The sequence below is a fragment of the Podarcis tiliguerta genome (genome assembly GCF_965153285.1).
Source record: "Podarcis tiliguerta genome assembly, chromosome: 2".
Lineage (NCBI taxonomy): Eukaryota > Metazoa > Chordata > Lepidosauria > Squamata > Lacertidae > Podarcis > Podarcis tiliguerta.
The window spans coordinates 86,588,079-86,841,460 of NC_139535.1; the positions used below are offsets into that span (position 1 = coordinate 86,588,079).

The 253,382-nt window shown below is 44.2% G+C and overlaps 1 protein-coding gene across 1 annotated transcript; it reads right to left on the bottom strand.

Moving 5' to 3' along the window:
* Window positions 1-68,288: 68,288 nt before the first annotated feature.
* On the bottom strand, window positions 68,289-237,277 carry MGAT5B (alpha-1,6-mannosylglycoprotein 6-beta-N-acetylglucosaminyltransferase B). The gene is made up of 17 exons (XM_083428470.1): window positions 236,478-237,277; window positions 220,867-220,979; window positions 168,345-168,489; window positions 145,759-145,871; window positions 135,075-135,148; window positions 130,464-130,634; window positions 129,064-129,228; window positions 127,767-127,936; window positions 109,297-109,428; window positions 106,339-106,472; window positions 102,536-102,666; window positions 96,722-96,877; window positions 91,842-91,988; window positions 89,644-89,760; window positions 72,881-72,955; window positions 70,168-70,436; window positions 68,289-68,882 (listed from the first exon to the last, which is right to left on the bottom strand). The coding sequence occupies exons 1-17, from the start codon at window positions 236,543-236,545 to the stop codon at window positions 68,684-68,686; spliced, it is 2,379 nt and encodes a 792-aa protein (XP_083284596.1). The 5' UTR covers window positions 236,546-237,277; the 3' UTR covers window positions 68,289-68,683.
* Window positions 237,278-253,382: the final 16,105 nt, after the last annotated feature.

Consider the following 253,382-nt stretch of genomic DNA (forward strand, 5'->3'; position numbering starts at 1 on the left):
GTCACATTTCAAAGGTATCCTCTCAGTTAGCAAAGTATACCAAGATCTTGCCCCCAGCCTCATGGGGTCCCGATTCTGTGCACACTCTTCATACCCATATCTCTGCTGCTGGAATTAGCCAACAGGGAAAGAAGACGAAGAGGAAGAGGAAGAGGAGGAGGAGGAGGAGGAGGAGGAGGAGGAGGAGTTTGGACTTGATATCCCACCTTTCACTCCCCTTAAGGAGTTTCAAAGTAGCTAACAATCTCCTTTCCCTTCCTCCCCCACAACAAACACTCTGTGAGGTGAGTGGGGCTGAGAGACTTCAGAGAAGTGTGACTAACCCAAGGTCACCCAGCAGCTGCACGTGGAGGAGCGAGGACACAAACCCAGTTCACCAGATTACGAGTCCACCGCTCTTAACCACTACACCAAGCTGGAAAGTAGGGAAGGTGAAACAGCTTTTTGATTGGTTGACTTAAAGTAAAAACCCATCAAGAAGCAGGGCTACAGTGTCTGATCTCTTGAAGAGTGAAGCCAGTGGTGAAGTCTGTAGTGCATTCCTAGATCCCAATACCGGTCTCTGCTGGCTTGATATACTAGCCAATACCAGCAATCACTTCCCATTCTTTCAAATCTAACATCACATTTTGAGCAGAGAAGATTGTTCTCCATGTGAAAGAGGGGGAAAAATTAGCGTGTAGAAGATGAAAGCCGACATGGAGAGAAATGCCTGTAATAAGGTTTGTTAATGAAGGCTTGGACAGGCAAATGCCCATAATCTCCCCTCAATTTAGTTCCAGAAGCTTTTAGTTATTTCAAAGCAATCCACGGGAAAGAAGCCAAAGAGTCTTGTCTGAAGCCTTTTCATACTTTCTGATGCCATAACATCACCTCCATATTGTCTGACATAGAATCTCCAGCAGGAGATTTAGTGGGATGCAAGGGAAGTAAACATGGCAATTATAATCAGATACTGGGCCTGTGGTTGCATTTATTCATCATTTCCCAAAAGGAGCTGCCAGTTATTTAAGATATCAGTATTCCATTTCCCTATGAGCAATTTTAGTTCAATGACATCCCTATTAGGTAGACCAGGCTTTTGGACGACAGTTTTCCAGACCCAGGAATGAGGATCCTGCTCTACCCCCTGCTTGGGAACCAAGGGGATAACTAACAAACCTATGATGTAGGTTCCATCTTGTTTCTATGATGCTGAAAGCTAACAGCCTTCATTAGCCACCATTAAGCCAGTTCTGTATAAACACAACATATTTCACAATGTACACCGCGCTTACCTTAGATGGCTGCTTTGGAGGGATACAAGTGCAATGAATCTTTCCCCTTGCCTACGGGGCATGCTCACTTCACCCAGGCCTCAGCCAAACAATGCAGTGAATAGGACTTCAAATTGGTTTTGTGCCTCCTTTTCATTTCTGGTTTCAACAGGTGCCCAAGAGTGGCCTACAGAGACAAGGGAGAAGAGTGGTCTTGAATGCGAATCAAACAGGCCACACAAAGCAGAGCCAAGCAGAAACAAAACCTAAATCCTCCCTTCTTTTCTCCTCCTGATTGAAGAAAACATTAAAGGCATCGCTGCAAATCCCGTGTCGGGCTTTCTTCTTTTCTTTTTTTAAATACAGCTTTTTATATCCCTTGCACAGCGCTTGCCTCAAACTACACAAACTGAAGGGGGAAGATTAGAGTAATCAAATCCATTTCTGTAAGGAAACATTTAACTGGACAGGTTTTGTTTTAAACCTAAATATCCTGCTGGGGATTCATTGCCCAAACCCATCCGTTTCCCATTTGCTTTTAATGGGAGGAAAGATGAGTTCTGAATAATTAAAAGTGAATCTCTTTCTGTCTGGATGCAAGCCAACAAAACAAAGCTGAGCGTTGGAGCTTTCCAAAGCTGCAGCCTCGTCCCCAGAGCTGGGTTGCAAGTGGGCCCCAGGATGGGACGATTGGATGCCGTGTCAGCATGTCAAGGTCAACCAAGGTGGGAACAAACCTCTTCTTAGGCAGTGCTATATCCCCAAAGACAGAGTGATTGGGGCCCAAGCATCATTTTCTGCAGACCTGTGCAAACTTGCAATGAAGGCCCCCAACCCACATAGTACCACATTCCCATCTCATACACAATCTAATAAGCCCTCATTTTTATATTTATATTGAAATGGCGATTTCTGCATTTCTGAAATTGCACCGTGGCCCCTACTGGGGATTTTCTATCCTGCCCCAAATGCACTTATCCCACACTGGCTATTTCTGTTTATTATATCATCCAGCCTGAATAAGGTTTCAACAAAGTTTGCTGAATATTTTGTAACATTTTCTGGATCCCAATAAAAGTATTACTCTGCAAATGTATTGATTTTTTATTTATTAAAAAAAATCTAATGTACCAATACAGCTGTATATATTTAAAAACTTTATAAGCTTTGTTTTTCTGGCCTTTTCCATTAAATCTCCCTCTCTCTGTCTCCTCCATGAATTATTTTTCTTGCAAGGTCACACTTTACAGGCAAAATATCTAGGCAGTTTAAGAGTTTTGGCCTTATGACAGAACACCTGCCATTTCTGAGGAGTGCTAGTTTGCTCAAACCTCTTTCTGATGCTACCAGGTAAACACAGACACACTTCATGGAAAATTAGTTGCAAATGTTTTGTTTTGCAAATCTCATTTAATAAAGTAAGTGGTTTAAACATCATTTTCATATCCCTCCCCAATAAGACCCAGAAGTCCTCCTCCTCCAACATTTAATAAGGAAAATCCTCAGAAAGATCTGTGAAATATTCATGAGACATTTCTTCCAGTTCCCAAGACTTTAGTTTCATATATTTTAGAATAGAGATGTGTATAAAACCAATGGTTAAAAGAGCAGCTCCATGGACTGTGTGTTTTGGGTTCTTTGCACCTGGCATAAGTACTGTTGGGCAGCCATGCAAAAAATATTACCGTGTGCCTACCGAATAGCTGGTTATGTACATGTCAGTGACTTAAACTGCAGCAAGGTCCTTCCCCCACCCCCACTGTGCTTCAACTCACAATTGCACATTGCTGTACACACCAGAGAAGGAGGGGTGGATGTCTTCATCTAATGTGCCTTACCTGCTGGGTTTCCCCACACCTGCGCTCCCAAACCCCTATTCAAGAAACTGTCACCTGGGCACGTGCAGCAGTTGTCTCCAACACAGCTCAGCTTAACTGTGAGGTGAATGTGGCTCAAATTGGACTGCAGCTGGTTTGACGGAAAATACATCCGGCAGCAGTATTTCTCCAGAAACTACAGGATAGAGATAGATTGTGGCTAACATCAGGTGCACTTGGCTTCAAACACCAGCGATGGGAACAGACTGAAGCCAGAATAAACAATAATGTGCGCACAACCTATATTTTAAGGGCAGTTATTTCCATGTCACTCTCTTCACCCTCCCCTGCATTCAAATGCAGTTAATTTCTCCCCTGCCTAATAAATTATTATTATCATTGATTTATTAATCACCCTTTAAAAATACAATTTCCGAGCGATTTGCGCATAAGATTATTAAAAGCAGTTAATTTTTTTTTGCATAATGCCACCCTGCCGTAGACCACCATGAATATTCCCCCACTCCCAATCTTTGGGTGTTTGGCAAATAGGATGATGCTCCCTAGGGCAATGGATTAAAATGCAGCCGGCTGTCAAAGTGATGGCATTTCACCTCTACCCTCCCCCCAGCCTAATAATGAACAATAGTTTTCTGGCAGAATTGATAATGAAGCAGCTCTTGTATCGATCACTTCTCTGCTTTTATTTAATCGTTGCAAATTATGAGACAAGATAGTTTCTCTCACTGGAAAAAAAAGTCATTTGAGAGGGATGGGAAAGTATGCAGTGTCTGTATCTCCCCTTGTTATTCCAATACTGCAGCCAGCGATGCATTTTCTGACTTGCAGGTTCTGGAGACCCCTGGAAAATGAGGCCGCTCGTTTGTATCTAGATTTGAATTGGCAATTCATTGTGTGTAAAAGGTGTCTGTGCCTTGCAAGATTTATAGTTTTGCAGCAGAATACCACCCAAAATGCTACTCAGAAGTGAGTTCCGTTCAGTTCAACGGGGCTAACTCCTAGTAGCTATTGGATTGCACTATGCATTCAGTAACTAAATAAAAGAGAAATAAAAGAGGATTGGGTGATAGTGCGTTCTATGTCGGTATAAACCTGGGAAATCCTATTGTGTCTATGGGGCTCACTACTCACAAAGTGTGCTCATGACTGCAGCAATAAGTCATGTGAAGAAATAACGGAGAAGGGGATATAAAAGAGGATTGGGTGATTGCTTCAGGGTTTTCTAATTACTTTAATTCTAGTTTGACATGCCTCAAATACTTGGGTAGGTAGCAAGGGAATGGAAAGCCTGCATCAAATATAATAAAAACAGTTATGCTAAAACATCCTTAATGTCTATAATGGCTTTTTTAAAACACACACACACACACACACACACACACACACACACACACACAATGTTGAGACCTCTTGTCTTTTTCAGAAATGGGCAGTGCTTTTATTCTAAAAAAAGTTTAGGGGTACTCTCATTTTCCTACTTATACTGAAATACTGCCCCTCAATGAGGCCAAACTTAGATTCACAAAATGTTTAGGGGTATGCATACCCCTGCACCCCCCTGAAAAAAAAGCACTGGAAATGGGGAATCTGTTGCCCTCCAGTCACTGTTGGGCAACCTGATGGTTGGCTGTGCTGGATGTGGCAGATGGGAGTTAAAGTCCAGCAAAAGCAAAAACAGATACCTGGAGAGTCTCAGGTTCCCCATTCCTGATATTTGCCTTCAATAGCAACTGAACACCAGTGGCAGGTTTCGGTGTCTCAAATTTCAGTAGTGTCCTGTGCAGTGTCAAAATCCAGCACCTCCCTGCCTCTCACCTTTTGGTGGACCTCAAAGTTGTGGCACCTGCTACAGCACCCCAGGAGCTGTGCAACTGAACCCGTTGCACCCCCTAGATTGGCCTTTGCTAACACAGACATTTAGCAGGATAACTAGTGGGATAATCTTTACCAGGATAATTTCTCTGTCTCAGGCACAAAAACACAGCTAGGATGATTCCAGACATGGGAGGGTGGGACCAATATAAACAAGTGAGAAATTATAACACAAGAAAGAAATCTCTATGGAAAACTGTGTTTTAAAATTTCCTGCTCTCTGGTGCCATCTGGAGTTGCATGATTATAGCACACTCAAACCCCTGTTACCTTTACAGTGGTACCTTGGGTTACATACGCTTCAGGTTACAGACGCTTCAGGTTACAGACTTTGCTAACCCAGAAATATGACCTCGGTTTAAGAACTTTGCTTCAGGATGAGAACAGAAATCGTGCTCCGGTGGCGTGGCGGCAGCAGGAGGCCCCATTAGCTAAAGTGGTGCTTCAGGTTAAGAGCAGTTTCAGGTTAAGAAGGGACCTCCAGAACGAATTTAAGTTCTTAACCCGAGGTACCACTGTACTCATGTTGCAGAGTCTCTAGTAAAACACTGGGAGAAGCCCACCTATTTAATTTCCTTTAGTTAGCACTTGTGCTATGTAAACAAAAGCGAGTGTTTCAGAGCTCAGAGCTCATCATTTCCAGCATCTCATCGTGGTCTGATAGGGACATGAAATCCTAAGGAAAAGCAAATGAAAAAATAATAATATTCAAATTGTAAGTTTTGAAATTTGAAGAAAATCTCATGATATCAGATAACAAGACAAAGGGTGGGAACCAACTAAACAGTTTATTTGTTTCATTTACATCCCACCTTGCTATTCATATTATCCTCACAACAACCCTGTGAAGTAGGTTAGGCTGAGAAGCAGTGCTTGGCCCAAGGTCACCCAGCAAGCTTCAAGATTAAATGGGGATTGAAACCCTGGTCTCCCAGGTCCTAGTTTGACATTCTAAACACTACACCAGGGGTCAGCAAACTTTTTCAGCAGGGGGCCAGTCCACTGTCCCTCAGACCTTGTGGGCGGCCGGACTATATATATATATATATTTTGGGGGGGGGGGGGAATGAACCAATTCCTATGCCCCACAAATAACCCAGAGATGCATATTAAATAAAAGGACACATTCTACTCATATAAAAACATGCTGATTGTCAGACCATCCGCGGGCCAGATTGAGAAGGTAATTGGGCTGGATCCGGCCCCCAGGCCTTAGTTTGCCTACCCGTGCACTACACCATACAAGCAATTTCAGGTATCCAATGCAACATCCTCTCTCTGTTCTCCTACCATATAACCCCCATGCATGTCTAAATATGCTCTGGGGTTTTCCCCACCATCCCTTAGCAGATTTGGGGTTTGTGGGGGAAGTTGAGTGGGAGAGGACAGGAGGGGAATTTCAGCTGCCCAGCCAAAAGCACTTGTGCTAGTGGAACTGCTAAGCTGGATACCGTCCAGAAATAGTTACTCATGCCAACCTGGAGCAAGTGGGATGTGGGGTGGGGGATGCAATTGAGAGTGGTGGGTGTGGGTGAGACTCCCACACCTTCAATAGCTGCACAGAAGAGGGAAATTCAGCAGGGGGTGCTAGCACGGCAAAAAATTGAAAAGGTACGAGAGCCTTGTCTTCTTTTGTATCTGGCCAGCCTAGCCTGGCGGCAAGGAAGCCACTTTCAAATTCTCCCTTGGCTATATGAGCATCACAAAAGGCCACAGACAATTAATCGTGTCCTGGCATAGCCTGCCTTACAAGACTGTTGTCAAAATGCTGCTCTGAGCTCTTCAGAGGAAGGGTGCCGTATAAATATTAATGGGTAATTAAACAAAACTTAAGTGTAAATGCTGCCAACCAATTACAGAATGTTAGGTGATTAAATCATCTGCTTTTTAACCCAGTTAATCAATTACAGGCACTTGCAGGCAATTATTTCCTCCAAGTAATTATAACTGCTGCATAGTAAGGTATTAAAGCCAGTGTGCTGGGTTTTCCAGGCATCTGACCCCATCTTCATGCCTGTGCAGGAAACCTAGAATCATAGTAAGTGGTTATGGGGAAACCAGCTGAAAGGGCTGCCAGCGGAGGAATGAGGTCTCTTTTATCCATCTTTTTCTTTTTGCTCCTCTTCTGCCTGGTGCCTTTCACAAAAGTTTGAGCTACATTTGAATGCCCCTGGATGTGCTGAAGCAGGTGTACCATGGTGTTTCTTCTCTCTGTGCTCCTCCCAGCAGTAATTCCTCCTTTGGTCAAGGCTGTGGATGCATGACTTGTCTTCAGGCACTGCGGTAGTCTGCAAGGAATTCCCACATGTTGAGGTTGATGTCGCCAGCCTTCGTGTGTCATTTGCAGGCACCTTTGCAATGCAGATGGGACGTGGGTGGCGCTGTGGGTTAAACCGCAGAACCTAGGACTTGCTGATCAGAAGGTTGGCAGTTCGAATCCCCGTGAGGGGGTAAGCTCCCGTTGCTTGGTCCCAGCTCCTGCCAACCTAGCAGTTCAAAAGCACGTCAAAGCGCAAGTAGATAGGTACTGCTTTGGCGGGAAGGTAAACAGCATTTCCGTGCGCTGCTCTGGTTCGCCAGAAGCGGCTTAGTCATGCTGGCCACATGACCCGGAAGCTGTATGCTGGCTCCCTTGGCCAGTAAAGCGAGATGAGCGCCGCAACCCCAGAGTCGGCCACGACTGGACCTAATGGTCAGGGGTCCCTTTACCTTTACCTTGCAATGCAGAGTTGGTCTGCAAATGGGTCTGGTGCCTGAAGCCAGCTCCCCATAGAGCATGTCCTTGGGGATCCTGCTATCTTCCATTCTGTTGGCATGACCAAGCCAGCGTATGTGTTGCTGAGACAGGAGTGTGTGCATGCTGGGAATGTGGGTTTGGGAGAGCGCATCTTTGCCTGAGACTCTGTTCTGCCATGTAATGCTTAAAATATTCCTGAAGCTGTGCATGTGGAAGACATTGAGGCATTGCTGGTGGCGGTTGTAAGTTACCCACGACTCACTTCCATAAAGAGGTGTGCTCAACATGCAAGGCTGGTAAATCTTCATCTTGGTCTTGGTATTCATCTTGGCTAGCACCACATTCTCCCATACCCTTTTGGAGAGGTGAGCCATTGCTGTAACTGTCTTGCCAACATGCTTGTCCAGCTCAACATTGGTGGAAAGGTTGCTGGTTATGGTGGAGCCCAGGTAAACAAAATCATCTACCGCTTCAAGCATGTGACTGTTAGAATTCCTGCTCCATGACTGCAGTCATGGGATTTTTGTCTATCACATGACGGTATATGTTTTGACTCCACAAAGTGGGAAGTGAGGGAGACAGGATGTTTGTGTTACTGTGTTCTGTGTCCTTTGTTTGTTCTCTTTGCTGTCTGATGCTAGAGAGAGAGGGAGCCATGTTGCAGTGCTCCATGTGTGTTTATATGTAAATAAAGTAGATTAGCCAAAATGCTGAGTTGCTGAGGTCTGTCACGCGAACTGCGCAGACTCTGCGGATCCTTAAGTGTGCCGATGTCTGTTGGCATTGGTCGCTGTGATGTTCAGGCGGAAGAAAGCTTTTGAAGCTCCCGAATGATCAACCAGGAGGGAGAGAACATGCCAGTTGGGCATGTGTCTCTGCCAGGGTGCTACTCAAGTGTAGGATGAGCTCCTGACATTGACATCATTGCTGATGCATGGAGTGCTGGCAATGTCCTAACCCAGGATATTAGTCTCTGTCAGGCTGATGGTAAAGCTAAATTCCCCGCAGACTTGAGCAAAACAGTTGAGTCTCTGTAGAGCTTCCTCAGGGTGCACAGTCAAGGCTGAGGACAGGATGTTGGAGTAGATGGTTCTTTGACCAGACCCAGCAGGGCTCTTCTTATGAACTGGGATTTCAATGAAACCCAAATTGTAGACTCGTGTCACTGGATAAGCATCCTTGCTTGACATCTGCCCCTTGCTCCTGCTTGTTGTCATGACCCCACCAGCACTCAGAGCTGCCATGCTCTTAGTTGGAATAGTGGCGGTTTTGCCTTGGAGCAATCTATGCTGTGCCTATACATGACTGCCTATATTTGATGCTCCCAGCTCCTATTTCAAGACACGTTTCTTTGGTTGCTTCCTACAAAGGCAAACCAACTGCAGGCATGCTATAGAAGAAGATGGAGCCCCAAAAGATCTGGCCTCCTTTGTGCATGCTGCAGAGTGTGTGCCACCTGCTGAGCTCCTCATAATAAGTGTGAAATATTTATCTGTCAATATTTCCCAATACCCCTCTAAGGTGTATCTTTCAGAAGATTTCTGCCTGAGAGGCTCTTAAGTGCCTTCAAATGAAAAAGGAGAAGAAAGAGGGGGGAAACAGCAACAACCTTGGCTATTCAGCAACACACATTTCCCCAGAGAAGCCCCTGGAGTTACTTATCATTTCCCCCAGTTATGATAGGATTTATCTTTTGTCTTCCGGGCTCGGCATTCGCTTTGCAAATTCTTTCTGCCTTCTTGGATAAAAGGCGGCCTGACAATGGGTCCTCAAAGGCATTGGCAAAGGGGATCGGTCTGCATGTTCCTTTTGTAAAGGCAACTGTTTACTTCGGCACAGCCGGTCGATTAAACTGCAGGCGGCTCTGCATTTGCTTTCTAGCCAGAGGACCCCAAGAGGGTGGCGCTGGGAGAGGGAGAGAGGGAGTCAAGAAGCTGCTAAATAGCTCCTGGCAAGGAAAGGAAACAATGCTGACTTTGCTTAGGTTGTATAATTAAATGGTCAAGTCAGCTTTTTGAAAGGCGTGTGCGTTGTTTTCATGCGCTTTTAGAAATCCCTTAGGAATTGCCCGTCCCGTACACCATAACACCATTCACAAGTTACATTTCCCCCACTATCAATGTCACCACAGTCTCTACTAGGAGAAGACTTCCTTTCCTGCTCTCTGCTCCAGATGGTGCTCTCTGCTACTCTGGAGCTAGACTAAAAATCTGTCCCTTCATCATGATGGGGTTGAGGCTGTAGCTCAGGGGCAGAACGTCTGCTTCGTATGCAGAAGATTCCAGGATCAACTAGGGATGTAGGAATCTGTCAATCTTGGTGTCTCTCGGTATCTTACTTGGCCTGCCTCAACTTTAGTGTTCTGCATTTCCACATCAGTTAGCAATTAAAAAAAGAAAAAGTCCCTGTGAAAAATTCATCAGTATTTTTGTGCGAATTTCCCCAAACATACACATGTTTCCTAATGCAATGCATTTGTATGTGGGGTTTTTTTAAAACAACAACAACAACTACAACAGCAAACAAATATATGCATTTTTAGGCACACTTTATACCCTGGTTTATGCATTTTTGGACACATTACTGACACTAACTGCATATTTATGGATATTGTTTATGTATTTTGCTGTGCAAATCATCTGATTTTTTTGGGGGGGGGGAGGACACATATTGCCTATGTAAACTGCTTTAAGATCTTTTAGCTAGTAAAGTGGCCTATGAATGGAAATAATAAATAAAAATAAATAAAGGAATGGTGCCGGAGCCTGTCAGCAATGACTAACATATCCTCAGAAGTGGTGGTTAAAGTCTGAAAAAAGTGATTCTCAAATGCCTTCCACTCTATGGGGAAAAATGGTGAGTGGAGGATTAAAAAACATGCTTCTGCTAGCTTGTATTTATTCCACAGATAGCAAACAGGAAAGAAAAAAAAGTAGGAAGGTCATAAATTCAGCTTCCTGCTTGCCAAGCAAGCATTTAAAAAAACCTGACACAAGAATCTTTCTCTCTTTTATGCGTGTATACTAATGGTGGGAAAGATGCTTAAAAAAAATACCTCAAGTGACATGTGTGACGTCAGTCTAAAAAATTAAGGGGAATGGAACACACTTTCCTGCTTGTCATTATGCACTGCATCAATCCTTTGCCTGAAGACGAGAAGCGTGTTTGCATTGAATGCTTGTTTGCATTGAAGTTGTGGGTTTTATATATAAAGAAATATGAATTGCATCAGCAAGAGAGTGCTCAGAATTAATACGATCAGAGTTGGTGGCCAGGTGAGGAAGGGGAATTTAACTCTTTCACTACAGCCTAACTAGAGCCTTGCCACATCACACTCAGAGGCATCATCTAGTCCAGCACCCTTTTGCTACAGTGACCAGACTAGTGTATGTGGGGAGCTCACAGGTAGGACCCGAGGGCACCCCCACCCCACACTCCCTGTACTCCTGCCCTTTCCTGATGAGGTGCTGAAGAAAAGCCCTTCTCTGAGGGGCACTGCTGGTATTCCATTTGGAGGAGGGGATTTTCTGCCAACAGAGTTGAGAGCTGAAGCTCATAACTGCTCTCAGAGGAAATCCGTTATTGGTGCCTGCGATGGGACACATCCTGAAATATACTCAGAGTCCTGTAGTGATTTCATGCTCTTTATTGCAGTGATAGAATTGCCCCCCTAAACCTCAGGCTTTTATATGCATTATTTACGCAATGAGTTCCGTCTGATTGGCTGATTCTACTTCCCTCCTGAAGCCTGATTGGTCTTTTCCTGCAGGCCAATCAGTTGTTGCATTCTATGATCCTACCAGCCGAATAGGCTGATTAACTTCCTCCTGGAGCCTGATTGGTCTTTTCCTGCAAGCCAATCAGTCATTGCATTCTAGAATCCTACTTACCTATTGTTCTGGGATCCAAGCTGAGTACATAACACATCCCAACCCCGTGGGTCCTGTGCCACCCGGGGAAGGAGAGACCCAGCCATTTTCTCTGATGAGGAAAAACATAGTGTTCTAACAGTGTGAGTCTGTGGGTGGTATCCAGCTAAATAATTGCACTCAGGCAAGAATCGCTGCTGGTGCAATGGGACTTTCTTTGCTCTCCACCCCTATGCACACCACCACCTTATCTGCTCCAGAAAGTTGGGGGAACCCCCATAACAGATTTAGGGGGCAGGTGGTGGGAGGAGAGGGGGAGAACATCCCACTGCACATGGAGAAATCCTTGTGCTGATGGCACCCTAGCCTTCATTGAATACAAACCTGTGGTTTAATGGTTAGAGTGTCAGACCAAGACTTGGGAGATCAGGGTTTAAATTAACCATGAAGCTCACCGGCTAGTCATGGTCTCCCAGCTTAACCTACCTCACAGAGTTGTTGTGAGGATAAAATAGGGGGAACCACATACACCACCTTGAGTTCCATAGAGTAAAAGGTGTGATGGATAGACTGACTGGCTGAAATGTCCCCAAACCCTGAGGTTTAATTCAAACCCCTTCTGTAGCCCCTATACCTGACTCCTCCACAAAACCCTTTCTCAATCTCCTTTGTCCATGTGCTCTGCTTGTGTTTTGTACCAGCCCAGCCTTTCCCAGCCTGGTGCCCTGAGATATTTTGGGCCACACCATCCATCAGCTCCAGCAAACCATGCTGATTGGGAATGATGGGAGCTGTAGTCCAAAATATCTATCTGGAGGGCACCAGGTCGAGGAGGTCTGCATTGGCATGAAGCAAGGCTGGGAGATAAGAATAACAGAATGCTTCATATCTGTTTTGCCCTGATGCTTTCATTGATACCCAATGAGGTCATTTTCTGAGGCTTTACAAAATAGATCACCTTGCCCTTTGCAGGGCAAAATCATCTTGAGGTCGTTTCCCCACCCCACATTATTCAGCAGCCTAAGCCATCATCAGTAACCTTCTAAATAGAGCAGTGACAAACTGCTTTGACAAAATGACATTTCCGACAGATGGCAACATCATGCTAATTCTACTTGGAACATCTTTCCTCCTCTGAGAGCATTCCAAAATTTAGGTGCATATTAAAAGACCACAGTTTGCAAAGTGTTGCTGAACATTCCAATAATACGCAGTTTAAGCATTTTTTAAAAAAGAGAAAAGAACACAGCCTCCAGGGAACTTGCCGTCATCTGTCAAAACGCAAAGGGAGGTGGGGGAGGGAGGAGCTTTGTTGACTTGTTTGTGATTTGATTTCTTAGATGGAGTCTGCTGGGTAAAGGCACTCATCAGCTGCACCAAACAGTGATTCTCAGCTGAATGCGATGTGTTGGAGATCTGTGTTTACAGTGAATAATGCAGTCCACCAGTTACCATGAGCACAATTAAAAATATGCATGCACACATAAACAAACAGGTACAAGGGCCCTGTTTCTGATACATCAGATGAGTCACAGTCGTCAGTTTGCTCATGATGGTATAAATTATGCAGAAAGGGTGTACCTGCATACATTTGCTTATTTACCCAATTTGTTCTGCTTCTGCTGGCAACAGGGGAAGGCAAGTGAGCTGAAAAAGGCTTTTGGTAAAGCTGTGCATCTCCCAACAACCCTCTGCTCTGCCAGTTTCATTTCTCAGCAAGTTCTAGGAGACCGGGGGGAGGGGAGCTGGTCACAGAGGAGGGGGAGACTCCCTGGATTCTTCAGCAGCCTATCTCCACTCTGCCTCTTAGCCACCCTCTCCTCCAGCCTCCACTTCAGCCTCAGAGTCTGAACTGCTCTCTGTCACAGCCTCTTCCTGTTCACTAAACCCTGCCGCCTCTTCTGCTTCTGATACTTCATTCTCCCAGTCTGCTCCTTCACCCTCTGACCACTCATCTTCATCATCCCACCACCAATCCCCTAGCTCTGAGACTCCTTGCCCTGGGAGTTCCCTAAGGGGTTCTCCAGCTGGTCCCCCCCCCACTCCTCTGCATCCAACCAGTCCATGACATGTGCACGTTGAAAAAAGAAAATGAGCCCCATCCCACAATAAACACCCCTCTGGATGCATCCTCAGGAGTCGTCACACAAATCCTTCCAGCTTCTCCCTATTCCCAGGCAAGGTAAAGGTACCCCTGCCCATACGGGCCAGTCTTGCCAGACTCTAGGGTTGTGTGCTCATCTCACTCTATAGGCCGGGAGCCAGCGCTGTCCGCAGACACTTCCGGGTCACGTGGCCAGCGTGACAAGCATCTGGCGAGCCAGCGTAGTACACGGAACGCCGTTTACCTTCCCGCTGGTAAGCGGTCCCTATTTATCTACTTGCACCCGGGGGTGCTTTTGAACTGCTAGGTTGGCAGGCGCTGGTACCGAACAACGGGAGCGCACCCCACCGCGGGGATTCGAACCGCTGACCATGCGATCGGCAAGTCCTAGCGGCATCCCAGGCAAACTCTGCTATAAAAACACCCTTTACATTTTCCGTTTTAGTTAATGAAGGACTATTATCTGATAGGGTCATCAAGAGCTATTTCCCTCACTTTGGCTTTGCAGTGCAGCCTAGACTCAGGTAGCTTCCTCTTTTGCAGCTGTAAAATTCTCTGAAGAACTCAGGTAATATTAGATTGAGCAAATGTGTTATGTAGGACGACGAGGTACCCTCCCAAAAAGTAGGGGTGGGAAGGAGTGTTGATTAAAAGAGGCTAAGTAAGTACAGTGGTACCTCGGGTTAAGTACTTAATTCGTTCCGGAGGTCTGTTCTTAACCTGAAACTGTTCTTAACCTGAAGCACCACTTTAGCTAATGGGGCCTCCTGCTGCTGCTGCGCCGCCAGAGCACGATTTCTGTTCTCATCCTGAAGCAAAGTTCTTAACCCAAGGTACTATTGCTGAGTTAGCGGAGTCTGTAACCTGAAGCACATGTAACCTGAAGTGTATGTAACCCGAGGTAGTGTTGTGCATTAGAAGGTTCAGTGTAAGAGATTACGGCTTGGAGGAACAGCACACAGAAATGAAATATTGCTTCTGGGATCTTTAGAGAAATCTGCAGGGCAGATATATCTTCAGAGTGCTTCCCAGATCTACTCCACTCTCTCCTGTGTGTGTCTATGTGCTTGCAGAAAAAGGCAATTCTAAAGGGACAGTTAGGTGCAGAACATGCTCACTCAATGGGCCACTGGGCAGCTGAGAGGACGCAGGGGTGGCTATGTTGCAGGGAGTTTGCATACCCTTCATGCACTTCTGAATTTCCTCAACCTGACAGCTGTGCCAACTGGCTGCCTTTTGATCTAGAGCCTGCCTGAGCTTCTGCTGGCAAGGTGGCACGCAATGCCGGTCCTGTCAAACTTCTCCCTTCCACTTGAGGGAACTGATCTTTTGCACTGAGACCTCGCAGAGTATTGCAGGCTGCACTTGTCAGACACAAGGTAAGATGCAAAGAAGGTCATGGTTCATACTTCTGTACAGACTGACATTTGTGCAGGTGAAGCTCAGCATGTGATAATAAAAAAATGCAGAAACTTATTCTCTCTCTCTCTCTGGCTGTTAAAAGCTCAGGAGCACAACCCTCTTTTTTATTTCATCACCCTATCAGAAGATAACGTAAGAAGAGCTCTGGTAGATTAGCCAATGGCTCATCTAGTTCAACTTTATCTTCTAACAGTGGTCAACCAAATGCCCATAGAAAGCCCATAGAAAGCCCACAAGCAAGACTTGAGTACAACAGCACTCTCCCCTCCTGTGGTTTCCAGCAGCAGGTATTCAGAAGCATAGCACCTCTGACAGTGGAGATACAACATAGTCCTCATGGCCAATAGCCATTGTTAATGCCAGATCTCTAGCCCGATTGGCTGATAAGCCAATGAAGAGGAGTCCACCACCTTTCGAGGTAGTCCATTCCACTGTTGAACAGCTCTTACCTTCAGAAAGTTCTAGTTGGAATCTCCTTTCTTGTATTTGAATCCATTGGTTCAGGACCAACCCCATGAAGTAGGAGGAAACAAGCTTGCTTGACCTTCCATGTGACAGCTCTTCAGATATTTGAAGAGAGGTGTCACATCACTTCTCAGTCTTCTCTTCTCCAAGGGCAATCAAGGACAGTTTGAGCCCACTTAAGGCTCAAACAAACACCAGCTTTTCAAGCACACATGAATTTCCTTTTTTGTCATTTCCAGTGCAATCCCATACATGTTTACTCAGTTCTATGGGACTTAGTCCGAGGGAACTGCACCTATGTTTGTGTAAAAACAACATTTTTACATGTTGTCATGTAAAAATGACAACAACACAAACATTCTGCCTTTCTTACTTGCTTGGGTGGTAATTCATTTTAAAACAATGTTTGACTACTTCCCCTGATAAATATTTTGGAAACGTATTTCCTAAATACTTACCTTCAATGTATATTTCCATAACGGAGCATCAGTAAGTATTGTTTTTAAAAAGAGGCATAGGTCTTCATTGTCTGAGTGGTGGTGCTTAGGAAACAATTAGGCAGCTGAAGCTCATCAGTTCCCATTAAGTCATGGCATAAGGCAGGTGTGGGGAATCTTTGGCTCTCCAGAAGTTCCTAAGCAACAACTCTTATCAGCCCCATGGAGCATGACCAATGGCTAGGGAGATGTCCTCCAACATCTGGAGAGCCAAAGGTTCCTCGTACCTGGCATAGGGGTTGGTGGGATCCAGATCCTGTGTAATTAAAAAACATTGCAAGATAGTCATGAGTAGACCGGCAAGCTATGCAACATCCACCACAATCCAGTGCAGTTAGGCATCCCAAAATAAAATATCGTTGATTATAAATGGAACTGAAATGCCTGCTAAACTCCGTGGGATTGCTCCATCAACATTTGTGGACCTTACAAGCTTCTTCATTTCAGTCTTTTGCCATTTCCCACTAAGCCCAGAAACAAGAACAACAACAAAACCATTGCCATCAGAGGCAAAATTTATACTCATTTCAAGGACCGGGCACCACAAAATAAGGCAGCAAACGGTCATTTTTATGGCCTTACATCCCACTTTAGCTGCAGACGGATTTGTCATTATTGCCATGAAATTTAGCAGAGGATGTGCTCTCCTTGGTTGCTATAGCAGCCGGCACCAACTCTTTCTGTGATACAGTAACTAATTTTGTTTAATTGCATTTCTATACACTCCATTTAGACAAATGAGCACAAGTCGCAATTAGCCAGATAGGGAGGCTAAATCTGAGCGTGTGAGTAATGATTGTGGATGGCACAGATTTGGGGAGGAGGCACTTGGCTTGAGGTGCCTTCCAAGGACTTGATGTGCAAGGAATGTCAAAAAGGAGACTTGTCTGAAATGATGCATGCTGGATGCACAGAATTTACATTGATTATAGGCTCTGATATTTCGTCAATGATTTTTTTCTAAAAAAAGAAAAAGGTCAAGGGTGTGTGTGTGTGTGTAAATGCAGAAGAAAGAAGGAAGCAATGACTATCACACAGTGGATTAAAAACTGTATGACATCATGTCACAACACTCAAGCGGCTTCCAGGCAGATGAGAATTTGCCCTAGTTTAGTTAAATAATTGTTAACAATTTTCATAGCACATTAGCTGCCCAAAGGGCTTTGTAAAGCTTAGGTTTTCTGTTCCAACAGTCATATGAAATAAAGCTTTAATACTTTTGCAGAACTTTTACAGTATGGGGTAACAGCTATAAAATAGTGACATACCCAAAATAGTGACGTTCTATTTAATAATAGTAATAATAGTAGTAGTAGTAGTAATAATAATACACCGCCCATTAAACATTTACAAAATCCCTATACAGCGCTGCCTTCAGATGTCTTCTAAACATTGTATAGTTACTTATCTCCTTGGCTCAGGGGTCACATAATTCTATACCCTCCAACATTTCTCTGATGAAAATAGGGACATCCTAAGGAAAAGTGGGACATTCCAGGATCAAATCAGAAACTGGGATGGCTTCTGTAAAAGCAGGATAGTCCCTGGACAATGGGGACACTTGGGGAGTCTGGGAATGGCTGGCCTGGTCAGGCAGTGGTGGAAGAGGTGCCTGTCAGACAGTGGCAGCACTCCTGCCTACTTGGGTAGTGACGGGACAGAGTGGTGGTGAGATCAGGGCATCACGGCCAAACCAGATGGAGAAGTGGATTGGCTCTACTTTGAGCCAGGGGCTTCTTACCCATAGAGGCTAGTGGTGCGGGGTGCCAGGGTGCCAAGTTCTGGAGGGTGCCAGGGAAGAGGCAGAGGCTGGACGCAGAGCTCGCCACTCTCGCCCGCCTCCGCCATGGCACCCATGCCAAAGCAGCACCGCACCCAGAGCCTCCGTCTGCCGTGGCCACTGCGGCACAAAGCGGACAGGTGAGCTGGGAGGTGCTACCTCCAGCTGGAGGAGCCACCCTCCAGCCGCCGCCCTCCACCTCCAGCCCCGCTGGCAGTGCCGTCGACAACTCTGGGAAATGGGGGGGGGGGGCGCCAGAGGGAGCTTTGCACCACGGTGCCAGATATGCTTAAGACAGCCCTGCTTTGAGCCTACACAGACCCAGACTCACTGGTGCTGGCATCTCCTGGTAAGTGGCGGGGATGTCACTGTTGGCAGGCTGCATCGTGCCATCTGCTAGTGGCCACCCCTGCTCCCAACTCTGCATCCCCATGACTGCGTTACCCCAGTCATTGAGTGTTGAGAACCAGAGTCTGAAAAGGGAATCCTTTGCACTAGCAGCTGCAGAAGCACAGCCCCACTCCAGCTGCTGTGGGTGAGTATATGCATGAATAGGACTTAGGAGGCTCAGCATAGCTATACCTAGCAATGATAGCTCTGAATCTCCAGCACATGAAAAAAAAAACCTCCTCATTGAGGCATTGCTTGCTCTGCTTCCTGGTTCAGCACTGTCATAGTAGCTAGGGGTGGTTTCTGAAAGCACCTTCAATGAATCTTGGGTAGAGCAGAGATCCAGACTAATCTAGGGTTGTGCGTCCTGAGTAATGTGATCCACTATCCAATTGCAATTATAATGAGTGTTGGGTTAATGCATGCAATACCTCAAGAGTGCCTGGGGCTTTTTGCATTTTAATTAGTGCTCTCAACCAATTAAAGAAACTGTAGTTGATTATCATCTGCCCTTTAACCGATTAAATTTGCATATTTCAAAATCCTCAATTTAAGTGCTTTTCTGATAATCTTGAAGATAGTATGGGATAACTTAGAATTAAATAAGCAAAAGCCACTCATTGTTCGAAGGAAATGTCATCCTTAATATCCCTATTACAGTAACTCGCCGGATCCGAAATAGCACAAGAAAGTTAGCGTGCCCTTAGATTTCAGCTGCACAAATTAAAATTGGCCCCTATCTACAATCAATCATATTTTGCAATCAATAGCCATCATATTCTCAGTGCAGATTTATCCATGTTTACTTGGAAGCATGTGTCACTGTGTCGAATGGGGGTTTATTCCCAGGCAAGTGGATTAGAGTTATGCACAAATAGCATACTGGAATTCTCCACTATATTGATGGGCAAAAAAAAACCTGGAGGGAACATTTTACCCAGTTGCTCCAGAGAGAAGAGAAATCTCCCAACAGTTTCTCAGGGTGGGGCTTACCAATAGCAGAGGCACTATTCCCAGCTCTCTCCCTGCCCAGGTCTTGGTATTGTTGCTGCCGCCACTGCAAATGTCACCATTTTGCATCTTCTGCAATGTTCTGGACCTAGTGTCATAGTAGGGCAGAGTGTGTGGGGGTAGGGTGTGTGGAATGTCGGCCGCCACCTGAAAACGATGGAGAATATTCTGAGAAAATTCTGTAAAGTGCCCTTCCTCGGAGAAATGGCTCAGCTCAATATAGGCTCAAGCAATGCCACTCTAATCAGTATCGATTGTCAGGGGTTCAAGCCCCATGTTGTGCAGAATGTTCCTGCACTGTAGGGAGTTGAACTAGAAAGTTAATAGTTGATCTGTGTGGTTCCTTCCAACTCTGCCGTTCTATGATTGCTCTGAACCCCCACAATGTGAAGTGGCTCCTTATCGAGGCACATCCTGGTTCAGCTCCATTGTAGCTGCTGGGAGTTACCTACTGATTAACGTTACGAAAGTTAAGATGATTTGAATGGCCTGCCATGTCTGTGTTGTGCAGGTTGTTCACAAGATAGGTGTCCCCTATACTTACATTATTGGTGTCTCTGCTGCTCCTCCCCTCCTCCCCATGTCAGGCAGGGCAGATATAATCTATTATATTGATTTTGTTCTAAGGATAATTTTGTCCACTCTAGGAAGATGGAGGGAAGCACACAGGATCAGGGCTTGCCTTTAAGATGACCTTGATTTTTCCTGATAAGACATATGCCCCCTGACTCTTTTCCCTTCCATTTTTCAGTTTATTACTAATTTTGCGCTTCGCTTTCCTGCTGTGGCTGCAGAGAGTAATGAACCTGGTGCTGATTTGCTGTCAGATAAATGGTGCACCATAGAGACTATATTTCTCCTTTGTGATGAGTGCTCAATATCCTCCCAATGAGTTATTACTCTCAGCTCTTTAAAACTTGGACTTTAAGCACCAACCAATTACTCTGCCGTCATTCCAAGGCTGTCTGCCTTCTCTGCCAGAGGGACGACCTTTTAAGTCTTGACATCATCTGGCTGACTGGAGAGCAAAACAAACTTGTTTAAAATACTGGATTGATTTTGTTTGTTTCATGACGCTCCCCCTACCATTTTTTCCTCCATTCTTTGTACCCCTTATTGCTGCCTGGCTTCCATTTCCCCCTTTTTACTAGAGGAAAGTAATCACTAGCCAGATGTTTGCAATCCAATCCAATCAGCTGCCGCCACAGGTAGAACCGAGTGTTACCAAGCCGGCTGCAGCTCTGATTGCAAACTTACATTTCTGGTTGTGTATTGTAAACAATGAGAAGGAATCCTGGGGAACCCAAAATAAAAATAGCTGGGATGGGACGGGAGGCAGAGATGCAGCTTATAGGTATAGGTAGGTATCAATACAGCTTATATGGAGAGGCTGTCCACCACATCTCTGTATGAATCACTCTTCTGCCCTTGCCTTCTTTCAGTCAGGAGGCCTGCCCAGATCAGAGACTCATGCAGATATATTCAAGGTATGGTTTCCCCTGAGGGCTGCCAGGTTAATCTTGCATGCTGTAAAAGTAAAACTTTTTTACCTGTAAGAATGGAATTTATCTTTCATTTCTATTAAGAAAAAAAGTGCCTCTGCTTGTCAGAGGAATGTTTCTGTGAGCTCTGTATTCAACACCCAGAGGAACTGAAATGGATATATTCTGTTAAATTTTAGCCAGCAGCTACCTGCAAACAAAATGCTGAAATTGACTAGATCACCTTTACAGAACAATCCTACGCATGTTTACTCAGTGACTATACTACTTGCCTGCTACTGTCAAAATCTGAAAGCTCCATCATGTTCGTTGTTGAATATGGTCAAGTACTGACTGCTACATGTCACATGCTGTCACATTCTTTTTCTCTCTCATATGCCAGCTGTCAGTCACTGCCAAACGTTTACATGTCAAAGTGTGGTGTCAAACAACAGAGAATATTCACCACCAAACTTTGCAGAGAATTCTGATGTTTTGGGGGGAGGGGGCAGAGAGTTGTGTTTCAGCTCCTGATGGGACTGTTCATTTTTGCTCTATTGAAATGTACTGTGAACCTTGTATTTTCTGTCTTCTGAAGGAGTTATCAAACATATCAGGAACACAATATGAATTATAACCCAGTTCCACTAGCAAACTTGCTAGGATCCAGTGAGTTCTGCTGGCTTTTTCTGCATCTCCAGCCATGTCCCACACACAAAAGCCTCCTGGTGTGATCTGATGGTGTCAGCTTCTGTGCATGCAGGGCAGAACCTACAATATCAGCGAAGAAGCCCCGCTGACCTACAGTGGAATCCACTGGACTCCTGGCCTGCTACCCATATCATCTAGAGCAGCCTATCTCAACCTGTAGGTCCCCAGTTGTTGTTGAACTACAACTCCCATGCCCCTAGCTAGCAAGGCCAGAGCTCAGGGATGATGGGAGTTGTAGTCCAACAACATCTGGGGACCCACAGATTGAGAACCACTGATCTAGAGGCATGGGAGCTGCTGCTCTGCCACTCTTCCCCAAGCCACTAGTGGTGTGAGAAGTCTTGGGTCACGTATCAAGAGCTCATGCTGTGGCTGCGTGCCATAACACCATTACTGCAGCTTCCAGATGTTTCCCAAGCAATGAAGTGAGCAGTGGCACTAAAGTGGCTCCTGCTGGAGTATTGCAAGTCCTGGGTCCTTGGGTGGTGGATGCCCATTCAGACTGTTAAGGCAGAAAGCCCACAGGCCAACAATAGAACCAGAGCCAATGGCAGGTAGCGCCAACTAGTTCTTGTTTTGCCCCCACCTTCCTCCTTCCTGAGTTCTACAAGGGCAACAATGAGACTAAAGAGGAGGAAGCGGTCACAACCAGTGCCACCTCCTGGGATGGACGTACGTAAGAAGGCAGGCAGGTAGATGCTGGCTAAAGTCCGACTGAGCCTGAATAAACCAACTTCCACTGCCTGTGCCTTTATTTCCCAGTCTGCTTCCGTTCCAGTGGGCAGATCTCCAGACCATCTGTCCAATTCAACATCGGGGTGAAATTCAGCAGCAACCTCATTGAAAACCATTCTAGCCATATTAGCAAGATGCAGACAAGGCATACCCAGTTCATATCGTTGCTTTGCCTTTTGGTTTTCTGGCTTATCTTAAAATTGCTTTAAAGGTACCCAGACACATATTTTCACTCAGAAGCGGTGACAACTGGAAGGTCAGAAACAACACCAGGCAGGCTCAGGACTCAGCTGTGTGAATAGGAGCTGGTTAACTATTCTGCACACCCTGCCTGGAATTGCTGAAAGGGTTCTTTGTGTAACTTTAATTGTCCACGGAGGAATTACAAAGCAAACAGCAATTATGTTTTTAAAAGATCCACCCTCCCACTCCAGCCCCCTGCCTTGCGTGTTGTAGGAGCTCGCAAAGCCGCTTTAGCAATATATACCAGAGACTAAATGGCTTTAAAACTCAGGAGGTTTGAAAGCACACAAGTGTGGGTTGGAAGGAGTTTTCTGGCTGTACTTAATTCAGCCATTTAATCCCAGGTGGAGCTGAGATCCTTGCAGCAATATGAGAACTCCTGTGGCTTCTGCTGTAACAGATCCATTGCAAGACGCCTATTAGTTATGGAGGTGCAATTGTGAGCATTTTTTTTCCTGATAAAAGAGCGAGCTTTTCCTGATCTTGGAAAGAAAGCTCAGGGCTCTATCATTGGTTCCAGCATCAGCACCAAACATTCCTTTTGAGCTTCCCTAGAGATTTTCAGTGGGAAAATCTATGGTATTTTCAGTGCCAGGTAAAGACATTTTTATTCGCCTAGGCTGTGCACACAACATACATTGAAATCAACCCTTCCCCACAACATCCTGGTAATGGTAGTTTACCCTTCATAGAGCTACAATTCCCAGCACCCTGAACAAACTACAGTTCCAAATATTTTTTTGTGGTGTGTGAGCTTTAACTATATAACGTATATGCAGCCCCAGATGTTTGAATTGTGATTTAAGTACAGGCTGTTCTGTATTTCTGTTGTTATGAAAAAAAATACTCTTTGCTATATTTTATGGGTTTTTAAAACAACAACAACAACAACAACAACAATAATAATAAATAAAATTCATATGTGAACCAGCCTGTAGGTTTTGTGGACTATCTTTTATAAAACTTTGTGAGATGCACATGTAATAACTAAGGGCCAAATCTGACATGATTAGGATCGCCCATTGTTTTGTTTTTTTGTAGTAATAGAAGTCACACTCTAAATCAGCCTCTTCCTGAAGGTGCCATTAGTTCCAGAGTCGAACAAACAAGTGTCTTTACTATATTGGTATGTTGCTTTTGCTTTGTGGACTCCTAATTTGTGTAAGAGCAGTGCATAATAAAGAAATCCATACCATACTTATTTGCTTTCCTCCATAGAGGGGTGATAATTACCCATTATTTGATCTTCAAAGTAGCCATGTAAGTTGAAGCTGCTAATGCGTAAAAACAAACTGACAAGCTGGATCGCTAACATGGTTTAGAGTGTGTTGCTGACAACACCAAGGTTTGAGCTGCATCGCAGATGGTTGGACTAGATGATGATGATGATGATAATTCATTATTTATACCCCGCCCATCTGGCTGAGTTTCCCCAGCCACTCTGGGCGGCTCCCATTCGAGTGTTAAAAACAATACAGCATGATTCTCAGGGTCCCTTCCAACTCTATGATTCTAAGAAGAACTCAGAAAACCAAAGGGAGATTGTGTTCACCTGGTCCTTCAGGGGCACAGTTACCCCATCTAGGACCAGGGAGTCCTCCACACCTACCCGCCTCCTGTCCCCCCAAAACAGTACTTCTGTCTTGTCAGGATTCAGCCTGCTGGATCAGGCCAGTGGCCCATCTAGTCCAGCATCCTTTTCTCACAATGACCAACCAGATGCCTATAGGAAGCCTGCAAACAGGATCCAAGCAGAGGAGCGTCTACCCCTACCCGCCATGGTTTCCAGCAACCATCATTGCTGTCTTCAACTGTAGAGCCAGAGCATAGTCATCATGGCTAGTCGCCTTTGATAGTCCTCTCCCCCATGATTTTGTCTAATCCCCTTTTAAAGGTTCTTACACTCCTAATATTCCTGCTATGTTTCTTGTGGCTCAGCTTTGCGATGGGAAGGCATTTCAAAGGCATATTTCCCCCAAGGATAAAACTTGCTGCACTGTTACCCTATTGGTGGGGCAGGGGAAAAAGAAAGCTCTAACACGATTGATTAAACGAATAGCTGAATCTTTGTGTCTAGAGAAAGTTCATCAATGGTATTTTATTTGAAAGGCAGGGAGCGAATACCATGCGACATTTTCGTGTGGTTGTGAGACTGACAAGATCTATTATATCAGTAGCTGGAGAAGTGGAGGAAACAATGGCGGTGGAGGGGGAAGAATGGCAGAGATAATGTACAGAAACACAAAGCAATACCAACGGCTGAAATGAGAGGAGAAAATTAAGGTGACTTCCTTCCTTTCAGCAACTGCTGCAATCAGTTCAGAGAACAGGAGGGAATTGAATTTTTTTTTCAAAGGGCTGACAGATGGTAAAGCCACAGCTTTCTCATTTTATGTACCTATCCCCATTCTTCATTCTGTTGTTGATCGTAAAATAATGCTAAGAGGCATATTGGCAAGGAGAGGAAAACACTGCAATTGTCATCTCATCATATTTTCGTGCCATTGCAAACTTCAACTTGTGGACTTGCAATCCCCTTTTTAAAAAATCCCAAAACATTTCCTAAGCAATTGTCCGGCTCACAAAACCATTGTTTCAGCAACCTCTGGGTTCTTTCAGGTTGAATGGCACGCACTGTTACGGGCCCTGTTCCAAACTTCAGTACAAAGTGCTATCTGTGGTCAAGTTTTTAAAAACAGCTTCAAGTGAGTAAAGATGATAAAGGACCACCATTGATCAAGAGGTGGACCTCCTCCCTCAAGTCCTGTGATGACAATGGAAGCACCACAGGTAAGTATCAACAGATACTTTCCCTCCAGGTCTGCCTGAGGTCAAGTGTCTGAAATCTACATGGCTTTCCTGTTCCCACCAACTATGTCTAGTGTCCAAACAGCAGGCTGGGCTTCTGCCTTCCACCATTAGGAAAAAAATTATATTCTCTCTATGGGAGACATGCTGTATATCAGGATCAGTGAACCTGGGACCATCCATAAATTGCTGGACTACAACTCCCATCACCCTGGCCATTGACCATGCAAGTTGGGTTTGATGGGAGTTGGAGTCCCACACCACCACCAACAACTTATTTATGTGCCACCACCCATCTGACTGGGTTGCCGCAGCCACTCTGGGTGGCTTCCAACAAATTAAAACATCAAACACAGTAAAAATCAAACATTAAAAACTTCCCTATACAGGGCTACTTTCAGGTGTCTTCCAAAAGTCAAATAGTTGATTCTTCCTTGACATATGATGGGATGCGACCTAGAGGGTCACAAGTTCCCCATCCCTGTTGCATATGGAATCTCCCTTCCCTGAATTTCCCCATTGCAACATTTCAAGCAGGTAGGAGGAAATTGCAAGGAGTTCCAGAAATGTTCACTTTCATTAATTTCACTGCCACTTAAAACACTCACTCCAGGGGTGATGCCTATTCCTCAGGGACATTGTTCAGATTTCTAAAGGCCCCTTACATCTTTTGCAAGGTTGCGTTCAAAACATGAGTGTCAACCTATGTCCATCCCATTAAATCAGGAGCCCAACTTAACACTGGACGAGACACTAAGTGCTCCTTGAATAGACTATTTACACTGGAGGGTTAAACTCTGTCCCAGAGGAGGATGGCAATAAGCTCTTACACATGAGGAGTTCTCAAGTGCACTCTGTTCTAATTTCTTGTTTTAATGATTCAGTTTCAACCAATGGTCTATCTGCAGATTTGCCAGAGTTTGCATGTGAAATTACTGTCAGATTCTACCACACTTGCCCCAATTACAAGTAACATAGCATCTGATTAGCATGCAGAAGGTTCCAGGTTCAAACTTTGGTGTCTCCAGGTAGACATCTGGGAGTGTCCCCAGTCTGAAATCCTGGAGAGCTGCTGCCAGTCAGTGTAGACAATATTGAACTAGATGGACTGATGGTCTGGCTTAGAATAAGGCAGCTTCCCATGTCCCTGTGTTTTGTGCTGTCTTTAGGAGTTAACAATGGTTTTGCATGTATCAGATGGTTGCTTCCATGTGCTTTTGGCCCCAGCACTGCATGCCATTCTTTAAGCAACTGCGATTCCCTAATCTGCAAACAACAACAACAACAAACCACAGCAGTGGGATTGGCATTAGCTCAGTTGGTCAGAGCGTGGTGCCGATAACACCAAGGTTGTATGTTCGATCCCCATATGCGACAGCTGCATATCCCTGCATTGGCCTACATGATCCTTGGGGTCACTTGCAACTCTATGATTCTATATTTTGCACACAGGCACAGTGGACAGCCAGGACTCCCTACTGTGAACCATGAAGGCAGCTCTGCAGCTGTCATAAGCTTTGCAGCCTTTGCTGCCACTTGACAGGTGGTGGTTGTTAATCAGCCAACCACACTACCTCATATTTTCTGTACTTGGAAATAAAGAGCTGCCCATATGAATGTGTGCATTTATCAATCTACCCCTGGCCTAAGGCGGCCTCATTCAGCACATCACCTGGGCAAGTGCTCCTGTCCATGTTCCATGGATAGCCCTGGTGCCGCTTAGAAAGCAGGGCCTCTGAGTGACTCTGATCTGCTTCTGGTGTTCCAGTTTGTTGACATGCATGATAATACTGATGTCATTTCCGGGCGAGGTGGAATTAGAAGTGTCATATCAGTTTCACTCTTCCTCCCATAGCTTTCTCCAGGATATGAATTGGAATGACACCTTTTCAGAAACATGTGGGCGGATGTAACCTACTTTGGGAAGCACCAACCCAAGGTTTATTTATATATGCTTTGTCTGCCAGCTTTGGATGACTTGGAATTAGAAGGCTACATGAATATTTATCGTTTTGCACCATGCAGAAAAGAGTAAAAATGGCACTGTTAGAAGAGAGGATGAATGTGCTTTTTTAGAATACCCTGCAGCTGGTTGGATGGCATCATCATCATCATCATGTAATTTAAATTAGAGAAAATTTCCCACAACCCCTTTCAAAAATATATTCTCACCACTTTTCACTTGCACAGCCCAGACACTGCTTAGCTGGAGCTTTTGTAATCCACCCAGAACAAAGCACAGGCTTCTTGTGAGTCTGTGTGGCATGTAAAGGGCTAATTACCTTTGAAGACAAAAGTGTGTTTATGTTTTTAAAAAAGCAGTAGGAACGAGAGGCAATAAGTAACCAAGGGAGTGATAAATGGCAAAGGGGGACCAGAATGGCAAAAGGCAGAATGAAAATGTGCATTAGCAAGATTGCTTGTTGTAGTCACAAAAACACGACCGGCAGACATCAACAAAATAATTCAATTTAAAAATGGCACATGTTGTTAACAGGGATTTCATTTGCATTCCAGAGGGTTATCTTCTGCTTTCACTAACTCCTCAGCACATTCCCAGGTGCAGACTACTGAGTCGATGTTCTTGGGGTGGGGGAATGGGTCAATTGTCACTGAATGCCATTTGTGAGGATGCCCTAAGAAAAACTGGAGAGCCGACAGCTGTTGCTTTGATGCCTACCCACGCCTCCTGATCCCCCCCTCCAATTTCTCACCCAACTCCAAAATCCTCCTTTGTCCTTCGATCTGAAATTCAAGCAACTGAACTTGCACACCCAGATTCCATAAGCCTATTTAATGCGTGAAGCCAGGAAGGCACTCCCGAAGGGACTGGAAATTAGCTGAAGATTTACCATCGACTGCTCTCTCCTCCTATTTTTAACTGCATCGTGTGCCACAAGTGGGTCAGCGAGAAGGATGGGGTGAAGAAGGCAGCTGAAGGAGCAGGTCTCATTATTTTAGCTTTTGGTATTCTGAGAAATGCCTTGCTGTCGAACAAGGAAGGATGGGGGGAGTGGGGAGGAAGCAGAAAATGGATTCATACTGGACTCAATTCTCCAGCTCCCCAAATCTAAGAAGCCTTAATCCTGAACCCACTATTCAGGAGTCATTGTCCTGAAAGTTGGAGAAGCAGAGGCAAACCAGGAATCTGGACACAGCTTCCATAGATCAGGAAAGCATGGCTTCTTGTTTTGCCACCCCCTTAGCTTGTGGACCAAGGAGGCAGAGCTGCCCCACCCCAGTACCAGATGCAGTGCAAAATTAGTAGGCCATGAGGAGAAGTTCAGTTTTAAAGGGTGGGGGTTGCTCCTTGAGGGCATCTTTCCTCCATTGTGGTAGCTCTGTCCCTGCCCCCAAGATCCAGCATTATAGGTCAGCCACTGATATACAGTGGTACCTCGGGTTACATATGCTTCGGGTTACATACGCTTCAGGTTACAGACTCCACTAACCCAGAAATATTACCTCCGGTTAAGAACTTTGCTTCAGGATGAGAACAGAAATCATGCGGCGACAGCAGGAGGCCCCATTAGCTAAAGTGGTGCTTCAGGTTAAGAACAGTTTCAGGTTAAGAACGGACCTCTGGAACGAATTAAGTACTTAACCTGGGGTACCACTGTATTAGGGTTTTGTTGGAATTTCAGGCATAATTCTCACAGCTGGTCTTTTTCCTATTCCACACTGTTTTAAAAACCTACTGGGGTGAGGTTTTGTGCAATTCAGTCTGATTTGGTCTACCCTAGTGAGGTTGCTGAGGCATCTTAGTGGTGAAAGCTTTTTTTACCTGAAGAAGAGAGCCAGGAGAAATGCTTAGGGGGCCTCCTCATTGCTTCACGGAGAGCTGCACTTTGGTTGTTTTAGGCTCAGGGCTTAATGGTCTCATTCACCACTTTCAATGGCAATGTGCACTACTTCGCATTTTTCAAAATGTGGCAAGCCAGACCTGCTGCATTTGGGAGCCTTTGTCCTCATTTTGCTGAGCAGGGCCCTGGGTGTGCTGCCCTGACAGCACCACTGGTTTCACGGCAGGTTCTCCAGCTGCGATTTGTTGAGGCAATCAGTTGCCTTCTTGGCACACCCTTGAGGTAAACAAGCAACAAAAAATATGACTCAGCTGACTAACCGATCGGATGCTTGAAGCCAAGATGGAGGCACCCAACTAAGATTATTTAAAGCACACAAAGCTCTCAGTTTTGGGAACTGTGGCTATGTAAGGGGGAAACTCGTCTACTTTAAATGCGCAGTATGGCTCTGAGAAAGCAGGAGGTCCTCCCAGCTCTCACCTTAAGTATTAAGAAATCTGTGTTAGCTGGTGGAATGAGATGTTGCAAATTAGTTTCTGCTAATTTTCAGGTGCCTGTTAAATTGTGCAAAATATTGGTCATTATTAATCCCATATGCTGCCTGAATTCTTCAGTCTGGGGGTGTGGGAGCAAATGTCACTTCTCTGCGGAGGATTTTTCTTATTTTGAAATTTAACACCCACATGAATGTTAATCCTTCTGAAAAGAAACAATCTATTCCAAAGCCTCATGTTGGACAAAAATATAATTAGGAACAAATATATTAGATTTTATGGAAATGGAATGAAAATCAAATAAAACACCTAGAAACCTGATAGCAATCTTGCATATAGGTAGTGTCCAATTCAAGGCAATCTTTCTTGAGCAGACTCTTCTCTAGACCAGGCATAGGCAAACGTGGCCCTCCAGATGTTTTGGGACTACAACTCCAATCATCCCTGACCACTGGTCCTGTTAGCTAGGGATGATGGAAGTTGTAGCCCCAAAATTTCTGGAGGACTGAGTTTGTCTATGTCTGCTCTAGAACCTGATTGGATTCGGCCACTGTCTGGAAAAGTCCACCTGCATTTTAGGCCATGCATACCCACAGATATGACATAATAACACCAGCATAAGGATGCTTTATGCGTGCAGCATGTGGTCGGTGATATTCCAAAACCTCCAGAACTTCCAGTATCATTCAGCAAACAGGGTTGCTAGCATCCAAAAAGGGTAATACATCCAATTGCTGGGCTTCGGGGAATCTGATCCCTCCGACCGTAGCAGCCAAGAAGCAGAGAAACAATAAAAGTTCTTACCACATAATGTATTCACACAGAGAGATGAAGGAATGCAGTCTTCCCTAAATAATGGTGTTTCTCCAAATAAAGTCCCATCCCCCCCATTTCTCTCCTATTCTACGGCACCCCTGCACTGGCTAACTTGAGCTTTCTGCCTCTGAGCTCTGTTTCTACTACCTTCAATGCTTGCCTGGTCCTGGGCAGGGGCAGGGGAGTTCAGGAATGCTTTCCAAAGACACTGAGTCTGTCAGCTGTCTCTCCCCTGGTGCTTCTTCTTCCTTCTGTTCCTCTTCCAATATTTCCCAGCGTCTCCCATCTGCAGCCTCTGAACGATGCCCTTCTGCAAACCACTGTTCTAAATCTATAATGTCCTCCTGTTCTCAGGAAGGTTCAGGAGAAGGGGGGGGGGGCTCCACCATTCTTCCTCAGTCCAGTCCCTGACAACAACTCTACAAGTATATTATTCCATGTTTTGAAAATCTGAACTGAAAAATCTAGATCTGCTCCCCGCCACTGCCCCCAGACTACAGACTAGTACTCTAGCTATACTTCATGCAGTAGTTAGAACCTGCAATGTATCTACAACAAACGCTGCTATTTACCACACCCACTTCCACGGGTTACATAACTGCTACCACCCACGGTGGTTGTTAAATCAGAATTGGGAGGGATTTCAAAAGAAAAGTGTGGCCAGGAGCAAGCTTTCTTTGCAGGTCCTTCTGCAATGACCCTCCACGAAGCAGGTGGAGATGTCTTGTATGGGAGGCCACTCTGATAAATGGGCGTTAGAGCTTAGCAAGGGACCTTCCATGCTACCAAGGCATGTAAATTGGCACCTATTAGTGCTGTGAGAAATAACAGCAACTTGTTTGACATAATGAGGTGATTAAATCGGTATGAGAAATCCTGCTTGTCGAAGCCAGGAGGATGTTGAGATGTAAATTACATCTCAAACCGCAGCACAATTAGGGAAAGGACAGCCAGCAAAGGAAAACGGGAGTGGGGAAGGAGGGAGGAAGAGGGAGAGATGAACCACAAGGCTCACATTTAAATATATCTGCAAATCAGGGCAAACTAGAGAGCTGCTGCTTGGGGAAATGACCTGGCTGCAGCTAAAAGAAAAGTAAAAGTCAGCAACGCCAATAAATTATCCTGGTTATTCTAACAGTGCTGGCCCAGGACATTTTGCCGCTTGAGGCAAAAAACAACAACACCCTTGCTGATGCTTGCCACCACCTTCTCTTCAGCCATGTTCACCACCGCTGGCATGCCCCGACTGCTGCAGGGGGCACCCACAGAGGAGGAGGTGGCAGTGGGGTGGGGTTGCAGCAGAGGTGGTGGCACCACTGCACAGAAGGAAGTGGCGAGCTTCTTGAGTCCCAGTCTACTGCCTCAGGCAACTTCTCACCTTGCCTCATGGGTGGGCCGGCCCTAAGTGCCAGATAAGGAAAGGTGCTGAAGTCCAAAAGATCTTCAGGTAGGCACAATCTGTCCTCATACTGGCGTGTGTGCATAGCAATCAATGTTTCATAAAGGTCTGAAATCGATGCAGTGGTTCTGGTTATGAGGATTTAGAACCTGCATAAAGAAAAGAAAAAGTATCCACATTTAGAGCTTGAAATCATGACTTCATTTCAGTTCCAATCGGTATGCTTCCTTCCTTCCCCTAGATACTGTTGGCAGAAATAATATTATCAGTTTTGGAAAGAATCAATGTCTTATTTCCCTTCAATTATAGAAGATGGCATATTTTATTCAAGAACAAAGGCAGGCTTTCCTTCTTGAATACACTGGAGAGTTATCTTTGTTCTATGAGCGTTTCCATATTTTTACATTTTTTTGCTGTTCCGTTGATATTTTAAGCCTGTGGTTCTTAATGTGAACTGAAATCTCCCACCCTCTCCTCTCCTCCCACCCTCTCCTCTCCCAGCTAGTTTTACAGATCTAATCACCTTGGAATGATTGGCCTAGGAAGATAATGTTTGAGATCCAGCAGCCCCTAGAGACAGTCAATGCAACTGACTTCATATTCCTATCCTCATTCTTTAGGGACCCATCATTCCTGTTAATTCTCTAGTATTTCTCTGCCTTGCTTGAACCCTAAAGCAAGAACTAATAGTTCAGTTGCTTTTTATTTTCATTTCCGACCTCGTTATACCTTCTCACGATGCTTGTTTTATTATTTTCCCCTCCCCCATTTCTGTCAAATTCCCAATTCCCTGAGTTTATTATCACTCTAGAATAGTGGCCCACTCTATTGTATGACCGACACATTCCCCTTGTGCAGTGTTTTAAAGGCCTTTGCCTGTTTCTATGGCAACAGAGAACAGAAGATGCACTTTGGCTGGCTAGCATTAGGATCCCTGGAGCAGACAAGGTTTCGACAACTTCCTTTTCTCTGATGGAGGATGCTGTGGCTGCTTGTCTGGGCACACATCCTTGGGCATAAGTTCTATTGAAACCAATGAGACTTGAGTACAGATAGAAAGACTAGGCCTCCTTGGGCAATTCTAGTTCCTGGGACTATACCAATGCAATGCCCCAAATATCTTATCTATGAGAAGAATTCTAACCCCAAATTCTTCTTAACGTGAGTAGTTTGCTATGGCTCTTATGGCAGATGAGGTGGTAAATCTGTTTCTAGACTGTACCATTTGAGATTGCTTCCCATAAAACACCCCATCCCAGCAAATACAAAAATATTGGGATAGAATTCTTTCGCTTGACATCTATTCTACAATGTATAAATATTTTAATGTTTGTTGTTGTTTTTAAACATGGAAGAACATTCAGCCATGCACTTCCCCAACTGTGGTATTTATCTATTTCAATTCCAACCTGCATTCCGAAGTGGTACATTCCCAGAGTAATACACCCTCCTCCCACCCTCAGTGCAGGTCTGCCCTGAGAGACAAAGTGGCAGCAAAGTTGGCATGGTACAAACACACCAGCTGAACCAATCTGATGCTCCTGCTGATGGGTTTGCACCACGCCAACCTTGCTACTGCTGTGCCCCTCTGCCTTCCTCAGCCTAACCACCCCCAACTCATAGTTATCTATGTGTGTGCGCGCACACCTGTGTACTGATCTTGTCTCTTTCTGTACATAATTTCCCACTTTACAGCTCCATCTTCCTCCTTTCCTGGAATAATAACATTTCACTTCAACCTTCATAGCCTCTATGGGTCAATTTAGGTGAAGATAACAAAACGTCTGCTCCCATCTGCTTTGTGCCCTGTTAGAAAGATGCGCTGAGAAAACGGATTGTGACCCGGTAAGAAAAGTGTGAAGTGGCAGCTACATTTTGTAAGTTACAGGGTCCTGGTAAGGTCAGAAGGGGCTACAGCAAGCATCTGTCAAGCAGAAACCATGAGAGGCTATGCTCCATTGAGCTGAAGAGATGGGATGCCCAACAGGTCAAATTGCAAGCACCTTGTGCTGCTCGGTGGCACAGAGGAGAAAGGAAAGGTCATTCAGGGCTTCTTTAATGCATCTTCAGCATTAAAAGCAGGAGGGAACTTTGTACTAGCTTGGAGATACAATATACTGAGAGAAACAAAGGGTACTGACTAGATATTAACATTTATTAGCTGGTTTGGGTAAAAGCACTTGGAAAGCATTATACATTTTAAATTTAAAATATATATAAAATATAGAATCAATAAATACTGCAATTAGAGCAGGTAATAGGTGTGTGCATGTTTGCATGAGAGACTGAAATAACAGTGGCATCAACTGAGTTAGAAGATTCCCTCCTCCCTCCATGAACCAATCTTGAACCAAAGATGATCATCCTTGCAGGAGAAGGAGAGTTTTTTGTTTGTTTTTGTTTTGATACAAAAATGGATTTGCGTGTTAGTGGAAGGTTTGCCTGCAGGATCTGCCCAGGTGAAGAGTTCCAGAATAGAAGCCACCGTGGAGAAGGTCTGACTCAGTGCTCTGCTTGATTTCTCTCCAGCAAATGGAGGAACATGGAGAAGAAATGTTAAAGTATGGTGATAGAACACATACTTTTCATGGAAGAGGTAGCAGGTTCAGTCCTTGATACATCCACGGAAGACAGAGAAAATCTCTCTGAAACCCAGAGAGCCATTGCCAGTCAGTGTGGATAATAGTGGATAGTCTGAGGAGCTGGGTAGAGACATGCTCTGACTTGATAAGGTGGATTCCTGTGGTCTGAATGGTCAGGGAGAAACATCTGGCCCGGAGAAAGTCTCCCTAAGCTATGCCGGTGTTATATATTCAGTGGCCTGTGTTTGCCTGAGCTTGAGTCTGGACTAAGGATTCTGAGCTCTTGTGTTCTGATTCAATATGTGTTGTCCAATCACAGAACATTTCACGATTTGGGCCTCTGCCATTGGCCCTTGAGCTCTGAGTCGCGATTCACAGTTTGGAAGTTTTAGACAGCCAATCACATTGGGAGTTGGAGTGGCACAGGCTTTCAGAAATGTATGTAAGCAGTTGCTTTGCCTCTGTTTCCCAGTTATGTAGTTCAATAAAGGTTCTTGCTGTTATCACTGTGTCTTGCCACATGGGAATCCACCTACATTTCACTGGTGATGAAGGTGGGATGCTAGGCTAGTTATGCAGCCCTCGCTAGCTTCCACAAGCTGAAATCACTGCTGGGGAGCTGTTGCCTCAGCTGAGCTGAAATCACTGACTGCAGCCACAAGGCAGATCACACAGAGTGGACGTCATGGCCACCCAGGGCCACATTGAGGAATTTGACACCCTGGTTCCAGGGAAATGGGACTCCTATGCCACCCGGCTTGAGTTCTTCTTCACAACCAATAAGGTGACAGACCCTGAACTGAACCTGGCTACGCTGTTCAGTGTGTGTCAGCTGGGTTCTCATCCAGTTTATTAACTCAGTTCTGTCTTTGGTAGGTCGGTGCTGCAAGCCAGCCCTGGACTTCTGTGCTTCTTCTTTAGAGCTTTCAGTCAAGGGAATTGTGGCTCAAGGGCAACATGTACTATTACATGCTTAGTTCTTTACTAAAGTCACCACACTGGTCTTTCCCATCACTTTGGGAACAGGGGATTTAGGTCAGGGAAATGAAATACAGGTTTTGCCTCTGCTCCAGTGCTGCTTCTCCACTCAAATTAGCAGCATCACTGCAGTTGTTTCTGAGTAAAAACCGAACAACACTGTGGGAGACTCTGATCACGGAACATCAACATTGCATGCAGTTGAGCCCACACACTTTTGGTGTATGGCCATGTAAACATCTTTTCTGAGTCAGAAAATTATACCACATTTCAAACAGGTGCAACACACCTCCACACAGCTGACTGGATGAAATGAAGCTTCTTCCCACATAATAGGGTGCTGGGATCTCTGGTGCAAGCAGGGGGAGAGAAGACCTTTCCACTCAGACTGCTAATGGCAGGCAGCACATCCAACACACCCTGTGGCCATTTCCCAGGGTCTAAGGCAGGAGTGTGGAAAACTTGGCCCTCCAGATGTTCCTGAACTACAACTCCCACAATCCCTATGGCCACTGGCTATATGGCTGATAGGAGTTGTAATTCAGCAACAGCTGGACAGTCAGAGGTTTTCCACACAAGGTCTGAGGAACATCCTAACCTTTCGTTTGAGGCAAGAGAGTGGGGACTTCACAGCACTGGTATGAAACTGAGTTGCGTTCAATTATACCAGTAAAATATCTCCCCAGACTTCAACATAGTTGCTTCCTAAGAGAAGGAAATCTGCCCCCAGCCCCCAATCCTCAGCTTACAGCCCAAGACTTTTGGTGCTCCATCTGTTGGATGTTTCAGACATCTCCTTTAAAACTCCTGCTGTTTCCTGAGGCCTCTTCAGTGTATGGTCCTGTTCAGTTGCTGACTTGCTGTTTTAAAACAATAGTTTTTTTAAACAACATTTTTATTGTGTTCTGATCTTTATTTGTATTTCTGGGCACAATTCCGGGTATGTTTCCAGGCACAATTCAAAGTGTTGGTGCTGACTTTTAAAGCCCTAAACGGCCTTGGTCCAGTGTACCTGAAGGAGCATCTCCATGCCCATCACTGAGGACACTGAGGTCCAGTGCCGAGGGCCTTCTGGTGGTTCCCTCGCTGCGAGAAGCCAAGTTACAGGGAACCAAGCAGAGGGCCTTCTCGGTAGTGGCACCTGCCCTGTGGAACACCCTTCCACCAGATGTCAAAGAGAAAAACAACTACCTGACTTTTAGAAGACATCTGAAGGCAGCCCTGTTTAGGGAAGCTTTTAATGTTTGACAGACTATTGTATTTTAATATTTTGTTGGAAGCTGCCCAGAGTGGCTGGGGAAACCCAGCCAGATAGGCAGGATATAAATAATAAATGTTGTTGTTGTTGTCTTTCTCATTAGAATTTATCTTTGTTTTCTGCAAGTCGCTTTTTGCCAAATATGCTCAGTGTTATATGCATTTTCCTTAAAAAGAATAATAATGGGGGGCGGGGGAGACAAACAAGCAAACCACTAACACCATTGAGTTCTCACATTTTAATAATTTCTCTATAGGACTCGTCAATCACAGCTTGGACTTCACTCATTGGCTCAAAACATCGAAAGGCAGGAGCAAGCGCTTGGAATGATGCTGGTGCTTTTTTCTTTCTTTTTTAAATCCAAATAATTTTTATTGGTTTTCATGTAAATACAAGAACAACATATAACTACATTAATTTGTACATTCTTATTAAGTTTCATATGCAGTACACAGTACACAAGCAATACGTTTATTTATGCATTGTCAGTTCAAGTATCCTCTTCACGGAGATTCTTGTGTTGTGGGCGGAATAAAGGTATCTTCTGTCTCATTTTATAAAGGAAAAGAATGGAAGCCAAGTCTTGCCAAAAGTGTCTCTCTTCAAAGTGCCTTTAATTACCCTTCTATGGCGAATAAGGCTTTCCAATAGAGCCACATTCCAAATATTATTTACCCAGGAAACGAAGCTGGTACTTTGAAAGCCCAATCTAGCTCTGGGCCTGGTACAGGACTGTAACCCTCTTGGCAGCCCTGGAAGTACAGATTGGGGTGCGGGGGAGGGAAAGCAGATTAAATGAATATATTTTCCCCAAATATATGCATTCAGAGAAAACATTACATTTTAACAATGCTTGTGTATTTAGTTCTTCCGAAATAATTGGCTGCAAGATAGTGCCAGAAAGAATCTCTCACACAATTCTCACTGTAAAAGCCCAAAAGGTATCAAAGAAACATTCCACTCCACCCACTCGCCTTTACATGGCAGCTAATCCTGTTAGCTGTCTATCTTGGAGTGTCAGAGTAGTGCTACTGAATATAAACATTCTGCATCTGTAGAAGAACAGCAAGAGCCTGACCGTCCAAGGAATGTGTGAGAGGGAGGGCAGCGTGTGTCCCAATGGCCTTGCCCTGCTATAACGCATAAGCTGCATCCTCTCATTGAAGCAACCATTTGCTTCCAGTGTTACATCCTTGCAAGCCGTTATGTCATGCTTAGGTGTTTCAGAACGGGGTTGGATAACCTCCGGGGTCTTCAAATGTTGCTGGACTTCAGCTCCCATCATCCTGACTGTTGGCCATGCTAGCAGGGGCTGATGGGAGTTGTAGTCCACAGTTTCTTATGTCCGTTTCAGAGTTACATATGCTCAGCTGGTTAGAGTAATAATAATAATAATAATAATAATTTATTATTTATACCCCGCCCATCTGGCTGGGTTTCCCCAGCCACTCTGGGCGGCTTCCAAAAGAATATTAAAATACTGTGATACATCAAACATTAAAAGCTTCCCTAAACAGGGCTGCCTTCAGATGTCTTCTAAAAGTCTGGTAGTTGTTGTTCTCTTTGACATCTGGTGGGAGGGCGTTCCACAGGGAGGGCGCCACTACCGAGAAGGCCCTCTGCCTGGTTCCCTGTAACTTGGCTTCTCGCAGTGAGGGAACCGCCAGAAGGCCCTCGGTGCTGGACCTCAGTGTCCGGGTAGAGCGATGGGGGTGGAGACGCTCCTTCAGGTATACTGGACCGAGGCCGTTTAGGGCTTTAAAGGTCAGCACCAACACTTTGAATTGTGCTCGGAAACGTACTGGGAGCCAGTGTAGGTCTTTCAAGACCGGTGTTATATGGTCTCGGCGGCTGCTCCCAGTCACCAGTCTGGCCGCTGCATTCTGGATTAGTTGTAGTTTCCGGGTCACCTTCAAAGGTAGCCCCACGTAGAGCGCATTGCAGTAGTCCAAGCGGGAGATAACCAGAGCATGCACCACTCTGGCAAGGCAGTCCGTGAGCAGATAGGGTCTCAGCCTACGTACCAGATGGAGCTGGTACACAGCTGCCCTGGACACGGATTTAACCTGTGCCTCCATGGACAGCTGTGAGTCCAAAATGACTCCCAGGCTGCGCACCTGGTCCTTCAGGGGCACAGTTACCCCATTCAGGACCAGGGAATCCTCCACACCTGCCCACCTCCTGTCCCCCAGAAACAGTACTTCTGTCTTGTCAGGATTCAATCTCAATCTGTTTGCCGCCATCCATCCAGAGTGTGGTGCTAACAACGCCAGGGTAGCAGGTTCAATCCCCGTAAGAGACAGCTGCATATTTCTGCATTTCTGTGGGTTGAACTAGATGTTCCTCAGGGTCCCTTCCAACCCCAGGATTCTGTGAGAAAGCCGTTCATTTATATGTGACACCCTACAGCGAGGTTGTGTCAGTATATTTATATATGTTGAGTATTTCTACAGTGGGAGAGTTCAGTTAAGCAAGTGGCCAGGTCACAGAGGACAAATAAGACAGAGTGGTTTGCATTATCTTAGGTAATGGAAGAGCAGGAAACTCAATGGACCTTGGAAAAATGAGTATATTCAGCCTGGGGACCATGAGGAGCCTAAATTAAGTGTGTAATGAAAATCCAGATTAGTCTGGGCCTTTATGAGAGATGACTGGTGTGAGGTGTTTTAGTGTGTGACCATGAAAGCAAGAAGCATGCCGAAAGCTATGTTGTGTTTCTTGCTGGCTGTTCCTATGCATCTGCACCCGGAAGTTCAGCCCATTGAATCCAACAGGATTTGCTCTTCAAGGACTGCACCTATGAGAACGATCCCATATGTGTGATGCTGTCTTCACCTTACAAGCACTCCCATCTCCTCCAATCCTCCAAAGACTGTCTCTGGAGAACATATAAGACAGAAGATGTAACTCCAGGGCTTCCCTCTTATACACATGGGAATCAGCCAAAGCAAAGAGGGGCTACAGTGCTCCGGATGTGTCGGTGTCACAAGATGGCCTTGACTGCAGAAGAACTCTGAACAATTTGCAGAGAGGCACCGGTCCGTAGAAACCCATCGCAAGGAAACATACCAACATTTCACAGCCAGGGTCTGGCGGTAAAATAATCTCTTTATTTTTCATGTGCATCCGAGTGGCAATGACATGCTGACAGGGCAGCCTGCCGTCTTTTGACTCTTGCCAGTGCCATCTGCCAGGGGAAACAGGACAAATGGCACTGGAGTTTGCGAGCTATGCTCTTGCTAATAGCTGCTAAAAAGGTGAGATTTAGGCACAGCTTGGAATCTGGGGAAAGCGTCCTTTTCTCTTTGCTAGTTTTCCAGGAAGTCAGAGCCCAGGAACTAAGCAGTTCTGACTGTGGGGCAGCATCAGGAATTGGATCCAAGTAGGTTCTGTTTCTTCTTCTTCTTCTTCTTCTTCTTCTTCTTCTTCTTCTTCTTCTTCTTCTTCTTCTTCTTCTATTCCACCTTTATGCCAAAGATCTCAAGGTGGCATCCATAGCTTTCCCTCTCTTTCTTCACTGTATCCTCAAAACAAGGAGGCTAGGCTAAGTGGGGGTTTGAACCAGGGGTGAAACTAGGCTTTATTTTACCTGGGTCAAGGACCCAGTTTGGCACTCCTCAATGAGCATTTGTGTACACACACACACACACAGAGGCTGGGAGCCTCAATAGCTCCCCTCTGGAGGCTTCGCTTGGGACAAAACCTCTGGCTAGCCCCCTGCCCCTGGCTATGACTCTGATTTGAACTCAAGTCTCTCAGGTCCTAGTCTAACACCAAGCTAGTGAAAGTGTTGGAAAGGTGTAGGCTGTTGGATATTGGTTGGGCACCTGACTTCAGATTCCTGCTCTCCCATTAAGCTGATTGCTTAGTCACCCAGGGTTGCCCTTGATCGATGATGGAAAACTTTGCATCTGAATGCATGGCTGTCTGGATGCTGGCTCAGTGTAGATATCCAACCACCACTGTTTGTTGCAGTATAATCATGACTTGGTTTTTTTTAAAGAAACAAACCTGTCAGATATAGCCAACCACCAAGACAGATTTCATACTATATGTATCCACAGAAGAAACCGTCCAGTGAGGCTGCCTAATTATCCTGCTTTTAATACAACAGCTCACCTAGTGGAAGGAGATGAGACATAGCTGAATGTAATTGTCAGCAACTGTTGCTACTCCATTGTCTTCTCTCCGGCAATGTATATTACCGGTATGTGTGTAAACAAGAGAGAGACAGAGTGAGAGAACTAAGAAGTAGGTAAGTCATATGCTTTACAAAGCAAATGCATTGTGCTTTATAAAGAAAAATCTAAAGCTATAAACCCTGAACCATTCTTTGGAGCTCAAACCAAAATTCAGCAAGGTTTTCAGATGCAGCGGCTGAAATCCAATGACCGTAAAAGCAAAACCTGACCTCAGTGCAAAAAATTAATAGTGTGCAATTTAAACAAAGCTCCCTTTTACTAAGCGGCCAATATAACATCCCTGGGTGTATGTGAGCTGAATAATGTGTCAAATGCCAATTTCAAGGGAGTCAGAAATCATTCCCAAAATTGCTATTTGCACGTTGCTTGAAATCTTACCCAGAACAGTTGCTATTTGCACCATGTGGTTTATAGAGCTGAAATGCATATTAACTTGGAACAAATACAATGCATGTTGCATATTAGACCGTTGTGCAAACCTGAATTATGTATTTATGCCTCAGAGTGGGGCAGAGTTGCAATGGACAGCCACTTTCTTCCTTTCCACATTCAGAACAGCCTTCTAGGCTAAGTTCTGACTGATGCCATCCTGTTGCTTGTGCTGCAGGGTAAAAATAGGGAGCTGACCCACTTGGGAATATAGTCTACAGGGGGCATCTGGGACATTTTAACAGCTCTAGAGCCCCTGACACCTTCCCAGGTCACAGAGATGTTTGCTTGGTCCCTGGCAGTGCCACCAGGAGATGGACCTTTCCCTTCTGTTTGGGATTGAGATTCTGATGGCATTAAGCGAAGGCTTCATTTATCTCTGTTTGCTCTCATCTGACCTTTTAGCCACTAACGGCTTATTGATGGACTCACATTATCACGAAGATGTAGGCCATTTCCTCCCATTTCTTTGGGTACTAAATAAAGATGTCCTTGGTGATGATAGATGAAGAAGGCAGCTTGTTAGCAGAGGACTGGGAAAAAACATTCTGATACCCCTCCCAGAGAGATTAAGGAGGAATGCTAGTGAGGAAAACATTCATATTAAAGTAAAACAACGTGGGTAGGGGGGAGGAAGGGTAGATATTACCACCATGCCTTTCTTGTGAATTTTTCCATGGCATTTGATGTGTGCAAGCAAAGTGTTTGACAGGCACATAAGAACTTATGACAATAAGCACCACCATGCTGAGTGAGACCTTTCGTCCATCTAGTTTGAAATTCCAAGCGAGATGGACTGCTGATCTAACCCAGTGTGGCAGTTTTTACTGTCATGCATTCTTATGACTTCCAAATGCTTCGCTTTTAGCCAGGAGCTATATTCTGATATCTATTTCGGGCTTGTGTGTGAATATTTTTGCAAAGGGGTGTGCGCGTGTGTTTATTTGCGCTGGAATTAGTATGACTTAAATGTCTCCCCTTGAATGCATTTAAAATTAATATCTGTGCGCTTTGAGATAATTTGTACTTGGGTTTGTTTGTTTTTTTAAAAAAAATACGTCATAAGGTGCAACTAATGAGATATATAGACGCCACTGGGATTTGTGCCTTTGGTGTGCGTAATCAGAACACAGCTCCATTTAAGTGTATACTATAATAGCCTCTTCTTGTGCACAACCAGGAAATGTGGGTGTTCCTGTGGAATAGCCATACATGTCTGAAAAATGGAGAGGCGGGAGGGAGGGAGAGTCAGTACCACCTCTCTACATCCCTAAATGGCACTCCTGTTATAGATCCTTTATGGCGCAATGGGAGTGGGTAGGTCAGGGGGGAGGGTCAGCCTTTAGTATTTTCTTTGATTAAAACATTTCCAAATTTAGCTACTCATATATCATAAATCAGTAAGGAGCCACATTATACTGTCTAATGTTTCTAGTAAAGGTAAAGGTAAAGGTAAAGGTAAAGGGACCCCTGACCATTAGGTCCAGTCGTGACCGACTCTGGGGTTGCGGTGCTCATCTCACTCTATAGGCCGAGGGAGCTGGTGTTTGTCCGCAGACAGCTTCTGGGTCATGTGGCCAGCATGACTAAGCCACTTCTGGTGAACCAGAGCAGCGCACGGAAACACCATTTACCATCCCGGCGGAGTGGTACCTATTTATCTACTTGCACTTTGGCGTGCTTTCGAACTGCTAGGTTGGCAGGAGCAGGGACCGAGCAACGGGAGCTCACCCCATCGTGGGGATTTGAACCACTGACCTTCTGATCGGCAAGTCCTAGGCTCTGTGGTTTAACCACAGCGCCACCCGCGTCCCTTAATGTTTCTAGCAGGATGCCTCAAATCATGACATAGCCTTTGTGCATTGTACCACATGGCTTTTATTCACCACAGGTGGGGAGACCTTTGGCCCTCCAGATGTTGCTGAACTACAACTCCCATCATCCCTGGCAACTGGTTGTGCATGCTGGGGCTGATGGGAATTGCACCTGGCAACACCTGGAGGGCCAAAGGTTCCCCACATCTGATTTATTGCTTCAAGGACCCACAGCACCAGGGCCTCAGAATTCAACCCTTATCCCTCTCATCCTCTTTCCCTCTATGTTGCAGTAAAAAGTAGGAGCAGTAAGAAAAGCAAGGGATTTTGCAAAAAAACCAAAAAAAAAACCCAAACCTTAAAATGTATTTTAAAGATTATATTCATTTGAGAGGTTAAAATGAGAAACACTGGGAAATAGTGGATGATTCCTCAAACACACATGCATTCATGCAAACCTTTTTTCAGCTGGAACTCACCAAAGCTGTAGTTTGTTAAGGGTCCTGGTTCCACAAACCTATAATTCCCAGCATCCCAGACAAACTAAAGTTCCTAGGATTGCCTATGACTGATCAAGGGGCATAAGAATGTTTTGAATGTATGGTGTGGATCTCTAGCTACAGGCTGATTTACAGCAGCACAGAGGGTAAGGAGCTCGCAGACATCCTACTGTTTTGGGACAATAGCCACAGCCACAGCCAATAGTCAGGGATGATGGAAGTTGCAAGTCAACAGCACCTGGAAGGCTACAGGTTCCCCAACCAGGCAGTAGAACATACTTGCATGAAATATTATTTTGCTTCTGCTTTTGGTGAATTAATATTACCAGTAATCCATGTTTGCTCTTTTGTCCACCAGGAAAATGATATTTTCTTATGATCAGAGTAGAACAGCATAATGGCTTTCTAAAATACTGGTTTTTTATTGATTGCTTTCTGTGAAGCTGCTTCAGTCCTGACCTTCCACACTTCTGCAATTTTCATTTCTGGTTATTTCCCCACCTTACACATTTCTGACGATCCATTTTAGTATTGACCTTTTGAACTCTCTGCGTTTCCACTGAGCTCTGTGGGCCCAAGGAACCAGCCAAACCAATCCTCCTCAATAACAGTGTATAACATTTCCCTCTTCAGCTAAGAAGCTAAGCATTTAAAGATAATGGAGAGTGGTTGAGCTGCATTGTAGACTAGCAAAAAGGTCGGGTGTGCACGTTTTCTGGGCAGGGGAAGTTTGCATGCTAATGCAACTTGTGAAATTGTATATTGCCACAAAAAGCACTGTCAGTTGTTTTCAGAACTACTTGCATCCTACAAACTTCTGCCTCCCAGCCCTTTGGACAATCCAGAGAATATTTCAATACCAAAACAGGGTTCCCACCTGGCTGGTTTCAAAGTAGACAGGACAGAATGAGGCTGCCTTTTTATGATTACTTTTTTTAAAAAGACATATTTCAATAGACAAGCAATGGCAGACAAATTCCATGGCCATGGGATGGGGGCATGAGTTAGGTCACTCATTACCCAAGATGACACAGATGCTATCCATTAAGTGCCCAAGGATAGAGGACAAGAGTCACCCAGTGGGCCAATTTCACAGATGAATGTGGCTGCCCACCTGTCAATCACCTAGCACCACAGTGACATCAGGAGCATCTTCCTTCTTTGTGGTTGTGGCTTGAGCTACACCTGCAGAGGAGGATCCTGCTCATTGTTCTATTGAATTCAAGTTGGTGATTCAATGGAAGAATCAAGAGCACTCTTGAAGCGGTGCTTCCTTTGTATCAAAAAGGTTGATGCCTTTTTCTCAAAAATTCAAAAGGCACTGACTTTTTGAGTCCAAAGAAATATAAGGAGTGCACTCAAAATTCTTCGTTTTAGCTATAGCTTGAAGTTTCTTGCCCCTGACTTCATAAATGATCATCCTATCTGATGTAAGGCATGAGAAACATGGCCATGGTTTGCTGAAAACAGTCTGCTGGGCCTCATTAGGCTTGCAGGAGTTTCCCCACCCACCCATGGACTGCTCCTAGCAGTGAGGCAAACATAAATATGGCAGAGCACACACTCTTGCAGTTGACAATGCTGTCTGGGGTTGATGGGCACTGGAATTCAGCCATGTGGGGAGGCCACCCACTTACCCACCCTTGCTTTCAAAGGAACAGACAGCATAGCTGTCAACTTTCAGATTTGAAAATAAGGGATCAGCAGCCTTACCTGTCCCGGGGACAGTCTACAAGGTAGCTAACAATCCGGGATAGCAGCGGGAAGCAGCGGGAAATAAGGGAATTTCCTGGGGGGGAAAGGGAAGGTTGACAACTATGACAGGCAGATTCATGGAAAATGGGATAATTAAAGCTGCTAGCCATTATAGCTAAACGGAAGATCCACATGCAGAGTTTACCTCAGCAGCTTTGAGAGGGGCGGGTGGGTGGAATGATGAGAGGGGGCTACCTCTCTTCTTCAAGGCTTGCTAGTGAATTTCCAGAGGCACCTGGCTGCCTGCAACTAGAAAGAGAGCACTGCCCTAAATGGATTTTTATTCTGACCCAGCAAAACAATTCCTCTGTTGGTGTTGCCTGGCCTGGCATTCTGAAAAGTACTAGCTCCCCAGTGCCCGCTATCTTGGAGAGATCTGTGCGTTTTCACAAATAGCAGCATCTCATTAGCCCAGGCAGGGCAGTGGCCTCTGTTGAGAATCTGAAGATTTGTCTATCAATTTATTGCACTGGACTCACCACAAAGTAGCAATGCTCCTCAGTAACAAGGGAGGGAGGAAACAAGAAATAGCCTGGGAAATCCAGGGTTGTCAGAGTAGCAGATAAAGTTCTTGGCTACAGACGAAAGTGAACGAAGCGAAATAATTTATGTAGCTCATCTTTGTACAAAAATTTTAAGGACAGTGTACATTTTAAAAAAAATCTACAATGCACTATTAAAAATAATGAAAGGCATTAAACAGCAGCAACAGAATACAACAAAGGTGACATGAGACATGGATTGCACAGTTGGTTAGAGTGTGGTGCTGATAACGTCCAGGTTGCATGTTTGATCCCCATATAGGACAACTACATACTCCTGCATTGCAGAAGTTGGACTAGATAATTCACATGGTCTCTTCCAACTCTACAATTCTATGATTCTTAGTTATTGATGCTTATATGAATTGCATGACTTCTCTGGACTGTAATTGCCACAAGCCCCACAGTAATTTTGGGTTCAGACTTGGGCTGGCCGGCTCTCATGGATGATTGCTGCCCTCTTTTGAATCAGGAACACTCCTTTAAAATAAGGCATCTTCACTTAAAATTAGTTAGATATCTACCAGACACCTGCAAGGAGAAGATGCAACCTTGTGGAGCCTCAAAGGCCTTTGTGCTACCAATCCTCATCTTTAAAGTGTCACAAGACTCTTTGTGGCTGGGTAAGGAATTCCGAACCCTGGTCTCACTAGGGGAAGCCCATCGACACCACAGCACTGTCTGAAATGCACCCGCAAGGGGAATTCTGCTCAGCCTGCTTCAAACCCCAAGTGCTTGTGGCGAAAAAGAAAGCCAAAAATTGCAATAGGAGAAAGGAAAAGGAACAGTAAAGGAACAGAGTCTGCCAATGTAACCTTTCTATTTATGATTTCCCAAGGTCAATAGTAATCTCCACAGCTACAAGCGTATAAAAATTGATTCTTTCATGAGGAGATTGATGGCTTCTCAGCTGGGGCATCCTGGAGCAGCTCCTCCTCCTTCTCCTTCTCCTCCCAGAGAGCAGCACAATCCATGAAGATGCTGCTGTTGGTTCTCTCTCTCTGTGTGTCTGTCTCTTTGTGTAACACACAAGGCAGCTGGTTATATATATTGTTTAGGCCAAACCAAAGAATCATAGAATCATAGAGTTGGAAGAGACCACAAGGGCCATCGAGTCCAACCCCCTGCCAAGCAGGAAACACCATCAGAGCACTCCTGACATATGGTTGTCAAAGACTCATGAGGCAGTCATAAAAGGATACTTATATATCTTCCTTCTAACTAGTAGTCCTGCTGAATAATAATAACCGTAGTAGTAGTACTATGAAGAAGAAGAAGAAGAAGAAGAAGAAGAAGAAGGCTGTGTGATGCCTCCATCCACATGTTTCTCCATCTGAGTTACCTTCTCAATGAGGCATTTTCATTTTCATTTGTTCAGAGAAACAGGAATTTTCTAAGTCTAGCGTTTCCTCTTTCTCTCTCTCTCTCTCTCTCTCTCTCTCTTTTGAGGTAGGGTGTACACTGGGATAGAATGAAAAATGCTTACTCACCTCATCAAATCCTAAGTAGGCTGCTTGTGTGTAACGGTTAGAGTGTTGGGCTAGGACCCTGGGAGACCAGGGTTTGAAACACCACTCAGCCTTGAAGCTCACTGGGTGACTTTAGGCCAGTCACTGTCTCTCAGTCTCACCTATCTCACAAGGTGTTGTGAGGATAAAATGAGGGGGGGCGGGGAGAGAGAAATGGAAGGTAGACTCAAACCTTCCTCCTAAATGTCTTCTTCTTTTTCTTTGATCACTTGGAGCTGAGTAAGATTGTCTTCCATAAACACGGTTTTAACAACGAGTCTGTAGGTGACTGTGGAAGCAAATTCTGGATCCATATGCCCTTCCACAGTGGGGACATTAGTTTCCGGGCGGGAGTTGATCACTGTGTGGATTTGCCAAGTGTGCCTTCCTCTTAGCACGCTTCTCCCTTGCGTCCTGAGTTTGAATGTCTTCAAAGCCCATAACACCTTTGGTAAAGGCTGTTCTCCAATTGGAGCGCTTCTAGGCAAGTGTTTCCCAGTTGTTGGTGTTCATACTACATTTTTTTAAAAATTGCCTTGAGACAGTCTTTAAACCTCTCTTGTTGACCAGCCTTCTAGGAAGTCTTTCCACTTAGATCAAACTCTGTTGTCCTCTTTTAATATGGGTCCCACACTGAACTATCTCACCTCATAATTTGGTACTCAGAGATCAGAGAGTATCAGCAGTTAACCTGTCTTACATCACCTCCAAACATCTGGAATTAATACTCTGAGCTCCCTCTTGACTGCAGTGAATCTAAACATGAACAGCTTTACCTGGGTTGTATGTTATTGTTCTTTGCCAGTCATTCTGGAGACAGGATTGCATATTTAAAAGCTTCCTGTTCAGTTCAAACAGTCAGTTAGAACTTCCTTGAGTAGCATCTAATCAGAGAAGCAGTCATTATCTGCCATTTACAGTTCTCTCTCTCACTTCCTACCTCCTCAAAAATCTATAATACAGAGAAAAGCCTGTAATGGGCGGATACACTTCCCAGGTGGTGTGTTTAAAAGAGAATTCATTGGGCAGGCATGAAAGGAGCAAAGAGTTTCTGGACATGAAGGTGACACTTATGCATGATTTGGAAGTCTGGATTTCAAACAAGATACAAGTCCAGCCTTCTTTGCTCTTCACTCTGCTTTATTTGTACAAAGGCAAGGTCAGTGACACTTTGGATGCACGGGAGACCTGCAATACATGCCAATAACATTTCGGTGTGCAACTAACCAGTTTAATCTGCATTACAAATGAGTATTGGCATTTCCACTGTCTCAAGGACTGTGACACTATTTTTATTTATTTATTTTTAAATCCACTGGGCTGAACTCTGCCACATTGTTGGCACATTCTAACATGGGACTGCTCATCATGCCATGAAGGCCCAGTACATTTCAGTATTTTAGGGGGAAAACCCTGGTAGCAAATGATGGAAGATATTAATTACCGAAACTATTTGCTGCCCTTTCATGGTACCCCAGAATCTGCCACCCAAGGTGTGTAGAACTGGCTGTGTCATATTTATGTATTCAACGAGCATCCCAATGAATTTTAGGAACTGCAGTTTTGTGAGCATGAGACCACTTTCCCAAAACTAGAGATCCCAGGGCTTGATTGAGGAACATGCACCATAAAGTTCATTTTCCTCCCCTTGCCTTGAATCCCAGGGACTGCAGTTTGTTAAGCTTGCTGGGAATTGTAGCTCTGTGAGGGGGTAAACTGCATTTCCCATGATTCTTTGGGGTGGTGGTCTGTGCTTTAAATGTGTGGTGTGCACAATAAACACATCCAAACTATAAGAACAGCAGAATCTTGGATTAAGTGACACAGTGAAGTTGTCAAATGTCCTCTTTTATTTTGAAGAGGCGGCTGGGAAAGTATCTCAAGGAAGCTTTAGATGCAGTGGCGTAGCGTGGGGGGTGCAGGGGGGGCCAGCCACACCAGGCGCAACATCTGGGGGGGCGCGCTCGCACTCGCAGCTCTCTGCCCCTACCTGGCTCACTCACTCTCTCTCACTGCAGTGCTGGCTGTGCGAATCCGATCCAAGCCGCCGGGTCGCCGCCCAGTGTGGAGGGAGGGTGCCAGGCGTGCAGTGCGGTGCGGAGAGAGAGCGAGGGACTATCTGGTGGAGGGACAGTGCAGCGGGGGGGGGGGTGTGTGTGTGCAAATTACTTGCCTTGCCCCGGGTTAGGGGGCGCAAATTACTTGCCTTGCCCCGGGTGCTGACAACCCACGCTACGCCACTGTTTAGATGTGAAGGGTGCATAATTACTGACCTTTATGTATATCTTTCAGCCAGCCTTCCTGTTCTGAACCACAGGCCCAAAGAAGGGCTTGTGGGGGTGGTTTGGTGCAGGGATACTGTAATTTTTCCAAGGGGTTGCTCGAGAGTAAGCAAGCAAATATTTCCCTGCTTGGCTGTGAAGCCTTGCTTTTGCTGCCAAAATAAACCTTATCTGTCCGGAGCCCCACTCTCCCGTGGCTGGCTTAATCGCTGGCAGAATCCGTGAGTGGGCGGTTCTTAAACTTTCCCCAGCAAAGCAACTTCTTGACGCCGAGTCTGCGCAGAGAGGAATGCTTTCTGCGCAAGGAGGGCGTGGGTGGCGGAGGACCCCTCTCCTCGCCGCTTCTCCCAGGCATGGAGTCCTGGGACCACCTCACCACTTCCGAGCCCTGCAGCTCCTCTCTCTCCACTGGAGGCGTGTTTACTCTCCTCCGTTGAAGAGGAACTGCTCCCCACGATCCCTGTGGGTTCTCTATAATCCATTCGGCTTTTCCTCTCTCCCTCCTGAACTCATGGCAGTTCCCTGACGGATACCAAAGAAGGATATCAAAAACATCTGACTGGCCAGTTCTAGTGCTTTATTAAATAAAGGTGTAAACTTATGCAGGTCAAACATTGCAGCAGCAAGCAACCGCCATGACTTGTCTGCACCCAGGCAAATGTGCATACATTACTTATACAAAAGACAGCATGTGTCAATGTGGCCAGAACCTCCCATCAGTCCTCCTGACCTGTGAGCCATAGGTGGCAACTATCCAAAGCTTGCAGGTAGCTCCCCTCTCTGGGCTGAGAGCCCAGCATCCCAGGGACCACAGATAAGCACAGCATCAAAGCAAGCCAAGGAGCATATATATCAAAGCAAGTGAATATAAGCATACTGTATATGAGCTCGTTCTTGCAACAACTACCAATGAATGGTTATCTTGACTACCAAGATGGTGTTTGCAGGTCTTCCGAAACTGCTCACCTTTGGCTCCACACATTCCCACAACCTGCTGCCCTCCATCTTCTTTTGGACTATAATTCCCATCAGTCCCAGCCAGCACAGAGCTGATGGGAATCACAGTCCAAAACAGAGGATACGAGGTTGGGGAAAGCAGCTTTAGGCTATGTTTACTCAGTATTGAGCATCCTATCCGTCTTCCTTCTGAGAAAGCGTCAGTGTTGGCTAAGGTGCAATATGGGTTCCAGCTGTGTAGAACCTTAGCAGTTCAACAGACAAGCCCCACAAGGTAGGATCTAAGACCTTTGTGTCTCAAACAAGAGGACACTTTCCAAAGCAACTAATCAGAAATGGAAGAACTGCAAATTAACTGTGGGATAATTTCATTTCCATTGCAAATGAAGTCACTTCTTTTTTTCTTTCTTTTTTTAAAAAAAGAACTACACCACTAATCAACTGAGCAGTCATTTTTACAATGCTTTTAAATAAGCCTGATGGTCCTTTTGCTTCTTTGTCACACATCGAGTTATTATACTAGTCCCTGTTAAGCAGTTCTCCTAATATTATTGGGAACTCTGCTTCACTACTTTCAGGCCAGATGTTCTTGGCTAAATGTCTGGTTAGCATTTTAATGCAGCCATAACTATTAACAACAGCAACTTGATGTTTCTCATGAAATACACGACTGTCAAGCTTTGTGCTTTACCAGTTGCTAAAGGCTGTCTTTTCCCAGATGTTCACCAGCAGTTTCATGAGCTGATTAGGAACAGCGCTTCGTCTGGGGGTACTTGAGGGTATGCAGTACCAGCACCTTTCCCCCAAAATGTTAAAAGTGCAGCACTTACTGTAACAAGTGGGAGTATCGGCACCCACCTGTCAATCACCTGATGTCATCAGGATCGACACCTGTCAAAGTCCATTGTGTCACACTTCTAAAGTGCTTGACATCCAGCTGCTGGGCGCTGTGCAAGGGGCTGGGCTTGGTGCTTGGGAAGCACTTAGTACTGGGTTTCCAAAGTGCTTTGCTTCCCAAATTGCTGTGAAGCATTCAGAAAGTGTTGTACAAAGTGCTTTGCAAGCCCTGTCCTTGGTGCTTCCCAAGCACTGAGTGTGGGGCTGGCAAAGCCCTTTAGTGCAGCGGTTCCAAAGCGCCCTTCAACCAGCTGCCTTGTGGGTCCTTTGGACACTGTGGAACAGATTTTGACAAGTGTCAGTCACCTGCGATCATTATGATTGATAGGTGCTTGTTCCAATGTGGGAAGCGTTGGGTTTCCCAAAGGCCCAACAACCAGCAGGCACTGCCTAAAGGCAAAGCGTCTTTTGCCAAGCCCACCTTTACCAGTTCCACACCTGATGTCGGAGATGATGCCAGGAGTAGGATTGGTGGGCCCACAAGTCTGAGGTTCCCCATCCTGATCTACACAGTGCATGCAATTCATTCAAGAAAATGGCCGAAAGCAGGCTGCTTTAGTTGCTCTGGAGCCCTTCCCCACTCTAGCTCCCGATATTATAAAACATGAATGGATGCAGCTTGAATAGGAATGCTAATCTGTGGCCCTCCAGATGTTTCTGTACTACAGCTCCCATCATCCCTGCCCGTTGGCTGTGCTGGCTGGGGTGATAGGAGCCTAACAAGACCTGGATTCCCCATCCCAGAGCAAGACCTTTCAGTACCTGCTGCCAAAGTTTGTCATTAGTGGCTACAAGGCCTGAAGTCTGGAAGCATGAAGGATTATGGTTTTGGGACAGGCAACTCTCTCCCCGCTGCCGCCCAGTGAAGCCATTCAGACAGATCTTTCTCTACTGCTTAGGCACCAAATCTATCCTTGGTGCAGCACAGTTCTGCTGAATAATTAAACTGCAGGAAATTAATACTTTTTTTACTTTAACGTTGAATTGGGGTATTTGTAATCACAATTTTATTGAAGCATTAAAAATTTAAAGTGCGCCGCAAGGTTACGTTTTGTGTAAGCGCTGCCTTAAGCCTGGACAAAGAGTGAGTAAAGCTGAGGGTTGGGAGGGAAGGAGCCGGGCGGCTGGTTAGGCAATACCCCACCCCTACCCCACAGCAAATGGCGGCAGGGGGGCAGCAACCCACACCAAAACTAGCAGCTTTGCCACGCTCCACTTTCAGAGAGTGGTTTTCTACAGGGATTTTGACTAGCTGAGAAAAGCCTGCCACTCTTATTATTCACTTCTAAGAGGGGATTAATGAAAGCAGTCTTAATTTAGAGGCTCTCCGCCGTTGTCTCTTATCTGCTGACCTTGCTGCTGTCTGTCTGAATGTTACCTGATCTCCCTCTGCTGCTGACTAAACACAGGCTGCTCCTGGCTGCAAATGTACCTGCTGTCTCTCATACCCTCCAATATTTTGGGAGGAAAATTTGGGACATGCCCTCACCCTCCCATATCTGTCTCTCTCTCCCCTCCCTGATGCTGACCCCTTCCTCTCCCATCTGCTCACCCCTTCCTTCCCTCCCATCTCTTACCTTTGCTGTCTTCGGTCCCCTGCTCATGAGATGTGGCGTCTGAGACACTGTGCGCCTGGAGCGGCCTCTGGGAAAATCAGGCGTCCTGGATTGGGATCAGAAGCCAGGGCAGCTTATGTAAATTTGGGGTGTCTCAATTAAATCAGGGCACTTGAGGGGTCTGGTTTCTGGAAAGGGGGACAACTAGCTCAGGGGCAGAGCAAAGTTCATTAAGGTTGTGGGTTCAATTTCTGGCAATAAAAAAGCTTTAGACACCCCCTCTCCAGCCGCTGCCACTGCCACTGCCACTGCCGCTACTACCACTGCCGTGGCTTCTGATGTCACTGTTATTATCTGATGTGATTTAAGTTTCGCTCTGAGAAGGCATCTGCCTGAGAGACCAATGTGTCTATACCTTTTTATACCAGAGAGTATAAAAAGGTATAGACACATTGCCTGAGAGACCAATGTGTCAAATCAGGGTGGAGAGCACCCCTTGACAAGGACCACTGGCCTGACCTGGTATAACAGTTCCTGTTAATTCTGCTTTCCCCCTGAGTGTAATGTGGGATTTGTGATGTCTATCAGATCCCCAGAAGGGTGAACATAGCTCAGATACCTGCAAGCAGAAATAATGTGCAATGCATTGCGAGTTGCTGGAGAAGAATAAATAATAAATACATACATACATACATACATACATACATACATACATAAATATACCCCACCTATCTGGTTGAGTTTCCCCAGCCACTCTGGGTGACTCCCAATCAAGTGTTAAAAACAATACAGCATTAAATATTAAAAACTTCCCTGAACAGGGCTGCCTTCAGATGTGTTTTAAAAATAAGATAGCTGCTTATTTCCTTGACATCTGATGGGAGGGTGTTCCACAGGGCAGGCGCCACTACCGAGAAGAGTTTGTTTACCTGCTCCTAACAAGTATTCAGAGATTGCAGAACTGGAAGTGCTCTCTCTCTCTCTCTCTCTTACATTTTTAAACACAGATGTTCCTCATCAAATGCACTTCAGAGTATACGGCCACCATGCTTTTTCCTTATCACTGACTTGCAGCTGTACCTATTTAAGGTAGGGAGCTTTCCAGAGGCAGTATCTCTGGCATATATAATCTAAACAAGCAACTGTCCAACATGGCCTGAATTTTGTGTATGAGCAGGCTGCCATCTTTTTTCTTTCTTTCTTTTTTTTACTGTCCTTTCCTGCAGCCTTTAACAGCAATGGGATACACCAATATTATAGAAATATATTTGTAAATTAAGCAATTCTTACAATGGTACCTTTGATCACCAATGCTGTCTTGGCCAAAGGGGGGGGGGACCCTGATACATCTGCCCCTTGACCTTCTCATCACTTAGAGATATGGGGAGTGTGTAATAACATGCTTCATTCTTTGTTTTCGCATTGACCATGAGTTTCTCCAGATGCCCTGATTATTTTTCATCCATCCTGTTTTGTTTGCACAAAGCTTACGTGGTGGTTAGACCTGTCCAGACTGGTCTTGTAGATGTTCTTAACACAATGAAAACGTTGGATTTATCCTGATCTGGTTTGTTCTGGGATGCGGTCCCAATGCTACCACATTATTGCTGACCTGTAGGGGCTCTAGCTCAACAAAAGCAGGACAAAAACAAAACAGAGTATTTCTGGTATAAAAAGGTATAGGATTTCGGCAGGAAGTTACAGGATATGCGCTGATAGAAAGTGAAGCTCCAAAACCCTTGCAGGCAAACACAACATTGACAGGGGTCGTGTGTGACCACCCTGATAGCATCATGGGAACAAATAATGAATGTTCAATTAAAAGGATGTCTGGAGTGGTCTGACACTGAGCATTTGTTCCAGTTTGTTTATGGGACAGTGATTTAAGAATTAGAATTTTTCCTGCATTAATCCTGCTTGGTGTTTATACATCTCCCCATTAATCATTTATTGATGCCACACTTTCCAAACCACAAAAATATGTGTGTGAACCTGGTGAATTTATTGTGCTAGGGTGACAGAGTGCTTAAATCCACTTTAATTTCACAAACCTAAAGTTTTGGTAGGTGCTTCTGACAGCCCAGAGGCAGCCCATAGTAGTCTTCACGGGTACAGGCAGAGTTATCCTTGCCTTCTCAGTGGATGGCTGGTAATGTTAGGCTGTGCTCCTTTGCCCAGGGTCTAGAGCATAAAATTGCAGGTGGCCGTGAAAGTAATCACTATGTTGCTGAAGATTTTCAATCATGCCGTTTATTATGAGCAGTTGCTCAAAAGAAGACATGGGGCAGGGAAGATAGGGAAGAAAATACAAGGCAGGTATTTGCTGTGAGGGTGTGCGCTGACTTAGCTGTCATCCTCTCTGTGGATGGCCTTGAGATTTTTGAGGCCATCCCTTCCTGGCTTACTTCCTAGCATGCTACATCCAGAGAGGGTCTTGCTACAAGGTCTCATTTTGCTGATGCCCACATCCTGTGTCCTCTTTGAAATCTTCTGTTAATGATGGCAATATACATGGCAGTGTATCTTCATAGGGTTAACAGTGCTTACCAAAGACAAGGCACAGGGGAGGAAGCATTACTGGAAGCATGCTGTCTCTCTTTCTCTTTCTCTCTCTCTCACACACACACCTGTGAAAAAGAAAATCTGCTAGTAAATGGAGTAATTTCTCTCCTGCAGATTGTTGGATCCTGGAAGGGATTTTTATTTCTTCCACAGGAGGCTTGTGGTTCTTTGGAGAGAGAAGAAACATTTGAATCAAAATCAGGTCTTGAAGGATTCAGGATGGAGAATGAATACATTCCTTTTCTATTTATATAAATCTCTCTCTCTCTCTCTCTCTCTCTCTCTCTCTCTCTCTCTCTCTCTCTCCCCCTCCCTCCACACACACACACACACACACAGAGAGAGGGGGGGGAATGTATATACAGTGGTACCTCAGGTTACAGATGCTTCAGGTTACCGACGCTTCAGGTTACCGACGCTTCAGGTTACAGACTCCACTAACCCAGAAATAGCACCTCGGGTTAAGAACTTTGCTTCAGGATGAGAACAAAAATTGTGCTCCAGCGGCGCGGTGGCAGCGGGAGGCCCCATTAGCTAAAGTGGTGCTTCAGGTTAAGAACAGTTTCAGGTTAAGAACGGACCTCCGGAATGAATTAAGTACTTAACCCGAGGTACCACTGTAGTTATAGCCTCTAACCCAGGGGTTGTCAGCTTGGTCCCTACTGCCCACTAGTGGGCGTTTCAGGATTCTAGGTGGGCGGTAGGGGGTTCTATGGCACAAGCTGAATCCTCCTTCCATTGAGCACTGGTGGGCAGTAAGGAAATTTAACCATCAAGAAAGATGCATTAAAAAGGTTGACTACCCCTGCTCTAACCCATCACTTTATGCACAGAAGCAGAGGTATGGGGCTCATAGAATGCCCACTGAATGGAAAGAAACAGTCTGGTTTTCACCTGTGCCTTGAACAGTGTGTAGAAAACAGTGATTCATGCAGTGTTTCAAGGAATGCAGCTAAGATAAAATAATCTGAAGGGAAAAGCCAAGCTGCTGTCAAAGGCACAGGGATAGGAACTGATAGAAAAGTGGGCAAGCCTGTTCTCCTGCCTTTCCTAGATGGTGCTTCTGACGCTCATCCCACCCAACTTTCTTTCCAGGGGGCCTAACAAGTTGTACTGAAGCACCTCCACAAACACTGCCATGTTAGACAGGCATTCTTTCATCTGGTGTGATTTGCTCATGCATTCTCCCTCCTTCCCTCCCTCCCTCTCCCTCCCTCTCATGCACTGTGCCTTTTATAGCTGTGCAATAAGCAGAAATGTAACGGTACGGTTTTTGATGGCGCATAGACATGGTGGTGCAAAACGCTTTTACCTGTTGAATTTCTTACGGTCGAGCAGCAGTTAAAAAGCACAGGAGCTCGTACTGAACACTAATGTTAAAGATGGCAAAAATGGACACTTCTCCCATTCAGTACAGTGGACGGGTGTGCAGAGTTTTTCCTTCCCCTGAAGTAGACAGCGACGCTGCTGCAGGAAATGGAGCTGAATGTGGGCAATTATGGCCCCCATGATGAAGTATTGCCATAGGAAGGGCCTAAGCAATCCTGTTGCACAACTGTTCTCCTTATTGCTCTGTCTCAGAAGGTCTTTTTATTCTAGAAATGGCCTTGGTCAAGTATACCAGAAGGAGCGTCTCCACCCCCATAGTTCTACCCAGACACTGAGGTCCAGCGCCGAGGACCTTCTGGCAGTTCCCTCACTGCGAGAAGCTAAGTTACAGGGAACCAGGCAGAGGGCCTTCTTGGTGGTGGTGCCTGCCCTGTGGAACGTCCTCCCATCAGATGTCAAGGAAATAAACAACTATCTGACTTTTAGAAGACATCTGAAGGCAGCCCTGTTTAGGGAAGCTTTTAATGTTTGATGGATTACTGTATTTTAATATTTTGTTGGAAGCCACCCAGAGTGGCTGGGGAAGCCCAGCCAGATGGGTGGGGTATAAATAAATTATTATTATTATTATTATTATTATTATTATTATTATTATTATTATCATTATCTTTATCATTATCATTATCATTATCATTATCATCATCATTATTATTAGGGTTTGGCTTATTCCAGCTTGACTATATTTTGGTGGCATTTTGTCTGAAGCCTGAAGGAGATGGGAAACATTGTGTGGAAATGGAAGTAAAATATCAAGGACCTGGCAGGATTTTCTCTCTCCTGCGGTGTTTAGCTTGAAAAATCCTCATCAGCAGAATAAAATAAATCTGCATCTACCACGTGTCATTTTTTAAGAGCCTGTTTCCCCCTCTCCTATCAGAGGGGCAATAAATAAACATATAAACGTGTTTTGTTCAGTTGGAGAAACAGCAAATACCTCCTGGGGATCTGCCTTCACAATCATGGCAGTACTGTATCAGTAGAGAATCAACACAGGGTGCGTGCCCCAGAGGAGAAGGGCAGGCAAGCTAAAGGTTCAGAGAGAAGGAGAACTTTGGAATACAAATGCCAGAGCTTTAGGGATGGATACGGACTTTCTCAGTAGCGGATAAGCCAAAGCAGAAAAGTGCTTTAGAAGTCGGCAGAAACCAGTGAAGCATCCTTAAAGCTTCAGTCGTGTGCATACAGCGGGTTTACTTCTGACAAAATATGCATAGGCCTATATGTCCTCCAGCGACTTCACCGGCAATCCTCTTTGTGAAATCCAGCACTATAAAAAGTGGTTATACCCAGGGCTCTGTGTGCATTTGGTACTTTGGCTGTTGACCCAGGAAATGGGACATTGGAAACTGGGAACACAAACAGCATCCTGGCAAATGCCACTTTTCTCTTTTGAAAGCGAATGGTTCTAGTCCTTTTGCCTGTGGAGAAATGCTTTGAAATGCATGGTCATTTTAATGGGGGTTCAGCAGAATTTGCTGCAATCAAGGTCTTCAGTGTTACGTGGCAATGCTCCTTCTTACTCCTCTGACTAGCAGAGTAAAGGTGGACACAATGGGGGCTGCATGGAAAATGAAGCAATATATGTATTGCTTCATTTTCCATGCAGCCCCCATAGTGTCCACATGTATATGTATATGTATATGCATATGTATATGTGTGTGTATTAATTTTTTTATTTTTTATTTTTTTAAATATTTTTTTATTTTTTTATTTTAATAAAATGAAGCAATATATAAGTGGACACACGCTTACTTATTTGGAATGATTCGAGGGCCAGTGGGCACATTTGGCATCTCGCTGGTGGCCCCTGAACTAGGCAAGCGAACCAAATTTGAATCCAGAATGTGTAAATAGACAGTTTTCTGTTCCAGATACTAGCACAGGACAGGCAGAATGAAGGCCAGAATTTAACAGGAAATGCTCACTCAGCTTCATCATCCTGGCTGGCTGATGACATACAGATCCCCTGCAGGTATTAAAAGCAAGATGGTGCCCAACTCTGACATTTCAGTCTAATTTCATTACTAGAAACAAGCTTTCTGCCAATAACAAGGTCTTTAAATCCACAGACTTATTTCCCCCCCCCCAAAGTGACAAATCTCTACATCCATTCTTCAAGTTAAATGTATGATTCTGAGAAGCAGAGGATAAAGGAGGAAGTCCCAGACTTAATTTATTTCTAAATTTATCCCAAGAAACCAAGTACTGAGATGTGTTGTCACAGTTATATAAAATGCTATTAAGTTTAGAAGCGGCAGATTATTCTTTTAAGCATATTGGGCTAGAGACTTGGGATCTGCTGCCTTGGGTAGATCTGGCTTAGAGCAGAATATTTGATTCATATCATCTTTCCCTTTTCTTACCATTAAAAGAATCCCAGTTTAATTTATTATGTTGGGGGTATCTCCAAGTAGATAGCACAGGATCTGTAACACAAATATGTTTAAAAAAACGGGAAATGCTCCCCCCCCCCCACAGAATATAGTTTCGCTGCCTTTGGTGGCTGTGCCAAAGTCCAAATGATTAGCTACAGATAACCGAGAAGGCATTTCAAATGACAGGATGGAGAGTGAACTTTGACCTTTAACAATGCTAATAGACTGTTTGGAAGCAGCAATGCATGATCAAGTGGGATGAGCTCTGTAAAATCTATGGATGACAACAGAAATTGTTTTAGTCAGATAGTGGATGTCAGCTAGTGCTGATAATCACATTTCTGAAAATTGCAGAAACAGAGAAGACGCTAATGGATTTTGCATGCAAGAAAAATGGCTTCTTCTAGCTGTGTGGAAACATGGGCTTCATTTATTGATTATCGAAATACTCATTGTACACAAATTAGATTAGAGTGCAATCCTACACACATCTACTCAGAAGTAACCTCTGTTGAGTTCAATGACACTTGGCCCCAGGATTTCAACCTTAGAAAGACTGTGCTCATTTGGTAATTCCATAATTGAGAATGTTGAAATAATGTGGAACAGAACTGAATTGGGAGAATACATATCTGACTCTTAACAAAAAACCAAAAAAATCAGATTCGGAAAAATGGGCTTGGAGATTTCCTCCTCCCAAATTCATTTCAGCTCTTGTCTCTATGGCTAAAATTTCTCATTTATGTTCTAGTCATTTCCTGTCTTGATTACTGTAATCTTTTCCCCAATGCTTTCCCAGCATACCTCCATTCCAATCAATTGAGAATGCCTCCACCAAAATAATGATTTATGTTCATTACACTGATCACGTTGCATACTTCATTACACATCTCACTCCTGTATTAGGGCTGCATACTCACCCAGGAGTAAATCCCATTGAACTTGATGGTGCATACTTGTGAGTAGGCATGCATCTGATTGTGCTGCAAAGCTTTATATCAACTTCCCATTATATTTTTCCTTACTTTTACTAGCTGCCATTACCATTGAAACTTCTAACCATGCTCCTCCCTGTATACACAAACATTTCCTCTCCCTCACTCATAAGATGCATTGTTGCCTGCTATGTATATGCACACATTTTATATATCTATCTACCTTGCTGTCTCTGGTCAAAGAACCATTTCAAAGAGAACCATAGGCTCGTAGAGTTGGAAGGGACCCAGAGAGGGTCAATCTACCCCAACCCCCTGCAATGGAGGAATCTCAACATGTGGGCCCCCATCCAATTTGAAACCATACCAGACACTGCTTAGCTTTGCAAATGTGCTTGTAGTGTTATTGCTGCACCACTAGGAGACAATATGGATCACATTGCCCCTTTCATACTACCTACAATGAGGGGGGAAGAATAACCCTTTTTAGCCAGAGGGTCACATTTCCTTCTGCACCTTCTTGGACCACCAGCAGCTCTCCAAGGTCTCATGCAGAGGTTTAGAGAAACTGGGATTCTATGCCTACGCTCAAAGTATGAGCACTACCATTGCAAGGTGGGCCTTCCTTCTGTGGGCTGTGGATCCCAGTCATTTCTTATATTCTGCTTCATATGTGGGTTCCAGTTCCATCCCTGGCATCTCCAGGTAGGTGTAGGGAAGTGAAAAGATGCTAGAAGAGGATGTATTTATGAGATCTTACCCTTCCTTCCTCATGTTCGTGAGTTCAGCGTCCCTTTGCAGCTTAAAAGCATGCTTTTGGTTTAAGTAATCCAGGATGCTTTAAGGCAGACTGGATCCTCCAGGTATTACCCCCTTTCCTCCACCTTAAAACAACAATCACACAAACAGTCTTGTAAAAGGTAAAAAAACCATTGACTCACTCAGAACACTTGTTGAACAGTAACAGATATAGCAGGTTTGTTCAGGCAGGCTTAAAATGGTAATTCAGTTACATGGACATACTTAAGTCTAGCTTAAATTGGTGTCTGAACATTGGAGCTCAGACATTCAGGTGTCCTCACAGTGCTGGCTCGAAGGAAAGTGGCAAAAAAGAGGATGTGCCCAGGCAGGTTAAAAAAGAGCCAGAGCTCCCCCCCCCCACGGGAACTCAGTTCCAGCACCTCTCAGGTGGGCTACAGACGCTTCAGGTTACATACGCTTCAGGTTACAGACTAACCCAGAAAAAGTACCTCGGGTTAAGAACTTTGCTTCAGGATGAGAACAGAAATCGTGCTCTGGCAGCGCGGCGGCAGCAGGAGGCCCCATCAGCTAAAGTGGTGCTTCAGGTTAAAAACAGTTTCAGGTTAAGTACGGACCTCCAGAACGAATTAAGTACTTAACATGAGGTACCACTGTATAAGAGAACAAGGGACGAGTTCATGGTGAGTTCTGGCACCTCTTTTCCTAGAAAAATCGCACTGTATATATCTATGCTCTCTTCCTGTCAGGACACAATGGGAATATCTCTCGCAGAGTTCCCCGTGAGAGCACTGAGCTTCAGCTCCTGTCATGTGCCTGTCTAGCAAAACATGAGTTGTTGGTTTTGACTGCACTTTACATTTCCCACAATAGGACTGGAAGAGACTCCTGCCTGAAATTCAAGAGGGGTGCTACCAGTCAGTGCTGACCGCAGTGAGCTTAGTGGACCATTGCTTGGTATAAGGCAGCTTCCTGAGATTCCACAATGAATCCCCCACCCCTCCAAAATGCTGGGAATCTGTCAAGCCTCCTCTAATTGCTTGGCCTCCTGCTCTGTTTGTTGCACCCCCAGGCAGAGCAGCTGCTGACCATGCTGGCTCTAAAGGGCCTGCTCAGAGGACACGGCGGCAGCAGGAGATACCGGCACATGCAGTCTCCTCGCTCACGAACTGATAGGGGCAGATGTGCTCAGCAGCATTGATTGGCCTGGAAACAAAAGCACATCCTTGGATCTTTTCCCTAAAGAAAAGAGAGAGCTCCCTCCCGGCAGCAAATGATGATAGATCATCCGATTGTCAGGCAAAGGCATTCTTTCCGTGCCCATCTCTGCACATAGAACCTGTTTTTTCTCCACGGGGAAGGGGAACACTAAATGTTAATGCAATTACATATTACAAAACTGCAGTGTCATTTTCTTTCACTATCTCTCTCCCCACCGCACTGCTCCCAGTTTTGAGGGCCCGAGCAGGCTGTTCTTCCCATCAGCATTGAAACCTCAGTTTCGCCTGCCGGTCTTGGTGAACTGCAGGCATGGGGGAGTTTTTGAGCAGAGAGATAGCTTGCAAAGGGTCATGTAGCCCCTATACCCTCCCCATTGGCCCTTCGCTCGAAATCATGGCCCCTTGAGGCTACTTTACATTTTGAAATATGTGTAGGCGCTGTTACATGTACTTACGTGCAATATTGCTTGCCCTGTAATCGGAAGGTGATTTTTCTACTAGCTTTTTCCATTATCCCTGTCATTTGTAGTGCCTATTTACATGATAATAACAGCTATGTATTATTCCTCACCCTTTTCTTGCTTCTTCCTCCTCCTTATCTTCTTCTCTTGAATCCTAATGGATTCCTGATGGAATAATTTTCCTACAGAGATCTCTGGCAAGTTAGCCCGGGTTGATGTCTGGAGTAGGAAGACACCCCACGCAATCTACTGTATTTACTCAAATCTAATGCTCACCTTTTTTGGCCAAATTACGTTGGGGTGCATTAGATTCGATGGCACATTTACATTCGCCAGCAAATACTTTTGTTGGTTTCAAGGTTCTGAAAATTGAGATGTACATTAGATTCAATAGTGGAATAGACTTGAGTAAATGTGGTATGCTTGTCCTGGTACCTGTCTTCTTATCCCCATTTACTCCCCCCCCCTCCAATGCATTTCCTTGATATTTTACCCACTCCCGATGCCCTGAAATCAAAACATTTAAGTGCACATGCAGATACAGCCTCTGCACACAAAGATATGTGGGCAGCTTACTGCACAATACTGAATAAAACATGTGAACGACTCTAATCTGTGTAATGTATTGCAATCATTGCAGGGATCTGGGGGTGCATAACTGGGCACAGCAACCCATTCTTGTGCTTGAAAGAGGAGCGCAGTGGTTGGTTGCTGCCATTTCCCTTAGAGATGGATCTCTTTGCAGGCCAAATTGCCCTGGGTTGCTAGAAAGATAAAACAGAAAGGTGGCCCACTTTGCGTCTTTGCAATACTTTAAAACAATTCAGGCCTCATTTCACTTGGGGGCACAGCACCCTCACCCCAAATTATTCTGCAAAGAAACGGACATATTGAATACTGCCTGACTTCCCCCATCAAGCAAAGCGGAGGAGGTTTGAAAAGCAGTAATAACTTAATTTTTTGTTCTCAGATGCCTTGAGTGAAAAGCACAGATAAATAGTTTTTCTTTTTATGTACAAAGGGAAGAGACTTTGAATGGGGAGGGGGCTCTTTTGAAGCAGAGCATCTGAGTCCTCCCTTTGTAATGAGATCAAAAAGTAATCTCCAGTGACACGCATTGTAGCGTGTTAATGTGAAGCCATTTAAACTTCAGATCAATATTTTCTCAGGAGAGATAGGATCTGTTCAATACAATTTCTCAGTCAGGAAAATAAAATGAAAGCAGCCCATCAACAACACAGCAGCTCTGAAGGACTGAGCCAGAAGTTCAGCTGATAGAAAGTCTAGTCCAGTGAGAATGGGTTTGACGCTTCTGAAAATCTAGACCCAAACAACTGAAGAATTCACTCTTATATCCATTATGCTTTCAATTTTGTACCGTCCTGACTGTGAACACACATTCAGCATTATTTTTTTGTACTTGGTAGTCTCAAAAGACTACCACGCATTTCCACGCATTTGAGAAATTCATTCACTTACCGGTAAATCCTTTCACACTGACCCATCCTCATTCTTGTGCTTAGTATATGAACCAGTAGAATGAACATCAGGCATGTTTGTCAAGTTTATCTTCACTATCATGAGATCTAGAAACATGCTGAAGAAACCCACAAGCTAGCAAACAAATTATCAGGATTTTTTTCAGAAAGCAGATATTATAGAGAGCCCATTTTACTACTAACAGAACAATGTCAGTTTAGATTTCTAAATTTGCTTCTGTTCTCTAACTATAGTTCTTGGGTAAGAAGACCAGGATCTGAAGCAAGAGGTACAATTTTGGGCTTTGGAGCTATTTATTATGTAGGTAGGAGGCAGTTGTACTGGCCATGGAAGTAAATGTTAAATGGATGAGAACCAGTGGAAACAGAGAGCAGACTGACCAGGTTGGTTCCATCTGCCTTGCGTTGGCTTGAGGTCAGCATTCGACGAAGTCTGTTACTTCCAATCCAGATATAAATTGGCTGTCCATCAAGTCTGCTCTGGAAAGTGTCTTCTTGGCATGACACCATTGCAGTGAGATAAGACGGTACAATTCACAAATCACTTCTGGCAGGATAGTGCACTTACTTGCATTTAAACTGACATCCCGCTCACACCAGCTTTCATTTATCTGAATTTTATTGTGCTTACTTTGAATTCACAGAACAGGTTGCCATCACAATAGGCAACAAGGTATAAAACTAAACTCCAAAGCTATGAAGAAAAAAAAATACTATGTGTTCTTTCTTTTATATCCTCCCAATCTCCACTTAATGGCAAGATGCTGGTTCAAGAGATTTGTGAATTGCAGCTAAGCATATATCTTTGACATCATCAGAACATGAGAAGAGCCCAACTGGATCAGGCCAAAGGTCCACCAACTCTAGCATTCTGTTCTTGCAGTGGACAACCAGGAGGCCATGGGAAGCCCAGAAGCAGGACCTGAATGCCAACAGCACTCTTCCCCACTTGTGATTTTCAGCAACTGGTCTACAGAGGCGTATTGTCTCTGCCAGTGGAGGTGGCACATAGCCATCAGAGTAGCCACTGGTGAGCTTATCTTCCACAAATTTACCAAAACGCCTTTGAAAGTCACCCCAGTCGATGGCCACACACATAGGGTAACCAGCTCTTTTTTGACCAAGGCTCTTCCATATCCAACAGAAATTCCATTGTGTGGAGAGATATAGTGACAGAATAAAATCAGTTTTGAAATGCCGGCATATCACCCAGCCCTCACTGAACCTGTTCTGTGCACTTCTGAAATGCTTTTGCAAGGAATGGGGATAAAGTAAAGGAGCGTTTCCCCAGCAGACTAGTGTGAGTCACCTTTGGCATTTGTATACTCAGCCCACTATTGCCTCTAGCAAACTAGGTTTGCAAGTTTTTATGTAGTTCACTTCCTATATTTGTACAGCACCCTTCCTGCATGGAACAAAAGGCAGCATGCATGGCAGTTGCTTGGCAGTAGCTAAGCATGAAAAAGATATTTGGGTCACAGTGGATCGCTCAAGAAGAAAACCAAGGCAGAATGCGGTGTCAGGAAAAGAGGGGATTTCATGCTGGGAATGATTGGAAAAATGATAGAAAATTAAACCTTTTGTACCATGATGCCTTATAGCTGGGTTCCAAAGCCAGAGCTCATGGAAATGCCGTTTACCTTTACAGTGGTACCTATTTATCTACTTGCACTGGTGTGCTTTCGAACTGCTAGGTTGGCAGGAGCTGGGACAGAGCAATGGGAGCTCACCCTGGATTCAAACTGCTGACCTTCTGATCAGCAAGCCCAGGAGGCTCAGTGGTTTAGAGACCATCTGCATCCCTATTTAGTCCACAACATGGCATGTGGGGGCACCACAGTACCCTTAGATACCACTTCTAGAGCACATCAAGGCCCATCCCAATTGTCTTTAAAGATTGAATTTTTGGACTTTTTTGTTATTTGGCGGAGATGGTGCCTTTTAGTGGGGGTGTTGCCTGCTTCTTTTGTTTGTCTTTTGTTTGTTTGGGGGATGTAAGTGTTTTGTCTGTCTGTGTGCATGTGTTCTTTGCATCACCAGTTTTCCTCCTGTGAAATAGGTATTTCGTGGAGCCCACAAATTGCTTAGATTTCAAAATGTGCCCCCAAGCCCCCCAAAATTGCGAACCCTTGTTATAAATCTGCGGTATGCCCACATTTGGAACATTATGGATCATTTGCCTCGTTGATATTTTTTAAAGGTTACTGTAATGCTAGGAACCAACACAGAAAAGGACAAGCAAGATGATCGAGGAGTTTGAAGAGCATCTCTTCCCTATGATAAAACACTAAAGCACTCGGGCTTTTACAGGGTTCAGTCCTGTAAAAGGAGTTATGGATGAAGGGCTTTAGGATTAGGTAGCAGAAAGTGAGAGATGCCACCAGCATCATGACAGCGATATATGCCAGTAGAACATTCTACACCACCTGAGCTGTTCCACTGCAGAAAATATCCCATGGAATGGCTAAAATAGAGCAGTCATGAGTAGGGACAGGGCAGCACAGCAGAGGAGCATATTTAGCATCCTGGATGGATCCATGGCCAGGCACCTGCTGATAGCAGAACTTTGTGCCAGCCCCAGCCCAAGAAATTTCTCTCCCAGAGTAACCATGTTGCCATGACAAGGCATAAGATATGTGTAATTCAGCACCCAGTCACAGCACACCACTACCAGATGAAAGGTTTGGTTTGAGGCCCAGCTCACCATATGGTTTACCATGAACACACTACTCACATAACACTGTGTGCTGCTTGTAGGGAAAGAGGAGAAATTTGAGAACCACTCTATCAAGTCCACCATTTCCATAATGATGATGATGATGATGATGATGATGCAAGAACTGAAGCACAGCCATCCTTCAAAATTCACACAGCTGAATTTTTGCAATGCAAAAATGTATATATTGGGGGTAAGTGTCTGAAAAAAATGAAGATATTAGTAAAAATAACCTTTAAAATGCATTATATTAAGGGATATTTCTTGCAAAAAAATGTGTGCAGTAGTCAAAACTGCATACAAAAATGTGTTAGGAGAAATTCACATTCAAATGCTGGTGAATTTTCACGAGGACTTTAAAAAACAAAGACACAAGCTGATGCGGAAATGTGAGGAACTGAATTTAAGATAGCCATCAGATAGCCATCAGTAAGAGAAACTGAAATGGACAGCTCCTTCCATTCCTATTTGCCTATAGTGGCATATGCAAGTCAGCAGCCCAATTTGCATGCCATAATAAACAATTGCTAATGGAGGTGTGAGGGACATCTGGCATCCAGACCGAATTAGTCTTGGCATGGGTTCCAAACTGGCCTTTGAGGCTGTTTCCCAAAACCACCCACAGCTGACATCACTCGTGACATCAGGTGAGGGACAAGCAGAGATGTGGCTACCAAAGAACAATCCAGAGCTTTAAAGTGTGCAGGCAATTGTTCCATGACAAGGAAGACCTGCTGCCACTGCCAATTAGCTGACCAGCAATGACAGCAAGCCTGCTGGGATTGGCTGTAGCCCCCCCATCAGGAATACTACAGGGCAACCAACCCTGATGAAAGCAGGGGTTGAAGTCGGTGCCTATCAGGTAATGCGCGCTGACTTCAAGCCTGCTGGAACTGGCTGTACCTTGGAGTTCCCCTTTGGGGAGATGCTAATGTTCCTACCTGGACTCTTTGACTGCCCCTTGTGAGTGTACAGAGGAAACAAACTGGCTTAGCATTGTGTCTGAACCACGGGTCATTATTTCTTTTGGTCCAATGCCCCCCTCCCCATGTTTGGAAAGCTAAAGATCATTGTTTCTTCCAGTGATAGTGCAAAGGAGCAAAGCAGATGTGACTGGCTCATGCACAGCAAGCCATGGTTTATGGCTTACCATGACATGCAGATACAGGCTGCATATCAACCAGGTTCCTATTTTCTTCAACTTTCCAACAGTCCCCATAGCCTCTTATTTGCAATGCTTCTCTGTTTTGCAATGCAAAACATTGAGTAGGACCATATTATGCCTGCATCCCTCTACAAGCCTTTCAACACCTCTTTTCTTTTCATTCCCTTCTGAAAGGATTCTCTTTCTGAAGAAAGCATTTGAAACAGAACACATTCCTCAAGGGCTGTTTGTCGATTTTCCTGCTTTAATTTCAATTTCCCAATAAAAAATAAATAGATCAAGATGTTTAAGGAAGATGAAATCCTAAAGAGGCTGCCTTGTTGTCCTTCAGAAGGATTTTCAATTCGGCCCTTCTAAGCCGCTTTGAAGTCTCCAGTGGTCTTGGATGCAGGAGGAGATATGCTTTAAGAAGTAAAGAAATGTTGGAAACGGGTCCTTGGCCCTTGACTGGGAGACAAAACAACCAATGGAATCTCACTGACATCCAAAAAGTCTCCAAGAAGATGATTCCATTTGGAACCTTCTTGAGTATTGCAGAAGCCTTTTATGGAAAAAAAGAAAGTTATTTGTTTGCATGTGTGGCACGTTACAGCACACATGCCCCAGTGGAATCACAAGCAGTCCCCACACAGTGCCACTTGTCCTTTGCGGTAATTGCGGCAGGGGCAGAGGCGCTGGTACTTGGTATTGCATCCTGCACAGCTGAATAAGAGAGGTTCCTTCTGGAGGTAGCACTCCTGGACATTTTCAGCCACAGCCGGGTAGAGGTGATTCATCTCTGACTCTGTGCTGTCACAGACAATGTTGAGCCTTGGAAGCAAAGAAACACACAGAGAGAGGTCTTTTCAAACACTGGTTCTAATGTTTGCATTCCCACTTTTATCGTTTGTTAGGCATACAGGAAGGGCCTAATTATATGTCTTGCAGAAGATCCATGATGAGATTTCTAGATGTTATGTTTTGCATGAGGAAGTGCAGGTGAGATGGGCGCTGAGCTGGCCTCCTGGTGGGATCCCTACATGGGCCAAGACTGTGCTGGCTGGAGCTGATGGGAATTGTAGACCTAAACATCTGGAGGGCAACTGGTTGGCAAAGGCTGTGGCAGATATGCCTCTTCTCAAACAAACCTTAGTGAAAGAAGTCAACCATGTACCCATAGGCGATGCTATAGCCTTTCCTTCTCCAGCCACTCAGTAAACTCCCCGGCATCTCTTTAATAAACTCTGATCTGAACTAGTGATTCTGAACCAGCAATTTCTTGAAAATGGTTGGGTTTTAAGGAGCTAAAGGAGCTTAGCAAGTGGAATCTGAGCTCTGCCTCTAATTTATCATATAAAAATGTCACTTGGACTCAAATTGCCTGCCTGGCCGCCGTGACAGAAATGATAATGCGCCCATTTTAATTGTCCAGAGCTATGTATGGAGCTGGGTGGCAGATTTATGTTCTATTAAAATGTCAGTGCCTGTGTGTTCCAAATGTATGCTTACAGACAGAGGGATAAAGGGGGAAGGAGGGAGACAAGAGAACAACGGTGTCTAGAAACCCCTTTTCAACTACAGAAAGCCATTCCCACACACAATGCAACCAGAAGGTCTGTCCAAATATTTTTAGTTTGCCGTGTTGTGTGCAAAGGGCACTGAACAAATGTCAGGGAGGCATCTATGAAAGGATTCACTTTCTCAGCATGAATCAAAGTCTATAGCAATTCTTGAGACTTTGGGAGAGGCTTAATGGGCCTGAGGAGCAAAAGGGCCTTTAATTAATAAGGGGTGTCTAGGCCAACTTTTGTATGGTGGGATATTGCTCTTTCTTGGGGTCCTCAAGTAGTTCTGATATGCAATTAAAATGTCAAAATTCAATTCAAACTCAATGTGATTTTTTTAATAAACAGTTCCTGCAAAGCACCAGCCTCCAAGGAAACAAAACCTGGCTGTAATATTCAGATTTAGGAGTTGAAAAGTGAGTTTTGCAAGCCATTGCCAAGAGAACAAGGGAGGTGTTCATGGTGAGTTCTGGCACCTCTTTTTCTAGAAAAACAGCAAAAAAGAGATTCCAGGGTGTGTGAGGGTAAGATGGGAGAGAGAAGAGACTTACTGCTGAAACACTCCTTTCTTGTTGATGAACTTGAAGAACTCGGGCTCACAGACCAAACCATGCTGCTGACAAGTGCTGGTGCAGGCCTGCCCAGCGTCTGATATCCACACCTGCATGGAGTTGACTGGAGGCCAGGCAGGGGGGCTGTCACTGGAATTGTGAGACCAGGCCAGGTATGTGGAATTGGGCTGCAGGCTGAAGGGGCTTGCAGAGCTTTGCATAGTGTGGCTGCTGGACTTCTCTGGCATAGCAGCAGTGGCACAGAAATCCTACCCGAGAAGAAAAGAGACAGAATTTTTCAAAAGGCATGAACAGGAGCTAGTCCCACCGAGTTCAGTAGGGGCCTGACTCCTAGGCAACCCCGCTGGAGTCCATAGAATCCCATGCTAGAGATCATTAGGAAATGAACTGAAAATCAATTTGCCAATATCATAACATCACCATGCTAATCTTTAGTGCAACCATACTTGGGATATTGTGTACACTTCCGGTTGCCTCATCTCAAAAAGCGTATTGTAGAGTTGGAAAAGGTTCAGAAAAGGGCAACCCAAATGATCAAGGGGATGGAGCCATTCCAGGTGAGGAGATGATGCAGCATGCCTCTGAATGCCAGTTGCTGGGAATGACAAATGGGGAGAGCGCTGCTGCACTCAGTTCCTGCTTGTGGGTTTCTCATAAGTCTCTGGTTGGCCACTGTGGCAACAGGGCACTCCTTGGTGAAACGAAGGCATATAATGTGTGTGAGAGCATCATTGGTGCATGAGAGTCTTGGGTGGAAGACAGCAACCTGGGTGAGCGCTGTTGAGAACAGCTCATCTGTATGGGTGGCAATTTGTACGGTTGTATATACCATTCTGTCAGTGAAAGCTTTCATTGTCTTCTTGGTGTTTTTGCAGTATGTTTTTGTTGAGTGGGAGGAGTGACTGGTGATAGTGGAAGGTGAATGAGTGGGAGATATTGGAGTGATTCGGTGGGTGATGTGTTTGTGTGTACTGGTGGATGCGTATGTGAGGTGTGGGAATAAATTGCAGTGAGTGATACTGAATGAGGAGGAGGTACTGTATGATTTGCGTGGATGTAAGGCAGAATTTGGGTGTGATGTCTACATGTTAGAGGGGCGAGCGCTGTATTTTGTCAGCCAGGAGGCTGACCAAAAAAAAAGGCTCCAAATTATGTTGCTATGTTGTTCTAGTTGGGTTTTATTATTTATTTCATTGCTTATTTGTTTGACGTTGCATTACATTTGTCAGGGCTGGTTCAGCTGCAGGTCAGCATGGAGACTCAGAGGCGAGCAGTAAAGTTGATTCTTTATTCAAGGAAACAGAATACAAAGAAAGAAACCTACGGCAAGACTAGCCTCTGTAAATGAGTTGCCAGAACAGACAATCTGGGCCTCCCACTTTCCCCTAAGTGTCCTCCCTATCTGGCTGTTCTCCCCACAGTCTTAAGCTCTGTCAGTAGGGGGCCTCCCGCTGCACTTTCTGTGCTCATTGCTCCACTACATGAAAAACTCTTTGAGCCCTTGGAGACAAGCAGGGAGGACTGGCAGGCTCCTGTGAATCTGTGGCTGCCTCAGCCCCCCTCCTCCTCAGCTTCCTGTTCTACATCTGCAGTGTTTTCTGCCTCTTCTCCTCTCTCACTCAAGCCTGTTGCTTGTTCAGCATCCAAGTAGTCTCCCCCTACCTCCTCTGACTGTTCTTCATTGCCCCACCACCACTCCCCTGGCTCTGAGCCTTCCTCTTCTGAGGCTTTCCTATGGGGTTCTCCGGCTGGAACCTCTTCACGACACCTCTCACCACTCCTCATTGCCCAGCCAGTCCCTGATACCATTATATTGTAGCTTCTCAGTTACATTATTCCATCTACCTGCCTACCAATGTATTTCTCTACATATATCATTTGGAATGAGGCAGTTTCACAGCTACATGAATTTTTTAAAACCACAGATATACTGTATGTCTTGGGAAACCAGGTATATCTACAAGGCAATTCCGTGGTGTAAATCTTGGGGTGAGATGAGATGTTTAGAGGCTGATGTCTGTGCATATGCATAAGGGGTTGGGTCACACTTTCAAGTTTTATTCAGAAAATTAATTACACTTGTGCACAGGCTTAAAAATGGAGCTACAAGCTGATGTGTCCTAAGATCCCAAAGCGTAGCTTTCGCCAGTTAGCAAATGCGAGGCAGTGTGTGTGTGTGGGGGGGGGGACATCACACATAATAAATGCTGAAAATAGAAACTGTCAGAACCATGAGGAGAAAAGCCCAGAAATAGATAAAACTTGTACTTCTGGGGGTGGGGAGCTCAGAAATAAACAACCATATAATTAATTCAATTTCGCTAATCCTTTGGAAAAAGATATCAGAAGAGCGACATCATCCCCAATTTCTGCTGACTTCCCAACCCCCACTCCAAGACATAACTCTCTAGATCAGCGGTTCTCAACCTGTGGGTCCCCAGATGTTGTTGGACTACAACTCCCATCATCCCTGAGCTCTGGCCTTGCTAGCTAGGGGTGATGGGAGTTGTAGTTCAACAACATCTGGGGACCCACAAGTTGAGAAAGGCTGCTCTAGACACTGGTAAAAATTTAACTCATACAACCGAAGTGAGTGGTTATTGTGCCATTCATTACCACTTTGGGGGCAGGAAACCACATGCCTCCTAGACTTAATCAGAAAGAACTGCAGAACAAGATGCAAATCAACTACCTGGTACTGAATGTAGGCATGAATTCGCTCCAGCATCCCTTCAGAGGTGTATTCATAGGGCAGGTAAGGATCAACCTGGAGGAAGGGAAAAGCACAGCACAGGCATGGATCAGTGCAAGAAGGCTATCCCCATCACCACTTTCTGTTGAGTGAAAAACCCAGTATCTTGTAATCTGCATGCCTAACATGTTGCATTGGAAGAAAGAGGCAAATTTGTAAATTTGATCACATGTCCTTAATTTGCAGCCTTCCTCAAGTTTTGCAGGCTTTTGAATTATTGGCAAGGATCTGGGAAGACAGAAGAGCTCAGCAAACCATATGTGTGGGAATAAGATGCCAGAAGGAAGGAAAATGTGCAATGAACAAAGATTTAACCTCCAGAGCATGGGAATATCCATTCAGATAACATGTGATCTGATAGCTGAAAAGCCATGCATTTTTTTTCTCCAATAGGAAATCTAGAAATCTAGTGGCAAGGTGGTCAGTAATATGACAGTTATCAGATTTTTAAATCCCCAAAAACCCAGAACTGCAGGCCATTACCTGCCATTAAGAGTTGCAAAGAAGGATGCAAATATTCTTCAGATCACTTCAACCAGAATGGATTCACCCCTCCAGAATTGTTTTCTGGTGCAAAGCTGTTGAAGTGCGCAAGACTGCTGGCTTGTTCAGCTGGGCCTGCCTGTGTGCACATGACTTGGCTTCAGGCTTGCTCCTCGGCAAAGCTTTCCTTGTGTATGAGCCTCTCCTCCTTAGGAATGCTGGCAAGCATCCTGATGGATCTGTCAGAAACACTCACAACAGGCAATGCCAGCAGATGCCTGCCTCCATCTGCTACCAGGAGACAGGTGGATGAAGCCTCATCTTGAAAGGAAAGAGACCCAACAACAGATGGGCTCACCAGGACAAGTGGCTCCTAATGAGCTTCCGCCTTCCCTTTCCCTTTCCCCTCTCCCTCTTTTTTTAAAAAAGATCAAAGTTGGTTAAAAATATGCCAATTAAGAATCAAACTAAAGCTCAGTGATTAAAAGTGCATGGCATCTTCTCTGCTTCCAGCAAAAGACCCCTGTATGCTCTAGATAGGCCTGTTCTTCTTCTGAAGAGCAAAGAAATAACTATAAAACCCATCACACTAGGGGAGTTTGGTTTTTAAGCAGCTTAGCAGTGACTGATGACAACAGGATAGATTTCCTTTGAACTTAAGAGGTATCTGATCTTACATCTTCCTTTCACCCTCTCACCTGTTCTTTTCCCATTTGATACTAAGACTGTGAACACAGGCATGCCCATGTTCGGCTTTTCTGGATTTGATCTCTAGAAGCTGGCTAAGAACTGTGCTGAATTTTCACATTCAGTCTTTTCAGATGCAGCATAGACTTAGGCTGTATTCCTAAACACATTGGCCTGTGAGCATAGGTGAGCATAGGTGCTTTCGGCCCCGCATGGGTTTTGGGGTTTTTTTTTTGAGGAGGCCAGGTCCCCTCAATGTTCAGAGGGTGTTTGGCTCCACCCTCTGGCTTCTCACAATGTCTGGACATCATGCAACATCACACGGGTGATGTCAGGATGTTGAGCTGAGCCCCCTTTGATCATCCTGAGAAGACGGTGCCTCTGGATGTGAGCCAGGCCTATTGAGCCTAGGAGGCCTTGCTTCAAATGTTCTGGATGCAGGAGGAAGAATTAAGCTTCCTGGCAGTCAGCACAATGAACAAGGGAAATAATATGCAAAATTCCCAGTGCTCAGTTTAATTGGGGACAGACAGAGCGCAGTCCCCTCATTTCTTGTGGCAGACCCTTGCCAGGTATTTATAGAAGGTTATGGTGAGCCAATGATTTAGATTAAATTGGGAGTGAGGGTGAAGTTGGAGGTGTGGCTTGTCTGCTACATACAAAGGCCCCTACCTTTACTTGGACAACCCTGGAGTAGCATTTCCTGCAGTTTTTAGCTTAAGTACCAGATAGGCATGATGGCCGGCCCTGCCATGAAGCAGAATGAAGCAATTGCCTCAGATGGCAGGTGCTGAGGTGGAGTGTTGTGATACAGCAGCAGTGGCCCTTCTGGTTTTTCCTCCCGCATCCCCTAGTCATGCGCCTCTGTTGGAGAACCAAGATGCATGTGCCACAGGCCTGTCATCAGCCATGTAAACTTGCCTGCCTATTGCATTGCCAATGCTGAAGTAAGATTCAACATCCAGTCCAACCCGCTTCTGTATGTGGCATTTGTCCTTTGCCTCAGGCAGCAAAATGACTTGGGCTGGCCCTGACAGGCAGCACAAAAGGTTACTTCTGGCCTGGGATTGAACGGAAGTCTTATTCCCCTTGCCCCAATGATAATAATAAAAAGACAAAGGAAGTAAATGGCCATTTCCCAGCTTTACAGGCAATGTTTCATCTCTCCATCTATCATCATTCTTTTATTTCCTATCCCACCCCCCACTATCCCCAAAGAAGAAGAAAAAGCCCTGAGGAATCTCATTGGATATTTTACATTTTGAGCTTAAGCTTTATTGCACCAGAAAAGTCAAGCTGTATGTGAAATGGGTCCCTGCTGCTGAGAGAGATTAGCATTTAAATGAGGGATATGATTAGCTACTAAATCCAGCAGGGCTATGGAAAGAACATTGGAGTGGAGGGAAGAAGGAGAGACTCTAAATGTTAGGGCACTTGAGAACACAAAACATCCTGTACAAATCTGCATAGAAGCCCACTATAGCCAAATTCCTATTTGGGAGTGCCCAGCTTGCTGTCTGCCTTCCATAATGAAGGTTCTGAATTTCATAGAGACTGGGACCAGTTTAGTTGTTTTCCCATTACTCACCCAAAGGGTGGTTGTACAGTGGTACCTTGGGTTACAGGTGCTTCAGGTTACAGACACTTCAGGTTACAGACTTCACTAACCCAGAAATAGTACCTCGGGTTAAGAACTTTGCTTCAGGATGAGAATAGAAATCGTGCAGCAGCAGCGGGAGGCCCCATTAGCTAAAGTGGTACCTCAGGTTAAGAACAGACCTCCAGAACGAATTGAATTCTTAACCCGAGGTACCACTGTATGTCCCTTTTTTTAAACAGATGAAAGTATTCTAATTGAAGGGCTGTCTCTTCCATGTCAGGTCTAACTATAATGAACCCCAGTAAGGAAAAGTATTGTGCACCATGAGACTCCACTGTTAGCCCCGGGAATCAAAGCTGCCTCATCTCAGATCAATCACAGCTCCCTTGTGGGGGCCCAATGTGCATAAATCATCTTAATAAAGGTATAAACAAACTTTTCATCTGCACAGAACCTCCTGCAATCATACTCAAGTGACCATCACATTATTTCTCCTTTTGCTTATGTAGCATGCCTGGCGTGCTCTGGTCCATGGAGTCGCGAAGGGTCGGACACGACCAGACGACTAAACAACAACAACAAAAATACCATGCCTAAGTTCAAAACTATGTGTGTTTACCAGCATTACCATAATTATGGAAGCTGAAGCGGTTGTAAGATGGGAGGTAGGAGGGATTCAGTAACTTGGGGGCCTTAAATTATGGTTGGACACTCAGTGACTCCTTTAATACGATTCCAAATTTCAGCTGAAAGCTCAGTATGAATAGGTTGCATCTATGCACAAAAACCAAGCATTAATCAAGTAAAGTAACTGAGACAATCTGTGCTCAGATTCTTGTCTGCAACAAAGACAAGTTTCTACAATCTTGGTATTTTGAGATCAATTCTGGTAGAGTGTACGAGGCTGTAGACAAAAGAGACACATTTGGATGCACGCAGAGATAAGGTGTAGCAGCTCCGAATTGCTGTGATTTCTCATGTTCTGGCTGCTATTTATACACGCTATGTGATCTCCTTTGCCTTTATCATTCAAATGGATGATAAGGAATGGATTATGGAACACCTCTATTCTTACTTTGTTCCGCATGCCTTTGCTTTTTGGCAGCAAACTGCCAATGGGAGGAGAGCCATATCTGAAAAGTATATTTCAGCATTCATTTAGGTGGCAACTGGACACCTCCCAAACTTTGTGGTCCAGCACAATAATGTGAAAATTGTTCAGGTAGCTAAAGCTGATGGAAGAATTATCTCACTGAAGTTCATGTCTAACAAACTTTTCAGATTCAAATGGTCCAGCCATATAAAGTATTCTCTGTTAATGTAAGCTTCACAAATTATAGCTGCCTTTTAAAAATGGAAACAAATGAGGGGAAAACAGCCAAAATGAGGTTGACATTGGATACTTTTTTTGTGCTGTTGTTACTATCATGTGTAATTTTTCCCTGTTATACCGCTTCACCATTTGTCATGAAACTATTCCAAAAGGAAGAATCCTTATGTTCAGAACACTTCTCACATGGTGATGGATCCACAGAAGACTGACCAGAACTCCACCACTACAGTGGGACTTGTCCACAAGGGATACACAACATCTAGATCAGGGGCAGAAAACATGATGCCATCTAGTTGTTTCCAGACTACAGTTCCCATCAGCCTCAGCTAGCATGGCTAATGGTAGGGATTATGGGTGTTGTAGTCCAGCAATATCTGGAAGGCATCACATTGGATCCCTGTGCTCCAGCTAGTCGATGTTCAGAACCATACTAATCCTACAGCTCTAGGATGCTATGATAATGTCACTGTCCTAGGAGCATCTCAGCAGACAATGAGCAGCAAATGAGTCACAAGCCAGGGGCTCTGTCTCAGTTTATGACCCATCTTCTGTCTACTGTTCCAGTCACATATGTGCTAAATGGAGTTACTTCTTCTCTTCTGATGTATGAATAACTCCAAAGGCTGGAGGAGACACTGCTAAGCAACCTTCTGCCATAAATATCTCAGATGAGAGTTCAGCAAGGCTGGAGATTGTACCCATTATATCTAATTACAGGTGCAAACGGTAATCAGTTTCGACATAATGACAGGAGTTGATACTGCCTATGAATTATTGAACTTGCCCTGGTTTGATTCGGGAACCTTCAGACAGGAAAGTGATGGGCGCTTCTGTGAGTTCCTTAAATAGAAGTGTCTAGCTTGTCGTAGCACAGATTGCCTACTCGACTCTCCTAGCAGAGAGCTCGGCATTGTACTTCATTGTTCACACATAAAATAGATTTCTATAAGACAGAATTGTCCTACTTTAATTCTAAAAGCAAGAAAAAAAGGGGAAATCTGCTTTTGTGGTACTGGTGGTGTCAATGTTGCATTTCACTAGCTTATTTATTTATTTGGCAGATTTAAAAACTGCTTCACAACCAGAAGCTAAGATGAAATGAGGTGAAATGAAAAAAGACACAGACTCTAAAATACAGTACAACAATACAACTATGGTGTATTGTTAACATTTGATAGGAACACACAAGGAAAAGCCTTCTTAGTAAAAAATACATTCAGTAATTAAATACATTCAGCACCTAAATATCAAGATGCTAGGCACCTACTGAATTTCAGCTGCTGATTCCAGAGCGCTGGAGCTGCAACACTAAACACCCCGCTTCTGGTACAAGCTAAGTGCACCTCTGGGGCATGTGATACTCTCAGCTGTGCCCCATCCAAGCAGCACAGTTGATGGGCAGGAGAAAAAGGGATGAGGTGGTCCCTTAGGGAACATGGTCCCCAGTTGCTTAGTGCTTCGAATGCCGGAATCAACACCTCGAACTGCACCTGGTTTCATATGGGCAGTTTCATACCTATGTCAGCAATGGCCTTCTGCTCTGCTGGGTTCTTTTCAAACACATGGCACAAGGAAGGCTGCAAGAGCACCACTGATGGACGGCCATGATGGATGGACTCAACAGCAATAGACTACAATAGTAATAGACTACTATGCGTGGGTGGTAGGTGCCTTCTCAATGGACACTACATGGTGCAAACTGCTTTGAAGATATGAGAAGCTGGTGCATAAATAAAGTAACTGTGGCTCTGACATAGGCAACGGAGATGGAGGAGAAGGCAAAGAGAAGATCTACAGAATGGCCACAAACACCATTTCGAAATGCTCACAATAGCACCATCGCAACTAGCAAGTCACTAAATTTATTTACTACACGAGAGACTGACTTGCACTGGCTTTTTAAGCAGGGTGTGTTTGCAGTTTTATTTGTTAACTCCTCATTTCTAGCTGTTTCAGAATGGATCTCATTGGGCTTATTACAGAACAGTTGCAACTCAAGCACATTCATCAATATTTACTCTCTACAAAGGCTGCGTGCGTATGTCAAGAATCTAATGCACATATGCACAGATTAACAAATTTGTGTTTTTTTGTTTTTAAGCATCCATCAAATGCAAAATTGGGAAAATGATTAATAAAAAAACAACTACTAGAAAACAGCTATGGAACAATCCTTACAGTGCAGTCCTACGTACATCTACTCAGAGCCAGAGTGTAGTATATAGTGAGAGCCTCTGTGGTGTGGTGGTTAGAGTGTGTGACTAGAATCTGGGAGATCAGAGTTCATCTCTCTACTCAGCTGTAAAGACCAAGTCTCAGCTTAACCCAGGCCTGGAGCACCCATGAGGCAGCGTGAAGCCCCCGAGGTGGGGGCATTCCCACAAGCAATGATTTCTGGTGAGATCTCACTGAAATCTTGAAATACCTCATGGAGTGCATGGGATCTCATGAGGTTTGGGTGAGACCTTGATGGAAATGGAGGCCAGTGCTGGCTCCACTTCTCCACTGGTGGTGGAGGCGGTGCGGCAGGTGGCACAGCTGGTGGCAGGGCGGCACTTCCTGTTTTACCTCAAGCGACAAAATGGGATGCAGTGCGCCTGGTTTAACCTACCTCATTGAAAGCGATATGGAGAAAGGAAAGAGTCACATACTACCCCACCCTGGGCTCCCGGTAGTCAAGGTAGGAAATAAAGGGAATGATTAAAAAAAATAAGCCTTACTCCCAGGTAAGCATGCGTAGGATTGATGCCTCAACCTACAAAGGAACAAAAGCCCCAAATGAGGGCAGAAGGGCCTAAAAATTGTGAAACCGTTACTCGCCGAATACCAGGTTGGGGGTGAGACTTAATGATGATGATAATGATGATAATAATAATAATAATAATAATAATAATAATAATAATAATAATTTTTATTTATACCCCGCCCTCCCCAGCCAAGGCTGGGCTCAGGGTGGCTAACAAGCAATGGTAAAAACAAATTGAATGAATACTAGCTTGTCTGGCTCCCCAAGAAGGAGCAGAACAAGTCATTGTATTAAGACAGATTGTGGTGGTCTAATTCTCTGAACTTAAGAACACATATAAAAAACCTTTTGATCAAAATCCATCAAAATATCTGGTCTTGAGCAAGTCAAGTGTCGGCATATGTCATGCTCTTGGCCTGAAGCTGACTAAGTACCACTTCATCATCACACTTTCCTTGGAGTGAGCTTGTTTCACTCTCTGGAGGAGTGGTTCCTTTGATCATTATCACCATGGCATCTGATCATGAGTAAACTATTTCCTACCCATCAGATGGGCACTGCTTGAAGGAGAGAAAAAGTACTTCTTAGGATTGCATAAAGGCAACTAAGGCTTAAAACAACCAGGGCATCATAAGACAAATGCAATCATCACATGAAACACACAATGGCACAATGCCACACTTAGTGGCCGCAAAGAATAATTTTTATTTAATTTACTCTAGAGAGTCTAATACCAGCAGAGTCATCCCGCAGCTAAATTGCACAGCCCTCAAAGAATAAGTAAGCAGACTTGGCTCTGGTACAATGCTTCACCTCTCAATTAGGTTTTGGCTTCCCCTCAGTTCCAAGGCCAGAACCTGGCACCATCAGAGCTAATGTTCTACTAAATTACATTTTGGCATTTTGTGCTAAGTTCAGTAGGTCTACCTGGGTACAATGTAAAATGGAATCTGGCCTCAAATGGAGCGTGTTTGTATCCTCTTTCCCCCGCAGAGGGAGACCGCCGCTCTTATGATAGATGGTGTTCTGGAAAGGTCTCAAAACACCGCAGTGACCAACAGGAGGTAGGAAGTGTCGGATTTTAATTAAACAATTATTTTGGAGGAATTGGCACTTTGCTGTGGCCTTGACTGCACAATCTGAATGTATAAACAGAAGGAAGAAAAGAAAGAGATAATGCGAGAGGTGCTCTTGGGACCGTGGTGAACAGATGGGTCATCAGAAATAGTGTAGCGAAGATGAGTGCTTCGATTACAGGGACAAGGGCAGGAGGGAGAATGCAGAAAAGACAAGATAATGAGGAAAGTGGTTGTGCCCTAGGGAAGGCAGGGAGGGTGATTTGAATGAGAGCCACAGTGGAGGAGGGGGAGATTCCAGAGGGGCTGGGAAACCACGTTTCTCTCATCCATCAAAGACTCCCTTTGCACTCTGGTGCCAGGAAGGGAACAGATGCCATCCTCACAACAGGAGCCATCAAAAACCACCAGCATGTGTAGCCCTGACAGCCTGCATAAGAAGCGAAGAAGTAACAAGTTTTTCTTAATTATGTTCAGGTTTATCTAGCTGAATAGGCATAAGGTGGGTAAAATGGGAAATGGGTGGGGGAGAGAAAGACATGTCAGAAAACACTTCACAGTATGTATTCTCCTTGACATCCATGGAATAACACAATGTTTGTTTAGTAGGCCCCTTTGGACTTTGTGAGGCTATTAGCAGCACTGAGAGGAAGAAATAACTCAAAGAAACAGATGTGTACCTTCCTTTTAAAATAGGCCCAGATACAATATCACATGCTATTCTGGAACAGCAGTCTCTGTGAGAAGCCCTTCTTTACCGAGGCCCAAACTGGACCTGGCATTAATTGCATGAATGCTATTGTTGTTGTTTTTGGTTATGTAAATAGCAGCCAAGGGATAACTGGAGCAGCCTTAGGAAGGGAATGGTTAACTTTTTCTCTCCTTGCCGCAATTCCATTGGCAGCAATGGAAGCTTCCATTGAAATGCAAATAGCAGCTTCAGACAGATGTCTGTGCTAATGTGATGTTCATAACTGCACCACTTGGAGAGTTCAGGTGTGAGGAACTCAGTAATACCAAGGCGTGAACATTTATTATTATGGCCTCACAGCTAGCATACCATTGATACTCTGTAACAAGGAACATTCCCTTGAATAAATCTAATATTTCCTTCTTGGTTGGGAAACAAGTATTGAAGACTCAGTTGCTGTATGGAGAACAATCTTTCTTCTTTGGCTATCACTAGTAGCCGAGTAAGATTGTCTTCCATAAACACGGTTTTAACAATGAGTCCGTAAGTGAGGGTGGAGGCCAATTCTGGATTCACGCATCCTTCCACAGTGGGAGCTTTGGTTTCCGGGCGGGCGTTGATCATGGTGTGGATTTGCCAAGTGTGCCTTCCTCTTAGCACATTTCTCCCTTGTGCCCTGATGTGAGTGTCTTCAAAGCCCATGACACCTTTGGTAAAGGCTGTTCTCCAACTGGAGCGCTCACAGACCAGTGTTTCCCAGTTGACGGTGTTTATACTACATTTTTAAAGATTTGCCTTGAGACTGTCTTTAAACCTCTTCTGTTGACCACCAGCATTACGCTTTCCATTTTAAAGTTCGGAATAGAATAGTTGTTTTGTAAGACGATCATCAGGCATCCGCACAACATGACCAGTCCAATGAAGTTGACGTTGCTTCAACACTCGTAATCTTTGCTTCTGCCAGTACACTGATATTAGTTCGCCTGACTTCTCAAGTGATGTGTAAATTTTTTCAGAGACACCGTTGATGGAATCTTTTGAGGAGTTGGAGATGGTGCTTATAAGTTGTCCATGTTTCACAAGCATATTGTAAGTTTGGTAGTAACAATGGCCAGTAGTAGTAGTAGTACTAGTAGTAGTAATACCATCTGACTGTGTTGCTCCAGCCACTCAGGGTGGCTAACATAGTAACAGGTCATCTCACCTAGATGTCAGCTTCCTCTCAGTCTCTAGGCATGCCAGCTGAGCCACATTTTTGTAGAGGTGCTCTGGAAGTTGGCTTTATTGCAGCAGTACCAATGTACCATGATAAATACAGTCTCTTAGAAGAGGGCGCCTCCATTCAAATAATGGGTAGCAAGCAAACGTACTCACAACCCAGGAATAGATTCAAATATATGATTTCTCCACAGGAATCTGGGTCTCCAACAGGAATCATAGCTCCGAGAAGAATAATGAATCCTTCTCAAACAAAATTGTGGGAGGAAGGTAGGGGGGAGAAAGCCCAACCTAAATGTTATCAGCCAAATAAATAGAAAATAATGCAATTGTCTAACAGTGTGTAGCAGCAGCCTGGGGATATTTTAACCAGCTATTTTCACAGCAATGCTTAATATGCTACTCTCCCAAGCATAGCCTGAAATATATAATTTTCCATTATATTCCTGTACATTTGACTTTAATATAATGAAGGCTTTTCCCTTCACTACACCAGAATATTGACTGTATTAAATTGCTTGTGTAAGAACCGTGGTTTTTTCTTTGAAAATGTAGAAGCTGAAGTTCAAGCAAATGACCTCAAAGGAAAGCCACCCCGTCTCTGCCTGTCGCCTTTAACCTCTCTGCTAAGAGCTGTAATTCATCACAGGGACAATACTCCCAGTGTCACCTTTCCCCGTGGGCTGCAATTTGTCTTTTTTGTCTCACATGCTCTCTTGGCTTCATGCAGCTGCTCTGTAGTCTCCTCTCCTTATGCTATGAGATGCTGAGTGTTGCAAAGGGGGGGGGGGGGAGGTAAGCTGTTGCTATAATTATATTCAGGAACCATAACTTATGTTGGATAGCTGGACCAAAAACATGAGCACATAAACTAGGCCAGGACAACCTCGGGGGGGGGGGGGGCTCTTGAGCTTCTAGCTCAGCTGTGTTTGGCTGGTGGGTCCACAAACTGTGCAAACATAAACCCAGCACAAAGAAGCTTGTAGAAGCTTTAGTAACAAGCAATGCTCTTCATTCAGATCAACAAGAGAAGGAGCTCTGCACACTTAGACTATCTACCGTAGGGGTAGCCAATGTGGTGGCTTCCAGACTAATCAGGTCTAACCAGCATGGCCCATGCTTGGAGATGATGGGAGTTGTAGTTCAGAAACATCTGGAGGATGCCATGTTGACTACCTCTTTATTACTCACTAATTCAAAGATTCCCATTCTAGCCAAATTGGAGGCAGGGGAATAAAACTTCAGGACATAGACAGCCTGTTGAGAACGTCCATTCTAAGCCCCCCAGTCTCCTCCTCAACCTCGCCGTTGTTGTTTTTCTTTGTACATTTCCTGCTGCAGCAGAACAGTGTTTCAAAGACAAAATATCAGGGGAACCCAACAGCAAAAAGACTATAATAAGGCTTTCAAGCTTTTAAGGTAGGTCAGTTTTTAGGCCTAATTGCCTTGACAGCATCTCTAATATCCCAGCCCTTTAAAAATAAAAAGGAGCAAAGTGGCTGCAAATCGCTTTGTATTCTCTACCGCTTTCAGGGTGGTTTACAGAACACATTTTTGAAAGCAGCTCTAATGTGTTGAGGGAGTAGCCTGGGAAGATGTGTTCTGGAATGGGAACTGAGGGTAGGGCAGGGCTGAGAGGGTACGCCAGCCAAGCATTTCCTCTCAGAGTTTCACTGCACATTTTAGTTGCATTGTGGCATCAAGGTTTTCTTACATCTTAAACTAAAATGAAAGGTGGATCCAAACTCCATTGTTGTCAGTGGGATCAGGAGCTGCTAAGCTAGAACCTGGAGCCCCTGACTCTGTTTGCTTCTATTCCATGTGTGATCACTATCACTTCTGGTTCTGCCCTTGAGGGCAGCTGCATCACATCCTTCTTGGTCTCCCTGCTGTTTGTGGGGTGACCTTGCCTGCTGTCTGCTGCTTGGGCAAATACGTTAATTTTTGTTTCCTCTGGTTTCTCATTTTCCAGTCTTCAGTTCTTCACATTTCCACATTTTTGCTTTTTTTTTAAAAAAAATCTTCCCTTGAAAATTCATCTGTATTTTAGTGCAAATTTGCAAGAATACGTGGAGAATGGTTGAGCCAGGGGCTCACCCTGTGCTCTGTATACACAAAGCTCCTCTGTTGCTTCAGCAGGGAACAACCTCAGCCCTATATGATAGTAGCACTACTGCCTCCTGATGGCGAGTCTCGCCCATACTGGAAGGTGCTGCTTTGCTGAAAGGAACCCAGCTCTCTTCATTGGTCTCTTACTGTCCCAGAGTGGGGGAGTCTCTGGTTTCACTGAGTCCCCCATGGAGTCCTCTGAGTTTGAGGATGGCAGTGCCACATCCTCCGGTTAGGTGGGACATAGGTACCGCAGGTTTGTCAGGTAGCAACACGTCTGGAGCAAGCCCTGTCTGCCCTTTGGCCTTCCTTATCAGAGGCCTCCACTTCATCAGCCGAAGAGGACTTCTGCTACCTGGCATAGCATTGCCACAACAGCCAGTATTATTCTGCACCCTTTCCCCTAGCAGAAGCATTTTTGTAAACGTCATTTGCTTGGAGAACTGCACTACAAAATTCAGGGGAGTGTGAATTTTGAAGGATAATCATGTGTCAGTTTGCCTATGGGTTTGAGAGGTGCAGACTGAAATGCGAACAAAACCAATTAGCCCCCCCCAACCCTAATTTCTTGCTGATGCAGCCCCACCTTTCTGTCTGAGACCGAGGAGTTGAACAAACAGCTCCTGTTATTTATACGAATGACAAAACCTAAGGATTCATATAGCGATATTGCTCTGGGTTTTCAAAACGAGTCAATAAGAGACCAGAACTCATAGTTTGAAGATGACTGCCTAACTTGGTCCTCCGTTTGAAGTGTGTCTACTGCGTGGGTGGGGAGAGGTCTCATTGCCACTCTTCTGCTCTTCATTGAAAGCGGTTCAATCTGTTTAACACTTGTTAAAGAAAAGAAGGCTCTGAAGGTCTTATTTTAGCTTCCTGACCGCGTTCTTTTGAAATGCGAGGCCTGACCCAACTTGACCCCCTTTGGAGGCTTTCATCTCATACAGTTCTCCAACAACAGGGAGATCTTGCCCTACATCATTATGGACCAATTTTGAACTTGAACCAAATATAGGCCCACAGTTGGAGCAAAGTGGTTTTAGAGTAGATACACAGCTTCTACAGCAGAAGGCTGACAATGGAGCCTGCTTGTGAGGAGACATGCCCCATCTGCTTTTAATCATGCTATCTGCTTTTGCTTCTTCAGTCAAATACATTAAGAAACCTCCCATTTACCCTATTTTATCTTGTTCACATGCTCAGAGAATAGTTATGTTTCTCAGGGTACAGAGGGTATTTCTCAAAATTTTTGAGATATGGAAATCAGAAACCGCCAACCCACACATCAGACCAACTACTCAGATGCTGGAGAGTTTTTATTGCTTCCTATTACTTGGTTGCTACTTTGAGCAGTCTAAATTTGATTAATTGAACTTAATGGTGGTGGAGGGGAAGGATATTAATTTATTTGTTTCAGGGCCAAGACTTCACAAAGCTGCTTACTTCATACTAACGTAAAATATAAAACCACAACATCTGATGAAACTAGAGGCACCAAACACAGCAGCAGAAGTATAGTATACTTGCAGGGGCAGGAAGAAAAGTCTCAGAACAGATAGGTCTTTAACTTCCACTTGGGATGGTAGGGTGATTTGAATCTCAACTGGAACAGAACTCCACAAGGGCAGAGCCACCACCAAAGAGGCCCCATCTCTCATGCCCAGCAGTCTAAACAAGGTAGCAAACCTTCATGTCATATGGAAACAAAAGAGTCTTGTGTCACCTTAAGGAAGAGAAGATATATTATGGCTGTTTTCTTTACAGTCTATGAAACTGTAATGAAAAAAATAAATCTAGTACAGTGGTACCTTGGTTTGCATACGTTTGGTTTGCATACGTTTTGGATTACAAACATGTTAAACCCGGAAGTGTGTGTCGTGTCCCAGTTTGCAACCTTTTTGGATTACAACCACTTTTTTTTTTTTGGATTAAGAACAAAACATTTTTGGAGGCCCCATTGGCGAAAGCACGCCTTGGGTTACAACCTGTTTTGGTTTACAAACAGACCTCCAGAATGGATTATGGTTGTAAACCAAGGTACCGATGTAGTCTTTAAGAAGCTATCAGACTTTCTGCATTTTCTTCTGCTACAGACTAATATGGCTACCTCTATGGATTGGGTGATGCTTATTGGGGAGCTGGGACTGGTGATAGCTTCCTGGCCTGTGTTCACTTGGAGACAAGCTTGGAGTTGCTACTACGTAACATGTGAAGCAGCAATCACTGGTTCCTAAAAAAAAATCCCTTTTAATAGTCACTCAGTTGATTTGAGTTCCCTGATTCCTGCCAACCTTCTGAGTCAGACTTGGGTATTAAGAGAGACACCATTTTGCAGCGCATTGTCTTTTCAAACAACAGAGACACCCATCTCCCCCACCCAAAGCAAATTGTGAGCAAAATGGAGATCAGCACATTTTCTCCCTCCAGGAGAATTGACTTTAATGATCTGGACAACTTGAAAGGCTTCTGCTGTGGGAGAAGTAAATATTCATGACAGATACATTTTAAAAGTCTTTGAGAAACCGCATCACACAGCAGGTGCTGCATTTTTCAGAAGGTCCTTTCCCTTACTTCCCAGTCATTTTTTTCTCTCAAAAAAGTGTGTGTGTGTGTGTGTGTGTGTGTGTACAATGCTCATATTTAAGAGGCAGCACTTGAGGCTCTTCCTCTTATTGTTGGCTGGCTTAATACAAATACTGCTAATATACTAATAATGAATAATTAAATCAAAGAAGATAAATTATCCTGAGCTTTTATAGCACTTGCATGGTAGGAATGAACAGCAGGCAAGTTGTGTTAATATCTCCTGATACAGGAGAGGCTCTGCAGAGCAATCTTTGAGAAATTGCCCAGAAGCTGGAAAAGATTTATCTGAAAACAAAGGTATAAATGCTGAGGCCTGGGGCTGATGTTACTTCTTTCTGTACATGCAATCTTAAAACTCATATCTTAGGGCTAAACTAGATGTTAACATTGGCAAAGGTGTGACAGTTTTCAAAAAAGTGCAGGAAATACATCTGGTTCTCCCTTCCTCTTCTGTATCAACTAGCAAAGGCAACCTTGGGTCACTCATGACATGTGTGTTTCACCCTTGTGAGCAGACCTCAGTGCGGACAGCAGGCCTGGTCATCTGTTTATTTCGTAGAATTGTATTCATAGAATTGCAGAGTTTGAAGGAACCATGAAGAGAAGAAGAAGAGGAGTTTGGATTTGATACCCCGCCTTTCACTCCCTTTAAGGAGTCTCAAAGCGACTAACATTCTCCTTTCCCTTCCTCCCCCACAACAAACATTCTGTGAGGTGAGTGGGGCTGAGAGACTTCAGAGAAGTGTGACTGGCCCAAGGTCACCCAGCAGCTGCATGTGGAGGAGCGGAGACGCGAACCCGGTTCACCAGATTACGAGACTACCGCTCTTAACCACTACACCACACTGAGGGACATCTAGTCCAAGTCCCTGCAGCGCAAGAAATTTTTGTGCAATGTGGGACTCAAACCCACGATCTTGAGATGAAGAGTCTCTTAAGAGGCTCATGTTCTCCCGACTGAGCTATCCTTAAGACCTTGTTGAACATTCTGATGTCACTCAAGCCACAAGGTATAAATTCTCACTCAATATTCCACAGGGGAGAATGAGAACAAAATGTGTGGCAACCGTTTTTTTGCAGCAGCCAGATATTAACTGCAATGTCTCATTTGGTCTTTGAATGCTTGCAAAAGTCACTTTAGAAATATTTCTTTCAAATGTAAGTTTAGTTTTGCTTTTAACTGCAAAGATGTGTGCTCGGTAAAACCAGGAGCAGAAATGCCAGCATTGAGTTTGCCATATGTGGGTCATTGCTGCCTGTCCTATGCTATGTTTATGTACACGAAGGGATGGGTGGATCTGTCAGTTCTGTTTCGTCTGCACTTCTCATTTTTTCCCAGTCTTCAGTTCTCCCATATGTGTTTTCTTTTTTTAAAAAGTCTTCACGAAAAGCCCTCTTTTCTTTTCTTTTGCAAATTTATCTGAACATATACATATTTGTATGCAATTTTGCCTAACAGACACCTTTTCTGCAGTGCTATTCCCCCTAATACAATGCATACTTGCATGTTATTTTCATGAATGTGTGCAAATTTTGTGCACACTTTCCCACAGTATATGGGTTTTTCATATGGATAGGCTGGGAAACTGCATTGCAAAATTCAGAGAAGTGAAAATTTCAAAGGACAGGTCTTTGTGGCTCACATTGCTTCAGAAAGTGCAGATCAAGTAAACTTGCCTTTAAATGTGAACTGAATCAAATTTCTCCCCTAGCTCTATGTACATCTTAAAATAAAGTTGGAAACAGTCATGAAACACTCAAGAGTGTTTTGGGAGTCACATAAGGGACACACTCCCATGTCTTGAGATTCTAAATGCCAAGCTTTTATTTTTAACTGTGTTTGTTGAAAGGGACATTTTAAAAAATGAAACTTTAAGGAGAAGTTAAGAAAGTAAAAGCAAAACATAGCTCACTCACTTATTAACACCTTCTAACCCAGATGGCCTGACTTTCTGTCCTACAGTTTGTAGGGGCAGGGATAGAATACACCTGAAATAGGTCATGTTTTTCTTTATTTTCCTGAGATGGACTGCAAACCCACACTCATTCTCAACCTGACACTGTCCTTGTTGAATCCACCCACTGGGGTATTTTTTATTTTTTGGCAAAATATTGAAATAAAAGGCTCAATTTCTATGACTAATAATGTTTCAGGAGGCTTGGCTGGCAGTTACCTTGGTCCTCATAATGACTTTGATAGCAGCTTCAAATTCCTCTGAATTATTGTAGTCCACTGTCCACACATGGGGTTTCCCTATAAAATCCTCTGCATAGGGATGCTGAGAGGGTACCTAAAATACAGAGAGGAAACATAATACTTCCTGCAGGGGGCACTGTGGCTGCAAGCATTTCAGAAAACAAAGCAAAGTGTGAGGATCAGAAATGGCAATAAGGAAATAAAGGAAACTGAGTGCAGCTGATATATAGTACAAACGTCTTGAAGCCATGGAAGAAATATTTATTTTTAGAATTGTACTAATTCAGGTAGAACCATCTTCTCACATCCCTGTACATGATGTGACTAACTGCCTCACCCTTCCCTCATGCACCGATATACATATTACAAAGGTATGCACTTTTTCTTATTATAATTTTATCATGGCAAAGTGACATTTGAAGCAGCTCTCCATTCTCACAACAGCTCACCTGTACAGGTTCCCCCCCCCCCCATATTTTTTTACAAATGAGGGAACTGAGGCTGGAAGAGAACAACAGGCATTATGAACTACTACATCCCATCAGTGCAAGGATTTCTTGAGCAACCGATGCACATGCCCTACACAAATCTACCCCAGAGGGTGGGAGAAAATCTTAGAACAGATTTAGGGGGCATGAACTAGGGGAGTGGAGATAATGTTTTGTTGACCATGGTGAAATCTTCACACTGATGGAATGAGGGACTTAGCACTAGGTTGAATCCCACCCAATGTACTCCTGCCCCAAATCAAAGGTCATAATCCTACCCCCAGAACACACTGGTTCTCTGAAAGGCTGGTACATTTACAGTGGGGTACAGTGGGGGACAGGGACGTGGGTGGCGCTGTGGGTAAAACCTCAGTGCCTAGGACTTGCTGATCGTAAGGTTGGTGGTTCGAATCCCTGCGGCGGGGTGAGCTCCTATCGTTCGGTCCCAGCTCCTGCCCACCTAGCAGTTCGAAAGCACCCCTAAGTGCAAGTAGATAAATAGGTACCGCTTTATAGCGGGAAGGTAAATAGCATTTCCGTGTGTGGCGCTGGTGCTGGCACGCCAGTTGCAGCTTCGTCACACTAGCCACGTGACCTGAAAGTGTCTTCTGATGGCGCCGGCTCCCGGCCTCTTGAGCGAGATGAGCGCACAACCCTAGAGTCGGTCACGACTGGCCTGTACGGGCAAGGGTACCTTTACATTTACCTTTACAGTGGGGGACACGGGTGGTGCTGTGGGTTAAACCATAGAGCCTAGGACCTGCTGATCAGAAGGTCGGCGGTTCGAATCCCTGTGACAGGGTGAGCTCCCATTGCTCCATCCCTGCTCCTGCCAACCTAGCAGTTCGAAAGCACATCAAAGTGCAAGTAGATAAATAGGTACTGCTCTGGCAGGAAGGTAAACAGCGTTTCCATGCGCTCCTCTGGTTCGCCAGAAGCAGCTTAGTCATGTTGGCCACATGACCCGGAAGCTGTATGCCGGCTCCTTCAGCCAATAAAGTGAGATGAGCGCCACAACCCCAGAGTCGGCCACGACTGGACCTAATGGTCAGGGGTCCCTTTACCTTTACAAGAGCTGAAAATAATGCCAATATATTTCACATCTGGCAAGCAATGTGACCCTTTGGTTTCAGAAAATACATGGGTAGACAAGTCTAAGAAGCCTGGGACACAAATTTTCACAGCCCTTTGGCAGCTGTGGTGGCTCATTTGCCAGAAATAATGTATGTATGGAAGTGTATACTCAATTCTGACCAAACTAAGCCTTCTGATGTATATTTTGCTCTAGGGGGTTTAGTTTATTCAGAATTGAGTATACACTTCCAGAGTTCATGCTAAATACTATACTTCTGATAAATCAGCCACCGTAGCAGCAAGAGGGCTCTGAAAATTTGTGTCCCGGGCCTTTTAGACTCATCAACCCAAGTACTATATGAAACCCGAGTGGAACATTGCTTGCCAGATGTGAACTTTTTTCAGCTCTCCTACCCCACTATTAAAGGGGGGGTGATGAAGCTGTAGGTATATCAGGGATGGTGAACTTGCTGCTGGACTACAACTCCCATCACCCCTGACCTGTCTAGCAACATCTGGAGGTCCACAGGCTGCCCATCCCTGCTTTATAAATACCCAGATCAATTAGGCTCATGTGTAAGATCTTTGCTGCATAATTTCAGAGCAGGCTTACCTCTCTTGATGTAGGCTTCCCTCTGAAGAATTCATGATTGAGTGAACTGTGGGGTGGATTGAAACGAGCCTGCAGGAAAACACACCCATTGGCTATTGCTTCCAAGGGGGCGGGGCCCTCATAGGGGAAACCAAACCCAATGAAGAGCTGCAAAGAGAAAATTCAGATATTTCAGGCATCTTTGGCAACCATGTTATTTTAAAGCTATTTCAGTTATTTGTTTAACCCTTCAGTTCTTTGCCATGGGAGTTAATGGTCTACCAACCCTTTGATTGGCATTTTAACCTGTTGGCTGAAATCATGCAGTTAGTCCAGTACCAACAACCTGTATAATTTAAGAGGACAACAGCTGAATGGACACGTGGCCCAGACAGCCTCTACTCATTTGCATGTTTCAGTAGTCACTAATTAACAATTTGCATATAATTTTAATGAACATGGCAGATAGCAAACAATAGTCTTTGAACATGTTGCAGTTTCATTCTTCCACTTAACAATATTTTTTATTCAGAAATATTGTTGCCTTTGTACGAAAATTTTCGAATTAGCCCAGGAAACTAGGGGTGCAGCTAAAAACCTTTTTTTATTATTCGTAATTTAGACAGTCATAGGAGTGAAATCAGCCCTGAGTGCTCACTGGAAGGACAGATCGTGAAGCTGAGGCTCCAATACTTTGGCCACCTCATGAGGAAAGAAGACTCCCTGGAAAAGACCCTGATGTTGGGAAAGATTGAGGGCACAAGGAGAAGGGGACGGCAGAGGATGAGATGGTTGGATAGTGTTCTCGAAGCTACAGCATGAGTTTGACCAAACTGCGGGAGGCAGTGGAAGACAGAAGTGCCTGGCGTGCTCTGGTCCATGGGGTCACGAAGAGTCGGACACGACTAAACAACTAAACAACAACAAAGGAGTTGAAATTGGTGAATTTGGGATTGGGCCTGTCTCTTATCCTTTAGCATGTTCCTATCATTTTGTAAAATATATTAAGGTGGCTGATGCCAATTGGGACTGGTAGGGTGGAAGGCAGGAGGACTAGCAGTAGGTGGCACCAGAGCCAATGACAGGCAGAGCCAACTCATTCTAGCCTTGTTCTCATCCTCCTCCCTGCTGAGTTCTACAAAGAATCAACTCTGAGACTAAGAAGGAGGAAACTGACAGGCAGTGCCACTCACTCAACTGGCTGTTGTAAATTAGAAGGTGGGCAGCTGAGGGGCTGGTTGAGGGTAGACAGGCAGTGCCCCAGTTGCTCCACTGGTAAAATAAATACAATAAATCTCTGTATCCACACAGGGTGTCTCTACACAAGCTCTTCTGGCCTACTCTCTTTCTTTCCCTTGGGAAGAGGTGGTACATGGCTGTTTTGAGCAACGTGCTTCCATGAGCAACACCACCAATAAGTGTTTTGTGTTTGTTTTGCTTTGTTTTGTTGGCATATGGAAGTTCACCTTACTGGGAGAAATTAACCCCAAATATATATGGGCAAATCTGCCTTTGCAGTTGTTTAGCATGAGCTGCAAAAGAACTGTTGGTTATTTTATCTATTTGATCGTTTGCTTGAGTGAGTAATTTATATCCATCATCATCAATACCAAGTGACATCCCAGAGCAGCTGAAGTTAAGAAGAATAAGTTTCAATAATACAAAAAACCAGCACAACAATTTTAAAGTAGGTTCAGAAGATTAAGAGGCCTGGGGAAATACAATTAAAATGCCATTTCACGGCACCAAAACCCATCAAGGTGGGGACCTGGGCAAGGCTCCCTGGGGAGGACATGACAGACAGGTGAGTGCCACTACCTCAGAGGGTTGGGGCAGCAGTGGAGCAAGCCAATCGGACACCTGGGGCGGGGCCAGCTGCCCATGGGGCAGGCTGAGCTGAGGCAGCATGCTCCGTGAGGCCTTTGAGGAGTTTGCCTGCCTTCTCCCACTCAGCCACTCTACAGCTGGGGGGGAGGTGGCGGGCAGACTGTTTGGGGCACCGCGGAGCCTGTGGGTGCCCAAGCCACCATGTCACTCCCAGGAGAGACATGTGGCTCAGGCGCACTGCAGGCCCCGCGGTGAGTGCAGCCCGGCATTTTGTCACCCCCCTCAGTGGTGACACCCGGGGTGGACCACACCCACTGCACCCCCTTCCTCTGCCCCTGGGTTGGGGCACACAGAAGACAGCTTTAGTCAAGGTCTTTCAAGTGAGTGGTGAACTTTGACTGGATTGTGCCCAATTTAGATCATTGTGGTGTGTGAGGAGGGAAATGGGTGGAGGTTTGACAAAGGATTTGGAGGTGGGATTCAAGCTCCATTCCTACACTGAAAGTAAAAACCATTCCGAAGTCGCTAAAGACATGAGCAAGTCACAGAAAATAATGTGTAGACACCTGAGACTTTTAAATGTTCATGGACAGAAAATGGAGGACGAACCTAATAAATTCTTTGTTGCAATTATATGCTTCAGTGAATTCTTTAGAAGCACTAGCAAGATAGCTAAAGGGTTGCAGGAACTCCTGACTCTATAATTATGAAGAAGATCCATCTGTAAGATCTTCAGCTATCTCTTCCCGTAATGAGATTAAACTTTTCCCAAACCATTTCCGCTCTGCGCTACTTTGCCCTTCTAATTCTATTATGCCATTTTCATACAAGCAGTGGCTTCATCAGCCTTGCATTACCAGCTGTGGAGGTGAACCATTAGCAGGCTTACGGAGTGATCAGATCAGGAGAGGGGAGAAATGATTCAGCAACACACTGTGGAATGAACTGGCAAAAAGAGAAAGAAAGAAAGTTTCCCCACCAACTCCAGGCAAAGAGCTCTATTTGAACATGTCCTATGGCCCACTGAGATAAGAGAGCAAGGACCCTGAAGAAGCTATGTGACTAAGGCTGCAATGCTACTCCCTAGTAACTGGGAGTAAGGCCAATTGAATTCAATAGGCTTTACATCTGACTAGACTTGACTAGTTTTGTGTTGAAAACCTGCACTCCTACCAGTGCTAAGCAACCTACAGTTTAGGGCCTCTGGGCATGAGAGGCCTCTAAATCCATCTTTCACTAAATTTCAATTTTTATGGAATTGGTTAAATAATAAAGGGAATAAGTAAATCCAACTTTAAAACAGACATTATCATTCTCTTATGACAGAAACATCCCATAAGATCTGAACTGAGAAATGCTTTCACAGCGGAATTTCATTTCCGTGATTGGAACAATATTATCATTTTTTGCAGGGTACCTGCTACCTTATGCCAAGAGGCACAGGATGTAAAGTGTATAGCAAGAGAAGATCAGAAAATATTCCTCTATACCACAGGAGCGGCAAGGATCCTAATTGCTAAAAACTGGAAAAAAGAAACTGTGCCAACAAAAAAGGAATGGCAAGATAAACTGTTAGAGTATATTGAACTGGCTAGATTAACAGAGGCAATTAGAGATCACACTAGACAAGAGTTTCAAAAAGCAAGGGGGAAATGCAGAGAATACTTCACAAAACAGTGCCCTAAAATACATACCTGGACTTGTTTCGATTAATGTCTGCAGGAGACTTTGTGAATATTTAAGTTATAATTAGAAAAATCTTAATAATTATTCATAACGGAAACCGTTTATAAGAAGAAAATAAAGAGGCCAGATACAGGATAAAGGAAGTCTTTTATTTGGTTGGTTGTATTGTTGTATGTTATGCTCACTGTATGTTATGTTCACGTTTAATGAGGGTGGATTTGTGTATTGGGAGGGTGGGGGGGTTTGTGTTATGTTGTAGATAAAATTCCAATAAAAATTAAAAAATTGGGAAAAAAATTAAAGTGCCAGAAACCACTCCTTACTGCTGCTTATTCTAATTTCCCCCCTTTTATTTTGTCATATATATATATATATATATATATATATACACACACACATACATACAGTGGTGCCTCGCAAGACGAAAAGAATCCGTTCCGTGAGTCTCTTCGTCTAGCGGTTTTTTCGTCTTGCGAAGCAACCCCATTAGCGGATTAGCGGATTAGCGCTATTAGCGGTTTAGCGGCTATTCGCGGCTATTAAAGGCTTAAGGGATCAGCGGATTAGCTGCTAAAAGGCTATTAGCAGCTTAGTGCCTTAGAAAAAGGGGGTGGGGAGTGAAAAAAAATCGCAGCAACTCGCAAGACATTTTCGTCTTGCAAAGCAAGCCCATAGGAAATTCGTTTTGCGAAGCACCTCCAAAACGGAAAACCCTTTCGTCTAGCGGGTTTTTCGTCTTGCGGGGCACCACTGTATATATATGAGTTTTTCCATAATCACATATACAAAGCAAAACATTAAACATCAACTTCCCTTCCCCCCCTTCCATGGTTCCTTCTATGATAGATAGATGATAGATGATGATAGATAGATGATAGATAGATAGATAGATAGATAGATAGATGATATAGATAGATGATAGATAGATAGATAGATAGATAGATAGATAGATAGATATAGATAGATGATACATAGATGATAGATAGATAGATAGATAGATAGATAGATAGATAGATGATACATAGATAGATAGATGATAGATAGATGATAGATAGATAGATAGATAGATAGATAGATAGATAGATAGATGATAGATAGATAGATAGATAGATAGATAGATAGATAGATAGATTAGATAGATGATAGATAGATAGATATAGAAAGAAACAGCCAGCCACCATTACCAGCCCTGGAGCACTGCCTAAGGGTTTTGTCCCATGTGGATTCCCACATCTTTATTGCCGCAATATTTCCATTGCATGCTCCAAAACCTTTGCTTTGTAGCACATTGGCACATAACTCTTAAAAAACAATCCCACTTGGAGAATTTCTTATTGCCAGAGTTTCATTTGGCCGCAACCCTCTTTCTTTCTGCCTGTGGCAAATACCTTGGCTTTTCTCAGGAGTTGCTGGAACTCATGCTGCGGCAAGAGACCATGATTCTTCACAAAAGCTGGGACTTCAGGCGGGCGCTGTGTTTCATAATAAACTGTGCCGTGGATCTCCATGTACTTGTTCAGGATGGCTAGAAACTTCTCTTTGCCCTGAGAAAAGAAAGGAAAGAAATTCATCTGTGATTGCCAGTCACAAAGTTCAGAATTCGTGAGGACATATAAAATTCCGTCCAGCTGCATAGATTTTGTCATGGCTCATCCAGATGGTAACCTTTCCCCAATTAAGCAAGCAAATAAAAATGTACCCCGGCAGAGACAATGGGAGATCAGCTAGTATAATGATTAGGGTATCTAATATGTTCCTGATTTAAATTCACACTCCAAGCATGAGCATACTGGCTGAGCCTTAGGCAAGCTGCTCCATCTCCCAGTCTCAGCCACTACCTCTATAATATGGAGATAATATTGGCCTACCTAAACAGGTTATTGTAAGTCAGGGGTGCTAACTTGAATAAAATATGGGGGGCAGGTAAGCCCTGCTCTACATAATTGATCACAAGACATGGCGCATGCACATCATTTGAATGGCAATGCCCATCAAAATGGGGGAGGGACAGTCCCTCAAATATTTTATTGGGGGTGTGTGAAAGGACTCGGCTCCTAGGAGTTGGCTCCTGTGTTGTAAGCAGCAATCTAAAATGAAGTGCATTGAGCAGTTAGAAAAAATGTGATGCCAGTACATTATGTTAACATGCCCTTAGAGCAGCCTTTCTCAACCTGTGAGTCCCCAGATGTTGTTGAACTATAACTCCCATCCCCCCTAGCTAGGAAGGCCAGACCTCAGGGATGATGGGAGTTGTAGTCCAACAACATCTGGGGACCCACAGGTTGAGAACCGCTGCCTTAGAGCATTCAAAAGGTATCCTGTTCTTAAAGGGAGGTCCTGCTCTTTGGAATAAGATTATGTCTGATCAAATTATGTGGGCGGTATGCTATTTTGAGAAGCAGGTCCCAGTTGCCCAATCAGAGGTGGGGAAACTTCTTTTTCCTGGGAAAAGGCGATGTTGCCCGAGAGCTGAACTGATGGTTTGTAGAGAGCTCCTTCTCTCCCTCCAGGCTCCCCTACATGAATGGAACTGGGCCAAGGTTTTCCGCATATCTTTTAGGTGTTATCTTGCAGCTTCCCGGCATTTTTCCTTTTGGGAATGAGCCCCGCATTAGGTTGATTAACTCTGAAGCTCATTTGATGTTGCCTTTTAAGAATTGCACGTAGCTGGTAAGGACTTCATTATCACTCTATCAAATGAGTAGGCTAGCAGATCAATACATGTCACACAATGTTTCCAAGCATGGATCTCTTTTCCCTGCCAGCATAAATTCTGCACAAGAGAAGTAACTTCCCCTTCGAATTCAGCTGTGGTCAGCATTGTCCTTTGCAAAACAGACTGCTTTCTGCTCTCCCTTCTTCCCCCAATTTCTCCACACTTTTCAGCATTAGAAGACACAAACCAACCAAATTAAACTTAGGGGTGAGAGCAGAGGTACAAACAGCAATCGAGACCTGGGCTTCATTGAAGCCCAGCCTAAAGAGGAAGCTCTTCCCAGCCACAGAAATTACTGTATGGTCTCTGGTTTGGTAGACAAAGAAGATGGGGACTTTAATGGCCAAGCCTTGCTCTCACTTATCCTCCCTGTGCTATTTGCAGCAGACACCTGCCTCAAGCACTCAGAGAAGTGATGCAACGTTTGCTGCCACTGGGGGATGCTGATACACTTAAAGATCTGTTTCAATTCTTCCACCACATTTGGTATTGTGGCTGAAGCGTAAAACCACTAAGAAGTGTGCAGCACTTTCTGCACATGCCAAACATCACACACCAACTGCTGGGTTGATCAGTCAGATGTTTGATGGGGACAAGACTGAGTTGGCTCATATGGCTAGGGAACATTTTCCATAAAGCCCAGTATTCAAGTCTGAATTCTGCTGACGCTTCTGTTTTAGATTCCATTATGGGAATGCCAGGCTTTAAAATGGACCTTCGCATGAGGCCCCCTCATGTAAGCACAGAGATGCTTTGCCTTGTCATACAGAGCTGGGCTGTGCCAAGTCTTGCCCTGTATAGTGGGAGGCCTCTGGCATGTCACATAATGACTTGGGCTCATGTACAATACACCAGAGACTGGAAGGAATGCACACTCATGTCCAAGGATGTTTTCAGAAACTGATGGAAAACAATAATAAAAATTGTGCATCAGCTCACAACCAAAACAAAAATTGTGCAAATCAACAAAAGGAGCAAATTCATTTTGAGTCTTCCAGTTGGAAGCATCCAGTGCACTCCATGAGTGCTTGTAAGTGTCTTATTTCTGTAAGGTTTCTCATACAAGAGTCTGTGGGTTGTATGAGACAAGGTTATGTAGAGGAACTGTGGCCAAAGGAAGTAAGTCTGCAAGTGACCTTTGAGCTGTCAGCAAGCAGTTCGTATTGCAAATGATCACTGAGCCCAGTATATATAAAGCTATACTTTTTAAAGGCAGGTAGATAAGCATATTGAAGCGATCATTTGCAATACAAAATAGGATTTATACTTAGAGGAATAAAATGGAGTATATTCAGATCAGGTGTGAGTTTCTTAGAATGGATATGAATATTACAGACAGCATTTGATAAAATGATGGGAGATATGCATAGTGTGTGTGGATAGATGGATAGATGGATATGATGTCTGCCTGCTTTTGCAATGGAAAGCATATTGTGCAATGGGACTTTGCATTTCTCTACTCCCTCCGCCACCTTCCTGAATGCCCCACATCAGCTGTCTGGAGATGATTTTCGGGGGTATGAAGAGGAGGAGAGAAAAGAGGAGCCCTGTTGCATAAGCAGATGCTACACTGGAGAACATCCACTTAATATTGCTTTTGTGTTTATAGTACATTCATTCTTTCTTTCAAATCAGTTGCACGCTAAAGTGAATAAGGAAGTTGTATACATCTACGGTGCATCACAGGTTCCGGCAAATATGGTTTGGGTGAATATTGTTATAATCATCTTCAGACAAAACCTATGGTTTCTGCATAGAGTTCTTGCTTAGCGGAAGCGATAATTTAAAAACCCTCCACTGCACTCCTGATGGCACATATTTCAGTTTGCTGGATAGAAATCTGTGTGATGAACAATCACATGTTGATGCACAAGAGATTTCCATAACTTGAGATGCACAATGTTTGCGTCAAGTAAAGCTGTGCAAGGGGGGGGGGGGCGAGAGGAAGCGTTCTCTAGGCAGGATTTGCTTCTACACTCAGGGGGTAATTGACCTGCTTTCCCCCTGGAAAACAGAAGTGTACAGAGGAAACAACATGCAGAGAAAACAAAACAGCAAAGGGAAGAAGCCAAGCCATTCACCACCTGGGTTTGATTCAAAAATGAGAGGTGTTGTGTTTCAAGTGTTCTACTTTGAAGGCACACACTGAAACTTGGGGGCTTGGGCTCCATATGTGTGTGGGGGGGGGACAGAGATGGGTGAATTTGTCAATTTTTATCAGTTTCTCATTTTTCCAACCTTAAATTCAGTTCCCCCCATTTTTATATCAGATTTTTTTGAAGTGCTTCGGGAAATTCACCAGTAATTTAGTGTAACTTCTCCTGACATGCACATTTTTATATGCAGTTTTCTCCAATAGATGCATTTCCCCCCAAGGTGATGTACCTTAATATGCTGCATGTTCCACGTTATTTTCATGATTATATGCATTAGTATGCACACTTTAGGGACGCGGGTGGCGCTGTGGGTAAAACCTCAGCACCTAGGGCTTGCCAATCGCATGGTCAGCAGTTCGAATCCCCGCGGCGGGGTGAGCTCCCGTCTTTCAGTCCCAGCTCCTGCCCACCTAGCAGTTCGAAAGCACTCTTAAGTGCAAGTAGATAAATAGGTACCGCTTATAGCGGGAAGGTAAACGGCGTTTCCATGTGCTGCGCTGGTGCTGGCTCACCAGAGCAGCTTTGTCACGCTGGCCACGTGACCCGGAAGTGTCTCCGGACAGCGCTGGCCCAGCGCTGGCCCCCGGCCTCTTAAGTGAGATGGGTGCACAACCCTAGAGTCAGACACGACTGGCCCATACTAGTGTATGTATTTTTGTACATGTACACATTGCAATGTGGCCTTCAAATAAAATTCCATTTTTTCAGCGCAAATGGGTATTCAAATCCAAATAATACACATAAAAGGCACATAGTTAAAAATGATTTTCTGTTTACCTGCAGCTGGAAATCCCATGGTGGGCACACAGAGAGAAGGAAGAAGGAATGAGAGTTAGTTCCTCTGCATCAATGGCAACAAGCTAAAAAGATCTCAGAAATGCTCTGAAGCAACCAGGAACCAACAGAGCTTCAGGAAAGCTCTGTTGGGTTGTACCAAGGTCTCATTTAGCCAAGCATCATTTCTGAACAGAGCCCAATCCAGTGCTTCCAAATAGAAGAAGAAGATGATGAAGAAGAAGAAGAGTTTGGTTTTGATATCCCGCTTTATCACTCCCCTTCAGGAGTCTCAAAGCGGCTAACGTTCTCCTTTCCCTTCCTCCCTCACAACAAACACTCTGTGAGGTGAGTGAGGCTGAGAGACTTCAGAGAAGTGTGACTAGCCCAAGGTCACCCAGCAGCTGCATGTGGAGGAGCGGGGAATCGAACCCGGTTCACCAGATTACGAGACTACTGCTCTTAACCACTACACCACACTGGCTCTCAGTGTAAGCAGGCCATAAAGGCAATTCAGCCTCCTGTATGGTTGTTTTCAACTACCCCAAACTATCCTGCCACTGGTATTCATTTAACTGTCACAGACAGTAGCTCATGCTTGTCCCCTCCTCCTCCACGAATTCATCCAATCCCCAGAACTTCAGGGTGGCATCATGATTACTGGGGAAGCTTCAGCAACAGGGGAGTTGAAGAACCATATATGATAAGCATTTTAAAGTTCTTAAAAGCACTTTTTAAATAGCATGACATGAACACAATGGTTCCTTCCCCATGCTTTCTTGGGCCCATCATTACCATTTGCTGTTGCAAGGAATAATGCAGCAGAGATGAATGAAGAGGACAGGCTAAGTAGCTCATAAAAGCTTTCAAATGCTTATGTTTATATAGAGTGGTCCATGGATAGAGTACATAGAGTGACAACATTCACTTTGTCCTCTCACTGTGGGATTTGGCATTTAAACAAAGGATATGTGTGTGTGTTGATGTGCGTGTAGTTCTATGTGAAAGAGAAGGCCCTCATTCTTTGCATTTGCAACCAGGCAAAGATCGGGATATACCTATCAAAGCCCTAAACTGGTCCTGAAAGTTAAAGAATTATTTGGAAGAAACCTTTAACTCTTCATATGGTCCTCTGCTGTGTCTGGGATGAGGAACCTGTGGCATCCACTGTTATTGGACTACAACTCGCACCAGCACCACCATCATGTTGTTGTTGTTGTTGCTGCTGCTGCTAAAATCTATTAAAACAAACTACAGTCATTACAATAGAGTCATTTCTGACCATTGGCCACACTGGCTAGAGCTGATGGGAGATGGAGTCAAAAAAACCATTGGGAGAGGCACAGGTTTCTCATCCATTTGTTAAATGTTATAAGAGATGCACTCCATACCTAATTACTCGAAAGAAGTCCCACAGAGTTCAGTTGGACGTCTTCCCAAATAGGTTTGCATAAGATTGCAGCCACAGTGCATTTAGCACACTTTGGACCGTGGTTGAGTGACACCGTGGTTGAGTGACACCGTTAAAAAGTTCCACTATTTTATTCGCTACCCACCTTCCAAATGCTGGCTTCTTTCCCATATACCACGGCCATGTTGTTAGCCTTGTTGGATTTAATAAATTGCTTCTCTGTTTCATTGAGCTCCTCAGACACAAAACCCATGAAGGAATTGTCAGGCGTATGAGCTGCAAAGAAATAAACATCCATGCATTTGACTTGCATTAGGTTTCTCCAGATATTTCCTCTCTGTTCTCAGTAACACAAACACCCCATTCCCAACGGGATGCCTCACAGGCTGTGGAAAGAAGCCTCACAGGCTCTTTGCTAGGGCTGCATTGAATTTTGCACTCATATCCGACTTTCTACCACCACATGGTTTTATAATCTAAAAAGTGCCACATGTCCTCCCACATATGCTACCACGACTGCAGCGCGGGTTTTCTGATAATTCACAGGAGATCTGCTTCGTTAGTTTACAAGTCAGTTACATTAATTTTAGAAATGAGTCCATTGAGATATTTTACACCCTCCATTACATAACATCTTTGATTTAAAAATGGAATAACCCAGAAATACTTTATATTTTTCTTCTCATTAAACAACATCTAGTAGAGTGGGCTACATGAGGCAGGGATGGCAATTAACAAAAATGAAATACATCAACCCTGGAAAATGCTTTTTTTTAAGATAAAAATTGAAACTCTTTAAAACATTGAGAATTTTCACTTTGGCGCAACCTTTTTTTTAAAAAACATAAAATCTGAGTATAATCTTATCTTAGTTCTCTGGAGCTATAACAGCTTTATTACTATTATTATTTTTAAAAACCCAAATGTTGAAGAAATTGAATTACTTTAGAGCTGAATTGCCTTAGAGGATGCATTCAACAAATGTTATTGGTTTGCTACTTGCAAAGTCAAGTCTAATATAGCCTCCACTTGTAAGATTCAGCTTCAAATATCCAAGTAATTTTCAAACAAACTGTAATTTCTCAATGCTTGGGGTCCCTCCATGTTTGCTTCTTCTATTGGGCTTTCATTTTTAGAATGATAAAAAACCTTCCAAAATTACAGGTTACTGATTATTATGGATAGCTCTTAAAGGGTTCATGTGCTTTTCATCTCTTGTTTTCTCAGGTGACATTTTGGCCATGCACTTCAGTAGATTTCCATGATCACTGAAATGTCACAGGACATATTTTTGGGAAGTAACAACAGGAATCCAGCAGCTGGGGGAGAATGCTGGAGGATGGGGCGGTGGCACAAGGCAGTAGATGTGTTTGGCAGATCATGTGACTAGATGCTATGTTCATATGAACTGTTCACTGATGGACTTGTCTGCACAATCAGGGACCTACTCCACAGAGTTACTGGGAGGATAAAGTTTGGTGTGGTGGGGGAGCCGTATTCTGCAGGAAGTGTGTGTTTGTGGAATAAATTAAATAAAATACAATAAAACTTAATCAAACTATTTTATTTTGTATAAAGCAAAAAAGGGAGAGCTGCATGTTCCCAGTTGAAAACCACAGTCAAGACTGGACTGCATTGAAGAGCAGACCCAGAAGCGATGAAGAAGAGGAGAGTTGGCTTGCAAAGCTTTGGGTTATTTCATGTCTCTGCAAAGGTACTCTCTTCTGTTTGGTGCAAAGATGGTGCCCACCCATAGCTGTCAACTTTCAGATTTGAAAATAAGGGATCAGCAGCCTTGAAAATAAGGGATCAGCAGCCTCACCTGTCCCGGGGACAGTCTACGGGATAACTAGCAATCCGGGATAGCAGCAGGAAGTAGTGGGAAACCGCGCTGGAATAAGGGAATTTCCCGCAAAAAAAGGGAAGGTTGACAGCTATGGTTCCCACCACAAATTTGAGTACATGATGGAATGGCAGCAATGATGTTATATTTTCCTAGCTGTTCTACTGCAATTGTCAGCCCACCTAGTTAGGAGGGTGCTTTCAGGACACTTTGTTGCCTCTAAAGAAGGTTGGCGTTCTCCTCCCCTGTCCCTTCCCTCCTTAACCTTCCCACAAGAATTGTGCACCACAGTTGTTCTGAACTGATCTCCCATTAAATCCCAGAGAATTCTGAGACTTAATTTGGGCAATGTCTCTCAAAGGAGGGAACACAAAAATAAAGATTTCTCCTAACTGCTGGTTTGCAAAGGCCCATTTATTTCATTTCCAATACAGTCCTGAAGAAATTTTTACCATGACACCACATCCTACTCTTCCTGCTGTCTCTGTGCTTCTAGCTGGGCGAGGAATGATTGGTTATCTTGGCAGCTCCCAGAGAGCTGGAGAGAGTTACTTGCATCGAAATAGCTCTGTGTCTGTTACAAGTCTTTCACCCTGGCCATGCTGGGGAGAAGGGGAGATGCTGGGACAGCCTGGAAACATAATTAGCAAAAACAGTGGGAGTGGGACAGTAAAGTATGAAAGCTAATTAAAAAGGCAGGCCCCATTAAGCTAGCTTTTCCTTGGGGCATCATTGTCAAGGTTAAGGTCAGGTGGAAGCAGCAAATCTGCCTATCCAGAACCCTCGGGAAATCAACTTGGAGGTGCAAATGTGACAGTATCTCTACTACCCTTTTCATGGCACGGACATAACACAGGGCACAGGAACTTTCAGTTCCTGTCTTCATGATACTTTGGGGGCTTCTTCATCTTGGAAAGCTTCCAGATATATTCTCTGCGTTTTATTTCTACCGGCTTTGAGAATGGTGTGTCAATAAATTCTACTCTAGACAAACGATTCAGGCCATTGGTTCAACCTGCAATCCAAGCCGAGGGTGTATGGTGTGTGTGTGTGTGTGTGTGTGTGTGTGTGTGTGTGTTAGGACACTTGAAAAACAATCATGTGAATTGGTAAAGTGGTCATGTGAATAAGTGACAGCTCAGAAAATGATTTGCTACTTTCAGAGCAAAGAATGTTACATGTACTTGGGGTTTATCTGTGCTTAATTAAGTATGGACAGATTAAGGAACCTCAAACGATGCCTTTTCTTTTTCATATGTGCTCATTCCTGGTGAGGCAGAACCTATGGACAAGCTGGGAGGATGTAGATCTGGAAGTAGTCTGGGGCAGAGTGGAAGGACAGGCAGGGAAGAAACGGGTGGGGAACCAATCCTGGATCATGACTCCATGAACAAGTGGTATTGGAGACAGGCCTTTCAGTACCCTGGACAGTAGACAAATTGTTCAAAATATAGAACTCGGAAGACCTTCTCCATGAGGAAAGCTGAAAAATGTGGAACTTTTTAAAGCAGGGGGATAACTAAGGGGGGCATTGTAAAAGTTAATAAAATTCTGCATGTTTTGGGAGGAAGTAGATATTGATAATGTTTCTTCCTCTCTCATAACATTAGTACTCAGAGCCATTCAATGAAGCCATTCAATGAAGCCAGGAGATTCAGGACATGCAAAAAGAAGAACCTTTTCACACAATGCACAATTAGCTTATGGAATTCACTGACTTAAATAGCTTTAAAGGGGGGTGGGAAAGATATTCCTATTAGCAGATATTGACCATGATAGCAAACTAGCAAGTAAACAAACACCCCTTCCATATTTGCAAGTCATCTCTGAATACAAGTCATTGGAGAGAGCAGAAAACAGGTTATTTGTTTGTTAAATTTATATCCCACTTTCCCACCAAGTGATGCTCAAAGCAGCTATTTGAAAAAATAGAAAGTAAAATATAGCGTTGTAGTCCAGAACAGCTGGAGGGCATCGGGCAAGGGAAAGTTGGATGCCATGGACTTCTAGACTTACTCAGGAAGGGTCTGCTATTCTATCTGAGCACCCACTGTCATCACACACCTCTCCATGGCAAATCACTGTCAAATGTTGATACCACTTACGAAACATTGTCATGAACTGCTTCGGGTTCAGATTCCAATAGCCCCAGTTTGTCCGGTACCCATGCAATGTGGCATATTCCTCATGGTTGTATGCAGGCTCAGTCCCAAAAGTGTCAATCACTCGAACACGGCATCTGTGCAAGGGAAACGAACAAAGGCCATGCCGGTTATGTCCTGCATAGGAGCAACACAAAAATATGAGCTAGTGATACATTATCCTAGAGCCATTGTGCCATGCCCAGTTTTGGTGGAGGTCCTCATTTTCTGGCTTCTTCTTTAACTGGAAATGTTAAAGAAACTACAAAACTGATGCTCCCCGGAGAGGCTCAGCAAAACCTCTTGTGTCTCTGTCAAGCTGTCACAACTACTGGTGACCTCTCCTTTCCCAAAGGAAGAAGACAGGAATGGTAGGTTGGTAAACTGGGAGGGGAGGTAGACTTACACATAACCCACTCCTCTCCCTCCGATGAGCATCTTCTGTGAATACTGAAGCTGAGTGCTGGCAGGAAAAAGGTCTCAAAAAGGGACTTTAAAATGAGGTGATGTGAGTTTGCTCATTTGTTATTTAGTCGTTTAGTCATGTCCGACTCTTCGTGACCCCATGGACCAGAGCACACCAGGCACTCCTGTCTTCCACTGCCTCCCGCAGTTTGGTCAGACTCATGTTTGTAGCTTCGAGAACAGTGTCCAACCATCTTGTCCTCTGTCGTCCTCTTCTCCTTGTGCCCTCCATCTTTCCCAACATCAGGGTCTTTTCCAGGGAGTCTTCTCTTCTCATGAGGTGGCCAAAGTATTGGAGCCTCAGCTTCAGGATCTGTCCTCAGGGCTGAGCACTCAGGGCTGATTTCCTTAAGAATGGATAGGTTTGATCTTCTTGCAGTCCATGGGACTCTCAAGAGTCTCCTCCAGGCCCATAATTCAAAAGCATCAATTCTTCGGCGATCAGCCTTCTTTATGGTCCAGCTCTCACTTCCATACATCACTACTGGGAAAACCATAGCTTTAACTATATGGACCTTTGTTGGCAAGGTGATGTCTCTGCTTTTTAAGATGCTGTCTAGGTTTGTCATTGCTTTTCTCCCAAGAAGCAGGCGTCTTTTAATGAGTTTGCTCATGCCTAGTTACAATGCATATTTTTATTATCACCAAAACCCACTTTCTCAAATATATAAGGAGCCTGCAACACATAATTTACCAGCATGAGTTGCATTGCCAATAATATCACTTAATGATGGATAGCATCATATTTCTCTGAAGAAGAAAGATAGATCTAGGTTGAAAGAAGAAGAAGAAATGAAAGGGGTGGATATGGTCAGCAGTGAGACAGGGAGAAGAGTGAAGCAGAAGGTAAGACAGGGGTGGAGGTGGGCAATGAGGTCTTGAGGCAACAGCTCCCTAAAATGAAACAAAGACGCAACGCAAACAAATCGCCTTGGTGACAAATGTTTGGGTATCACAGGAGTCAATTACCAAAATCCTCATTCTGTTAAATCTGAAGAGGCTTGATGTATTCAAGTTTGAATATATGAGACTTGTATTCAAAATTGATTTCACATCTGGTTTTGCAAGAGCTCATCCCTCTCTTTCTGTTGACATGACTCCCCTGACCCCCACATCCTAGCCACCCTGAAACTGGCTTATGGCACTGATAAAAAGAGAAAGGGGAAGAGAAGTCAAAAAACACAGCAAGTAGAAAGCAAGCACAGGAATAACAACTCCTCTCTTCCAACCAAGCTGAATGCAGAGAGAAAATTGATTTACAATAGAGGCAATAACACCGCCTGTCATTTTTCTCCCTCATAAAATTGTGCAGGATAACAGGAGGGATTGGCTACCAGTGCTAAATTAAATCACAAAATTTTGCTAGCTGCTGATCTGGCAAGAGTCTTTGAGCTGAACTTTTTAAAACCTCAAGAGGAGGGACAAAATGGGCAGAGGTGTCCCAAGTTGATCCATCCACCTGCCTGCCTCTTTCTTTCTCCTAGCGATGCTTGCAGAACACACCCCCAGAGTGCAGATGTATTATTTATCCTTGCTCTCACTCACAGGTCCATAACCCCCAAGGGTCTCTGTGTTCTCCATGGAAAGTGATACTATTATTATTTCATTTAAGAGAGTGGTATGAAGGATTGCTCTTTCACCTTTGCAAACACATCCCAGCATGTAACAACGGCAGCTGTGAAGCAGCATGGAAGCCATTCACTGGGCAATTTACCAGCTCTCAGAGACATGGAGATAAACTGGGCCAAGGGAAACTTGTGTTGTGGAAATTTACTTTTGGAAGCTTGAAGGATAAGGAAAGGCTAAAAGTTCAAGAGAATTCAAGGTTCAATTCTGTTCAGTCTCTGGAATAATCATGTGCGGTTAAATTCTTGGAAAATAATAGTGCAATGCATTTTGATCTTTTGAAATGGCAGACAAAAAACAAGCTCTTAAGAAGAAGAGCTAAAATCATCATCATGTAAAGCAAAAGTTTGTTAAGTCCTAAATACAGCTGTGGTTTCAAAAGAATAGAGAAGAATGGAAACAATATCAAAAAGGGCACTGATGGAGAGGTCCTTCTTAACTTTATTTTTCAGTTTTTAAAATACATATAACAATCAATCTCCTTATACCCCACCACCAAGAAATATAAACCATGCATATACAATGTAAATAACTGTCAAACATTCAATTTGTAAATAGTTTAGACTTGATTTTAGCCAAGAGAGGTATTGAGAAAAATTATTACTTTAGGGCTGACATACATCCGGATTTCAAAGGCGGAAGTGACATCTGTGGGAATTTCCAAAAATTTAAAAAAACCCATAATTTTTGACAGTTTTGTAAAAAAAGAAAGAAAGCTCAACTACTTTCGGGAGGTCCTCGTTTTTACTTTTTGAAATATGGCAACCCTAGCTACTTGCTTATAAAAAAGATACAAGAGGTGGACATAAAAGCCCACCAAGTTCTTCTTACCTGTATTTCTTAAAGGAGAGGCCCATGTGCTGCTTCATTTGCTGTAGGCCATGGTAGTCTGTGTAAATGAGGTCAAAGGGCAAAGGGACTGTCAAGGGACAATTACCCCGGCCAGGAGGCACTCCTAAGTTACTGGAAGGAGCAAGAAAGAGAGGTGAAAAGGGAGGGAAGGGCGTCAATATAGCAGAGGTGGGGAGGAGGACAAATGTGGCCCTCCACCCTTTCTTTCTGGCCCTTGAGACTCTCCCCAAGCCATATCCCTCTTCCCCAGCCATACCATCTCTCCCCAGATAGAATTTACATTCACTGAGTCCAAAAATATCTCTGGAGGGTCACAGGTTCACCATCTCTGGTGCAGAGGACTTACAGAGGGGCTAGTGAAACTCTAAGATGACTATAAATTTATATGGGCCTAGCATCATGGGCCCAGCCTTCTCTAGCACAGGCCTCTCATGATGAATGTTGAGGGAGTGCTCTACCTAAAGATGCCTACCTTTCCCTGGGGACGCTTCCCATACTCTCAGATAAATGCTTATAGCAGCCAGCGGGGGAAAAGGGAAGGTGCTGCTGTGTGGATGAGCACTCAGTTACAATTTCAGTGGGTCATGCAAGTCACCTCAGCTTCTGAAGGTAGTTCTTAGTGGTTGTAGTTGCAGCTCCAGGTTGGCCACAGATGGCCACAGCACAAAGCTTGTGGGCTGCAGTTTCAAAAGCTGGTAGACTTGAGGAATCACTGTGGCTGCAGGAACGGATTGGAGGGGGGAGTCGCAAAGGTGCCTCACAAGGCTTGGAAGTTGAAGGACCCATCAGTCCCCACTTTTCACTGCTTCCTCCCATTGGCTTTTCCTCCTCCTTGTTTCATACCATTTTCCCCACCTTACTCTCTTGCCTTGCATCACTACCTGCTCCTTCTTGCTCATCCTGAAACACCTTACAGTGGTGCCTCGGGTTACAGACGCTTCAGGTTACAGACTCTGCTAACCCAGAAATAGTACCTCCGGTTAAGAACTTTGCTTCAGGATGAGAACATAAATCATGCTCCAGCAGCGCGGCAGCAGTGGGAGGCGCCATTAGCTAAAGTGGTACCTCAGGTTAAGAGCAGTTTCAGGTTAAGAATGGACCTCCGGAACGAATTAAGTTCTTAACCAGAGGTACCACTGTATTAGCACCTCCAACCTTGGCAAGGCTCACCTCTTTGCTCTGCCTCTTTTCTTCAGCTGCATGCACACCATACATTTAGAGTCCATGGCTCCCCCCCCAAATAACCCTGGGAAATGTAGTTTACCTCTCACTGAGCTGTAATTATGCTTCATTTTTTAAAATTATTTTGTTACAGTTTTTCCTGTTCTGTATTGTATTTTGGTGTGTGTGTGTTGGCTTTGTGAGCTGCCCATGGAACTCTTTGTTATGAGGTAGCTTATGTAACAGACAAAAACAAACAAACAAGTGGCTACGTCGGAAGGCCTCACATCTGGCATTAGCTGAGGGACATGCAGTCAAGCGTTCCACCAGCGCAAACCATTCTGCTGATACTAAGAAACACTTAGAAGAAACTAATGAAGGACCATGCTACATTCCAAGCAAGGAAAAACAAGGATTTTCAATTTAAAGTGATTTAGCTGGGGATAAGTGTGTGAAGCTGCTTCATTGCTCTTGTCAAAAAGAATATAAGCTTCAGCGCCATGTAGAACAGAAAAAAAGCTGGCAGTGGCTAGGATGGGCTGTGGTTTTATCACTTGTAATTTAAGTTCACTTTTATGGGCAATTTTACGCTAAGTGGCTGGCCGGGAAGATGACATGAATAGAAAGTCTCTTGTGCCTGACAGCCACCTTAAAAAAAACCCACACCACATAAATAAAGTGAAGCAATGCAGAAGGGCTCAGCAGCCCATTATGGAGTAGCAGGTCAGCTTGCTAGAGATTTTCTGGCGCTTTGTGAGCATCTCAGCAGTAAAGAATTAAAGTGCAAAATCAAAGAGGTAAGGGAAATTTTGTGGATTCTTAGAATATGGACATCAGCTTAGAGTAGCTTTTAACACATTTGAGGGGAGAGGGGAGAGTTCTGCATTTGCATATGGAGGCTGACTATTTCCACTTGTCTTATCCCATCCTTCAGCCCTAGGAGCCCCTATAATGAAGCTGCCCCAAAGAAGAACTATCCATTTGAAAAGAGGAAAATTTCACTTGTCTCTGTGGCTCCCAACATGACCATTCGGCCTTTGGTAAGAGGAAGCTGTCCCTTTATAAAGAAAGAAAAGGATGATAACCTCTTGATATTGGATTTTTTTAAAGGGTGTGCACTATCCAAAGTGGTAGTTCAGTGTGGCAGTACAACGTAGCAGCCATTTTATCTATCATAGATGGGAAAACTCAATGTTCAAAAAAAGAGGAATATGCAGATGACAAGGAATACATGTGACTATTGACTTGGTCAGCAGGAATACAGGAGAAAGGCACACTGGTGAAGGTTGTTCTCGTGGTGGTGTTTTCATTTGTTTATTTGAATTTTGAAGGATCATAGTGTTCCCTTTGAACTGGTACAATAGGCCTTCAGGGAATTTTAAAATAATGACTCATCAGCTGAATGCTTTCTCATAACTTCATTGAATTACCCACAACAGCTGCTACCAGATCAGCCAGGAAGAAAGTGAGCTATGCCCGGGGGTGGGGCTGCGAGTGGTTACACATCTCCACATCAGAAGCAAGGAGTCAAGATGGGCCTCTTCTTTACTTTAAATTTAAAATGCTTCATTTGCCCACCTGAAAAGCCTAGTTCACTTGGTTCACTGTAAGACAGCCCTAGGGGGGCTGACCCCCAGTCAGTCAACTTGGGAAATCAGTAGGATGGGCTTCATACTGAATAGGACAACAGGGCTATAGCAGGATGGACAAATCAGTTGTGGGGCAGAAGCAGAGGGTCAGGAACATAGGAAGCTGTCTTATACTGAATCATTGTTGCTCCACCTAGTTCAGTATTGTCAACTCTGGTTGGCGCTTCAGGGTTCCTGATAGGGGTCTCTCTCAGTCATACATGGAGATGCAGAGATTGAGCCAAGGACCTTCTGCATGCAAAGCAGATGCTCTGCCACTGAGCTACAGTGCTTCCCCCAAAGTACAAAAGACTTCCCTCCAAGATCTTCTACAGGTAACCTCTCCTGTCGTTGTATGTAGAAGTTAACTACTTCTGCCCTTATGGACACACTGGGAACTTACTTAGGTATGTAGGAATCTGTATTATACCCTGTCAGACCATTGCTCCATCTTCCTCAGTACTGTCTGCACTGAACAGCAGCAGTTCTCCTTGGTTTTAGACAGGAGTCTTTCCCAGCCCAACCTGGAGATGCTGGGAATTGAACCAGGGACCTTCTGAGTGAAAAGCAGACACTCTACTACTGAGCTATGGGCATTCCCCAAGGATTGTCTATTGACTCAGTCAACAAACCTGAGGTCATTTGACTTTGGATGGAGTTAGCACAGGGAGGCAGCAAGCTGAGTTGGGTGTGTGAATGTCTAAGGCTAGTTGCATAAAACTGACAGCAGGGTCTCCTCACAGACATGAATGTCATTTATACATTTTACAGGCACCGAGTTCTACTGCCTGCAAATAGTACACTTTTGTTACAAAGTTTTTCCATTCATTCTTATTCTCTGGGGGGGAAAGCCCTATTGGGCCACAGTAGATACAATTCAAGATTACACAGCGGAGGGTGGGAAGGTTAGCACTGTCAAGGAGAAGTGCAATAACATTTATCTCTGTGTTTCCAGGAGTGCAAGGGTAATTGGCCGGCAGCTCCATGACCTACTAGGCAACGAAATCTCAGCCACTGAGGGTTTTGCAAGACACAGTGGACAGCTAAAAGTGGGAATCGCAGAAGGTTGGCTGAGTTGCATTTCATCTTCTCAACGTTGAAGAAAAGCTACAATCTTATACCTGCCTCAACACAAGGAAGTTGTGTTGTGCAATCAGTGGAATTGATGCTAGCATGTGTTATGGGATGGGGGAAATGAGAGTGAAATTTATTGTCAGCTTTGTGGTAAATTTGCCCCCATTTCTTATTTATTCCAACACCTGAAACTTGGTATGGTACTGTGGATATGAATATGTGATAATTCTTCCTGAATTTGAGTCATGAGCTTGTTAGGTAAAGGTAAAGGACCCCTGGATGGTTCAGTCCAGTCAAAAGCGACTATGGTGTGCAGTGCTCATCTTGCTTTCAGGCAGAGGGAGCTGGTGTTTGTGCACAGACAGCTTTCCAGGTCATGTGGCCAGCATAACTAAACCGCTTCTGGTGCAATGGAACACTGTAATGGAAGCCAGAACACACGGGAACTCCATTTACCTTCCTGCCGCAGCGGCACCTATTTATCTACTTGCGCTGGTGTGCTTTTGAACTGCTAGGTTGGCAGAAGCTGGGACAGAGCAATGGGAGCTCACCCCATCACAAGTATTCAAACTGCCAACCTTCTGATCGGGAAGCCCAAGAAGCTCAGTGGTTTAAACCACAGCGCCACTTGCTCCCTTGTTAGGTAGCATTTGGCAAGTCACCATCCCTCATAGCATTAGTTTATTTCCTTCCAAACATGACAGATGTGGCTACCATCTTGATGACAACAGGTGTATCCTTCCTTCAAACTGATCTCCCTCCCTTGCTTTCTGCTGCACACACAGTCAAACGCATACACAGGAATGAGCGGGAATGTACACAAGAGAAAACATAGAATAATAGGCCCTTATGAATGTTGTGCACCATTATGAACTGTTGACTTCAATTATAGAAAAGACACACAAAGGAGCAAGAAAAATTATGAGCAGCTTCTTTTCTCCTTAATAAAATGTGATTCTCATTGTGACCTACTTTACAAGCTTACTGTGAGAATGAATCAGCTGAAACTTGTAAAGGACTTTGCAAATTGAAAGTACTATAATAAAGGAGTTAATGGGATGCCCTACTGATTTTTTGGACTACAAACTCCCATCAGCCCCAGCCTGCATGACCAATGAGCAGGAATGATGGGAGTTGTAGTCTAATAACAACTGAAAAACACCACACTGGCTGCTCTTGTACTAGATGAATGAATTGATGATAGCCTGATTGTAAAATGGGTGTTCATTTGAAAATTAATCTGCTTTCCGGATTTTAATTGGCCCAGTGTCGTAGTTTGTGTGGCAGAATTCACACAAATATTATGCACTTCCTTTTATATCACACAAATTACTCAAGAAAAATAAAGCTATAGGCTTCAGATAGATCTTCTGTAACCTAATGGTGAACACCAATTATAGTCTGCCATCATTAGGCATAATCTTTCATAAAAGCAAAGCCCAAGCTCATCAGCTGGTGCAAAAATGTGTACCAGTTCCATGTATTCGATGGAGTTATATTGAACTGGGAAATCTAGCCCTGTGGCTAGATTTCTAGAGAAAGAAAAATTGCACTAAATTGCCAAGCAAGCTAGCTAGTGCAATGGGACTTCCCCCTTTACCCATGCTCACCCCAATCCACTCTGGAAGGGCAGAAGAACCCCTAGAACAATGAAAATGGGGAGGAGAGGGGGATGGTTCCATCTGCTAAGCAGAAATGCTTGCACCGACAGAATGATCAGTAGAGAGGGTTGCTGGATTCTTCCCTCTGAATTCACTATCAGTCTCCATTTGTCTTTCACTTTAGCTAATATGTTTTAACTTTAGCCCTGATCTCAATTCAGCCTGCACCTTCAAGTTCCTTTTCTACAATTCCTCCTTATTTAAACATTCTCTATTCAAGCTTTCATCATCTGCCAGTTAAGTCAACTAATTTTCTACTAAACCCAATTTCACTCATGGTTGGAGTGAAATCTTGGTAATTTTTCCTCATGCCATGTACTATTAATGGCGCTTGAAATTATGCAAATAAAATTGAACACAAATGCTTTCTTCGCTGAAAGCTTAACAGATTTGTTTAGGGGGGGAAATGATCTTTGCATCCAGGGCCAGTCGCTTCTGAAATCTTAATCTTAAAAGAAGAAGAAGAAGAGGAATTGACTAGTGAAATCTGCTTTTGATTGAATTTCCATGAATCCCCTTTTGCCGCCGACACTACAAACCTCTTATGAGGATATCATTAATTAAGATTGCTCTGGAAAGCAGTATAACAAAGCAGACGAGCAGACAAGAGTCTGCAAAATGAGACCAGCTTGCGTTTATTAAATAAGAAATAACATGAGTGATGGCTGACATTGTTTCCTCTTTAATTAAGCCAGTTAAAGGCATAATGTTCACCTATACAGGAAAGCTTTGCTGGGTTGTTTTTGGACATCTGTCTTGAACAGCTGCACGTATCCCAGAATAAATCTGCAGCAGGCTTTTCTCCTGCTATTCCTCCCTTACAGGTAATTTAATCAACCAAGGGAGACATTTTGAAGCTGATACGATGGATTCAGATTACAGTGGGCTATCTTCACATCCCATTGACCTATTTTCAAATTAACCTGAGTTTTACTTCCAAGTTATTGCTCCCCAAGTTGAGACATCCAGCACAAAATTGATCTCGGCAAACCTCTGCTTCCTTACAGAGGACAGGACCAATATACTAACGTCAGCATTAATTGCATTCCTGCTGCTAGCCCTTCTTAACTGTAAATCAATGGCAACAGTGGACGGTTCGGCAAGAAAGGACATCATAGAGTGCCTGTTTGTTTGTTTTTAATTGGGGCAAGTCTTAGTTTTCCCATGATAGTTGGGGCACATCTCCCAATTTCATATCCTCTAGCTTTCTGTTTTTTCCTCCATTGTTTTTTCCTTAATCATACTGATTTATTCTTAGAGGCCACCCATCTAATCATATCCATCACTGTTTACTATATTCCTCATGGCTTTCTGGGTTTCCTTAGGGATGGGCAGTGCAACCCTAAACACTGACAAGAGAGAGTGGAAGTGCAAGTCCATGAAATCTCCTCCCTCCTTTTTTTTTGGGGGGGGGGGGGGAGCTAGTCCCTACAGAGAAGAATTGCATGAACTGGCCATTGGTGTAGAAGATCTTCATACATCTGTGTGGTGGGCGAGATGAGGATGCGGTTGCTCCTCCACCCAGCAAAGAGGGCAGCTACAAAAAGTCTGGTCAGAACTAGAGTTATATTTATCATTTGTTCCTGTGAAGTGCAGAAGTGGGCAAACCATCCATTGGGATTGCTCACCTGAGTAATGGGAGAAGAATTATACTGATTGAGCAGGTCATGGTGGTTCGTATGTCAATCGCAACGAAGTCTGCAGATTTAAGGGGATCTATCTTCCCTGGGAAGCATGTTTTAAAAAAGCTTGACACTTTGTGCAATCTAGCATATTCCGAAATTGCTGTCTGTGAACCTTGGAGATAAGTCATTTCCGGCAAAGATGGATAATGTTACTGCATCCCAAGTGTAGAATGAAATCCACCAGAGAAGGGGTGGGGGTGGGAAGCGAAAGCAGTTCTTCAGTGCGACAGTGGAATTTTAATCAAAGAGCTTCCACCTCAACTGCCTTCAGTGCATGCTTGATTCACTCCAACGTCTGCTTGGCTACCGTGCTTCTACTCCCCCCCCCCCCCGTGTGGACCCATTTAGGCTGTGCACAGGTGTCAAGTGATGACTAATGACAGAACAGGATGCTATCAGCATACAAGCTCACACAACTGCCTATTTTAAATACAAGGCAATTATATAATGAGGATCTTTACAGGTAGTCCTCCCCCCCCCCCGACACATTTCAAAGCACCCAGTTAAGAAGACTTCATTTGGAACAAACATATTTCACGAAAAAGGAAAAATTAACAGCTCGTTGATTCCTCCTTGTTTATGCACCTTCTTTTCTCAGAGAATCAAACCCAAAAGGGCAAAAGCCCTTCCCTTTCAGAATTTACAATGGCATAAAGCTATTTATCTGGGTCCCTCATGCAAAAGCAGTCAATAAATCTAATCAGCTATGTGTTTCTGAGAAAAAGAGTTGTCTCTTTAATTAAAGGTAACAGGTTTTATAAGTGTTCTAACTGGCAATGCATGGATTTAAGCAGGCGTCTTTACATTTTGGAAATATATCACAGATCCTGTTACCATGGGTTCCGAACAATAGACAGCTGTCCCTACCAGGGGGAGAAACAGGAGGAACCTGCTATATATAGATGAACGACTCTTGCAAGCTACTGCAGGGCCCTTTTATGGGAAACAACACTACCAACTGTTCACATCTAGGGTTAAACTAGATGTGACCATGGCAGATAACTTGCTCTTTGCCGATGTCTCCCTCATTCACCTATAAGGTGGCCAAGTGGACAGGATCCTTCCTTAACAGAAAATGAACACATAAAAGAGGGGTGCTGAACATTTCCTTTCCCTTTCCTCCCATCTCCTCCCCTCAAAACTTTACTCCAGGCAATTTACTCCCTTTCCAGCTCATGCCTGATATCTGAGATGGGAAGGGAGGGAAGGACTGAGGTGTGGTGAAGTGGGGGCTGGTTCAATGGTCTTCTCCCACATGCTGCTTTGACACACCATTTTACACTTGAACACGGCAGACGCGTTAATGACAGCCCTGCCACTTCTAATACGAGTCCTTGGGGCAAGCTATAATTGATACTAAATGTGCCTTTGAAACCTGTGCTTGATTTTGTCCTTCTCTAATTCTTTTAGTAAAAGCAGACATAGTGGCTGATTCAGCCACTAATATTCAGGGATTAAGATTCCCGCCCCCCCCTAGTGCTAATTACAATAGAAAGCACTGCTAGTGGGGAGGAGGGAGTATTTTCAGCAAGGGAAATGGCAAGTGGAAAGGGTTAATCTTCCTTCTGCCCTGTGTCAAAGCTCCGACCAAGAATGAGCCCTCCACAAGTGCTCTTAACCTTTGTTTGATTGGTTTTTAAAGAGGAGAATCTCAAGCACAGGATTCAAAGAAATGTTTAAAATCATGTCTAACGTGATTTTAGTGCAACAGAACAGCTGTTCAGCACCAACAGTTTTTGGACAGCTCCTCAGCTTGTCAGAGAGGAATGTTTTCCAAGCCTTCAAAAACCTGATTGAGATGCTTCTCTCTAAACTTAAAGACACCCCCCCTTCCCCACATGAGAGTATGCTTGTGCAAAACTGAAAGAGAGAGAGACTCGCTCATCTGGGGACAGGGGAGAAGATGCTGTTTGTTCCACTCCCTGCATCGAACTGCAGGCTTGGGCAAACTGTACCCATAAATCCTCATACCATTCTGAAGGAAGGCAACATTGCTAGGGCTAAATCCTGTTTTGCCTCTTTTTTCCCATTTCTTTCACAAATGTTTTACCAAGCAAAGGAGAAAAGGCGAGAGGGAATCTTTGAGCTGCCAGTCTGTCTTTGCAGCACCTTTTAAAAGTTCATCAAAATGTATACACTACTTGTAAGAAGAAACCTTCAAATTGGTTTACAAAAAAACAAACCAACCAAGAAATTTATAAATAAAAATAATTGAGAAAGTTATTTAAAACATTCAAAAATAGTTTTAAACAACAATAAACTATAAACAGATTCAAACACATGTCAATCTTCTACATATCTGAGCAGGCTCATAGCGACCAGCATGCATATTTATCCTGAGCTTCTCATACCTTAGTTTCATTTATTAAATTTGTACATTGCTTCCTACTTAAAACATTCCGAGGCAATTTACCCTAGGCAGGCATTTCAAACCATCTGGGTCCTAGAGCTAATACTATTAAAACTGAACAATAAATGCTTCCACAAAACTGAGGAAAGAGACTAGAGTCAAAAACCTAAGGGTACCATCACAGACTCATTGGACTGCAATGGAAGGAAGGGACCAGCATTTCAGCTCATCTTATACCTTCTGTGGCAGAGGAATACAGCCTATGATCATCCAAATTTTACTCTGTCACCAGCAAAGAACAAAGGAATTGCAGCATACTGCGCTCAAGGGGCTCAATGGCAGGAAATCTGTTTCATAATGCGAACACAAGCAGTTTAAAAACATTCAGCAGAAAGGAATGAAACAAGGACAATGGACTATGTACCATTTAAGGTTAAGCCTTGGAGCCTGAGCAAGCAATAACTTATATTTGAGCACAGCAGTTGCTATTTTCTGTCTGGGCTATAGTGTTTTATTTTCTATGTAGCATTTATTTCTGCTGTACATTTTTAAAAGCAAAAAAAAAGGGGGGGGCACGGTTTATGCCTTTGTGCATTCTTCAGTAGCACAAAGGTACCCATGATTCCTGTTTAATAACCTAGAAAACAATGGGATAATTCACAAGCACAACCCTCCAAAAAATAAAAATATAAATAGCAGTACCTGGCATGCCGACATGGAGAAAACATGCAGGTGAGTCACAGGTCTAGTCAGCAATAAATCCCAGGATTATGGTAGCAGACAATAATATTCTGGCTCATATGCTGGTGAAAACCAACCTAGGTCATACCCAGATACCTCCAGGTAGTGACACAAAGGAACATAGGCAGCCAACTGTAAATCACACTCCAATGATATACAAAGAATACAGTGCACCTTGTCCCCCCCCCCCCCCGGCTCTCTTGCACAAACACCTCACATTTTCTCAACCTCTTTCTTTCTCTGCCACTTACCAACTTAACAATTGATCAGCTCTATTACAAAGTGCAAAGCAAATGGATTTGTCTGTACATAATAAGCAGGCTAGAAGCAATTGCATTTAGAGGGAAATTTGAGGCCTGAGCATTTGCTGTTAATAAAGCTATGTAAATTTCCACCATTAAGAAGCTGGCTATTAAAGAGGGGGTTGGGGAGAGAAAGAGAGACTGGAATGTGGTCCCTTGATAATATCTCCATTAAAAGAAATCAGGTATAATTATACCATCAACAGATCTTGGGGTCTTATATCTTTCTGGAAAATGCACCGCTTTTCATCTGTGCCTATGGGGAAGTCTTAATTTATCGAGAGACACAACACTGACAGTAACAATAATATTCTACTCCCTCTCTGTTTTGTCTTTTCTTCAAGTTACTTAAGGCTCACTTACATTTGAAGTCCTCCCCCTCCCTCCCACTGGGCATAGGGCCTGCTATCCAGGGTGCCTGCAGATTGGGTTGCTGTGGGATCTGTCAATCATTGCTCTTCCACTGTAAGCAACATAGAGAATTGCAGCTGACCTCCCACACTTCGGAAGGTTCTAACATTTTTATGTGTGTGCATTCTGCTGTGTTCTGTCCACAGCAGTGAGCATGACATGACAGCATGTGTGGGCAGAAAAGAAAGCATTCACTCGAGCATGTCCATTTTGAAGTCCATTTCTATCACTTTTTAAAATCTTTTTTTCCCCACCAAAGTGCTTTTTAATATTTCGGCACTTCTGTGCAGTTAAAAACAAAATGAAAAAGAAACAAACTTTTTTTAAAAAATATAAAAATGGCATTGACTGAAAAGGCAGCATGCTAGTTAAATTCAGTTTTAAAATTTGCTCTGTGGCAAAAAAAGAAAAGAAAGGCAAATGAAAAGACTGGTTAAAAAAATTCATGGCTAAAATGAAAGGTAATTGTATCAAGTTGTATAGCCTACCTTCAGATGGTAGGCAAACCTGTCCAATATTATCACTGAACACATCAAAACCATGGCTCTTTAACAGAGAGAAGAGTAGCACTACGGTGATCTACAGCTGTGGAAATTGAGTTTGGCACCACTGCGTAAACTCACGGCTTGGAGCCTGATCAGCAGCTCCAGTGGGTGGGTGGGTAGGAATCAGCAAGAGATGCGAGAGAGCATCAGTGGGCAATGTGTCATGGGCAATGTGTCAAGGCCCCCTCCTGTTAAGCACCATCCCTGTTCGCCTTAGTGTTCTGCCCTTTTCATATTTTAATGGGTTGGGGTTTTTTTGTATACTGAGAAAAGGGAAAACAAAGGAGGTCTATGACTTGATGATAATGACACCACACAGGTTCCCCGTACAAAGCAAGCGACTAAAGCACAACTGTTCCAAAGTATATGCTTTGTGTGAAATAGCCCTCACTCTCTGATCCACATTAAAGATTGAATGTTCTGCACAATAAAATATGAAGAAAGCCTCCTCACATTGGAATCCATAGAGACCACACACCTGAGCTATGCTTCTAGCCTCCTTAAGCCACAGAGATGCTGCTTGAAAGACTGTTTTCTAAACCTTTCCACAATCATTCCCAACTAGAACCCAACTTTATGAAACTTGCAAGGCACAGGCACACACACATCCATATCTTTACATTCTATACAAATGTAACAAAGGAAATGTAACATTTTCATCCATTTCTGCGCGAAATGGGCAATGATCAGAAGAATTGCTTCCAGGATTGTGCCCGAAAAAAAATTCTGACCTTAGAAAAATAGATTTAGGTATTACATTTCCTGCATTTTAAAATATCTTAAGCAGCAGGGCTTCTCTTAGGTTTTTTTGAAACACTGTCAAGCCCGTTATCCAAACCTTGTTTATACAATCCCCTTTCTTATCTGAATCTGCTACACTCATCACAGGTGTTGATGACTGTGATTCCCTATAAGGATGGTCTGTCTTTTATCAGAAAAGATAAATGGTCCAAAGGGGTACCGTTGTTTGTATTCTGCCCTTCCTCCATGGAATTCAGAGGGGCATACATGGAGATCATCACATTTTATCCTCACAAAAACTCTGCGAGGTGTGTTGCGCTTAGGGCTGTGTCATTTCCTCCTGTACTATATTCTTTTATTGTTTCAGAAGCTGTGTGGTGCATTTCACTCTCTTTAATATAATTCCAACATAGAGAATTTCTATAATAAATTCTGGAATTGGAAGAAATGTACTTAGCTGCAGTTTTCAGTTGTTCTTGTTCCACTTTATCCTTTGCAATACAATGCATGCATGTGACTGTATATGCATGATAACATGATGCCCCCAAAAGCGAGTGATCTTGATGTGATTTTTAATTCTCTTCCCCCGCAGTGTTATACTGAAGAGTTGGGGTCCTCCTCTGCAGTGGTAAATGCCACACACAAAGAATCTGGCTACAACTTCTTGTATTCTTAAATCAGATGGTGAGGATTTCAGAATGATCTCTAGTTAGGCTGGAAAAGTGTCATCTGGTGAGCTTCATGGCTAGGCAGGGATTTTAAAAAATGGCCCTAAATCCAACAAACTACCCAGGAAACCACATGACTCTAAATGAATTTCAATACTTGTCCTAACACTGTTACTTTGTTCGCACCACACACAAGAGCAAGCTGGTGTAAGAGTAGGTTAAAGGGAAACATGGGAGCAAACTTAGCATCCATATTGGTGACAGGAAAAACTCAGGGGGGAGAATGGGGTTGACTCTGGAACATGCATATGCGCCCATTGGATCACAGCTAGTCATTGGGCATAATGTAGGTGCTCTAATGTATGTGCCTTTGCTGTTTTTCACAAGCAGTGCACATGATGGCTTGTTTTGTGTGAATGATACTGGTGCAGGTACATCCCATATATTATGGGAAGTGATTGAAAATTCAGAGCCTCGATTCCTTTCTTGCTTTGTGGGGAGAAAAACAAGCCATGGAAATAAAAAGCTTTCATCTGCCAGAAGTAATTAAAATGCCTCACTTTGAAAGTTTGGTGCTTTCTTGCATATGAGCCACTCATTTCTGTAGCATAATGAACCAAAGAAGCACAGACAAATACACACATCCTCTATAATTGCACAGGCCCCACACAAAAGAAGGACAGTCAAAGGTTTGCTGTGCAGTTATTTTACTAAGTCTCAACAGACTGTGGCTTTTCTTGTTGACCTCTAGATGCATGGAATAGAACTGCATTGTTGTGACTGTGCTGAAGAACAACCTTTTCTAGCTCGCCCCAGTTGAAAGGAAGAATTCTTATGCTTAGAATAAAAGGGGGATGTAGATTCTATGTGGGCACTTATCAAATCTCTCCTCTCATTTGAACCACTTTCCTTCTGCCAGTGTTACTAGAAATATTTGTTCAAGAGTGTTGGGGGTATGGGGCAGAGCACTTTGAAAGTGCAAAGCAGGGAGTTAAAGGGCACATGATCTTCTGTCACTCTAAAAGGAAAGCTACTGTTAACAGGAATATACAGACTCAGGGTTTGCCAACTCATTATTGTCCATTGACTGGCAGTGACTCTCCTGGGTTTCAGGCTGGATTCTTTCCCAACCTACCTGGAGATTTCAGGGAATGAAGCTGGGACTTCACCAGATACGCTATCACTGAGCAACGGTTCTTCCCTGAAATTCTGAGTGCAATTGTTCCTTTAAGAGTGTCAGGAGATCATGCTGAAAAGGCAGAGGTTCATTTTTCATTGTCTCCCACACTTCCCACAACAAACGTGAGAAGCTATAAAACTTCTAGTTGTCATTTTCTATCTGACCGGTTTGCACATGCAAGCCATGAAGTTGCCATCGTCAAATGAGGATTGTTCCATTTATTTATTAAATTTACCATATATCCCACCCTTCCTCCCAAAGGATGGTGGAGAAACTTCTGAGTTTCATCTATAACTCTGCTTTGCAGAGTCCAAATTGTTTGCATCTCCATTCCAGTGGGATTGAGTTTTTGTCCTCTATTGCACAACACACAACCAGCGACATCCATTTCCAACTGGGAACTCTCCACACTCAGCACAAAAGCTAGCAGCAAAGGAGTCTTGTCTGGACCCTAACTGATTCAGCTTGACACTTGCACTCTCTTTCCCGGGAGCTGCAAATTGCTGCTGATGTTACAACAATTCCTTTGCATGGTTTGCACCAGATAATCATGTACATTTCACCTCTTGGCTGTCAGGATGCATAAAAAGGAAGCTAGCAAATTCACTAAGAAATGCAAGGGAATTTTGTGTGTGTGTGTGTGATAAAACAGTGAAAAAACAGACATCTAGTTTAAACTATAGGAGTCAAAGTGGGAGCCAAACGTTTTGTCCTCACATCATCACCAACTGAGATCAGGGCTCCTGTATTCTTCCAGGCAGACATAAGAAAGAAATGCATAAGGCCTGACAGCTGCGACTCTATGATATCTGCATTAAAGGGATGCTACAGTCAAGTTAGGTTTTTGTATGCTCTGACCAAAAATGGCTGGGCAAATTAAAACAATTATGCAAATGTGTTTAAGCTGCAGTATTGAGCTTGTGGTGAAAGTGGTGGGGTGAATTAAACAAAAGAATTAGCTTGAGTTTTGGAGAGTACACAACCTGTGTCCCTCCAGATGTGTCCCTCCAGATGTTGTTGTATCCCAACTCCCCAAACAGGCTTTGAGTGTAGCACAGTTCATCTCCTCAAATTCATGTTGAGAATGAGAACAGGGAAATGGGTCAGGTAACCAAGAATGCACTTTTGGGGGGAGCAACCATGGAACCACAGAACAACACAGGATCAAATCACCGTACCCAGAGCAAAGAGTTCCAGAAGCTACAATGCTCCTTTATTTGCCTAAGACCCTGCCTCAAGGTTCATTGGTGACAATAATTAAATACATAAATGGCCTTAAGAGCTACTAGGATTTTCTGAGTAATCTCTTCTGCTAAAGTCTTTGTTAGCTCCATAACCAGCTACCCTCCACCCTGCTATCCGTTCTGTAGCTGCAATATACAGCAAGAAGCTGAGATGAATTGCGGGGAATGCTCCACAAAGTGCTACAAAGCAATAAAAAATGTGCTGGTTTCACTGAATCGAAGGCCCTTCTCCTGCCCTTTAAAATGTTACAAAAGGAGACGCTTCATGGATTTGTGCTGTGTTACAAAACAGGAGCATGCTGCAGTAACTTAAAAGAGGAGCAGAGGAAATTATGCTTTTTCAGATCCTCTGCTGGTAGGAAACCACTTGCAGCAGTAGAGTGTACTGTCTGTTAGGTGTGTGATTGGAAGGGGAAATTGCTAGAGAATGGGAAGAGGATCCTCTACTGGTTACAAAGAGAGCTGGTGGTGCAGGAGATCTGAGTGCCCAACAAACATCAGAAACCAGTGCTGGAATGCAGAAGCCAAATCTCCTACTGTTCTGAGCGTAAGAAAGGGCTTGAACTGTGTGGAAAAGCAGCCACTGCACGTTTGCTAAACTGAAGCCCCAATATGAGCTTGGCATAGACACAGGGGTTTAATTGTGCCCTTTATGTCCCTTAATCCTCTTCCTCCTCATAACAACCAAACATGTGTTCTTACATCATTACGCTATGTATTTCCCCATTCCCAGCTCCACATTGCTGGCTGTGACCATAACAATGTCAGAATTAGGGGTGGGTGAGTCTGTCCATTTTGGTTTTTCTGTTTCTCTTTTTTTTCTAGTTTTAAATTCAGTTTTCTACATTTCTACATCATTCTGAAGGGTTTTTGTTTTTTTATGAAGTCCACATGAAAATTCATCCACCATTTACTGAATTTTTCCCCCAATGTGCACATTTTCACACACAATTTTGCCTAATATACACGTTTTGCAAACAATTTCTCCTAATGTAGTGCATTTTTTGTATGCTATTCTCACAAATATATGGCTCTTTTATGCACCGTTTATTCTAATATGTTCCTTTTTGGAAACCCAGCCAGATGGGCGGGGTGCAAATAATAAATTATTATTATTATTATTCCGGAGAACTGCATTGAAAATTCAGAGCAGTGCAAATTTGGATGTCTAGGGTAGCTTGGTTTGCTTGTTGCGTCAGGCAGTGCATATTAGGGAAGTTCACCTTCAAATGTGAGCTGAACCACATTTCCTCACCACCCCCTAGTCAGAACCTAAAGCTGGGTACAAATACTTGAAATACTCTATCTGTGGCCAGAGAAATTGGGGCATAGTGGTGGCGGTGAAAATTCATTTCACTGAATTTCTCCAGGAGAGGAGAAATGCTCCAAGGGGTTTAGGGGGCTGGAGCTAGCCATGAACAGCATAGGTGCCAACTCCCTGGAGCCCTGGGAGTCCAAGCACACACAAAATTCCCCATGAAGGGACTGGGCACCCCCAAATTTCGGTGCCAGGGCCATGCACGCCGCATGGCACCAACAGCCCCAGGCACCCATGGTCATGGGGCCACGTTTGCCCTCCTGATGAACAGTGGTAGTAGCACAGCCCTTCTTTCCTTTTCTCTCTATGGCTTTTCTGCTGTGGCAGCTACAAGCGGTGGCAGCGACGGCAACTGTGTTGGCAGCATGGCCCCTATCTTCAAAATATGGTGGAGAATCTTCAGCAGAAAAATGTGTAAAGTGGCATTATTTTTCAGATGTGTGTGCATATGTGAAAAAAGAGGAAGGTCTCAGAAATTTTCACAGAGAAATTCCATCTCAGTATTAGTCATACCAGGCCTTCTAGTTGGGGGACAGGGAGCCATCTCTTGCAACATTCAACTGGGCTTCTTGTAACATTTACCGGGAAGCTAAGCACTCATTTTAAAAATTGTATTTTTGTGACAGCTAGGGCTGATAAGGGAGCATGCCATTCTGACTGAATCAACGGCTGTTAAATACTAATCAGCCTATCCCTGCTGTGATGTTGTTTGCGCTTTCTTGTTCTTAACCCCCACCAGCTGCAATCCCCACTAGTTAGGCTAATTGCTTTCTGCAACTCAGTTTGAGCTGTAAGTAGGGCTGAGTTGGAATGAGGAGGGTAATATCCGCTCAATACCTTCAGCACTGATGAGAAGTGCCCCACTATTGCAACAAGTTATTTTTTTTTGGGGGGGGGGGTTGCTGCGGCTGGAGGAGAGAATCACTGTGAAAGGGAAAAACATGGCAGCCTATTAAGAAAGCATTGCCCCGAATAGGCTTCATTTGTCCTCATGTTTCTGATTGGCTAGGATCATTGATGAGGTCAGTCCAAGAACCATTGCCTCCTCATGCTAAGCAGGAATGCTGCGTTTTTACTTCCATTATGGAATAATTCTATGAAGGAGAAAGGGATCCCCAACTAAGGGGTAAAGCGGCGCAGCAGCAGTTTGTGAAAAACCAGAGACCAAAAACAAACATGAAAAGGCCAAACATTTCCAGTGACTTAGGGTCTGTTTTGCATTAAGGGCCCCACAAATTGTGACTTTTTGACTTTTGACCTCCACATTGAAATGGGTGGAATTTTGGCACAACCCTAGGTATAAGCAGAGACAATTTTTCCAGTTTGAGGACCACATTCCAGAAATGGAGACAACTTTTCCAGTTTGAGGACCACATTCCCTTCTGAGAAATCTTCCAGGAGGCGAGGCACATGTCAGTACGGCAAAAGGGGACAGAGCAAGGAGTGTGAATTTACCTATGTACAGTAGGCTGGTTTCTACACCACAGATTTCTTTCCTCCATCCAGGCAAGCAAAGGGGATTATTAGAGCTCAAGGGGACAGTCTAGTCAGACATAAACACTCAAGGAGGGTTTGAAGCATGGCCAGTGAGGGGCATGGCTGGGGGACAGTACATGCAGCCCCCAAGCCAGAGGTTCCCCACTGCTGTAATCTAAGCATTGTGATCACAATGAGCAAGAGCCAAAGACATGCTTCAAAACAAATGACACTGTTCAGCTTCTATTTCATCCACAAACCCACCTCTGGAGCTCCTTCAAAGAAACTGTGATTTTCAGGCTATGGCCCAGAATGAAAAGGACTGCCAAAATATCTGCCCATTGGACCATCTCCCCCAGAGGGCCTCCCTTTAAGACGCGAGGGCTGAAAACATCTCCTGATTCTTCTGTCAAGAAGCCAATGTGGATCAAAATCTAATGAAGGAGGGAGGGAGAGGAAGAGAGCATGATATCAGTGCTGGGTGTACAAGGGAGAAGCAAATATACAGAGCACATAGCAAGGTAAACTCTCAGGGTGAATCCAACTATCACATCCCATCAACACAAGGACGTCCACTTGTGCAACAAAACTTTCCCCATCTCCCCCTGCAATCTGAGCTAGGTTTCCTCTAACACTCCTGTACAGATTTGGGGAAGAGCAGGGAGGTCCCATTGTGGAAGTGGAGTCTGTATAATAATTTATAATAATAATTTATTATTTATACCCAACCCATCTGGCTGGGTTTCCCCAGCCACTCTGGGAGGCTCTACTCTGGCTCCGGAGGTAGTTGAGGACTCAGTGCCTACAGGTGAGTCTCCCCCTGGGTCCAGTAACCCTTCAGCCTCTCCTGAACTGCAGAGGCTCAGGGCAGAGAGGTGGAGGGAACTGGTTTCTCCCAGGAGGAGTGCTTGCCTTAAGGCCAGGAGAGTCAGGTCTCCTGGGGGCCGGGACCGCCCCTGGCCTCAGAGAAGATAAAGGCCAGTCAGCCCGGTCCCAGGTTGCGGGAGCAACGTCGTTGAAGAGCTGTTTCAGCCAGCACCCAGTCCGGTTCCCCCAGAGTTCCTGTCCTTGCCCGGCTCCTCACTGTGGACCCTGCTTCGCCCGTGTAGGACTGTCTGCCGACCCTCGACTCAGGTCCTGGACCTCGCCCCATGGTAACCTCCCCCCCTGGACCAGCACAATTTCCTTGACATCTGATGGGAGGGCGTTCCACAGGGCAGGCGCCATTACCAAGAAGGCCCTCTGCCTGGTTCCCTGTAACCTCACTTCTCACAGTGAGGGAACTGCCAGAAGGCCCTCAGCGCTGGACCTCAGTGTTCAGGCTGAATGATGGGAGTGGAGATGCTCCTTCAGGTATACAGAACTGAGGCCATTAAGGGCCTTAAAAGTCAGCACCAACACTTTGAATTGTGCTCAGAAACATACTGGGAGCCAATGCAGGTCTCTCAGGACCAGTGTTATATGGTCTTTGTACTGATGGATATGGCCCTCAGTCTTGCTGTGACTCCACCATACCCACAAATAACAAGCTGGTTCACAAGCAGCAGATTTAATTTTGTACCTGTTTCTGATCTCTCTTTTTGTCTTCTAGCTTCTGCTCCAGTTTATGTGAAGCCCTCAGCCACTGCGTGGCCAAATGCCGAATCCTTTTCTTCATGAAGATCAAAGACTCTTTGCCACTGCCAATCAACTCGAGGAGGTAGGAGAGGTCTCTCTGAAAAGACGCCTAGGGAAACAACAACAGATTCTTCCTGTTAGTGCAAGGTCCAGGGTGACCCTTGCAATGGCTGTCTGAGCAAGGAGATCCTACGGTGCATGTCGGTTACATGGGCAAAGTATGTTTCCTTTCTCTTCTCCATTTGAACAGGGCTGAAGACAGAGCTGTAGCTAGGTGATCTTGCGCCCCTGGCAGAACCTTCCAGATTGCGCCCCCTACCCATGGGCAAATTAGTTCTTTCCACCTCTCCTACAACCCCCTCTCCACCCATTCAATTCACCCTCTATTTAAAACCTTTTCTTATGGGGAAATAATCGATATTTTTATTTATAGATATATTTATGGACATATTTTAGCTGATTTTGCACCTCCCCCTCTCGCCTGCGCCCTGGTGGGGGCCCACCTCACCCCCCTAGTTACGGCCCTGGATGAAGATGCCTCATGATTGGAGCGAACAAATTCAGACACCAAGGGGCAGCCAATATGTTCAGTGCCATCTTGAAAATTAAGTGTGATATAGGGACAGCTAATTTGATGATAAAAGTAAATCAGTTTTGATGTACAACTAAATGCTGTAGTGCAGAGTGCTTCTATTCGTAGTTCCATCCATCCACCCATAATTCTTCCCCAAGATACCCCACTCAATTTCCTCTCCCCTGTGCATGTTGGGGAAGGAAGAATTGATGGAAGAATTTCCAGGGTAGATAGAATGGGCTTATACACTGTTTTCATGGGGTACCATTTTGCTAGGTATACTTGTTGCTTGAAGAGCTGATAACAACCTTGTCCCCATACACACTCCCCACTTCCTGTCTATCAGGCAGATGGAAGAGACTCCTGGGACAAACTACTGCTGCCACTCAAGGATGTGAACACCCTACCCACTGGCACCAACACCTTACTGGGAGCAGTATGGCAGGGAGGAAAGAGGGCAATGTTGTACCAGGTTACAGAGCAGACTGAGGGATCATTACCCACACTCTCCTTATTTCTCCTCAACTCAGACAGGAGCACCCTAGCATGAGTGCGAGACCATGCTCCCACATAGTCTGTGACATAACCACCACTGGGCATGATCTTTCTCTCTTGCCCTTCCTACACTCAGCCAGGGACATTAATCTTTTCTCTCACTGTTGCTGATTCCTGTTGTCTGAGAGCATCGAAACCAACTGTTTCCGACAAAAACAACCTTTGTCAAATAAGTGAGAATTTGACTGGCATGGTTCAAGGCCTGCAAGCTTCACCTGCGCTCTGGGTGGTGGCATGGTGGAAGATGCAGCCGCTGTCTGATTTCGCCAAGGCAGCACGGGGCAAAACCACTCGACTTCGCTGAGGTAGATGAGGAACGAGCACTCTGTGCCGTCCACACCGAAGAATGCATAGCAGGGGTCTGACGTCCACCGTGCTCTCATCCACTGAAAGGCAAAGGGAGGGGTATTGGTTAGGTGAGCCTTTACACAAAGATGTAACCAACGGTGGAGCTTCTGAATGCAACACATGATATCAAGGGATCATCAGATTAAGGCTTGGATTTACACTGAGAAGAGGCTAACATTTCTAGAGGCTGAGCTCGTTTCTTTGGACTTTATCAAGGGATATGATGCATGAGTATTGGCAAATGATTGGCTTAACTGGAAGAAGTTGTTACAAAGGTATTTATATGGCAAACAGAGATCCTGTTAAAGGAAAGAAATCAAAAGGATGCAGTGAAAAGACAGACTTTCAGACTAGGGAGGTGTAGTCAACAAAACAACTCCTGAACTTTTTATTTGATTTTTTTTTTTAAAAAAAAATATTTATTAAAAACCACAGGTGGTTTACAGCATAAAAATACAAAAGGAGAACATTAAATACATAACAAACCAAACCCCCTGTTGTGGGAGCTAATTTTGTTCAATAGAAACCGTGAAAACAATTCTGAGTAAGTAAAGAATAGAAAATTCTGGTAAGATTTGCTGGTGGCACCAATCTAAGGGACAAAATCATTGCCGAAAAGGATAAAGATCTGAAATATGTATATTTATTGATATATTAGTAGAGCATACTTTCATTAAAAAATACAGCAAGGCTGTATACATGTATGTGTAGGCTAATACACAATGGTATACCACACATTTTCTTCCCCTTATACTGTATATAAGTAAAATGACATGCAAAGCAGCCCTAAGAAAATGATTTAATAAATTTACATCATCATCATCATCATCATCATTATACTGCTCTATACCTGGAGATCTCAGGGCGGTTCACCTCTTTAAATAGAATAGAATTTTTATTACCCAGAAAACTCATCTAAAGCTTTTATCTAAAAATGGATAGGAGATCCTGCCAAGGAGCTTACATTTTATCCGTTAGCTTAGATCTCACAAAGCTTATTTTGCTTATCACTGAGGTCTGTTATCACTGATCAGCACAGGTTGTGGAGGAAATAAATAATACCACAGCACTTCAGATGAAATTTGCCAGAACAAAAGCAAGCTGGCTGATAAGTGTAGAAAATGCCTGATCCTTATCTGCAGTGGTTTTGCCCCATAGAGCGAAGCTAACACATGTATTCTTTCCCCCAGAAAAGCAGAGCTAGCCTCCCTCCTGATATTCTGGAAATGACTCCACTGATGGAGGTTGTGGTCAAAAACTTATGGAGGCCACCGGGTTCAGAAAGGCTGATCTCTGTGCTAAAGAGAAATAAATTTAGTGAGGTTCTCTCGCAAGGTGATTTTGCATGCAAAGCAATAGCCCAGGCTTCCAGTTCTCCATGTAGATCTATCATCCTCCATAATTGCTGGTGCCAGCCTCTTCCAAAGTTAACTACACAAACGAAGCCACTCAGGAGACAGCCCTCCACTCCCGATATGTAAAACACACCAATCATCCAGACAGGAGATCGAATTACTGCCTCCAGCAATTAAATTACACTTAAAATTTAACCCCGCCATGGAAGAGGATGGGAGAAAATGACCGCTATGTAGCTGGGACAATCTGAGTAATGCAACGCTTGTGTCTTGTTAATCTGGCAGTTAATTTGTTTTGTCAAGTAGCTGGTTGAGGGGCATGCAGGCTGAAATAACAGCTGAAGGGGTGCAGTGCGGGGAATGACTTCATGTTAATCTTACTGTTAAGCTAAACGGGTCGGTGCAGATACAGAGCTGCACACAATTGCACCGGCCAATCAAATGCCCGAGTTGTGTTCAAGTCAAGACAATGTGCTGCTCTAAGCAGAATGTGGTACTCAAAACCAGCAGCAGGTTACAACACTTTGCTTGTTCCCCAGGGCAGAGATAACGCTTGAGATTAAAAACAAGCAAGACAATAAATCCATTGGTGCTTCCTTTGCATTTTGTTGCATATGAATAATTAACAGAGATATAAATGCTACATTAGTCCATGAATCATGCAAGGAAGGGCAACCTAGTTGCTCAGACTTCACACAAAGAAGGTGTGCATCCTCTCTCTCTCTCTCTCTCTCTCTCTCTCTCTCTCAGTGAATATTTCATAGAATCGTAGAGTTGGACGGGGCCCCAAGGGCCATCTAGTCCAACCCCCTGCAATGCAGGAATCTCAGCTAAAGCATCCATGACAGAGGGCCATTCAACCTCTGCTTAAAAGCCTCCAAAGAAGGAGAGTCCACAACACCTCTCATGTCTCTAGACTAGAGTCAAGCTCAACAAGGTCTTCTTTCCCCAAATTTAGGGCTTTCCAAAAATGTTTGATCTGAAAAGAGACACACCCTGGCCACTTCATGTAAGAAAAGCACAATCTACGCATCCACCTCAACAAATCTGATCCCTTAAAACTAATTAAGTTCTACCCACCTTACCTTTTTTGGGGGGGTATCTTCATTTTGCCCTCACCTTCCTCCTTCAAATGACCAAAATTAAATATCTTAGAAGGTTCAACACAGCACTAATTGACACACTAGGGCTATGGTTGCAGCTGTAGTGCATGTATTACCCCATAGGGAGGTCTTCCTCAAGCTGGTGCCCTCCAGATGCTGTTGGACTCCAACTCCCATCAGCCCAGCCACTATGGCCAATAGTCAGGGATGATGGGAGTTGAATCTCACCATCTCAAGCGGTAAGAGCACTGTTGCAGTCAGGTCCTGCTTGTGGGCTTCCCAGTAGCCAATCAGATCCCTGTATGAGAAGAGGATTCTAGACTAGATGGGCCTTGATCTTCCTCTGTTCTTATCTGGTGGTGGAGTAATATATAAAATCTAGGGGAATAAAAAGGTAATGGTAAAGGACCTCTGACAGTTAAGTCCAGTCACGAACGACTCTGGGGTTGCGAAGCTCATCTAGCTTTACTGGCTGAGGGAGCCGACGTTTGTCTGCAGACAGTTTTCCCGGGTCATGTGGCCAGCATGACTAAGCCGCTTCTGGCAAAACCAGAGCAGCACATAGAAATGCTGTTTACCTTCCCGCCAGAGAGGTACTTATTTATCTACTTGCACTTTGACGTGCTTTCAAACTGCTAGGTTGGCAGGAGCTGGGACCGAACAATGGGAGCTCACCCCGTCGCGGGGATTCAAACCGCTGACCTTCCGATCGGCAAGCCCTAGGCTCAGTGGTTTAGACCACAGCGCCACTCACGTCCCTTAAAGTTCAGAGTTGACCTCCAGGGCCATAGCCAGCCCTCCACACTAAGTGGGGCTGCCACATTTCCAGGTAGGCTTCAAAGAAATGAAGTTATTTCAATGGCTTCTTAGTGTCCAAAAAGCAAGCATTAAATAAGAACAGTTATTATTAAGTTTGCAAGCTTCTGCCTCCTTAAATGAGTACAGTCTCTTGTTGCAATAAACAGTAACTCCCTTAAGTTGTCCCTTACCCACTCTGAGCACCATATTCACAGCCATATAGTAGCTAAAGGGGGACTTCAGGACTGATTAAGCATAGTAAGGGAGACATGGATCTTGAAAAGTCCACCCTGAGCCAGCGGGGTACTTGAGTGGGCAGCAGAGCTGGACAGGTCAGGTGGGTGTTGTCAGTTTGGAGCAGAATCACTTGAGGGCAGGCGGCACCAGCTGCTACTGATTTGTTCTCAACAAGAAATCTCCCTCTTCTAAGGAATAAGATACCATTTTGTTGTATCACTAAACCAAGAAGTCAGTGTTTGTGTGCTTGAATTTTACTGAGGTGGAACAAATCCTTATTCTTGGTGGGGCAGGGCACCCACTGGTCCAACTCTGGCTCATGGAAAACTTGACTTAACTATCAGTGTTCATTTCCCCAGGTGATCTCTGAAACACTAAAAGTAAAGTAAAGGTAAAGGGACCCCTGACCATTAAATCCACTCGAGAGTTGCGGCGCTCATCTCGCTCTATAGGCCGAGGGAGCCAGCGTTTGTCCGCAGACAGCTTCCGGGTCATGTGGCCAGCATGACTAAGCCACTTCTGGTGAACCAGAGCAGCACACAGAAACCCTGTTTACCTTTCCGCCGGAGTGGAACCTATTTATCTACTTGGACTTTGATGTGCTTTCGAACTGCTAGGTTGGCAGGAGCAGGGACCGAACAATGGGAGCTCACCCCGTTGCGAGGATTCAAACCGCCGACCTTCTGATCGGCAAGTCCTAGGCTTTGTGGTTTAACCCACAGTGTCGCCCCACAGTGTCTGAAACACTACCTATGCCTTTTATATCCCACTTATATTCCTTTCTAATTTGGGGGGAAAAGAAAAATGCATTGAAAAGATGTTTTCTCACATCGTAATAATTTGGTTTACTGCTGCAGTGCTTGCTGGAACAGTGTGTGAACAAAAAAGATTCCATCTTCTTTTAACTGTCATCCAAAGAGACACGTTGCTTTCATTTCTTCCTTTTTTTCTGTTCAGAGCACAAATCTGAATCTACTTTACTCACCTCCACTTTCCCAGAGCAGTCAGGGTACTTGGGATCCCTGGGCACCTCACACTGGTCCCGTCTGCCTTCTATCGCTGTTGAGTACAAACACACAAGGGAGTGGTTAGTTCTGAGCTCAGATTCTGGTACCAAAGGGAGCTTACTAAGAATACCAGCTATCTTTTCTTTTCTGTTTTGAAGGAATAGTGTAGTGCTCACATTATTCAATCTGGGCTCCAGTTCCATGAACCTGGGTCCTGTCTCTCCTCCCTCTGTCCCACAAAACACCCCATCTTAGATCCTATCCAGGCACCAGAATCCAAGGACTGGCAATCCCAACCTTCCCTAAACAACATTATGTGCGAACAGCCTCCTATTCTAGCAAATCAGGAACTCACCTTTAGACTGACTGCTTAAATGCTGGCGCATGCAGAAAGTCAAGACTATTTCTCAAGGCATTTTTTTCTACAGTACTTATCATTAGCTTTGATGTTGGGGTTAACGTTGTGCACGGTTAGCAATGAGACATCTTTTTATTAAACTGCTAATTTATATGCCACTTCCTATTTCAACATACACTGGGCCCTGTGGACTAAATCACACTCAAAGCCTCATTGTTGGAAGTTGGAAGCCGCTTTTGCATGCTTCTATCCATTGTTCAGAACCTAACCAAGGAATGATGACATTGGAAGGGGGCAGTTTGGGGGGGAAATGTATATATGCTACACTTCAATTTCCTATGATAATGATGCAAAATGGAAGTTTTTAAAAAAAGTGTTTCTTGGCGTGGCTCTATTGTATGGTCTTACATTTCTTCTCAGATTACAGCGCATGCTAATGGTTGGCCAGCATTTTGCCTCCAGTCAGTGCCCCCCCCCCCCAAAAAAAAATTGTGCCTAATGAGGCATGTGCGTGACTCTAAAGGAGCACATGAAAGCCCTTCAAAATATAGACATTTTCAAATTGCAGCAGAAAATTGTGCAGTCAGTCAAGTGCAGAGCCATCTAATGAGACAAACAATAGCAAGACCTACAGGCACAAAGCCCTTTCAGAGAAACTCAGAAGTAAAGCATGGAGTTCTGTCTTTGAAATAAACACCCAAACACCATGCCCAACAGTTCGAGTAAAAACTTGCTTACTCGTGTTTTAACCCCCAGGAACCAGAAGGCCATTATTCATCTTCAGGCTGTATATCCACAACATCCCTGTGGGACAGGGGTATCCATTCCCCAATGAACAACGTTCTAGAGACCATTGTATCGGTGGTGTACAGACCAGTGAATGGACCAAGTAAACAGGCAGCAACAACAAAGGAAGGAACAGCAGAACCAGGAGGCTCCAGGGGTTGGCAGAGGGACCCTGAGTCAGGGTTGGGCTTTAACAGTTGCCCAACGATGCTGACCCCTGGTGCCAGCCCTGGAGCCTCCTGGTTCTGCTGTTCCTTCCTTTGTTGTTGCTGCCTGGTCACCTGGAACCAGATGACCTGGAGTTAAAAAAAAAAGGGGAGCTGCCACTGTCTAGGCACTTAATCTGCAGCACTGGCCAAGCCCAGTTTGGGATAATAATCCATTATTCATACATGGGGAAAGCTAAAAGGAGCTGGCCAGTGAGGGTGCTATAAACTATTTATAACAAGCTCCATTTGTTTTCAAGAACAAATTGCAGAAGCCTATGCAATTATTCATGCCCTTAAAGTTAAACAAAGTCCTTTGGTACCCCAATTCTTCATTAGGAACCATAGCTGCAGATTAAAGACAAACATTAAACATTGATATTAGAACAGGAACAGGCAATATTTTATTGACTCCCTTGGACCTCTTTGGGTGTCAGGGAGAGAGGTGGCAGAAAAAGCCATTTGGCACATTGAGCCACAGCTGGACAAAGAAAGATGAGCAAGAGAGTCAATATTTAATACTTTAGGGTCACAGCAGGAGAGCACAGTGAGACAACCGGTCATAAAATGCTCTTGTATCTGCCACATTAATCATCATAATGAAATCCATTTGCAATTTCAAAAGATTTAGTCTTTGATCCAGGAAGGCGAAAGCTTCATTTTCAACATGGGTGTTGTCCATGTTCAGCTTCCTATTGCATCATCCTACAGAATGTTCAGCAGCAAATATTACACAGTGTCAGGAGGAGGTAAAACATTTTTATTTTATCTACAGGGCTGACCCACCCATAAGGCAAGGTAAGGCAACTGCCTTGGGAGGCAGGATCCACCGGGGCAGCCAATCTGGACTCCAAAAAATGCATTGCCTGCTGCCACCACCACTGCAATGGCAGCAACAGCTGCAGCACATTCCTTGGAGGCTGGATTTGCCGCCTCCTTGGCAGCCAAAACATATTTTCAGCAGCCTTTGGGTGAAAAGAATGTGTTGCTGGTCTCCTCCCATCCTTGTTCCCAGTGTAGATCTTTAGTTCCCCTTTATTCCCAATGTAGATCGACACTCACCCCTTCTTCCCTGGCCGGAAACAGGGAATTTTGTGGTTCACCTTAGGGGCCAAAATGTCTTGGGCCAGACCTGTTTATATAGCACCCTTAATGTCCACGGCACTTTACAACTAAAAGACAGGTCCCTGCCCTGAGGAGCCTACATAGGGCAGGCAGTCGAGCTGAGGGTGGGGGACCTGTGGGCCTCTGAATGTTGTTGAACTTCAGTTGCCATCTTCCTTGACCACTGGTGACTATTGCTGGATTGGGATAAAGGGAGTTGGAGTCCAACAAGAACTGGAGGGCTACAGGTCACCCATCCCTGCAATAGGGGGATAGAAGGAAGATGGAGACGATGGCAAATGAGAAATTATCCTTTCATGAACTTAGGCCTTGTTTAAACATGGTAAAACAGAATGCCCCCCCCCCTCAAAAAAAATGGACAAGAGAAAATCTCTAAGAATTATGCTGTGGGAAGGAAATGCTGCGACAACTCAAGAAGATGCAGACAAGGATTTGAGTTGTACAGCACTGCATTGCAAGTGGGTCAATTGAAATAGGTGCGAGATTTTATCCAACACTATTTATTCATAAGGCAGGTGAATAAGCAAGAGAGGTATTTAATACTTTTCAGTTTGATGACAATAAATGGTCATGTCTGGATTTGAAATATTGAATCTGAAGCACACTCAGAAGAAATATTAAACATGAAAGGTGCAGATTCTTTATTAGAACTCGGAACAAAAGAGAAAGCACAGAAAGTGGATGAAATAGCGATTGCTTTCAAGCTGTTGGCACAAAGTTGTGCATTTGGGGAGCTGAGTGAATCACTAAAAACTGCGTAGTGTGTGGCATGAGATCAGGCGGGCAGAGATCCAGGTTTGCACGAGAGATTGGTTTAGTTCTTGAGCATGCCTTTGATATGACACACAGAGCAGCAGAAGTGGCTACAAAGCAGCTGAGAGGACTAGCGGGGGGCACAGCTTAAAACAAGCGGCCGCCCTACAGTCCAAAGATATCGGTAAGAAGGTGAGGCAGCCAGCCTCAGAGCAAAAGTTGCCCCCACTTACAAAAATATTTCAAAAGAAGGAGTCCTGGGGGTAACAGTGTGAGCTACAAGTGCATCATCAGACAGTATCTGTAAAACATTCAAAGCACTGCAAGTTGAACCATTTAATCATTAAAAACACCAGATTTTCTTTTTAACACCCCACCCCAAAATACTTCTTGCATTCAGTAAATGCAATCAGAATTGCTAGTATATCTATATAAAAAGAAAGTGACTCAGCTGGAATTCCAGGCAATATATTACTGAGTCTAAGGCCATGAATACATTTTTTAAAGGTACAGGTTTCATTTGTAGGCTGAACGGAAATAAACCAAGTGACTGTCCAAGAAGTTGAACAGGAATGGGGAAGCTGGTGCTTCCGGCCAGATGTTGTTGGAGTACAACTCCCAGCATTCCTGATGGTTGGCCATTCTGACAGGGGCTGATAGGAGCTGATAGGAGCTGCAATCCAACATCTGGGGGCCACCAGCTCCCTGCTGCTGATGTAAATGAAGGTAAGAGACATTGTTAATAGAGAAAACCTAATGCTAAACTAGGCACTGGACAAAACTAAGGGGAGAGGAAATAGCAACACTCCTAAAGGACCAAGAAAGGAAGAGACATTTTCAGTGATGTCTCTCAGGCGGCAGTCAGGGTGGCCGTGCCATGGGACTTCACAGAGACCACTTAAAGTACTTGGAATTTTAGTAGTGTAAATGTTTAAAAAGTGAGCACCCATTTTTAACTTGCCTCCAGTGCTAGTTCCGTGTGTGTGTGTGTGTGTGTGTGTGTGTGTGCAAATGAAGCTCTGGTGTAGGGCCCAGCTTGCAACTGTGACTAGTCCTCTGGCTTGACAACCCATAGGCTAATAATGGAGCTCTGTAGCCATTCTACGACAATTGCCCACTTCTGTGTCAGCTTCCAACTTATTTACTGTATTTTTCGCCCTATAGGACACACTTTCCCCCCTCCAAAAATGAAGGGGAAATGTGTGTGCGTCCTATGGGGCAAATGCAGCGTGCCATCCCGCTGTTCCCGGACCTGGTTTGAAGGCTGGCGGTGGGGAGAAGTGTGCTTCTCCCCGCCGCCAGCCCCGCAAGCTTGGGGGACAGCTGGGAGGTGCAGCGTGCCCAGGCTTGTGGAGAGCTGCCTGTTCTGGGGGCTGGGGTCGGGGGAAGCTCGGGCTTCCCCCGCCCCAGCCCTGCGCCTGGGTCCTATGGGCTGGTGCATCCTATAGGGCAAAAAATACGGTACTTTTTAAAAGCCAGCCATGGCAAACAAGAATGGCAGACTCCATGGGAATCTTTGCCCCTAGGTAAAATCATAGCATCATTAAAGTTAGCTTCAAAACCCATCCTGCAGCAGGAGAAAGGGGAGAGTTGTGAGCAATGGGGAAGACGGGAAACACACAAAAAAGGTGGATAAATCAAGCTTTCAAAGGAGAGGTTTACGGGTCCTCGTGGGATTCAAGGCAAGCATTTTTAATGGTGTCTGTTGGGGATTATTTTCTCTGGTGGATTAGTAGGAAACAAACACATCATTGTTGCATGATTAAAGTGATTTCCTCAGTAATCCTCTTCTTAGCACATTAACCCACTGGAAAAGGGTGGGTGTTAGTTGTGTCACATGCCAAGAAGGGGTGTTGAAGTGGGAAGTGCAGACAAGCGCCCCCACAATGGATGTGCGCTGCCATAGGAACACATTTCTTCCCTGCAGTGTGCTGCTACTGCTGCTGACTTAGGTACCAGCGTTGCAGTTCTCTGACTGTTAGCTTTCCTGCTAATGATGTATGGTGTGCTCAGCTCACCAAGTGCTTTGCAGACATTAACTCTTCCTTTCCCAAAGAGTCATGTGAGGCCAGCATTAAAGAGTTCTTCTCTCTCCCCACACCCTCTTCAACTCCTTCCCTAAGCTACCTAAGAGAACTCAATGTGCAAATCCCAATGAATCAGTTTCACCTGTTTTTAACGATGTGGTAGGAAGAAAGATGAGGAGAGGTACGGCTCACTTCTTGTAGTGCAGGAGAGGGGCAGCAGTGGAACGATGCCACCGGTTGTTTATCTTATGATGTATGAGGGGAAATAAATGGCCGGGAGCACTTTTAGAGAAAGCTGCTAGAGAGAATGCAACCAAGACAGGGACATGGGCAGAAACCTAACCCTCCCAGCCCTGCATGTGACAAACACGGTATCTGAGGGTGCTTGCTTTCTACAGCAGGAATGGTCAGGTGCACTTGGCTTGTGCATTTGGAAAACACAACAAATACCACGTCTCAAACAATTACCTACAAATGTAATGAAGATACCAAGTCTCAAAACACTGCCTGTGCGTGAAGCCCAATGACCCATTTTAGGCTGGTCATTTCGGCATTGCCAGAAAAGAGGAAACACACCACCAAGAAAAGAAGACAAAAGGGATAGAGGTTTGCATTACATTTGCATATGCTAATTTTATATGAAAATTTAGAAATAATTGCTATAATTTAAAGGGAAACACCATACATCTCGCCATAATGGGGGAGACTGTGGCCAGGTGACCTGCGTGCTACCAAAAGTATTAACTGTTGATGGGCAATTTCGAGGCCCCTGTTCTCCCTTCTTTAAACAGGACTCAACTGGGCAGAACTTGTGCTGGAGCTTGCGTTCCCCTCCTTCCCCCCATTCCTCATGTTCCATGTCTTAGAATGTGAGCCTGTGGGAAGGGACTTTCTACTGCTTTTTTCTTGGTTAAATGCTGAGGCACAAACACCACATAGGCGCTGACTCTTAGGGGCCAAGGCAGTTTCCCCAACGTTATTTTTGAGGGAGCCGGGCACCCTCAATTTTCAGAGGGTGTTCGGGTCCACCCACTGGCTCCTCACAACATCGTGTATGTGATGTCTGGACGTTGCAATAAGCTGCAGAAGCTGGCGTCTCTGAAACACCACAAACAAATAACTATAAAGCCTCACTTTGACAGCCTTTCAAGCAGAGGACTGGGCCATGTAAATTTTGACACAAGATCAGCTAACCTGTTTAGATGAGGTGAGGGGCAATGGAGAGGGGGAGGGGATATTTCACCCTTTTCTGTCCATGTTATGCTCCCTTGCTTCCTGTTAGGATCAGAGCAGAACCAGACAATGCCTCTTCATCTGTGAAGGAACCTTTTGCCGGATGTAGCATATATCAAGGGCAATCAGTCAGAGACTGACAAACCTTCTGAGGCTGCATACATACTATAACTTTAAAGCACATGTAGCCCCCCTCAAAGAACTCTAGGCACTGTAGATTAAGCCATAGAGTTTTTGGGAACCATAACTCTGTGAGGGTGTAACTACAATGACAAGATCGTTTATGTTTGGTGAGAGGCACTTTTGTCATAGACATCTTGCAGTTAGGGGGGAGAGGGGAGAGAGGGATGGTGGGTATTGTTCTTTTATTCTATTGTCTAGCATAATTGAAAGTGGAGACAATATATGTACCTCTCTCTGTTTATCTGTTTGCTTTGTGACACGAAAAACCTTAATAAAAACATATATATATATATATATATATATATGTATGTATATATAATCTATCATCTATCTATCATCTATCTATCATCTATCTATCATCTACCTATCATCTATCTATCATCTATCTATCTATCTATCATCAATCATCTATCTATATCTATCTATAGTGACAGGAATTCTTTGAAGGGAAAGAATATGTTTCAAATGTCCTTTAAAGTGTGTACAAAGCTCCCATTCTAGAAGGAGCCCTACTCACAGAAATGACAGATTTGATGGACAGAATTTCAACTTCAGTCCTGCCCAACGTTTTCCAGGGTGGAGCCAAATGGCTTTGTGCATTTCTGTTCTCAATTTCAGACATATCGGAATAAAGGATGTTAGAAGCAGGCTGAGGATGAAAGGCAAAGATTCTAAGGTCATGTGCAAATTGCCCTGAATCCACTGGGCTGCCTCTGATCCCTATGGTACAGACACATGTCATGTTTCACATCCATACAGCTGATTGAGAACAGCAGTGGATGAGGCCAGCCTGTGCAATCTGCACAGCTGGCTTCCTGTGATGTCCCAAGGATAAAGGTATCTATCTTTAGTCCCAATTCACATCCTGCACATTTGTTTTGAAAGAAATGTCATCATGCTTTTCAGGCCAATTTGCCAAATACTGTGGATCACTAAGCAGTCAGTGGTGTCTCCACTTAATACTGAATACTGTATAGTATTCTTTACTAGGGCAAAGCAGACCACACATTAAGAGGCTTATTTATATGCCCACATGCCAATTTCCTCTGCAAAAAAGATAGCACCACAAACAAAAATTCACCTAAAGGCTAACAAGGAGTATGACTGAAAGGTTTGGTTTACACTTATATGTACCCCAGGGGTTACGGAAGAGTTATTGGTACTATTAAAATTACAATAGACCGCTGAGGAAGACAGAAACAGTCAAATGCATATGGTTATCGGTTATACATGAATACATGTTATGAAGGAAGTTACTCATACTGATTACCCTAAGAAGGCCATCAGTGGTTGTTTGTTTTATATGCTGGTGTGTGTGTGTGTGTGTGTGTGTGTGTGTGTAGACAGAGAGAGAGAGAGAGAGAGAGAAGGAGAGAGAGAGAGAAGGAGAGAGAGAATTGCATTTGTTATCCATAGTTCATTGGGGTTTTCACATTATTGCAATAGAACAGTACAGTGGTACCTCAGGTTACATACGCTTCAGGTTACATACGCTTCAGGTTACATACGCTTCAGGTTACATACGCTTCAGGTTACAGACTCTGCTAACCCAGAAATAGTACCTCGGGTTAAGAACTTTGCTTCATGATGAGAACAGAAATTGTGCTCCGGTGGCGCGGCAGCAGCAGAAGGCCCCATTAGCTAAAGTGGTGCTTCAGGTTAAGAACAGTTTCAGGTTAAGAACGGACCTCCAGAACGAATTCAGTACTTAACCCGAGGTACCACTGTACAGTCCCCGACTTGCCCTCCCTTCTCCCAGCTTCCCTTCCTCCAATCTTATTCCTCTTTTTTTCCCAGCTACAGCATTTTCATCTCTGACATTCAGTGAGTTAGCATGTTATATGGTACTCATGATTGCATGCTCAGATAAGAAGATAAGGGTTGGGATAAATAAGTGTCCGCTCTTGTCACAGATTAAGATCTATTAAGTTATGGAAGTTTCCATCACTGCAACATGCCTCCCACTGCTTCCAGTTGTGGGTATTACTCAGGGAAGAGTTCCAAAAATACACTCCAAACCCCTGGGAAGCTTGGCTTTTTATCTAGTTCACAGAGTAGAAGTTTCCCATGGGCTGCTAGTTACAGGTGGTCTTTCACCCCATTTTCTGTGCCTGGAGAAGAGCAGACTTTCCAGTGTTGAGTGATTATTCATTTTGTTGCCAGATGGCTCAGTGGAACCATCCTTCTTGTCCGCTTGATAATCCCCCACCTGGCAGGTATGTAGCTGATTATTGTGCGGATTTATTTTGGAGTGGCTTATAGGTTGTTGCTTTTAATCTGTGTAGTTGTACGATGTATTTTATGGATTAAGTGTTTGCATAACTTCAAGCTCTGCATTTGTTCGCATTTTGTTCATCCCAAATTGATGTTTTGTACTTTCCAGTTGGGCTTGATTTCGTTTTGGCTTCTTTCATTGACATGCAATTGCATTGTGCAAAGAGCCACAGCTTACTGGTTGGACAGTAGGGCTGCCCTAATAAAGGACGCTGCATGCCTAAATACACCAGGAGAAGAATTAGCATGCATTGGCATAACTCAGGATCCTCCAGCAGGTATCTACACCCACTACTCCATTTGCACTCCACATACCTTTGCCTTCACTCCTTGTAATACGAGGCTTGAATCCAACTGATACAAACTTTTGGATTTTCTCTAAGTACTCTTCTCTAGATCAGTTCCCTGCCCCTTTGTTCTAGATAAATTCTTTCAGAACCTGTAAAAATTTGCATTTCCAGTCCTTCGGCTTCTTCTAGTCCTTGTGGGTCTTCTCATCGACTACACCAGGCATAGGCAAACTCGGCCCTCCAGATGTTTTGGGACTACAACTCCCATCACCCCTAGCTAACAGGATCAGTGGTCAGGGATGATGGGAGTTGTAGTCCCAAAACATCTGGAGGGCAGGGTTTGCCTATGCTTGGACTAGACTGTTCCACTCCAGCTTGCCCCATCCCTACATCAGCTTCACTCCTCTTCCCATCACCTCCTTCCCAGTGTCCCACACCTCATTTCCATTTCTGCGATTATGCCATATGTTTAGTTAGGGACCTAAAGGAACATGCAGCCTCCGCTTGGGGAAACCTTGTACTGCTCTGCTAGCCCCCCGCTTCCCGCAACTGACCACCCAAGTAGTTCCACAAGCATCTCCCACAGAAGAAACTTTTTCCTCTCCCTCCCTCTCTTCTCATACACCATCCACACTCTATTTTTCTTTTCCAGCTCTTACTTCCATATTTCTATTGCCCTCATTCTGCCAAGAGCCAGGCTGCTCCCAGCCAACCCTGTTTGATTCTAACCTCCAGCTCCAAACTGGCTAACTTCACTGCATGTCTGCTTGACTTCTATTGCTCTTTCCTTCACTGGATTTGGTGTGGGTTAAACCACAGAGCCTAGGAGTTGCCGATCAGAAGGTCGGCAGTTCGAATCCCTGCAATGGGGTGAGCTCCCGTTGCTCAGTCCCTGCTCCTGCCAACCTAGCAGTTCGAAAGCACGTCAAAGTGCAAGTAGATAAATAGGTACCGCTCCGGTGGGAAGGTAAACAGTGTTTCTGTACGCTGCTCTGGTTCACCAGAAGCGGCTTAATCATGCTGGCCACATGACCCGGAAGCTGTATGCCAGCTCCCTCGGCCTATAGAGCGAGATGAGTGCTGCAATCCCAGAGTCGGCTACGACTGGACCTAATGGTCAGGGGTGCCTTTACCCTGTTGCCCTAGCTATCCTCTCCTTTCATTTCACCCGCACATTGCTAGTCCAATTGAATGTAATGGCCTGCTTGGCGATCAATATTTCTCTCTCTTGTAATAAATCAAATATTCCTCAATTCTAACCCCTGGTTTCTTGCCAGATTGCTAATTCCCCCTGGTCTAAGTGAAACAAACTATAACTTGTACACGTGTATGTGAGCGTGTGCATACAATGGTACCCAGAAACATTTCAATATATATAAGCAGATGTTACAGATCATCCTTTTTGGTGAGCCTGCTGGTTTTCTTACATTTTCCGTTTAGGAGGCTGTTGCGAAGAATCTGATCCACCTTCGTTGCAATGTCCGAGACATTCTGAGCAATCGCCTGGATTCTTTCCATCAAGCCAACTGCTGGATGGTACCTGAAGAGTAAGTGAAAAAGAGATATAAACTTTGATTCATTCTTGTCAGGCATCCAGACTTGTCAGAAAGAAGGAAGAGGTCCCTCTGTCCCAAAACAACAGTGCTTTGAAATTGCAGTGCCAATCGCCAAAGACAGCCATTCTGGCAGCCAGAGGGATGTCATGGGAGAGCATGATGGACCAAAACTCCCACAGCACTTCCTCAAAAAAGGGCTGTTGTGTGATGTGTTATCATCTTTGAAGCTCCCTTGAGGGGGCTCTATTGGAGGCCCTTATACACCCAGTAGATTGCTGTGGTCCGTGGGAATGTTTCTCTTGCAAGTACCAGAGATCTCAGAAGCTTGCTGCACAGTAACTTAGAGCAGAGCTTTCAGTGTGGCTGCCCCTGATCTATGAAATAGGATTCCTGTCAAATTATGACAGACACCCACTATCTGCCCTTTCCAGAAACATGTGGAGACATTTTGTTCCTATAGGTTTTCCTGGTGGGTCTTTTCCATGAGTGTCCATGACTTGGTAGGGTTTTGTTTTAAATAAAGTTGTTTTTTGGGTGTTTTTAACAGTTTTCAATTATATTCTAAGTAAATCAGTTTGAGATTGTTTAGAAAGCAATTAATAAATCAGTGGTGATGATGATGATATTTAAATAACTAAAACCCCTGTTTGCCTCTGTAATTTATGAAATGGCCCCACTTGCGCCACCCCCATCCCCCCAAAAAGGTTAAGGAGAGTTGACTCTCTCTGAAATTGAAGCTTTTTCTTACAGCGTAGGTTCAGCAGGTCGGATGTGCATTACAGATGCCATGTATATAAACTCAGCTATAAAAGACAACTAGTGTAGGCATGTCTTCTGTCCGGGAACTGAAGCTCTTGCATTATCATTTTTGTAATTAAAAACCACCAACCTTACTTTAACTTCCAAGGACATTACCTTGCCAAGAGATTCTTAGTCATTTTAGGAATATAAACTAAGGAGTGAAATTACACCTGCCAAGTTTTTAAACTGCCAAAAAACAACAACCCACAACCATTTGCGGCAGTATCAAAAGGCATCTGCATGAAGGAAGCTTGGACAGATCCACTACTGGTATAATCAATTGGCAAAGATCCATTGCTATAAAGAAGGGGCCAGCTTAGCTTCCACTACCTCATTCTACTGCAGGGATATGGAAACATTTATCAGGCTGTGGGTCACATTGCTATCTGGGCAACCTTTCAGGGGTCACACATGCCAGTAGTGGGCGAGACCAGAGGCAAAAAGTAGGTGGAGCGATTGGTGTCAATGTTAGCTTTGTACAGTAGGCTAGTTCCAACAGCCAGGCAAGCATGAAGCATTATCTGAGTTCAAGGACATACTCCTGCCAGGCAAAAGCACTCGGGGAGGGGGCAAAGGAGGGCCCATCAAGGATGTGGCCTCAGGAGAGGGTGTGGGGCTGGGTAAAGGGGTATAGGATGAGGAGAGTTCCAACGATCCGACAGAGAGGCCCAGAAAGCTGCAATTGGCCCCTGTGGCCTGAGGTTCCCAATCCCTGTTCTTGTACAATGATGACATTCAGATTCTTACACCTCCCAGGGAAGAAAGCAATCACACTAGTATCTCACTGGAAACCTGAGCAAACAGCCTGTCCTTGATTCATTCCAAAGGTTATTGGGAGTTTGGAGTCTTGCTTAGGGCAAAATGCCAAAAAATGAATAAAAAGACTACCAAATCTCCTTCATTCCACCTGAAAATAAATCCAGATTTAAAAAAGAAAAGCAGCAAAGAGCAGAGTGGGAGATGGAGATTTCTAGAGCTTGTATTATATCCAAGATGTCCTTTAGTAGGTTTAGAGATCTTGGTTGGCTTTGTATAGCACACAATTGGCCTCTTCAGGTGCTTACAAGCACAACCAGTTGCAAGTGGGTCACAATAAACACGATCTTATGGTTTTGCTAGGTCTTGCATTCATTCGTGCTCAGTTCACCTCCTTCTGCTGTCCCTTGCATTACTTGGTCTCTTGGCTTCCTTTACAAAAAGAGAAGTATTATTATTGCCTCTGCTAAAGTGGCTTTGGCTGACAAAACTCATGCTGCAATATATTTGTTGGTCTTTTCAGGTGGCACAGGCCTTTTTAGTGTTTAAACAGCACAAAATAATACTTTGAGAACTTAACAACATCTATCCTTCTCAGCGGGCGAATAGGGGGTGGACGCTTCCTTCATAATTAAAGAGCAGCCAGGTGACATTTCTGCTCTGCATTTCAGTGTTGCCAGAGTAGATCTAATCTTTGAATAAATAGCACACCGATCTTGGCAAATGTAATGACTGAGCAATCTCCACAAAGAAGATGTTCTAGCTGTCAAGAAACCAACCATGTTTTTTTAAACTCATGTAATCTCAGATAACAGCAGCTAGCTGCTGCTCTATGATGGCCGCAACTCTGGGAAGGCGGAGAATAAGATAATTGTTAATTGGTATAATTAAGGCTTCAGCTCTAGGAGTCCCACTGGATTCAAATGGACTTAGTTCTGAGTAGACACACATAGAGCTGCACTGTCAGTCATTCTGAAATGATGGGATGGAGCCTATTCAGCAATGCATATGTGAGTTGTAGGGTTTTCTTAAAAATTCAATCAAGTGCTTAACAACTCCATTCTTTACCAGCCCAGAAATAGGACTCACATTTTCAACCCTTTGGAGAAATGTGAATTTCAAAGAATGACTGTGTTTTGGTTCTGGTACCATTCCAGAAAGGGCGAATTAGGTAGGTTTGCTTTTATGTGCAATCTGAATCTAATTTCTTCCCAATCTCAGTTCTGCCTGCAGCTTTCCTGCTGGTAAGACTTTTCTACCTCTCCATCGTTCTAAATCACCAAAGCGTTTCAGTATGTTGCTTTTGCTACATGCATGCTATGCAGTTCCTTTGGCTTAAAGAATGGGCTGAACGAGTCGATCATTAAAGGGAAAGAGTTCTGTTGCATGAACCTTTTTGCATTAGAAATGCTTAGGCCACCATAGGAAGGATGGCCAGACTGTAAACTTTAGGGTCCCTGTACCATTAACAATTGTGCAGATGAGGGAACTTTGATGCAAAGCTGTAGGGACCTGAAAAGCACCACCTGCACAACTCCCAAAGGTAAATCGGCTCGAATGCTGAAAGGCTGGCCATCTCCTTTCTATAGAGCACCTCATTAAAATCAGAGTCTTATGCTTGTGGACAGAATGGGGTCCTGCATAAATCACATAACACACCAGGGAAAGGTTAGTGCAGTGGTGTGGATGGAGGTGGATGGGCTTGAAGTTGTGCTTGTTATCGTCAAGGAGCCAGTGTGGTCCGGTGTCTAAAATGCCAGCCTTGCACTATGGAAATAAGGATTTTAAAGAAACCACAACAACTCAACTATTGTTTCCCTGGGCAAATAGCTACCTCTCAGTTTTTTGCTCCCCCATTTGTGGAAGCAGGGCCAGTAATTGGCTTCTTCAGAGAGCGGCTTTGACGGGGAAAGTGCTGAGCAATTGCAAAGCACTTTGTGGATTGTGTTGTGTGCTAAATTATTAGTAATAATGGAGTCCATCTTACACCCTGGAGCAGAAGCTGCAGGCTACTCTTCTCCTTTCTCCAGTCCTACATTACTGAAGGCAGAGCAGGGGGTCCATTTTGTTCTCAGGAACAAAGAGGACAAAGACAACTGAATGGCTTGCACTTATTATCTGTAGAATCTAAAGGGTTGGGGCGGGGCAATAATGCAATTCAAAACTCTATTACTCTGCAGCCCTTGCCCTTCAACTGATATGTTCATCGCGGCTGTCTTGAGTGCAGAAGGAGCTGAGTTGCATTCAGAAATGTTTCAAGCCATCTCCCATGTGGCAGATGCATTTTTTTTAGAAAGCATAGTTGTGATTCCAAATGTGTGATCCAAGTGTGTGTTCAGGTTGCTTATGAGACCTCAGTGAAAATAATAGGAAATTTTCACTTTGCCTTTGCCTTTTCTGATGCAGTGTCAAATGCTGAATTTTGCCAGGCCAGGGTGACCACGGATGCATCACCAAAAAGGTGCATCTGGGGTGTGTGTGGGTGTGTAAGTTCTATATTTTAAATAATAATTCAATACATCTCACCACAATGGGGAAGACTGTGAGCTCTGTGCCTGCTCAGTTTACTGTTGATAGGCAGTTTCTGGACCCCTGCGTTCTCTTATTATGGGCCCCTCTCCTAAAACTAGACTTGAAAAAGAGACCTGTTCTCTGACAGTTCTTCAAACAAACAACAGTCCTCTGCATTGCCACCCATCCTATTGTTCTGGCCTGTTTCTCTTCACATTTGATATGTAGGTATAAGGATTGTATTCGGCCATCTCTAAGGTTCCATCAACACAAGGATTTTTGCAGTGCAAATGAACCTTCTACCCCTCTCCTTCCCCCTCCTAAATCTGATCTGGGGGTCCCAAGGTAGAGTAGGGGGTGGAGATTCCTGTTGTGCCGGTGGGAATCCTTGTGCTTGCTTCTGTTAGTGCTACATTTTAGTTGAATAGATTATTACATCTTACAGCAATTGAAATATACAAAAATTAAAAACACTGCAGCAGTTTCCATGATACACTAAAACCATACCACCTCCCCAAGGTAATCAAGAATAACCAATTAGCATGGTGGTGGTATCAACCAATCCTTTCCCATCAAATGTGTTAAGAGGAAGGTCTTAAGCTGGACCTTGCTATGGAGAGCTTTCCATAGACCAGGTGGTGGTGGTACCACAACTGAATTGGCCCTCTTCCCTTGTAAACCTGCTCACAAGTGTCTCCTAGAGAAGGGTCGTGGAGGATGGACTGAGATGTTGATTTTAGGGCTGCCTTTGGCTTCCAGGCAAAGAGAGATACTCAATCAAAGAGAACAGTTGGGGTCACACACACCCTGTTTCTTTCCCAACACAGGCCATTATGCAGGGTAACCCAAGCAGTGTCAAACAAAAGTAGTGTTCTTTAGAGAACCAGGGCCGGCTAAAGCTCCCTGTTGAGCATACCTTCAGTATCAATTCTGGGCCTGCTGAAGTGTAATGTGCAAAACACTCTTAGTGAGAAGGAGAGAGTTGCTGTAAAGCACTCAAAGGGATGGTTGGAAGTTGAATCTGGAAGGCCAAAGGCTCCTCATACCTGGCATATAGGATGCAGTGAGCTGTAGTGGGTAAAACGCTGGGACTGAACTTGATCTACATTTGTTTAGCAAGGGGAAGACCTTAGACCAGATGCATGGCAGCCGTCTCTGAAGTGATCGCCTCCAGGTGTTCTTGGCTACAGTTCCCACCATTCCCGATCCATGGCCACTCTAACTGGGGCTGGCAAGAATTGTAGTCCAATTTAGGGTACTAAGCTGGGGAAGCCTGATACATGAGAAACAGGTCAACAGGGCAATTAGAATGAAATCAAGGTTATGTTGTTGAGACTTTCTATTAAAATGTATTACTTTTGCTACTCCTATTGATGTATCTGAAGGTGAATATTGCAGCAGATCCTGTCTCCCGCAGCATAATGATTGTAAGCCTTTTCTCTTTCTGGATTGTTAAAATACAGGAAAATGTCATTACAAATGAGCAAAACTTTAGGAGGGCTGTCCTGGGTTAACTCAGCAGGAAAATGTGTCCTGATTTCAGGTCCCTTCTATTTAAGCGTTATGTTTGTTCTTGAACAGATCACTGAACCTGAAGGCTGGAATTTAAAGTACCTCAATTCTCAAGGCTAAAAAAAAAAATCCTGCCTCTGGTTTTATGAACCTTCCTGGCTCCAGCTCTTGATTTAAAGGCCACACTCTGGCAGTAACCGATCCACATCCCCCCCCCCCTTTCAAGATGGTTTATGACTCCCAGCATTGGCCCATCATGCTACCAAGGGGGGGAGGGACGACTACATATCCTGAACTTTTAAAAAAAGACACCAATCTATTTAAAATCATGGGGCAAGACTCCACTGGGATATTAGAGCTGTTCCAAGGGAAGATTATGAAAGGTGTAAATTATATCTGGCAAGCAATTAAAGATGCAGTTCTTTGCCCATTTGCCTGGGTGTTAGCCCCATCAAACCCAAAGGGATTTAAAGCTGAGATATGTAGGGAGTTTTGCTGTAAATTATTAGTATTATTAACATCCTGCCAGTCCATCAGTTAAGAAACAAATTCAAATAACATGGGATGTTGCACAACATGGCCCAAGAAAAGGGCCATGTGAAACAACAACCCCAATCTCTTTAGTGAAAGCCCTGCTCATTCTAAAGCTGCATATTCGACCCCCGAGCCATCTGAAGGCAATCCTGTATAACATTATTTTAACGTTTAATGTTTTATTATGTTTTTATATGTGTTGGAAACTGCCCAGAGTGGCTGGGGCAACCCAGTAAGGTGTGTGGGGTATAAATAGTAAAATTTTCATTATGGAATGGGACATCCCTATTTTCATCGGAGAAATGTTGGAGGGTATGCATGCATACTTAAGAGTAAGGCAGCAATTGTACCCCCCCCCCTTCCATGTTGAAGGTGTGTGCAATGGAACACCTCTCTGTCACCTTCTGCAAGCAAAGAGGAGTGTGGCCGGTTTGTTTGTTTTTACGCAGGTGGGTAATAAACAACCACTTGCAGTAATCAGTGGAAAGCCCCCAAAACAGACTGTTGCAGGGTGCTGACAGCATTTGATCCGGGTGTGTGCGCAGGGGGAGTGATTCCACAGCAGGAATATAGTGGAAACCACCCAAACAAACCTGCCCCCCCCCCCTTCTGGCCAGGTTGAGCTGACAGGGCCCTGAATGTGACGGTGAATCTGCTTTGCTGCATCTCTCCTCAGCCCCTTGTTAGGATTGTTCTGTACACTCCACAAAACCCACTGCTCACATGCCTATTTGAAACATGTTCCTTTTCTTCCACAGGCACAGGGCTAAATGTTTGGCTTTGAGGGATTTGGACAGCTATAGGAAAAGAGGCCAGTCAAACATCTGCAAGAATAAGCTGCTGTGTAGAGCAGCTGGCCACTAGAAGCCCCTTCTTGCAGTGGGGCCACCAGAGGCCTCCAATCTTATTGCAGTTCAGTCTTCTATTTGTTTTGTTTTTCTCTTCCATTCTTGAAGGGATAATCTCTTGAAAATTATGAGGACTTTGTATTCCACTGCAAGCCACTTGAACAAGCTAGTTAAGTGGAGATGAACTTTCCTATTAGTATTCTGATGATCAGTGCTAATTCAGATGAAATCAGAATTGGCTTCTGGGGGGACTTTTTAGCTGGAAAATGGGCTATACTTCTAATGAGGCCTAATGGTCAAGATTCCCAGCTGGTACAAAATTGCCACAGCTCAAATAAAAGGCTGCATTTTACTACAGATGGCAATTGGGTCTATTACTCACAGAGAGTTTTTACCAGTTCCATTAACTGTCAGCTGCTCTTTTATCAAAAAGTATTAACTTAGAAATGAGTGTTTGGCTATCGCACTCTCAAATGCTCCTTTCATTTCTTCCAAATGAGGACGTTGTGTCACATTAGCTGTTCCGCAAGAATTTCTGTGAAATGTGCTATGCATGTTTCTGTGGAAACAGACTTCAGAGTTTGAGCCCAAGAAGGCTCATGGAATATTACACTCCCGCAAGCTATATCAGAGTAAGATAATGGCACAGATAGTCTCTGTCATGCCTCTTTGCATTTTTGTCACATAACTATCGAAAAGTGATATTTTAAGACAAATGACTGAACACAATATAGAGCGAGTTTCAATTTCAGAACCTATTCAGCCCTTTCAAATTGTTTAATGGGGGGCATATGGGGGGAGCAGATAAGGGGGCCACATAGGCAGGGGACATACATGCTTGTTGGAATTTAACCTGATCTTACATCAAGGGCCAAGCTACATGTCATGATAAGCACATTTTAAAATGAGCACACTTCAGGGCAAATTTCTGTTCAGGTGGTGGTGGTGGTGGGAAAGACTTAAATGTTGTCCCAGCCATTTCCCCTTCAAAACAAAACTGGTCAGCTGAACGAAGATGGGGAAACCTGATGCCATGGACCAGCTGGACATAGAGGAATGGTGGAAAGAACCAGCTGGGGAACCCTCAAGGGAAGAAAACTCAGAGCCAGGAGTTTGGTGGTGAGATGATGAAGAGTGGTCAGAGATAGAAGAGGGAGACAACCAGGAAAGAGCTTTCCTATAAGAGGGACCAAGTGTGATTTTCTGATATGATTTTCACTCCATACATCCCATTTAAAAATTAAGTCACACACTTAATCCAAGAGTATGACTACGGCAAAGAAATCCATCCCCATAAATCTCTCAGCAGACTTTTGAATATTAAGAGTGGCTGCTTTTAAGCCCCTCTCTACAGATCTGTAGGGAGCTGATTGGCCAGAGAACCAGAGTTTGACAGAAATGTCTCTACAAGCCTCTTTCAGTTCATGGAAGTGTAAAATGTGTGAGGGACAGGAAAGAGTATGTGGCTTTGAGGGTGGGGTTTTTGGGGGTGGGTGGTTAAAAATTGCCCTAGTGGAAAAGCCTCCTTGTTGTGCTGTTGGTGGAGGAACAGTTTTGGCACTGTGTATAAAATCGTAGAGCTGAAAGGGATGCCACAGGTCATCTAGTCCCAAACCCATGACCCTGGGATTATGGTTCATTGTTCTCCGTTTGTTTTTATGGCATTTTTGTATTTTACATCTTTGTAAGTTGCTTTGAGAACCTTTTATTGGAAAAAGAATAAATTATTATTGTTAATGTAAGTGTGTAAGTGTGTGTGTGTGTGTGTGTGAGAGAGAGAGAGAGAGAGAGAGAGAGAGAGAGAGAGAGAGAGAGAGATTTATAACTATACAGTCCCTGTATGTAGGTTGTACTGTGTTTTCCTAATAATCAAATGATACCATGGTATTAAGTAGAGTTCACAGAAATGCTGCCATTGGTGCATTCCCAGTCTGCTAGCACATTTTTCTGGTGCCTCGGTAGGCTACCAGCAGTGAAGTAATAAATGCTGTTTGTTTATATATAAGCTTGTTTTGTGGCAATGGTATAAATTCCACCCAAACGTTCTGGGAGCTTGCCAGCTATTGAAATTAAAGTAAATTACTGTAGGTTCTCTCAAATAATTTTTTCCCTGGGACCTTAAAAACGTTTACTAACAAAAATATAGTACTTTTATTCCTGAGCATCAATATTGATTTTCCCTTTATTATTTTTAGATTTATATTTCCGTGTCTTGATTAAGATTCAGCTCACACTGCAGTTTATAATAGACTGACTACAGTATTTATCATCCTTCAAAAACTCCCTGTAAGATATATCTTTCCCCAAGGCAGCTCATTTTCAGTATGAGGTGACTGGGAGTTGACTCTTTTTTATATATCTTTTTTTAAAAAAGTGCACACATTAATTTAATTCCCCATTCCCCCTGCTTTGTCTCTTGTCTCCAATTTTGCCACTCTGGCTTAGTTATAGCATGTTTATCTCTTTACCGGATGCTGTATCTTTATTGCCTCTTACAAAATGGGCATTACTAAAAGATGAATCTCTTTCTGCTTTGTGCATTGTCTCCACAGCACAAACTCTAAATGCATTCTCAGTGTAATCTGGTATTCTTAGCAGCTCGCTGTCAAAAGCAGTGACTTCAATGTGTGACAAATACAAATGGTAGGAAATAGGTATTTTTAAAGACAGAATGTGAGGGATGTGTTGGAATTGAACTATTATAAAGTATCTTTCATTCATGGGTCTCAAATGTCTCTTTATATAAGGTGCACCAATTGCCTTCTTAACCAGGCAGTGAAGAGTGGTTTCAAAGCAGCGTTTGATGTTGCTTCTAGTTCAGATCTTGTCAGGTGACACAAGAGAGCCAATAGGCATCTATCTGGTGGAAACTCTGCTCTGGCTCCTGAGTCTGAGCAACTCGTTCCTTGAGTTGATTTCAGTGTCCATACTTGCCTGCCTGTCCACCTGTTGCTTGTTTTTTTCTCTCTAGACAAAGTCATTCCTACTACAGTGGTATCTTGGGTTAAGTACTTAATTTGTTCTGGAGGTCCGTTCTTAACCTGAAACTGTTCTTAACCTGAAGCACCACTTTAGCTAATGGGGCCTCCCACTGCCGCCGTGCTGCCAGAGCAAGATTTTTGTTCTCATCCTGAAGCAAAGTTCTTAACTATTTCTGGGTTAGCAGAGTCTGTAACCTGAAGCGTATGTAACCTGAAGCGTATGTAACCCGAGGTACCACTGTATTATTCTCTGTAGGGAGCTTTCTGGGTGGAAAGTACTCTTCTCACAATTAATTGAAGCACATAACATGCTGGACAGAAGTCCACACACATCACACACACCATGAATATTTTTTAACCTTTCTTGTAAGGGTGGGGCCTGAATTTGAGACAGTCTTGGCATGGCTATAGGACTTGATGCCCTCCCTCCCGTGACATAGAATTCTTTTTATTCAAAAAATGAACTCCTATTCACGTGGAGGAAGCCTAAAAGGCCATTCACTGTTAATAACTCATTTTCAAATTGCCCCCCTTAAGAATCAAAATGCTCCCCTGTGGGACGTGCACCCCACGTTGGGAACCATGGGTCTAGACCATCAGGGATGGGGAACCTCTGACCTTTCAGATGTTCTTGGACCAATACCTCCCATCATCCTTGACCATTGACCATTCTCCAGTGAGAAATGGAGTCTATCACCAGCTGGAGGACCACAGCTTCACCATTCCTGGTTTAGAGATGTGAAGGTCTGGGGGAAAGTCAGAAAATGTGGAGTGGGGACATCCCCCCCATTCTTCTGCAACCCCCATCCTCATTTTTCTGGTTTTCTCTCAGACCTTCTCATCTCTATTCCCAAATGCCAGGAATTCTGTAATCTTATCTTTGATAAAGTTGCTCCAGCACAGAAACAACCACAAATAAGCTTAACTCTCCTATTTCACATAAGAGGCACATTTAAAAAGAAGAAGTCGCCTTCCATTTATTTTCCTTCCAGAATAACCACCCACAGGAAAAACTAGCCCAAGTCTGGCACACTTCTCCCTCCCTCCCATCTTCCCCAGCATACTTTGCTCTCAGCATTTCTGGATGTGCAGGAAACTCCCTGTGCCATGGCTTTCATCGGTAAATGGTCTGAGATAGTATGACAACCCTTGGTTCCAAATGTCCACAGTCAACAGTTTGCCACCAAATGTTAATGCAGAGAGAAGCTTCCCATGATAAATGGACTCTCCAGTGCATCGAAATTTAGTGGCAGAAAAGAACAAAGGGGAAGAAATGCTGAGGAATTAGCTCTCAGGGAAAAGGAAGGAAGGAAGGAAGGTTAGAGAAAGTGAGGTTTAGTGGGAAATTAAGGAAGCATCATAAGTATGAAAAAATGACAATCCCGCAATAATTTTCAAGATGAAGCCCCAAATTATTTTTAACATGAAACGTTAATAGTGAATCTCGTAAAAACTGTTGTGGATCAATGAACTGAGATTTGGCCTTACCCAGAGGTTTCTCAGGGAGGAACTCAATGTACTGTTAAGGAGATCTTTCTGTCAGCACGAGCATTTCAGCTTGCCAGACAGAACAATTTTCCCTCTCCTCCACCTGGGTTCCTCCAATGCATGCAGAGCCAATTTGAGGGGGGGGGGGGACATGCAGGAGGAGAAGGAGGAGGAGACACAAACAAACCCTGTTGCGCTAGTGAAAAAAATCCTTATGCGGGCTTCCACCAGCAGAACTCATTAATTGAATCTGGCCACTGAAAAGTTGCACCATTCTCAGGCCTACTGCTACATATTGTTATGCTTTGGAAGGGTTTGGGAGAGTAGGCTGTATGCCTGAGCCCCCTTCTGATTCCTGGATCCAGGACGGATTCAATTTCTGGGATAGCCAGGCTAGCTTTGGATGAGGTAATGGCCCTTTAAGTATGGGACACTAAGGTAACAAAGTGGCTCTGTGCCAGAGGGCAAATAGGTGGGGGGGGCCCTCCCTCAACTCACTGATAGTTAGAAAGACAAAGGGCAGAGTTGAGTTATGTGAGCTAGAAGTTGAAAGAAGTAGGTTGGGAAGCCAGGGAGGCAGAATGGTGCCTGATTCCTGTTTGAATCCAAGGCTGTGACTATGGGAGAAATAAGACACACACCCCCTTGGGGTGTAGATGTTGTGAACTGTCTCTCCTGGGTTCAGGTTGTATGTTGTTGTTTAGTCATTTAGTCGTGTCCGACTCTTTGTGACCCCATGGACCAGAGCATGCCAGGCACTCCTGTCTTCCACTGCCTCCCGCAGTTTAGTCAAACTCATGCTGGTAGCTTTGAGAACACTGTCCAACCATCTCGTCCTCTGCCGTCCCCTTCTCCTTGTGCCCTCCATCTTTCCCAACATCAGGGTCTTTTCCAAGGAGTCTTCTCTTCTCATGAGGTGGCCAAAGTATTGGAGCCTCAGCTTCATGATCTGTCCTTCCAGTGAGCACTCAGTGCTGATTTCCTTAAGAATGGATACGTTTGATCTTCAGGTTGTATATATGTGTGTAAATACACCATATATCATAATGACACCACAGCCTCTGCTGTCCCTCATTCTGAAGGAAACTGAACCCTGGCTAAGCATCTGGAAGCCCTGGAATCTCGCACCGCTCAGAGATTGAGGTGGCATGCTGCAATATGTAAAGCAGAAATAGAAGCAATATCTCTGCCAGGGATGTTTGGAGAATGAAGATTTTTATATGTGAGGATTTATGCATATACTTTTGCATCGTGTGCATGATTGATGAATAATGTTCAGATGTTGTGAAGTATAACCTACTTTGGGACATAATCTAGGCTGGGAATCAATAATGTCAGTGCAGTTCCATGGAAGCAGAAAATCTCTATGTGGCTCCAGTCCACCCATCAATTAAACTATATGGTACTTGACTTAAAACTCTTGAATGCAATTCACTTTAACTTTTAACACTACAAAGGGAAGTTCCACACTTGAACATCTCATTCATGGAGACTCATCGGCTCCTGAGATGTGTACTCATGGGAGAATGGCACTTCATATGCCACAGCAAAATCACACACTCATTCCTCTGTCATACTGATATTAATTGCTGTGTGGGGAAAATAAAATAGGAAGCAGTCATGATCCTAATATAAGGTGTGTGGTTTATGTGACCAATATTTCAAAAAATTAAAAACAGACAACAGACATGGGACAACCGGGGTGTGGATGAGCCCCAAGTGACTATAATGTGTATCAAAGCATCATCATCATCTCTGATAACCACTTAGAATAGCCAAATTTGGTTATCAGTTTGGGAATCAAATAAGGCTGGACTCGGAGAACTTCTCAGGTACAGAGAAGTATATTACTTTGTCATTTTAAAAAATAAAACAAAACAACAGCAACAGACTACAGTGGTACCTTGGGTTAAGTACTTAATTCATTCCGGAGGTCCATTCTTAACCTGAAACTGTTCTTAACCTGAGGCACCACTTTAGCTAATGGGGCCTCTTGCTGCCGGAGCACAATTTCTGTTCTCATCCTGAACCAAAGTTCTTAACCCGAGGTACTATTTCTAGGTTAGCGGACTCTGTAAGCTGAAGCGTATGTAACCTGAAGCGTATGTAACCCAAGGTACCACTGTAATAGAGACCTGTGCTCAGAGCTTTCAAGGAGCTGCAGAACCTTGAAAGAGGCCAGTGACAACAAAAGCTTCTCTCCCATTGCCAATTACACATGTGGGGGCCCCATTCTGCATTGGAACTATAGTGGGGGCTAAGAAGTAAATCCCCCTTCCTTCATATGTCATGGTTCATCCCCCTGCCCTGAAATGCCTCCATACGTTTTACAAAAACCCACACAATTACTAATTCTTCCATGAACGTGGCAAGCACAGGATCGCCACTTTCCCTTCCTTTTATATGCAGCTCCTCTCCTGACCTGCAGAAATTAAACAAGTGAACTAAGCATTATTCTTCGCTTTATCTCCATGCCAAGAAAAGCTTCCCTTGCAATTTTATGCTGTTAAAGGCACAGGATCAAGGAAACAATGTGGTGGCTCCCGCCACGCACCAACAGATGCATCTATTTGGGAATCTTTGGCAGGGCCAAACTCTAGCACTGTCGGCAGCCTCTGAAGTCATTGTAGTCCGCTGCCAACTACCCCTGACATCCTGTCGCGATTTCAGCATGGATAATGAATGAACGGGGACATGCTGTCTCTACTCCAGCTCCCTCTCCTCATTTTGATGCAACAGCAGCCATTCTTCACCACTCACTGGCCCAGAAGCCCCTGCTGTGCCCTGTTGCTGCTGCTGCCTGGGGATTGCTGTCATGTTTCCACCCAGGAAGAAGTAGCTGCATCTGAGCGAAGTGATGGATTGCCCAGGCACTCTACGGAACACCTAGAGGTTCCATTCTCATTCTTCTTCATGAAGGGGTGTTGAAAGCGAGCTGTTCTAATGTGATTTGGGATCTGCGTTTAAGTAGCAGAGACTTCTCCAAAAAAACAATTTGGATAAAAGTGGTGCTGCAGATGGTGTGTTCCAGAAGCCCCGAACAAGAAAACAACATGCCAGTGCTATTAATTAGAAACCTCAAATGAGGTTTGCCTTGAAATTAACACCTTTTTATTGCATCTGCTTGCACCTAAACATCTGAAGAATTAAAAAGTGCTTGCCAGTATCAGTTCTCCTGGTTCAGGAGAACGAGAGAGGTGAAACAGAAGTTAAATCACAGCAAGGATGGAATATGTCATACATATGCGCGCGTGCGCGTGTACACACACACACACACACACGGCAAAGCTGTCCTATTTATGTCCCACATACCCCCTCCAAATAACTATATACCATGGGTGAGGGTAAGTTCAGATCACCCAGCCTACCAAGAAAACTGCAATACAGTGGTACCTCAGGTCAAGAACTTAATTCATTCTGGAGGTCCATTCTTAACCTGAAACTGTTCTTAACCTGAGGTACCACTTTAGCTAATGGGGTCTCCTGCTGCCACCACGCCACCACACGGTTTCTGTTCTCACCCTGATGCAAAGTTCTTAACCTGAGGTACTATTTCTGGGTTAGTGAAGTCTGTAACCTGAAGTGTATGTAACCTGAAGCGCCTGTAACCCAAGGTACCACTGTATTCTCCTACACACTGAAAGAGCAAACGAGCTCGACTGGCAAAGCCTAGGAAAGAGTTGAACATTCCTCCATCTAGTCCTGAGGTGGAGATCAGTTCCAAGCCACTGCAACTCCAAGTAACTAGGATGCCTTGACCAGAAACTCAAAGCAGGAACTAGGTTCAGGAGTATGAATTCAATTCAGGATAGTAGCTTAGCACCACCTGGCAATTATTGTCCCTGGAAACCTGGCACTCTGTGCAATGGTAGAGCTCTGGTTCTGGGAATCAGAAGGCTGGGTTCATGACCCCTCTCTCCCTGGTCATGAACCAGTTGTCTACAGGAGTTTGACACTTTGCCCCACCCTCTTTTACATGGGTTAATGCACATTGGGACTTCCTCTAGGTTTTTCTTGGTATTTGCCACCAGCCACTTATATCCTATCCCTCTCCCCACTCCAAAGGCAGGGAGTCCCTCCTAATGGCTTAAGAGGGTAGACTGTGGGTGGGTTCTCCTCTTCCTTTCGGAATGGAGTCATTCCAACTTCCCAGTCCCCACTTCTACTCTGGCCAGCAACGTTTATAGAGTGCAGGTGGGGGATGTGGTGCCATCCAGTGATGACTGGACTGCAGCTCCCATCGTTCCTGACCGTCAGCCATCCTCACTACGGCTTTTTATAGAACACATAGGCATTCAGCGTTGCTCTTGCTTTTTAATTGCATCATACCAGACTAGAATGTTTGCCAACGAAGTACCTTAAACACAGAAAGAGGAATGCATTGGCAGAACAAGCAATTTAGACAAAAGGAACTACAAGAGAATTTGACTATTCCACTTTGGCTCAAGCATTACATTAATTTGCAGAGCTGGTCCTAAGACTTAATTACTGGGCTAAAAAGACAGGGTGCTTCTCTCTTGACATTAAAGGACATTGACAGCATTTCCTTAGGATGGGCAGTGTCTGACACAAAGCCCCATCATGGGAAGACTGCCTTCTCTCTCTCTCTCTCTCTCTCTCTCTCTCTCTCTCTCTCTTCAGAGCTGGAATGTTTCCTACAGGAAGGCACAAGGGCTTAGCTATTTGCCAATTTGGGATCAACACTGCCAAGCCTGGGCATTAATTACGAAGGGCAGATGAGAGAGGAGAACAGGGAGAACTATCTGTCCAAACAGATATTCCTTTAGCTATCACCACTTAACTGAGCGTTGTTTAGGTGAGCAGAAAGATGCATCCTGTGCTGAAGGCACTTCCCTAGAGCACTCCTGGCCTACAATTAATCAGCCTGTTCTCAGGGAATGAAGGGGTCAGTTCTTCTTCTTTTCTTCTGGCTTATAAGTAACTAGTGTATCTGCATTTATCCCAAGCAGTACAGTGGTACCTCGGGTTACATACGCTTCAGGTTACAGACTCCGCTAACCCAGAAATAGTGCTTCAGGTTAAGAACTTTGCTTCAGGATGAGAACAGAAATCGTGCTCCGGCGATGCGGCGGCAGCAGGACGCCCCATTAGCTAAAGTGGTGCTTCAGGTTAAGAACAGTTTCAGGTTAAGAACGGGCCTCCGGAACGAATTAAGTACTTAAACCAAGGTACCACTGTTTTAGAAATACTAAGCAGCCATTTTGTCTAGGCAGCACAGAAGTGGCCTTTCTCTCCTGCAGCAGGGTTCAATTAAGCTAACTTAAGCCACTGGCGGAGGAAGAGGAATGGGGGGGGGCGCACTGCCCCCGGCAGCACGATCCCAGTGGGGTGCCATCATGGCTGCCCCTCCCACACGCTCTAGGTGCCACACCCCCTCAGGAGGCGTGCCACGCCCCCAGGACACGCTCCAGCCCTGCCCCCGCCTGCTCTCCACCCCTCAGTGCTAGAGCATGAAGCTCCACTACTGAAGGGAGCACTGTGGTAGCAGGTGCAGTAGTTTCTGCTCTGGTGACAAGACATTACTACTTGTTATTACATTGTGACGAGCATAATAGGCCATGAATGCAACTGTCAAATTTCCACTCAGTCAAGAAGCTCTTTGGGTGACCTTGGTCCATTCAACGTCTCCTAACCTAACCTACTTTACAGGGTTGAAGTGAGGATAAAATGGGGATAAAATGGGAGGGGGGCAGTATATTTGAATGAGAAACTATCTAATTCAGACATTTCAAACTAATATGTGAACTGAAACACAGCCACCTTTGCATTTCAGATTTTAGGATGCAGTTCTCAAACAAAACCAATGTGTTCAAAAAAAGGTGTTTATCAGGGGAAAGTGTGCACATAACTGCATATATTGGTGAAGATAATATACAAAAATATTAGGATACGTTCAGTGCTTTTCTTCTAGAAAAATAGGTTCTGGTAGTCACCATGAAGTTGTTACAGTAAGCGCCACACTTTTAAACAACAACAAAAAGAGGTGCCTCTACTGCGTACCCTTCCCCCCCTCCAATTCATCTTTATTGGTTTTTAACAACAGAAATGCTTTCTTAACGTAAAATCACAGTATAAAGTTTCAGTTTCAGTTATATACCAGCGATAGAAGACCTTCATGTAGTTTTCCTTACCCTTCAGTACCCCCGGGGGCGGGGGGAGCACCGGATACATTAGTCACAACTATATACCAAAGTGTGCTTCTTCAGAGAAATTCACACTAAATTGCTGCTGAATTTTCATGGTGAGCTTTTTAAAAAAGAACTGAGGATTGCTGCAAAAACATGGAGAAATGAATTTAAGATTGGAAAAATGAGAAACTGAGGAAAACCAAAGTTGGCATATTCGTCTCTCCTTACCCTGAGCTCCAGTTATCTAGGATAAAAAGGTAACAAAGAAAACAAGGACATCCAAGTTCTGGGACAAGTGCCAAATTCAGTGAAACTATTTGTCAGAAGAGACCTGAAGAATACTCTGGATTCCTTATGCACTTTGCAGTCTCTCCATCATACAGGTGTATCCATAGCATGTAGGTATGGAGCTGCTCTCCCTAGATAGCCATCATAGGCAGCAGGCTAGATCCCACTGGATCCTGAACCCATGACTTGGGAATATCAAGCAGCTGTTCTTACACATTCACATGCCATCCTTTCACACAAACAGCATCTGGGAGTAAGCTTTGTTGTCTGCCATTTCTTTTTCTTATGTTCTTGGCTGTTTCAATGTTTTATATATTGATTTTTGCTGTTTAAACGTGGTCATGGATTTTAATTAATTTTATTTGACTGGCTCGGCACCCCACTTTCAGACACCCAACTGAAAAGCAGTATAGAAATTTCACAAACAAGCAAACAAACATCCATGCACCCACTCGAGCAGTTGATCAATAAACTGAAAATCCTGCCAACAGCATCCAGACCCATCTGTTTCTAGGCCTTGCGCCCTCATAGTCCCTTACATCCTTGAGAATTTTAAAAATGTTCATAGCCATTCTGTAATGCCTTCGTAACAAAGCAAACAGCTAGGGAGATCTTGTTTCAAATCAGCTGAAAACCATTTAACTAATAAATCCAGAGGTTTCAAATGCCTGCATTTACTTCAAGATTATTATTGTTACTATTTGGTCAAGTGCATCTGAGTTTAGAGATGGAGATAAACACCCTATTTCCCCACAAATCTACGTGATCCGTGAATTTGAATGTGCCACTTCATTTGTCTCTCTACCACTGTATAAAAGGGTAAAGGGACCCCTGACCATTAGGTCCAGTCGTGGCCAACTCTAGGGTTGCGGTGCTCATCTTGCTTTATTGGCCGAGGGAGCCAGCGTACAGCTTCTGGGTCATATGGCCAGCATGACTACGCTGCTTCTGGCAAACCAGAGCAGTGCACAGAAACGCTGTTTACCTTCCCACTTGAGAGGTACCTATTTACTGTAATTCTTGCTCTATAAGACTCACTTTTTTCCTCCTGAAAAGTAAGGGGAAATGTGTGTGCATCTTATGGAGCGAATGCAGGCTGCGCAGCTATCCCAGAAGCCAGAACAGCAAGAGGGATTGCTGCTTTCACTGTGCAGCGATCCTTCTTGCCGTTCTGGCTACTGAGATTCAGAATATTTTTTTCTTGTTTTCCTCCTCCAAAAACTAGGTGCGTCTTGTGGTCTGGTGCATCTTCTAGAGCGAAAAATATGGTATCTACTCGCACTTTGACATGCTTTCAAACTGCTAGGTTGGCAGGACCTGGGACTGAGCAACGGGAGGTCACCCCATCGCGGGGATTTGAACCACTGACCTTCTGATCGGCAAGTCCTAGGCTCTGTGGTTTAACCCACAGCGCCACCTGCATCCCCCTACCACTGTATGAAGTGCCCTAAATGATTATCCAGAGCTAGCTTTGACTTCTCATATAGATAACTCACTTAACCCATTTACAGGTCATAACATTTCTGGTGGCCTGAATGTCTGTTTCCCTTTCAAAGATTAAAAAAAGGAAAAAATCATGCCAGGGAGTGTTGGTGCTGGCTTGCGCTCATGATTGAGAGGGCTGACGTCACATGCAGAGCGCCCTGATATCACACATCATGACGTCACAAGCACGACATCGTGACGTCCAACACGTGATGTTGCATGACATTGTGAGATTGCTGCTGGATATTGAGGGGGCTGAGCCCCTCCTTAAAACTTTGGGGGTCTAAAGTTCCTCTGCCCCCAGAGCTGGCGCCCCTGCCAAGGAGACCTTTGATCTAGGGGCCAACAAGCTTTCAGATGGAGAAAAGTGTGGCTGGTGGGGTGAGGAGGAGGAGAAGGAGGAGAGTTTGCCAAAGCAAACCTGCAGTCAACTGAATACTCTGCCACCCAGTTATTTGCTACTAACTTAATCAAAGCTTAACTTCAAAGCAGATTGCTGCTGCATTATAGAGGAAATTGGCAGCTCTCTCTTTCAAAAGCAGGCTTGGACCATTGAACTGGAATGAAGCCAAAGACCAGGGGCTTATTAAGTCCTTTGCTTCTTATTGGGGCTTAGAAGAAGTAATGGTGTGCAGATATCTCTCTGTACTACAACCCCTGCAGGGAAAAGAAAATAAGATAATTGGGAAGGAGCAAGACTGGGCACCACCATCGATTTCAGCTGCATAGTCCAGATAAAAAGCGGCTTAGCACCTTTGGAGCTCTCAATGGTGCTGGATTGTATCATACAGCAACGCAATTTTCAGCACTTTCCCTGTGTGTGTGTGTGTGCTACAACCAAAATGCATTAACTTCATAAAACCTTCTCATACGTTATTGATGTCCAATATCTGCTAAATATTCAATGTCTCAACGCCTGAAGTCAATTTTGACTTCCAATATTTGATAGACTATGCATGCTATTTAATATCTATTTGATGATTGATTGTATTAATATTTGACCTTCAGTCATTCCTAACCTATATTCTATAGCCGACAGCAAGAGCATTTGATATTCTGCATGCAATATGCACATTCAGGAGCAATTCCATACACTTTTACCAGGGAATGATTCCAGTGGGGTTTACGTCTTATTAGACTTGCACAGGATTGTGTTGTCATCCTGGCTGGTTTGCGTTATTCCAGAGTGAGGCTTGAAGAGCTACAAAAGCCTGCAAAATCTGTTTCACCTGAGACCTTGGGAAGACAGGAAATTAGCATGAGTATCACCTCTAAGTCTCTGAAAGCCTATTCAGAGGCAGTTTTAGGGTAGCATGGCCAGTTCAGCAGTACCAGGTACCAGAGCTGCAGGGGGCGCTGCAACAAAGATGTAGAGTGGAGCATAAGAGACAGGGGGTGCCATATTTTAGCATTTCACAGGCTAAAATTTGAGAGCCCAAAGTCTGCCACTGGCCTGTTGACCTCCCACCTGGAAAGGTTTTTGCTACATTTAAATTCCAGTGAAATTGAGTATGACAGGATAGTTGTGAAAAAAGAAAGACCCATTAATATTATTGAGGTCACTTCAGCCCAACTAACTTTCTTCAGATTGGAGCCACTGTTTGTTCACAGCCTAAGTAAGCAAGGGAAATTTATTGTCTGAATACACAAAATACTTTGAAGTGGATAATGAGCGAGAAAGAGAGGGGGGGGAGTTTGTTTGTTACTGGATGATTGTGGTGTTAATTACTTTGGATATTAACTTTGTTCCATGACAGTGCCCAACTTTTTTGTTCTTTAAAAAATGTTGTTTCCATTGTTAACAATTGCACAGTCATCAGAAACTAACCATGCACACTCTCAAGAGCGAGATCAAGTTGAAATCAAATTAAAAGCTCTACATTTCAAAACACGCAGTCAATCCATCATACAAATTAACTGACGTTGTTAGCCTTAGTAAAAACTGAATTGCACTTCCAGTCATTATTTTAAAACCAATCATTTATGTGGAGGTAATTAGTCATTTTATGGTGCCTACAGAATTTCTGATTCCATTCCTTATGGAGATGCTGTTTGATAGTAACTTATTAAAGGTATTTACCTCCCTACCCACACAATCCACAGCTGATTCTTGGATCAGATTCCCCCAGATAAATAATTTATTTAACTGGATTGCTCAAGATCAAGCCTGTGATTGAAGCTCAAAACCCTCAACTCTCTAATACTAAATGGCAATAGGAAAAGCCCACAATTGAAAACCTAGTGCTATTGAAGAGAGTTGCCCACTGGAGAAATAGACCTTACAATTAACATTAATGATACAGTAGCTGTTGCACCACTCATCAGTGCTCTTGGCCCTTCTCCATCACTTGTAGGGAGCAATACTGAAACCTTGCTTGCTAAGCAGGGTGGACCATTAACCATGAAGGTAATGTCCGGTTCTCCAGTTAAAAAATAGCAACCCATCTAATGATTTAAGCAAGGGACAGGGAATCGATGGTCTTCCAGGTGTTATTGGCCTCTAGCCAGCGGTGTGCGGTCAGTGGACTAGAGGGACTGGGTTAATCCCCTAAATGTTTCACTGGCACCTCCTTCTCAAAGCCTGGAAAGCTTCTGCCTGGCTTAGAGAGGGAGGCACAATGCTCCAGTGAGTCCAGAAGCCCTCCTGCCTCCTTCCCAAAGCCCAGGAAGCTTCTGTCCAGTTTAAGGAGGGAGGTGAGATGTTCACTTCTGTGACCCTCCCCACCCCAGAGCATCACCCTCACAAGCAGGCGGCTCTGGCCCTAACTGTTCTCCTTCGAAAAAATTCACCACATGCCACTGCCTTCACCTCCCATTAGCCCCAACAAGAACAGCCAACAGTAAGAGACTGTGGAAGCTGTAGCCCAAGAACGCCAGTAGGGCCACAAGTTGACCACTCCTGAATTAAGCTATATTCCTGAACCCATAATATGCCATCAGAATCAAAGAGCTTAGGAATCGGAGCATGCAGCAGCTGGAGTAATCAGTCCATATGAACTCCATATGCAGATCTAGGTCTCATCCACTTCTTGGATCCAGGAAAAGAGGAACCTGTATCAATGAATGCTTCAGGCCAATGTTTCATATCTACTGGTACTACTAACCTGTCCATAGGGAAATGTGTCTCCTCCCCTTTCCGGAAGTCCGTGCTATTCTCCAGCCTGGCTAGCACATCCATCCTCTTCACCATCATCTCCAGCATGTCACTCATCTTCCGCAGCACCCCTCTGGACTCCAGAGCACCCATCACTGCAGCCAAACAAAAAAGCAAGAGGAAAGGTAAGCACAGTCTGCAGTGGTCCTCAGGAGGCAGGAGAAAAGCATTCAGACAGGTGTGCGAAGTTGAAAGGCAACAATTGATTTTATAGTGAAAAGGGTCGTAGTGGGGTGTGCAGCAGGGGTGGGGTGTGCAGTATTGCTTGAATAATGTAATACTTTCCAGCAGGCTGCATCCAGCTAAGTGACACTTTTCTGCACTTGTGGTGTGCATGGTCCAAATGAATACAGTGGTACCTCGGGTTACAGATGCTTCAGGTTACAGACTCTGCTAACCCAGAAATAGTACCTCGGGTTAAGAACTTTGCTTCTGGACGAGAACAGAAATCGTGCGGTACCTCAGGTTAAGAACAGTTTCAGGTTAAGAACAGGCCTCCAGAACGAATTAAGTTCTTAACCCAAGGTACCACTGTAAAAAATCCCTGTTCATGTTGATTAACTTCAACAGGTTTACTCTGAGTATGTCTAGTACTGTATATAATATTGTATATTTAATATTATATTATATTATATTATATTATATATTTTCACAACATAAATAATATAAATGATTCAGTATATCTAACATTTATGCTGCAATCCCAGTGTATATGCACCTGGGTGTAAGTCCCATTGAATTCCCTGGGAGTTACGTCTGAGTAAACATGCTCTGGAGTGCATTATAGAGGTTATCAGCTTCCATCACGTAATGTACTAAGAGCCTTTAGCACAATGGTTGAATATCAGTGCCTATTAACTCAAGGGTGGGTTTGGAGTAAATGCACTGATACACTCAGGCACTACATTGCATGAAGATAAGGTGTCATCTGCCATGTTTTATGCTGACCCTGCTTTTTTTAAAAAATGCTGACCCTACCATTTTATGCTGACTCTACCATTTTTTAAAAAACAAAACCCTGCCCTTTAAACACTGGGGTGACCTGGTGAGTCACCCTGAAGCTACACCTATTGCCTTTTATTTTCTCTCTTTTGGTAATGCACAAGAGACCTTATGATGAGGTTAGAGGGCAGAGAATTAGTTCCTATTGCATAACGCTAATACTCATTAAACTTATCATTCCACTCTCATAGACTCCTTTTAAAGAAGGTACAAGACATTTTCATTTACACAGCAGCAGGGGTTAGAGCCTGCTGAGATGCAAACTGACACAGTTATGTAACACATATTTTGTAGCACAAAACACAGATCCGCAACCAGAAGCTGAATTTCTGGATATCCCAGACAAGCAAAGCAAACAATCACCAAGTTACAATTGTCTTGGAGTACGGATACAATGGCAAGAAAGTATATCGTGGATTTTGATGTATTTTAATGTGTCGATTGCACTTGAAATGTACTTGCTCTGGTGTGAACCACACTGGAGTAATCAAACAGTGGTATAAGAATATCATTGGATTTGTGTCTTTCCTCCATGAAGCACAGGAACCCTATCGGTAAGAATCTTGGCTATCCTATCATAAATAGAGACTTATGGAATCATTCAGCTAAACCTTCTTGCTAACTATTTTGATTCATGCAGAAGGCAATTCTCTACAAAGCTGAACTCCCCTCACCAGGGATAACAGCCCTGTTTTTGTTTACATTGTCACTTTTCCTGGGTCGAGAGGTTTTGCTAGGGTTGCCAACTTATTTGTGAGCTCTGCTCCAGTGCCTTTAAGAGCAGCCTGATGTGCAAAAATTAAGCAGGTGACTTTCCCCTATCACTTTATAAGCAAGCAAATGGGGTGGGTGGAATTCACCTCCTTAATTTCTGTATTTCCACCTGCTCCTAAAGGCACTGTTGCTCCCCCATATGGAATCAGGATGCCACACACCACAACATGAAACACAATTAACTATTTAACTGCCAGATTCCATTTCATTCTTCCGTGAAGGTATCCTGCCTCACTACCTAGTCCTTTCCACTCGGGCTTCAAGCCTTGGGTTTGCTAAAAAAAAATGGTTCCTTGTTCTGCCTTGCCAAAGCACCTTAGAGATGTGCTGAAGAAGCTCTGACAGCTTCAGCATCACATACCTTGGCAGTAAACCTCATGAGGAGCCAGCAGCTCTAGCACTGCCCAAGGGTGAGCTGATAAGATGTAAGAGATTTTGTTTTAGGTAGACCTCTTATCATTCAGATGCCTCAGGGGTGTGTATACCATCAGAAGAAGAAGAGGAGTTTGGATTTGATATCCTGCTTTATCACTACCCTAAGGAGTCTCAAAGCGGCTAACAATCTCATTTCCCTTCCTCCCCCACAACAAACACTCTGTGAGGTGAGTGGGGCTGAGAGACTTCAGAGAAGTGTGTCTAGCCCAAGGTCACCCAGCAGCTGCATGTGGAGGAGCGGAGAAGCGAACCCGGTTCCCCAGATTACGAGACTACTGCTCTTAACCACTACACCACACTGGTAGATTTTTCTCTCTCTATCCCTCCACACTGCTTGATGTGACCTAATTATCTGGAAGCTAAATAAAGTGAAGCAGGCCAAATTCAAACCAAATGAAGCCCTCATTGATAGTACAAAGGAGATAAAAACAACTCTCTTTTCAGGACGAACCAGAACAAGTGAGCCAAAACAAAGAAGAAAAAATTATGACTAGGTGTTGGGGAAAGGAAGCTCTAAATGCTGCCCGGAAAGGGATCTAGACAACTTAAACAGATGTGGTCATACAGCTGAACTTTTCTTAGTTGGGCCAGACCAAACTCAAGAGCCAGGTTTCCCCTTCTTTGCTCCCCTGCTCATGCTACCCCTAGAAGCAGAACAAACACCTCCCTCTGCTGTTCAAAACTCAGCTCCTCAAATGCTTAAGCAAATCATAAATGGAAGTGAATTCTCAGGGCAGCCATTCACATAAGCAGCCGCCAGGTCCCTCGAGGACTTCTCCATACATAGTTTTTATTTGCATCTTGCCTTGAGCAATCCTAAATGTTCATGAGCAGCAAAATGGTACTGAATGCACCACAATCCAGTACGGAATAAAATAAAGTTTGCCAAAAGCTTGCAATCAAAATGAAACAGGGAAAGTAGAAGGGAGCGAGCAAGAAGAAAAGTGGAAGGATCGAATTATTCGAAAAAGAAATGTGTACCTAATATTAAAAAACAAAACAAACAAGCCATATCGTTCAGTGTTCTTCAACAGATATTTTGGACTCCCAACTTTCACCACCCTCAGCCAGCTTCGCCAGTGATCTGGGATAATGGAAACTGCATCTAGAGAACAAAGTTTGAAGAATACTGCTGTGGGATATATATAATAGCATTTGATACAGAGTTGACTTGGGGTGCGTGTGGTTTGTTTTTTAAATGAACAGAAGCTCTCTTGCCAAAATCAGCAACTGAAGCTTCTGCAATCAGTCTGTCCCTCCGCAAGAGAACACCTGCCTTTTACAGGCATAGGGCTGCTGTCCATTAAAATTGTGGAAACCCTAATCAAAACGCATCCCTGTTTAGAAAAGGGATATCTGGCTATTTAAGACACAACAGTCCTCCGGGAACTGCTTCACTGAAATGAAATAATAAATAAATAAATAAATAAATAAATAAATAAATAAATAATACCCCGCCCATCTGGCTGAGTTTCCCCAGCCACTCTGGGAGGCTCCCAATCGAGTGTTAAAAACAATACAGCATTAAATATTAAAAACTTCCCTAAACAGGGATGCCTTCAGATGTCTTTTAAAAGTAAGATAGCTGCTTATTTCCTTGACGTCTGATGGGAGGGCGATTCACAGGGTGGGCGCCACTACCGAGAAGGCCCTCTGGCTGGTTCCCTGTAACCTCACTTCTCGCAATGAGGGAACCACCAGAAGGCCCTCAGCACTGGATCTTAGAGTCCGGGCTGAATGATGGGGGTGGAGATGCTCCTTCAGGTATACAGGACTGAGGCCATTTAGGGCTTTAAAGGTCAGCACCAACACTTTGAATCGTGCTCGGAAATGTACTGGGAGCCAATGCAGATCTCTCAGGACCGGTGTTATGTGGTCCCGGTGGCCACTCCCAGTCACCAGTCTAGCTGCTGCATTCTGGATTAATTGCAGTTTCCGGGTCACCTTCAAAGAGTTGCATACAATTAATGAAGTAAAAGAAGAGAGGTGTGAAAATCAACCCACTTTACACCCTGGCCTCAATATGCTACATATACGACAGTGCTTCCAGAGGCAAATTTAGGGCAGCATGACTGGTTCTGCTGCACTGGGCGCTGAGCCTAGGGAGCACCACAGAGCGCCACAGCTATGATGTAGTGAATTGAGCAGGACAGAAGTTGAGAGGTGGGTAGTAGGCTCTGAATTTTGGCTTCCGACAGGATACTGCTGAAATAAGAAAGACCCAAGTCTACCCCTGGTGCTCCCAACCAAGTATGTTCTATTCCCTTTCATATGGAATCTGTTCATAGGGATGGAGGAGAAATATAACTCAATTCACAGTTAAAGTCAAGTATCTTCTGCCACAAGGACTGGGGACTGGTGGCCCTCCAGATGTTGTTAGACTCCAACACCTATCAGCCCTGGCCAGCATGGCCAATGACCAGGGATGCTAGGAGTCCTACAACCAAGGATTCCTTGTCTCTGTTCTCACACATATTTTCATACCAAACATCATTTTGATGCCTCGCTCCCTATTAGGGTTGGGGAGGTGTATACCATCCAGCAATGTTACATGCTACAGCAAAAAACCCACAACCTTCATTTTGAACATATGGAAACTTAAAGAGAGTCGCTCACACCCAACCAGATTGCTGTCCCAAGTGGTTTGGTATCTAGTCAATACGTAGGTCACAAAATGTGCCTTACAGGCAATGCACAGCCTGCAGGCCGCATGTTGCCCACCTCTGCCATAAATCAGCTTCGAGATGGAGGATTTCTCATATTCTCTAACTTCAAGGTTAATCAGAGCAGTTTCGTTTGCTGGGAAAGACAAGCAACCGCCAATCCTCGGAGACTTGCATGGAGAACAGGCCACCACGTTGTGCTTATGTGGGCTTTAATATATTGTATTTCCAGTATATATACAACACAAACCCATTACCAGTAGAACTTCCCCAAGAGACACTAGCAACTTGCAGCTCTCAGCATTGCAAAGACCTGCTCCAGGCTATGTCCTTGTTCATACATCATTTGTAAAATCACACATTCACTTTCTGCTCCAGACTCTCTTTAGCTGGCATATGGCAGTGATGTATGATGCAGAAGTGACACCATTAAATTATCTGAATCCCAGGTAGAACTTTTTGTATGTTATATAAACAATAACTGCTGAAAGAAATGAACACGGTTGTTGGAGCTGCACAAAATACGCACTCTCAATAGCAAAATAATTCACTCCATGCCAGGCATGTACTTGCATACACAAACACTACATTTCTCAGATGCGGTCAAGGCGCAGAGGTGGTAGGGGGAGGCAGTAGCAATGGAGGATGGCTGCAGAAGAAAGCATTATTACATTCATATTTCACCTTTACTCCAAGGAGCTCAAGCTGTTGTACATCGGTGTTCTTCAACCTTGTGTCCCTAGGTGTTGTTGGACTGCAACTCCCATCCATCTCCAGTCAGCTTAGTCAATGGTAAGGGATGATAGGAGTTGTAGTCCAACAACATCTGAGGACCCACGGTTGAAGGACATGGGTATACATAGTTCTCCATGCTTAACCATACCCCTTTTATGCTTATTGCAAGCTTGTAAGGCAGACTATGTTCTTATTCTCTCAGAGGTAGTCACTGGTCCAAAGTCACCCAGGGAGCTTCTTGCGATCTGAACCGGGTCCAACACTACACTATTCTGAACACTGCACACATTCATAATATGTGACACCTATATCATACCCCTTAATTGCCCTGATTAAATTGGGTCATCCTGTTTTGGGGGACACCATGCACTCAGCACAGCACTCCCAAATTCACAAGATTGCAACCTCGTGTGAGTCCCATTACTTGCACAGGAGCGCAGCCGTGAAGACGCATGTCCCAGCTTTCAGCTTCAACACATTGGAGGGTGTGTTATATAAAGAGGCCGTTGCCTGTAGCCTTCAACTGAAAAACCCAACCAAGAATCAAGTCAAGACTTCAATTCATGGGTGTGCTCTCATTCATTGCAGGGACTGGAAGAGGGAAGGCCAGTTCCCCACTGGCCCTTAAAAATAAAGGGGAAAAGAAGAGACCACCACCCCTTGTAGTTACTGTGCAAGTCAAACCTGAGCCATCTAAATCATTGGCATTAAAAACAGATACCAGAGCTATCCTTGGAGAGTCTTTTGGAGACAGAGAGAGGCTGAGTCCTTGCTTCCTTTGCAGAGCATGAAGCAAAGCATTTCATCCTGTTCTCAAAGCAATGAAGTAGTTAGATAGACTAAAATCACTGCCCACAGGATACTCCTAGAGACTGGGGGGGGGGGGAGGAATATGATTGGGCTGCTTCTCGCTGCAATTCCACCCAACCCAATGCTTCCAAACTTGCTTTGTGCATTTGAACACAACTCCCAATCAGATGCCATGCTTCTTCAGATTTGGCAAAAGACTTTTGGTGTGCAAAAAGTGTGCAAAACATTGTAAATGTTGTACAAAAGTTGACTACAAAATGTGCATCTTATGGGTGTAAGTCAGACAGTGAGACACAAACAGAGGATTGTGGCTGGATGCATTTAAAAGTGTGTATTTTATGTAAAAAATGTGTAGAAAATGTACACAATGGAACAGGACAGAATAGCATGCAACAGGATGGAGCATACTTATGACCAAAAGGTGATGGAGTTGAGAAGGGCCATAGCTCAATGGCAGAGCATTTGCTTTGTATAAAGAAGGTACCAGGTTCAGTCCTCACATCTCCAGGTAAGAGTGAGAGTGGCCCTTGCCTGATACCCTGGGAAGCCACTGCCAGTCAGTGTAAACAATATGGAGCTAGGTGGACTGTGGACCAATAGGTCTAACTCAATTCCTATGAGTTGCTGATCATCTCATTTCCACGTGCTCCTCCTACCCTGGGAGATTCCATAAAACTGCTCCTTTGAGGCTATTGCCAAGTTCCAAGTTGCGGCTGGCAATTTTGTTATTTTGTGTTCAGAACCAGAGCATTCAAACACAGACAAAAGCCCAGAGAATTTGAATAATCCATTCCTGTAGCCACACCTTTTTTGGAAAGCACTTTGGAGACTGGAATTGGCACAGTGCTCTGTGCTGGATTACAGAGGGAGAGCGAGCAAGCAACCAGCTATTAATTATACAATAAACACGCATCCAGCTAAAAAGTGACTGCTCGCCTGAAGGGCTAAGCACAGCCACTGCTTCTTCACTGCCTCCTTTTGTGTCTATATTATAACCACGAAATCTGGACCCATTCCCAGGTATTGGGGAACGAGAATAATAGTCCCCAGCAGGCAGAACATTCGAAAAAGAAAGTCCATGGAAACAGAATCAACTTGCAGCTGAGTAATTGAGGGTGACCCCCGACACTGTATTTTATTAAAGTTTCAGATCTGCCAAAATTTCTGCTGTGGGCTTTAGTGAGGACTCTGAGATTATGAAGAAATTCAGAAAAGGGGCTGACTAAGGAGAAGAGGAAGGCGGGGAGTCTGAACGGAAGAAGGGCACAGACACCAGGGAGGAACATAAAAATGCTGCAAGTGAGTTATTAAACTAATGAATGAACACCATAAAAGCTGAGCCGAACGTTCCCCGGAAAATTGGTGTCTAATTGGTTGAGGAGATTTGCGCAATGCAAATTAGAAGGAAGATTCTTGTTCAATTTTCCACATTCCAGTTGGATAACATTCCTGGACCATTTGTAAATGTCCTGCTATGGGAAGGGCATCTGCCTTAAATTCTGTTTCAGAAAGGCTCCTTGCCTCTCTCTCCTGCATTTGCTTAGCAAGTGTATCTGGCCCATTCATTGGATTTGCCCATATGGGGATGCCTCATAAGGAAGTCTACTGCATGTTGTTATCATGTTTTGATATGTATTCAAAATATCAGTTGGTATTGATGAAGTGTAAGGAAAGACGGATTCTCATACTAAATTTCTTCGCTCGGGTGTCTTTGCGCACACAGTCACAACTGCTGGACAAAGTACCAGTGAACATGTGGTACATGTCCAGAAATTCTGCAGTGATTTCCGCAATAATGTATAGCACTGCACAGAAATAGTTGCAAAGAGGGATTGGCATTTGTCTGATTCGCATGACTGTGTACACGGGAATGGATTCTTGTGGAGAAAATTTAGCCTGCTATGATGGTGTAAACCAGAAGCCAGAAAAAGACTATTATTCTTTACAAGCAGTACAGGAAGTATGGCCTACACCACTAGTTCCCAACCTTTTTTGGCCATGTCCCACCTAAGCATTTCTAAAATCCTGATGAATCCTCTCCCCACCCCCACATAGCTGTCAACTTTTCCCTTTTGTTGTGAGGAATCCTATTCAGAATAAGGGAATAAGGGAATTTCCCTTTAAAAAAGGGAAACGTTGACAGCTATGCCCCCCTGTGACATATAATTCTTATTATTCAAAAAGTGAACTCCTATTCACAAGGAGGAAGTCTAAAAGGCCATTCATTGTTAGTAACTCATTCTTGAATTTCCCCCCTTAAAAATCAAATTGTCTCTCTGTGCAGCGTGTGCCTCACATTGGGAACCATGGATCTACACAGAGGCAGCCATAATTTCTATGTACAAATCCCCCTGAGAGTGATGGAATGTCATCCTGTCCCGTGGCTTTGAGGGGAATTTGCTGTATTGCATTGCACTGCTGTATTGTGTGGGGTGGCAAAGAGCACCCCCCTCAACAGCTGCTCCATGGTGTCCACCTGTTTTTAAAAGTTTGAAGAAAATAATATCTTTTACAGAAACAGAGGCAGTGCCACAACCCTTAAATGAGTAAAATGTGTCCTTTTGTGGGGCATAGGAATTTGTTCATTAGCAAATCACCCACGTTGCACCGCACAGTCAGAAAATTGATTTGTTCCTTTAAAGAAAATTATACCAAAAGGAAATGTTAAAAAAAACAAAAACCTGACTCCATCCTTTTGCTCAATATTTTTCCTTTCATGGATCATTTTCCATGCTAGGGACTGGGGGTGGTGGAGGTGGACCACATTATCACCTGCCGTTCCCAGCAGAGAAGTGCAGCTTTTCTCTTGCAGGAATTCTCTGCGCTCACTCGCTCGCTCGCTCTCATTCTCTCTCTCTGTATTTCCCCCAGGGCTTATGAAGAATAACAAGAGATCTATGACAAATTTGGCAACAATTATTATGGCATCTTTCAGAAAGTTTGCTGTTGCTGATTGCATATGCTGATGCAAGTCTTTGATATAATGCTGAAGCTAGAATTAAGTTGTCCTAAACCGAGAGCTGATTTCTGGACACCTGCAGAACTAGAGCTCAGTTAACTGAAAATTAGTAAAGAGACAGTGAGGGTGGGATATATATATATATATATAGAGAGAGAGAGAGAGAGAGAGAGAGAGAGAGAGAGACGGGGGGAGGGAGCTTTTCCTACCCCAGTTAGTGTGGGATGTAACATCACTGAAGCAGTCAAATACAACATTTCCTGTTTGTCCAGAGAATGGACACACAGGGAAATGTTGCTCCAGCCAGGAGGACTTCCTGTCACACCTGGTCTGGAGCATCTTCCCCCTGCGTGTGACCAGGTAGATGGGTGTGACCCTGGCAGATCCTACACAGTGAATGAAGAGACCACACCAAGACCTCAAGGGTGCGGATGTGAACAACATGCACACAGATTTCCCCAGGGAGATTCTACCTGGCCTATGACATGACCTCACCCATGTAGAAAGAGCATTGGCTAGAAATGGCCCAGTTTTAAATGAGAAGATACAATAATGGAGAAATCAAAAGCAAAAGTAGACATCTGAAAGAGCACCACTAATTAAGCTGGGTTAGGGGGGAAATCTCCTAATGAATATGGATAATAAACAAGGGTAGGCAAGAAAATACAAGTAAAAACCATGCATGAAATTAATTGGAGTTTGCTGAAGAATGACAGCTTTCCCCCCATGAAAGGCGGCTGCTCTTTAAGACAATTAATGAATAGGGCAGAGATTTTCATATGGTACTTTGAAATAATGACCATAATCAATCACCTCTCACTATCTCAGGAGATGCGACAGCAAACACGGAGGAGGTTTGAGGCAGTTACTTATGAAGCTGCAGAGAGGCACAGAGCTAAGTAATTAGAAGTAATAGGATGAAAGAAAAACTGGATGGAGACAACTCCAGAACCCAATGCTTTACTTGAAATATGTGGCATTTTTCTCAGGGAAGAAGAGAAATGCCAATCTAGCTGGAGAACTGTAGGGTGGGAAAGAACCCAAATGTCCTCTTATCTGAATCTGCTCTGCTGAGACAAAATTCTCAGCACTCAACATTTCCTATAACAGATTAATTCAGACACTTCAACATATAGTGTACCATGAGGAGATAATAGGGAAAGCTAATATGCACCATGCATATAATCAGCCTGTTAATGGAGGAACTGATATTGTAACTTGCACGACTTCAGGTCCCATGGGGAATCTGTTCCTAGCTCCATGTCAGAGCATCTGCAGATGCTCCCAAATTCATTCCCCAGCATCCCCTGGTAGTGCTAGGAGAGACCTCCTATCTGAAATCCTGGAGAGCTGCAGCCAATCAGAGTAGACAATACTGAGCTAGATGCACCAATGGACAGACTTGGTATACGATAGATTTGCATGTTCCAATACAAAAATAAAATATGACACATATTTCCTTTTTAAAGCAAGCATCAGACACTACCTGAAGATATCCATCCTGTGAACCTTGGGGTGGGGAGATTAGCAGTATTCACTTTCAACACTGAAAAGTCCACAAGTAGCAGGTGTATGGTAGAGAAGAGATACTAGCAGCTCCCAGTTCCATGTGGGAAGCAGAAAGGCTACCTGCCTCCAAACCTGCTGGCCTCCAGAAGCATCCCTGTCTCATAAAGCAGTTCCCAGTGAAACTGTACAATGAGGCTGCAGGAAAGTGCCCACTGATATCCAGGGTTCTGCTCATGTAAGGAGGATGGGCAGAGCTAGAGCAGGCCTACGTGTGGCTCTGACCGGCACCATACCAGTATCTCAGCTCTTGATCTCAGTTACTGCACAATGTCCTGGTTGCCTGGGATATTCATTTCAGCGCATCACATGTCCATGTTGCCCTTCCTCAAGGGATCTCATTTTTTGACAAAAACAACCCTGTAGGGTGGGTTGCTTGAAGGGATGCGGGAGCCGCTGTAGTCTAAACCACAGAGCCTAGGGCTTGCTGATCAGAAGGTTGGCGGTTCAAATCCCCACGATGGGGTGAGCTCCCGTTGTTCAGTCCCTGCTCCTGCCAACCTAGCAGTTCAAAAGCATGAAGTGCAAGTAGATAAATAGGTACCACTCCGGTGGTAAGGTAAACAGCTTTTCCATGCGCTGCTCTGGTTCGCCAGAAGCAGCTTTGTCATGCTGGCCACATGACCCGGAAGCTGTCTGTGGACAAATGCCGGCTCCTTCGGCCAGTAAAGCAAGATGAGCATTGCAGCCCCAGAGTCGTCCGTGACTGGACCTAACAGTCAGGGGTCCCTTTACCTGGGGTGGATAGCACTAAGAAAAAAATGAGTTGCTCAAGACCATCCAGTGAGCTTCATGATTAAGAGAATATTGAAACCTGGGTCTTTTACATCCATCCATCACCACACATCTTTACTACCAGCACACAGCTTGGTTATTCTTGGGTTCTGAATCTCCAAGTGGAGATTCAGGATGGTACTGTATTGTACATCCTACTGATGGGAACTCCACCCCTCCACGACTGTCTGTTTTGCACAGAAACCACCAGTTATTTCATCCAGAAAGCAAATTATTACACCACTGTGGCTTACAAACTCCATGTTTGTAAAATGCTGTTCGTCTTTGAATGGGACAATGTGACTGCAAAACACAAGCAGATACGATTGGTCAAGCACTCTGGGGGAAGGTGAAAATTTCTAAGATAGGGCTCTAATCAATCTAATTTAACATGGGTGGAGAAGCATTCCAAACTGCAGCATCAGCAGCCTATTCCAATGAAAAATGTGTCTGCTGAGCCTCTTTGAAATATGGATAGCTCTTTAGCAGAAGTTCATTCCACCTATTAATTCCACGCCATTGCCAATTGTGGCCATCTTTGATGCTTCAGAGGAAGAAAACAACTCATCTTGTAATGAAGGGAGGAGAAGGGAGAACAGCCACCTTTCTAACCCCAATAGACCTCTATAGCTTGAAAAGGATCCATAGCCAGTTATTATTTTAAGCTTTGCAGGGTGTTGATGCACCCTCCTCCAAAGGCAGATCTTTTTAAGAGGCCGCTCCTTGCCTTCATTTCAGAAATGAGATAACCGCATGAGTGCTGCAAGCACTGACCTTTTCTCTGAGTGGCATGACACATTATGCGAAGCTGTGGAAAAGCTGGGAGAGTGATCGGTGCTCCTTCTTTCCATACTTCCAGCTACTCAACAGGGGTGCAAGGGGTGCCCAGCTTCCCTGTGGTGAGCTGCAGAACTTCCAAATGCTTGCCACAGGGAGGTGTGCATCTTTTCCCTTTCCATGATATTTGGACATACAAAAAGTAGAAGAACAAGTCACCTGCATATTAAGCGATGTGCACTGGTTGCAGGAAAACGCCAAATTCCCAGGCAAAGTGGAATGCCTCAGAGAGATTTTGAGTTTGTCAGAGGTCAAGAATAATTAGTGAGGTGGCACCAGTCAAAGCAGGAACCCCTGAAGTGCTTTCTGATACCTCGGTGATCCAGACATTTTTTTAAAGAAAAATCCTACACACAAGCATCTGATGAAAGGGAAAGCAGGGGCATCTCAGGAGATTTTGCTGCCTGAGGTGAAAGACAAAATCGTGTTTTGCCCACCCGCATTTCACACGCAGAGTCCAACCAGATTTGAAATTGAATCTTACTTTACCAGTGGAAATGGTATCCTCCATTGTACCTCAGGGCAGCAGGCTAGCTTTGAGGACTCGGGGGAGTCATGTTGGGAGGGAGAACTTCTGCCATCCCCTACCATATTCTGCCTGAGGCAGCTGCCTCACTTTGCCTAGTGAAAGGGCTGCTCCTGGAATAAAGTGATGCCTTTGACCTTGCTATAATGCCAGGGTGGGGTGATGGGGAAAAGCAGAGCAAACACCAGATTAGGAGAGCTCCATTGTGAATTACAGGTCAAGTTCATAAAAGGAAGGAATTATGTTACCAGAAAATGAGGCCCTGTTAGTTCCCCCTATGCATTTTAAAGGTACCTTTAAAAAGCCCTTGGACCTATTTGTCTGCTTTCTGACAGGGTTCTTACCCAGGGGCATATCCCACATAACTTATTGCCCACAAAACTCTATGGCAGTTAAGTTATTCCTTTTCTACCACCACAAAACTGTAACAACAGCCCTTTGGAAAAACCACTGCAGCTTAGCCTTCTGAATGGCTCAGATTCATGCCCTCAGAAGGAATGACATTGCCTACACATTGTATCAAATATTCATTACTGTTTAAGTTATGGGTTCTTCTTTTTTTCAAAAGCAAAAACTAAAAAAAAAAAAAAAAAAACTTTAAAATGAGCCCAGTACAAAAGCACCTAAACCTATTTGCCTATAATTTGACAGGCTTTATCCACTATGGAAAGGATAGTACGCTTGCAAATTTCTGCCAAAAGTTTTAAAAGTGATAGCCCCTTTTTTAAATTTCCTGATTGTGAATGGGGGGAAGGAAAGGGAACTTAAGACAGTCTCCAAGCTGAATTGGGCCATTTACAACATGCCTTGGACCAAGGTGAATCATTTTCCAAAGCATCAAATTAGGGTGCAGATTGAAACATGTGCTTAGTTCACATCCCTTCAGCATAGCTACTTTTTGCCACTTTTCAAAACATGCAAAGCCATTCTCTAACCCTATTCATATATTGTGCCCTCCCTCTCTCCAAATTGCCTGTGGATTTATTAGCCCATATGAGTGACCTACTCACAGGAACAGTATAATTAAATGAGATGGGAACCTGAGCAGTTATCCAAGGATTTCACATTTCTTCTGTCTGGTTTCTTACCTTTTGCATGAGAGCTCTCCATCCATATTAGACACATAGGAAGGTGCCTTATACCTGCTTAGAATTAGTCCATTAAGCCCAATATTGTCTACTCTGACTGTGCATTGCTCTCTATCTTCTCAGGTAGTCTTTCTCACTGCTGCTACCTGACCCTTTAAGTGAGAAGCTACTTGGGATCTTCTGCATGCAAAAAAAAAAGCCAAACTACCTCTAAGCTGTTTTGCTACTATAGTTCAAAACCAAGACTCTGACAGGGAGCCTGTGCTCCTCCTGCTTAATCGGAACAATTCACAGGCATCAAACCATCCCCACTGACATTTACAATGTAATTACACAATATTTCACTGTTGTTCTTAGCATGGGTGGCTTGCTTTTGTTTCTATTACAGGGGAATATTCTTGTTTACTTGTCCTGTAATAGCAAGCTGCTTTAACAGGAAGAAGGGAGTTTGTTCAGAGATGGAGTTATTGCTTGAGTCCACAAAGAATACCAGCTGAATTCATTATTGCACAAAAAAGTTAGTGTACTAGGAGTTCCATCCCACCTCCGCAATTACAGCTAGCTCAGAAAATCATCCACAAAAATCCACTATTTTCTTGAAGAGGCAATTGCATCTGCTACATCAACTGGCTACCGTGCTTCTTATTTACAGCAGGATGGAAACTCAAAGTTTGTGTGAGCAACATTATTTGCGTCTCGTCAGAGCAGCCCTGCTGGGTCCATTTAGATCAAGATCTATAAAATCCAGCAATCTGTTTCCAGCTGTGACCAGCCGGGAGCTCCTGGAAACTTACAAGCAAGAGCACAAAGGAATGTCCCTACCTTCTTGTTTGTCCAAAACATCTGATATTAAAAAGTTATATGCTGCTAAAATGGGAGTTCCATCTAGCTATCACAGTAATAGCCAGTGAGAAATCTACCCTCCGCTTGTTACTCTATCCCCATATTTTCGCCTACATCATCAATTCTGTTTTAAGCCTGTATTGTTTTCCCAGGTTCCCCTCTGCCAGAGGTGCCTTAATCCTTGCTTAATTGGCATTGTCCTTGGCCCTTCATCATTATCCCAAGTTTCCAATCCTTCAAGCCACCAGCAAGCCTGATGCAATGCAGTGGGTTTTTGAGGAAGACATGTAACAGTTCCTTGGCAGACAACATGATGCAGAAAAAAAGTTTCCTGAAAGCAAAAAGTCTGAAAAGCACATAGTTCAATGATGCAAAAATCATTCATTTGTTAAATCATCATCTTCATTTGTTAAAAGGAGCTGCAACCTCTCCCTCTCCCTCTCTCTCCTCTCCCGTTACCTATAACTTTCATGAACTATCACCCAGATTTCACAATGATACAGATCTTCCTGTCCCAAGCTTTCCATCCAGCCAAGCTAGATTTTCACTTCCCTCACTGTCAATGAATCATGAATTAGAGTTCATGAACTAGTTAAGAGTGTTTGACAACATGCTATGACTCATAGTTATTTGTCCACCACAGGCAGAACATAAACCTGGCTTGTAAGTATAAACTGAATTGGTGTGGGGTTCTGTAAGCTGTATGTGTGGCAAGTTTGTATGTGCACACACCATGCAACTCTAGGAAGCTTTTCTAACTTTGTATGTGGCACTTGGGCAGAAAATGATAGGCCACCCCTTGATACCAGTGGCGTAGCGTGGGTTGTCAGCACCTGGGGCAAGGCAAGTAATTTGCGCCCCCTAACCAGTGGATTTGCGCCCCCTAACCTGTGGATTTGTGCCCCCTAACCCTAACCCCCAGATGTTGCGCCCGGTGCGGCCGGCCCCCGCTGCACCCCCCACGCTACGCCACTGCTTGATACAGAGGATTGAGTCTGCTTTAAGAATCTTGAAAAGAGGCTGCAGTGTTCAAGTGACTGGCAGTGCCTCCTTCCTCCACAGTGACCTAACCTAATTTTAGCAAACAGTAGCCATTAACGGATTATCCTGTAACTCAAGGGCTGGGATGAGAAAGGAACATCACTAGAATGGAGGTGCCACTCATTAACAGAGGCCGTTATCCCAGTCTCACCCTAGCTCAGAAAACCATCATTCCTTGCACTTGATTAGCAAAATTCCATAGGGAGAACAAGACACCTCCCAAAGAGTATGGGGCAGGGGGAACTCTCTCACCTGCCATTATGATAACATTGCTTTGACAGGCCAGTCATATAAATGTATCCTGCCTGCCTGCTTGCATGACATGTTCTACAGATACTTAAAGCAAAGGGCAGCATCTAAAGGGAAAATGAGATGCCTTCAGGTGCCATCAGATTTAACAGGGGTCTTGCTCTCCAGTCTTCACAATGATAATGCCTATCATTCATCCCTGTCCATTTATCCCTTGATCACTGAGCCTGCTGGCCTCTTCACCTGCTGTCAGCATTTCACAGGTATGCCAACAGCAATGCGGGAGAGAAGCTAAAAATAGTTAAGTAGTATCCTCATTCTTTTGACTTGAAGCTTTCCATCACCTTGATCTGTCCTTGACCATTTGCAGAGGCAATTAGCACCACTCTGTGATCCTGGCAAGTTCTTAGCCAACACTGACCGCTTGCAAGCCAAGGTCCCGTGACCTTCAGTTCCCTAGTGGATAATAAACACACAGACAAATGGATTTGGTTTATGGGTTCGAAAAGGCCACAACTTTATTGGCTACAGATGTGAGTGGTCTGTGTGAAGCCAGACTATATCTCAACTCCCATCCATCTGCAGGGAGTCCAACTAAGGGTAAACCACCATGACTACAAATGCACCATCTTCAGCTACACATCACTCATTAAGACTAGATGTACAAGAAAGAGCACTTGGGGAAGGGCAGTTGCCCCGGGGTAGAGTATGTTTTGCATGAAAAGGTCTCCAGTTCAGTCCCCTTCATCTCCAGGTCAGGTTGGGAGAGACCCCCTGCCTGAAGCCCTGAAGAACTGCTGTCACTCAGTGCAGACAACACTGAGCCTGAAGGACCAATGGTCTGGTGCAATATAAGGTAGCTTTCTGTGTTATAATACACATTATCATTATCTTGCACTGCATTTGGAATGTCTTCTCGTTGGGTAAACTGAGTCATGTGGGAAGTGGAGAAATGATCAGGGAACCGCTGTACACAAGGGCTAGGCTGGGGTTAAGCCTTTTCTATTATGCCGCACTCTCAATGAAAATCACATGCACACACAGCTGCTATAACATCCATTGCGGCCTCCTTCCCAGGAGGAATTTCAACTTGGGGTGATTTTAGTTGGGACCACTGTGCAGAAGGAAAATGTGCCCCACTTCTCACATGCTAAATGCACACTCATTGAACATATCTAGTTTGGCCCCAAGAGTTTGCATACAGCCCTGTGTTCCACCAGTCTCCTAGGTCTACTATCTCTGAACCATCAGAATGGAAGAACACAAAGAAAAGCACTTTGAGTAGCTGCCTTTTGGCTTTAGAATCTGCTTCCTGCGGAGATTCACCAAAATCTGAGCCCTTTCTGCTGGTCAAGTGTTCAGAGAGTAAGGGTCAAACAAGGCATAACCCTAAATGCATTTAATCTGTCTAGGCCCTTCGCCCCCAAAAGAACAGCTGCTGTGGATGGGGATCAGGATTGGTGCCATGGTGTATGGGACAATACCAGCACCTTCTCTTAGATGGGAAGAGCTTGTAGGAGAAATTAATGTGCAACATCATATAGAACTTGGTGCCTTCCCTTTCCATGTATTGTTTCCTCCACCTCCTACTTTGTGATAAAACATGGAGCACAAAATTTCCATGTGGTTGTGGCTTGCTAATCAAGGGTTAAATGTGTCTGAGGGTCACCTTATCCCCACCATGACCAAATTCCTCCCAAGCTGACTTAACTCCGCTAGCACATTGACAACTGCTCTGGTCCCTACCCAACACTTCCAAATTCCAGAGAAAGATAATGCAACCTGTGCAGCAATGTGTGAAATTTTAATTTCCTAAAATCTCCCTTAAGGCACGGCCATTAATTTATTCATCTCAGCCCGCCCCTTAGTCTCTCCTTTGCATCATGTCACTTTTCTGCTTATTCCGTACTTTCTCCTCCCACCACGTAGCAGAAGCAACTTCTCCAAGTCAAGGCGTGGGGAAGGAGAAGTAATTTAAGGAAGGGGCGAAACAGAGCTGGCTAGGAGACAGAAGCAGAATGCACATTTGGTATCACAGCAAGGAATAGAGGTGTCCGAAGGCACGTTCCTTTCCACTCTGTATTCCATGTCTGCAGCACTGTTTCTGTTCCACTGCAGTTCTACACTATTCATCTTGCTGCCTGCCAAGGTAAAATTATGTAATTTACATAATAAATAATTAAATATGTGAATTATGTGAATTACATCAGCTTTACGTGTAATGGATTAGGCCCCCCTCCCCCAATTTGCATTGCATTTTCCTTTGCACTGAAGTGAAGGGGGTGGGATAACATCAGCATTATGTTATCCCACCCCCTTCACTTCAATGCAAAAAAAAATGCAATGCAAATTGGGGAAGGGGGGCCTAATCCATTACATGTCATTTGCAATCACAACAGTGAATGCCAGTCGTAGCTGCTAGATTTATTTCTGTTCCAGACATGGGATGAGTAGGCAAATATTGGTGTCCTGAGCACTCCCCTCTGCCAAGGAAGGCACACGTTTGATAGAAATGTGTCAAAAGCACACATTTACAGCAGCTCCTAAGCTGTTACACACACACACACACACACACACACACACTTCTAGCATCTCAGCAGCTGTTCCCAGGTCCATGCCCTATGGAGCAGTTACAGCAACAGTGAGCCCATGCCGCCCGTCTGACATATGTACCCTCATCTGCCAGGGTGCACCCATGCAACCTGAGATTTCTTCTACATGGAAGGTGTTGCTGCTCTTCCCTCTTCAAACCCATCCTGGTTCTAGGAGGCAGGGAGACTGGCCTGTCCCTCACCTAAACAGTCTCTTCCTTTGGCTCCTACATATCCATCTCAGACTGCTCTGACCCTTCTTCAACGCACCCTGGCTCCTGCCTCATGGGTGGTGCCAAACCCCATAAATCACTGGCACCCTCTGCCGGGTCAATCCCCTGGCCCCCTGCCTCGGCCACACACCCATCAGAGCCCCACCAGTCTCTGACAACTAGCAATTTCTGCTCCCATTTCTATTTTGAGAAAATGCTCCCTAATGGAGAATCTTGAGCCTGGAGGGTAAAGTCGTCCTCAGAAATATTTGCAGGGAAAGGAAACACGCATTTACACAGCAAACAATCAGCAATCAGTGGCTGGTCAGCTCACCTACTTGACAAAGTAGTTTTACCTTCTGAGGATAATTTGTATCTTGGTAGACTTCCTGTTCTAACCTGTTACCATAACAGCTTAGCGTAGAAGCAAAGAAAGAAGCAATTTTGGATGTTAATCTATGGTGGGTGTTTGGATGAGGTGGGGGAAGGGGGAAGAAGGGAGGTCTTCATGCTCTCAGAGCCTTCCGAATTTTGCCACCAGTGATTTTATATTCCTTTAACTACATGGAGAAAAAGAGATCAACCTGTTTAGTAACTGTGATAAAGCAGAGCGGAAGCGTGAATCAAAGGCTGAGGGGCCTTTATGCCAGCAACATTGATTCACACCTGTAAATGTTTGTGAATCAGCTTGCAGGCCTGCTTTAAAAATTGGCATTTTGCAACTGCTATAGATGCAGTGCTAATCTACAGCCGAGCATCACTGAAACATACTAACAATGAATCTGTTCCCTTGCAAATGGCCAAATGAAGCAGACTTGAGCCCTCGGCAAACAGTGCCGATTATGTGGGTAACGCTTCATCTATCCAGCTAATCTATTTGCTGCCCTTTCCTTGCCCTCCAGTGGGATCAATACAAATTGCTCATTCCTGCTCAGTTTTATTTGGCTGATGACGACAACAACAACGTAGAAGGAGAAGCTGTCACCTCATCATCTTGTGCTACTTCCTGCCGAAACAGCATTACTGTTGTTGACCCAGCAGCTGGTACCTCAAGCAGCCACCATTAGCCATGGCCACTGAAGAAGTCTTCCCTGACTACTAGTGATTTGATAGAACAAAAATCACATGCTCAGCAATGGAGAGTAGACAACTCTGATCTTCAATGGGGTGTGGCGGAAGGGAGCTCATCCTGTGTTAGTAGGAATTGACATATCTGTCAATAAAGGTTTCTCTCCAATCCTGGCTTCCCACTACAAGCACAGACTCAGTGGAGTCTGAATAACATTTGCATATATGTTCTCTTGGAAACATAAAGCATTGGCCAGCATTCAAGCCACCCCCACCCAAGGCCTTTGAAGAATCCATATCCATCAAATCCTAGGAGATACTAAGCTATCCATCTCAGACACTGTCTGGTATTAAACACCCATTTCCACAATGGAAATCTTTGAAACTCCCACCACCACCACTTCTCTAGAGAAGGAATATAGTTATAATCGAATATAGTCGTGTATGCATAACAATGGCCATTATAACTGGTGAGCCATGCCAAGGGCTTCAGACACTGTTTTCCCAGTACTACACCTCACCTCTCCCCTGACTCTGGCTAAATTGAAACATAATTAATAGGAGACTGACTACACATCTCAACATGAACATGCATTCCTTCCATATTTCCATATAAATAAGAAAAGTCAGGGAGCTAAGCAGTGCCAATAGGCTTTTACATTATAGATGGGTATGTTTTCATTACCGCTGGGCAGGAGAAGGGCTTTTTAAAATCTTTTTAGTTATTATTGCTTTCCCTCTGCACTGGAAGTTTAGATATTGAAAAGAACCTGGAACACAACTCACAGGGGATCTCTTCTGCGCATTCCCCACTGAACTGTAATCTTACGGGCTGGTCTTCCTTTTCAATGGGATTTGCACAGCAAAACCTTGGGTGGATCATGATGGCCATGATTTCAGTCACCAAACAAAGCTTTCTATTATGCTTCATTGGAAGGAAAGAAAGCAATGTGTTGGGAAGCCAATTATATCTGTGGCCTTTGGGTAATTAATGCTGTTATCCTAGACACTCTTACCTAGTGGTATTATTTCTAAATAGATAGGTAGAGGATTTACACAGTTAAGCATGATAACTGGTTTATACACACTAACATGGGACTCTGGACCAAACGAGACATGACATGAGCCATGTAATTTAGCCTTGCATGGATTTTTATTTTATTTTAGAAAAAATATATAGCCGGCACAAAGAGACTGAGCTTGATTGTGGCTATGGAAGAAGGATATGGGAGCTTTAGCCTTTTGACCCAACAATGATCCCAATCAGAATTGGAAACACACACACTTCTGTATTTGCAGTGGCAAAAGCGACATTTCCATATTGGCTTTCAGCTTGCATGATTTTGCAAAAAAAGGAATGTATGTATTAGGGGGATTCACTGTCCAAGTGGCTTAGTTTGGAGCCTGATTTGGTGCTTTGGAAAACAGCCCACATGAGACACTGTGTAAGCTGTCCTGTCCAGTTCAGGATCTGTCCAAGTCTCCTTTGTCCCCCCCCCCCCTTCAATATTGGGAAGTAAAAACAGAACTTTTTTCTGAAGTGGATGAAATTTGCAGGCATTGTAGCAAATAGAGCCAGGCAAACAGATGTAGGCAAATAGAACCAGAGTCCTTTGCAACACTTTTTAAAGTTTGAATGTGTGCATTCAATTACAAGTTTGACCTGACATCTATAATGGAGCACTCTCTCTCACTCTCTCACTCTTCTTCCACTCTGGTGTTTGCTTTCCCTTCCCCTTTCACCTCATCCTGGAAATATTCCTTACCTGGTAAGCTCAGAAACTTTACTTTTGCTTTTAGAAGATGCTTCTCTGCAGAGTGATTTGTTTGTTTGTTTTTCTACCCCTGGATTGCCGATGCTCAACGAAGTATTTCGGTGATCCCTGTTTTGTCCTGGGCTTCCTTGCTCAAATCTAACTTCCCCTCTGACAAGCCCCAAATCCCTCCAAGGCAACCAACTTTGGGGCAAGTTGAATCAAAATCAGAGACACACACCCCATTATAAAGATTCATGCTTTATCATGGAACATTGCTATTCTACATCTGTTGAGGTCTTAAGTAACTGTGACTGAGGCTGTGACTTGCCTTGAGCATATCTGCTCAGGAAAGAGCCTGCAAGATCTACTTGACTATCAAGGAGCTCATAATTAAGGGAAGAAAGTTGCAAACCTTTCATAGAAAAATATAAGCTGGCAGGTGTGGCATTAGGACCCAGAGACAGAAAGAAGAAGCGTGGGGAGAGAGTGAGAGTAAGATAAAGCACTATGGCATGCTCAAGATGGGAAAGAAATAAAATTTCACTTAGCTAAAGTATAATAAAAACCACAGAGAGAAATCTCAGGGCTGCTTTAAAATATACCGCAAGGAGATGTATCTCTGTGCAGAAAACTAACATATGACGCAGCCCTAAGGGCAACTGCAAACATGATGAATAATCTCCTACATGCAGAGAACGGCCATGTAGGAAAAGGCATGCAAGCTCTGTGCAAGCCATCATGCATAGCTATGGCTCAGTGATCTCCATGTGAACATGCACTGGGAAGCTGGGGCTTCAGCAACACCAGTGCTTGCAAGCAAGGAGCTGTCCACAACAAAAGGCTAAATTTTGTGGTGCTGAAGAAACAGCACCCTTGGTCACTATACTAGAGATGTGGGGAAGGAGAAGGGAGTCTGAAACTGCAGTTGCTCCCTGTACACACTTTTACTGTGTACGTGTGTGTGTGTGTGTGTGTGTGTGTGTGTCCTTCACCTCACCCAGGTATGTTGCACTCAATTCCCTAATTCTCTCTATTCTTACAGCTTCTCTGGCAGATGTCAGGGCTGCTGCAGCTACTCCTGACACAGCAGATGCCGCAGGATATGCATGCTCCATTGCCTTTCGATCATCTTGCCCCCTGCGGTGGAACCTGGTGGTCTTGAAGCAAGCAGATGCTTGCCAAGGCAAAGAGGTGAAAGCTGAGGCAGGCAAGGTCTTCCAAAGAGCGCTGCCTCTCCGAGCACGGTGACTACTCCCCGGTCACACAAACTGGTTGACTAGCCAAGCACCTCTCAAATGCATCAGCCATGAACACAATTCACTTTGCACAAACATCGACAAAACCAAGGATCAACAAACATTATACGAGCGTTACATTTAAAAAGTGGATGTAGAATCAATAGAAAGGAGTACGTCTGAGCGAAGAAGGCGTCTGCATTTGCTTTCAGGGGCTGACAAAATCCAAAACGCCAATCAGCCCTCTTACTCCTGCAAGGGGGAGGGGGGGACCCAATCCTTCAAGCAAGATTCTAGCAAATTTGCCAGCCAGAAATGCACCTAGCACTGCATGCCCAATTTATAGGAACTTCACAGTTTGGAGGGTTGCCATTATAAGAGGGGCAGGTCTACAGCAGAAATGGAAATGGCCACCACCGTGTCATCTTCACCACCATGATGATGTAACAATGCAACAGGCTGCACAATTTAGACCAGACATAAGCACCCAATTCTCCGACTGCTGCATAAACAAATAGGGAATTTCCAACATTTCTCCCTATCCCCCATGTTGACTGCATTAGACAAAGAGGAAAACATCCAAAGAGCCCATCATTACAGATTATCTATTTACTTACTGGGGTTTTTTTAATCCTGATTCTCAGACAATTATGGTCTCAAAAAGCAACACACATCATATTTTGTTAAAGGGAAGCTTCAACACTGTTTCCCTGTTCATAAGGTGCAATGTTAGTGGGATATTTTGGCAGTTTTGGGGTAGGGGCGAGATTGGGGCAAATGTACCCTGTCTTTTCCCAGGCTTTTTAAGGTTTTGGAAATGTAGTGGTAAGAGGTAGCTGACTTTAGAGTTTTAATTGTAACTCCATTAACTCCTGTTGTTTGATGTATTTTAATTAGTTTACATTTCCTATGGTTTGCATGTTATTTTCAATATGTATCTGTACCCTGTCCTGGGATCCTTAGGGAGGAAACATGGGCTAAAAAAAGGACTTTAATAAAACCAATTAATCCAGGTTTGCAGTTGTGCTCGCAGACATCATTTCCTCCCACAGGATCCCAGAGTAAGTCAGCAAACACTGTTGCTCTCACTTTGATAGCTTCGCAGGGACACTAAACTGTCTTGATGTGATGTCATCCTGAGGCCAAACCAAAGTGAAGACCCCAATTCCTGCCATCACTCCAGACCTTTGTGGCAGCAGGGGTATCCACCAGCAGCCAGAACCTCCAAAAGCACAATCGCCATCACCCAGACTATGAAACAGGTAGCAGCAGTAGAAGAATTGATGGACTTCAGTTAGTCATGCCCATTCATTTCAATGGGTCTACTCTGAGTAAGACTAACATTGGCTGCAACCCTGTATTAGGAGGATAGTTTTGTAGAAGAAGAAAAAAACCTTCCTCACTCACACCTTCTGTGAAGAACCTTTAGCTCTGGTCTAGTTGGGAATCATTTTTTTCTGAGCCGTTATCAAACTGTCCATGCGGTGGAGCAAATGGCTCGCTTCCTGAACAGCACGTTTTCTGAGCAGTGCCCAAAAAAATCACCAGCAACACAAACCCATCCCTTCAGTCCCTGTTGCTAAAAGCAAACCAAATGGTTGTTGTTGTTTTTCAGAAACTTCTTTCCATTCACAGGATCGTTTCAATTTCAGAGTGGAAAGGCATAATATAAAGCATTAAAGGTCCATTAACGTCCCTCCAGGCCTCAGTCTGGTATTTGCAGATAGGAAGTTGATGGAAATGCTATTTGACTTCTTTTTTTCTGAGGTATAGAAAATCAATTAATTGATTTAATCGTTCCCATGGAATCCATTGCTTATGAGAATAATGAACTGCCACGGGCCAGATTACTGATTTGCTTCCCTTGTTCCACCATACAGAAAAACACTTCTAGACCCAACATATCTCTGAATTTAGGAATTAAACGTGGAAATATTGTGCTGGAAGGTGCATGCATCTGGTGGGACTGATAACAATACAGAAAGTAAAAGAGAAGGAAGAGATTGCTCAATGATACAGAGCAAGAAAGGACAGTAGGCCACAGAGTCAAAAGAGGGAGTCTGAGTGAGTGCTGCGCTCCATTTAGATGATCTGCCTAATAATCCCCAGTGAGGACTTCCCAGCTGCTAGCCTTGAATAGAAGCTATGCTAATAAACAGAACTCTGTGTTTGTATTTAATACATTTTGCAAGCCTGTCTCCTCCTTCAGAGGATTGGTAGAGTGGAATCCGATGAGCAGCTGCAAGAGAGATGAGGCCTTCTGGACATGCTTTTTCATTTCACATTCATGATTATTTGTACTCGTGAAGGTGATAAAGTGATTCCGCTTTCAATAGTGTTTGCACCTGCAGAAATTTCAGAGTGGACCTGCTACTTTATCTGCAATTTGTGTGTGTCCTGTTAACTTCCTGTTGAAATCCTGTAACATTTTTGGACCACAAATTTTCTGCGGTGTTGGGTTTATTGGGTCCCACTTTTGCTGCGCTGGAGCCCCGAATAATTCCTGCAGATGGCAGTGATGCCGTAACACTGGGGAAGAACAATTACAAAACAACTAGTAAAGCGGAATGGTGTGTGGACAGTCCAGTCTAAATCCACCGCTAATTCACAATTATTGCAGCGATGACAAGTTGCAGGGGGGGACTCGTGGTTTTGGTTTGGTTCACATGTGATCAAAGTATCTGCAGATTTTTCCTTGCAAAGCAGGAGAGGATTTTCACTGAGAAGACTAGCATGAGTTGGGGGGCAGACTGACCTATTCACCCCTTCCCCAGCACCTTGGTTCATAACTAAATCAGGGCCCTGTGGCTGCTATTCAGTTTTATTAAAAACATATGAGAGTCAAGTCACAGATCTTCCATCATCACTTGGGGGAGGGGGGGGGAAGAGGCAGAGACAAATATTCCTGCCACCAACCCTCCTCACTGATGAATTTATGCAGAACAAAACAGCCACAGGCCCCAATGCAAAGTGCCAGCCGTGCCCCCAATACCCTCTGCCAACCAGCCCAAAGGTATCAGGCTGCTGCGGCTCTTTCTTTTGTCATACTCACCCATCTGCTCACCAAACCTTCTCCATTCTTCTATCTGCCACTTTTGTTCCCGTCAATCAAAATGCCGAAAGCATTTCCAAAATCCCTCCCTTGACTGCTCTGAGCTGAAGGAATAAAGCGCAGGGAAACGGGTCTTCCTAAAGACCAATTTCAACAGCATGAGATAAAAATTCATTTTTTTCAGAATCATTTGGGGGATGTTTGGCTCAGTAGATGTTTGAGTAGACAGGAGAGCATTCCGCCCTGGCTTAATTTGAAACAGGGTGACATATCGCGAAGGAGAGATTTCTTCAGGGTCAAAGCAGATGAGATGCGGGAAATCAGTAGTCAAAATTTCATGTGTCTGTGTATTTTACTTTGTTTTTTACTTTACAACAGCCATTTGGGGCTGATAATCTGGCTAAGAAAGCGACATTTGGGGGCAGCTACTTAACCCTTTCCTCACAGGAGTAACGTACTATGGGTTGCCAGCACCCAGGACTGCACAGAGTGGGGGTGGAGGATAGATGGGGTACACATGTGTGTTGAACTGTCTAATGGTATCCACATCACCCAGGAGATTGCAGCTGCAGAGATAAAAAATGAAGTCACTCTGTTGTCTGGACTGGTCACATCCTGGTTCACATGGATAAGCCATTTTCAACAGAGTCCAGTGACGGGAGTGTGCAGCTGTATGGAGGCAGAACTGGGTGTTGAAATATTGTGCCCCTAACAATTTTGCGCCCAGGGCAACCACCCCTGTGCTTCACCCTAACCCCCCCCCCCCACTATGCCACTGCCTCCCAGGCTGTTTCCCCAAACCAAATATCACACACACTCACATGCAAAGCAGTCTGCCCCAACCTTTGAAGGTGACCCAGAAACTGCAATTAATCCAGAATGTGGCAGCTAGACTGGTGACTGGGAGTGGCCGCCGGGACCACATAACACCAGTCCTGAGAGATCTGCATTGGCTCCCAGTACGTTTCCAAGCAGAATTCAAAGTGTTGGTGCTGACCTTTAAAGCCCTAAACAGCCTTGGCCCTGTATACCTGAAGGAGTGTCTCCACCCACATTGTTCAGCCTGGACACTGAGATCCAGCGCCGAGGGCCTTCTGGTGGTTCCCTCATTGTGAGGAGTGAGGTTACAGGGAACCAGACAGAGGGCCTTCTCGGTTGTGGCGCCCACCCTGTGGAACACCCTCCCTTCAGATGTGAAGGAAGTAAGCAGCTGTCCTATCTTTAAAAGACATCTGAAGGCAGCTCTATTCAGGGAAGTGTTTAATATTTAATGCTGTACTGTTTTTAACACTTGATTGGGAGCTGCCCAGAGTGGCTGGGGAAACTCAGCCAGATGGGCGGGCTATAAATAATAAATTATTATTATTATTTGTACCCTCCAGATGTTTTAGAGTAGAACAACCATTAGCCCAATGCTTATGCTGGCCAGGGGTGGTTAGGATTGTGGTCCGAAACATCTGGTTGACACCAGGTTTGGAGAGGATGCACTATAGTATAGCACACCAAACTTGGCACTGAGTATACAACTGCAAAGGAACAAACCCCTCTGTGTTTTAGCGAGAGATTTTTTGTTTGTTTTTTAAGCCAAGCTGATTGCTCCTCTGGGGGAAAGGAAATGGTTGTGTATGAAAAATGTGCCGTTTAATCCTCAGAAGCAAAAATGAAATTAAGTTAAATGAAATGCATGTCTCCAGTCTAGCGGTACTCTTAGTCACAATCATTCAGATTATGTGTTATTATTGAAAAGGTTTCATATCCATCAACTGCCACAGAAAAAAATGGGACATTTTGAGCGCCATGCTCTCGCAGGTGATTCCAGATCAGGCTTGAATCCCCACCCCCCCAAAAAAAAGCAATTTCTTGGGTCACATGACTCATGCAGGATTTTGAACCCAGAATATCCTGCCTCGTATTGGAGGGGTTTGGGGATTTTAATCTCACTTTTTAAAGGAGCCCATATTCAAAGCAACTGATTGCTTCATGTGCTTTTTAATTATATATTTTTTAAGCACTCTGGATTCAAAATCTACCCCTCTATTACATTTATTAGGGATGCCATATACCCTAATAACATTACTGGGATTTCAAAGGCAGAATTGACTTCTGGGGGGAGAATTTCCGAAAGGTGGTGCATTGTGGGGGATTTGGGGGCCTTTGGGGGGGCTCAACAACTTTAGATTTTTTCTTTTAAAAGCTGAACAATTTCGCTAGTCTTTACTTTTTTAAATATGGCAACCCTAGATTTATATCCCACCTTTTCTCCAATGAGGCTCAAAGTGGCGTACATGGTTCACCCTCTCCCCATTTTCTCTCCGCAACAACCTTGTGAGGTAGGTGATGCTGAGAGGCTGTGACTGGCCCTAGGCCACCCAGCAAGCTTTGTAGCTGAGTGAGGACTAGAACCCACAGTCTCCCAAGTCTACGTCGCACTGGCTCTCAATTTGGTGGAGGATAGTATATAAAGATTAAAAATTATTAAATGGCTCAAATTCTCCCTGCTCGAATTGTGACCACATTTATGATGGTGCTTTAAATAGAAGGGGAGGCCCATTCTTCTCTCCTATTCACACATGGTTTCCATTTTTTTCTTCATAGACATATTTGGCTTTTGAAAAAAACAGCTCTCACCTCCTTTCACAATCCAAGGCCTGCATTCATACTTCATCTTACGGCTGCCTAAGCCAATGCATCCCTGAACCACATACACAAAACCATCCCTGGAGCAGAAAATGGGAGCTGTTACAGAGCCAGCAGCAGTACAGCAGCACATTTTTGAGTTTGCAAAGAGAAGACGGATGTCGTCTCCCGTTGGAAATGCAGGGGGGAATTCAGTGAAGCTGAATGCAATTATCTGAGCTGAAATTCTGGCCTGCCTGCTGAGGGGAAGAAAAAAAACCTGTGGCAAGATGGCTTTTACACTGAAATTTTGCTGGCACATCAGTTTAGGACACTTGGATTAATACCCTTACTAGTTCAATGGGATTTTTTTTTTTTTTTTTTTTAGTGATTGCATAAACTGGGGCAACAGACCTTCTCCCTGGGTGTATTTAGAATCTGAACAGCAGAGCTTAGTGCCTGAAATTAGGTTTGCTCACTTTTAAAAATCCCTGCTTGCTTTATGAGCATGCTGTGAATTTTCACCATCATAAATACGGCTGGTAGAATTATGTGCAAATCACAAACAGCCAGTTACATCTGGGCAAACCCAGATAACAATGGGCCAAATCCTCAGTGGGGATAAATCAGCCTATTTCCATGGGAGCTATTGGCACTATGCTAAGCACCACTGGGAAAGTTGGTTGTTTACACAGATATCAAGGGACCAGCAATGGGGTTGTATAACTCTATTTATTTGTAAGACATTGTAGAATTTAATTCTTTCCACAGACCAGCTTGATTCTGAGAATGCTGGGTGGTTTTGCAGAGTTGCCAGTAAAGGGGACAAGGAACTCTCTATGTAGGGCAGGGAGGGCAAGCCCCTTTCAGTCTGAGGGCCACATTTCCTTCTGAGCAGCCTTCCTGGGGCCGCATGCCAATGGTGGCTGCATCCAAAGGCAAAAAGGGGTGAGGCACAGTATACTCCACCCACAGTGTACAGTATAGTATGCTGATTTCTACACACACATAAACAGCCAAGGAGAAACATTCAAGACAGTGCAAAAACAGGGCCATTGTGAGGTGCAGCTTGAGAGAGGATGTGCCCTGGGCCAGATATTCACCTGAAGGGCCACATTTGGACCTCAGGTTCTCCATCCCTGGTATAGGCCAAACCCTTTTTCTTTCTTTTGTTAAGAATGGGGGATGAGATTACCTCATGTTATCCAGACAATTTATTCTACAGTTTTCTTTTTAATCTGCCCTCTTACCTCCACCTCAAGGGATTTCTGCTGGGGGGACACATTAGAACCACAGGAGCACTGAGGGGATAAAGCCATGGCTGCTTCCTTTCCTACTTAGTTTCCCATTTTAAAGATATGGCGCAAGTCTCCAGGTTGCAACCTGGCATTCCTGCTGTGGAGGCCAGTGAGATGGCTAGTGATGGCACACAAAACAGCCATCGCCATTTGCGCTTTCCACAAGTGTAGTGCCAATATGCCATAGAATGAGATGTAGCAGAGAGAGGCTTCGCTTTGAAGTTTCCAGAGTCAAATTAAATATGTGCCTTTTTACCAAGGCTGTTGGAGAGATCTGATTGTTTGGAGTTATTGTGGAGGACCACTGCAATATTTATATGATGATTGTTTTATTTATTATTACAAATTCGGATCACTGTTTATTAATGCTTATTTAACTATGTGCTTTTATGTAAAACACATCTTAACATGAAACCATTTGAATGGACTCATAATGTGCTATTCTGGGACCTTGGTTGGTGGAAAGGCAGTTTAAAAATTAGATAAACAAAATAAATAAGTAAAAAAATCAATGCTGTTCCCTCCCAGCTCAACAATATTGAGGAAAGCACATGAGCACCAGCAGTTAACATCATTACCAGAGACCAGCCTTCAGGAAAAGAGTGGCGGTGAATCATTAGCATCCCAAAAAATGCTGCCTGCCTTCCCCTTCCCTCCTATAAACTGCTCGTTCTATCAAGCAAACGAAGACTCAGCAATTTGGGTAAAATCAGAAGAACCAGGTGGCCACGATCTGCTCTTTCAGTGGGTGAAAAATTATGGGATGCAGGTGCAAGGCATGAATTCATATATTATTGAACAAGTACAGATGCAGAGGCCTTTTTTCTTTCTCTCTCTCTCCAATTAAACCCTCCTCTTCAATTCAGAGGACAGGCTCTGTGCTCAAAAGTGACTGGGGAAATCCAGCCCCTTCCTTTTTTGACTCTGCTGAACTGCTTCCTGGAGGTATTGAATGGCATCTGCCAGCTCCAAAGACTGTTTTTTTCAAATTATTCACACTCCAGGCCATACAGAGATAGCACAGTTGTGTGAGACATGGATTTAGAGCTTGGGTTAGCAACTGCTAACTCAAAACTGTGAGTGGTATTCAGCTAACTTTTATTCGGGGTTAGGGTTAGGGTTTATTATTACAAATTTGGGTCACTGTTTATTAATGCTTATTTAACTATGTGCTTTTATATAAAACACATTGAAACCATTTGAATGGACTCATTATGTACTCTTCTGGGATCTTGGTTGATGGAAAGGCAGTTTAAAAATTAAATAAACAAAATAAATAAGTAAAAAATCAATGCTGTTCCCTCCCAGCACAACAATATTGAAGAAAGCACACGAGCACCAGCAGCTAACAGCTAACTTTTATTCGAAGTAGACCCATTGAAATTGTTATGTATTGAAGTTCTCACCCTGGCCACCAGGAGTATTGTGTATGTAGTTTTCACTCAGGTACACATCAGCTATTTTAGGCGGGAAACCCTGGGTTGTTGTTGCTACAATGTTGACAGCCAGCTGCCTATAAAAGCAGGCCGGCTGAGCTGTTTGCTGTTCAGTTCTGTTCCAGCTTACAAATAAAGAGCTGCTTTGGAGAAATCGCTGTGTCATCTGATATGTTTGCCCACAACTTAACAGAAATCACTGAACATGACTAAGGTAGGCCGGTTAATTTCAATAAGTAAAACTTAGTTGACTCCCACCCTTTTTCACCTAAAACAGTTCAGTGTCCTATAGCTTGCAGTCTGCATTGAAAACCAAGGGGTATCAAAACAGCCATGGGGTACGATACAACCCAAATACAATCTACTGTTAGCACCTTTTACCCAATAGTCAATTCTGTAAACAATAAAGAGGAAAGTTTTGACAAAAGGTGAGTCTGTCCTGGAGAGATAGGTGGATGATCTCCCAACTGGCAACACATTATGGCTACAAACCTAGGCATATTTACTCAACAGTAAACCCTTTAACACAATGAAGGCTTCTTTCTGGGCAACTATGCATACATAAGGGTTGCATTGTAAAGGAACACTTCTGGAACCAATACTTCACTGTTTTCCGCCACTCTCAAAGCACAGATATCCAATGAAGGGAGGAGTCATTACATGACTCTACATCCCAAATGAGGGTCCCTTTCAGGGATGCCATCTAGAGGGGCCGAGGGGCCAAGGAACCCCAAAATTTCCAAGGAGGGGGTGGCCCCCTCAAAATCCACAGGTAGCTGGTGTTGGGGCTCCTTCAGATAACCCTTTTATGGAGCATTCATCCTGATTTGCCTGCACAAAGTTTATGCAGAGGTTAGAAGATTTGGGGTCCTTATTAAGAATTTGTTCTGATTTGTTTGCAGGGAGGTTATATGAAAATGAGCAATTATCTCGATTTCATGCCAATTTGCTTGCATGGTGATTAGTCACATATCCCATACTTTAAACAAAATTTCCCCAACACTTTCCTAACTGCAAAACATACCATTTTTCTTCAAAGTAAATCTGTTTTGCCAGAGCAACAGAGCCATTTAATCTATTTTAATTGCACAAAGCTAAATTTCCAGTATTCAGTTGAATACCTCATGCCAAATAAAATAATAAAATAAAATAAAATAAAAATAACCATCTGGAAGCCACCTTGGATGTTATGAAAGTGCAGCAAATAGGTAGTTATTATAAAATTTATACTTCCAGGTAGGAAAGATACATACTTGTGGTATTTTCTGCCTCAGGTGCCAGAATAACTTGACTGCCTTGAGAGGTACTGTGCTCCTTGACTTGCTGGGGAGAGGAGCCATTTGCTGCTCTGCCTCAGGCAGGAAATGTTTGGGGCTGGCTCTTGTTTACACAGTAACTGGCTCCAATGTGAGGAAAAGTATTCTCTCTCTCAAGCCAGCTCCACACTAGGCCTGCGCTGTTGATGGAGGAAGACAGCCGTCCCACTTAGATCTTGCCTACTTCCTCAGAGGATCCTGCCAAAAGAATCTATACGCCAGTGAAAAAGGAGTTTCTGTGCACAGAAATGGGGGCTCTCAAGCTTAAAAGGCAGAGCTAGACAAAGCCGAGAATATAGGCTGCCACTCACAATTTCCTTTCAGTCCCTGCCTGAAAGGCTACAAAGAATAGACTTTTGTGCTGCATTTATTATTGTGTTCTTTTCCCTCGCCCCGCTAGGAATAACGGGGAAGGTAGGATGAGCATGTGGGGAGCGTGCTTTATGCCAATCAAGCTAATAATTGCACCCAATTTAAAATGCCACCCCTGTCCCGCTAAACCGCTTCCTTTCACGCCACGACTGTTTGCGCTTTAACAGGCAGCCCCGTTTGCATGCAGAGACGGAATGCCAAACGCTCCCTCGTCAATTACCACGGCGTGCCTGCCTGTTTGAGTGCCTTATTTACAAGAACCGTGTTTGTTCGTTGCAGTGTAATGGAGCTAAACAGCTCCCAAACATATCCAGGGAAATACCTTGCTGGTGAGACAGCAAGACAGGTGATATGCCCCAGTGGCAGTAGCAGGTGTGTGTGGCAAGTGAGCAGGGTCCTGGGTCCTTGGGATAGCCACCAAAGGAAAATGAAAGCTATTGGGTTGTCCGACCATAGCCCAGAAAGGGCCTACCCACCATTTTATTAGCTCCAAGAGCTAATAAAATTTTATTGCCCTCCAGAGGTAGGGCAGTGACTGACTCCCCCCCCCCCCCCATCAAACACTGATGTCATGGGCTGGCTGGATGCCAAGGAGTGGTGGGAGGGAACCCCCAGGGGAAGAAGACTCAGAGCCCGGGGATTGTTAGTGGGATGGTGATGCATGGTCAGAGGGAGAAGAACGAGCAGATGGCAAAGAGGTGGTGTTGGAAGCTGAATATGTCAACAGGGTTTAGTGAGCAGGAAGAGGCTGTGGCAGAGAGCAGTCTAGGCTCAGAGACAGGAGTGGAGAGGGGCCAGGAGACAGAGAAGAGGCAGAATTCAGGGAGTCTCCCCCTTCTGCTGTGACCAGCTGCCCTCCCCTGGGTCTCCAGAACACAATGAGAAATGAAGAGAGCAGAGCAAAGAGAGACAACACGATGGAGTCTTATGCAGCTGAGGAGGAGCCTTAGAGATCGGTGGGAAGGCAGGGACCTTCAGTCCTCACAACTGCCTCATTAGGGCAAGACCTACTGGGAAGGGTTGCTGTGACCACTAGGACTGAGCTGTTTTCTTTCTTTGAAAAAAAGGTCAACTTCACTGAAATTGGGTGTTTTCTTGGTGACCTATGCCTGACTCCAGCTCCTGACAGTTGATCCCTTTGCTTGTCTTCCTCCCTTGCCTGGTGTAGCAAGTAGGACTTCAACATTACTCCACACCAAAAAGGTAAGTAAAGTGGGTGGGTAAAGAGGTGGTAGGCACAGAATGCTTTCTCTTCCACTACCTTTGAACAATAATGGGCAGGAAAGAGGGCCTTTGTTTGGGAAGCCCATATTCATCTGGCAGGGGACCAAAACTTCATCCACTTGGATTGTTGAGGGTATTGTGTCTACTCCTCTTTTCCGAGTTGCCCTGAGGTGGTTGTTTTTCTCATCTGATTTGCAATATTCCTGGGAAGCTGGGACCATAGAATATACCCTGAAAGCCCCATTGAGTTTGGCATGGCTTACTTAACAAGAACAACAAGAACAATTTTTTTATTTATACCCTGCCCATTCTGGCTGTGTTTTCCCAGCCACTCTGAGTGGCTTCTAGCACATATTAAAACATAATAAAACATCAGTAAAACTTCTGAGTAATCATGTGCATGGTCATGCTCTTGATTTGCTTCAGGTTGTCTGTGTGTGAGTGTGAGACTGTGTGTGCTGCAGGGTGGAAGAGGTGATTTGAAAAGATGTTCAAAATGTGTGAAAGATTTATCTTGAAGCAATGGGGTAAATTAGCAAGAAAGGGAAGGGAGGCAGAGAAATGTTCTCAAATGGCTGTTCAGAAGAGCTGTTAATGTTAACAATGCAGCTCAACCCCCACCCAGCAAATTTGCTGCTGGGCCCACCTGAAGGCAACTTGCTGAATTATCCACTTGCATAACTCATGCACCTATTCTCCATCTGGTCATCCATTCCAGGATATGCTGACGTGTCAAAACATTTCTAGGCTCAAACAGGACGGACTGTCCTGGGTACATGAATGTTAGTGCACAGCAATCAAATAAAAACCCAGCCATCTGACAAATCTACTCCAACATGTTTATTTGATTGACCTCTTGAGGCAGAAATGGTAGCATTGGTTGTTAGAAGGCCTTATGCTCTACCTAGGGATATGGGAGAAAGTTTATTTTGTTTGCATTTTAATGTGAATGCACACTTCACACTAATTCACACTTTTCGAACCAATATGTTCACCAAAACATAGCTATCCTTCAAATTTGCTCTTCTCTAAATTTTGCAGTGCCATTCTCCAACCAATGTGTGCATAAATGTATGTCTCAGGTAAAAGTGTACCAAAGAAAATGCACACATGGCTGAAAAGAATATACAAAATGTATGATATTAGGGGGAAATGGGTTGCAACGTGTGTATATTTGTCAAAATTGTGTACAAAATGTGTTTCCTGGCGGGAAATTAGCACTAAATTGCTACTGGATTTTCATGGGCTTGTTTTTTTTAAAAAAAATCAGAGATTGCTGCAGAAATGTTGAGAATTGAATTGAAGACTGGAATAATGAAAAACCAAGAGAAAGGGAAATGATTAATTTATCTATCCCCAGGCATCTGACAACTCTATTCCAACACCTTTATTCAATCTATTGGGTGGGGGGTTAAACACAGGTATTGAAACAGAAGTTAAAGCTATGGTTTTCCCAGTAGTGATGTGTGGAAGTGAGAGCTGGACCATAAAGAAGGCTGATTGCTGAAGAATTGATGCTTTTGAATTATGGTGCTGGAGGAGACTCTTGAGAGTCCCATGGACTGCAAGAAGATCAAATGCATCCATTCTTAAGGAAATCAGCCCTGAGTGCTCACTGGAAGGACAGATCTTGAAGCTGAGGCTCCAACACTTTGGCCACCTCATGAGAAGAGAAGACTCCCTGGAAAAGACCCTGATGTTGGGAAAGATGGAGGGCACAAGGAGAAGGGGACGACAGAGGACGAGATGGTTGGACAGTGTTCTTGAAGCCACAAACATGAGTCTGACCAAACTGCGGGAGGCAGTGGAAGACAGGAGTGTGTGGCGTGCTCTGGTCCATGGGGTCACGAAGAGTCGGACACGACTAAACGACAACAAGAACAACATTGAAACAGAAATGGTAACACACAGGAACAGCGCATCCCACTTGAGAAGAAATGGGAAGTACCACTCTGCTCTGCCATGCCAAAGGCCTCACTGCCTCTGCTGCCAGCACCACAACCACACTGCCCACCTCCACTGGCATCCAGCAAGGTCATTTCCAGCAAGGTCTCACAGAAATCTCACAAGGTCTCTTGCACCCCATGAGATCTTGCAAGATCTTGCCAGAAATCAGTGCCACTTCTCCACTGCTGGCTAAGACGAAGGGTGGGGTGCTTCAGGGGCTTCCAAAGCCTGAGGCGGCTGCTTCACCCCACCTAAAAGGTGGGCTGGCCCTGACTGCACAGATGGGCAGGTGGAACGCCTTGTGCCCTGCCTACATTTTAGGTCAAGAAGGTGACGCAAAGGTCTGAATTTCTAGGACACCACATTTGCAAGGAAGGCCACACTTGCATGAAGGTTGTTTGTCTACCAGGAGTTCCTAGATCTAAGAGAAACCCCATTACTCAACGCCTGTGCCATAATGCCAATGCTCCACAAAACAGAAGCCAGAGCAAAAGAGGCAAGCTGTCAGGAAAGAAACCTTACGTTCCGAAACAAAAGCCTTTGGGGCTTTCTTCATTTTCCTTGTCGAGCTCCGAAAAGACAAATTCCATCTGGTTTAGAAATTGGACAAGCAGCCCTGTCATTCTGGGCTCCTGTACGTGATTAGAGGAAGGAGCCGAAACAAAGAAGCGTTCTGCGGAGGTCTGGGAGGTCAGAATGAGGGAGAAAATTAGTCCCCTACCAGACAACCGCTGCCCTTTTAGGTCGGCATTTTGCGACTGTCTCTTGGCAGCAGCCCAGGGCCGAAATGAACATTAACTCCCGTTGGAGCTTTGTCTATGTGTTCCAGAGGCCACTGCATATGGCTGATAGACATTGAACGCCTTTTAGGGGAGAGCTCCCCATCACAATAGAAAATGAGCTTGTTTTCCTTTCACTGCACTGCAAATAATTTTAACTGCTTCATGCCCTGCAAGGTCAGGAATGTTCATTCATGTTAGATTTGGGGAAGGGCTAGTGGCCTCAGCTGCTGGATCAAAAAGACAACTGCTCCCCTCTTGACAATGGGTTTCTATAAAAGGAGCTAATCAGCCTTCAGAGGGGGGTACTACAATTAAGCATTCCATACATGGAATGAAAACCGATGATAGAAATTGCACTCCTAATAAAAATGGGGATTAAAACTGCTTTACAAACCCACAAGAAGCCCTGAAAGATATGCTTGGAAAGTAGGATCCTATGAATTCTCCTGCTAATTATTTTAATGTTTTGCAGTTTAGAAAGAGCAAAAAAATCTGTAATCACAATGCACAGGGCAGAAGAACAAGACAATAAGCTGCTCTTTCTGGCATGGACTCTTTACCTTTATTATAGCAGCTATGATAGTCATCATCTCTCTGTCTAACCTACCTCACAGGGTGGTTGTGAGGACAACATGGGGGGGGGAGAACCATGTATATGCTAGCTTCAGCTTCCTGGAGGAAATAATGGGGCAAGAAAGCAATAATATAATTAAAAAATCTAAACCGTATGAATGAGCAAATTCATACATAAATACTTCAAAGTGGTCTATAGATATTGCTCGATAGACCCAAGGCAGTCTACTGGTCTACTCTGAGTAGGAGTATCATTGGATATCACTAATGCAAGGCTGTGGGACTGTAACTTTTCCCCAACACTATGGGGGGGGGTAGTAAAAGCAGGATATTGTGTGCCATAAACAGGAAGCATAAAGATTCGTAGGAAGACATTTTGAGATGCAATTTGGCAAGCACATCCTAGCTAATACCCCTAATCTTAAATAACCAAGACAGACAGAAGAAGCACTTGAGCTCTTCACTGTGGGATTTCTGGAAAGGGCCATTATATTTGAACAGCTTGGTTGTAAAAATGATGTCTCAGACCCTGCAATGTGCTATGAATTCAGTCTGCTGCCTCATTGAAAGAGTAAGCCTTCTTGAGGAGGCGGCTCCATTCATCTGATCCTTGGCAAGCAGCATGGTTGCTCAGAAACAAAACGCAACCATCACAAGCCTCGCTGAAGGTAAGATGAAAGGTCACGTGCCATTTCTACCTTTCTTCACCAGCAGGCAGATCTCACTGGCTCAGCACCTCTGGAAGCTTCCAGGCCATCCTGCGGGGACCACAGGGCAAGCCAGTCTTTTGAAAATCAGGTTTTTCAAATCAATTCCATCTGCTACCAGAGCAGTGAGAGTCCTCAACAAGAGCTTCATCACACTCCCATCTAATCAAGTTGCTCTGAAAGCTGCTACAACACTCCGTAAGAAGGAAGGTCCATATGATGCAAGTGAAAGACCCAAATTCAATGATTGCATCATAATATAGAAATGCCATGATGTTGGTTCATTAACAAAAAAAATCTGCCCGCAGACCATTCATAGGCAAAAGTGATTTCATTGATGCTGCCCGGAGATGGGACCTTAACCACTGCGTAACCCATTGTTCCCGGAAAAACTCCCTGGGGCATGAGAAGATCAATGGTCCTCTAAGCTGACCTTTCTAAGCAGCACATGGCGTTTCCATGTGCTGCTCTGGTTCACCAGAAGCAGCTTAGTCATGCTGGCCACATGACCTGGAAGCTGTACACCGACTCCCTCGGCCGATAAAGCGAGATGAGCACCACAACCCCAGAGTCGGTCACGACTGGACCTAATGGTCAGGGGTCCCTTTACCTTTACCTTTAAGCTGACCTTTTAGAGATGATTCACATTGTGCCATGGTGTGAATACTCAATACATGGTTTGTGCATAGACTCACTACACACACACACACACACACGGATATCTAAACATCAAACTACATTTTACATTAGCTACATATTATTATTGAACTGCTATGCATTTCTCATATACACCTTTCTGTATACAATTTCACCTATTATACTAGGGTTGAGTGCACACACACACCCCATCAGCCCCATGGTCTCGGTCAGGCTGACCCACCCAAGGCCAGCTAGGGAGCCACCCACCCCAGATCCAGTCCTGAATTAGTTTTTGGACAGGGCTAATGTTCACTGTATACCACATGACTGTCCGATCAAAAATGGACTTCGGACACATCCTCTATAGATGCAGTGATTCCATGGCAAACATACAGCGGTCTTTTTCAACAGGAGAAAAATGACCCCTGAAAGTAGAAAATCTGAAAACCACCATCCTACAGGAAAACACCACCATTTTGTGAATCTTTCTCCATAGAGGGGGAAAAAATCTAAACCTAAACAATTTATTGCCCCACTCAAGCTCTGGATTGATGATCTCCCATGACAATTTCTTAAAGAAAGTGATGAATTAGTTGTCCCTAGGCTTACATTATACCTTCCCTTTTGGCTGGAGCTGTTTATTTACATTTGTTTAGCCTGCCTTTCTTCCATCCTGGAACTTAAGACGGCTCCCAAGCAGTTCCCAGGCTGACTCCCATCCAGGCACTGACTGGAGCCAGACATGCTTCACTTCAGCAACATGGCTGCATCATGTGCTTTCAGGCTGTGCCATGAAATAAAAGTCCCATCCCACCTCGTGCCAAAGCAAGGCTACTCTCACCACCAATTGTATTCTTCATGGGTGGAGCATCAGAAGGGTCAGGCCAGCTCTATCATTAAGCAGATGCTACCAACCAATGCTGTCTCATTGCTAGTGTTAAAGTAAGACTCTACCACCAGTCCAGTCATCACTCCAGTACATGGAGTGGGTGGAGGCATCTTGTCCTTCGCTTCAGCTAGCAGAATGTATTGGGCTGGATGTGGATACCACACTGCAGGGACTGGCCCTATGAAAATGCTCAAAATAAATAGGGAGCCCAAACCCCAATGATCTGTAATGGCTATTAGACACAGGAGGGAATTCACAAACTAATGTGCTTTGGAACCAGCAGCAGTCCTTTAGATGACTAAACAAAGGCACTGTCACAGGTTTCTGCATCAGAATTGAGAATTCAAATGACATATTGCTTGCATTACAGAAGGTTCCTGTTCTGTCTGGGCATTCTATCACTCCACAAACGTTTTTAAATGCTTTGAAATTTCAGAGACAGAATTCATGCAGAGCTGGGTTATTTGTCACACTGTTGTAAGGCCCCATAACTTTTGTTGTTGTTCTAACAGAGTCTTAGGAGGAGACTCTTAGCTTCTGCCCAGCCTTGTGTATCAGGCACCTGTGAGGTTCATTCATAGTAATCTATCCAGTTGTGCCCATGCACAGCAGTCATGCTGTTTAGCACTAAGTTGTTGATTAGCACTAAATTAGCCAGTGTCACATATAGGCTCCCGTGAAAGTTTCTGCAGGTAAACAGATTTTGTAAGATGATTAATGCAAAGGAAGGCTCTCATTGTTTGAATAAGAAGGCAGGGGAGGGTGAATTTTGTTGGACAGCAGTGAGAAAACCAACACATATCAAAATTCCCTCCTCTCCACATCTCCTCGAACTATAGTGGTCTCTTTGCTTCTGGTGATCAGGGAGTTTTACTTGCATTCATGCACTTAGAAAGTAAATTCTCCACACAACCAATTCTCAGGCCTTCTCCTCTTTCCTTTGTCATCCACTCCAAAGTTTAATGCAAGTCAGATTCAGACTCCCACCATCAAAGAGATCTCCAGCTCTGTGTTGTGGCACACAGTGCACTCAGACTAAGGGCTAAAGTGCAAGAAGCATTAAAATTGTTTCAAGTTAACACACTTAGAACTGACCACATTTCTTTCTTTTGGGAAAAGCAGCTGCAGAGAGGGGGTACCAAGGTACAGGGAGAAGAGGAATCAACCCTTTCCCCAACATTGTTTCCAATCGAAAATGACCCCACCCCATCAAAGTGCTGGTTGTAAGGTCCTATGGCAGGCTTCCTCAAACTTGGCCCTCCAGATGTTTTGAGACTACAATTCCCATCATCCCTGACCACTGGTCCTGCTAGCTAGGGATCATGAGAGTTGTAGGCCAAAAACATCTGGAGGGCCGAGTTGGAGGAAGCCTGTCCTAGGGAATCTCTTGTGCAAAATTAGTGCCTGCAGATGTGGTGGAAGGCAGTTACAGAACAGAGATGGTAGCAGGAGTTCAGACAAACCCCTTTGTATGTTAGAAGCAGGCCTGAGGGGGGTTTCAGGGCTACATGGGGTAATCTCATCCCTCTGCAACCAGCCATGCCTCCCATGAGCTGCATGCCAAGTGTTTGAAGCAGCCCTGAACCCATCTGCATGTGGAGCTCATTGGGGGATTCTGGGCCAATCAAGATTTTCCCACATGTGGAAGAACCCAAGAGTCCACACACACATAACTCTACACATTCATTGTCTCTTTCATAAAATGACATGGCAGATTTTGAAGTCATTGAGTCAGGTTTATGGACATTGATTTCTCACGGAGTTGAAGAGACATGGGGCTCATCTACACTTCTACTTGTACTCTGCCTAGAAAGCATGGGTCCAGGTGGTTTTCCCCTTGCCCCACTCCTTTTCCAAGGAAGACCCACTCTTTGGTGCTAAACCAGAGAAAAACTAGAGAAAACCCAAATTGCCATTTGCTCCAGTTGAGCTCTAAAGAGCAGTTTTCTCCAGAAGAAAGCAGTCAGACAAGTGGAAGTGTGGATAAGCTCTTACCCTAGATGTGGGTTGTCAAATAATGCTTTTTAGAGGTAAGAGAAAAAATGGTGATTGGAATGGAAGGCACACTTGTGGACAGAGAAGGAGTCCAGAACCAGAAATTACTCTGGAACAGAAGGAAAGAGGTGAGTTGGCTAGAAAAGCTACAGAGCAAAATTTCAAACAACCCTAGAAGTAAGCAAAGTGGGGGAGAGGGGGCTTTCAAATAAAAGGGTATTAGGTTATCAGTTACTATATTTTTACTGAGGAAGCGTCCCCATTTGCATTTTCCATCTCAGGCATCAACAGATAGTGGGTGATTTCTGGAGAACCCCAAGTTACCACCTGCAGTTGGTACCTTTGCTGCAATTTGCAAACAAGCATTGTGGCAACTGGAAATTATTTCTGTATATTCCTTAAGTCATTGCATACCAATTTATTTTCCTCCAAATGCAGCTCTGGAGGCTCACTGGCAACGTAATGAAACCTGAATCTGCTTCTACTATTGTGCCTACGTTGTGTGACCTTTTAACAATCCATCATTCTTTGATGGATTAGTGATGAATTCTAAATGAAAGGCATCATTTTAAAAAAGAATAAAGGAAGGAAAGAAACTTAGGTCATTTGCAGGAGACTCTGATCTGGCAGAGACCTTTGTTTAATATCGTTGATAATAACAATAGCAATAGAAGTGAGCAGAGGAATTCTGTCAGTTTCCCAGCAGCACAGTAGAAATCAGCACCAAGCCCTGACTTTCTGAAAGCACTCAGCATTTAGTCTCCCATGGTGTGGCCACATTTTGTATCCATGTGCAATTCTGAAAGGCACCACAACATTATGAACATTTCACAGCAGCATTTAAACATCTTGCTTTGTGATTTGATGACTGACTGGCCCGTTTAAGTCCGTAGGTGTTCAGATAAAACAGTCATTAGGGATTTATAACAACTCCGCTAGATATAGCTGAGCAGAAAAACCAGAATGTCTGCTCTTTTTTCCCCTTAAAGGCAGCAAAATTGGAAGCTATTCAGACTGACTCCACAAAATGGAAAGGCTAATGTGGGGAACAAGGCTATTTTATTGAATTCAAAGCATTTCTACCCTACCAGAAAAGCTCCCAAAGGCAGTTTACAAATCAATAAAAAATAACACAGTCCCTTTCCTCTAGTGTACAATCTAAAAAGTTGAGGCACTGAAAGGAAAAGGGATGGGAAGGGAAGAGGTTACACTCTTTCACACATTTACTTGAGTGCAAGGACCACTGAAACTCACCTCCAAATATTATTATTTGCATTTGTCCACCACATCGTAACAGACACGCTCTCTGTTTGGATAGGATCACGAAGCCTGTAGTAAGAACTAAGGGACACCATGAAATACATGCAGCAATGGTTTCTCAGTGGTGAAGCTGATCCCCTCAGCCATCTTTCCAGAAAAGCCTACACATCAACCCATTAGCTCAGTTCCCAAGCTGAGAAATTATGATAAGCCAAATCAGAAGTTTCCAGGAGAAGAGATGCTGTTTCAGCTGCATTGGTTTGAAAATGATGAAGCAGTCGGACCTCCTGGTAAGAGTTCCACACCTTCCAAGGAGGATGATCCTTTACACGGTGCCCTTAATGGGCATGCATTTCTGTGTTCTGTGTTCCGATTTCTGTGTTGACCTATGAGGAATGGCTGTGTCAAGTCACACCTAACACTAAGCCATGGTTTGGAAAATTGGCATGTGTTTGAACATCTGAACCCAGTCTACAGGCTAACCATGATTTGTTTTCTGCCCACAAACCATGATGTGAAGCCAGAAAGAGAAAACTCAAGAGCAGCTAGAAAACTAAACAGGCTTGGGAGAAATAAACCAGGGCTTTTGCTTCTCTGTGAAACAACTAATAATTTGTTGAACAAACCATGGTTTAGTGTTATGTGCAAATACAGACTCTGCACATTTTTATCATATGTATCGGATATGGAAGCTGATCACCTTGCATTAAGATCAGGACTGAAGAGAGAGAATACATTGTTTTGGTTGTTATATATGGAAGCAGGCATGTTTAGATATGAAGCTGTTCCACAGGGATCATTATTCATATTTTTCACCCATAGCTAGGGCCCAGTTGTGATGAAAACTGCAAAGCCAACACAGCAACGGGGGAATTACAATTTGACACTGGACAGCTTGATGGTAGCTCAGTCCTGGACATAATAAAAAAAGCCTCCTATTTGGGAACAGGGATTGTTGGCCAGTGTGAAATATATGCCTACCTTTAAGGAGACACCCAAGCTTCAATGAAAAGTGGACAGTAAAGACAACAGATGAAAACCATTGTTCAAGCTGCTTTTGCTGGGCAAAATCCAGCCAAGTAAGTCCTAATCCTGCAGTAGCAGATTTAATGGCATTCACAATGATTAGGGAGATGGTGGGGAGAAACAGAACCAGCTTTGTATTCTCCTCCAACAGGGAGAAAGCTAAGCCAAGTATCAAAGAGGCAGCATTACACGATAATCTCTTTTGAAGTCAACTAAGCATTTTGCAAACCAACAAAGGAATTTTGGGAACCAACCTATCAATTCCCTGCCCAGCCGATATGCTCTGCTTGGCTTTATTTTTTTAATGAACAACAGGGCAGGATTTATCTTTGAGGGAGGTACAAGAACTCCTAGAGAACAGACTTGGAAAGGCTTTATTCATTTGTACCTCCTGAGATGTAGGCTGGCAAAGGGAAAAGGCCAACAGTGTTTTGGTTTTTCTTTTGGATTTTTCAGAGTAAACACCTAAGGATCATAAGAATCATAGAGTTGGAGAGTTGGAAGGGACCATGAAGGTGACCCCCCTGCAATGCAGAAATTTTTTGCCCAATGTGGGACCAGGAACATATATAAAAGAAGAAAATTGTGGTAAAGGAATGCAGTAATGAAGTTATTCCCTCAGAACAATCTGGTCCTCTGAACAAGAAGAAGTGCCAAAAGAGCACCATTTCAGTGCTGATCTGTGAGAAGAGAAGTGAAATAAAGTGTTGGCTAAACCAGAACAACTGTGTTTATAAGAACATGGCCTCCATTTCTCAGACCCCAGAATGGGACTCTGCATGAGAAAGAGTGTGTGTGTTCTTTCCCCAAGTCTGTAAAAGGGGCATTGGGAGAGGCTTTCCATTTTTATTAGATTCCACAAGAGCAGTGTGGCTTTAGTTTGGGATTTAAAGACACACCAGCTATGATTAAAAAGTTGGGTTTCAAGAATTATTGAGGAGAAGGGAAAGAAAGAGTCCCTAGCACAATTTCAGTAAAGCTATGCTGAGGTGGTAATAGTGTGATTTGTGGGAGTGGGAGCAAGGGAAAGTCTCTGAGCTAGTTGGGGGGGGGATAAGTTTATATTATATATATATATTTCGTTGCATCTGTGCCATCAAATCACTGCAAGCAGGCAGGCGTCTCCCCCTCCCGACTTCCCACTGCAGCCAATGAAACCGAAGTAATCTTCAACTTAAACCAAAGGTTTATCAACACACAGTCACAAATAAGGGGGTCAAACACCCCCAGGAAGTTATTGAGTGGTTTCATCCTTGCATTGTCGCTGGCTAGATATGTTTTCAAACTCTCCAAAGCAAAACAAGAGAAGAATGCAGAAGTATAGGAAATGTACAAAACCACGAGAAGCTGCAAGTTTCACTTCATGAGAATCATTTTCCACCCCCATCCAACTAATGGTGGCAAATTACCCTCGGAAGATATGTACTGTCATCAATATAAGAAAGAGGAAGGAGACCAGGAAAAACACTTTCATAATATTGACTTTCCAGCAAGGTTATTCCATCTGGCTCACCAACACGAGGGCTGGGTGTACTTGCAATAAATGTAGCATGCCTGTGTTTTGACTATCAAAAGTAACTTAATTCTCCTGCAAGTTCCAAAGATCTCAGAAACCCACTCCATGGCAACTCAGAGCAGGGCTTTTTATCCCCCCCCCCCCCATTCTGTGGAACAGCATTCCTGTCGAGTTATAACAGGCACCCACTAGCTGCACTTTGAACTGTTGAAGACATTTTTGTTTTAACAGGCTTCCCCAACTGGATAAATGGGTCTTTGTCACAAGTGTCCATTTGTTAGGATTTTGGTCTTGTTTGATATGTATTGATGCTATTGTGTTTTTAGCTTTTAAAAATTATGTTATGTGTAAATTGCCTTGAGGTGGTGGTTTATGTAGGGGTCAGATGGGATTACCATGAGGAATTATAAAATATACATCAAGCCATCGTGTTCACGATGAAAGCATTGTGTTGACTGGGTTTGATATATTGACGATAATTTCTGATTAAATCCCATAAGATTCTACATTCGTGCCCTTTTCATGCCCTTTTGACTCTACTGCCCATTTCTCTCTCCTCACGTCATGTACACAGCAGTACACAGCAGTTGCTTCGCCAGGCAGGCATCCTGGGCCATAAAGATAGTAGGCAAGCTCCTTTGAAGTAGTTTCTTATATATTAATCTTAAGATGTTAATCTTAGGGCCAGGAAACAGATCTCACATTAAGGGGATAATGGTTACTGTCCTCCTGGCCATCCTTCTGATCATGTGTACTGATTGTTTATGACCTCCGGGGTTGCTGTATTCGCTCCTTTGTAGTATTCATTCATTTACCCCAAAAGTATGCATGGATAACTAGCATTTATAGTTTAACTTTGTCCCCACTTGAGGTTTGTTTAAATGCTCAGAGGAAATCTGATTGGTTCTTACGAACACTCTGTAAAAAGTTTTTTTGTGAATAAAAACGGCCTGGCCCAGGGGGCTGCAGAGATTGGACAAGCACAGAGAGACACGATTATACGCACCCTTCCCAGAGTCTTGCTGGTTCAAGTCTCTGTGTATTCTTATTAATCAGAGTTCAATCCTTCCTTTACTCTGCGAACGCAACAGTTTAGAAGATAAATAATAAATCAGTTGTTGTAATTGTTGTTGTTGTGGCTGACTTGAAAAATGTTATTATTCAGATGCAACACATAGTTGACCAAGAATACAAATATCAGAAGGGCTGATACTTAAAAATGGATGGCAAAGCAATGGAGCAATGTCATTTGTGTTTATTAATCCACACAGAAGAAGCCTCCTACTTAATAGCACCACTTACAAAAATGGCAACCATGGACAGCACTATTCTCTCAGATCCCAATTGCATGTTATACAGAACTTCCACCATGACCTATTTTAAAACAGCCTTCATATTGCTTCCAGGCAATTTTACCTTTGCAAATGCTCTTTACACACACACAAAGATGTGCTTCCAAGCAGCAGTCTCACTCTTGCTCTTTTGAAGTTAAATGGAACTTTAAATTATTCCTTTCCTGTCCTCTCTCAATATTGCACGGTTGTTAAAGAGAAAGAAGCTACGACACACCGACACACACACATACACTGCACAATTTGATCCTTCAACAACCCATTATGTGTCTTGTGCCGCAGAGACACAAATAGCCAAATTGTCACTCCACATCTATTTTGTATCTCCCCCAGAATCAAAGTTGCATATCAGAGAGACTCATCTGCTTCCAAATGGGAGCAGTCAATTGTACTCTGCATTTGGGGTTAGGAGTACTGCTAGACAGCTGCTCCCTTCAGCAGCCAGAGTGCTCTTGCTCTGCTCCTCCTCTGACTTGATAACATTTTGGATTTGAATTTAGAGATAATTCCACCCCTCTTCTTTTACTACCCACTACCAAAAAGGCAGGCATTGGGAGCTGTCGGTCAGCTTGCCCAATTCACTGAAGTCCAGACTATGTGTTATTATTAAATGCATGGCAGCTGCCGCTTTGTGTCTCATGATACTGTCTATATGATTTTAAAATGTTTAAAAGGATTCCCTTCTCCCATGCAAACCTGCCTATGGTAAGGCTATCAGTGATTCCTGGCCACAATGGCCATGTTCTCTGCCTTGACTATCAGAGGCAATATGCCTTTGGATACCAGTTTCGGGGGGGGGGGTCACAAGTGGGGGGAAAGCTGTTGCCCTGCTTTTAGGCTTCCCATAGGCATCTGGTTGGCCACTGTGAAAACAGGATGGGTCATTGGCCTGATCCAGCTGGACACTTCTTATGTTCTTATCTGCTGAGAGCATTACCTGAGGTTCTGCCCCAGGCAGCTCCCTCCCAGCCCAGCCTTTGGTTACTGGGAACAAAGCCTTTTCTGCAGCCATGCTCTGATCATAGAACTCCCTCTTCAGTCACATTGGTCTGGAATTTTTTGCCCCAAGCTGTCCTTGTTCTCCCAGCAGTAAACAATATGGACCTGCTGAATATTTTTAATTGATCTTCTGCATACATTGAATCTTAGGCCTATTTTAAACTGGATTTAGCCTGCGTTTTTGTGCTGTTTAAATTGGGAGTCGTAAACTGTCTTGAAGGCTAATCAGGATGGAAAGGCAGGACAGAAATGTTTTAATTAAAGGTGATGTGTGACAGGATGTTATCACACCCAGCATTTCTTACATCACTGCTCCAATTCATTGGCGGCTGCTTGGGGGGATGAGCAAATGCTGAGTGCCCTGTCATAATGTTTTAACTAAAGGCTACAAGGTGGATGGGAATCTTTTTTTTCGGCCTGAGGGCCACATTGCCCTCCAGGGGCCACATGCTGGTGGGTAGAGACTCTTACCTTTGTGCAGAAGGCAACATTCCAGGCACACAAAGAGGTTTCTGGATTAGCCAGTGTGACATAATGCTGGACTAGGACAGGTATGGGCAAACTCTGGCCCTCCAGATGTTTAGGACTAAAATTCTCATAATCCTTAGCTAACAGGGCCAGTGGTCAGGGATGATGGGAATTGTAGTCTCAAAACATCTGGAAGGCCAGAGTTTGCCTATGCCTGGATTAGGACGTGGGAGGCCAGGGTTCGAATCCCCACTCAGCCATGAAGTTCACTGGCTGACCTTGGGCCTCTCACCATCTCTTAGCCTAACCTACCTCACAGGGTTGTGGTGGGGGTGAAATGGGGAGGAGAAGAACCATGTACACCACCTTGAGATCCTTGGAAGATTCAGGTGGTATAGAAATCTGTTAAGTAAGTGCATTTCTCTATCCGCTATCCATATAAGCCAGAGGTGCTATCACAGTTCAAAAATACATTCCAGCCAAGCGAAAGTACAAAGGTGTTACAGAGCACGGCTGGTGGGGATGTGGCCTGGGGAGAGTTCCAAGGGCCAGAAATAGTGACCTGGAGGGCAGCATTTGACCCCTGACCCTGAGGTTCCCACTTCCTTGAACTAAAGGGAGATTCAGATGACATGCACACAAATTGAAGGAATGCACAATGAGGATAATAATAATAATAATAATAATAATAATAATAATAATAATAAATGATAAATTTTATTTATACCCCGCCCTCCCCAGCCAAGACCGGGCTCAGGGCGGCTAACACCCAATATAAAACAATTTATTAAGATACAACTTAAAACCAAGATTAAAATACAACATTAAAATGCAGCCTCATTTCAATAGAAACTCAAATCAAAAACTTTTTGAGGATGAAAAGGTCAAATCTTCACCAAGGGCAACTATTCAGACTGGTCCTACGTGGGCCACAAAAAAGCCAGGGAAGTCCCCAAATAGGAGTTCCATCACAGAAGGAGAAAGGAAAAAGGAAAGAGGGGGAGGGGATCAAGTTGATTCCAAGCCAAAGGCCAGGTGGAACAACTCTGTCTTACAGGCCCTGCAGAAAGAAATCAGATCCTGCAGAGCCCTGGTCTCATGAGACAGAGCGTTCTACCAGGCTGGAGCCAGTGTTGAAAATGCCCTGGCTCTGGTTGAGGCTAATCTAACTTCCTTAGGGCCTGGGACCTCTAGGGTGTTGCTATTTATGGACCTTAAGGTCCTCCGCAGGGCATACCAGGAGAGGTGGTCCCATAGGTACAAGGGGCCTAGGCTGTGAGACTGTTCAGGATGGTCTGATGTCTGTGCACATAGTCCTCATGTTCCTACAAACTGGGACAAGATCCCTCTAAGCAATAGCAATGGATCTGGAAAGACTTTCTACTTTTGCACATACCCTTGGGAGTGCCACACTTTGGTGACACAGATAGTCATGCAAGAAACACTGAAAACTGTTAAAAGATTGTTTGATTATTTAATTGTTGTTAGCCGCTCTGAGCCCGGCTTCGGCTGGGGAGGGCGGGATATAAATAAAATTTATTATTATTATTATTAGTTTCAACATCATACGGTCCTTCTATAGCCTGTTGATCTTACTAGACAAAAGCAGGTGACCATTTGCCCCGTAGAAAAATGAGAATGTGCTACTCCTTCAATCATCTGGTGTGAGATGTTCGGAGCCAATGACAGAGGACTCAACTCAGACCACAGAGATCAGCAGCAGACACAAAACTGCCCCTCTCTGTTTCCCCAAGGTGAAACAAAGGGATGCAAGAGTGATTACAGGCAATGAAACCGTACAAAGTTAAATGTCATAGAAAAGCAATTTGCTTTTTTCTCAGCCTCTGCTCACCACCCATCCATCTCACGGGGCTATTGTGTGGACAGATCAAATAAGGACTGCAAAAAAGGAGGAAAAACCATAAAAATCTTATGTGAAGGGAGAAACAGTGGCATTTTATATCAAAGCAAAAAGTGTGTGCTGTGGCAAACTTGCATGGCTAGCATACTCCAGAAGAGACCAGGAGTCAAGGCCCATGATTTCATTCATGATTACCTTCCTAGGCCGTCAATGACAACCCAATAATTCTTTCCCATTTTAGTGTTGCTTCAACCAGTTAAATTTAGGGATGCCAGATTAAAAACACAGACAATCATTTTTGCCTAAACTCCTTGCTGCATGCAGAAAATGATGATATTGTGACAGGTGAGGTGAGATGGGAGGGAGGAAGAGGAAGGGCCCCTTCCACACTGTGTGGTGTATGTGGCTGCTGACTGGCCAGGAGTTGCGGTACATGAATCAGACCCACTATTTTTGGAAGGGAGATCAGAGGACCCCAAGGATGTGGAGAGCTGGGTGTGGAAGCAGTCAGGAGAGGAAGCCTCAGAAGGTAGCACCCTACTCCCCTGTGAAGGGACCCACAGAAGCCAGCAGGGACTTTTATTCATTCATTCATTCATTTAAGACACTTATACACTGCTATATCATTTGCTATTCTAAGCAGCGCACATAAAACAAACCATACAGAAAATCACCAGCATGGGCTGAAGAGGTGGCCCCTGGAACTTTCAGGAATGCAAGGGCTCTATCAGAAAACACACACATCAAGGCTAATAATAATAATAATAATAATAATAATAATAATAATAATAGATTTATACCCCACCCATCTGGCTGTGTTTCCCCAGCCACTCTTAAAGCTATGACCACTATCTCAGCTGGGGAAGGAGAACTAAGCAGATAACACCAAACCTGCCAGCAAGCCTGCTTAAGCTTTCTGTTGGTTTTGGACCTTAGCTTGTTGCCTTGGATGCCCATTTGCAAACCAGACTTTACCCATATCCACTCCTGCTTCTCTCAACTCCAGCATACCTCCTCTGAAGCAGGATGCCATTTATCCTTGTGCAACTCTTTTTCAACATTTTTACTATCATCAAAATACCTTGTACAGGGTCTCCAGAGGGACACACTGCAAAAGACTTATACTGAGATAAACAAAAAAAAACTCTCAAGCATTGAACAACTCACTCTCTCTGTGTGTTGTACAGAAATGATACAGTTTACATAAAGTCGCAACACAATAAAACAACACATTGCCTTCCCGAAGCTTCCTCGTTGGGACTGCATCACCACAAAACGTCTTCTGAAGCCTGCTGGCCAGAGAGGGGAAATGGCCTCTTCTCCTTCACCTCAGTCTCCTCAAGAGCATCGGCACTTGAGAAACTGAAACTGGCAACCCTGCTCTTCAGGGTTCAGGACCTTACAGAGAGGAGACAGTGGGCATGATCCCAACTGCACTGAGGCAACTGCCCATCATGGTGGCCGCTCTCCGCTTTGGCTCGCTAACTGAGCATGTGCAGAATCATTAAAGCACTAGACGTCAGTGGGTTACACTTGCACATGTATAGGGTGCAGCTGACCTCATCAGCCATGGAAGGTGTTGCTGACCAATGAGCATTCTGAACCTGACCCAGCCTATCCTTGCAACTAGCACCATTTCTTATGCCTGTCAGTAAGGGTGTAGGGGCTCCCTTTCTTTTCGTTCACCATTTGGTGCAAGGGAAGGGAACATTTTCCATTCCAAGGCCACATTCTCTCATAGGCAACTTTCTGGGGGCTGCATGCAACTTGTGTGGCCTGGGGAGGAGGCTTGGGGACTGTTCCAGAGGCCAGACAAAGAGGTCTAGAGGGGCACAATGCAAATGGCCCCCAGGACTAAGATTCCCCACATCTGGCTGCAACAGCCTTTCCTACTTCATCAGCCATGCGACTTAAAGGCAAAAGCTATTTTTCAGGTTGCTGATCTGACAAACATAGTCAAATGAGTGATATGGAGTTACCTTCGGTCCTGATGGTGAATGGCGAGTCCCCCAGTCTTTTGGCTGAAAACTGACCTCCCAGTGATGTCATTAAGAAGCAGAGAGTGAAAAATCCAATCCCAACCACAAATATCCTATAAAGGGAGACAAAAGAGGAGGCATCATCAGGTATAAAGCTAAACAATATGCAGAAGAAATTCCCTACAAATTCCCACTACTTTGAAAGAGCTTTAAGGATCACTTCCATCCCTCTGAAATCTAGCATTGCTTCCAGGAGGTGGGTAGTGGCTCCTCCAGGCGCCAGATTTGGGTCTGGCCTTGGAAACACACAACTGGGAAGAAGGTTTTTTTCTACTAGCACAAGTGTGTGGAGTTAAGGGTTCTTTGCCACGAGGAAGATGATGCTTTGTCACAATCTGATCCTCAATCAAGCGTAGGCACTTACTAAGTGACTTCGTTGCTCCCCTAAGTAAGAAATGACAAACCCAGCCATCAAAACTTCACCACTTTTTTTCTCATACTTGTTGGATTGAATAAGCTGCGGGGCAGGAGTAAACATTGTGTTAGCTGGAAGAGGACACAGTACTTCTCTCTGCTAAACAGATTAATTGTACTTAACAAGAATGAAAGCTGCATGTATCGGAACACTCACCACAGGGCATAAATCCACTGGGATGTTCTCCTGCACAAATGTCAGAGTAACGCTTTTTGCACAGCTCCCTGTCATTTCTGAAGTGTATTTAATCATTTCACCCACTGCCTACTTACTAATAAAATGTAAAATATTGTGCAGCCTAACTTTAACCAACAATGATTCTTTTTAATAATTTTAAAAAAACTTCTCAAAAAAACTTTGTCTTGGACCTCCAGGAGTTAGGTGTGTAACTATATGACATTTATACCAGATCTGGCCAATCTAGAGACTTTGTACTAGCTGCCAACCATAGGGGCCCATGTTGCTCACTCCTGTTCTCTTTTAACCCCAACAAAGATTGCTCTGAAGCCTGGGTGTGTGCTGTCCTAGGTAGCTTAAGAGTCAGAGACTATTGGAATGCTACAATTCACAATGGCAGACCACCAAATCAGACTGGTGTATGCTGTTCAGCCACTTCAACAACAATCTCTCTTCTCCCCAAAACATAATATAATGAAGTGGTACCTGGTGTGCGTCTAATGGGGGGGGGGTATTTAATTGTCAGGATGGGCCCTGCTTTGTCTTCAGTCTTTTCTCCAGATTCTTCCCATTGATTAAATACACACACACACACATACTCATCATTATGCCAGACTTGTTTAGGCATTTGAATCTTCATAATTATAATCGAGCAAGGAGTGATGGTTAAACACTGCATTTAATTACTAATTTAGACCACTGGAGAAGCAGGGGGAGAAGGAAAGAAAAAAAGAAAGAAAGAACTGAAAGGAGGGGAAACAGTCAAATGAGTTGCCTGGTTTAGAAGAATCTCATTAGAAGATGAAAAACTTCAAGACTGCAAATGCATTTCAGAGGATGAAACTGCAGCGCCTGCGGTACCCGACAGGATCAGAATAAGTAAGTTACAAGAACTTCAATGGGGCAATATGATGATCAGATAATTACGTTCACTCTGGTTTTCCTCAAGCAAAATAACCACTTGCACATTATTTGATTTCCATCCTACCCCATTTTCCTAAGCCGTATAATTGTCCCAAGAAACCCCTGTTTCAAGATGCACCACAAAGGGAAGCCTTCTTATTCTTAACAGCGCAAAACCAGAGAGTGGCTTTGGATGTTTCTGCTTGCAAAGGGAACAAGAGCAAAAGGCCACCAATTTGCCCCCCCACACACACACACTTTGGTGAGAAATTCCTAAGGCCACCACTGTCGCTTAGTGTCACATCCGCATTTAACATAAATGTTAGTGTAGCCCAAGCTAATCAGTACCATTCACTTGTCACTGAGACAGTAAGGAAAAATGGCACATATAATAAGAAGTAAGGAAAAGGTGAGCACACTGCATTAATATTGTGTTTTGCTATGTTATGCATTTTTGTGTTCTTATATGGGATAAAGGGTGCATAGAAATTTAATAAATAAATCATCATAATGAATAACTTTAAGTGCACATAGCAGCAATGATGGCCACCAATCTGGGTGGCTTTATATGAAGATTAGGCAAATTCATGGAGAATAAGGCTAGCCATGGCTATGTTCTTCCACCACTGTTGCAAGGGAGTGTGCCTCTGAATACCAGTTGTTGGGACTCACAAGTGGGGAAAGACTCTCCTCCCTGAAAGAGAGGGGAGTGGTTGTGGACGGGAGCCTGAGCACCGCCCACAGCAGGGGGCTCAGCCCCCTGCCTTTCTGTTCCCTGGCTGGCGCTCCTCCCACCAACCGGCACCCAATCGGGTGCCGCTGGGGGGTGTGGTCAGCCAAGTTCAAATTGCAGCGCCAGCCCTCTCCTCAGCCTCTTTCCACTCCGTCTCGCCGATAATAAAAAATTATAAATATAATAATAACCATAAACCATAAAAAAAAATAAAAAAATTCAGCAGCTCTAGTTGCATTGTCAGTTTAACTAACCAGCAGTTTGACCAATTACAGTCTTTTGTCTGTTTAATCACCCTTATTTCCCTCAACTGGTCTTGAGCCGACCTTGTGGGCAAAGATTTACTTTTCTTTGTTTGGCAAAGTTTCCTTTGTTTGATAAAGTTTCTCCAGCAGGGCCGCTGGTGTGGAATCTTATTGATTTCCTTTTCTCTTATTTTGGCTGCAGCTTCTGAGCATCTCCTTGTAAGCAGTCATTTTCAATTCTGTTTGATTACTTGGCATTGCTTTGCACCTAGATTTGCCTATCATTTAAAAGGGGCAACTTAAGAGCTTGGATAGCTCAACTGGTTGGAGCATAATGCCAAGGTTGCTGGTTATTGTTCATTTTGTCAGCATTTACGCGGAGCAATTGATAATAGTAATTCCTACTCATAGCTATAAATCCATTGGCTATTAATTGAGATACTATTGATTAATAGTTAATTCATCAACTGTGCTCTGAACTTTATTGATGCCCAATAATTGTTTACTAACATTTATTTACAGTCAAGTTATTAATTGATTGGTGATATTAATACTAATTAAAAACAACAACAATAATAAAATAAAATAATAAATAGAATAAATTTGAAAAATAAATAATAATAATAATAATAAATAATTATAAATATAATAATAATAATAAATAATTATAAATATAATAATAATAATAAATAATTATAAATATAATAATAATAATAAAAAATTATAAATATAATAATAATAATAATTAATAATATTAAATAAATAAATAAATAAATGAAAATTAAATTTAAAATAAAATAAAGTAATTGGTGACAAAATAAATAGTAGGCGCATTTTACTAGTGCACAGAGCAGCTCATGGTGCCCAAGAGGAAGCGCACGGGTGCAGCACCAGCACACACTGCAGCTGGCGACCGTCATAATAATGAACCCAAACCCATTTCGCATTTCCTCAATGCCTTCAGATCATTCATGGCTGACTATGAGCAGCGCTTTCTCTTAGCTATTCTTTAGTTCTATTTGCCTTGTGTTTCTTACTTCCTTGTTTCGCAAACCAGTGGCCAGCCTTTAAGCAACCCAGGTGCAGGCCCAAGCCCTCAGTCAGGAACGGCGGCTGGGCAAACTAGGTCTCGGCCTTGCTCGGTGACGACTGACTTTCAGAACCGCATCGGGGCGCCTGCGTGGAGGCTGCCGGCCCGTATCAATAACCCGGTGGCTTCCAGTTCTTCTTTGCAGAATAAGCAGCCCAGGGTCTAGCTTCCAGAATCAGGCACCTCATCAGCCGGTGATGACGAGTCAGAATGGCTTACGCCCTTTATGGCGAGAAGAAGCCATCAGAGGTGTATCGCACTGGAAAGCTGGACCTTAGAAGGATTTAAACGTAAGGTGTGCGGGTAATTCAATAAAGGGCAATGCCAATGGCAGTCTTGTAAGTACCCGCACGAGTGTGAGAGATGTGCAGGGGCTCACCCAGCCACAGTGTGTTACAAAGGGAAGCGGCTCTTTCGGGGAGGTCGGGGCTTTCACCACTCTAGTTCCAGACGAACCCCCGCAGCAGGGAACCATCGATAAAGTCCTTCTGGGTCTAGCATTTTCTCAAATTCAGCTTTCTCCTCTCCTCAACCACTTGTCCATCCATCCGGACGGAAGTGCAGCATCCTATCTTTGGAAGGGTTTCTCAGAGGGTTTTAGAATCCTAGTAGTTGGCTCCTTAACCGCGAAGGACTCTACCAATCAGAAGTCAGTAAGGGAAAGGACGCTCGCCCCGCCCCATGGGTAGCTAGCCCCACCCCACCATGTGTGCCACTCTGGGTGCCAGAGCAGCTAGCTCTGCCTCTGGAGTCACACTATGGCATACACTATGGGATGAACCCAACAGGGCCGCCACTTAGCCCCTGCTTGGTCTCCAGACAGAGGCACCCCTTCCCAGACCCACCCCCCTTTTGAGATTATTAGGCAACCAAATGTATCATTCCATAACACCTCATACAGGAATTATTTTTTCCTGGGGAGCCTGCCTTTTCTCCCAGATCAACTACAAGAGCAAGACCACAGCTTTAACAAAATGACAGCCCAAACAGGAAGACACATGGGAGCTTTGAAGTGTTCCAGATCCATTCCTGTTCTCCCAATGAGCAGGGCAGCTGTGGGCAAAATTGCAAAGAAGTACAATAATGATTTTGTCCTCCGTCCTAGAATCTAGTAAGCCTTTAAGCCCAAGAGTCGGAATCGCATAATTTCAGTCCGTTAACCATATTAGGGAACATGTATAGTTAGTAAACAAATTGCTAGTTTTGTGAGAAATAACACTTCACTGAAGTGGATAACGCTTTGGCTAAGAGCTCACCTTTGGCAATCTTCTAGAACATGTTGCATATGTAGCAGTTATTTCTAGCTAGAGTGAAACTGAAACCTGACATTTACAGTATCAAAACACACACACACACACACACACAACCACACAAAAAACAAAACAAACAAAAACAACAGCAGCAACAACAACAAAAACCCTTCCCAAACCTGCATATATCGCCCTTGGGCATCGTGCCGAAGAAGAATCCCGGGTAATTTCGGCTCATTCACAATTTATCCTATCCGAAGGGCGGCTTAGTAAATGACGCCATTCCACCAGAGTTATGCTCGGTGAAGTATGCCACCTTCGATCACGTGGTTAAATTGATCAGGAGTTTTGGTCAAGGGGCGCTTTTGGCGAAGTGTGATATTGAATCGGCTTTCCGCCTTTTGCCGGTGCATATTTCAAGGTAAATATTATGTGGATAAGGCCATGCCAATGGGCTGCTCTGTAGCCTGTTCGGCTTTCGAAACATTTAGCACCTTTTTGGATTGGGCCTTAAGATTTAAAACAAATTCCATTGGGGTTACGCACTATTTGGATGACTTTCTCTTCATGGGGAGGTCCGGCTCCGGGGAATGCGCCTCACTGCTGGAGGCCTTTGCGGCCTTGGCGCAGGACTTGGGTGTTCCTTTCGCAGCGGAGAAAACAGAGGGACCCACTACTTGCATCACGTATCTGGGCATCGAGTTAGCTCAATCCTCCCGCTTACGTAGGGCAAAAATTGACAGCCTTAGGGAAATAATCCGGCCCACCCTTCTGCTAAAAAGATTACCCTTCGGCAGATCCAGTCCCTATTAGGTCATTTTAACCTCGCTTGCAGGGTGATCTCCCCGGGACGCCCCTTCTGCACCCGCTTGGCCAGGCTGTCAGTAGGCCTCAATCATCCGCACCACAGGGTTAGACTCCCGAAATCGGTCAAGGAAGACCTGGAGGTTTGGGGGACCTTCTTAGATAATTATAGTGGAGTCTCGCTATGGCAGGATATTCTTAACTTAACTTCAGATTTTCAGGTCCAATCAGATGCGGCAGGGTCGCTAGGTTTAGGTGTGTACTTTAGGGGGTGATGGTGTGCTCAGCGGTGGCCAGCAGGATGGCAGGGTGAGGCTATCACGCGAGACCTGACTTTTCTCGAGTTTTTTCCGATAGTGGTCGCGGTGCACATCTGGACGCAGGAATTCCAAAACCGTCGGGTGTGCTTCAAAACCGACAACCAGGCGGTGGTAAAGATTTTGGAAAGGCAGTCTTCTCGATCTTCAAGGGTAGCGGCCCTTCTGCGGTCGTTCGTCCTCCGGTGCCTTGAGTATAATATAATCTTTTCTGCCAAATTTGTACCAGGAATCAATAATAACATTGCGGATGCCTTGTCTCGCTTTCAGATGTCTCGCTTCCGGTCGCTGGCACCTGGAGCGCAACTGTTGCCCGAACCCTTTCCGGAGCACCTGTGGAACGTTGGAGACGCAAAGTGATACAGGGAGTATTAGCGTCCGTCTCACCATCCACCCTCAGGTCTTATAAGAAGGCCTGGTGCGATTTCCTGGGTTTCAGGTCCGGGTCATCGGGGCTTGCTCCTAGCGTGCCACCGTCCTCCGACGACGTCTTAAGATATCTTTCTCACCTAGACGACCTGGGCCGAGCTCCCAAAACCTTAAAGATTCATGTAGCTGCCATTAGTTTCTTCTCCAAAGCTACATTCTCCTCTGACCCGTGCAATGACTTCTTAGTCCGCAGGGCTATCGAGGGCTGGAGTAGGCTTCAACCTTCACGGGCTGGGGGCCGTAAGCCGATCTCTTATGCGCTATTGTCCAAAATCCGCACAAAGTAAAATCCATCTGCTGGTCCAAGTATGAGGCCTGCATGTTTTCCGCCGCCTATTCGATTGCGTTTTTCGGCGCCCTACGGGTGGGCGAGGTTGTAGCCGAGGCTGGCGCAAACGGCTCAACGCGCGGCCTCTTATTGGACGATGTGCACCTATCAGAGGCGTCCATGACACTCAGGATACGCCAGTCAAAAACAGATCAGGCCGGCAGGGGGGTGTTTGTGAAGCTGGTAGCTTCTGCGGAGTCGGGTCCATGTCCGGTAAAGGACACCAGACGATTTCTCTACCTCCGGCCTCCCGGCCCAGGTCCTCTTCTGGTCCACCTAGACGATTCCCCGCTTCTAAGGCATCAATTCACGAGGGTGCTCCGCAGAGCCATTGATTCCTGTGGGTTACCTGCCCAAGACTACGCAGCGCACTCCTTTCGGATCGGCGCTGCAACAACAGCCGCTCATTTGGGCTTGCCGGTGGATAGGATTAATGAGATGGGCCGGTGGAAATCTGATGCATATAAAGCCTATATCCGCTAGATTACATTACATTAACCCCCCCACTTACCTGTCGCTTTCTTCTTTTCATCCTCAGCTGCTGCCAAAAAGATCGTGTGGATTTGCGGCCACAGTATCGTCCATTGGGCCCGTGCAAGGGCGTGCAGTTCCGGCCTCACTGTTAATCTTGGCCTACATCCGGGAGTCCGCTGTTTCTGGTTCATGAAATGGGGCATGCTTTGGCAGGAGCTTATGCCTATGTTGCGGGAGAAAGTGGCCTTGTCCGGCCCCCCCGACATCCTTATTGTCCAGCTAGGCGAGAATGACCTCGTTACCAGGAGTACGGCGGACTTGTCATGGAGTATAAGAACTGATTTGGGCGAGATTGCTGTCTTGTGTCCTGGGACTACCGTGTTTTGGTCCTCCCTCCTGAAGAGAATTGTGTGGCGAGGGGCGAAGTGTTGTATGGCCGTGGAGAAAATCAGAAAGACTTTGAACCGGGCCGTGTCCCGTTGGGTGCGCTGTCGGAATGGCCAAGTTATTGTGCATGATCGTATTCGGATTGGCAACATGGATAGAGATGACGGGGTTCATCTCTCAGACCTGCGGAATGACCTGTGGCTTGACAGCATCATCAGTAGCGTCAGGGATTGGTTGCAGCTGTGAGGGTATTGGCGGCGAGCCTTTGGCTCGGGTGGCGGTTAGGCATTGGATTATTGCGTTATGGTGTGTGGGAAGGCTAGGTGTGGCCATCGGCCTAAGCCTTCAATTTTGGGTATTCCGTTAAAGGAATCTGGGGGTCGTGTATTCCGTCCGATGCCTGCTTGGCGGGAGGCCATGGCACGACCCCTGGTGACGTCAGGGGAGAGCCTATAGTTGTATTATCATCAACAGGCTCCGCCCCCCTGGTGATTCAACCCCTGTGGTGGACATCCAATGCCTAAGCCAATACCTTTTTCACTGCTGTAACCAATAAAGTTGTGGCCTTTTCATGCCCATAAACCATATATCACGTGTCCTTGTGTGTTCATTTCCACGGGGCGGGGGTCGGGTCCTCGAACCACAAACTGCTGCTGAGTGCAGGTCCTGCTTGTGGATCTCTCACGGCATTTGGCTGGCCACTAGGAGAACAGGGTGCTGGACAAAATGGTCCTCTGGCTTGATCCTGGAGGGCTCTTCTTATGTGGGAAAGGGTTTCCAAGTCTGTGGCTGCCACATAACATAATATCACAATTATCGCTTAGTTAAAAGGGGGGGTCTTTCTTTTCCAAGGTTTTTTGCTAATAGGTGAGCAGTTGCTAGAGTCCAGTGGCATAACCGTTAAGACCCAGCATTAATCTGCAGTCAAATTAGGAATGTTCAACGTGTCCTTCAACGTGACCAATTTCTCTCTACTTTTTCATTTTATTAAGAATAGAGCAATTCAACAAATTGTCACATTGCACAAGGATGATTTGCAGCTACGATCAATGGGAAATACCCATCTCCCCAGGTTAAACATGATCACATCCATCTTCCTTAGTAATAGTGTATAGTAAGGTAAAGGGACCCCTGACCATTAGGTCCAGCCATGACCGACTCTGGGGTTGCAGCGCTCATCTCACTTTATTGGCCAAGGGAGCCGGCATACAACTTCTGGGTCATGTGGCCAGCATGACTAAGCCACTTCTGGCAAACCAGAGCAGCGCACGGAAACTCCATTTACCTTCCCGCCGGAGCGGTACCTATTTATCTACTTGCACTTTGACGTGCTTTCAAACTGCTAGGTTGGCAGGAGCAGGGACCGAGCAACGGGAGCTCACCCCATCGTTGGGAATCGAACCACCAACCTTCTGATCAATAAGTCCTAGGCTCTGTGGTTTAACCCACAGCACCACCCACAACCCTAGTGTACAGTATGCACCCTTTATTTATAAATAAAGGAAGATCACATTGTACCAATAAATTTGGCTGTGGTGCACTTAACTGAAGGTTATATATATATATATATATATATATATATATATATATATATATATATACTACTTTATGTACTAGTGGTAGAAATAGCCTAGAAAGCAAACATGGTGCAGTACTCTTGCAGGAAGGGATCCCATGAGCATCCCATGGCAGCAGACAAGGCCAAAGGGGCGGGGGGAGAGATGGATGTGTATTCTCATCATACACAGAAGCCCCAGGGGAAACCTTTCACTCTCACTCCCACAGAGGCTGCTTGGTGGTGTGTCCTGCTGCCTTTTTCAGCAATGCAGCTTTATAGTAGACTCTTTGAATACAACTCTAGGTTACAGCAGTTTTACCATACACTTGTGGCACCTAGAATATATTTACATCAGTTGCATGCATGCCAATTTCAAGCAGAAGGCTAGTCTTTCTACATTCATTTCTTTCCTACATCAACATCTCACCTTCTTTTGTTTGGTTATGTCTCTGGACCGCATGCTTCAGTCCATAGTGCAGTCCAAGGTGAGTTTCTCTATTACAGTCTTATATGCACAAGCTTCTATGACCACATTGGGCTTGTTTTTTAAAAGATGGGAATAATCAGGACAACAGAGGTGCCTGCTATTGTGTGTGTTGGATTCTCAACATCTGCAGCAGGCATAGGCAAGCTCGGCCCTCCAGATGTTTTGGGACTACAACTCCCATCATCCCCAGCTGACAGGACCAGTGGTAAGGGATTATGGGAGTTGTAGTCCCAAAACATCTGGAGGGCCGAGTTTGCCTATGCCTGATCTGGAGGGTGGGGTGGGGAGGCTGAATGCATTCCCATTGCCCTTCGTACACCATAAATACATTTGTCTTTATCAGTATAGGAAGCTGCCATATACAGAGTAAGGTGGCTTGGCCTAGCTAGCTCAGGATTAACAACAATGACTGGCAATAGCCCTGCAGGGTTTCAGACAGGGCTCTCTCCCAGCCCTAACTGGAGCTGCTGTGGATTGAGCCTGGAAACTTCTGCATGCGAAGCAGATGCTCTCCCACTGAGCTTCATCTCTTCTGCTTACAAAACTATACACTTCGGCATGAAAGAAAGAAAAGGAAGAAAATTGGCCCTGAAATTAGTTTGAAACTTCTCAGCTTTTTTAAAAAAAGACCCTAAAGCTAGTCAGAAAAAGTAGTCTACTCCAGCCAGCCCCTCCCTGTGCCATCCTTCATCACAGCACAATAAGTCGGGTTCTGCTGTTCTATTAAGCCAACCGTCATTCAACATGAGAGAAGGTGACAGCTCTCCCTGATGGCTGTGTATAGCCCATGACACAACTGGCACAGCCAGTGAATTGCTACTGAGAGACGTATCCGTCCATCCAGCTTCTAGTTTTGCACGCAACCCCATTTGAGAGCTCATCTTGCATTAGGCCAGTCAGCTTTGCCGTGGACCTTAATAAGATCAAGGCTGGCACATTTTTTAAGAACAGTAAAACACACAATTCAGGAAGAGATGGCCTGGGTGGACCTCTCCCACATGAGCTCACCATGAGAGTTTCTTTGACAGGGAGAGCAGCAACCAATCACAGCCCACTGGGATAAGCGCACCGGCATGATATACATGTCTGTCACATTCACATGTTACACATTTGAATTACTTTAGGGATGTTACACACAGTAACAAATCTGGCTTTGCCACCAAGCATACACTCCACAAGGCAGCACTCTGACAAGGGGTGTAGTGGTTAGCGTGTTGGACTAGGACCTAGGAGACCAGGGTTCAAATCTCCACTCAGTCATGAAACCAATCATTGTCCCTCAGTCTAACCTACCTCAGTGGATTCTTGAGGGGATAAAATGGGGAGCTCCTTGTCTAATACAACTGTAATGATAGATAGATAAGGCTGGATAGCTCAGTTGGTTAGAACATGGTGCTGATAACACCAAGGTTGCAGGTTTGATCCCTGTATAGGACAGCTGCATATTCCTGCATTGTTTGGGGTTGGACTAGATCAGTGGTGGCCAAACTTGGCCCACTGTTTTGGGACTACAACTCCCATCATCCCTAGCTAACAGGACCAGTGGTTCTGGCCCACACTCCTCTTTACATAAGCCTCTCATTCTTGTCCTTCTGTAAAGGGAATAAGTGCTTTAAACCTTTGTGACTGTGTACCTAGTCAATAATCACTACGGAGGTGAGTGTTGACAATTAAGACCTTCTGAAATTGAAGTTCTTCCCCACAATTCAAAAGGAGCAAGAGTCAACAGCGGCTTCTCTGTGAAGTGAGGGGAAATCACTATGTATCTGTTATTGTTTCCCATGTTCCAGACAAGTACTGGCTCAACTTAAGCCCTGCATGCAGCAGTCATGGTTTCCTCTAAGTACTCCTATTCATAACAGGAGTTGAGGCACTTGAGGATGAGGACTCAGTATGGGCTGGGGTGGGGCTGATGAGGCAGAAGCCCCAGAGACTGCCCCTTCCGTGCAAATGGAGGAGGAGAAAGGCTCAGGGGTGTGACCTGCTCTGGCAGAGGGTCTAGCACTGCCTCCTCGGGAGAGGCTGCACATCAATAGTAAAGAGAAGTTTCAGCCCCCTAAGCGGAGTGCCCACCTGCAAGACAGGAATTCCCACAGGGATGTGAGTATCTGAGCATTCTCTGCCTCTGCTTAAAAGGGAGAATCATTGGAGCAACGTTGCAGCTCTTGTTCAGTCTTGGACCTCTTGCTACTAATCTCAGACTCCTGAACTTTGGCCTTTGCTTTCCTTTGCCTTGCAGGAGCATCTGGTCTAGATTCTGCTCTAACCTAACTGCCAAGTCCGTACTGCTAGACTGCTACAATAAAAGTTTGCTTCTTTACTTGCAAGTAATGGCACCTGTGGTTGGTTTTGGGTGGGAGGCAGGACAAAAGCAGCCTAAGGATGCAATCCTACACCAGCTCAGTGGGACTTCTGGGTAGACATGTATAGAAATGCACTGTGAAATTCCTAAATGACATTACTGCAGTGCCAATGTAATGTATTTTTTTATGATACAGCAACATACCTATTGGTACACCCCATGTGAATCAATAAAATACATAGCACTTATAACTTAGTTATGTTGAAGATTTCTATGCTGCCTGTGTATGCCAGGTTGGCATGCAATGATAAGAAAAGCACTGCCAGTCCAAGACATTTGCCGCCTGAGGCAAAGGGAAAGAGATTGCCCCTTCTATGGCATGTTCAGAAGCTGAGCAGCCTGAATCTCATTTCAGCACCAGAAAATTGGACAGCGTCCTCCACCAAACCTAAGGGCAGCAGGCTAGTTTAGTGGGTGCAAAGGAGATCACACAGCACACAAAGATCCCAGCCTATTGCTGTTGGTCCATGCCCTACAGCATCTGCTGCCTAAGGTGGTCACCTCACTCGGCCTAATGGTAGGGCCGGCCCAGAACAAAAGCAATAAATACATAGAGAGAGAACACTACAAGATGAAAACACCAGATGTGGCAATTAAAGAAAGACCATAAAATTCTGGAGAACAGATAAAACTTGCATTATTTTGCTGAAATACCCGAGCACATGAAATGCCAGCTGACAGTAGCTACCAACTACCAGCGTTGTGATCAGAGAAATGAGGAGAAGGAGCCCTTCCATCATGACTTGATCCTGCTCCACAGTCTGCTGCATTACTGGCCATCATGCAGGTGTGAAAGGTTTAGGAGAACAGAAAGTCAAGACAATCTGAAACACATCTCAGAGGGAGAGCTGTTCAGGTGCCAAAAACATTCCATTGCTACAACAGTGTTTGACAGACGGGAGACATCAGATCATCCAAGGAGGAGGGAGGAGGGGCTAGAGAAGGTATAAGGCGAGGTGGCTAACCTGTGGCCTTTTGGTTGTTGCTGAACTAGAGTTTTCATCATCCCTGACCATTAGCTATGCTGGTTGGGGCTGATGGGAGTTGAAGTCCAATGACATCTGGTCAACCACAGGTTCCTCACCCATGGCTGGGAACAATTCTGATGAATAGGCAGTGCAGAAGAGATCACAAGAGTAAAAGAAAGCTCATTGGGGAACAGAATGGAAAGTATTGCAAGTGGACTGTTCTGTACATTATTTGGAAGCATAATGGTCATGAAACTAACTGTCCTTTGTGAACTGCCCTGGGTAGGCTTAGTCTTGAAAGATGACATAAGTGTGTGTTTTTTAAGCAAATATATATTAAATGGTCTCTGACTAATGCCAAAATTATAACAAAGTTGGTGCTAGGCAAGCTTCTCTAGGGAGGGGGGTGGAATCCTGGGTGCCCTGACAAAAAACCTGTTGTACTAGACTGAATGCTGAGGTAGTTTTATGAAGAATAATTTACAATATTCTTAGGCTGAAATCCCATAACAGTATGTTTTCCCCTGGTGAGCAACTTTAAGGGAAAATTTTAGATCAGGAAAATTGCCATACCACCAGTCTTCAAAGCAAGTGCATGGGATTGCTATGATAAATTTTAAAAATGGAAATCCTGAAAATGGTTCTCCTGCCATCCCACTAAACCCAGAGGGTCTTAAAAAAACACAACCCAAAAAACTCTGATAAGAACAGGCTGTTGGGAGTTTTTATTTTGGATGGGTTGCCAATGGCTTCAGTCCCTTCACTCTGCACATACATTTACTATCTCTTCCTACTTCTTAAACCCACACACCTGCTTATTGTCAGCAAGGGAGACTAAGGTATTGCAAAACCAACAGACAGCTTTGGAATATTTGTTGACCGCTTTCCATTTCCATCTACCTGAGCTATTTACTTGACAGCTGTTTGCCAGGTAAGATAAGCAGTAGTTTTCTTATTAGGTTCATCTGAGTGAACAGCAGAGTCATATCTCACCTCAGGCTTCACCACAACAGTACTAGCCTAGTCCCATGTAGTCCAGAAACACCTGGAGAACCAAAGGTTCACTACACCTACTATATCGTAACATTATATTCCATAATCCATGCCTCTTTTATATAACAGTCTTGCTCTTATTGAGATCATTCTAGAGCATCCATTCTCAACTTCGGGTGCCCAGATGTTGCTGTACTACAATGCCCACCACCCCTAGCTAGCAGAACCAATGGTCAGAGGTGATGGGAGTTATAGTTCAACAACACCTGGGGACCCAAGGTTGAGAAAGGCTGTAAAAGGTTCACATACTTCTGCTGGGCAGCAGTGCAGTTAAGTGATTTTAGACCCTGGACTTAATATGGGGGGGGGGCAGGGGAGAGCAGCGTTCTTTAGATGGCAAAGTGCACTATGGAGCATTATAAGCCAGTCCTGCTGCATTTGGGAGCCCTCCTGCTCACTCTTTTGAATGGGGCCCTGGACTGACTGACTTCATGTATTTAGAGCATTCATACCCCACTCTTTAGCCAAAGAGGCTCCCAGAGTGGTTTACATACCATCAATTAGAACAAGACAGCCCCTGCCTGCAAGCTTACATTATAAAAGACACAACACACAAGGAAAGGGAAACAGGGAGAGAAGAGGGGAGGAAAGCAAACTCAAGTGCCAATGGTTCTAAGTCAAATAGCTGTTCTTATAATGATATGTATTTCTTAGAAAGTCTTGCTCTGACAGTACCACTACTGCTAAGTGCAGGGGTCCAGCCCTGGAGGGGATGGACCAAACAGCTAATTTAAGTTTCCCTCCCCCTTTGAAGCTCATCAGACTTTCTCACATCTGAATAACAAAACCCAGCATCCTAAACTTAGAAAGAAAGAACTTGCTTTAAAGTCCACCTAGAGCAAGTTCAATCAGTTTCACTTGCTTCTGATTTTCTTTTCGTTCGTCATGCTCTTTCAGTATGTGTATTTTTAATTTATAGACCCTTACGCAACCAAGAAAAGAAAAGTGCTACTGGAAAACAATCAGTGAATAAGCTTCAAATCTTCTTACATCATTTCAAAAGAAGATAGCAGGAAGTCTGAGCATGAATGAGAAAGGAGCCCCAAAACAAAGACAAGGGATGATAATGGCCCCATGAGGATCAACTGAAACACAATCCCTAAAAAAGCAAACTTTACATGGACACAGCAGTGAGTAGCTGAAATTCATTCAATCCACTGGGAGGCTTAAGAGGAAATATATGTTATAGACCCAGAATAATCTCATAGCCGGCAGCCATCAATTCACACCAACCTATACCTAAGGATACCATGATAAAGTTTAATATTGTACTGATCCCCTGCAATATCTACAAATATCAATAAGGATCAGTTTCACTCTGAGAAAACAACCCTCAACAAATCCCAGCATCATGAATGAGCTAGCAAACACTCTGCCAAACAGGACTGGCATCTTCCTATTTGCATTCAGGTGAGTTCAAAAGCAAACTTGCTTCTTATTGCAGGCATGCAACTCAAATGGCCTCTCCCCTTAGAAAGGAGGGGAGGTTGTCAGCATGCAGTCTTTAAGTGGTAATCACCCCCTCCCGCCCCCAGCATCCCAGCAGGAAGGTATGTATAGGAGAACTTTACCTAAAAGGCCTCAAGGTGACGAGACATCTTCTGACCATTATTTTCCCATCTGAATTCACTGTAATCATTGTTCAAACTTTAAAAAAAAAAGGAAGGAAGGAAGGAAAGCAGACATGTAACAAGTCCAATCACTGTTATTATAAAGAGCCCGTGGCTGGAGGCATTTTTTTGTTTTGTTTTAAGGATGTGTATAGAAAAGGAATACAGAATTGCCCTAATAATAAATCCAGGTATATTAAAGGGAATCCAATCTTCGGTTCCCTCCCAGGTGCTCTGCCTCTGTTGCCGTCTGCTTCAGAAGAAATAGGTGTGAACCCAGAAAAGAGAACCTGGATGGTGTTGATTCCTACAATGTTTTAGTCACATTTTGAATGCAGGTTGTTGTAAGCAAAAGCAGCAGCCCTCCCTTCTCCAAGTATTAAATCCACTGTTGCTGACCAGGTGGGAGACACCTGGACCCAGAGACTCTTCTGTTCACAGGATCCTTCATCACAGCCAGTTTTCGCCCAGGTTTCACCTTAGCCCAAAAAAATCCTACAGCAAACGCTCGCTCCTTTCTTTCTCCAAGCTTCAGCACTCCCAGGTAGATGCCATTTCCTGCGCTGGTTTCCTATTCAAGAGGCGACTCCCAGCCACGGATGGAGATGCAGTGGTTAAAGGGACCAGCTCCATCCCAGCTCGGCGGCTGCCTTGTAGCATCCTGGCCATCCAAAACATTCCGTTTTGAGTCTTGCGAATAGGTTGTGTTGTTTCCTTCTGGGAAGGATGCGCTGCTAGGAGCCAGGATTCGGAAGAGGCTTCGTCGTGAATTGGATGCCATCTAGTGGCAATGGCAGGGATAGCCCTGTGGCATTGGGCTTTTATGAACTGTGAAGAGCATACCTGAAAGGTGGGTATTGCACAACAGCCTTACAGCCGTGCCTGTTTCCTATTCAGCCACTTAACACCAGATACGGGCTTTTGCCTTCTGGTAGTGGCGCCCTCCCTGTGGAACGCCCTCCTTTCAGATGTCAGGGAGATAAAGAATTACACAACTTTTAGAAGACATCTGAAGGCAGCCCTGTATTGGGGAGGTTTTTAATACTTGATGTTTTGTGTTCTTAGACATGCTGTAAGCTGCCCAGAGTGGTTGGGGAAACCCAGTCATATGGGCGGGGTATAAATAAAAAAATTGATTATTATTATTCTATTGCCAGAAAACCCAATACATGCTCAGGCAGAATGCTGAAGGAACAAGATGTGGCTGGCACAATACACCACATCAGCACTGCTAGACTGGGTTACTGCACCAAGCTCTAACACGGAGCTGCCTTTGAAAAGGGTTTGGAAACCTCAGTCACTCCAGAGGGTGCTAGCCAACTTGTTACTGAGAAATGATCTAGGAGAGCACACTATGCCAATATAGTGCCAAGCTTTCTACGAGTTAACAGCTTCTGGGTCTAATTCGAAGTGCTGGCAGGGCAAGCCCAGCCCATTGGGGGATACAGATTAATACCTTGGTTCATGAGTGAGGGGCACTTTCCCTCAGCTACCCACTCCCTAAGCAATCCCAGACCTGATCACCTCACCCCTTGTTACTGGCTTGGGTGTCTTCCATACCTAGAAGAACTCTCCCCTCCTGGCTATGCTGAGACCCAGGTAGCCTGAATTCCCACAGGCTCTGCCTCTCCCAGTTCAGTCACAGCCCTCCCAGAACACTCCTGTCTGTATACCTTCCCCAGACCCTTAACCTGGTCTCCCTATCTAAGCTGCAAGGCTTGCTATGGATATTTCACTTAACTCAGTCAAATTCTATCCTACTCCCTATCTCTCCTCTTAAATCAAGCCCTATCTCTCAACCTGAACCTTAGCCCTATCTAACTACCTCCCTCAGAAACTGCTCCTTTTATTCTTCCCTCCCCTCCCTGCTTTGTGGCTAGCTGACTTTGTAGCCAATCAGAGAGAGGCTCCAGCACTCTGGTGGAATTTCAGGGAGACTGCATCACCAGACTCTGGTCTGGCTCTGCTGTCCATCACACTAAGCTTAGAAGCTATGGGAGAGGTCTTCTTGTGGTTAAGAAACAGGAAGTAGAGAGTAGGAATTGACAGTTCTCGCTATGGAGGAATGTAGAAAATGGAGACCGTCCGTCCGTCCCCCACACACACCAGAATTGTTTTTCAGACTGTGCTTTTTAACTCGTTCATAAATTATCTGCAGTTGGGATGAGCCAGGAGAAAGCGAAGCTTGCTGACGATACCAAATTGTTCAGGCGAGTTAAAACAAAAAGGTATTGTGAAGAGTGCAAAAAGGATTTCTCCAAACTTAGGGAATGGGCAGTAAAATGACAGAAGGGTTTTGCAGAAGGGCTTTGAGCTCAGTTCAGTTTTGATACTCAGAGCAAATTACTGGGCTCAGAATCCATTAATTCTAAATATATGTTGTTTGAACCTGGCTACAGTGGGTGGGTCTCAGGGTTCCAGAAAAGAAAAAGAGTAAATCCTAAAAGCTTGAAGTCAGCCCACTCCTGCTCTAATCTGATTGCGGTGTATCAAAAGGAGGCAATATGAGATATAAAAGAAAGTATTAGCCACATGTAAGAGGTTCCAAAACCGATTAGCTTTTCTAGTTGACTTAGTACACATTCCACAATGTCCTTCCATTGCAGATCTTACAAACTGAACCTGGAAGAGAAGGCACTGGGCACAAGAAGGTGAATTAATGATGTGTGGGCTCAGATTCCTAAGGAACATCTTCCGGAAAGATTTCACCTGAGTGAAACCAGGGTAGGGGAACTTGTTTCTGACAGATTATGTGTGCTTGTACACGAGTAACAGAAACAAGGAACTCGCTTCCATTTAAGTCTCGTCAATTTAGAAGCATACTTAACAAAGCCCAACATATGAAAGTCACAAGACATTTTTAGAAGACTACACAGATTAACTTAGTCGTGTTTGTCAAAGGGAATTCATACCAGCTAGTTGAGGAATTAATTGTGTTAACTGAGCAGAGAGCTCGGTGGATATAAGAGAGTGCAATGATTGCCTGGATATTAAGGTGGGTTATGTGATATATCAGACGTAAACCAAGCTTGGACCATACTGGCTCACATTTTGTAGTATTTGGGTTTCCCCCCCTCTCTTATTAATTTATATACATTACATATCCAAATGATATAGGTAAGACACATAACTTTGAATATTCAAATACTATAAATAAAACACGTCATGTATTCTTTGCCTTTAACACTGCAGTTGTATATCCACATTAAACCAACTATTGTTACTATTGAGGGAGTGAGTCACAAGGGTACATGGGGAAAGGGAAAGCTGTAACAACATTTTGTAGTATTTGTATGGACTCAGCCCAGTATGTCAAGTTGCATGAATATGATAATTGCTTTTGCTTCTCATATACTAAACCTGTCTACTCAGAAGTAAGCTCCAGTGAATTCAATGTAGCTTACTCCTAGGCAAATGGCATATCTGTTAAATGAATAGTCTCAGAACAAGTATCCCTCAGCTAGTTTCTTTGGAAAGAGAAGAGCTGGCATGACAATCTAGAGGGGATGAATTTCCTTTTCCTGAACAACCACTGCTGGTACAGAAGCTCTGCCTGCTTTTTCAATTGGCCGGCCGATTTGTGACATCACGAAGCCACTTCACCAGTGACTACTCATTCGCTTTCTCCAGTCTATTTGCACATATGTACTTATGAATTTTAACCTTTAGGTGATGATTTAATATGACTTTACTCATCATTACCAGCCAGAAATTTCTGTTCTATTCCTTAAGTAGAAGAATATTAACACATCTCCGGTTTCCTAATAACTTTTTCCCCCAGCAGCCGACATACTGTTGACCAGCTGTCTGCTTTTCTTCTTCGTGCAGCTCCTCAAATAATTTAAAAGAAAAACCTGTGGTGTGAAGATCAAATTATCCTTGTTATAATCGCACCTCTTGGGAGCCGTTGAGCTCAAAGGAGTATAAAAATAAACTTTACTTACTGTATTGTAATATTAATAACTCAAAAAAAGAGAGGCAAAAAGTCCTCGTTAATTTGCAGGTTCACCCATTGTCCAGAAGGAGCCATTGTGTAGAGACTGCTGAACTGCAGACCAATGGTATCCAAATTACACAGAGACCTTTATTTAGTGGAGAGCTTGATGCAATTTTTCTCATGCTGCCACAAACCTGCCTCCACAGCCTGTGTGGCCCAAACCTCTGCTCCAAAGTCAGCCCTCTCTTTGGTTAGAGCATGGGTAGGCAAACCAAGGCTCGGGGGCAAAATCCAGCCCAACCGACTTCTAAATCCAGCCCACGGACAATCAGCATGTTTTTACATTAGTAGAATGTGTCTTTTTATTTAAAATGCATCTCTGGGTTATTTGTGGGGCATAGGAATTCATTCATATTTTTTTCCTCCAAAATATAGTCTGGCCCCCCACAAGGTCTGAGGGACAGTGGACCAGCCCTCTGCAGAAAAAGTTTGCTGACCCCTGGCTTAGAGTGAATTGGCTACCACAGGTGAACCGGGTTCGCGTCTCCGCTCCTCCACATGCAGCTGCTGGGTGACTTTGGGCTAGTCACACTTCTTTGAAGTCTCTCAACCTCACTCACCTCACAGAGTGTTTGTTGTGGGGGAGGAAGGGAAAGGAGAATGTTAGTTGCTTTAAGACTCCTTAGGGTAGTGATAAAGCGGGATATCAAATCCAAACTCTTCCTCTTCTTCTTCTTCACAGGCAGCAAATGCTGAGGGCAAGATGCAGGGGACCATGCAACTTGCCTTGCACACTTAAGCTAGCTTGCTGTCCTTAAGTGTAGTCAGTGTTGGGCAGCATGGTGGGGCAGCGCTGCTCACCTGACCTCTGGTTGGTCACGTCACTGTTGCTTACTGGCAGGTAGAGTGGGAGGGGCTGAGGCAGTGGTGAGGCTGGGAAAGTGCAAACACACCCGTGGGAACACAGGGTTGTCCCTGCCGATGCATTTGTATCACATCAACCTCACCACTGCCTTGGCCCCCTATCTCTCTAATTCCCAGGAAGCAAAAGCTGTCAGGAGCGCAGCCTACACTCGAGTAGGACCCTGGCAGAGACACATGCCCGACTGGCATGTTCCCTCCCTCCTGGTCGATCATTCAGGAGCTTCAAAAGCTTTCTTCAGCCTGAACATCACAGTGACCAATGCCAAACGACACCGGCACACTTAGGGATCCACAGAGTTTGCGTATCATGCGTAACAGACCCTAGCAACTCAGCATTTTGGCTAGTCTACTTTATTTACATAGAAACACACACGGAGCACTGCAACATGGCTCCCCCTCTCTCTAGCATCAGACAGCAAAGAGAAAGAACAAAGGACAATGGTCCCACTTCACAGAACACAGTAACACAAACATCCTGTCTCCGTCACTTCCCACTCTGTGGAGTCAAAACATATATTGTCATGTGATAGACAACAATCCCATGACTGCAATCATGGAGCAGGAATTCTGACAAAAGCAACATAAACAACAGGTGGTCAAGGGAGCTGCCCTGCTCCTGGGTGTCCTTAAGAATGCTGTCCCATCCCTAGTGCTGAAGCAGCCTTCAGTTGCCAGCTGAAATGTTGACAAACTGATTGAGAAATGTTTCCGCTACATCTTCTTCACACTATCTCCTCCATTCATTCTCTGTACCATCTGGCTAAAATAGGAATGAGAAGTGGAATGCTGATTACCCTAAATAACCCTCTTGGCTACCCTGTGGTTGACATCTTCTTCCAATTTTTGCATACGAATGAAAAATGTCTTTTTTATTTAAAAAAAAGAGAGAGAGAGAAAGAAATAAAAATCATAAATGGCAGACACAAAATATGAAGTGAATTCTCATAATCCTTCATTGTTTTCCATGAGATTAGATCCCCCTTCCAGGGAGGCTTAGAACATCATCTTCCGTAAGGAAAGATTTCGTGATGTGTGGAAAAAACAGGCTAAGAAGTTATTAAGGATTAGACGAATAGGCAATTTCTGTAGAGCCAGGGGGAAATGTTTCCCCTCAATTGCCCAATGTTGGATCATTCCCCAGTCTCTCTGAAATATGTGTGAAAAGCTCAGCCTGGCCTTTATCTCTTCTTTCCTACAACTTAAGGAATCAAGACATCCGTTCCCATTTCCCCAGCAGCAGGAGCTGAAGGGCAGGAAAGTGGAGGGATGTGCTAATGGAGACATTTGGCAGGATGTGCTGGGAAAGATCACTCTAGGTCTTGTGTGCCTAACTCCCCCTGCACTGGTGTGGTGGTGCCGGCCTCCCCCCTGAAGCCAGAGGACTGGACACTTGCTGCTGTGAAACAGCTATAAGCAAGAATAAGCCACCCATGCTTAAACACCAGCAATTGTAGCAACAGCTGCTTGTCTTGCCCTGGATGGACCTGTAATGTTTCTAGGATTGCTAGATGATGCCATGCCTGAGACAATCATATCCTTAAACAATTGGTGAGAAGGTAAAAAGTTGCTTTCTCTAACCAAGCAGGTACTCTGTGGAATGCATCCAACCTTAGTTCCAGAAGAGGCGCGTTGAAATCAATGAACTTAAGTTAGTCGTATCCATTGATCTCACTAGAGCTACTCTTGAGTAGGACTTACCGTACGTTGGATACAACTCCAAAGAGTAAGTGGGGATAGCTGTGGGTCATAGAAGCACCATGAAGTATAATAAGTTTATTTAGTTTGGGCATGTTATTATCCCACACTTTCCCGAGGAGGGGAGGTTTTTATCTAGCTCTGCACCTTTCAAATCAGCAGTTGCCTTCAGAGTAGTTGCCCTTAACTTTGAGCTTGTTCTCATTTTTTCTGCATCAAAGCTCATACAGCCCTCACTCTCTAGCACCACTTATTCCATGCCATGATAATCTCTGCATAACAGGATTGGGTCCAGTGAGGTATCACTATGGCTTAGGGATGGGGAAGAAATTTGATTCAGTTCACATCTATCAAATCCTGAAACAATATGTGAACTGACACAGCCATTCTTCAAAATGGGCAGTTTTTCAGTGCTGTTCTCCAACCAAACAATGTTTGCAAAAGTTCAAGTTAGGGGAAATGAACGTGTTCATCAAAATAACATGCAAATGTGCATTATATTTGGAGAAATTGCTTGCTAAAATGTGTACACTAGTCAAAAATGCACATGTTTATTAGGTGGATGGTGTGGAGAAGCATATATCTGTCAGAAGAAACAGCATTCAGGAGAGATTTGAGAAGTTTCTGCTGGATGTACACACTCATACAGATTTTCTCACCCCACAATTCATCCTTCTTGCGTATAATCCTAAAATCTATTCAGGCTGGTTCCAGACTTACATTCCTGGGAAAGAAGAGTCAATGTTCATAGAGATAGGGAAGATCAGCTACATAGCCAAAGAAAGAAAAACTAGAAGAGGAAGGAATCCACCATCCTTATGCTCTTTGAATGTGAAGCTGTATAAACACTTGAGAGAGAACATGTGTCACAGAGTGTCAGTGTCACAAAGTTCAAAGCAAAAGCAAAGGAAATGTCTTTGCAATTCCAGTAGGACAACATCTGATATACAAAGAAATGAGTTTTCTACAGATGTACTGCCCCATGTTTCTTCAGTAAGAAGAGCAAGGATCAGTTGCCCCCTGTACTTTTAAAGGTCATGTTGGTGGACTGCCAGATGTAAAGGCATCCTGGAGATCTGTCTGAAAATACAGCGGGGTTGTATTTTAACGTAAGTCAAAATTGAGATTGTCCTTCAGCAACCTTTGCAAAGAAGTAAAAGCCTAGTACACAATGTAATAACAGAAAGGAGACAAACGAGGACAAGGTTCCTATCCATAGGTGGGCAATGCACACACAAACACACCCACTGAGGGCTGGTTTTCATTGAAATTTTAGGTCCAAGATTCCAGGGAAATAATTCATTAATTTATATTTAAGAAAAGCTTAGTGGTTCGTTTAAACTTCCCCTGACTTACTCTCTGTATCAGCTGATTTCATATGCCCCCTCCCCCATATAACATAATCCCAGAGCCACATTTTATGAACTAGGTAACCTGTTCATTATGTGAACACTGACTGCTTGGGATGCAAGTAATCCAAGAGACACTGCCCTCACTCACGCTGTTACATAGCCAAATGTGATTTGTTACATAGGGTCATGGCATCACCACATCCAGTACACAATTCCCAATTGGCCTGCATCATCAATATGAATGAACCAGGAAAGACGAGGCAGAAGCAGTGTCCAAGCAGCAGCCACCAGGCAGGATCTTGTAAACATGAATATTCTAGTGCTGGGTCCTTCAAATTCACTGGCCCATTCAGAGCAAAAGCTGCCTTATACCATCAGACTATTTGTCCATCCAGCCCAGCAAGGTCTACTCTGACAGGCAGCGGCTTTCCAAGGTCTCAGATGGGAAGATTTCCCATCATCTGCTACCTCAGGTTTCAGGAACCAGAGGCAGCCCTCCAGGCCTCTCTAGCTAGTCTGTGGGACTCTCCCCAAACTACACACCCTCTTGAGCCACACCACTCACCTGCCCTGCTTTGCATCCTCCTTCTGTTTTTTTTTTAACCAGACTGCAATGTGTCCTCCTTGAACCTTCATGAGGTGAGGGCTCTTAATGGCTACAAGCCTTGGTGGCTATGCTCTGCCTCAAAAGTTGGAGGAGAGAGGGCTCTGCTGCTCAAGTCCTGCCTGCTGGTTACCCACAGGTATCTGGCTGGCCACTGTGGGAACAGGATGGTGAACTAGACAGGCCATTGACCTGATCCAAGAGGTTCTTAGGTTCTTGCTTGCCTGGATGGAGGATAGAAAGGGATGTTCAGGTGTACAGAAACTGTATGCTGCTTTTAATTCAAATGATTCCCAAAGTGGCTTGCGAACAATAAGTAACACAACAGAATATCACAAACACAGCATAAGTAATATAAACTAATTAACAAAATCATCAATAAAACAATTATAACCTATAAGGGTAAAGGGACCCCCTGACCATTAGGTCCAGTTGTGACCGACTCTGGGGTTGCAGCGCTCATCTCGCTTTATTGGCTGAGGGAGCCGGCGTACAGCTTCCAGGTCATGTGGCCAGCATGACTAAGCTGCTTCTGGCGAACCAGAGCAGCGCACAGAAACGCCGTTTACCTTCCCGCCGGAGCGGTACCTATTTATCTACTTGCACTTTGACGTGCTTTTGAACTGCTAGGTTGGCAGGAGCAGGGACCGTGCAACGGGAGCTCACCCCGTCATGGGGATTCGAACCGCCGACCTTCTGATCGGCAAGTCCTAGGCTCTGTGGTTTAACTCACAACGCCACCCACATCCCTATAACCTATAAGACACTGTAAAACCCTGCCTGTTGGCGCAGCCTTCCCAAATGTGGTGCCTTCCAAATTTTCTGGACTCCCACTCCCAGCATCCCTGACCATTGGCCATGCTGGCTGGGGCTGATGAGAGCTGCATTCCAATACATCTGGAGAGCGCCAGCTTAGAGAAGGCTGTTATGGAGCTAGAGAGACTGCACACTTTTGCCTCTGGCTGTCTCCACCAATGGCATGTGCTCCCCCCAGAAGAGGATGTGGCCTTTAGGCTGATAAAGGTTCCGCAGCCACACCCTGTGTTTCATGGTCCTTTTAACTAGGGATCAAACCTGCAACCTGCAGCGCCCAAAGGATTCATCTCTAGCGCTATGCTATTATCCCTCCCTTCAGCTTATGTCAAATCACAAGCCAAGTCTAATTACAGCTTTTTGTTAGCAGACATATTGATCGCTGCGGACTGAATCAGTTTCTTCCTGTACATAATATCAGTTGGAGTTGAATCTTGTATATTTTATGCCACTGTTTAAAATGTTTTTTTCTAAAGCAATTCCAGACAGCATATTAAAAGGCAATTGTCCATTATCTCATGCAGGAGTGTTGAAGCATTTATAATGTTATAATAGTATTTGTGTAGAAACCAGAAACACCTGTGTGGGCAGCTTATAATGGTCACAATCTGTGTGACATTGGTGGAGAGAATGGAGTTAAAAGGCTATCTTGCCTTTTATTTTTCCCCTGCCCCAACATATATTTCATGCTTTGTGCTATGAGAAAATCTTGGCACAGAGGGGAAATAATTTGTGCCTGCGTTTCTTTTATAACAAGAATGTAGAGACACGTTGTTTTCAGAAAGCTGGATGTATTTCCTTTTAACAAGGCAGAACAATGGACTAGTCCTTCAGAGTATTGCTATGGAAGGGAGTTTATTATTATCATTATCCTTGGGAAAAGACAAGCATATGGTTGGCATCTTTCAAGAAAAGATGCAGCCTTGCTCACAAGCCGATGCGCAGAGCCCAGGATCTTAACACGGGGTCTTCCATTCCACTTCTGATGAAAGCTAGCTGACACATGCAGCAAAATGAGATGGTAGAATAGATCGTTTCATTTCAGGCTGTGGCAATAATGCCATTTTCGAATGCTTCTCCATGTAAAAAGCTCCCTGAAAGTAGCTAACGCATTGGACAGAAAAGTTGTGGAAGGCTGGTTTAAACAAACCACGGTTCCCCAGCTTTAGACATCACAAGGAACTGTAGTCAGCTGTTGTTCTTAGAGATAGGGGAGAAATTCAATTCACATTTAGAGGTGAGCCTACCTAATCTGTGCTTTCTAGAACAATACATACATTGAAACACAGCCATTGTTCAAAATGTAGACTTCTCCAAATTTTGCATTACAATTCTCCAGACAAGTAGTATCTACAAAAATGCATCTATTAGGGGAATATGTGCATTTAGCTGCATCTATTACTAAAGATAATTTACAAAATGCATTACAGTGGGGAAATTTGTTTTGCAAAAATGTGTATATTAGGCAAAATTGCATACAAAAATGGCTTACAAGAAATACTAAAATGATCAAGAACAATTATTGATCATTAAAATTAACAGTAAAAGAAATAAAAGCACATCAGCATCTACATGTCTGCATAGACTTGCCTAAACAAAAATGCTTTAAGCGGGTGCTGAAAAGAGTACTACAAAGGTACCTGTCTGGTGTCAATAGATAGGGATTTCTGAATGGTAAGTGCCACCATACCAAAATATCGATATTTTTTTTACCACTATGTCATATTTCCATTCAGCTGCATACAACACCTCTGCTCAGAGAGGTGTTAGTTTGGTCATATAAAGCCCTTAATGGCTTGGGACCAATTTAAAGGATTGCTTTACCCTATGTGCCCACTTGACAGCTTTGATCTGCAAAAATGGCACTTACAGGTGCCATGAATACTCAGTGTATACAACAGAGAACTATTGTGTACCATGTAACTGGAAGTGTCTCAAGGATCCTTCTAAACAGCTGTAGCCTGATCAAATTTGGGAGATTATGGGCAAATTATTCACCAAGTGCAGCAGGCCAGGAATTCCCCCATGTTTAAAAAGTAATGGTATTGTCCTTGCTGTTTATTGCATATGTAGAAGCCCTTCAAGCACCTGACCACATTCTAATCTTATGGGGATGCAGGTATTTTTCTTATTGTGATTCAGTTACATAATTTACACGGATCCAACTCTCTCAATAGTTAATGAGTTTTTCCTCAGGCTGCCTTTTTCCTCTGTCTCACAAGCTGGCCATGATGTACTAAGGACTGTAATCAAAATTCCCAGCCCCCTTAGTTCCTGATCTTGTTGCATTGTTACGATTCTGTTTGTTGCCTCTTGGATTCAAAATAATATGTCATGTTAAGCAAAGAAACAAAGCAGAAAGCAGGCCTAAAGTCAGGGAGCAGATTTGCATTACTTTGGCAATTACTTCTGCCAAGAGGTCAGAGGAGATTAAATATTCATTGCCTGGTCTGGTTTAACAAAGGTGAAAGCTTGCTCTCAGCATTGCAGGATAATATTGTTTTGCCACCTACACTGTTGATCAGTCTTAATTTTTTTGTCAAGCACATGGGGACATGTAGGTACATAATTTCAAAATAAGCAAGGCGCTCATCTCTATGATGCACTGTCTGTTTGGAAAAAAATATCTCTCTCTCCCTCTCTCTCTCTCCCCAGGAAAGGAGTGTCTTCCTTATGAAGAAGAGCTTGATTAAAAGGGCTAAAGAACATAAGAAGAGTTCTACTGGATCAAACCAAAGTCCTCTGCAGTCAAGCATTGTGGCCACATAGTGGCCAACTCAACTTCTCTGGGGAAGCCCACATGGAGGACATGAGTGCAATAGCACCTTCTCATTCGTGCTTCCCAGCAACTGGTAACAGGGGCTGCCATGAATTGGCATTATGCCATTGAGACTAGTAGTCTTTGATAGTCTTAGCCTCCACAAATCTGCCCAATCTCCCCATTCTTTAGGAACATGTTCAGGTGAATATTACAAATGTTTGGGTTTTTGGAGCAATCAGGGCATCCAGTCTGTGGCGTGTGTATCATGAGTTTAACATCAACCACTTGCATTTTGTAGCCATCGCCTGGGATAACGGCTCATATTGTTAGTTTATATCACAGATTATTAAAGTCAGAAGAGCAAATGCAGTTACCCCACATTCTCTCTCTCCCTCTCAGAAAACTTTATAAATTCAAAAGCATGACAGAACTACTTCAGGACACGTGGTCTGAAAACAGGCAGACAGTTTGGCACGTGACAGAGGCACCAAGTTGCGCCCAAGATTGAGAGGGCCCATTGCACATCCACAACATCACATGCCTGGCACACAGAGTGTGTGTGACAAGATACATGTGGTGCATGGCTCATGACATCACATCATTGGGAGGAGGCCAAGCCCAGAGCCCAGTGCAGTGTGACTTCAATGGCCGGCAGCTCCTCCACTCATGTGCTGAGGAGAAGCCAGCCACTGCAGTTGTGCCACGCTTGGCTCAGTGCTCAGCATCCTCCACCCCCTCAACACTGAGGACACCGAGCACCCTGCTAACAGATATTAGGGGGAGGGGACTGAAGACAGCTCAGTCCATGGGGTCAACAACTTTGGCATGTGACCAGGCTATAGGTCACCTAGAAGCTCTACACCTGAGCAATGAATCATTTGGCTTGAAGAAGCAGACCAGGGTCAGAAGCTCTATAAGACGATATGGAGCTCTATCTTCTCCTTGTGACTTCCGATTCCCACAGACCTAGAAGTTGTAGTACCACCCTCTGGCCACCTATACTGGTGGCACTGCAATGCAGTGCAGATCAGGTCAGCAATTCAGTTTGCCCACAAGCTGCTAAATGAGGGAGGAAGATGCCTGGGCCCTGCTAACAGACTCTCTGCCTCAGGGTCCGGAAACTCAAGATCTTTACATTGTTACAGGTGAAAGGAGGTGGGCCCAGACATCAGTTCCACTTTAGCTATAGTTCTCTCTTGAGAGAGAACAAAATGGAGGCTTGTAAAATTATGAGCTATATCAAGAGACCAAATGTTCAATTTCACTTGAAACTCAGGATCATGATCCAATTAAACTGATTGGCAGGTGGTTCGGAATCAGCACAATGGCATTTATCACCACAGGATGATGAAGCGGCCACCAGCTTGAAGATCTTTATAATGAATCATGGGGTATAGGTTTCTCAGTGGCTGTTAGTCATGACAGCTAAGAATGTCAGAGCTCAAAAGGCTGTAGAATCCTATAATCTCATAGCATGAATCTTTTGCACCACAGGTCCATGCAGTGCTCTTTATGAGGTGGTAATAGACTGTACCATTTCAGACTGCAGGTGAGGTCCAATTTTTTTAAAATGTTCCCCCATGTTGGAGAGACTCATTACCAGGAGAGAGAAAACCCTAGCATAGCAGGAGAAGGTTGAGCTAGCATCATTCTCCTATGTGTTGTTTTGTTTTGTTTTGACTTCTAGATATATATATATATATTTAAGGAGGAGCATTCAAAATGGCATCCCACACGTGACATGAAGCCTGAAGCGGCATGGTACACTAAAGATCCTACCAACACATTTTGCTCTGTGTGCAAAGAAGGGGACACAACTAAACCATCTGTCCAAATTTACTGTTAACCATAGGACAAATTCTTATAGAGGGCAAGCACACATCCCAAGATGATTTCTTTGGTAACCAGGAAGCTGCCATCTACATTCCATTTTATTATTCTACCCCAGTCCCAACAACATTTACCTAATGAAGAGCTGCTATTAGAACCCTTAAGTAGACTCTGCAATATAGCATTGTAGCATGGAGTGCTCCTGTTCAGCGTTTCAAAATCAGCTAGACCTTTCCCCCAGAATATTCCATTACCTTTTCCTAGATAATTTTTGGCACATAAAGCAGGTGCTCCAGTGTCTATAGCCGCTGAGCATGCTCAGCCCTCACTGTTTTGTTTTGTTTTTAAGAAGTTTGTCCTACCCTTTCTGAAAGGGTTTTTTATTTCTGCAAACCTTGAGGTCTGCTCCCCCCCCCCCAAGTCTGCTGATCTCTCCCTTACGTGCACGGATAATGTCCCTTTTTGCTACTTGAGGACCATGACTCAGAGAACGCTGTTAAGTCTATAGGCTAGGAATTTCTCTCTGAGGCATTAGCTGTGCAACCACATTTCCTCTTTGCCGTGCTACCTGACAAAACATAATCTTAATTAACTACCACTTCACTGCCTGTTTAATTTGATAGATATAAAGCCCAAATAGGGTAATAAAGTGATCCATCATCTCCCTACTGAAAGCAGAAGGCAAAACGATGGCCTTGAAAAATCAATATTTTTGAAATTATATATATTGTTGTTGTTACAAATTAGGCAATGTCAATGCTTAAGCTGTCTTTCTTCATTGCCTGACTTGCAGAGGGAGGGGAGAAGAGGGAGGCAGGGACTGGCCTCTGGAATGCCCTAGAGGAGACTTAAAGTTATGTAGAGCATGAGACTGCAGACACACACCTCGATTGTTCTGTAGAAGCACAGCTTCTGTTTTCTAAGCCGCTGCCACAAGAGATGGAACTAGCATTACAGATTAGCACTGGCTTTTTGAAGGTCTGGAACTAAACCACTCTCAGCTACTCACCTATAACAGAAGCAACAACAGTGCAAAATGTGTCTGCTGTTCACAATGCAACCCACCATCTAAGCATACATGATTGACATATCCCTTGACCTTATAAAGCTCTCAACTAGGACTGCAGAGCCTCAGCTTTGAGAACCAAATGCAACCCTCCAGGCTCCTCTATCTGGCCCCTTGGGACTCTGCCCAAGCCAAAGCCCCTCCTTCCCCAGTCTATACCCCTCCCCAGACTTGCTTCATATCCTCTGAGAATTTTTTTGCCTGGTTGGAAGGTGTCCTTAAGCTCTTGTTTGCCCAGATGCTCTCTCTCAGAACCATTAGATTTAATCAAAGAATTAAATGATGAATACTTTGTAATGAGTTAAGGATGGTTCGTAATCAATGGTGCATTCTTTTATTCAAAACTGGTCTGTTGTCTGGACGCTAATTCCCCCTTGTGTAAGGATAAACTGACCCTTCACTGCGTATGGTAAGGCATGGTACCAATGGACTTATTTTTCATATTGGGAAGGTTTCCAGATAATTAGATCACAGGAAGAGTTCTGATCTGGCAAGTAGCCTTCAACATCCTTAGGATATATTGAGCCTGGCTCAAACTCTAAGGAGAAAACCCAATCATTTAGGAGAATCCTGGTTCAATTCTCACCTTCCCAGCTGAAACAGTGGCCACTCACTTAGAGCCTGTAGAGCCTGTGGCATAGATGAAGTGTTTGTTTGTTTGGTTTTAGCCTCCCTCCTGATTCACTCCAACATATTTATTGATCTTTGAGAGAGCTAGTTCCTTCCACATTAAGCCTTGGATTCAGGAATAGCATCTGTCTCTCGCTGTTCTTGCCTCTGCATTGTTTGCACACATTTTTATGACTCTTCCATCCCAGCAGAACAGAGGCTTTATTGGCTTACAATACAGGTTAAGATGCTCGGATGTATTGCTCTTTCCAAAAGCAAATGGGAAATGCAGGTGCATGCATGCACATTACATTCCAAAGCCCTCTTCCAGGGAAGATTTACTGCACTTTCCCAGAAAGAGTAATAGAAAAGCACAACAAAACAATATGCAATAAGATAGCGCTCGCCACTTTCCTGAGAAATGTCTGTCTGCAATGTCGCCCTTGAGATAGGAAATGGAATTGGATTGTGTGATAGCTACAAGGCCCAAAGTACATGCTAGCATGTAGTTTCAGCAAACCTTCACTCCCCCCAGGCTATGCTTTCCTGCTGTCACCCTAAAGAGAAGGGCTGTTTAGCTATAAAAGTAGTTTTAACTTGAAACCTTCAATAAAAGATTCAGCATTAATTGTATAATGCAAAGCAACATCCATCACCATGACTAAAACAAGACCTGTCTACTCTCTTTGATTTACACCCATTGTAAATCAAGGGTGGCTTTACTCATCTAAACGGCCTCTGCTTTTTATAGCCCATTTGCACAACCACTTTTTGTATTAAAAATTCAAATCCAGGCTATTTTGTTTGTCAGGTCAGACTGAATAGGCGTACATGAAGCTGCCATCTGAGAGCTCCAATATAGGTAACAGATTTCCAATTGAATGCACCACTATAAACAACCCCTTCAGAAGTGGTAGTGTGAATTGGCCCTTAGCAGACTAAAGATGACAAGCCCTTTATTATGCAAATCACTTAGTCTGGCATGCATGTACATTTCGTTAAGCACTGTGCATATTAATCAATTAATTCAGATCCACAAATCGAAAATGTTGCATGTCAATGGTTTCCAGGTTTCTATTTTGAAATTCCATTTTGCAAGAACATTTCAAAACACTAATGTATATCAGTGACTTAAGATCAAGGTGACAAATATGTAATAACTTGAGGTGTGCCCAGGTTCTAAGATTTGCCTTGTATCTGAATCTGTGTTTGTATGTATGCATGTATGTATGTATGCATGCATGTATGTATGTATGTATGTAAAAATGTTTCCCC

Excerpts from the sequence above, each read along its gene's own strand:
- MGAT5B (XM_083428470.1), bottom strand. The coding sequence starts at position 236,545 with ATGATTACAGTGAATTCAGATGGGAAAATAATGGTCAGAAGATGTCTC. Across the intron at positions 129,229-130,463 it reads TGCCACCACCCAGAGCGCAG|GCGTCTTTTCAGAGAGACCT; the intron begins GTGAAGCTTGCA and ends TTGTTTCCCTAG. Across the intron at positions 102,667-106,338 it reads GCAGTTCATGACAATGTTTC|CTCATACGCCTGACAATTCC; the intron begins GTAAGTGGTATC and ends ATTTCTTTGCAG.